General features: G+C 41.2%; 3 protein-coding genes, 1 long non-coding RNA gene, 2 other non-coding genes and 2 pseudogenes across 13 annotated transcripts; 2 read left to right on the top strand and 6 right to left on the bottom strand.

Annotated features, from left to right (window-relative positions):
- Positions 1–26,664: 26,664 nt before the first annotated feature.
- Positions 26,665–26,768, bottom strand: LOC127675856 (U6 spliceosomal RNA). Its single transcript, XR_007975545.1, has one exon. It is a non-coding gene; the product is annotated as a U6 spliceosomal RNA (small nuclear RNA).
- A 9,464-nt stretch (positions 26,769–36,232) lies between these two features.
- Positions 36,233–37,315, bottom strand: LOC127674485 (N-alpha-acetyltransferase 60-like; annotated as a pseudogene).
- Positions 37,316–66,520: 29,205 nt separating this feature from the next.
- On the top strand, positions 66,521–66,646 carry LOC127675962 (small nucleolar RNA SNORA11). The gene has a single exon (XR_007975623.1). It is a non-coding gene; the product is annotated as a small nucleolar RNA SNORA11 (small nucleolar RNA).
- A 7,996-nt stretch (positions 66,647–74,642) lies between these two features.
- LOC127675614 (uncharacterized) lies at positions 74,643–105,908 on the bottom strand. Its single transcript, XR_007975492.1, has 11 exons — positions 105,485–105,908; positions 103,127–103,270; positions 81,040–82,259; positions 80,500–80,599; positions 79,685–79,750; positions 78,944–79,080; positions 78,183–78,296; positions 77,496–77,574; positions 77,338–77,424; positions 76,769–76,892; positions 74,643–76,055 (listed from the first exon to the last, which is right to left on the bottom strand). It is a non-coding gene; the product is annotated as an uncharacterized LOC127675614 (long non-coding RNA).
- A 1,491-nt stretch (positions 105,909–107,399) lies between these two features.
- On the bottom strand, positions 107,400–155,268 carry Apoo (apolipoprotein O). 2 transcript variants are annotated; one of them, XM_052171598.1, is made up of 9 exons: positions 155,163–155,268; positions 142,806–142,913; positions 140,571–140,690; positions 135,811–135,865; positions 132,113–132,208; positions 128,112–128,203; positions 124,910–124,990; positions 111,884–111,949; positions 107,400–107,652 (listed from the first exon to the last, which is right to left on the bottom strand). In XM_052171598.1, exons 1-8 carry the CDS (start codon positions 155,169–155,171, stop codon positions 111,914–111,916), a joined length of 597 nt encoding a protein of 198 aa, XP_052027558.1. In that variant the 5' UTR covers positions 155,172–155,268; the 3' UTR covers positions 107,400–107,652; positions 111,884–111,913. The 2 variants fall into 2 exon arrangements, with proteins under 2 accessions (XP_052027558.1, XP_052027559.1); XM_052171599.1 differs by lacking the exon at positions 111,884–111,949 and having other exon boundaries at positions 155,163–155,267.
- Positions 155,269–157,698: 2,430 nt separating this feature from the next.
- On the top strand, positions 157,699–183,029 carry CXHXorf58 (chromosome X CXorf58 homolog). Its single transcript, XM_052171837.1, has 8 exons — positions 157,699–157,814; positions 160,705–160,801; positions 163,008–163,102; positions 163,487–163,598; positions 174,311–174,442; positions 177,807–178,036; positions 181,150–181,306; positions 182,862–183,029. Exons 1-8 carry the CDS (start codon positions 157,699–157,701, stop codon positions 183,027–183,029), a joined length of 1,107 nt encoding a protein of 368 aa, XP_052027797.1.
- An 8,560-nt stretch (positions 183,030–191,589) lies between these two features.
- LOC127674484 (sororin-like) lies at positions 191,590–195,444 on the bottom strand (annotated as a pseudogene).
- Positions 195,445–231,455: 36,011 nt separating this feature from the next.
- On the bottom strand, positions 231,456–284,995 carry Klhl15 (kelch like family member 15). Of its 7 annotated transcripts, XM_052170988.1 has the most exons (6): positions 284,476–284,659; positions 284,180–284,380; positions 267,044–267,755; positions 235,782–236,834; positions 233,497–233,558; positions 231,456–232,748 (listed from the first exon to the last, which is right to left on the bottom strand). In XM_052170988.1, exons 3-5 carry the CDS (start codon positions 267,746–267,748, stop codon positions 233,535–233,537), a joined length of 1,782 nt encoding a protein of 593 aa, XP_052026948.1. In that variant the 5' UTR covers positions 267,749–267,755; positions 284,180–284,380; positions 284,476–284,659; the 3' UTR covers positions 231,456–232,748; positions 233,497–233,534. The 7 variants fall into 7 exon arrangements, with proteins under 7 accessions (XP_052026948.1, XP_052026947.1, XP_052026946.1 ...); XM_052170987.1 differs by having other exon boundaries at positions 231,456–233,558; XM_052170986.1 differs by lacking the exons at positions 231,456–232,748; positions 233,497–233,558 and adding an exon at positions 277,173–277,223 and having other exon boundaries at positions 233,835–236,834.
- Between the last annotated feature and the right edge of the window lie 3,363 nt (positions 284,996–288,358).

Raw genomic sequence — 288,358 nt, 5'->3', positions numbered from 1 at the left:
GTTTCAGAAGATGGCCAGGTCACTGACAACTGACTGAGACTGATGACAAGTATCCCTGGACTTAACAGATGTGGCCAAAGGGAACATATGCAAGGCTACAGAGCCTCTGACCTAACACTAAGATCTGGGCATCAGGCAGAAATCCCAGGATATAAGTGAAAGAATAAAGATCCAATTGAGAGAGGGACTAAAGTCCTGTGGTGGAGGACAATAAAGGGGTTGGATGTGGAGAGAGCAGCAAGGCTGGAGAACTCCACAGAGAGCCATCGCAATGCTGTCTCTCTCTGGATTTTTTATACCAAACATAGGATTCAGGAGAGGATCATGGTGCAAGAGAAATTCATAGCATTCAAGCCCCCTTCAGAAACAGGGTTTATTAGAGAGCTCACTAAAGTGGGGAAAGGGAAGAGCTTTAACACACTCAGCAAAAATGCTTCTATTAAGGTCCCTTGTGAGAAAATAGGACAGAAGAAAATGGTTCCAAGATTAGCTGCCCTCACCAAATCAGACTTAGAGACATTATGTTGCTTGTTTTTCTGGTCAAAACAGGCATTTGTAAGTCCCAAGGACATTCTTGCAGATAGGGCCGTACAGGAGAACAACAGGCTAGCTATTACGTGATGAGATAGTTGTGTTTACAGCCCTCTCCATTTGGGGTTTGCTATTTGAAAATGTCCTGTCCCAGAAGGGAGGCAGACGTTAGCTCTTTGATAGCCTTGAAAGGAGGAAGAATGACTAAAGGGGAGTATGGCTAGATCAGAGAAGTTATACAGAGTAACGCTTGCCTGAAACCTCCCCGTGGGAGCATCTGGGAGAGAAAGGACTGCATGTGGATGGGGCCTGACTCGGAGTCTCTCCCCAAAACAAGAGAACTTCTTTCTGCTCTAATACCATGAATTTGCTAGTTAGTCATATATTAATTTTTAAAGACATTTTTGCAGAACTTTTGGGATTTTTATTGGATATTTTCTTAATTTACATTTCAAATGTTATCCCCTTTCCTGGTTTCCCCTCCTAAAAACCCCCTAATCCATCCCCCTTCCCCTGCCCACCAATGCATCCACTCCTGCTTCCCTGTCATGGCATTCCCCTTCTCAGGACCAGGGGCCTCTCCTCCCTTTGATGTCCAACAAGGCCATCCTCTGCTACATATGCAGCTGGATCCCTGGGTCCCTTCATGTGTACTCTTTAGTTGGTGGTTTAGTCCCTGGGAGCTCCGGGGGTTCTGGTTGGTTCATATTGTTGTTCCTCCTATGAGGCTGCAAACCCTTTCAGCTCCTTCAGTCCTTTATCTAACTCCTCCATTGGGGACACTGTGCTCAGTCCATTGGTTGGCTGAGAGCGTCCCCCTCTGTACTTGTTAGGTACTGGCACAGCCTCTATTTTTTTTTCTATATCCTTTGTTTACTTTCCAAATGATTTCCCCTTTCCCAGGTCCCCCCTCCCCATATGTCCCATAAGCCTTCTTCTCTCCATCCATTCTCCAATCACCTCTCTCCTTTTTCTCTGTCCTTATATTCCCTTCCCATGCTAGATCAATACTTTCCAGGATCAGGACCCTCTCCTTACTTCTTCATGGGAGTCATTTGTTATGCGATTTGTGCCTAGGGTATTCAGGGCTTCTGGGCTAATTAATATCCACTTATCAGTGATTGCATTCCATGGGTATTCTTTTGTGAATGGGTTACCTCACTTAGGATGATGATATTTTCCAGTTCCAACCATTTGCCTAGAAATTTCATGAAATCATTGTTTTTAATTGCTGAGTAGTATTCCATTGTGTAAATATACCACATTTTCTGTACCCATTCCTCCATTGAGGGACATCTGGGTTCTTTCCAGCTTCTGGCTATTATAAATAAGGCTGCTGTGAACATAATGGAGCATGTGTCTTTACTGCATGCTGGGGAATCCTTTGGGTATATGCCCAGGAGAGGTATAGCAGGGTCCTCTGGAAGTGTCATGTCCAGTTTTCTGAGGAACTGCCAGACTGATTTCCAGAGTGGTTGTACCATCTTACAATCCCACCAGCAGTGGAGGAATGTTCCTCTTTCTCCACATCCTTGCCAACACCTGCTGTCTCCTGTGTTTTTAACCTTAGCCATTCTGACTGGTGTGAGGTTAAATCTCATGGTTGTTTTGATTTGCATTTCAGAGACAGATATATCAGGCTCCTGTCAGCAACCACATGTTGGCATCTGCAATAGGGTTTGGTGACTGTATATGGGATGGATCCCCAGGTGGGATGTCTCTGGATGGCCTTTCCTTCAGTCTCTGATCCACACTTTGTATCTCCTTCCATGGGTATTTTGTTCCCCCTTCTAAGAAGGACCAAAGTATCCACACTTACTTCTTCTTGATCTTCATGTGGTCTGTGAATTGTATCTTGGGTATTCCGAGCTTCTGGGCTAATATCCACTTATCAGTGAGTGCATACCATGTGTGTTCTTTTGTTACTGTGTTACCTCACTCAGTATTATATTTTCAAGTTCCATCCATTTGCCTAAGAAGTTCGTGAATTCATTGTTTTTTTTATTGACTATAATCTTCATTTACATTTCAAATGCTAAAACCTTCCCCAGTTTCCCCCCTCCCCGAAAGCCCCCAACCCCTCCTCCCTCCCCCTGCCTCCAAGTATATGCCCCTCCCCCTGACCCACTCCCCTCTCCGCCTCCCCTCAGTTTCCCTTTGTTGGGGCCTCTGTTGAGCCTTCGCCTAACCAAGGACCACTCCTCCCACTGATGCCCAACAAGACATTATTCTGCCACATTTTTGGCTGGAACCATGTGTACCCCTTGGTTGATGGTTCAGTCCCTGGGAGTCCTGGGACGGCTGGGTGGCCGAAATCATTGTTCTTCCCATGGGGCTGCAAATCCCTTCAGCTCCTCTGGACATAGCTGAGTAGTACTCCATTGTGTAAATGTACCACATTTTCTGTATCCGTTCCTCTGTTGGAGGACATCTGGGTTCTTTCCAGCTTCTGGCTATTATAAATAGGGCTGCTATGAACATAGTGGAGCATGTGCCCTTCTTGCATGTTGGAGAATCTTCTGGGTATATGCCCAGGAGTAGTATAGCTGAGTCCTCAAGTAGTACTATATCCGATTTTCTGAGGAACTGCCAGACTGATTTCCAAAGTGGTTGCACCATCTTGCAATCCCACCAGCAATGGAGGAGTGTTCCTCTTTCTCCACATCCTCACCAGCATCTGTTGTCTCCTGAGTTTTTGACCTTAGCCATTCTGACTGGTGTAAAGTGAAATCTCAGGGTTGTTTTGATTTGCATTTCCCTGATGACTAAGGATGTTGAACATTTCTTTAGATGCTTCTCAGCCATTTCTTTAGGTGTTTCTTGGCCAATCAGTATTCCTCAGTTGAGAAGTCTCTGTTTAGCTCTGTACCCCATTTTTACAGAGGGTTATTGGGTGGGATTTTTCTTTTTGAGGATGTGTCCACTAATAGGTTTCCTGTGCTCCAGTAGACCACCCCCATATCCATGCATACATGCATAGCACTAACTGAACTTAGTGGGTTATTTTAAAATGACATGGAGTTGTGGGGACAGTTATATTGGGGGAAATATGTAAGGAGTTGAAAATGGCAAATAGGGGATAAATCTGAGCATATTTGATGGTATTCTCAAAAATTTTAAAACTTAACTGGCACCCTCATTATGTTTTAAATCTGAATATTATCTATTATTTTTAAAGATGAACAACATTATATTTTATATACAAACTATGTTTTTAATCCACTTGTCCGGCAATAATATATACAAATAAGATTATTTGATCACATGATAGTTCTGTTTTAATATTTTAGTGGAACCATCCAACTGTTTTCCATGGTGCTTGCAGCAGTACCAATGGTGAATAAAAGCTCCAATTTCTTCACTAGTTAGTTTCTGTTTTTTTAGACATTGGGTGATATTCCACAGTGCATTTTATTTACATTCTGCAAATTGTTAGTGATATTGAACAACTTTAAATATGTTTTTTCTATTTGCATATTATCTTTTTAAAATGTATATTCAAATCGTCTATTCATTTTTAATCCCATTATGTTACTCGGTGATTGAGTTGTGGGACTTCTTTATGTATTCTATTGTTATTCAAATAAATGATTTTCCAGTGTATTTTTCCGTTCTTTACTTTGATGTTTTGCTGTGTTATTTGTCCTTTTGTGAGCAAATATGTTTCAAGTCAATATAGTAACTTTCAGTTTTTGTTGCTTGTGCTGTGGGTGTCATAACCAAAACTTGACTGTCAAACCCAATGTCCTGAAGCCTTTTCATTTTAAAGTATCATCCTTACATTGCTAGCCCATTTTCTTTATGGTATGTGATAACGGTCCATGATCATTTGCTGATGTATGTATCTGCTATCCTTGCTCTACTGAGTATCCTAACACCTTCATCAAAGATCATTTAACCACAATGTGATTAAACTTTCTGATGTTTCTTTAGTTTGCATATCTGTCTTCAAGCTAGCACCATACTGTGTTTGTCTGTTTTATGGTTCTGGAGAATTAACCTGAGGTGTTGTGTATGCTAAACCAACACACTGTACAATTCAGTTATATTCCCAGCCCTTTGATTTTGGAGACAAGAGTCTTTCAAGTCTTGAAGTTGGGATCCTCCCACAAAGGGCCTCTGAAGTACTGGGGTTTTGGGCATATGCTGCCACGCCTAATTTAGGACTGTTTTGATACTCTAGTTTTATTATACATTTTGAATTCAGGAAAGATGGTTACTCTAGTTTTGTTCATTTCTTTAGCTATTTCAGGTCCCTGGAATTTACACATGTAGTTTAGAATGCTAGTTCTCTATTTGTGCAAAATACTGTTGAAATTATATTGAATCTGTTAACTGTTTTTGCTTTGAAAGGAGAAGGAAGATATTTGGGGCGAGAAAGGGGACATGGAAAAAATAAAAGCTCAGTTTGATCAAATCATATTATATGCACATCTGAAAGTGCAACATAAATGAATCCCATTGCTGTAAAATTAATATACACTAATAAAGAACTTGACAAAACTAAACACACTTAAAATATGCTAAAATATGCTCTTTTACTCTATGAAGATGAAAATATCTCATTGGTGTATATCTTTTCTTTTAGAAATGCTTTTTAGTCTTCTTTCTTTACCTTGATTAGGACTAATCTAGATATTTCATTATTTTCATTGCACCATAAATGAATGCAACTTTTTAATATATATTAGTGTGCATTTACTGGCTGGTTTTGTGTGTCAACTTGACACAGGCTGGAGTTATCACAGAGAAAGGAGCCTCAGTTGAGGAAATGCCTCCATGAGATCCAGCTGTGGGGCATTTCACAGGGATCAAAGGGGGAGGGCCCGGTCGATTGTGGTTGGTGTCATTCTTGGGCTGATGGTCCTAGGTTCTATCAGAAAGCAAGCTTATTTCTTTCTATAAGAAGGAAAGCTTCCCTTAATTGGACTGCCTGGTTGGGCCTCAGTGGGAGAGGATGTGCTTAGTCCTGCTGGGACTGGATGTCCCAGGGTGGGGTGGTACCCAAGGAGAAGGAGAAAGGGTAATGGGGAATATGTAAGGGGGGACTGAGAGGAGAGGAGGGAGGGAGGGCTGCAATCAGGATATAAAGTGAATAAATATTTTTTAAAAAAGCAGGCTGAGCAAGCCAAAATGTGCAAGCCAGTAAGCAGCACCCCTCCATGGCCTCTGCATCAGCTCCAGTATCTAGGTTCCTGCCCTGTTTGAGGTCCTGTCCTGACTTCCTTTGATGATGTGAAAGTGTAACCCAAATAAACAAACCCTTTCCTCCCCAACTTGCTTTTTTGTCATTGTGTTTTGCTGCAACAAATAAAAACTTTAACTGAGGCAATTGGCTATGCATCTTGCAACTTTGCTTAATTTATTAGGTTTTAGGTCATCTGTTTGCTTTGTGACACAAGGTCTCTTGTAACCCAAATAGGCTGCAAAAGTCTCTCTGTAGCTGAAGACAGCCTTAGCCTTGAACTTCAAATACACCTGCCTCTACCTCCTAGTTGCTGGAATTACAATCGTGTGCCATCATGCATAGTTAATGCAGTGCTGGGAATTAAACCTAGGCTCTGTGGATGCTAGGCAAGTACTACCAAGCAGTCTACACTTGTAGCCCCCAACAGATATGTGTGTGTGTGTGTGTGTGTTTAATTTTCAATATTTTCTGCATAGTAAACAAAGAATATATCTAATAAAAATAAATAAAAAACAAATGCAAAACTGCAGAAGTTGAAATCAAAACCAAAAACATTGTAAATGATCATACATTTAGTTAAAAGTAAATAAAATAAAATATACTCTTAAAAAAAGAATCATCATGACACCTGTAAAGGAAGATATTTCTGTTTATTTCCAGTATTTTTTGATTTTGTTTGGTTTTGCCTGGTTGCCCTGATTAGGACATTTAACACCATGCTGAAGATACAGTGTTAGAGGAGGAAGCATTTTTGTCTTATTCCTGATCTTAAATAAAACAGAAATAGTTAGCTCATAAAGTTAGATGAAAGTGTTTTCTATTTTTATACTATCTAAAGAAGATTGTTCAAAATTTGCATTAATTGTTTTAATATTTAGTTACACTCTCATTTGAAGCCATTTGAGCCCATAGATTTTTCTTTAGGGAATCTTTAAATTACAAATCACATTTTAAAAAATAGTTATATATTTCTCTCAGTTGAATTTTGGTATCTGTGTTTCCCAAATTTCATCTATTTTCACTCTAAGGTATAGATTTAATGAACATTAACTTTACACATTTTTTGTTATATTTTATCTATAAAGGAGTTATGGTTATTTTTGTATCTAATTTTATTAATTTACAATTTAATTTATATTAAAATTAAGTATAAACCAGGCATTGGTGGTGCACGCCTGTAATCCCAGCACTCAGGAGGCAGAGGCAGGTGGATTTCTGAGTTCGAAGCCAATCTGGTCTACAGAGTGAGTTCCAGGACAGTCAGGGCTACACAGAGAAACCCTGTCTCGAAAAACCAAAGAAAAGTATAAATTGAATTTATTAATATAATTGATATTAAAATGAAGTATAAATATGAATAAAATTGACACTAAAATAATTTTTCTTTTTTTCTTTAATTTTTTTATTAGATATTTGCTTTGTTTACATTTCAAATGTTATCCCCATTTCTGAAATCCCCCTATCCCATCCCCGCTCCCCCTACTTACCAATCCCCCCTCCTACTTTCCTGTCCTGGTATTTCCCTATATTGGGGCATCAGCCTTCTCAAGACCAATGGCCTCCCCTCCCACTGATGTCCAACAAGGCCATCCTCTGCTGCATATGCAGCTGGAGCCATGGGTCCCTCTATGTGTACTCTTTGGTTGGTGGTTTAGTCCCTGGGAGCTCTGGGTGTACTGGTTGGTTCATATTGTTGTTCTTCCTATGGGGCTGCAAACTCCTTCAGCTCCTTGGGTCCTTTCTCTAGATCCTCCATTAGGGACCCTGAGATCAGTCCATTGGTTGGCTGTGAGTCATGGGTATTTTAATCACCCTTCTAAGAAGGACCAAAGCACCCACACTTTGGTCTTCCTTCTTCTTGAGCTTCATGGGGTCTGTGAGTTACATCTTGGGTGTTCGGAGCTTTTGGGCTAATATCAGCAAGTGCATACCATGTGTGTTCTTTTGTGATTGGGTTACCTCACTCAGGATGACATTTTCTAGTTCCATCCATTTGCCTAAGAATTTCATGATTCATTGTTTTTAATAGCTGAGTTTTCCTCTATTGTGTAAATATACCACATTTTCTGTACCCATTCCCTGTTGAGGGACATCTGGGTTCTTTCCAGTTTCTGGCTATTATAAATAAGGTGGCTATGAACATAGTGGAGCATGTGTCCTTATTACAGGTTGGAACATTTTCTGGGTATATGCCCAGGAGTGGTATAGTGGGGTCCTCAGGTAGTACTATGTCCAATTTTCTGAGGAACTGCCAGAATGATTTCCAGAGTGGTTGTACCAGTTTACAATCCCACCAGCAATGGAGGACTGTTCCTCTTTCTCCACATCCTCGCTAGCATCTGATATTACCTTACATTAATTTTGTAGATCACTTCTTGTTTTCTTTTTATGTAAAAATGTCTTAGAATTTTTTCTTTTTTCTTTCTTTTTTAATTCTTCTCTTATGTATTATATCTGGACTGCTGTTTACTATCTCTTCACTCCTCCGAACCCCTCCCATCTCCCCTCTTCCCCAGATCCACCCCCTCCATTCCATTTCAGAAAAAGGCAGGCCTTTCAGCTATATCAACCAAATATAGTATGTCATTTTGCAATAAGACTAGGCATATCGTCTCATATTAAAACTGAACAAGGTAACCCAGTAGAATGAAAAGGGTCCCAAGAGCAGGCAAAAGAACCGGAGACAGCTGCTGGTCCCACTGTTAGGAGTCCCACAAGAACACAAAGCGACACAACCATAACATATACCCAGAAGACCTAGCTCCGATCTATACAGAGTCTGTGGTTGTTGCTTCAGTCTTTGTGAGCCCGTATGAGCATTGCTTAATTTATTCTGTGGGTTTTTTGTGGTGTCCCTTGACTCCTCTGGCTCCTACAATCCTTTCTCTCCCATTTCTCCAGGATTCCCAAAGCTCCACTGAATGTTTGGCTGTGGGTCTCTGCATCTGTTCCTATCAGTCGCTGGATAAAACCTCTCTGATGACAGGCTAGACTCCTCTCTACAAGTATAGGAGAATACCACTAGCATTCATTTTACTGACTCATTTTTTCCATTTGTGTTTAGTTCTGTCCTAGGTCCCTGAGCTGTCCAGCCTCTGGTTCCTGGCCATCCAGGCAGTGCCAGATATGAGGTCCTTCTCATGGTGTGGGCCTCAAGTTGGATCAGTCATTGGTTAGCCATTCCCAGAAGTTCTGCACCACCATTACCCCAGAACATCTTTCAGGCAGGACAAATTGTAGGTCGAGGGTTTTGTGGCTGGGTTGGGGTCCTAAAACTACTCCTGGAAGCCTTGCTTGGCTATAGAAGATGGCTAGGTTCAGGCTCTGTATCTTCCATCACTAGGAGTCTTTGCTAAGGTAACTCTCATAGATTCTAGGGAGTTTCTATTGAACTAGATTTCCACATAATTCCCCAAATGCCCCCCCCAATCCAGTCCTTTCTCCCTATATTCTCTTGCTCTATTACTTCCCCTCCCTGGCACACTCAATCCCTTCTGTTCCCACCCCTTACCACCCCCAGTCCACCCACAAAACTATTCTATTTCCGCATCTCAGAAAGATTCACATGTCTCTCCCTGAGCCCACCTTGTTACTTAGCCTCTCTGGGTCTGTGAATTGTTGCATTATTATCCTTTTCTTAAGATCTAATATCCATTTATAAGTGAGTACATACCATGCCTGTCCCAGATTTCCTGGATGTTTTGTGTGAGGAATTTTTTTTTTTTAGATTTAACATGTTCTTTGTCTGATGTATCTACTTCTTCTATTGAAACTTCAATGCCTGAGACTCTCTCTTCATCTCTTGTATTCTGTTGATGATGCTTGCGCTATCTGTAGTTTCTGTTTGATTACCTAGATTTTCCATCTCCAATAAATAGTTTGTATTTTATTATTTCCACTTCTATTTCCACTTTCAAGTCTTGAGCAGTTTTATTCATTCCTTCACCTGTTTGTTTTTCTTAGCTTTCTTTAAGAGATACATTCATTTCCTCTTTAAGGACCTCTATCATCTTCATAAAGTTGTTTTTAACGTCGTTTTATTGTGCTTCACTTGCGTTGAACTAGTCAGGTCTTTCTGTAGCAGGATAGCCTGGTTCTAGTAGCAACATAGTCCCTTTGTTGGTGGTGGTTGTATTCTTACATTGGCATCTAGGCATCTGAGTTTGGGGTGATCCTAGGTCATCATGCATGTGATGGTTTCTATATTCTCGGCCCAAGGAGTGGCATTATTAGAAGGTGTAGCCCTGTTGGAGTAGATGTGGCCATGTTAGAGTAGGTGTGTCACTTGAGTGTGGGCCTTAAGACCCTCATTCTAACTGTCTGGAAGCCAGTATTCTGCCAGCAGCCTTCAGATGAAGATATAGAACTCTCAGCTCCTCCTGCACCATGCCTGCCTGGATGCCGCCATGTTCCTGCCTTGATGATAATGAACTGGACCTCTGAACCTGTAATCCAGTCCCAATTAAATGACGTCCTTAGAAGAGTTGCCATGGTCATGGTGTCTGCTCACAGCAGTAAAACCCTAACTAAGACAGTGCAGATTTCTTAGTTTGTCTTTGTTGGATGGGTGTTTTGTTCCTTGGTCTCTCTTTCCTCTCTTCTGGCTGAAGTGGCCTATAGGTGAGTAGAGGGTCTCCACCTGCATTGAGGGCTAGACTGCTGATGGCTGGGGTGGCCTCTGATTGATCAAGGGGCCCTCTGCCAGAGTTGGGGCCTGAGATATGGTGACAAGGAGGAATATAGAGCAATTGGAAGTAGTCTGAGTGGGCACTGAGTGAGAACAGTCCACTAACGGACTACCTGGAGTTCTGGAGGATGGTGTGGCCTCTGGTTCAGGAGTTGGGGACCAAGATATGGTGACAAAGAAGGGAGGGTTAGTTGGGGGTGATCTGGGCAGGCACTGAGAGAGTAGATATGCAGCCTACCTGGAGTTCTGAGTGCTGGTATGGACACTGGTGGAACAGGGGGCTTCCTCAGGAGTTGTGGCCACTTCTTGTTTTTAATATTATTGTTTTCTTACCTTTGTTTTCTTCTTTTTATTTGTTTTATATTTTTATCTATTTTCTACTTTCTTAAGATAGAAGCTTAAATCATTGGTTTTAGATCTTTTCTTTTTAACTTAATAATTTATTTCTATGAACATTTTTTTCATCACTGTTTTGTATTGTACACCCATTAAAATATTTTGACTCCATTTAAGATGTCTTCTTATATTCACAAACTCTATAGAATTATGATGTTTGGTGTTCAAGCATAGGTATATTTCCATTTGACTTTCTGTTATTATTTTTATGGCAATATAGCACACTTTATGTAGTGTGTTTTAGTGATATTAAGTGTTTATATGCATTTCTTTATGCATTTGTCTGTTGTCAGTTACTTAATGAAATAACTGGTTTGAGTAACATGAATAATAGTACAAGGAATGTAGGAATGTAGACATCTTTACAAGGTGGAGATTTTATCTCCTTTGCATATATAACCATGAATAACCATGTTTTGGATAATGACAATGATGATACAAGGAATATAAAAAGTATATAATAAACCAGTGCTAACTAGTAAGACAAGGCTTTAGCATATGTCTTCTTTCTTTCTTTGTTTTCATTGGGGATTTGAGCCTGTGCCCTAAATCAGAGCTCCCTGACTCTTTCACGTGCCTCAGCCCATGCTTCACCCGAGCTAGACCTGAGGGCTCTATATTGAGGAGTACTGAGAACTGGCTGAGAAAATGGTCAATATGTTTCTTATGTATATGTCTCCTTTATGTAAAACTCTTGAAGAAATCAGAGTTACAGAACTGCGAATGAGGCATTTTTGTGACCTCCAGACAAAGGTTAACCCAACACTGTAGCATCAATACTAATGCTACAAATATTGACATCTTTCTTATTTCAAGTTCAGATGGATATAGCCTGGGGTATTGACAAGCCTCTATCCAAAATTAACATTGAATGTTTGAAGGCATGAATAGTGGACTCCGTGTCAACATAAAATGAGCCTCTCTGCTTCTTAATTGTTTCAACTATATACAGAATCATCTTTCCTTCCTATTCTTTTTCCACTTCTTGCACATTCATCCATTAGGAGTTCTGTCCTCTTTGGCCATTCTGTGATTTTTGAAGTGACCCATTGTTCCTAAGTCTTGTTCATAATGGCACAAAAAGCTGAAAGAATTAAGAAGGCCTTCTTGCAGCTTTCCAATTCTGTGCTTTTCCTTTTGTGTTTCTTGGAACTTTGAATCTTGAAACCAGGTTCTGAAACTAGTTTCTGGTTCTACCCTGTTCTTTCAGTGAGTAAATTGTACTCATTTATCTCTTGAAATTTTGATCTTGACAAGCATCTGAACGAGCTCATATTAGAAAATAATTGTTGGTTTCTACCATTTCTGAGTTGTCTGGCAGTTATAATTGGTCATTGGAGTTCATCTTTCATAATTATTATCACATACCAAATTACTGGTATTTTTGCACACAGTGTTGTTTTATACACTTCATATTTTTACAGTTTCATCAAAGTAAGGACTATCTTTTGAAAAAATGACTTTCATCTTTCAACAAGTTATCTATTTGAAATCCTATAACTGTGCTATGACAGTTTGTACTTGCTCATATGTATATGTACATGCTCAACCCAGGGAGTGGCACAATTAGTCGGTGTGGCCCTGTTGGAGTAGGTGTGTCACTGTGGGTGTGGGCTTTAAGACTAGCAGCCTTCAAATGAAGATGTAGAACTCTCAGCTCCTCCTGCACCATGCCTGCCTGAACTTTGCCATACTCCTGCCTTAATGATAATGGACTGAATTTCTGAGCCTGTAAGCCAGCTCAAATTAAATATTGTTTTTATAAGAGTTGCCTTGGTCATGATGTCTGTTCATAGCATCTGTCTGTTCACCCTAAGACATACACTATCATTTTTTCTTGCTCCTCCCCCAAATCACAATCTTGAAGGTTCATGTACATTGTAAACATAATCAAATGAGATTATTAAATTTATCTTTGGTGATCAGTTTCATATAAGCAGGCAGTCTACCTTGTAGTCTCAGTAATCATTCTTCTGCTATTTGTTATATAAAAGTTTATTTACCACTAGAAAAATCAATTCTCTGTCCCTATAGAACTCTAGTAAAGTTGTATCCCTTTTCCAACTCCAAATAACCCACTGCTAAGATCAAGCCATCATTCAAATTGAGCCCTATTGGAATGGCCATAAAGTAAATATGCCTTTATATACACTTAGAAAATGGAATGGAAAACTCTGTCAGCACAGCTAACGTTGATGTAGGAAAATGGATTCAGGATGGGAGGCACTTTTTCATTTCAAGTCATTTGAATACTGAAATTTTTAGCTTTAAAATTTCTTATTAGTCTGTGTAAATAATACTAGACCATGGTGGGTATTAATATGACATGTAAACATGAATGCCGTCTTTCAGCATTGCGCCCAGGTTGTCTCACTTAATGAGCAGAGTTGCATTTATTTGGGCCAGAAGTATGGTGGTGTTTTGATTGTTCCTGTATGTAAATTCACTATTTAGTGCATTCATTTTTTAATGATTTAAAAATACTGGAAGAATGAATATTTTTCTAAGAAGGAGGTTAGCAGACATGCCAGCATCTCACAAAAGTGCATAGATACTTTATTATGAAATATTTAAAATATTCCCAACAGAAACATTTTGGCAATGACAAATGCAGTAGTTTGTGTTATTTACTACATGTGAGGAGAGGCAGTGACCACTGTTGTCAGTTGCTATGGTGCTGTCAATGTTAGTTTTGTGAAAACATTAATTCCTTCAATAAGGAACTAGGAGGGAAAAGGAAAAAGATCAGCAGCAGGGATGGGGGTGGGGAGCTGAAATAAGAGAGGTTAACAGTGAGGAGAACATGATCAAAATATGCTATGTGCGTGTATTAAATGTCATAATGAAGCCCATTATTTGGGTATAGTAATATGTACTAATAAAATGTAAAAATATTCTTCAATAATTACCTACCTACAGAAAAAAAGAAACTGTGAGTTTTAAAAACGTTCTGTGTTCTTATGAACTCACAGAGACTATGATAAATGCAGTTGTTCAAACCAGACAAAAGCCCAGCATTGAGAAGCAGGAATGGATACAAAGTTCAGTCCATAATCAAAAGCTATTTGCAATTGATACCTGCTGGGAAAGAGAAATTGGTTTCTCCCAGTGGAGTGTTACTGGGTGTATCAACCACACTCCAGGGTAAGCCAGGAGTGATTGGCCAACATAAAACAGATGCAGTAAGGTGTGTGTGTGTGTGTGTGTGTGTGTGTGTGTGTGTGTGTTCACACTTTTTGTTTTGGTTTATTTTAGTATTTTTCTCTTACTGTTTTTTTTAAGTTTGTTGTTTGGTTTGACTTTTATGTTTTTTAAGAGACAAAGAGAACATGAAGTTGGATAGATAGGGAGGTAGAGGACAGCTGGGAGATGAGAGGAAAATATGATAAAAATATAAATGATGGGAAAAATTAAATAAAATTTTGAAAAAGAAAAAACATAACAAAAACTTTCTGTATTCTGACTAAATTCCCTTAACAGTCCATCTCTGTTCTTCTAAGAATTATATTCACCTCTACAGGGTGGTGATGGTATGCACCTTGAATCCCAGCACCCAGGAGGCAAAAGCGGGAGGATCTCTCTGTGAGTTAGAGGACAGCCTGATCTACTCAGGGTAGCCAGAGCTATATAATGAGACCCAGTTTCAAAAATATAAACAAACAAACAAACAAACAAACGAATAAATAAGAATTATCTTCTCCTCTTAATATATTCACATCAATTGAGACCCATTCTTTGCCAACTTGTGGGTATGGTTTTCCCTTAAGATCATGGATAGTACCTTATTTCTGTTGTACTAGTGATTGCTTTCCAATGAACTGTAAATCCTTAATAGAATCATTTCAGTTAGGATATGGCATTCTCCACAAGCTAGAAATTACCTAGATGTCCCTCAACTGAAAAATGGATAAAGAAGGAATACTATTTGGCTATTAAAATCAAGGACATCATGAAATTTGCAGGCAAATGGGCTGAACTAGAAAAGATCATCCTGAGTATGGTAGCCCAGACCCCAAAGGACAAGCATGGTGTATACTCACTGAGAAGTGGATGTTAGCCATAAAATACAAAATACCCACACTCCACTCCACAGACCCAAGAAGCTAAATAAGAAGGAAGGCCCAAGGGAGGATGTTTGAATCTCACTCAGAGGGGAAATAAAATAGATATCAGAGGCAGAGAGAGGGTGGGAATTGGGTGAGAGAGGGTAATGTGGGGTGGGGTGATCTGGTACCTTTAGGGAGAGATGGAGAGAGAGGGCCAGGAGAGTGAATGGAAATTGATGGCGGGTGGAGATGGGGACATCTCTAGAATGTGCCAGAGACCTGGGATGGGGCAGGCTCCAGGAAGTCTATGAAGGTGACTCTAGTGGATACTCCTAACAGTGGGGGATATGGATCCTGAAGTGGCCACCTCCTACAGTCAGGCAGGACTCCCAGTTGAGTTGAGGGATAAGTTCACCAACCCACCCACGAAACCTTTGACCCAAAATTTGTCCTGCCTACAAGAAGTTTAGGGACAAGGATATAGCAGAGGCTGAGGGACTGGCCAACCAATGACTGCCTCAACTTGAGACCCACCCCCAGGGCAAGAACCAATCCCTGACACTACTAATGACATTCCTATACTTGTAGTCAGGAATCTATTGTAACTGTTCTCTGAGAGACTCTACCCAGCATCTGACTGAAACAGTTACAGAGACCCAAAGCTTGAGGGACTCAGAGGACATAGGAACTCCATAGAAAGGCCAACAGAGTCAACCTGGACCTTTGGGAGTTCGCAGAGATTGAACCACCAACCAAAGAGCAGGCACAGGCTGGACCTAGGCCTCCCCACACATATGTAACACATGTGCAGCTTGGTCTTCATGCGGGTTCTCCAACAATTGGAGCCTGAATCAGTTGCCTCCCCGTGGATCGCATTCCCCTAACTGGGTTGCCTTATCTGGTTTCAGCAGGAGAGGATGCCTAGCCCTGCAGTGTCAGGGTGAAGGAATACCAGGGAGGGCTTCCTCTTCTCAGAGGAGAAGGTAAGGTACGATGGGGGAGGGGTTGTGTGAGGGGAGGACTGAGAGGAAAGGGAGCTGCGATAAATAAATAAATGAGGAAAAATTAATATCTTTAAAAACATGTGGCAACCTCAACTGGTATTTGTTATGCTATTGCTATGCTTGTTCGCCTGCCTTGCTGTGGGGGTTTGAATGAAACATCACCCACCGTCTTGAGAATTTGAGTCCTCAGCTCCCTGTTGATAGAACTGTTTGGGAGGTATGGATAGTGTGAAAGTCTGTCCCTCGAGTGGGCTTTGAGGTCTCAAAGCCTTGCATCATCCCCAGTGCACCCTCTCAGCTCCGTGCTTGGTATCTGAGATACGAGCTCTCAGCAGTTCCAGCCATCCACCCTACCTGCCTGTTGCCACACTTGCACAGCCGTGGGAGACTCTCCTGGAATAGTGAGCCTAAATCAAGCCTTTCTTCTATACTTTGCCTTGGTCACGGTGTTTTAGCCAAGCAATAGAAAAGTAACTAAGGCGCTTCCCATTTCTCTCTACAATGCCGATTATCTCAGGTTCCCCACCCATCTTTACCCTTGATTTACCTTCTCTGCCTGGATCCTTTCATTTTTTCCAACCCTTGTGTTTTCTTCCTGTCCCCTGTCATTCTGTCTCCTCCTACCGTCTGCTAATGTCTACTGCTGTGTGGAGCACACAGCCCTCTATCAGACTTGTCACAATTGAGAGAAACGAAGGTGCTAACCTTGCAGTTTTACTAATGACTAATGACTAATGACTTAATGTAACAAGTCAATATGGGCAAGGAAGGTGGCTCTGGTCAAATGCCACTAACTTCACTTTTATGAGGAGTAAGGAAAAAAATCACAATACAGACAAAATTACTCAGAATACAGAGGCTGTAAAGGGAAAGGAAAAAAGTTTAAAGTCCCTGGAGAAGGGAAACTGATGACATAGATTAAGGATGGAAATATTAGTAATGAGGAGTCAGATGAAAGCAGGGATTGAATATTCAGGTTTCCAGACTCGCTGGTGAGATGAAACGGTGCTGGGATGAGGTCTTGCATTTGGATTGACATCACTGTGCTGGGTTATTTGCAACAATATCCTTGGATTTATATTTTTAGCAGCAGGCATACAGATTTCATTTATAAATCCATGTTAAAGGCCAACAAAAATATTGCTCTGTCACAGAGATGCTGACAATGACTCATTTCAATATTAACATTCATGGCATTTGAATAAAGTAACAGCGAGGGAAGGAAATGAAGAAACCAGGGGGTCAAGGTTCTGTACAAATTGTACTGACCAGGTTAAAAGCTCTGACTTTGATTATGACTGTAATTCAAAGAAATGGGAGAGACACGTTGGAGAGGAGGGATGACTTGATAGGTACTTTCTAATTAGTTTAGGGACAGTGGAGAGCAGTCCCTTATTGGAAGCAGGGAAAAGATCTGAAGCAGGGAGACCACGTAGTCAGTACACTGGAAAGATGAAGCAGGTGTGACAGGAAAAGCTATTGGGACACAGTGAGGTACCACATTCAGGACGTGACGTTTCATACTCTAGGAAAGGACGGAGAGGGGGCAGTGAGGGATGACTCAGAGGTTTCTGACTCAAGAATCAGAATACATATTAGTAGTGTTCACTGAGGTGACAATCAACTGGAAGAATACACGATGTTTGCTGGAAGAATAAATTACCAGAGGACATTTTAAGACGTTGATTTGCAGAGAACTGAGAGCTAGCCACCTGGAGAGGGGAGGTGGGCAGCAGGATACGAGTCCATAAGGTATAGGCTGGGTAGTGACTGAATATACAGACACGGAAGCAGACAAAATATAAAATGGCACCTCAGACCTCCTTTCCCGAGTCTGATCACGTCCCACTGCAGACACTTTACAGAGGAAGTGCTGAGGAAAAACAGGCAGCTGACAGGGGAGGTTGCTATGCAACAGATGAGGGAAGTCATCCAGCCTGGCAGAATTGATGTTGGCCCTTGGGGACAAAATGCTGCAGCTTCCTAGCATTCGCTTCCTTTCATAGGCAGGCTCCTCGCAGGAGCTGACGCCACAATAAATGGGAAACGCGCTGAAAATCTGCCTGGGATCTGGGAAACAAACAAACGTGTGGGCTTGGTTTGAGTCACTTCGCATCTGTTTGCCGTTTTTCTGCGTTTGTTTCTCCAGCCATCGTGGAAGCACAGCTGGCTGTGTGTCCCTGGACAGGACCCTCTTTCTGGGACTCCTATCTTGTGTAGTGAGTAAACCAGGCGCAGAGACTGGAAGAGGAGCACACTGTCTTTGACAGATAAGCCAGGCATTGTGTCCCTGAGACTTTGAAGCCCAGCCAGCTCTTTTCTGTGGCTGCCTCAGGCACATGAGATGAACGAAGCATAGATAAATAATTACTCTGAGTCAGAGATGGCCATGGCAGACATAACCACCTGATGATTCTGGCAGCTTTAGGAAGCACCCGGAAGTCCTAAGAGGCAGCGTGACAGTCTTGCTCCTAGGACAGATGCCTATCAGTGGGAGCAGACTGGGTCCCAAAGGGAGAGTCTCACATCCAGACAGGGCCACACACATCTCAGAGCCTGAGCTTAGCCCTCCTGAAGCATAAATCTCATTTACTTGGGTGTATGTTTGGGTAAGGGAGGTCTGTTGCTTCAGTACAGTAGTGTGGGTATCTTAGTTCACAGACCAGCCTTAGTAAAACATGGGAATAACAGTCAGAAAGACCCAGTCTTACCTTTGATCTTTTCTGCATACTGGTTCAGTGGCCTTTTGGTTCATAAAGTGTATTTGTGCCTCGGTTTCTTAGTGTACAAAAGGCTAGTGCTGATGTCTCACTTTTGGGGCTTCTCTGAGAGAGCAACAAACCCCAGTACAGATTAACCTGTAATATACAAGTTGCACCTTTCCCCCTCCCCCTTCTTCCTCCAACATCACAAAATGAGTCTACGGCTGGCTTCATGCAACAGCAGAGATGATATGAGTGATTTGTGAGCGGGGTATTCATTCAGTTAGTGGTCAGAGGTACCTATCCTCATTAATAATAAGCTAGCTTTCTTTCTTTCTTTCTTTCTTTCTTTCTTTCTTTCTTTCTTTCTTTCTTTCTTTCTTTCTTTCTTTCTTTCTTTTACTTTCCTTATCTCAAACCTAGAGCTGATGAGAATCAGAGCAGGTATTTAATGTGGAGTTTGTTCCGTCTGGTTAAAAGCTCTCTGGGAGGTAAAGGCCGCTGGCTTCTGAAACGGGCTCTCCCTGCCCTGGAGTCACCTCGTCTCAGGACACGAGCACTTGGCACAGGGTCAGCTTCAGCAGGCTCATCCTGGCAGCCAGACTCGTACACCAGTAGCCGATGTTTTCACATAAGCTCGGTTTGGTAGCTGTGCTGATTTGTGTGCACCTTTTAGCCTGATAGAGAAAACTAGCCATGGAGAAGTCGGAGGCCTCGGCCTTCAACCGAAAGGAACTGGCCACTCATTGTGGTGGCGGCTTGAATTCCAGAGTGTGGATTCTCTATACACACAACTGGTTTAGGGAATTTCCGGTTCCACATCTCATTCTGCTAATCAATAGGCAGATCAGCAGACTCTTGGAGGATGACTGCTTCAGAAAATGTGACATGTCATTCTGCTGCCTGGACACGATAATGGTCACTGTTATTTGTCAACTTGACAGAATCTATAATCACCTGGCATAGGGGCCGCTGGGCAAGAATGTGGGGATTATCTTAATTGCATTAATTGAGATAGAAAAAAAATGGTCTAGTGTGGGTGGTACATTCCCCGACTTAGATCCAGGACTATATAAAATGGAGAAAGTAAGTTCCACAGTACCAGGCACGCAGTCATTCTGTGTTCCCGACTATGGATGTGATGTGAGCCTATTCTTCATGTTCCTACCACCGTGCCTTCATTGCTGTGATGCACTGTACCCATCAACTGGGGACAAAAATAAACCTTTTCTTTCTTAAGTCATTGTTCCGAGAGTATTTTATCTCAGCAACCAGACAGGAGAGTAAAATGTCTGCCACAGATTCTTCGAAGACCATTCCTATTTCTGTGAATATTCTATTCTAACAGCGATGGCAGGGTCACTCCTTAGGTTTAACATCAGCAGGCTTAATTTCGCTCTATGACAGGCTTGCTACTTTAAGTAGAGAGACTGGCCCCAGGTTTCCCACATACAGTGATACAATTCCTTGGCTTACCTCTAAGCATGCTTCATTTTGTACCTTAACTAAAAAATTTTCCCTCACTTTCAATATAACACATGCTGTTAGAAAATACAGTTTTGTCAGGCATTGGTGACACCTGCTTTATAATTGTAGCATCCAGAAGGTAGAGGCAGGCAGATCTCTGTGAGTTCAAGGTTGGTCTGGTCTACAGAATTCTAGGACAGCCAGAACTGCATAAAGTGACCCTGTCTTAAAAAAGGAATACAGTTTTATAGTAGTAAAACAGTGTTTTACATGTGAGTTCACATTTTATATAACACAATTAAGAAATTCCACATTTTTGGAATAGCCTTGACCTCTTTGACACAGAAAAGGACATCTTGAACAGAACACCAGTAGCACAAGCACTAAGACTGACAATTAATAAATGGGACCTCATGACCCTGAATGGCTTCCGGAAGGCAAAGGCAAAGGGCACTGTCAATACAACAAAACAACAGCCAGAATGGGAACATTTTTCCACCCACTCCACATTCAACACAATATCCAAAACATAAAAAGTCAAGAAATTAGATATCAAAAAAGCAAATAATATAAAAATGGGGCTACAGTGTAATGAAAGAATTCTTGATAGAAGAAACTCAAATGGCTGAGTAACACAGAAATGGTCAACATCTTTAGTAATCAAGAAAATGCAAATCAAAGCTACTTTCAGATTTCCTCTTACACCTGTCAAAATGTCTACAATCACAGCTCCTACTGTCAAGTATGTAGAAGTAAGGGCAGCATTTGTCCATTGCTGGTGGGGTGCAAAATTGTCCAGCCACTATGGAAATCAGTGTAGCAGTTCCTCAGAAAGTTGGGAATCGACCTACCGCAAGATCCAGCTGTACCACTCTTGATGTATATTCAAAGAATGGTCCATTCTCCCACAAGGCTACTTGTGCAACCGTGTTCATTGCCACTCTATTCATAATGACCAGTATCTGGAAACAACCTAAATGCCCATCAGCAGAAGGATAGATAAAGAAAATGTGATGTATTTACACAATGGATGGATCTTGGAGGGTGGGTCATCCTGAGTAAGGTATCCCAGACCCAGAAAGACAAATATAGTATACATTCACTTATAAGTGGATATTAGCCATTAAGTCAATGATAACCAAGCTACAGTCTTTAGAATCACAGAGATCAGGTATAGAGCAAGGGACTTCGGGGAGAGATAGATCTAGTTAGGAAAGGGAAATAGAGTAGATAGATACGGATGGATGGGCAGAGCTGGAATAGGAGGATAAAGTGGGAAGGAGATAAGTAGTCCTGGAAGGAATATGGGAGAGTCAGCTGAAACTAAGGGCCATTTGAGAGGTAGATTGTAAACCTAGCACACTAGAAACTTCCTGAAATATATACACATATGAAAGTGATCCCAATGAATTTGTCAAATAATGGGGAGACAGGGCCCTGATGGACCATCTCTTGTCAACAAACATAGCTTCCAGTACCATGATTCAGTTGCATCAAATTTAGGTGTTGACCAAAGGGACCCCATGGGAATCCCCAAACAATGCAGGCTGCTGTCAGGGCCATACGTTGCTCTCCACAGACTAACAGCAAGGCCCCAATGCTGAGCAACTTCTACACAGCCCCCTGAGCATGGAGAGGTCAACCTGGTGCCTGTGCAGAAACTTCCCCACTACATTCTGGCATATTTGTTACATGAAGATATTCTCCCAAAAGAGAAACACAAATACCAGGCCAGCCACAAAACCTTTGATCTGCAATGGTGTTCTGTCTGCAAGATAAGCTAGGACACCAGTGGTAAACATAAAATAAAATAAAATAACTTGTGAGAGTAACCAACCAATATCTGATTTGACTTAAGACCCCCCTCCACGAGATAGAACCCATAGCCAACACTGCTTAGGTGACCAAGAACCTGAGACTAGATAGCTCAGGAACCTAGGGTAAAACTGAACACTCTACTAGAATAAAGGAAGAGGGAAAGTAATGATGAAATGGTTCCTAATGACATTCTGCTACACTCATAGGTCAGGGCCTTGCTCAGCCATCATCAAAGAAACTCTTCCTGCAGCAGATGGGAAGAAATACAGAGACCAACAGCCACACATTCAGAGTGAGAGACCTTGGAACACTCTGCCCTAAATGGAATATTTCCATCAAATCCCTTAGGACTCAGGGAACCCTGTGGAAGGGGTGGAAGAAAGGGATGGAAGAGCCAGAGGGGATGGAGGACATGAGGAGAACAAGACCCTCGAAATCAACTTGAGCAAAGATCATGGGAACTTACGAAGGCTGAGTCATCAAACACAGGGCCTGCATCAGCTTGCATCAGCTCCTCTGCATATATATTATGGCTTCCAGTTTAGTGTTTTCATAAGATTCCTAAATGTGCAAAGGAATAGGTCTCTGGTCTCTGTGCCTTCTCTTAGGCTCTTTTCCTTTTGTTGGTTTGTCTTATCCAACTTCAATATGATAGTTTTTATTTTATCTTATCATATGAATTTTTAAATATTTTTAAAATGAATGAAAGAATGCATGCATGAATGAAAACTTAGCCACCATGGTGAAGGTTAACAACTGCACTGTCACTCATACCTGCTGGGAGAGGGAATAACACTGGGTGTATCAACAACTCCAGGGGAGGCCTAATATTCGGGAAAAGTTGAACAATATATCATATATTCCATAGCCTGTTTGTGTGTGTCCTTTTATGTGGCTACAGTTTGGTGGCGCTTCTGTTGTTGTTGCTCCTGCTGCTGCTGCTGCTGTTATTTGGGGGGGGGGGTGTTTTCTTGGTTTTGTGGGAGATCTCTTACTGGGTTTTGGTTTGTGTTTTTGTTTTTGTCTTTTATTTGTTTGGGTTTTTGGTTTTGTTTTGTTTTTTAAAAAGAAAAACCTTAAAGTTGGGTAGGGAAGGATGGAAGAGAATCTGAAGGGAGTTGGTGAAGGAAAGAATAGGATCCAAATATATTTAAACTTAGCCGGACACTGGTGGCATGTGACTTTAATCCCAGAACTCAAAAGGCAGAGGCAGAGGGATCTCTGTGAGTTCAAGGCCAGCCTGGTCTACAGAGTGAGTTCTAGGATAGCCAGGGCTACACAGAGAATCCTTGCCTCAAAAACCAAAAATATAATATAACATAACAATATAATAAATATAATTGTTTTAAATAATGGAAAAGAAAAGAAAAAGAAATCCCACATTTCAATGTTTAAATATTTTCCAGTTTTTATATTCTATATAAAATGTAAATATGCTTGATTTTACATATTACAGCAAATCTTGGCTAATTTTCTTAGAGCTAATTCCTTAATAATCAATTGTTGATATGTGCTTATATAAGCATTCAGAAGCCCTCTAGGTATTTTTCTGTAGAATTATGTACTTAAAATTTGCTTAGATTTTAAAAGTAGATAAGTTAATAAGCCTCTTTTCTAAAATGCCTTCACTTTCTTTTAATTATAAATATAGCTTGCCTAGGAAATTGGAAAACACATAAGCGATGAAGAACAAAATTAATCAGGCTTCCCTATCTCGGCAACATAATGACTATTGTCCTTTTAAATAGTATGTTTTATTTATTTCCCTTTGACTCCTTTCTTTCACATTCTACATATAACTAATCTGTCAGGTAAGTAATTTATGCTCTATGTTTGAAATATATTTAAAATGTGACCACTTCTTGACAGTTTTATGACTATATCTCTAGTTGTAAAGACTGTCATTGCCAAAATACATGACAAAGGGGAGATAGAACCTGTGGAGACCACCTCCAGTAGGTAGGTATGGCCCCCAGTTGTGGGACGGGGTCACCCACACAGCTCAAAAATTTTAACCCAGAATTGTCCCTGTCCAAAGGAAAAACAGAGACAAAAATGGAGGAAAGGGCATCCAGAGACTGCCCCACCTGGGGACCCATCCCATCTGCAGACACCAAACCCAGACACTATTGCTGATACCAATAAGTGCTTGCTGACAGGAGCCTGGTATAGCTGTCCTCTGAGAGGCTCTGCCAGTGCCTGACCAATACAGATCCAGATACAGCATACTATTGGACTGAGCCCAGGGACCCCAATGGAAGAGCTAGAGGAAGGAGCTGAAGGGGGTTGCTACCCCATTCTAAGAACAATATCAACTAACTGGACCACCCATATCTCCCAGGAACCAAGCCACCAACCAAACAGTACACATGGAGAGACCCATGGCTCCAGCTGCATATGTAGCAGAGGATGGCCTTATCTAACTTCAATGTGAGGGGAGGGAGGCTTGATGCCCCAGCCCAGGGGCATGCTAGAGGGGGGAGGGAGAGGGGGTGAGTGGATGGAGAATCACCCTCATAGAAGAGAAGGGGAGGGGAGATGGGGATGGGATGGGGGGGTTGTGGAGAGGTAACCTGGAAGGGGGATTTCATTTGAAATGTAAACAAAGTGACAAATAAAAAAATAAACATTAGCATTGCTCGGGTAAACCATTACAATTAATTTCTCATTTGTATCAACATTTTCACCTTGCCCCAGACAATCAAGTTGTACCACATCCGGAGAGATCACGTCATTGCACTGCACACAGAATTACTTCTGACCCAGGAACCTGTTTCTCCACTAAAAAAGTGCAGCAGTGGACCCATAATCATAGGATTCACTGGTCTTACCTGAAGCAGCTGGCTTGATAGGATGGTGAAATGGTCTTTTAAAGACACAGCTAAGAATCACATCCAAAAATGAAAAGGATAGAAATAGCCTGGAAGGCTGGAGCAGGGATCGCAAGAGGGCTGTATATGCTTTGAATCAGCGTCCAATTAAATAGTCATGTTTCTCCTATAGTTAGGATTCCCAGGTTCAGGAACCAGGGCGTGGAAATGAGAATGGTAGCACTCATCCCTAGAGACCCACTAGGGAAATGTTTGCTTCCTGTTCCAGTGACCTTGTGTTCTACAAGGTTTGTTTCTAGGAGGAAGGATGCTTCTGCCAGGAGGCACAATAAACCTTCCATCAAGCTAGAAGCTAGGACTTCCTTCTGGCCACTTTAGATTTTGAAGTCAGCTGAATACTGAGTCCTGCTGGTTAGCATGAGGAATTGACCCAGATTACTAGAGAGAGAAATTAGACTACTTATCCACAATAGAAGCAGGGAAGAATATTTCTGAAATGCAGGAGTTCCTGACCAGTATGTTCCAAAACTAACTTTGGGTAAGAAAGAGTTTATTTGGCTTACAGGTTACAGTCCATCAATAAAGAGAGCCAAGTCAAGAATTCAAGGCATCAACCTAAGCAGAGGCTGCAGAGAAATGCTGCTTACTGGCTTGCTTCCATTGGCTTGTTCCACTTGCTTTGTTTGTTATATAACCCAGGACCAACTGCCCAGTTGGTGGTGCAGCTCACAGTGGGCTGGGCTCTTGTGTATCAATCAATAACTAAGAGAATTCCCCATAAACATCCCTGCAGGCCAATCTGATGGAATCCATCTCATAGTCAAGGTTCCCTCTTCCCAGATTACTCTAGTTCATGTCAAGGTGACAAAAACTAACCAGCACAGGGCATATATTGGTATTACTATATCCTGTGTTTAACGTTTATAACAGCCCATTCAAGCAAAATGATTAATTCCCTTCAGGAATGAGGGTATAGGTCACCTCCCCCAAGTAAAGAACAAGTTCTGGATTAAGATAAAGGAAATACAGAATGGGTAAAAGGAGATAGTTGTAAATATCAGCTAAGGCCTTGTTACTAGCTATAGAACTGAGGATTGTAATTGACAATGCTTTAGTCCTACTTAAGAATATGCTTGTTAAGCATATTAAATAGATATTTGTGTTTTCTTCTATTTTTTTATCATGTCATAGTTTCCAGCACCAGCTTGGGATTACTGTGATACCCAGCCGTGCAGCCTGTGTTCTCAGTCTCACCGGTGTGAGACAGCCACTGCAGCACTACTCTGATTACTGAGACACCAAGTCCCAAGGATCTCAAAACTACCAGGTTCTCCGCCTCTCCGAGGGATTCAGTTGCTGTTACTATTTCAAAGTAAATTAAATTATTTATATATATATATATATATATATATACATATATATATATGTACTTATATATATATATGTATATATATATATGTATATATATATATTCTTCCCATATATTCTTATTCTTTCTAATATATATGGCTATATTGTGATGTCTTCTATTTTGTCGTATAATGTAATATAGATTATGATAATATTAGTTTTGAGCACCAGCTTGGGATTATTGTAGCACCCAGTCTTGTAGACTGTGCTCTCAACTACTAGTCTCCCTCTCTCTCTCTCTCTCTCTCTCTCTCTCTCTCTCTCTCTCTCTGTGTGTGTGTGTGTATACATATATATGAATATATATATACATGCACATATATCTCATATTGATTCTATTCCTCTAGAGTACCCCAACTAATATACTTCTCTCACAATCCTTCCACATTTCTTGTAAAACTCTATGTAGTATCAGTTCTTATATTGGCTCATAAAATAAAAAAATGATCCGTTAACACATGCCTGGCTTCACGCCTGCAGTCTCATTGGCTTCCCTATAGACATTTAAATATATCCATCATATTTTCACCTTGGGTGTTTGCTCCACTGCTTCCAGTGCCAAGAATATTCTCCTTTAAAAATATATATATATGAAATGCTTCGCGAATTTGCATGTCATCCTTGCGCTGGGGCCATGCTAATCTCCCTATCCTTCCAATTCTAGTATATGTGTTGCCGAAGTGAGCACAAGAATAGTCTCTTTTGTTGTTGCTGTTGCTGCTGCTGCTACTGCTGCTGCCGTTGTTGCTGTTGCTGTTATTTTCAAGACAGGGATACTCTGTGTAGGAACTTGTCTGTCTTGGAACTTGCTCTGTAGACCAGGCTTGCCTCAAACTCACAGAGATGCTCCTGCCTCTGCCTTCTGAGTGCTGGGATTAAAGGTGTGCATGCTTTACCGGGACAACTAAGAATACTCTCTATAATATAGCTGCATAATCAATCCCCCTGTTGTGAAGCATTTACTCAAGTGAGCGCCCCCATACTAATCTAATTCTCTTTGTTCTGTTCTATTTTTCCCTTAGAACTTTTATTTAGAAATGTATTATATGCTTCAGTTCCTTTTTATGTTGCTTGTTTATAGAACATTTTCCCCACTAGAAAATAGGAGCCAAAAGAGAAACAAAGTATTTGGATGTTTTGCTTGTTTCTAAAAGACATTAAAGACCTAGCACAGAGATGATGAATTCGGCCTTAACTTTTTTTTTCTTGCACCTCCCAATATTTTTTTCTCTGTATATTTAGCAACTTGACTATGATATGCCATGGGAGGGTCTCTTCTTTTTTGGTCTGTTTAGTTGGGGTTCTGTATGTTTCTTGTGTGTATGGTTGTGTCTTTTCATAGTTTGAGGCACTTTCTTCCAGAGCCCTGTTAAAGATCCCATGTCATTGTCTTGGAATTCTTCTCCCTTTTCTAGGTCTATAATTCAAATATTTGATATATTGATGGTGTCCCACATTTCCAGTGTGTTCCTAGTCTGTCCTTTTAAATGTTTTCTCTTTCTTTTCTTCTCTTCATTTTTCCTTTCTGAAGTCTTGATATTCTACCTTCTGTTTGATTCTTTCTGCTTATAAGGCTTTTGCCTGAGTTTTCTAATTGAAATATTGAGTTTTTAAATTCCATTTTAACTTCAGCTTGTGTTCTCTTCAATATTTTTCTCTCTTTTTAATTCAGTTTTCAAGTTCTCCATTATCATTGTATCAATGTATATTTGTATTTTCTTTGGCATCACTCAAGCATTTATTGTTGTTGTTTTTGTTGTTGTTGTGTGTTCAATGAATTGTTTGTTCGTGAATTCTTTAAATTCCTTGAATTATTTGATAAATTTTTAATTGATCTCTTAAATTCTGTGTCCTGGGGTTCGTCTAGTTAGTTCTCCTTAGAGAACATCTCCATGGGACTAGTGAGTTTGATGGGAGGCACACTGTTTCAGCATTTTATGTTGTTTTTGTTTTTTGCTGTTTTGAGCAGGCCATGTAGAATTCCTTCTTTGGTTGTGTCTCTGATGTAATAATCTGGTCTTCCATAGATCAAGCCAGTGCAGGAGATGTGCACCCTGCGCTAAGCCAGGTAAAGCAGGCAGATGGGCTGTTTAATCGGATCATGGAAAGGTGGCTCCTAAACTGTAGTTTAGAGCTAGCCCAGGAAACACGGTGTCACGAAAGAAGAGAGCTCATGGCCACAGGTCTAGAATTAGGATTGTGTTCACATACTACAAAGGTTGGGGTAAGCATAAGGCTAATGAAGAAGTGACCTCCGCAGGAAAGGAGCTTCTCACACAGAGGGCTGCAGATCTAGGCTTGTGAGTTGACAGATGGCTGAGGGCTGGAGCAAAGTTCCAAGTGAAGGAGCAACGTAGGAAAAGTGGCTTGTGGGCACAGGGTTTGTGGACCCTGGGTCTCTCTCTCTCTCTCTCTCTCTCTCTCTCTCTCTCTCTCTCTTCTTCTTCTTCTTCTTCTTCTTCTTCTTCTTCTTCTTCTTCTTCTTCTTCCTTCTTTCCTTCCTTTCTTTATTTCTAATTTTCTTTTTTCTCACTTCTGTTTTTTTTTTTTTTTTTTTTTTTTGGTTTTTCGAGACAGGGTTTCTCTGTGTAGCCCTGGCTGTCCTGGAACTCACTCTGTAGACCAGGCTGGCCTCAAACTCAGAAATCCGCCTGCCTCTGCCTCCCAAGTGCTGGGATTAAAGGCATGAGCCACCTTTATTTTATTTTATTTATTTATTTATTTATTTATTTATTTATTTATTTATTTCCTTTGTGATTCTGGGTTTAGCTACATTGTCCAGGATAACCTCAAGTTCCTGGACTGAAGTGATATATCCTCATCTGAGACTGCAAGATCTGAGACTACTAAACTCAATTTCTGTCTTAGTTAAGGTTTTACTGCTATGAAGAGACACCATAACCAAGGCAACTCTTATAAGGACAACATTTAATTGAGGCTGACTTACAGGTTCAGAGGTCCAGTCTGTTATCATCAAGGCAAGAACATGGCAGCTTCCAGGCAGGCATGGTGCAGGAGGAGCTGAGAGTTCTACATCTTCATCTGAAGGTTGCTAGCAGAATATTGGATTCCAGCGAACTAGGATGAGGGTCTTAAAGCCCATACCCACAATGACACACCTATTCCAACAAGGCCTCAGCTACTCCAACAGGGTCACACCTATACCAACAGGGCTATATCTTCTAATAATGCCACTCCTTGGGCTGAGCATATATATACAAACTATCACATTCCACTCCCTGGCCCCCATAGACTTGTTCAAATATATGAGTCTATGGGTGTCATATCTAAACATAGCATAATGGAGAATACATTTAGTCATACTAGGTAATCCCAGTATTAGAGAGGGTGACAAAGGAAGAATGAGAGATTGAAGCTGTCCTGGTCTGCACAGTGAGACCTTGTATCAAAACAAAACAAAAGGAAGCAAAACCAGACAAAATTGTACTAGTAAGCTACAAAATTCTAAATGGTATGATGCTTCCAGGAAAATAGACACAGAATAATAGAAGATACCAGGGATCCAAGAAATTAAACTAAGGGTTTGATTATTTTTACAGGATCATCAATGGCAAGCTAAGAAACTGAGGAAGAGAACTGAAAGCTTTGTAAGTTACCAATACTCAAATATGTAAGAAACCCATACAACTCAGAAATAACAGCAGCAGATTACCTGATTCAAAATGTGAGCAGAACTCTAGGTCCTGTGGAAGAATAGAAGCTGCGTCCACGTGATTCAGTCAAATAGAAAGCTCAGCATACCAAACAGACTCCATTGCAAAGAAAGGAAGGGGAAGAGCCAGAGACACTGATAAAAGTAGTGATAAAGCCATGGAGAATAAAAAGGCTGAGGAACCAAACAAAGCTCCAGTTACATAGCTCTCCAGCAGGAGAAGAAAGCAGATGCCCCTCAAAGCTCATCGAGGCAGGCTACGCCAAAAGACACTGGAAGTTCTACCTTCAGATAATGGCATAGCCCACACGAGACTCAAATATACTTAAGAGATTTCGATGAGAAAGTGATCCTTCGGGAGGACAACAGAAGAAGGACGAAAATCCAATTTTGCCACTCTATATGATTCAGAGGGCAATGGTTAGGTGCCACCTTGAGACATAATCTGTTGTTAAACTGATATATCCTAAGAGTATGGCAACAAGAGACAAGATGTCTGGTAGCTTGAGTTTAACCTGTCACAGCCTCAAATGAACACATGAAAGGATGCGTCACATGAGTTCCTTAAACAGTGGTGTGTATAAACCTTCCTTCAGTGACCAGGAGTAAATGTCATCAAAGACAAGTGTAAGCTCGATCCTCCTAAGCCTGGGGTCAGGAGCCTTTGCACGCTTTAGATGAGAGCTTGGGAATGGTGAAGCTGACTGCTCTTAGAAGTTCCTGAGAGAACAAAGACAGGTCCTCCATCTGTGCAGACGTCAGTGCTGTAGTTGGTTACCACAGTCCCAACACACTTCAGAGAAAACCCACAGTTTTAACCGTAACCACCCCTAGGTGGTTTGGGTGCCACCCAAGGCTATGAAAATCTGCCTATCCCACAATCTGCAGGGGCAAGTGAAGCCAGCAGGAGTTACTGGCATGCAGAAGAAGGGAAGCTGCTACAGTAAAGACATCTCTGAAGGACATCAGATGTTTAGTAATAATAGCAGCATAAAGAATAGGGAAGACAAAATTCCAGAGGTTTAATCAACTTCTTCTCCACTGTGAATATAAATAACTGTGTAATGACATTGCAAAATAATTTTCTGGGTTTTTTTTCCTTTTCTTCTTTTATTGGGCCTTTTCTTCTTTTACATTCTTCTCCACTGATTTTCTTCTTTCATTATTGAACATTGATCCACCTCTTTGTTCTTTATTCACCCCGTTCCTTTATCTCATTAATTAACAATTTACCCAAACATTTTGTAACTTCATGGCATATTCTGTATTAATTTGTCATTTTCTGTTTTGAGGCCATTGGTGATGTAGTAGTCTTGGGATTTGATAAAATTTAAGTGTATTCCTGTCTTTCATGTCTTGATGTGTGTGTTGATACAGCAGTCTGGTTTCTCCTTCATCACTGGTATTAGTGGTTGTGCTCTCATGAATGGGCTTATTAACAAGAAAGATGCCAAATAAATATGGAATTGATATAAAAATTAAATATAGGTAAAACTTGCATGAGATACACAAAAGGAAAGGAAGCAGGATTCCTCCAAAAGATCAAAAAGTGAATTTAGGACACTGAAATGTGAAATGTGGGATGAAGATTTCAAACGTTTTCTGGTAAAAGTGATCAATGAAGTCAAACGTTTGTTTTTTTTTTTTGTTTTGTTTTGTTTTTGTTTTTTGTTGTTGTTGTTGTTTTTTTAAAGCAGAATTTAATCCAGAAGCTGGAGAGAAAAGTCAGCAACATAGAAGGAAAAGAATCAACAAAGTAGATGAGAAAATCAGCAACATGTAAGAAAGAATTATGCGTGGAAATTAAGAACTTGTTAAAGCTTAAACACTGCAACCAGCACTGCCATGCCCAGAATCCCACAGAGTCCCCACCCATGCCCAACTCAGAGACCACATAACCAGTGAACCCTCGGCAACCTGATTCTGGCCACTAAATGCAGTACACCAGGAAATACCAGTCAACCACATATGAGACCACACTGCTATTTACCACTGGTATCCCAACATCCACTCCATGCAGAATCCAGACAAGTACTTAAACGGTTGCTGGTTGCAGAGACCACAGCACCGACAGCCCCTAGTAATCCAGCACTCAGCACCACAGAGACACAAGGATCATCTAACCACTAATTTGGAGGCCACATACCCACTAAACCCTGGCACCTAAAGTCCCATTGAGGGCAGAACCCAGAGGTATGCCTTCCTATTATCAGGTCAGAGGTCGTCACACCTCAGCCAAATCCAGACACTCTCTGTCCCTACTGCCACAGGATACCACAGAGCTCTCACTAGCACTCAGTACTACAGGATCCCACAGAATGCCCACTAGCTACTCAAAAGCAACATTCCCATTCCTGACACCCCAATCTCCCCTGTGCAGAGAACTCAGCAGGGCAGCTGTTATTTACCAGGTCAGAATCTATACTACACCAACACCAGGTGGGACACAGGATTCACAAAATGCTCACTGAGTTCTTTTTTTTTTCTTTTTTTATTCTATATATTTTTCATTTACATTTCAAATGATTTCCCCTTTTCTGGCCCCCCACTCCTCGAAAGCCCCATAAGCCCTCTTCCCTCCCCCTGTTCCCCCATTCACCCCTTCCCACTTCCCTGTTCTGGTTTTGCTCTATACTGCTGCACTGAGTCTTTCCAGAACCAGGGGTCATTCCTCTGTTCTTCTTGGACATCATTGGACATCATGTGTGGATTATGTTTTGGGTATTCCAAGTCTCTAGGCTAATATCCGCTTATCAGTGAGTGCATACCATGATTGATCTTTTGAGACTGGGTTACCTCACTTAGTATGATGTTCTCCACCTCCATCCATTTGTCTAAGAATTTCATGAATTCATTGTTTCTAATGGCTGAATAGTACTCCATTGTGTAGATATACCACATTTTTTTGTATCCATTCCTCCGTTCAAGGGCACCTAGGTTCTTTCCAGCTTCTGGCTACTACAAATAGGGCTGCTATGAACATAGTGGAGTATGTGTCCTTATTGCATGCTGAAGAAACCTCTGGATATATGTCCAGGAGTGGTATAACAGGGTCCTCAGGAAGTGACATGCCCAGTTTTCTGAGGAACCACCAGACTGATTTCCAGAGTGGTTGTACCAATTTGCAATCTCACCAGCAGTGGAGGAGTGTTCCTCTTTCTCCACATCCTTACCAACACCTGCTGTCTCCTGAGCTTTTAATCTTATCCTGTGAATAAGGTGTCCCACCAGGTGGGACACAGGATTCACAGAATGCTCACTGAGTCCAATATGTATTAAATATAGTACTCGAAGTTCTAGCTAGAGCAATAAGACAACAAAAAGAGATCAAGGGGATAAAATTGGTAAAAAAAAAAAAATAACTAAAGGTATCACTATTTGCAGATGATATGATAGTATACATAAGCAACCCCTAAAATGGAAGAAATCAGGAAGGAAAATTTAAATGTTCCTAGAACCAAATGAAGCACAATGTGACAAAACTTATGAGCTAAAGAGAATACAGTCTTAAGAGGAGAGGTGTGGGGAAGTGGGACTAGGAACAGAGAAGGAAAGGAAAATCACACTCAGGATGTAATATATAAAAGAAGAATAAATAAAAGGAAAAGAAAAAGAATAAATGAATTTATACCTCTAAATATATACATTTAGAATCATATAGGTATTTATATTTGGGGTCTTCTATTTTGTTCCATTGACCTATATGCTTGTAATGTTCCTACACCATGCAGATTTTTAATACTATACCTCTGTAATACTATACCTCTGTAATATAGCTTGAAATGTGGTGTGGTAATCCCTCTAACATTGTTAAAAACTGCTTTGGCTATTTGGGATTATTTTAGGGCCATACAACTTTGAGGAATTTCCCCCCTATTTTTATGAGTTATATTGTAGGGATTTTGAGTGGAACTGTATCGAATCTGTAAACTTTGGTATTGCGGCCATTTTCACAATCCTAATTCTACCATTCCTTCCTCTAGGATCTTCCTTAAAATATCTCTTTAGGGATTTAAATGATACTTGGTAAAGGCTATTTTTGAATATTTTATCTATCTATCTATCTATCTATCTATCTATCTATCTATCTATCTATCTATCTATCTGAGTTTTGTGAATAAGGGTGTGCAAATTACTAACAAATATTTTTAAATATTCAACATCCTTATTCATCAGAGAAATTCAAATTGATAATACTCTGATATTCCAATTCACTGCCATTAGAATAGCTAGTACAAAGAAAACCAATAACAAATGCTATAATGATGGGGAGGCTTCAAAATGACATAAACAAAAATCCACTATATCCTATGAATAAATTCACATCTATGTATGCTGATACTGTGATCCCAGTAGTTAAGAAATGTAATTAACTTAGATGTCCATGAACTAATGAGTGGATAATAGAAATATGGTATGGATGTATACCAGAATTCTATTAGCACAAGGAAAACTGAAGTTTTAAATTTATAGAAAAAATAATAAAACTGAAAAATATTATACTGAATGAGGTACACAGACCCAGAAAGACAAATGATATCTGTTATCTCTAATGTGCAGATCTTTACCTCAAATGCTTTAATTTCTGTGTGGAAGAATGAATAAGTGAGCGTGTTACAGAGGAGGGAGCAAGAAAAGAGTCATGAGAAATGGGGACAAGAAAGGGACAAGCAGTAAAATATATGATGTGCAAGCAGAGGGGGGTAACATGGGTTGGAAGGTTTAAATAGGATGGAGCCTTGGAAATAGGAAAACAAACTAAATAGAAACTATTAATTTTAAACAGATAATTAAAATATACAATGTTTTTAAAAGGTAGTTTGAATAGAGGTACCCTACATGGTTGATGCTGCTGTTCCCATAAGCTCTTAAAGAAAAAACCCCAATACCAGGTACAAGATCCATCCCTGCGAGTTGTTTGCTAGGGAGGCCTCAAGGGCTCCCAAATCAATAGAGGTTATTGTCATTGTTCTTGGTCGCCCACTAGAACTGGATGAACACCCTATTGGTGAAGGTACCAGCCATTTTGGATACAGGACACAGAAATCAGGCTGGAACTGATCTGAAGCCTCCTCTCTGTTGGTGGGTGTCCACAGTGCAAGAATACTGTTCAGCCTGTTGTAGAAGAAAAGATTCAAAGCTATCACTGAGCTGTGGACCCAAAATGCTCCAATACTGACGCAGAAGCAAAACATTTGGTGCAAAAACGGCATGAAATGCTTTACCTTTAGATTATGACATGACTGCTACAGTCATGAACAACACAATATCTATGGCTACCTGCACACACCCAAAGGAAAAAAGACATGAAATTTTTTTTTGTTACTAGTGAAAGTCTATTTATTTATTTATTTATTTGTTTGTTTGTTTGTTAATTTGTTTATTTGTAATGAGACTACACACTATGATTTATTCAACACTGGGCTGGACACTGCAAAAATTATGGGACTGAAGGGAGACAGGTCAAGGCCTTTGAGGTGAATTTATGAGTGTCCAAGTTAGAACCCTGTGGAAGACTCTTCCTTGACTATAAGGGCAGAAATGAAAATCACATGATCACCACTGACTGAAAAGGAAGAAGATATGGGGCTGGGGCCTCAGCACACAACCAAAATCAGTCAGGACTGGCCACCTGCCGGCTAGTTCTGTTGAGGAAGGGGGGGGGGGTACTTTACTGCCTTGGCCTTCCATAGTGGGGACCCTTCCTTCTCTGAGGCCAGGAAGCCTTAGGCTGGGCCTACAGCCTGAGAGCCCTGAGCCAGGAGGTGCTGAGGGAGGGAAGCCCTCAGTCATGAGGCCTGTCAATAAAGCTGCTCTTCTTCAGCCTGGCACAGCGAGGGACTGTAAGGACAGCCCGAAGGGCTCCTGTAACACTGCAGCAATTCTGGGCAGGACTGTGACTGCGAAACACCTGGGGGCACAAGGGAAGGGATGCTGGAAACCTGAGATGTCTGCTGCAGGCCCGATCCATGGGACTGACAGAGCCTCTGCCTTGGAGGCTGAAGGCCCACAGGCACCAGCTGCACTCTGCTCCCAAGGCCAGGTCCCATGGGTCCACAGTAGCAGAGACGCCAACATAGAGTTCAGCCTCCTCCTGTTTACACTGGCCCTGGCCTTGAAGGTTCACCTTCTAGAAGGATAAGCAGAGAAGGAACCCAGAAGCCAACAGCTACCCGTCCTCGGCCCAGCTCCCAGGGTAGGTCGGCTATGTGGAGCATGCCAGGATTCAACAGGCAGGATGAGCCTTCTGGACAGGAAGAAGTGGGCAGTAGAACACTGGAACAGGGAACCGTCCATCTAACCGTCTATGCCGAGGACTGATTCCTGAAGCTCTAAGTTCTTGTGAAGTGCCAGCCCCTTTCTCTTTCCCCAGTTTCCAGCCTTTCACCTTCACTGAGGAGCAAGGACAGCTGCCATCTACGCTTCTTTGGGGCTTCCCTAAACAAAAGCCGGCATTCTCCCTGCTGTGCCTCTTAATTCTAAGGTTCCTGTGTCTTCAGGGTCAGACATGTCCACATGTTTTCAACAAAGTTCAGTCCATCTTGTGGCAAGGAGATGAAGGAGCAGGAAGCAGAGGAGAAGTCTGGTGAGCCCTTTCCCAGTGAACATAGACACGCCTGCCAGGCCACTGGGTGGTGCCGGGGCATGGAGGCCGGACATGGACTCCAGGTGGAAGGAGAGCCTGTTGATGACCAGTATGCATTCTGCTCCTGAGCCAGCACAGCACCGGGCCTGCAGCCGGGGCAGGCTGAGGGGCCAGCGGGTGGCCAGCAAAAGTCAGACAGACAGGAAAACAGGCTCCACGGATTGCTGAGGACAGAGGCCTGGCGGAGGCTGCCCCAATGACTTTGCATGGTGCAGCTGTACTCTCTGTCACCTTTCATGGAAATGCTGGACCATGGCAGAAAGCTGCAGAGCAGGCTGTGGGCCTGGCGGTAGATCCTGTGTGGGATGCAGCAGGGGCTCAGGTTGGCGAGTGCTGAACCCAGGTGGTGGGTGTAGTCTAAGATGGTCCAAGTAGGGTGGCCACCATTGATGTAGAGGACATAGGTGAACCATCTTTGAGGACGTCTCGGATGGCGTAGTAATAAGGCAGATGGTGGTGCTGCCTAAAGTCTCTGTTTTCATAGAAGCTGATTGCTGTATTGTTGGTGGTGAGAACTGCAGGTAGATGGCTTTGCAGTAGTTCTGGGTGGTGGTTGAAATATGATCCTTTAAACTTTCTAGTAAAAGGGAACCTATGCTGTGTTCCCTGAACTCTTTCACCTCTCCCAGACTAAGGATGGATGCAACTTGTGTATCCACAGAGAAGCTGGAGGCTAGAATATCTCCATCCTCTTTATGTATTTTGGTCCTATTCTTTATTTCAGCTATTATGGCACCTCTGTAGGTTGCAGCGAGGGAGAAGAACTTCTTGTTGGATGTGATATCACGATACCGTGAGTCTGGGTACTCAATGGGGAACCAGGAATCACACAGGTGCTTCACAGTGCTAGGTCATCCTGGCAGGGGAGGCGCAGGCTGACCTCGCTGAGGGCGCTGGAAGGCACCACCTCTGTCATTCATACCTCGGATGGGAGCTGGGCAGCAGCAGTGTCTCAAGGATCAGCGCATCCTGGGGGAGCCAGGAAGCTGGAAGTGGGACTGCGCCCCCCCCCGCCCCGCCCCCCAACGCCACGACAGATTGTGTAACTGGCAGGGGCAACAGCCGGGACAGAAAACAAGACATGAAATTAAGAGGAGGAAGTAGTTAGAAAAACTAAGGGAAATTGGGAGGGATAAGAGAGGGTGACCCTAGCCTGGCGGTGGTGGCACATGCCTGTAATCCCAGCACTCTGGGTGGCAGAGGCAGGCAAATTTCTCAGTTCGAGGCCAGCCTGGTCTACAGAGTGAGTTCCAGGACAGCCAGGGCTACACAGAGAAACCCTGTCTTGAAAAAAAAAAACAAACAAATAAAACGAGAGAGAGAGAGAGAGAGAGAGAGAGAGAGAGAGAGAGAGAGACCCTATAGGAAGACCACCAGGCAGCATAGAGTAGCTGGTCGGAGGCTCATATACAGCAGAGGACTGCCTGGTCTGGCCTCAGTGACAGAAGATGCGCCTAACCCTGGAGAGGCTTGAGACCCCAGGGAATGGGGAGGCCTGGAAGGGTGGGAGTATGGGGGTGTGGTATCCTCTTGGGGGGCGGGCAGCGAGGGAAGGAAGGAATGAGGAACAGTGAGAGGGCAGACCGGGAGGCAGATGACAACTGGACTGTAAAAACAGATATGATGATGATGATGATGATAATGGCTAAGAAAAGACTGAAGGAGCTGAAGGGGTTTGCATCCCCAGAGGAGGAATAACAATATGTACCAGTACCGCTCAGAGCTCCCAGGGACTAAACCACCAACCAAAGAGTACACTTCAGCCGCATGGATAGCAGAGGACGGCCTTGTTGGACATCAAAGGGAGGAGAGGCCCTTGGTCCTGTGAAGGCTTCATGCCCCAGTGTAGGGGAATGCCAGATCAGGGAAGCGTTAGTGGGTGGGTTAGTGAGCAGGGGGAGGGGGTATGGGATAGAGGGTTTTTGGAGGGGAAACCAGGAAAAGGGACACATTTGATATGTAAATAAAGAAAATATCTAATAAAAAAAGAAAAAAGAAAGAAATTACTAGCATAATGACAATATCAGGAAGTTAAATAGCTTTTTGTTTTCCTTATTCAGAATTTGGTACATTTTGGTATCAGGATATTTGGGGGTCATGTTTTCAAGTTAAAGATTAACCTTATGGGTAATGGTCACATGACTGCATATTTAATTCTTTTTTTAAAAGAATTATTTATTTATTTTATGTATATGGATTACACAGTAGCTGTCCTCAGACACAACAGAAGAGGGCATCAGATCTCATTATGGATGGTTGTGAGCCACCATGTGGTTGCTGGGATTTGAACTCAGGACCTTCAGAAGAGCAGTCAGTACTCTTAACCACTGAGCCATCTCTCCAGCCCCCACATATTAATTCTAATGTTCTGAATTTCATTTTCTTCCCCGAGGAGATTAGAAGGAAAAACTAGAAGAAACTAGTTGATGCTGACCTAATGCATTAAAGAATCTGACTTTGAGTAAGAAAAATGAGCAAGAAAATATAAGTACGTCCAAGTACGTCATAGACTGTATTGTGCATCCCTATGAAACCCAGTACTGTGTACAGTAAAGGCTCGTGTTAGGATTCTGTAAACGGGGAATGTTAGGATTCTGTCTAAGCTCCACCCCACAATTACCTGGCCCACTATAAAGAAGGTTGCTCAGCCTTCCTCCCTCTCTTACATCTCTTGCCTCTCTTATTCTCTCACTCTCAGCCCCTCCCTTGCCCCCTCTTGCCCTCTCCTCCCCTCCCCCTCTCTCCATGTGGTCATAGCCGGCCTCTACTTCTCTACTCTCTCTCTTTCTCTCTCTTTCTCTGCCTTTCTCTGCCTCCACTACCCCCTTAACTCCCCTCCCCATGCCCTGAATAAACTCTATTCTATACTATACTGTTGCTGTCTGGTCCCTCAGGGGGAAGGGATGCCTCGGCATGGGCCCACTGAGACAACCACTTCCCCCACACCATGGTAGAACATATTCTTATACCTCTTTCTTTTTTTATGATCACAACAGTGTGAACACCTTGAAGCCAGCACTTAGAAGGCAGAGGCAGGCATATCTCTGTGTGTTCAAGGTCAGCCTGGTCTACAGAAGGAGTTCCAGGTCAGCAGGGGCTGCACAGAATGGTACCCCATCAAAAAAAGATTAATAGTGATAATGATAATAATAATAATGGCTAAGAGTGTAAATATGATTAAAATCTTTTGCATACATGTTTGAAATTGTAAAAATTCAATTATAATTTTCAAATGAGAAAAGATGGTTTGGAGTTGTGAGCCTAACCTTTAATGGCTGAGCCGCTAAGTACTTATCTTTATACCCATAGATACGTATACCTCTCACCCACCATTAAAGCAGCTTCACGTGGAGACTATTTTCAAAAAGCCACAATTGGTCAAAACACAGTTGACTGTGATGTGCCCAGTCCCAGTTGCTACACTTACAACGTAACTCCTTGAACTTAAGGCTCAGGGAACATAGTGGAAGAGGGGTGGAAAGACTGTAAGACCCAGAAGACCAGAAAGTCTCATGTAGGGGGTGTGCCTTCTAGATAAGGCAGGACAGGCATACCCATGAAAGACCAACAATATGGTTGCCTAAACAAAACCTAAACAATTCCAATAGTTGACATACCAACATAGGTGGGAAAAAATACAAGGAGGACTATAAGCAATTAGTGACTACTGAAGGATAGAGAACTGTTCCTCACCAAGAATGGCCATCCTAATTGTCTGTGCAATACCAAGCAGTCAGCCCTAAAAACATATGCATACAAGTTACACTAAATGAATTCAGCATCTCATGCTAATATATTTATTCATATATGTGTGTATACATATATTTAAAACAGGCCTTGAATTTAAGGAGTGGGAGGGTATGGAATGGGTGGAGGGAGAAGAGGGGAGAAATCACGTGATTATATTTCAATAAAAATTTTAAATGAGAGAAAGAAGAAAAATAACTGAAAAATTGTTCACATATTTTTGAGCCAGAGTCTCTGTATAGCACAGAGTGGTATGAAATTCACTACATAGCTAAAGATGGCCTGGACCTTGAGGTCTTCCTGTCTTTGCCTCCTGAGTGCTGGAATTAGCTACTATGCTCTGCTTATTAATACATTTAATTTAATTAATTTAATGCAATTAATACCATCAAATATAATTTTTAAAGGGTCAAATAATGATAAAATGAAAATAATGATGATAAACACGTGAATTTAATAATACATAATTGGAGGATATGGTGGGAGGTGAGCCAGTCTAAAGTATTATTTGCCTTGTACATCTGATAGCCTGAGTTTGATTTTCCAGAATTCATATAAAAAATGTTAGACATGGTGGCGCACACTTGTAAGTACCAGGAGGAGAGGACAAGCAATAAAAACTTTCATAAGGCCATGAGTCAATTTCCCTACAGAAAACTTGAATCCAAGGAATGAGCAAGATGGTATATTTAAGGTGCTGACAGCAAACAACCCAAAATGTAACAAAATCTCATGAACCAAGTATACTATACTTAGAAAAACTATAACCATGAAGACATAGTAGACTCCTAGACAAACAAAAACAAAGTTCACCCACTATACCCATCCTATAGGAAGTGCAAAGAGGATTTTTTTCAAGGTAAAATGAAAAGATATTTAAGAGTAAAAATAAAAAAGTATATGAAAGTATAAAAAGTAGTTGGAAAATATAAATGTATAGAAGATAGACAATAATGTGATGTTGCAATGGTGTTATGTAAATAACGTTTAGACCACACGTATAATTATTGGCATACAGAAGTACTGACAACAAATGTCACATAAATTTTTTTTGAGGTTTGATAATGTTTTGCACATGAAATGTCTCCTATATACTCCTATGCTGGAGGTTTGTTCTCCAAGGTAATGTTCAGAAATGAGACTATGAAGAAATGATTAGATACTGAAGGCTCTGAACTGAGTGATGTATTACTGCACTATTGGACCCATAATCTGTTGGTATTACTGTGAAATAATCATAATGTCATAATGTGAGAATTTGTTTTAAGGAAATAGAATCCTGGTAGTATAGTCTTAAAAGATGTATCTTCTTAGACATTTTTCAACATTCTCTCCTTCCCAGCATCTTTTCTTAGTTATGTCCTTTCACTATGAGCTTTCTTTTTTAAATTGGCTTAAAAGCAATAAATGATGAACCGAAACTGTGAGCCAAAATACACTTTCCTTTTAAATTAGATATGTTGTTGTCATAACAAAGATCAACTAATATAAAAATCTTAAAATCAAAAATAGGTTAATGAATGCATAATATGATAGGGAATAAATTACAACATTAATAGAACACAATTTGTGCTATAGAGATAAAAATCAGTTGGATTCACAGTATAGTGCATGATATGCATAGTTCTATATAATAGGATTGAAGTAGTTGCCAGTTACAAATAAGCAATAAGAACTACCATAAGCTTTATACAGACATCAGGGCAAGCACAAATAAAAAATCTTGGTAAATACAGAAAAAGTAAAGCCAAAATAAAGAAAGTGCACCATTATAAGATATCATCAAACCTTAAAAACAACAAGTAGAAGAGGAGAAAGCAGAAAACAAAATAGCGATAAGGACCTGGAAGATTCTTCAGTGAGTGAACCCTCTTGCTGTCTAGCCTGATGACCTGGGTTCTATCCCCTGGACCCACATTGCAGAAGGAAAGGATTGTCTTCTGATTTCCACATGTGTGCCCCCCCCACCAAACACACACAATACATTTTTGAAAATAAAATAACAATAATAGGCCAGTAACAATCAATGGTTACTTTAAATGTAAATAGAGTAAATAAATAGGATTCCCCAGAAGACACACCAATTTTAACTGGTGAATACATGAAACTACGTTTATAAGCATTAAGGAAGCCAAGTATCATCCTACTTCATGTTGAACCAGATATTAACTACAGACTGTGGACAATCTTAAGCTTGGACTGCTCTCTAGTGCTGAAATGGTGACAGCACACTAATTACAGAGTCAGGGCAAAGCATAACTTATGGTAGGTGCTATCTACGTCCCAAATAGAACATTGACAGGCAGAAAAGGCAAGAAGCTTGTTTAGGATGTCTAGAAAAACAGCCACAGAGCCAAATGAGGAAAGCTATAATAATAATGTTCAGATATGCAGAAAATACTACATACTAACAAAAATTGTGAGTTTTGTTTTAGTAAAAGCCATGACCTTATCTAACAGTTGAAATAAGGTGTCAGACACTGGCCAGATAATAATCACTATGAGACAAAACTCAGAGAATTTAAAAATAGATGTCTTAAAACAATAACACAATGTAGACATGAATAATAAGGCTTGGGAGATAGGAAATGTGCTTGCTACATACGCCCTCTGACCTGAGTTTGAATCTCTGGAAACTCATAAAGGCAGAAAGAGTGAACCAACTCCACAAAGTTATCTTCTGACAAATCCTTGTGAATATATAGATGTTAAAACACGAGCCTATCACCTTCTAACCTAACCCCATCACCTTTGGGTTCCTTCTCTTGGTACGGACCACTGCCCCTTCAGTCATCCCTCGCACCTCATGTCCATCCCCTTCTACCTCCCCCAAACCTGCAGAACCGCTCTCCAGGAATCACTTGGGACTCAGGAGCACAAGCGTTATCTCCTCCCCATACTCCATTCTGGTCTTCCTAGACTTACTCTTAGAATTGCTGGTTCTGCCAAGCCATATGAGCCTCTACTCCCAACCGACTTCCATCCTGTTGAGGATCTACCTCTTGGCGAAAACACAGGATTTCCTAGTTCTTCCATGTTGCCCTTCCAGCCTTTCTTTCTAGCCCATTTCCATTTCTTTGAGGCTCCCTACTGACAATTAGAACATCTCTCTACCAGGGACCCTATAGCCACCACACTTGATTTGGACTCAGGGACCCCACAGCTGCCAAACTTGGCTAGGACTCAGAGTGGGCAAGGGCAACCAAAGAATAGAGCACCCACCCATCTAACAAAAGTGAGACCAAATATCTATACCAAGAAACACTTCAAATATCATAACTCCAGATGCCTAGATCACAGTGCAAAAATACAACATGAAGAGCCAAGACAACACACCTCTTCCAGAAGCCAAAAACTGTATTTACAATATGCCCTGAGAAAGGCAGTTGAGCTGAAGCACAAGACAAGGATTTCAATATAGCAGTTATGAATACGTTCAAGGACCTGACAGGGCATATGAGGAAAAATATGAAGAGTACTGTGAATGCACAAACAGTTAAATTAAATAATGAAAATAATCCAAGACAATAAAGGTAGAATTTAACAAAGATTTTCACTTCCTTCTTACATTCAGTTACTTGTACTCCATTTGAATTCATTTGGGAGTTTGTTTATATCCCCTTTGATTTTGCAGAATGCTCTTACGAGTTTTCTTTTTAAATTTCTGTCTATTCAGTTGATCCATGTTATCATATATGGCATTATAGACTTCACTAACTCTGAATTATATCCCACTATATGCATGGCCATTTTTTTCCTTTTATGAGGAAAAAGAACATATATTAGACAGTGTAGTAAAATCTTGGTGTTCCATCTTTAAAATAAGTCAAAACCAATGTACTCGCAGAGATACTTCAAATATAGTAAGTCCTTGTATCAATTTCTCCTCTATCCAGAAGCAGGTGTCCTGCTCAGAAAAATTCAAGTTCCCAACAGGAGGCTGATCCCAAAAGCTCTTTTATCTCACCATGAATGGCCCAACTTTTATTCATTCATCAGCCAGTGGTTACTTAGGATTTTTTATATACTTTCTATATCTTCACTATTATGGATAATCCTGCAACAAAGATGGGAATATGTGTACACCTTTAAGATACTGATTTTAATTCTTTTGTATGTCGTCCCAAAGAGTGATTTTGTGTGAGAAGTCGTCACACTCTATTCAAAAGGAGTCATGTCATTCCACATTGCCATAGGTTTCCAATTTTGTGATATCTTCTTCCTCTCTCTCTCTCTCTCTCTCTCTCTCTCTCTCTCTCTCTCTCTCTCTCTCTCTCTCTCTCTCCAGAACTTCTCTCCTAATGCATGTGATATTGTGATATGATATCATTGTGAGTTTATTTTGTTTTTCCCTGCTGATTAGTCATAATGAGTACATCTTACTTTATCAAGTAGATATACATAAATATTCTTTTGGGAAAATCCTCTTTGAGTCCGTTTTCTATCTTCAAATCAGTTTATTTGGTGAGTTTTTTGTATGACTTGTAGGAAGTCCTTAATTATTTTGTATATTAAACCCTGATTGTGTGTTAAAAGTATTTTCCAGGAAACATGGGTAGAAAGTTTTGTTGGGAGTACAAAGGTTCTTGTACCCACAGATCTCCAGGGAAAACAGGAATGTTAATCACAGAAGGGTGTCTCCTCAAAGGAGAAAAATACCTGTTCTCCCATCCCAAAGGCTGGGAATTGGAGGTGATTAACAGCTTGGTGATCTGCATTGTCTGTTGGATCAGGCTATATCCCACTTCCACAACCAGGACTGGAAATGGCTAGTAGTTTAAATGACCCTTACATCATCTGCATAGCCAAGGGATGTCCTCAAGCTCCCACACCAGGACCTTAGGTGGCTAAGAGCCCAAACAACTTCTATGCTATCTGTATGACTGAGACCATACCAAATCCTTCTCTAGGCTCTAACACTAATACAGGTAGCCACCTCCAGACCTCATCTTCTTGAGAGAAATGGCATGTACTTTGAGTTGAACTTCTATATTATTGTGCCTCCTTGTGCACTAGGGATTGTATCACACCAGGGAACTGGTTTTACAAATTGTATGTACTGACTTTAAATATTCTTGCAATAAGCATCCTAGAATCAGATTCCTGAAGTTTGATCCAGCCTAAGTAAGGCTCAACTGAGTTTTCATTCTTACGTCTCTGTGGATCATTTTCCTGCCTGCCATGGTCCCTGAAGGGACCCCACCCCCCAAAGTTTCATGACTTTGAGCTTTGCAATGAATTCCGGAATATGAGAAAAAAATACAAGAGCATTACAATTAGGCAAGCAGGACAACACTCAGTCTAAAAGCTTCTCTTGTGTAGCTAAGTGGTAATGCATTTGCCAAGCTTGTGAGTAGCCCTGGGTTTCATAATAAACAGTGCAAAACAAGAGTTCTATAAAGAGTTCTATAAACCAAACTAATTAACAAAACAAAAAGCCATCCTACAGAGTAAAGGTTATATAACTAATTGAACATACCAAAACTCATTGCATTCCATCTTTTTAAAGGGTGGAATTACATCTCAGTAAAGATAATTTTGTTTTGTTTTGTTTTTTGAGATAGGGTTTTTCTGTGTAGCTCTGGCTGTTCTGGAACTGGCTTTGTAGGCTAGACTGTGACTTTGAACTTGTTCGTTCACCTTTGTCTGCTAAGATTAAAGGCATGTGCCACCGCCACCTAGAAAGAAAGAAAAAAATTAATGAATGAAAAAGAATGCAAAGGAATCTCAAATAGCCATCAATTATTACTATTGTTTAAAATTAACATACCTGTGCATATGCAAATATTTTAGCATACAAATCAGAGAGAATAACTGAATTATTACAAAACAAAAAATATGGAGACTTCAATTTGGAAATTAAATGTTACAAGAGGGCCTGGAAGGTGACACCCCACACCTTTATTCCCAGCATTTATGGGGAATCAGTCATGGGTGGTTTGAGAAAGCTATTTTAGGAAGTGACAATAAACACTAGTTTTAATAGCAAAACAAAAATGGAAGAACACGTTCTTCAGAATCAGTACAGGGGAGTTGAGAATCCGTTCTATATGGCTCAGTCCACCTGGGGACAGATTTGGTCCTAGTACAAAGTGACCACAAGTGCAGAAGGTTGGAATCATGCCTTAATACAAAGCAAGGGGTTCAGAAAAGCTAATTCCAATACCAGATAACTTATAGAAAAAGGAGAGGCAGAAAGGGAGAGAAAGAGAACAGAAAAGAGGGAGGGAGGGAGAGAGGAGAAGAGTGAGAACAAGAGAGAGTGAGAGAGCGAGAGGGAGAAGGAGAGGTTTATTGTGGGTGAGCAAAGGTAGCATGTGTAATGTAAGTTTCCTCTGGGATTGAAGCATTCCATCCTGGGCGGGAAGGGTGGTTCAGTGAGTGGCTAAGAGCACTGGCTGTGCCGGGCGGTGGTGGCGCACGCCTGTAATCCCAGCACTTGGGAGGCAGAGGCAGGCAGATTTCTGAGTTCGAGGCCAGCCTGGTCTACAGAGTGAGTTCCAGGACAGCCAGGGCTGCACAGAGAAACCCTGTCTCAGAGTAAAAAAAAAAAAAAAAGGTTCCATCTTGAAGGGAAGCTCCTTAAGCTGGAAGGTAAATAATTCAAAATAGCTTCAGGAAGTCCCTGAAACTGACAAGATTCATTAGGTCTCTTCTTCCCAAGATTAAACAATAAAGGCTCCTGAGAGTCACTCTCAGACCAGACTAGCTGACCATGAGACCAGGTCAGATGTCTACAAGAAGCATAAATCAGCAAAGATGTCCAGAAGAGGTTTAGACCAATTGAGTCACTTGGAAAGGACACTCTCCAGCCTGTGGATCTGCCTGCAGGCAGAACAGTTGTGCTAGCTACAGGTTTCCAGTGTTGTGGTTCTGTCATTCATGCCAGGGGGATGAAGCTGTCATTAAGTTATTTGTGCTCCTTTATGTAATCTGTCTCCTATATTCCTGTCAGTAACCCCAGTAAAACTCAGAGTTCACCAAGTTGGACTTTTGAGGTATCAGTACTTTGGTCTGTCATAAGCGCTCTATCTGGGTTGAGTAGACATGTATGCTGCATCGTCCCAGGAACAGTTTTGTCACACCATACCATAGAACTAAACTGACAGCAGAAAGACATGCACAGACCAAAACAAAAACAAAAAACAGACACTCTAAAAACACCACTATCCGCTGAACGTGTAGCTCAGTTAGTATGTCCTTGTCTAGGATGCACCAAACTGAGCAAGATGACCCATGACCACCATCCTGGAAATTAAGTGACAATTACAGGAGGTTCAAAAGTAGGATGCCTTCCTGAAACACATGAGGCTCTGTCTTGATGAATGAGTGAGTGAGTGAGTGAGTGAGTGAGTGAGTGAATGAATGAATGAATGAATGAATACAAATGAAACATAACCAACACTGGATACATTACTGGGTAAGTTTGTAGTACAAGGAGACAGTAGTAGCAACTGGGGTCTGCACACTTTCCAGGCTCTGAGGATATTCTCTTTTCTTGGCATTTAATACAAATCAGGAGCAAGAAGCCCTTTGATAAAAACAAGGCTGAGTCGGTGGCTAGGCATCTGTAGAAACAAAGCTTCCTCCTTGTACATACAGTCCACTCTGGCAATCAAGGCAAATGGGGGACTTATCTCAGATTCCTGGCCCATTACTGTGATAAAATACCCTGACAAAAGCATCTTAATGGAGAGCAAGTTTACTTGGCTAACCATTCCAGGCACAATCCATCATGGCGTGGAAGTCACAGTGGCAAAAGCTTGAAGGAATTGCTATCATTACCTTTGTAGTCAGAAGGGAGCAGTAGTCACATGCCTGCCGCTGCTTAGCTGTCTTCTACTTTGCATTCACTCAAGGCTCTTGAAACAATACCCCATCCGCGCTAAATTCAGGGAGGATCTTCCCGCCTAAATCAACCCAGTTGAGAAAAATCTCTCACAAACATGTCTGTAGGCAACCTGATCTGGACAATTTGTCATTGAGATTCCCTTAGTGGGTGATTTCTGTATTGTTGTCAAGTGAAAGAACATCCTTAGTTATAGTGTTCTCTGCATGGCCCATGAACCACACCTTCGGGTTGCATGGCAAGGAACATAAAGTTGGGCATAGGAATGATGATTGCTCAAAGCTTTGTGCTTTGCCAGACAAAGATAAGCAAGATTGTAAAGAAGCAGGGTCTACCCCTTATTTTGGACTATCAGCTGCATAGACATCTACACCTGGGCTCAGGCAAATGAGCACAGAGAATCTGTACCTGGTCACATATGAGTGTGAGTCACTGTTCACATATGATCAGGTATGTGACCACAGATACACCTGAGCTCGTGCAAGCGAGCACATAAAGACAAAGACTGTGTGTACCTGTGCTCAGGAAAATGACTGCATAAACAGTCTGTACAGAGGCTCAAGGCTCACTGCATAGAGAGAGAGAGAGAGATGTTAGATTATATCTCAATTTAATTTTGTGGAAAGCTTTGTCCTATAATTCTTCTATCTTTTATTTATTTCCTTTCTTTTAAAAAAAATATAACCATTTTAAATAGCACAGATTAGCTTGGTTTGGGAGTTCGGGCTTGCCTTATGCTCCCAAGTACTAGGGTTGATTACTTCTGTAATTGGGTTTCTCTACCATTTCTATTTGAGTCTAACTTTACCTTATTTATTCTCTTCTTTTATATTGTTTCCTGTTTCTACTTCCTTTTTATTCTTGCACATTTATCTATTGCTTTAATAGATATCACTATTATTCAACATGTTTTCTTTAAATTTAAACTTTCATAACTAATATCTTAGGACACACTCAGGTCCTATATTCCACAAAGATTATTGGAGTTATTGTATTTTCACAGCTAGTTTAGCCATAGTTTTGGTCATTTCTGCATTAGCATTCTTCTATTTCTGCATTAGCATTCTTCTAGTATAGAGTTTTAGATCATGTTTGGTACCCTGACTCTGAGTATGTAAGCTGAAGTTTTAGCTACTGAGCCTCACCTCAAGTCCACTGGGGTGGAAACCTCATGTCTAGTACAACATAGTCCCATTTGGACATTGAAAGTACTTCAGCTTAAAGAAAATGGGTAATTAAAAAACAATCTAAAACCAACAAAGTCTCATCACATAAACACAAGAAAAACGCCCAGGCATCATGATTCCTTCCAAAATTACCAATTACTAAGTAATAGATTTCTATAAGAGAGTATTAAATGAAATCCCACAAAATGAATCTAAAATGATGATTAAGACAATGATCAACAAAATAAGAGCACCCCCGAAAAACCCTTTAAAATTAACTCAGACAATGCAAATAAACCAATGGATGGAATCAAGAATTCAATACATGATATGAAAGAGAAATTTAATAAAGAGATAAAAATAGAGGAAAATCACATTGAGATTTTAAAAAAGAGCAGCCCAATAAGCAATTTTTTTGGATTTTTTTCCCAAGACAGGGTTTCTTGTGTAGCCCTGGCTGTCCTGGAACTCACTCTGTAGACAAGGCTGGCGTCGAACTCAGAAATCTGCCTGCCTCTGCCTCCCAGAGTGCTGGAATTACAGGCATGCGCCACCACCACCTGGTTTCCAATAAGCAAATTTGTAAAAACAGAACTTGTCAAGCATAGCAGCACACACCTTTAATTCCGGCACCCCTGAGGCAGAGGCAGGTGGATCTCTGTGAGTTTGAGGATAACCTGGTCTACAGAGTGAGTTCCAGGACAGTCAAGGCTACACAGAGAAACTATGTCTCAAACAAGTAAATAAAAATTAAAAGATCAGCAACAACCAGGGAGTTGAGCCTAAAAGACATGCTGTGTATGCTGTGGAGGGCAGGGCTGGGGAGGTGCTGTCCCAAAGGCCAGGCCCTCGAGAACATTCCATACACTGAACACCTAGCTTTACACTGTCAAACTTAGTCTTTTTAGAGATTTTGAATATTTTAAAAAGACTTTGAACTTTCAAATGTTGAAATTTTTAATGGCTATGGAACTTTTTTTTACAGCTTAAAGGTTTTTATAGTGTGATATTGATGTCGATGTGAAATTGTGGGTATGAACAAAAAAAGGAGAGTGATGCGATTTCACCTTTAAGGTCAAGGAACCGCATGGAAGAGGAGGCAGACAGCTTGTAAAAGTCATATGGGATGGAGGACACCGAGAGAACCAGGCCCTCTAAATCAGCATGAGCAAAGTTCACATGAACTCACAAGGACCGAGGCAGCAAGCACAGGGCCTGCATGGGTCTGCACCAGGTCCTCTGTGTATATGTTATATAGCTATCCGCTTAGTGTTTTTATGGGAATCCTGAGTGTGTGGATGAGTGAGTCCCTGTGCCTTCTCTTGGGGCTCTTTTCCTCCTGATGGGTTACCTTGTCCAAATTTGGTGTGATGGTTTTTGTTTCATCTTACTATGTTTTATTTTTGTTGTATTTTTAGTGGCTATTTCATTTACATTTTAAATATTATCCCACCTCCACAAGCCCGCTATTCCCCTGACCCCACCCAGGCACCCTCCTCCTGATCAGAGCCCTAGCATTCCCCTACACTGAGGCATCGAGCCTTCACAGGCTTAAGGGCCTCTCCTCCCATTGATGCCTGATAAAACCATCCTCTGCAACATATGCAGGTGGAGTCATGTACTCTGTGGTTGGTGCTTTAGCGCTGGGGGTTCTGGTTGGTTGATATTGTTGTTCTTCCTATGGGTTTGCAAACCCCTTTAGCTCCTTTGGTCCTTTCCCCAACTCCTCCATTGAAATCCCCATGCTCAGTCCGATGGTTGGCTACAGCCATCTGCATCTGTATTTGTCAGGCTCTGGCAGAGCCTCTCAGAGGACAGCTATACCAGGCTCCTGTCAACAAGAGCTTCTTGGCATCAGCAATAGTGTCTGGGTTTGGTGTCAGCAGATTGGATGGAACCCTAGGTTAGCCAGTCTCTGGATGGCCTTTGCTTCAGCCTTTGCACTACTTTTTGCCCCTGCATTTTCTTTTGACAGGAGGAATTCTAGATTATTTTTTTGAGGTGGGTGGGTAGCCCCATCCCTCAACTAGGAGCCATGCCTAGCCACTGGATATAGGTTCCACAGGTTCTATCTCACCTTTGTTGGATATTTTAGCTAATGTCTTCCCTGTTGAGTCCTGGGACCCTCTTGGGTCCCTGGCATCTGGGACTTTCTAGTGGCTACCCCTTGCTTCCCCTCCTCCACTGCTGCACACCTACTTTCAAATTCCTGACCCTCTGTACTTCTCCTCCATCTTCTCCCATATCTGAACTGGCCCTACTTTTCCCTCCCCCTCCTCTCTCCCTCCCACATCCCTCTCTCTCTCTCCCTCCAGAGATTATTTTCTTCCCCCTTCTGAGTAGGACTGTAGCATCCATACTTCAGTGTGGTCTTCCTACTTCTTGGGTTTCATAAGGTCTGTGAATTGTATTGTGAGTATTCTGAGCTTTTCTTTGGCTAAAATCCACTTCCCAGATGTCCCTCAACAGAGGAATGGATACAGAAAATGTGGTACATTTACACAATGGAATACTACTCAGCTAGTAATAACAATGACTTCATGAAATTCTTAGGCAAATGGACGGAACTAGAATATCTCATCCTGAGTAAGGTAACCTAATCACAAAGGAACACACATGGTATGCACTCACTGAAAGGGGATTTTGCTATTATTTTTATTATCGCTTGGAAGCCTGTTCTTTTCTGATCCCTCCATCACCTTCCTGTTTCCTTCCACAATGCCCTCCAACCCTGTGCAGTGCTCCCTCTCAAATTCACACCTTCTTTTTTTCTTTCATTGACATTGTTACATGTAATTGTTGCCTAAGCATACACATATATGCATTCATATATATATGTCCCATATATATAGCATAGAGGTCCACCTGCCTCCTCTCCCTCTGGAGTGGTGGGACTAAAGGCGTGTGCCACCACCACTTGGCCTTGCTGTCCTTTTATTCTATTAGTGAAAATTTCCAGTGAGGTTTTTGTTTTCTTGTTTGTTGTTTCTTTTTCTTACAATATACTTAGATCATGTGTGTGTGTGTGTGTGTGTGTGTGTGTGTGTGTGTGTGAGTGAGTGAGAGAGAGAGAGAGAGAGAGAGAGAGAGAGAGGAGGAAGAGGAGGAGGAGGAGGAGGAGGAGGAAGAGGATTGTCCTTTTTTCTTTTGTCTACCTGACACAAACTTAAGATATTTGAGAAGAGGAAATTTTTAATTAATTTATTTATTTATATCAAATGCTGACACTCCTGCAGTCCTCCCCCTCCCCCACCGACAGAACTTTCACCTTCTTCTCGGAGAGGGTGGAGCCCACTGGGTATTCCCCACCATACCACATCAAGTCTCTGTCAGGGAGGCACATCCTCTACCACTGAGGCCAGCCAAGGCAGCGCTGTTGAGAATGGATCTCACACTCAGGCCACAGCTTTAGTGGTAGCCTCTGCTCCACTTGTTGGGAGACCAACAAGGAGACTGAACTGCATGTCTGCCACCTATGTGCTGGGAGCCTTGTTCAAGCCCATGTGTTCTTTGGTTGGTAGCTTAGTCTCTGAGAGCTCCCAGATCACAACCCTCAGTGGAGGGACAGGGACACCAACTCCCTCACAAAACTCTCAACCCAAAATTTGTTCTGTCTAAAACAAATGCAGGGACAAAAATGGAGCAGAGACTGAGGAATGGCCAAGCACTCACTGGCTCAGTGTGAAACTCATACAATGTCAGTACCAATCCCTGACTCTATTAATGATACTCAGTTATGCTTGCAGACAGGAGTCCAGCATAAATGTCCTCTGAGAGGCTCCACTCAGCAGCTGACTGAAACAGATGCCCACAGCCAAAGATTAGAGGGAGGTCGCAGACCCTTATGGAAGAGTTGAGAGAAGGACCAAAGGCCCTGAAATGGATGGAAACCCTACAGGAGGATCAACAGAATCAACTAACCTGGACCTTGGTGAGAAGAGGGAATTTTAATTGAGAAACAGTGTTCATAAAATAAGCCAGAAGGCAAGCTTCGGGACTATTATCTTAATTGATGGCTGATAAAGGAGGACACAGCCCTTGGAGGGAGATTTCATCCCTGGGAAGGTAGTATTGCTGACAGAAGAAATCAGACTGAGCAAGACATGAGAGGCAAAGTAGTAAGCAGTTGTGATGGTTTGTACATGCTTGGCCCAGGGAGTAGCACTATTAGGTGTGACCTGATTGAAGTAGGTGTGCTACTGTGGATGTGGACTTTAAGACCCTCACCCTAGCTGCCTGGAATCTGGTATTCTGCCAGCAGCCTTCAGATGAAGACGTAGAACTCTCAACTCCTCCTGCACCATGCCTGATTGGATGCTGCCATGTTCCTGCCTTAAAGATAATGGACTGAACGACTGAACCTCTGAACCTGTAATCCAGTCCCAATTAAATATTGTCCTTATAAGAGTTGCCTTGGTCATGGTGTCTGTTCACAGCAGTAAAACACTAACACAGGCAGCAGAATTCCACCATGACCTCAACATCAGTTTCTATACCAATTTTCCTGGGTGATGGACTGCAAGCTGAAAATGAAGTAAAGAGTTTCAGCCCCAAGTAACTTTAGCGCTTGGTATACTATGGTATCTAAATAAAGCCTCAAACCCGATCACAAGATACTTGGTTAATTCAAAGGCAACCATAACCCTACTGCCTGGTAAGGTAGAATTAAATTACATAGGAAACTGAGATGGGTAAGGTCACTGGTGCCTTGTTTGGTTTTAGGTTAAGTTTTAGTTTTAATTTGTTTTGTTTTGGATACATGCATGGCACCTTGTAGCAGTGTGAGCACCAGGCAGCAGAGTGAAGCTCACAGCTTAGTGCTATCTAGATTAATCTATGTGATGAATCCCAAGTCTGTGGCTTCTTTAGTAACAGGGTCTTATTCTCTAGTTCCAGTGAGTGTCCTAGACCAGGGGCAATATCACCTATTCTTAGGGGAGCTTCCAGCCAATAACTCGAAAGGAGAAAGCCTAGGGCTGGTTCTGAGATTTTGGGTTCAAAACTTGTCATTTTGGAGAGCAGCATTATCCATTCATTTAGCATAGCTAAATGAATAGTTTTTCTTCTCTAATTGGACTTGAGACCTGCTCAACAGGAGAGAACTCATGGGTGATACTGAAGCCCTAGCCATCTACCCAGGACTAGTGAAGTCATAAAACGTGGAGGAGAATGTACAACCATCAATTTACTATAGCGTCACAATAACCTAACTATGTTCTAACCATTTGTCCTTATAGCCACAAATAAGTGTTAATTTGTCTTCTTTTTTTTTTTTTCAGAGCTGAGGACCGAACCCAGGGCCTTGCACTTGCTAGGCAAGCGCTCTACCACTGAGCTAAATCCCCAATCGCAGTCCACACAGAAGTGTAATCCTCATGCCTCATCGATTTTCTTTCTCTTGGCTAAAGACAGAGATGATTAGAGCAAGCAACAAGCCATCGAATTGCAGAGTAGCAGAACCCAGCACAATGGATCCATCTAAAAAACAGCTGCATCTAAGGCTCAGGGAATATTTTGGAAGAGGGGGCAGAAACAGTCTAAGAACTAGAGGATCAGGGAACAAGATGCGAGGCTGTGTCTCCTAAGAATGCCACAAGCTACTGACAAAGTCTTGGCAACACGACTGCCCAAACACACGCTGAACAAGGACTATAATAGACATGCCAAATAGGGCAGGGGAAAACCCATAAGGCCTCAACCTTACATCCACAGAGCAAGGGGGAACTAAGGAATGCTGGGAGCTAGAGAAATAGGCTTCCCCAGGGAGGAGCACAGCAGTTGGTCATCGCCTGCCAAAGGCCAGGCCTGGAACCCTGTGTCCAGGTCACATCCTAAATCCTGAGCTGGTTAGATTTAGAAATATGTGTACATACACGCAAATACATGTGTGCAGGAAATAGCAATTGATGAAGAAAGGAGTTAGTTATTTGAAAGAGCAAGGAAGGATATAAGTGAGTCTTTGGGAAGAAAAGGAAATAGAGAACAGATGTAATTATGATCACAGAAAAGAAGAGAAATCCTTTAGTTGCCTGCTGAATTTAGTACGACTCCATATGGCTGTTGGCTATGTCCTAAGTTTTGGCGGACCCTTTTCCACAACCCCACCACCCCGAGCGCCACCCCTCTTTAAGGCTTTCTATGCCAGGTTTCCTCCCACCTCCATGTTCACATCCAGTGCACTCTGCTGTCCCTGCCCCTAGATCTCCTCTCTGGGCTCCTCACATGCTCCGTGATGTCTACAGACACTGACTCCTATTCCAACAGAGACCTGTAAAACATTGGAGCTGGAGTCCACATGTGAGGGAACACAGGTGGCTTCTGTGGCTGCTTTGACAAAGATGTGAAAAAGGACCACTGGAGAGGAGGCCGCCATCCTCACTGACAAATAGTCCTGGGTAGAGCTGGATAGACACCCTTAGAAGGCTAAAACCAGATCCCTAACTTTAGACTGGAGAAAAATCAGTTCTAACTGGATGTAAGATCTGAAATTCGTAGGCTCTCAGAGTAAAATGCAGGGATTTTTCCTCAAGAGAAGGGGGTAGCCATGAACTTTCTCCTAAGGTTTAACAGCTCCGGAAATGGTCTCCATATTTGGCAGGTGGGATTCTGAGAAGTCAAAAACATTCCTCACAGTAAAAGTGAATAAATTGCCAGAGTGAAGAAACAGAATGCAGATTGGGTGAAAAAAAAAAAAAAACACGTTACACAAGCCACCTTACAGAGAAAAAAAAAGCCATCGTACAGAAAATTAATAAAAGATATAGATAAGTCAGACACCTACAATAGAACCAAACAACTCAAAAAGTGTGTAACCAAACCACAATCCACATGGTGCATAACATATGATGTGCACATGAACAAGAGGGGACTGCTGAGGTGGAAGAGGAAGGTGGGAGAGAATTTGTGTGAGGAGAAAACAGTTCATGGAGCTTGGAAATAGATAAGGTCTGCTTTACCTCTGAGGGTGAAGTGCATTAGACCCACTACCACTAGCAAAGTGTGTACACTGCTTCAAATGGGTGAATCAGCTGGACGTGTGGCTCAGAGGTTAAGAGCACTCTGTTCTCCTACATAGGACCAGGTCCTGATCCCAGGACCACGTGAGCACAGCTCACAACTATCTCTAACTCCAGTTCCAGGGGCTGTGACCTCCTCTCTGGCCCCCGGTGCCACAGACACTCTTGATAATGCACGTGCATGCCGGCAGGCACACAGTTATACACACCAAAATAAGAATGAATCCATCATTTATTAGGGCTACCCAAAGGGGTTCTAAAATGTGTGAAAATGCATATTCCCTTGCACAGGATGCTGTCGCAACTGAACAGTCCCCTGTTCTTGTGTGGTTTGTAACTGGACAGACTGATGATGGGGGCCGTGAGAGATACACAGGGCATTTACTTTCATGGGGGGTGGTGGGGAGGAATTTCCTAGAGGAAGAATGTGAGAAAGGGGGAGGGGAAGACAAAGCCACTTGTTAGGCACATGCACCTGTGAAGCCTGGAGGAGCAGGAGCACAAGCAGCAGCACTCAGGCACCCAGGAGAGCTGGAGCTCTGTGCTGGATGCTAATGAGAGGGCATGGGATGGGGTTTGCTGTGCCCCTTAAGAAAGCCCTCAGGATCATGGAGGACTGAGTTTGGAACACAGAGCGGGGGATGCAGGACACTAGAGGTAAACGGTGGGCGGGGAGAGAAGCAGAGAGAACTGCTCAGCCCAGCAGAGAGGCTTGGTAACAAAGGGCAGCACAGTTAAGAAACAGCAGACAACAGAGAAGCGGCTTGCCTACAACAGAGAATGAAGCATAATTGCACACTGATTGGAAAATCCACAAGTGGAGAATTTAAAGGGGCAAGGTTAACAGATTGCTTGAAATCATCAAGATGTTCGAGTCAAGAGAGTAGAGAAACATAAAAAGCTGGTATATTAAATCCAGAAAGGAAGAGAAAGGCTGAACGGCCGGCCAAATTGCTGTGTCAGAACACGCGACAACGAAGGTCCAGCCAAGGCAGAGATGCACTGGGGACAGCGGGGACTGAGGTCTGAATCTAGGAGGCCTAGAGTGGTTGATCAGGGTGACCTAGACTGGCTGGGTGAGATGAACACATCTCTCACCGGAGGCTGATGTGGGTCCCGGACACACGTGTTTCTGTCTGTCCACATGCTTAGAGCCAGCTGAAGGCGAGGGTTGATGGCCTGTTGAGAGAGACAAAAAGGAGGCCTCTGCTACACAGTCAAATGTTGGAGGTGTGTTTCTCCTCAGCAGAGGGAGCAAATGGGAATTCTCAAGAAGCAGCAGGAAAGCTGTGGTCCTGGGATGACTTAAAATGGATTCTCTCCAGAGGCCCAACCTTCCCACAGTGAGCAGAGGAGGGCTGCTTGTTCCTGGCCTCTGGGAACATAAATCCATAGCAATGGCCTCCTCCTGCTTGTGTTGCACACTTTAATCACTCTGGTCCCTTCCCTCGCTTTGCTGAGGTCTGTTACACACCTAGCTTGAACTCAGGGGAGGAGGTTGGCGGTGTTCACATGGGGCTGGGGGCTGGGTGTGGTCTGAGGTTAACAGCAGCACAGACAAGGTCAGCTTTCCCTTCCTGAAGTGCCATCAGATCTCCTCTCAAGGAAACCTGGATCTGGCTTCTCCCAGTAGGCATGAGAGAGGAAAGAGTCACTGGGCCACGGAACCCCAGGGGTGCATATGATGGACACACACACACACATTACACACACACACACACACCCATTACACATACAGAGCAGGCGCCTCACAGAGATCCTGGAGGTCAGCAAGGCAGCGTGCCCGGCTGGGGTTGGTTCCCTTGCATGAAGAGCACAGCCTTGAGTGTAGGTGGCTCAGCTAGAGTGAAGATGAGTTTCTTGGGCTTTGGGAGCCAAGATGGTCCAGGCCAGGAGAACTTAGTGGTCAGCAGCTGCGTACCAGGAAAGGACAATGAAGCTGCGTGCACGGGTGTCCACACACACACTGGGGTAATGGGGGCCAAGGCAAGGGAAACTGGGGACCCGGCCCAGCATCTGTGCAATGTCCCGTGACAGAACCATGCTGTCAGGCTTCCCATGTTGACCAGTGTCTGAAAATGAGCATGAAGACAGAAGCTCAAAGGTGTCTCCTGAGGGGACGATGACAAGGGCTGGGGGTGCTGAGTCCTGGGTATCAGGTCTCCCAGGGCACAGAGGAGAGGAGAGTCACCTCACACGTCCCTCATGACTCTCTTCTGTGGTGAGGATTAAAGCGTGACTCAGGGGCCAAAATGCTGAAACTAGGCTGGCATACAGGTTTCTGTCATGAAACTGACCGGAAGCGCCAGCACTATGACAGGCTCGAGGGTGTGGAAATGGGGGAGCAATTTGAGAGCGATAAGAGGGCTCGATGTGACTGTCACAGTTTGGGGGTATAAACCCGTATTGCTAAGAGGGAGGCAGGGGGAGGTCTGCAAGCCACCCTGACGCAGTATGCGGGTGTAGACACTGCCCTCGGGTCTCTGTGCCCTCTCATCCGCCTCAGCAAGCAGGGAGGGGAGGCAGGTGGAACTGTGCAAGGTCCCATTTCCTCCCTGTAATAGAGGCTTGTGTACTGCAGAGGAGCAGGGAACACAGGCACTTCTCTGCTTCCTTTTGTCTCATATTTAGTCCCTAGATCATGAGCCTCAGTTGCCATGGGAACTGAAGCTGAGTGTGTGATGCATTCACTGGGCTGTGGGAGAAAAGCAGAGCTGGTCCTTGAAATAAAGCCCTCTGGGAATAGAGATTTTAGCAAAGTGTTCCCGTTAAAAGAATTAGTAATTTCTAGAAATATATCGATCTCTGCGACTAACAAATAGGAGTGGAGGGGAACAAAACAGGAGAGAGGGAGAGAGGGAGGGAGGGAGGTAGAGGAGATGGGAGAGAGGAGAGACAGGAAGAGGGAGAGTGGGAAGGTGGGAGGGAGGGGGGCACAGAGGAGAGAGGGGGTATCTGCAGTGTATCACACTGAGACATGGCCTGGACCACATGATTCTGTGGGTGAAGCTATCGTGAAAAGTACTGGGGAATTTATGAGAATCAAGGCTGTTAGGGGTCCCCTGAAAATTGCTGCTTTTTGCTGTTCTGAACCATATTGGCAGAGGAAGTGGGGAGTAGGTTTAACCAAGACCTGGGTAAAGTGCCCTGTCATCATGGAAAGCTCTCAGGTGACACACATAGCAGGGACCGAGGCATCTTGTGCTGCCCCCCTTCCCCTGCCTTCCACAATCTCCCTTCAGAGAGGGTCTTCAGAAAGAGACCCAGGCCGGACCTGAGACAGAATGTCCCCTGTGTTCTCTGTCATTAGCAACATGAAAATTCAACCCCTAGTCTACGAGCAAACCCCTGCAGTACAGACACTGACAAGCTAACAGTAAATGGCTCCGTGCCTCCATGGCAACCTGGGGAAAGATACCGCATTCTGTCTGGAGAAGAGGCTGTGCTCCCCCTCACCAAGGCATTGGCAGAGCTGGGCCAGTGATCTCTGGCAGGTCCTGCTTTCCTCTGCTTTGGGTTCCTCCTTTCTGTCTCAAAGGCACACAGGAACAGTGAGGGTGACAAGGAATCAGGGGTGTGTGGTGAGGTAGACAGGGTGACAGGAGTGAGGACAGCATGGGGAGCCGGGCGGGAGGGTTTGCCTGCTGGACCCTATGGGTCCCTCCGTGGCAGCTGCAGCATCCTGCTGGAAGGTCCAGAGCAGGCATCGTGTCCTCACAGGGCTCTAGGTTCGAGTCCTTATACTGCTGCCTCCTGGCTGGGGGCCATCAGACTAAGTGACCTCCCTCCTGGGGCCTCACGCTCCTCATCTATGAGATGAGGAAGACAGAACACTATGCCCCTCTCTGCAGTGCACAGCAAGGAACCATGTGGCGGACAGGAAAGTGCATGAGTGGTCAAATGCCAGCGCTCCATAGTCAGCAAGCTGTAGAACCCCTCAAATTCCACAAAGCTTTTCATATTTGCAGCGATGGAGGGGGTCAGAGGGAGCAGGCCAGGCTGGGGGAAGGCTCTGAGCTGCGTGGGAGCAGTCAGCCAGCAGAGCTACTGCTGCCTCAGACCTGCCATTTCCAGAGGGCTGAGAAAACACTGGCCAATCAGAACCTTGTACTGTTGAGTCAGGGTTCGGGGTGTGTGTGTGTGTTTGTGTGTGTGTGTGTGTGTGTGTGTGGTAAGAGCGGCAGTTGTGTGGAAGCCCTTTGTCTCCTGTTGATCAGAGTGAGGGGTTGAGGCCTCCAGGGTGACTGTGGTCTTAGTCAGGGCTTCTTTCCATTGCTCTGAGAAACAGCGTGAACATAAGCAACCCGAGGAGCGAAGGGTTTACTTCATCCTAGTTTTTATTTCATTTTCCAAGGAAATCAAGGAAGGAAGGGTTAACAGGAGCCATTGAGTGGTGCTGCTTCCTGCCTTGTTTTTCATAAGTTGCTCAGCCTGCCTTCCCATGGCTTTGAGGACCATCAGCTTCAGGCCTGCCCCTACTTCTCTGGGATCCCAAAGCCTTCCCCAGTTCATTTCACTGTCCGGGCTGTCCCAATCTATGCTGTTTTGGGTAACAGGGTGAAAATTTCCTCTTTACAATGGGTTGCCATAGCTGATACTCAAGCACAGGATTGTATTTGGCATGTCCAGCAGGTGCTAGGAATTCCTGGGGGACATCCCGATGGTGTCGGTCCTAGGGAAGGGCCTGTCAATGATAGTATAAATTGGACCCTGAAGGTATGGGTGTCACACTGATCAGAACCCCATGGACCAACCAGGATTGAGACTGAGGGTTTTTATGTGAGTCCTTGATGCAAAAGATAAACTTATGCTTCCTGGAATGTGAATCTTGGTCCTCTGAAAAAGATATTGTGATGTGGGTGGTCTGTCACTCCATGGGAAGAGGAAAGGGAACTTCCAGTCACTGCACTCTCCCATAATCCCTTCAATTAGGAAAAAAACGGCAGATCACTCTGAACCAGAGCCCTGTTAGACACAAGTCTAAATGGGATCCCCTGCCTGCTCTCCCACATGAGCATCAAATCCATGTATAATATCTGAGCCCACTGCTACCAGACTCCACATTTCCAACCCTACAGCCAACCAAGTCCAGAGTCCTCTCACCCCCAAACTCTTTTAGATTACTCCAGGCAAACTGATTGCTTTCCCCTTATCCTGAAGTCCCAGATCTTGGATTCGAGCTCCCCTCCAGGGATCTTAAGTCCAAGACCCGATTAATGTTTCAGTCCCACCCTTGGCTTAGACTGGAATCAGCTGAGCTCTCCCTTCCACCCCTCCCTCCCAGCCCCACACATCTCTCCTCCTGGCTTTGGCTGGAGTGACTCCTTGAGATAGTGTTTTTCAAAGCTGTCCTTTGCCCCTGTTGTCTGAGCACTAAGCCGCTGTGTGTGCACGTGCCTCTGTGTGTCTTTGTATCCATCTCTCTGTGTTGTCTTCCAGCATGTCCTTCAAATTCAAGCTCCCGCCCAGCCCTCTCTCAGTACATTCCATGTAGGACTCTTGAGACTGGTTCCTCCAACTCAAGTACTAATCAAGTCTAGACATCCAGAAAGCCCTTTTCATCTTGTATCTTCTCTGATTGCTTTAGTTTCTGTCACTGACAGCCTAGCCCCTCACACACAGTCACCTCTCCTGTCCTGCCCATGTCCTCCCTATCGATCTGACAAATGCTGCCCCCATCACCTCAGCAGAGATCCTGCCTCCACCCCATCCTTTCTCCTCACACTCACTTTTAGACTAACTCTCAGTATGGTTGTGACAAGCTCCAGTGTTTACCCAGAATACTGCAATCCTGATGACAAGGATGAAGTTAGAGACCAAGTCGGAGAAAGTGAAGGCAGTAGCAGCTATGAAGGATTCGGTGCTCTTCGTGGCTTTGGCACCTTTAACGGCTTTGACACCCACCTCCTCAGAACCCTTGTTAGCTTGGGTTATATTTTCAATGAACCTCAGTATTTGTCCACCTGATTGTTCTGGTCCTTTTCCATGAGAAAAAAAAAGAGGGGCACAGATGCAAAAAAGGCAAGATTGGTATAGACTTGCATAGGTTTCCCAAAGTTTTCCTGTCTTACTGGGAATGGTCTAGGATGCTATCTTAGCACAAGCCACAAGCATCCTAGAGTCCAAGACTACCTACTGGAAAAAAGACTGTGTTTCCCAGGGAACGTGATGCCCTCCCTTTTCCCTGGCTTCTGGTCTTGCAGAATGAGCCCCGAGAACAGGAAAAGCCTGTGCTGGCCCAGACACTGATGGAGGCACTCCAGCTGGACCCTGAAACTCTGGCCTGTGATGGGTAGACCCAAGCCTATGCTGCCAATATAGCCCCTGCCTCTAGCCCAGTCGCATGAGCTGCTGCAGCTGCTGCTTTTATGTCCTTCAATTGGATGGTTACCAACCATCTGATGACTCCACAGTAGGTCCAGGAGTCAATGCCCAGCCTGTGACACACAGCCCTCCTTGGGGTGGGGATACCCCTAAGACAACATTTGTCTTTTCACAGATCTCCCAGGGGTTAGTGGTCAGTAATATGGCTGCTGCTAGGATTCCAGGAACAACTTCATCATCCCAGACCATCTCTAGTCCAGGAGGTTGCTACCAAGGGGTCAAGCAGGGCCTATGATTTCTCACAGGCTCCAGAAGCCAGAGAGGTGCGTGCTATCCAACACAGTGCTGAGCTCTGAAAGGCAAGAGAACTGACAAGCTGAGACCTCTCTGCCACTTGCACAAATCTCTCGACTCCTACTTTTCCTTCCTTCTTCCTTCCTTCCTTCCTTCCTTCCTTCCTTCCTTCCTTCCTTCCTTCTTTCCTTCCTTCCTCCTTCTTCTCTCCTTCCTCCTCCTCCTCCTTCTCTCTCTCTCTCTCCCTTCCCTGTGCATTCCCCTCCCATCCTCTCCCCTCCCCTCCCTTCTCTCCCCTCCCCCACCCCTCCCCCTGAGTGTCCATGTTCTTCCACCATACACAGTTTTAGCATCTTTTGGTGACTCCATGTAATTCCTATTCTCTGGTCTGGTTGGAGAATGCACCAGGCACTGCTTGTGCTTCTCTTGCTGCCAAGAGCCTACATGGGTGAGGTCTGCGTGGGGCACTCGAGTAGAGAGTGTCGGCATGCCCTGTCTGTGTCTACCATTTCTGGTGTAGTTCAAGCATCTGAAAGGATATGAGAACAGTGAAGAGGAAAGAGATCCTGCTATGGTTTCCTCCACCTGGATGGTACTTCAGTCCCCAGTGATAGACACTTCAGACTCAGCTCCTAGGCCCCTGGTGCTCACAAGTCCCAGATACCCCCAAGCAAGTGTGTGTTAGCCCCTGGGCAATATCACCCTAATGCAAAAGAGGGTTAAAAAAAAAAACTATTCCTCCTGTGTCTTTTCTCCCCTCCCTCATAGGCTCTAACTCTGTGGTTACCCATGCCTTGATTTTCTCTGGTGTTCCTCTTCCTACTCCAGGCAAGTACGTTGGTGAAATCCTTGATGATCAAGAACTACAAGAAGGTACCCACCAAGTGTTCAGTCAGGCAGCCTGTGCCTATGTGAGCATCCCTTTGCTTATGTGCCGACTGCTCATGCTATAGTGGGTCCTCTGGTCTCTCAGCAGAATTCAGAATGGCTGCCTTCAGTTGGAATGGCCAAAGGGCCTAGTCTCTGAGGCCCCTACTCAGATAAGGTACATTTACCAAGCACCCCTGCACCCCGCACACATGTTGAAGGATATCATTAGAGAATACAGTAAACATTTACCTAACACAAGAGCCACCTGCACTCTAGAAAAGCAGGGAGGCCTTGGGGAGAGTGATGGGAGAAACTGTAAGCTATAGGAGCCCTTGAGTAGGCTGTGGGACACTAAGTCCAACTTTCCAGCCTAATTGCTCTAGAGGCTGCCTCTAGCCCACCTAATAGCTTCTGTTATACTAGCAGTGTCGTGGGTCACATGTGTCCTCCCTGGTATCTCTCCGTCCTGCTTTCTGAGGCTCTATCTCCTCAGGTAGATGCTCATTATCTCTGCTTGCCCCATTGTCTCTTGCAATCTCACATAGGTGTGAAGTCCTGTCTTGAAAGCTAAGACATGTCCTGACCTGGGCTTGACTATGAGTTACTACTCAGATTAGGGTGTATATTGACTGATTTCTCTGCAGGTAGAACTTTGGAATCCACCTGACAGAAACAGATAAGGAAGAACATCCATTCTTGTGTACACGTGCACAAGGGATTCTTCTGCTGCCTTCTGGGGTAAGAAATGCAAACAGAATGCTGCAGCCTTGTCCCTGCATGGATTCTCTCAGGTAAACAGGAGTATGGGACTCAAGGGACCCAGTAAGACTCCCACACTCGAGGAAGAGCACACAGTAACTGCGGGTGTAAAGGTAGCATGCTGGGCCCAGGCCTGACTGCTTTGGGGATTTTATATGCATGAACCCACGCAAGCGCACACCTATACACATAGTTTGGGTGAAAAGCAGCATGTTTCTTGCTGCTGCCTGCCTGGTTTGATATTGACAGGCTGGTCCTCCATGGAGATGCTCTTGCATGTAGATCTTGAGGCAGACAGGACCAGCAAACTCCACATCTGTATTTGTACATCCTAGAGTCTTTTGCAAAGCTTCTTCTCCCAGCTCTGTTCTCTGCCTTACTTCATACTATGCAGAACCCAGGGAAGAAAGGATCAGTATCCCCTGTTGGGGATGAGGGAATTGAGTCTCAGGTTGTGAGGCTATGAATTCTCTGGGATGGAGAAGAGGACCCCTCCATGTGGTGGGGAATTGTCCTGTTGAAAGAGGCTATTGGAGAGCTGGCTGCAGTGTGGGTCAAGTGGTCTCCAGACACTATCACTGTTCCTCCTTGTTAGGACCAAGAACACTCCCCAGCTGAGTTCCATGGTGGTGACTTTGGGCATCAATTTCCTGAATGACCGCTGAGGTAGTGAAAGTGAGTCTTCATCCTGTTGATGGGGTTTTGCCATTCCGTGCTGTTATCCATGTGTGTCAAACCCTTGTTCCCCAACTTGCTTTACAGCTGTCCTCAGGGAGGTACTCCACAAGATGGGACAGCGCCCCAGGTAGGACTGCTTCCTTAGTTCCTGTGCCTCAGTTCTCTCCTCCAGCAGAAGAGGTTCCAGGATTGGAATAGCCTGACATGGGACTGTGGTGCCCTGAGCTAGGAAGATAGCAGATGGGTCTCATCACAACTAGGTAGCTTTTTGGAACTCCCAGCCTCTCACTGACTCCAGATGAGATCTCAGACAGTGAGTGTTGGTGGCAGTGTCTGTCCTGTCAGGTGTCTGGGGTTAGTGCTCATCTGGTGTGCCCTCTTGTTGGACTATCTCATACTAATGAGTGCTCCTGCACATGTCTTTCACTACTACAACCACAACTCATGAGTGTCTTTGCTTGCCCTCAGAATGAAGCTCCCATTTCTTTGTGTTCTGAAAAAAAAGTCACTGATGACCTTATGAATCAGAAAGGTGACATGCAGTCAGAAGGCTGACATGCAAAGCAGAGGAACTCTGGTCTCTGATGTGGACATACCTGGTGGTCAGATAGACTGGTGGTTGGTGTGTGTGTGTGTGTGTGTGTGTGTTTTGTTTTGCTTTTTGCTAGTGTGTTATTTAGGGATGCTGTGAAGAAACACCATGACCACAGCAACTCTTATAAAGAAAAGCATTTAATTGGATCTATCTTACAGTCTCAGAGGTTTAGTCCATTATCACCATGGTAAGGAATCATGGGGGCATGCAGGCAGACATGTTGCTGGAGAAGCAGCTGAGAATTCTACATCTGGATCCACAGGAATGAAGAGTGACACTAGAGCTGGCTTGAGCATCTGAGACCTCAAAGCCCACGCCCTAGTGACAACTTCCTCCAACAAGGCCACACCTACTCCAGCAAGGCCACACCTCCTAATAGTGTCTCTCCCTATGAATCTATGGGGGCCATTTTCATTCTAACCACCAAGGGTGTCATGTGGGAAGAGGAAATTCAGGGGAGGTCCTGGGTGAAAGGGAGCACAGACTAAACAGCATACAGGGGCTGTGTGATAGGACCAGCACTGAGCACTTTCCCTGCAGACACCCACACAAAACTCCCCTATCTTACATCTGAGGAGACTTGGGCACTGAGATCAGAAGGCTCTGAGCACATTCGACAGTGGAAAAAGTCAAGGCACACCCTTTCTTTGGTCCTTAGAGAATGTGCAAGTGCAGACACAGGCAAGTCTGTGTACATGCTGTGATGAGCAAAGGCACACAGTCGCAGTGCTTGTATGCACAAACAGAAGTGCAGGGAACTTAAGAGTGCTGGTGTCTTCCTTTCTAGTCATTCCCTATATGGCTTGGCATGGACCTTTGCACCAGGATGTGCTCAGAGCAAAGGGATTAAAAACTGACTCCTCTGTTTACAACATGTCCAACAGAAATATGGAGCCACTGTGATAAGAAGCACAACTGTAGTTTTGCTTTGACCAAATATGCTACACAGATTTTGAGTAGGACAACTGGCATAAGGCTGCGGAGCCTTACTCTTGAAAGCTGAGATGTTGGGGTGAGTCAGGGCCTGGAGAGGCATGCAGACCCCTTTCTGCAAGCCGAGTCACAGTACTGGGGTAGGAGAGGGTTTCCCTGGAACTCATTGGGTCAGCAACAGGTCTGGTTGGCTAGGAAAGGATATTTTCTTTCTCACTCCAATATACCTGGAATACCGGCAGATCCCCAATAGTACCAGACCCAAGTATGAGTTCCTCTGCTGTCTTTGAACCTGCCATGAACCAGCAAGATGGGAATGCTGTGTTCTTTGCCCAGGTATAGGAAAACCTCTGCTTGGCCCTTGGCTGAAGCTGTATGCACAAAAGAAGCTTTCAGAGGCCCATGAGGAATTTACTTTAAAAACCATAGACGCCATTCCATATGGCAGTGTTGATGGTGAGGGGAGAGACAGATTTACAGCCCTGGCATACAACAGTAGGAGCTTGATTCCAGTTGTAGTCATTTTTTTTTTTTTTTTGCCATTGCATCTAGCATAAGAGGTGTGGCAGCCATAGGAGGGCGTGGCAGCCTCCCTGAGGAGCAGGGATGTGGAATGTGGGATGCTCTGTCTTTAAATTTTTCTCTCCCACCTCAGTACCAGAACCAGGATCCCTGGGAGCAGAAGGCTCATTTCTTGGAGATGCTTTCCGGAAGATAGATGTGGATATGACTGAGGAACATGCCAGGGCCCAGATGAGGTCCTAGGTGAATATCAGGGATAAAGCTTTTATTGGATAGTGGAACTGGGAAAACATCCAGGTAGAGCTGCTGACCTGGGATGGGGTGAAGATTTCTGCAATGCTAGGGGCCAGGATCCCTTTTGTATTCTGGGCCAGATATCACCAGTATATCCAAAAGAGCAATTGTACAAATAGGAGAGCTGGTGTCAACAGCAACAGAAAAGGTAGGATCCTAGATAGCCCAAGCATCTGCTCCACCCTCTGGACCAGAGATACCACCAGAGGCAGCACCAGCTTCTCCTATATCCAGTAAGTTCATCAAAGGTACATGATGCCCCAAGGAAGGGCTGAGGAGCAGCTGAGGGAGGTGTGGGGAGGCCTGGTGAGGGGTGGCACTGATGAGGGAAGCATACTTTTTCATTGTTTGTACCTCCCCCTTGTTGCTGTAGGTTCAATCTATGCTCTTCTCTTTGCTCCTTGTGTTCCTGCCTGCATCGAGGACATGTGACCATCTTCCTTACATAGCTACATGATGCCACTCAAAGTCCTTCTTGCACAGAAGGACTTGGCCTTTCTGCCTGTGGGCCAGGTTCTGTGCAAGAACTTTGGGTCATGTTCTTCTCATGTGCTGTTTCTTGTGTTTGTGGTTTTGGTATCAGTGTTACATTAAAGTTACAAAATCAATGTGGATGTCTTCCTTTCCCTACCTGTGTAAGTTGTAGGAGGCCTATGGATGGCTGAGCTCCTGACTAGGAGACTTCTACAGACCATGCAGAATCAGTGGACTCCGTTATAAGGAAGGACTTTGGCTGTGTGTAGGATGGCCTATGATTCAAGAAAGTGGGGAAAACTTGAGTTCAGAGAGAAGTCTAGATGAAAACCAACAGAGGTTGCTCTGAAGTGCCACCCAGATGCCAAGAGCACAGATGGAAATGTCGTGGAGGACCAGAAATGGGGCTGCTGCCCTTCCTCCAGGGATAGAGTCCAGGCACTCACCCACAAAGCCTACTTGCCTTCTGAATCCTGCCATCCTTGTAAATACAAGATCCTGTTACTTTTTCTCACCACTATGATAATAATTCAATACTTCTTAGATGGGCCAGGTTCTTAAGAGAAATGAGCCAACATCACAGCCACAGTCTCCCCCTGCACTCAACAGGAGGGCTAAGTACTGCTGACAAAGAACAACATGACAAGAACAAAGCTCGCTGCACTCCTACCCAGTCCATTGTTTGATGTAGCTAGGAACGCTGCCGCTCTGCTCTGGAAGCTGGTACCTCCCAGTGAAGCCAAAGCCTGGCCTGGATGCTGGCAGCTTAGGGACTGGGTGATACCTGCCAAGGATGTGTGTTGGGAAACATTTTCCATGTATGAGGCAGTAAGGGAAGAGACAAATTGATTTCCTGGGAGGGGTGCAGTATCAGGAGGGGACAATGTCTGAGATTCCTGGACTGTCCCAAGAATGTCCACAGCCAAGTTAGACAGAGCCACACACAGTCGTGAGAGGCAGTACTTCCAGGTTCCTGCTTCCACATCACTTCTTTACACAGGAAGAAACTCCCATGTAAGCTACGCTGAGATTGTGACTTGGAGTGTCAACATACATTTCTAGGCCTAGTGGAAAGTGAAACTCAGGTCTGTTGGCAAAGATATGGCTAAGAATTCCAAGACAGTGACAGGAGAGCAAGAACCAGACTGGAACACTTTAGAATGAGGGGATTGTAAGGTACCAGGCCTAGAACCTAATTGCTTTTTGCATCAGACTTTGAGGTTGGGAGGAAATCTACCTGGATGGCCTCTGCTGTTTCTCTGGTATTGGACTTGACATAGGGCCATATGGACATGGTGGGATTTTGAAAATCGCTGACTTGCAATGTTTAACTGGTATATACACGCACACAACCACATAGAAATGGAGTGCTCATCATTGTCAGTGTCTCCACCTCTGTTTAGGACTGTGGAGAACATGAGGGATGACAGGGAGCCCAGACCAGGTGTCTTGTGTTGTACTCGTGATGGCTAGGACTGCCTGACACACTCCAGAACAGTGTTGGTCCATGCCTTCTCTGGCATCAGGGCACAGACCCTAAGAGTAAGCCATGAGTCTGAGGGTTGGCACAATGTCCAGGGGGTTATTGTGATAGGACAGCACCTATGGAAAGGAAGAAGTGGCTCTGAAAGACTGGTACACCCCTTCCCTGGGTGCGGCTACCCATTCTCCCAGGACACTGTTCCAAGAAGTCCTCACCAAAGACTACCTTGAGGGGGAGTGGCCAGAGCAGGCAGGGCAGGAAGAAGGGTGGCAGAGTGAAGGCGTGGCATGGGTTGAGACAGTGGATGGGATGGCTAGTTTTCTGTCACCTTGACACAAGCTACAGTTATTTGAGAAACTCAACTGAGGAACTCCTTCCAAGATTGGTCTGTGGGCAAAATTGTTTTTCCTTCATTGATGATTGATATAGAAAGGCTCTTCACATCATTAAGTTGCCAAGCCTAGGTTGGTGGTTCCTGACAAAAGGAGAGCAGGATGGGCAACTAAGCAGCACCCTATCCATGCCTGCTCCTCTACCTTCCTTCCTTGATTTCCTTGGAAAATGAAATAAAAACTAGGATGAAGTAAACCTTTCACTCCTCGGGTTGCTTATGTTCACGCTGTTTCTCAGAGCAATGGAAAGAAGCCCTGACTAAGACCACGGTCACCCTGGAGGCCTCAGCCCCTCACTCTGTTCAACAGGAGACAAAGGGCTTCCACACAACTGCCGCTCTTACCACACACACACACACACACACACACACACACACACACACACACACACGCACACACCGAACCCTGACTCAACAGTACAAGGTTCTGATTGGCCAGTGTTTTCTCAGCCCTCTGGAAGTGCCAAGTCTGAGGCAGCAGTAGCTCTGCTGGCTGACTGCTCCCACGCAGCTCAGAGCCTTCCTCCAGCCTGGCCTGCTCCCTCTGACCCCCTCCATCGCTGCAAATATGAAAAGCTTTGTGGAATTTGAGGGGTTCTACAGCTTGCTGACTATGGAGCGCTGGCATTTGACCACTCATGCACTTTCCTGTCCGCCACATGGTTCCTTGCTGTGCACTGCAGAGAGGGGCATAGTGTTCTGTCTTCCTCATCTCATAGATGAGGAGCGTGAGGCCCCAGGAGGGAGGTCACTTAGTCTGATGGCCCCCAGCCAGGAGGCAGCAGTATAAGGACTTGAACCTAGAGCCCTGTGAGGACACGATGCCTGCTCTGGACCTTCCAGCAGGATGCTGCAGCTGCCACGGAGGGACCCATAGGGTCCAGCAGGCAAACCCTCCCGCCCGGCTCCCCATGCTGTCCTCACTCCTGTCACCCTGTCTACCTCACCACACACCCCTGATTCCTTGTCACCCTCACTGTTCCTGTGTGCCTTTGAGACAGAAAGGAGGAACCCAAAGCAGAGGAAAGCAGGACCTGCCAGAGATCACTGGCCCAGCTCTGCCAATGCCTTGGTGAGGGGGAGCACAGCCTCTTCTCCAGACAGAATGCGGTATCTTTCCCCAGGTTGCCATGGAGGCATGGAGCCATTTACTGTTAGCTTGTCAGTGTCTGTACTGCAGGGGTTTGCTCGTAGACTAGGGGTTGAATTTTCATGTTGCTAATGACAGAGAACACAGGGGACATTCTGTCTCAAGTCCGGCCTGGGTCTCTTTCTGAAGACCCTCTCTGAAGGGAGATTGTGGAAGGCAGGGGAAGGGGGGCAGCACAAGATGCCTCGGTCCCTGCTGTGTGTGTCACCTGAGAGCTTTCCATGATGACAGGGCACTTTACCCAGGTCTTGGTTAAACCTACTCCCTACTTCCTCTGCCAATATGGTTCAGAACAGCAAAAAGCAGCAATTTTCAGGGGACCCCTAACAGCCTTGATTCTCATAAATTCCCCAGTACTTTTCACGATAGCTTCACCCACAGAATCATGTGGTCCAGGCCATGTCTCAGTGTGATACACTGCAGATACCCCCTCTCTCCTCTGTGTCCCCCTCCCTCCCACCTTCCCACTCTCCCTCTTCCTGTCTCTCCTCTCTCCCATCTCCTCTACCTCCCGCCCTCCCTCTCTCCCTCTCTCCTGTTTTGTTCCCCTCCACTCCTATTTGTTAGTCGCAGAGATCGATATATTTCTAGAAATTACTAATTCTTTTAACGGGAACACTTTGCTAAAATCTCTATTCCCAGAGGGCTTTATTTCAAGGACCAGCTCTGCTTTTCTCCCACAGCCCAGTGAATGCATCACACACTCAGCTTCAGTTCCCATGGCAACTGAGGCTCATGATCTAGGGACTAAATATGAGACAAAAGGAAGCAGAGAAGTGCCTGTGTTCCCTGCTCCTCTGCAGTACACAAGCCTCTATTACAGGGAGGAAATGGGACCTTGCACAGTTCCACCTGCCTCCCCTCCCTGCTTGCTGAGGCGGATGAGAGGGCACAGAGACCCGAGGGCAGTGTCTACACCCGCATACTGCGTCAGGGTGGCTTGCAGACCTCCCCCTGCCTCCCCCTTAGCAATACGGGTTTATACCCCCAAACTGTGACAGTCACATGGAGCCCTCTTACCGCTCTCAAATTGCTCCCCCATTTCCACACCCTCGAGCCTGTCATAGTGCTGGCGCTTCCGGTCAGTTTCATGACAGAAACCTGTATGCCAGCCTAGTTTCAGCATTTTGGCCCCTGAGTCACGCTTTAATCCTCACCACAGAAGAGAGTCATGAGGGACGTGTGAGGTGACTCTCCTCTCCTCTGTGACCTGGGAGACCTGATGCCCAGGATTCAGCACCCCCAGCCCTTGTCATCGTCCCCTCAGGAGACACCTTTGAGCTTCTGTCTTCATGCTCATTTTCAGACACTGGTCAACATGGGAAGCCTGACAGCATGGTTCTGTCACGGGACATTGCACAGATGCTGAGCCGGGTCCCCAGTTTCCCTTACCTTGGCCCCCATTACCCCAGTGTGTGTGTGGACACCCGTGCACGCAGCTTCATTGTCCTTTCCTGGTACAGAGCTGCTGACCACTAAGTTCTCCTGGCCTGGACCATCTTGGCTCCCAAAGCCCAAGAAACTCATCTTCACTCTAGCTGAGCCACCTACACTCAAGGCTGTGCTCTTCATGCAAGGGAACCAACCCCAGCCAGGCACGCTGCCTTGTTGACCTCCAGGATCTCTGTGAGGCGCCTGCTCTGTATGTGTAATGGGTGTGCGTGTGTGTAATGTGTGTGTGTGTCCATCATATGCACCCCTGGGGTTCCATGGCCCAGTGACTCTTTCCTCTCTCATGCCTACTGGGAGAAGCCAGATCCAGGTTTCCTTGAGAGGAGATCTGATGGCACTTCAGGAAGGGAAAGCTGACCTTGTCTGTGCTGCTGTTTAACCTCAGACCACACCCAGCCCCCAGCCCCATGTGAACACCGCCAACCTCCTCCCCTGAGTTCAAGCTAGGTGTGTAACAGACCTCAGCAAAGCGTGGGAAGGGACCAGAGTGATTAAAGTGTGCAACACAAGCAGGAGGAAGCCATTGCTATGGATTTATGTTCCCAGAGGCCAGGAACAAGCAGCCCTCCTCTGCTCACTGTGGGAAGGTTGGGCCTCTGGAGAGAATCCATTTTAAGTCATCCCAGGACCACAGCTTTCCTGCTGCTTCTTGAGAATTCCCATTTGCTCCCTCTGCTGAGGAGAAACACACCTCCAACATTTGACTGTGTAGCAGAGGCCTCCTTTTTGTCTCTCTCAACAGGCCATCAACCCTCGCCTTCAGCTGGCTCTAAGCATGTGGACAGACAGAAACACGTGTGTCCGGGACCCACATCAGCCTCCCGTGAGAGATGTGTTCATCTCACCCAGCCAGTCTAGGTCACCCTGATCAACCACTCTAGGCCTCCTAGATTCAGACCTCAGTCCCCGCTGTCCCCAGTGCATCTCTGCCTTGGCTGGACCTTCGTTGTCGCGTGTTCTGACACAGCAATTTGGCCGGCCGTTCAGCCTTTCTCTTCCTTTCTGGATTTAATATACCAGCTTTTTATGTTTCTCTACTCTCTTGACTCGAACATCTTGATGATTTCAAGCAATCTGTTAACCTTGCCCCTTTAAATTCTCCACTTGTGGATTTTCCAATCAGTGTGCAATTATGCTTCATTCTCTGTTGTAGGCAAGCCGCTTCTCTGTTGTCTGCTGTTTCTTAACTGTGCTGCCCTTTGTTACCAAGCCTCTCTGCTGGGCTGAGCAGTTCTCTCTGCTTCTCTCCCCGCCCACCGTTTACCTCTAGTGTCCTGCATCCCCCGCTCTGTGTTCCAAACTCAGTCCTCCATGATCCTGAGGGCTTTCTTAAGGGGCACAGCAAACCCCATCCCATGCCCTCTCATTAGCATCCAGCACAGAGCTCCAGCTCTCCTGGGTGCCTGAGTGCTGCTGCTTGTGCTCCTGCTCCTCCAGGCTTCACAGGTGCATGTGCCTAACAAGTGGCTTTGTCTTCCCCTCCCCCTTTCTCACATTCTTCCTCTAGGAAATTCCTCCCCACCACCCCCCATGAAAGTAAATGCCCTGTGTATCTCTCACGGCCCCCATCATCAGTCTGTCCAGTTACAAACCACACAAGAACAGGGGACTGTTCAGTTGCGACAGCATCCTGTGCAAGGGAATATGCATTTTCACACATTTTAGAACCCCTTTGGGTAGCCCTAATAAATGATGGATTCATTCTTATTTTGGTGTGTATAACTGTGTGCCTGCCGGCATGCACGTGCATTATCAAGAGTGTCTGTGGCACCGGGGGCCAGAGAGGAGGTCACAGCCCCTGGAACTGGAGTTAGAGATAGTTGTGAGCTGTGCTCATGTGGTCCTGGGATCAGGACCTGGTCCTATGTAGGAGAACAGAGTGCTCTTAACCTCTGAGCCACACGTCCAGCTGATTCACCCATTTGAAGCAGTGTACACACTTTGCTAGTGGTAGTGGGTCTAATGCACTTCACCCTCAGAGGTAAAGCAGACCTTATCTATTTCCAAGCTCCATGAACTGTTTTCTCCTCACACAAATTCTCTCCCACCTTCCTCTTCCACCTCAGCAGTCCCCTCTTGTTCATGTGCACATCATATGTTATGCACCATGTGGATTGTGGTTTGGTTACACACTTTTTGAGTTGTTTGGTTCTATTGTAGGTGTCTGACTTATCTATATCTTTTATTAATTTTCTGTACGATGGCTTTTTTTTTCTCTGTAAGGTGGCTTGTGTAACGTGTTTTTTTTTTTTTTTTCACCCAATCTGCATTCTGTTTCTTCACTCTGGCAATTTATTCACTTTTACTGTGAGGAATGTTTTTGACTTCTCAGAATCCCACCTGCCAAATATGGAGACCATTTCCGGAGCTGTTAAACCTTAGGAGAAAGTTCATGGCTACCCCCTTCTCTTGAGGAAAAATCCCTGCATTTTACTCTGAGAGCCTACGAATTTCAGATCTTACATCCAGTTAGAACTGATTTTTCTCCAGTCTAAAGTTAGGGATCTGGTTTTAGCCTTCTAAGGGTGTCTATCCAGCTCTACCCAGGACTATTTGTCAGTGAGGATGGCGGCCTCCTCTCCAGTGGTCCTTTTTCACATCTTTGTCAAAGCAGCCACAGAAGCCACCTGTGTTCCCTCACATGTGGACTCCAGCTCCAATGTTTTACAGGTCTCTGTTGGAATAGGAGTCAGTGTCTGTAGACATCACGGAGCATGTGAGGAGCCCAGAGAGGAGATCTAGGGGCAGGGACAGCAGAGTGCACTGGATGTGAACATGGAGGTGGGAGGAAACCTGGCATAGAAAGCCTTAAAGAGGGGTGGCGCTCGGGGTGGTGGGGTTGTGGAAAAGGGTCCGCCAAAACTTAGGACATAGCCAACAGCCATATGGAGTCGTACTAAATTCAGCAGGCAACTAAAGGATTTCTCTTCTTTTCTGTGATCATAATTACATCTGTTCTCTATTTCCTTTTCTTCCCAAAGACTCACTTATATCCTTCCTTGCTCTTTCAAATAACTAACTCCTTTCTTCATCAATTGCTATTTCCTGCACACATGTATTTGCGTGTATGTACACATATTTCTAAATCTAACCAGCTCAGGATTTAGGATGTGACCTGGACACAGGGTTCCAGGCCTGGCCTTTGGCAGGCGATGACCAACTGCTGTGCTCCTCCCTGGGGAAGCCTATTTCTCTAGCTCCCAGCATTCCTTAGTTCCCCCTTGCTCTGTGGATGTAAGGTTGAGGCCTTATGGGTTTTCCCCTGCCCTATTTGGCATGTCTATTATAGTCCTTGTTCAGCGTGTGTTTGGGCAGTCGTGTTGCCAAGACTTTGTCAGTAGCTTGTGGCATTCTTAGGAGACACAGCCTCGCATCTTGTTCCCTGATCCTCTAGTTCTTAGACTGTTTCTGCCCCCTCTTCCAAAATATTCCCTGAGCCTTAGATGCAGCTGTTTTTTAGATGGATCCATTGTGCTGGGTTCTGCTACTCTGCAATTCGATGGCTTGTTGCTTGCTCTAATCATCTCTGTCTTTAGCCAAGAGAAAGAAAATCGATGAGGCATGAGGATTACACTTCTGTGTGGACTGCGATTGGGGATTTAGCTCAGTGGTAGAGCGCTTGCCTAGCAAGTGCAAGGCCCTGGGTTCGGTCCTCAGCTCTGAAAAAAAAAAAAAAAGAAGACAAATTAACACTTATTTGTGGCTATAAGGATAAATGGTTAGAACATAGTTAGGTTATTGTGACGCTATAGTAAATTGATGGTTGTACATTCTCCTCCACGTTTTATGACTTCACTAGTCCTGGGTAGATGGCTAGGGCTTCAGTATCACCCATGAGTTCTCTCCTGTTAAGCAGGTCTCAAGTCCAATTAGAGAAGAAAAACTATTCATTTAGCTATGCTAAATGAATGGATAATTCTGCTCTCCAAAATCACAAGTTTTGAAACCAAAATCTCAGAACCAGCCCTAGGCTTTCTCCTTTCGAGTTATTGGCTGGAAGTTCCCCTAAGAATAGGTGATATTGCCCCTGGTCTAGGACACTCACTGGAACTAGAGAATAAGACCCTGTTACTGAAGAAACCACAGACTTGGGATTCATCACATAGATTAATCTAGATAGCACTAAGCTGTGAGCTTCCACTCTGCTGCCTGGTGCTCACACTGCTATAAGGTGCCATGCAGGCTCGGCTAGGAAAAGAATTCAATGGTCTTCCCCAGCTCTGGATTCTAAACACTAAAATACTATCCTAAAAGGCAAGATGCTTTGGCTTGTTCAGTTAAGTACTGATTGCATTTTTTTTGTTTATTTAGATTGTATTGATTGGATCCAGTTGATGGATTTGAGGCTTGATCCATGGGAAGAATCACATACCTGTAATCTAGGCTCTGCACTCCTGTGATACATCACCATGACCAAAGTGTCCATCTTCTGGAAGAAAGGATTTACTTCTTTCTGTAGCTTGCAGTCTATCATCCTGGGAAGCTGGGGCAGGAACCTGGAGAGCACAACCAAATCAGAGGAAATTCAAGAGTGCTGCTCACTGGTGTCACAGTAAGTGGCAGACACATTGTCTGCCCTGCTTTTTTTCTTTATTTTCTTTTTACTAGCTTTATTTTTTCTTTATTTTTTAAGTTAATTCATTGTTATTTTCCTTCCTTTTATATTTGAAATTATAATATTAGTACATTTCTCCCTTCCCTTTCCTCCCTCCATATCTTCCCATATACCACTATTTGTTTTCTTTTAAATTTGTGACCTGTTTTTTGTCAATGGCTCTTACTCAGACACACACAGACACACAAGCACACAGATAAACACAGACACACTCACACATGCCCATCAAGTGCCCAAGGGGCCAACAATATAAAAGTATGTACTGTGGTAAGCTTCTCCTGCCATCCTCACCAAGACCACCATCATTGGTCCCCAATTCTACTCACCCAAAATGCATCTTACCACCGCAGAGCACGTGGTCTCTTACGTTTAGTACTTTGACCAATCACCCATCTCTTCATTGACTGCTGACACTGAAAAAAAATGCTGTGTTCTAGACATGACATGGTGATCACATTCATGAACTGACAGAAGCTATGTGTACCTTCACAATACTGTGCAAACTCAGAGGAGGGTGCTCCTCAGGACTTGCTCCTCAAAGAAAAGCTATTGATAGCTGATAGCTGCAGAGAGAGGGAAAAATTATTATTTTTTTGTTTTGGGTTTTTGTTGTTCTCTTTTTCTTTTATCGAAAACAAATTTGTTTCATATAACATGTTCTGGGTGCTGTTTTCCTCCTACCAACTCCCCCAGATTCTCCCCACCTCCCCTCCAGCAGCGACATTATGCTCAAGTTGTGACTGCTGTAACTTGAAGCAGAATCATAGCAATCTAATGTTTGTACTCTCTTGCTAACCTACATTAAACTACAAATTATTTCACCAATATTATGCTTTGAGACCTGAAAAACTGTCAATATTTGGACTTGCTCATATCCCTACACTCTTACCACATGCCCCCTGCATGCCCTATTCCTGTCACTGTACCTGTTCTCACATTTCTCCTGTTCCGCACTGTGTGATTATCCAGGAGACTGTCACAGAACCCCATGATCTGAGTGGAGCACGTGTGAGTTAACCTGCATCCATAGAAGAAGCTTCGGGACCACAAGCTGCCAATTTATGTCAAGGACATTCATAATATAGTCTTTTGAGAATCAAGACAGCTGCCCCCAACAGGTTCTACAAACACAACTGTGCATAGGTCCCAGGACCACGGTTCAGGGCTTTACCTTGGCTCGATTGATGCTCGTTAAATTGAAGCAAGGTTGATGAGGAGGTGGCTTAGATGGTCTGCATGGCAGGTCTTCATGAGACCCTCACCCCCATCTTTGAAATCAACAATTCTATGTGAAGAGATAATAAAATATATAAGCCAACCACATCAGTCAAAACACAATAAAATAGTCCTAAATTCATGATCTTGAATGAATCTGAGGAAGATGCATGCTAGTTAAAATGGTGGTCTCTAGCATGTTCAACTGGGCCATGGCAGTAAACCACTGAGGAGCACACTCAGGATAAGTTCCAGTCCTACATGCCTCCTGCCACAATTCTCTGCACCTGAGATTAACAGTGTTGATAAACATACAATTTTTTATAATCTTCTTTTAATTCACTTTCCATACTGCTCACTGTCCCCTCCCACAATCCCCCCATCCTCTCCTCTCCTTCTCCTCTGAGTGGATAGGGACCCCCTTGTGTATCTGCCCATATTGGAGCATCAAGTCTCTGTGCGGCTGGGCACTTTCTCTCCCACTAAGTCCAGACAAGCAGCCCAGCTAGAACATATCCTATGTATAAGCAACAGCTTTTGGAATAACCCCTGCTCCAGTTGTTCAAGAGTCACATGAAGATCAAGCTGCACATCTGCTACATATGTGTGGGAGGCCTAGGTCCATTCCCTCTTTGCTTTTTAGTTGGTCCTTCAGTCCCTGAAAACCCCAAGGGTCCAGGTTAGTTGATTCTGTCAGTCTTCCTGTGGAATTCCTACCCACTTCAGGTCTACAGTCCTTCTTCTATTCTTCCATAAGCAGACCCAAGCTCCATACTCTGGCTCTGGGTCTCTGCATCCGTCTGAGTCAGCTGCTGGGTGGAGGCTCTCAGAGGACAGCCATGCTTGACTCCTATCTGCAAGCATAACAGAATATCATTAATAGTGTCAGAGATTGGTGCTTGTCCATGGGCTGGGTCTCAAGAAGGTTCAGTTATTGGTTGGCCATTCCCTCAGTCTCTTTTCCATCCCCTGTTCCTGCATTTCTTGTAGACAGGACAAATTTTAGGTTGAAAGTTTTATTGGTGGGTTGGGGTCCCTATGGCTCCATTGGGGTTCCTGCCTGGCTATAGGAGGTGGCCTCTTCAGGTTCTATATCCCCAATGCTGTGAGTCACACTAAGGTCACCCCCCATTGATTCTTAGGCACCTCCCTTATCCCAGGTCTCTGTCATGTCCTAGAGATGCCCCTCCCACCTCCCCATCCCTGTCAATTGCAGATTTCCATTCATTTTCATGGCCATCTGTCCTGTCTCTCCTCACACCTGATCCTGACGCCCCCATCCCCTCTCTCCCAGTTCCCTCCCTCCATCCACATCTTATGACTATTTTATTCCCCCTTCTAAGTGAGATTCAAGCTTTCTCACTTGGGGCTTCCTTCATGTTTAGCTTCTTTGAGTCTGTGGAGTACAGCATGGTACCTATATTTTGTGGCTAATAGCCCTTATTAGTGAGTACATACCATGCATGTCCTTTTGGGCCTGGGCTACCTCGCTCATGATGATATTCACGAGTTCCATCCATTTGCCTGCAAAATGATATCATTGTTTTTAATAGCTGAGTAATACTTCATTGTGTAAATGTACCACATTTTCTTTGTCCTTCAGTTGAGGGACATCTAGGCTGTTTCCAGTTTCTGTCTATTATGAATAAAGCTGCTATGAACATAGTTGAGCAAGTGTCTTTGTGGGATGATAGAGCATCTTTTGGGTATATGCCCAGGAGTAGTACAGTTGGGTCTTGAGTAAGCTTCCTATGGGGAGTAATAATTAGACTAATAGAATTACAAAAATATGAAGTTAGGAGCAGGCATGTTTGGGGGACATGACAGAAGTTGGAGAGGGAAATTGGGCTTGCATATAGTATCTATAGTATATACATGCATTGTAAACACATTTAAAATTCATACTAATTGTATATACACTGATATATAAATACATGCACACACACACACACACACACACACACACACACACCACAGCACAAAATCCCTGGATGCCAAGGAATTATCTCTTGGTTTGATGCCGTATTACTCCAGGGTGGAACACACTAAAGGGATAAAGCCAGCTTCAGGTGATGGAGGAACACTTCTTTGACTTAAGAGTACCTATTTGATACCACTGTATACCTGTTGCTAGACATTTAACTTTTCTTAATGACAGCATCAAAAGAAGTTAAAAAGAAATGTATATCAATGAATTTGTTAATGATTATCTTTAAGAATAACCTAAAATTGTTCTCACAAAGAATCTTCTAAAATGCTTTAGATTGTTATACCTCTATTGTTCCCAATCTGTCCCGTTGGAAGGTCAAATATTGCCTCTTTCTTCACCATTGCTGGTACAGCAGCAAAAGAAGTAGAATGTGGAAAAGAAGGCTGAAAGCAGACAGAAAGTCAGTCTCTTGTCCAAAGTTCATTTCAGCAATAATGTGGCACTTTCAACTGCCTGAAATTAGGTCATCAAGAATTATTTTTCTGTACACCTTCCCTGTGGAGTCACAAGCCAGCTCCACATATAGGAAGGGCAGCTGCACAGCCCCACAAACCCTAACCCTAACCACTGGCCTGGACCTCCTCACCCGCCACATGCTGCTCACTGGGCAGTGAGCATTTTATAACAGATCAAAGACATGTCCGGGGTCACTTTAAACATGGGACCATACTTCACTCAAGAGCTATGACCCCTCTCCAAATTACTGTGTCCATTTTGACAAGAAGAGCAGCAGTAAGTAGCTACTCACGGCAGAGCACATCTGCCTCCTGGAGGCACTGGCTCCATTAGCCATTCCGAGCCTTCCACGCACTGATGCACATACCTTTCCTGATCCAACATGCTCTTGAGAGACAGTTGCATTTTCAGCATATGCAAAAGTGATTTGTTCTTAAGTACAAGGATTTGGCACAGAAGTATTCCACTGGCACAAGAGATATTTTAGGTAAGAGGTTACAAATAAAGAAAACAGGTAAACAATCAGATAACTATTTGCACATCACTAAGGAAAAGTAAGGCAGCAAGAAATTGAGAATCGGAGAAAAGGTATGGATGGACAGAGGAAAAGAGAGGAAGGAAGGGAGCTGGGAGGTATGGAAAGAAGGAAAAGAAGCAGGTTAATAATGGAAACTGCTTAAAATATATTGTTCTGAATTCTGTTCCATTTTCCTGCTTAGTTTCTTTTATGTAAAGCTCAAGAGCATACAAAAAATTTCATGTTTATAGACATCAATAACTATACAAGTATTAAAGGCATAGGCATATAAAAAAGGACTATTTAACTCCAGGATAGAATCATCTCTGAAAGACCAGAAAGCAATGCAGGAGTTAAAGTCATGAAATGTACTTCATGTCTATCATGCTTTTATCTTTTCTATAACTTTCTAAAAATCTAATATAATTACATCACTTCCTTCTCCTCATTCTAGATCTCTCATATCTGCCCTAATTCTCTCTCTCTCAAATCCATCTTTTTCTTTAATTATTCTTTCATATACAGAAATATGTATGTCTATATAAATATATAAAGACAATCTTCTGAATCCATTTAGTGTTATGTCTCTCTCTCTCTCTCTCTCTCTCTCTCTCTGTGTGTGTGTGTGTGTGTGTGTGTGTGTGTGTGTGTGTGAGAGAGAGAGAGAGAGAGATTTTCCAGTGTTGATAATTTGTAGATAACCAATTTAAGGGCTCATCCCTAGGGGGAGATGAATTCTCCCTTTCCAGCAGTTATTACCTGTAGTTGTTGGCTATAGCTCTTTGTCTAGGGGTGGGGTCCCATGAGATTTCCTCCATCAAAGTAAGCATGACTATTGGTGTGGCCACTATTCAGGTCCTTTCGGCAGCCATATTTTTGAGGACTCATGGTGTAGCTTCCATATCACTTCCAGTAGATACAATCTTATAAGTCAACTTACTGGTTCTCTGGTTCTTTAAATCTTTCCATCCTTCTGTAATGCTCCATGAACTGCAGAGGTGGTTGGGCACCCTACATTCAGTTGTTCTCTGCATTTTGACTAGTTGCAGTTTTCTGAAATTGTCCGTTTTCTGCAAAGATACATTTCTTTCATGAGGAGTGAGAGCTACATTTATCTGTGGGTGTAAGGACAAATATTTAGGAAGCAGTTAGGTTAATTACTATTACAGGGACATGGTATCAGTAGGTTCTTCTCACAAATTTGTGACCTCATTAGCCACAAGTAGCTCTGGGTTTATAGTACCAGGCATGATTTCCCACTGTTGAGCAGGCCTTAAGTCCAATTACACAGCAATTGGTTAGCACCTTTATAGATAGCTTGCTAATGCTGGTCTTCATTTTAGTTATAAGCCTTACAGTAGGACTACTGATTGCTTCCCTCTTTTAGCAGTCTGCACAGCACCTCCTATTACTGTGAAAGCTAATCCTCAGGGAAGAGGCTTTCAGGTCAGGTCCAGGTCAAATCCTTCAAGTCCCGTGTCTGAATAGCAAGTGTCATCAGTCCTAGGGACTTACCTTCGACTTCTGGGGACAAAGGCAATAGCAATGGCCTATATTGTCTTTCGAGTATCTTGGACTCCCCTAACCAACAACAGAAAAAGAGGTTTCTCATACTTGGGGTTTTTGTTAGATAGTCTACAGCTCTTTGAGGAAGTGACACAACTTCATTGAAACTATAAATATATACACAAAATACCTGCTAGAGAAGGTACTGCGTATAAAATCCCAGAAACACTGCCTACTAGAATTTGGCCAAGGTACCCTGTACCACACCTCACTTAGACACCTCTAAGATTCAATTTCCCCTGAGTGGGAAGTAAGTAGAGCAGTCACCACCCATCCCTCTGACAGCAGTGGTGTCAATCTCTGAGGTGGGTATGTCTTAGTCACTTTGCTCCGATTATATTGCTGTGAAGAGACAACATGGCCAAGGCAACTTTTTTAAGAGAAAGCCTTTAATTAAGAACATGTTTATAGTTATAGAGGTTTAGTCCATTATCACCATGGCAGCAAGCATGACAGCATTGTAGGGAGGCACTGGACCCATACCTGAGAATACCAAGAGTATCCTGATCTGTAGGCAGAAAGAGGGACACTGGGCCTGGAATGGGTTTTTGAAACTTCAAAGGCCACCCCTAGTGACACATGGCCTACAACAAGGTCACACCTCCTAATCCTTATAATCCTTTCAAATATGTGTCGTTTGCTAGTTAATTACACATTCAAATCTATGAGTCTATGCAGGCCATTCTTATTCAACCCACCATAGGGTATTAAGCATAGTTAGGGGGACATAGTTAAGGAAAGCAAAAGCAAGCTTTGTGAATGGCTGCTTTTTGTTCCCAGAGACTGTGAAGAGAAATGGCAGGCAGGCAGGCAGGCACAGGGGCAGGTATCTAGACAGGATAAGTAGGGGAAAAGAAGAGCCAATGGACCTATAAAGTATCCAAGTCAGCCTCTTTTTAATGGACTTCCATCCTTAGGTTTCTCCCATCCTGACAGGATAAAGCTGTAATTTTTCCCTTATCTTCACATTTGTCTTCTGTCTTTCCTAGTCATTCAATTCTTTGTTCATGCCAAGGAATAAACTAGCAATCTCCAAGACAGCTGCCAGACCTCCATTACAACAAAGATGCCAACATCACACACAGGACAAAAGACAGTATCTTTGATGCTGAGAAAACTAAATGTCCCCATATAGAATGGAATTAGAACTGTATATATCACCCTGGTTAAAAAAAATGGCTCCAAGTGTATAACCTGAAATGCTGAAACCTATAGAAGAAATATTAGGGTGCATCCTACAAGAGATAGGAATAGGAAATGACTTTCGAAAATGGTTAACTTTGCCCAGAAATTAAGGCCAAAAATTGACAAGTGACACCTCATAAAACTGAAGAGTGTCTATACCTCTATGAAAACAACCAATTGGGTGAAGAAGAAACTCAAAGAGTAGGAGAGAATCTTGGCTATCTATACATCTGACAGAAGATTAATATCCAAAATATATGAAAAACTCAAAAATAGTCATGAAAACAACCAATTAAAAACAGAATTCTCAAAAAAGAAATAAAGACTTTAAAATTCGAAAAGTTTTCATAATTGTAGCAATTAAGAAAATTCAAATTATAATAACTCTAAGATTTCATCTTCCCGCAGTAAGATTGACTAAGATCAACAAAACAACCAACAACAAATACTATCAAGGAATTTGAGAAAAGGGAACTCTCATTTACTGTTGGGGGGGGGCTCGAAACTTATGAAGCCACTCCAAAGATCAGTTTGAAGCATTCTCACAAATCTAAAAATAAGTTTACCACATTACACAAGTATAGCACTCCTTGGCATATGTCCAAAATTTCAACATCCTGGTCCACAAATGCTTGCTCAGCAATGTTCACTGCCACTCTAGTCACAGTAGCTAGGAAACAGAGACATCCTCAATGTCCGGCAATTGATGAATGGATAATGAAAACATAGATACTATTCATCTCTGATTAAAAATTAAATCAAAGCCGGGCGGTGGTGGCGCACGCCTGTAATCCCAGCACTTGGGAGGCAGAGGCAGGTGGATTTCTGAGTTCGAGGCCAGCCTGGTCTACAGAGTGAGTTCCAGGACAGCCAGGACAGAGAAACCCTGTCTTGAAAAACCACACACACACACACACACACACACACACACACACACACAAAACAAAAACAAAAAAAATTAAATCGTGGAATTTGTAAGTAAACAAAACTATACAATATTATATTGAGTGGTGTAACCCAAACCAGAAGAATACACACTGCATGTTCTCTGTCATCTGTGGTTCTTAGCTCTGAATCTTCAGATATGAATATGTAACCTTGAGCAATTGCACTAACCAGAAAATTTAAAAGGCACCAGTGGTAGGGGGTAATTTCTAGAGAGGGAAATAATAGGCTATGAGTGATAAAAGGTGGACAATGGGAAAAACAAGGAGTGGAGTTTTGACTAGGAGGGAGAAGGAAGAACAATACAGAACAAGGAGGGACAAATAACATCAAAGAATATTTGAAAAAGTAAGTGAATCATATTATGTTATATATACCTAAAAAATACACGTATATGATGGCTTCAATTAATACAGAAAAGACCTTTGACAAAATTTAGCACCAATCATGATTAAAAAACCCTGGAAAGACTAGGGTGGAGGGAGCATATCTCCACATAGTAAACTATTCACTGTGCTAAATGGATAAATATTGGAGCAATTCCCACTGAAATCAGGAACAAAACATGGGTGTACATGCGCCCCACTCCAGTTCAACACAGTGCTTAAAGTACTAGCTAGAGCATTAAGAGAAGAATAAACCGGGCCGAAAGATCTGTGAGTCGGTTGGTGTCTTTATTGCTCCACTGGGGTTCTTGCCTGGTTACAGGAGGTGGTCTTCATGTGGGTCCCAAAAACCTTGAGCGTGGGCTATCCCAAAAGTTGCCTGTCCATGGGAAATGTTCTTTTAGCTGGGCTGCCTTGTCTGGCCTCAATGGGAGAGGAGGCACCTAGCCCCAGAGACTTGATGTGCCAGGGTGGGTGGGGGGATACCAGGGGAGCCTACCTGCTCAGAGAAGGAGAGAGGGGATGGGAGAAGTGTTGTGTGGGAAGGTGACTGGGAGGTGGGCAGGATATAAAGTGAATAAGTAAAAAAAAATAATTTAAAAAAGATAAGAGAAGGAAATGAAAATAAGTCAAAGTATCCCTCCCTATTTGTATATTTTTTTTCTGTAACTGAAGGAGCATAAAGACTCTACCAGGACATTCTTAGAACCAATAAATACTTTCAGCAAAGTGGCACATTACAAAATCAACATACAAAATTAGTACCCTTGCTATATATCAAAGGTGAACATACTGACAAATAAATCAGGGACACACTCCCTTCATAATATCCATTAATTAATTAGTTAGTTAATTAATTAAAATGCCATGAAATAAACCCAACCAACTGTGCTGATTTAAATGAGAAATATTGGTCTGGGCATGGGGTCCCCAATGGAGGAGCTGGAGGGTGGTCCAGAGGAGCTGAAGGGGTTTACAGCCCCATGGGAAGAACAATGATTTCAGCCACCCAGACACCCAAAACTCCCAGCGACTGAACCATCAACCAAGGGACACACAGGGTTCCAGCCAAAAATGTGGCAGAGGAAGGCCTTGTTGGGCATCAGTGGGAGGAGTGGTCATTGGTCAGGTAAAGGCTCAACAGAGGCCCCACCAAAGGGAAACCAGGAAGGTGGGAGTGTGTCAGGTGGAGGGGCATATACTTGGAGGCAGGGGGAGGGAGGAGGGGTTGAGGGTCTTTGGGGAAGGGGGAAATCAGGAAAGGTTTTACCATGGCAATGTAAGTGAAGGTGATATTCAATTAAAAAAATAAAAATAAAAAAAAATTTAAAAAATTTTAAAAATGAGAAATATTCCCCATAGGCTTTGGTATTTCAAATACTGGGTCTCCAGTTGATAACACTGTTTAGGGAAGTTGAAGAAGAAAGTATGTCCTTGTAGGAGGAAGTATATCACTGTAGGAAGGCATTGAAAATTTAAAGCCTTGCCCAATGTCCAATTTATTCTCTGTACTTGTTGCTGGTGGCTGAGGATGGGAGCTCTCAGCTTCCTGATCCAGCTGTCGTTTCTGACGCTGCCGGGCCTCCCTACCATGATGGACTTTTTAATCCCTTAGGAATCATAAATCCAAAATAAATTATTTCTTCCATAAGCCTCTTTTGATCATAGTGCTTTATCACAACCACAGAAAAATAACTAATACACCAAGGAAATGAAAGACCTACAAGATAAAAACTTTAGAGCAATGAAGAAATTAAAGAAGACACCAGAAGATAAAGAGCCCTCCATGAGTGTGGATTAATATGATTAATACTATAAAAAGTCCATCCTATAGTGATCAAATAATTAGGCACAAAGATAATACTTTTCTAGAGGTACATATTAAAGTATTAAGTGTAGCAGCATTATGTTCAGGGTCATTTCAAAAACCATTAAAAATATCTACTCTTCTTGTTTTCTTCCATTTTCAAACATGCCAGTTACTTCAGAGAACTGCAGTACATATGGGTGTGGCCTAGCATGAGATGTACAACCTCTCTCCTGGCTCTCCAAGGGCTAACAAGTGCTCTGGGGACACTGCTAGAAATGCAATGCTTTCTAAGGCATAGCAACTCTCTGTCTGAGTGTATCACTTCAGAATCTCCACGTACTCCTTTATCATCTGTCCGACTACTGCACTGGATGCTTCCTAGCTACCATTTCCCCAGCTCCAGCTTTAGGGATATGAACCTGTTTTCCTTTCGATATGCCTAGGGAGAAGAGGGCATCTCCTGTCCCTCCAGAATGGAATGGTCAGTATCTCGGATTGCTGTTCACCTACTCTTCTATAATAGACTAAGACTAAGGTAAATAATGAATAAAGAAAAACAACTGTGTTTCAAAAGACAGAAGCAGGCCAGGGTGGTATAGTACTCAGAGCCAGCCTGGTTTACATAATGAGTTTCAGGCCAGCCTGAATATATATGTATAGTTATATTTAAATTTTTAAAAAAAAATTTTTTTATTTTTATTTTTTTTAATTGAATACATAGTATGACCATAAATTTAAAAAAAGGAAAAATATCTCATGTTAACAATCTCATTTAAAAATAAAGTTGAAATCACTATGCAATGTGAACTTCATTGTATTTAACGTGCACTTTTGTTTTTAAAGTATTTCAACCTTTTTACCCTAATGAAATAATAAATGGCATGAACTAAAATTCTCAGAGAAAAAAACCACAACTACTTTAAACATTCTATAAGGCTTTAGTCAGTTGGAATGTTGCAGGACCAAAGCCAAATTATCTTGGGCTATCATAATTCCTGAACAGTTATATTCAATAGAAGGGCCTCAACGATCTGTGATTACTAGGTAAATCCCAAGGCTAGGAAGAGTCTGAGGCCTAGAACAGAGCTCCCTCAGGTCTTCATTATAACCACTGCCAAGGAAAGTAACAGGCCTTACCTCAAAGTAATAAAAGATGTGATTTATTCTGGAGTCAAATATGAATTATCATGGCCCGGGAACATAGATTTAGATTTCCCCAAAATACCATGTTTCAATGAGGCAGAAATTTCATAAACGTTTTATAGTGACAAAAAAAGTCCATAAATCAAGATACTTCGCAGTACATCAATGCACATCCGACAGGCAAGCAGGTGAGAGCCCGCTGTAGGTCCCGGGTGCCACCTGACACCTTCAGCCCTTTGGTTGGTAGAAAACTGAGATTTTGCTAACATATTACTAAATGTTTTATCTGTTTGTCAGGATGTTAGGTCTGACAGAGAGGGGGAAGAGAAAAATCTATTTAGTAGGCTAAAGGTCACCCAAGACAAACTGTAATAGGCCCTGGAACTGTAGCAGTCCAGCTGCTCCACATAATTAACGTGGGCTGTTTGGTTTTTTTGTTTGTTTAAGACAGGATTTCTTTGGGTAGCCCTGGCTGTCCTAGAACACACTATGTAGACCACCAGGCTGGCCTGGAACTCACAGAGATCTGCCTACTGATGCTGGGATTAAGGCAGGAACCACCATGCCCTACAAGTTTTTTAAGCAGTCAATGAGCCTTTGCAGACTCAACTTCTTTCCAAGAATTGTCACTCACATCTGACCATCTAAGTGTATTTGAAAAGGGTTCTTCCTCAATTGTGGTTTTGTTACCATAAAAATCTATGAAACTGTTACCACATTTAAATTTGGTGTTTTGGGTAACTTACATCTGTGTTCCAGAACCAGGGTCAGTTATCTCCAAACTAAACTCTCTTCCCTTTGAGAGGAGAGTTATGTTTTTTGTGGTGGCAGTAGATAAACATTTCACTGAGTATTACATAATGCATGAATGAATGAACAAAATATCACACAGTAAATATATCCAATATTAATTATAAAAATACAGTTCAAGAAAAATAAATCGTGCCATTAGGAGTGAAAAAATTGTTAGGAAATTTATAACAGACCACGGCTATACTGACTGGCCATATTATCCAGATTGCAGTGTTTCACAGTGATGTTAGCTGATGCCTATGAGTCAAAGAACATATGGCCTCAATACTAAAGCATATATTTACATGCCAAGACAACTAAGAGAACATTCAATAATGAGAAAAATATTAGTTGGCATTATCCAGAAACCAGATACCGTGTTTTAGTAAAAGAACCCTGAAAATATCACCCATTGAAAATCCCATGGAATCTATAGCATTTGAGGAAAAAGAAAGAAAAAGAAAGATGAAAAACAACAAAAAAAAAGAAGAAGAAGAAGAAAGAAAGAAAGGAAGGGGGCGGCAAAGCTGCGTCACATTTTTTTCCAAGTACAAAGGGCCAGGGAGAAACTGAGTGAGTGGCAGGCGACAGCAAGGAGCAGCACTACCATCTACTGGTCAGAAAGCACAAATTCAACCAGTGAACAAAAATTGATCTTTTTTTTTCCTGGCTCTTCGACCCACCACCCTAAAAAGGCAGGCCGTGGTAGTCAGGTGGGATGAATAAGGGGGTTGGGGGTGTCACAGGATACATAATTATGTGCACTAAGTACATCGGCCCCAGAACCTGAATGGCAAGGCAGCCTTTAGCCCCACCCTCGGAGCCATAGCAACAGCAGCAGGAAGTCCAAGACACATAGGAAATACATAAGCTAGTAAATCATTGGATTGGCAGACTTTGAGCCTGCGCAGTGATTCAAAATGAGGTTTCGAGCATTAGCCCTCACTCCAGGATCCTAACAGCCTACCTCCTAGCACACTTAGATGAGCTGACAGCCCCTACACTCTCCCCCTTTCAGGAGCCCTCTGCTTTATCCATCTCAAAGTCTCCACACCTGTAAGGAGGTAAGGACGGCTTTTCTGTGCTGTCCAGTAGTGTCCAGTCGCCAGCATGTATCTGAGCAGGACAGGACTTCTGCCCAAGGAAGTTTTGCTTAGATAAACAAGACCTTACAATCCCCAGGCCTACACAATCTCTATGCTGTTCTCTGTGTTCAGTGCCCCAAAAAACACAGGAAGATGGAACACAGGAAATCATGAAAACGAGTAAACTTAGCATTCCGTAAGCATACAGATCACCCCAAAGTAACCTCTAAACTCATTCTGTAGCATTGACAAGCTACAGAACCACCCTTTTTGACTTAAGCAGTGATTTGTAATGATACCTTTTAAAAGTCTAATTTATTTTTGCTGCCTATAATACAACCTGGGACTGACAGAAGCAAGTACAAAGGTGCATCATTGAAAACTAAGTTCCATAAACATTTTAGTTCTATTCCATGTTAGTAAGTTTCAATTAACATTTTAGTTCTAGTTCATGTTAGTAAGTTTCCATTAACATTTTAGTTCTAGTTCATGTAAATTTTTAAATATATATTTGCATGTTTTTATGTTTCATGTGTGTGTATACACATTTTTTTCCAAATGGCACATCATATTTTTCCTATATGTAATTCCTACTTGTATGTTGTTGTTGCAGGACCCTTTGTTCGCGTGTATAAAGAAGATGAACTCCCTGTTAAAATTAGGATCATGGGGTTTGTAGATAATTGTACCCATTATACCACTATCTGGCTAAGGATTGAATGTGTACTTCTGAAAACCAAAGCTTACATGCTTTGGGATGCAAGGAGACACCAGGACCAAGTGAGAAGCAGGCCTTAGACTGTGACCTGACAGTGGTGCTCGGAAATGCTGGCTTTGTCTCAAATGTTAAAGGTTCTTCAATCAATGCATGCCAAGGAGGGATGAGGCAGGTAACAGCAGAGCTGAAGCAGGCTTAGAGTTGTCTTAGGAAGAAATAGAATAGGGCATGCAACTGTGCTCATTTCCCAAAGCTTGAAACTATGGTTGAAGATAATGGAAGGTTCTCACTGCCAGACTGGTCCTTAAAACTGTCTTTCTCTCTTTATATTCCCTGGTGCCAGAGACTGAGTGCATGAACTCTGGCATATGATGCATATGCAACACCTTGAACCTATATCCCCAGTCACGAAGTACTCATTTTAAAAAAAATCACAGTATCTTACATGAGATCTTACATAGTTAAGCTAAATATAGTAATACACACCTGTACTCCCAGCCCTTGGGAGGTGCAGGCAGGAGCATTATGAATTCAAAATTATCCTCAGCTGTGTGGCTCAGCCGGCCTTGAACTCCCTGTAAACTAAAGTTCCTGGGTTGGGGTGGGGGGACATGGGGGGAATCACTTTTGCAAGGCTGAATGGTTTGAACTTCCTGATTATGGAGAGGTGAAATGTTATAAATCCATAGCCAAAATTATCTTAGTCCACTTAAACAGCCATTCTGTTCATCGGACCTAACATCCTTTGCACCAGCCTGGGCTACTTAGAAAAACGCAAGTGTGCGCACGCGCATGCGCGGGCACACACACACACACACACACACACACACACACACACACACACACACACGCGCGCACGCAACGACTTGAGTACTATACCTAGTATAAAAGAAATCATGCTACACTCCCATCACCCATTTACTTATGCAATTTTAATTTTTAAAATAAACTATAATCACAGCTATTTAAAATAAAATATGATCACAACCTCTTTCCCTTCCCTTTCTCCAACGTCTCTCTGCATCCTACCCACCCCATCTCTTTCAGTTCATGGCCTTTCTTTCATTGTTATTATTGTGTTTTGTGTTTGGGGACGATTATTCCGTGGGCTTTTTAAGATCTATAAAGTGTCCGCACAAAACACAGTTCTCACCTCAAAGCAAATAAGAGATAGTTTGCTCTTAAGGAAAACGTAAGTAACCATGGCCCAGGAAAACACCATTCAGGGCACTCTGACTGCAACACTTTCCATAAAGTTTTTCTAGATACGGCACAAAACAAAGTCATAAATTGGAACATTTGTTAAATGCTTCAGCAGAAACAACACGTTATAGTAAAGCAGGGGAAGTCTCACTATACCCTCAGCTACTATCGGCTGACAGCATTTTGGAGGGAGCTCAGGCACAACAGCAACTCCTGAGGAAGGACTGAGGAGCACTTCACAGACACTTGAAGTGTTTCACAAGAGATGAAGTCACAGCCGACAGACCCAGACAACAGTATTACAAGCATCATTATTTATCAACCTATATCCAAATGTTGTGTTCGTTATAGATATTCATTTTATTAAGTGCTTTCAACCTATACTTTTGCTGTTTTCAGCAAGTGATATACATGAATTTCTGTAGGTCAGGGGCCTGCATACTTTAAGATTAGGGCTATACATTACTTTAGCCTGTAAATGCTGATCACATAGAAAATCCAAGGCAAGCAAGGTTGGTGGTACATTGTTCTCTTAAAGGCAGGTTAAGCAGGGTACACAGCAAGGTGGCCGTCTTCTGTCTTAAAGTGACCTCGAAGTTTATTATTAACTCTCTCTCTCTCTCTCTCTCTCTCTCTCTCTCTCTCTCTCTCTCTCTCTCTCTCTCTCTCTCCATCCCAAAAAGGAGGAAGTATTTGAAGATGAAACCCCCATATCTGGTATTCTAGCTAGCTTACATAATTTGCAAGTATTTGGAAAAATGAAAGAAATGAACTAAAGATAACCGAAACATTTACTACCTCCAAACTAATTTTATGTTGTGCATTTAACAAAGTCCTAGGTAATAAAATTTTCAAAAAACACAAACAGGCACCCTGATTTAGTAAAAATAGAAAACAATGTGTAAGAAATAATGATAAAAACTAATAATTCATAATAAAGAGCTTTTCAAAAACCTACATGAATTAAATTAGGTGTTAATATAAAAATTAAGATTTGAGTTTATATCAAAACTAAAGATAAACTCTAAAATATCTCCGTGCTCACCTCTTTCTCTGCCCTTGCTCCTTTATGCCGTGTATCTTAGAGGTCTTCTGAGCAGTTTTTCCCCCTTTTAATTCACACTTACATCAAAGTGTCTTTATTATACAAATAGTAAATAAAATAAAATTCCTGTCAACCTTAAAGCCAAAAATATCCCTGAGAGGAGGTTCCTACAGCTTAGGGGAACCCCTCAAGCTATAAAAGATACACTAATGAAGCTAGTTTGTGCTCCCACCCCAATATTCCTGGGGATTTATGCTGAGACCCACCTTAATTGTTAGTTTCCCTGTCTGTTATTTATCTGATGGATACTGTTAAACATGGGTTCTGTGTTCCTTGGCTTCTGTTTTTTCTAACATGAAGCCCACTAAATGTTTGAGTGTCAAGAACATCAAAAATATACATTTCCTAGCTCCATCCATAGTTTGCTACTGGATCCTATGTAGTTACACAGGGCTTTTCTGGGGAGTATCTTCATAAAACCTGATCCCCTGTTTAACTGGTCTGGCAAAAATAAAGATATACAATCTGGATAGCAGGCTGTTGAAATATAGACCATAAAAATATAAAAACTTCCCCAGAAATCTCATGCTGGCAGAAGGACGGCACCAGTCAGAGAGGGAACTTGTCTTAGGAAAGAGATTTTTTCAAACAGCTCTAAACACTTGTCAGACCACCTTACATGATGAGACTAATACTCAAGTAAGTGGGTGTGGCTGCACACTGCCCAGGACTGCTTAGATGTGCATATGCTTGGACTTCTATGTAAACCTTGATCTTACTTGGAGACCCTAAAGATGGATTTGAGCAATTTTCTGTATCTCTTTGTCCCTCTTCCCAATCTGACTACATTGAATAAATCTCCTCTTTTTGTGTTCTACTTTTAGTTTGGCTCTTTTAATTGGCTTGAATAAAAGTAACCAGGCCCGGCTTGGCACCAATTGTGACCTCCAAATTCCATAACACCTCCACCTCCTAAACCAATTTCTTCCCTCTGATAAAGCAGCCTGGTGCACAACTAATAAAAAAGAAAAGCAAAAGGGAAACAAAGCACACTGACAAGAAAAACAACCCCAGCTAAAGAGAAGAAAAGGAGAAAAGAAAATGATGTCAGACTATACCTTGTAAACTTTTGTTACTAAGCCTTTCTCATATCATAAAGAAACAGAGATAAACTTTCTTTGTGGTGTCATGGGTGTCTATAATAATTGCTTTCATTGGGTTTTAGTTGTCTTCATATGTTTCTTGTGTCAAACAAACTTTTAACAAACCATGGCCACTTCAGTTCTCTTTTAGTTATTTTTTGTTGTATGCTAAAAATATTTTGGTGTGCCCAATTAAAATGCATATTCAGATTTACAAATTTAAATATTATGATCACATATTTAAAGTCTTAATAAATACATATTACCTTATAAATATTAAAATTATACCTTTGGCTATAGTAAATGTTTCATAAAACCTTAAAATGCTAATTATATTAAACAACACTCATTAGAGAGCCATAAAGATTTTGTGAAGTTTATTAAGGTTATATGCATATATTTTGATAAGAACTTCCTCCTAAAACAGATTATAAATATATATTTTTAATTTTTTTCAGTTGTATCATGGATAAAATAAGAATCATGTTTTCTTTTAAAAAATCTTAACCATAAGGTGTTTTTTAAGGCTGGATTATATGTAAATTAATAAATACATGTTTATTGAATATGTGTTGTTTCCTTTTCACAATGGGGATTAAGAAATGTGATCTTACCTGTCAGAATGGCTAACATCAACAAAAGTGACAGCAGATACTGTCGAGGATGTGGAGAAAGAGGAACACTTCTCCATTGCTGGTGGGAGAGCAAACTTGTACAACCAATTTGGAAATCAATTTGGAGGTTTCTCAAAAAACAGAGCATAGCTCTACTTGAAGACCCAGCTATACCTCTCTTGGGCATATACCAAAAAGATTCTCCAACATTTAACAAGGACATATGCTCCACTATGTTCCTAGCAGCCTTATTTATAATAGCCAGAAATTGGAAACAACCTTGATGGACCTCAACAGAAGAACAGATCAAGAAAATGTGGTACATTTACACAATAGAGTATTACTCAGCTGTTAAAAAAATGACAACAAGAAATTTGCAGGCAAACAGATGGAATTAGGGAAAAATTATCCTGAATAAGGTATCCCAGACTCAGAAAGCCAAATATGGTATATATTCACCTGTATCTGGATATTAGCTGTTAAGTCAATGATAAGCAAGCTACAATCTATAAAACCACATAGGGTAGGTATAGAGTAAGAGACTAGAGGAATCATAGCTATCCCTGGGGAAGGGAAATATGATAGTTATGGATGGATGGGTGAGGGGCTGGAACTGGAAGATCCAGGGGAGAGAAGGGACTGATGGAGGGAATATGGGGAGAGACATAAATTAAGGGGCGTTTGAGGAGTAGTATTGGAGCCAAATACAGTAGAAACTTCTTAATATATACACATATGAAAGTGATCTTCATGAAACCGACAAATGATGGCGGAGACAGAGTCCCAACTGGCTATCTCGTCATCAAATGAAGCTTCCAGTACAGAAATGGGTTATAGCCAATTGAGTTGTTGGCCAAAGGAGTCCCAGAAGAATTCCCAAACAACCCAAGCTGTTGCTAAGACAATAGATTGTTCTCCACAAACTGATGGCAAGGCCCTATTGCTGAAGACAACATCCACACTACTTACTGAACATGGAGAGGGTGAGCTGGTGCCTACATACAACCTTCACCCCTATGTTCTGGTGTCTTTAGTATGGGAAAGTACTTTGCAGGGTCCCAAAAGAGAAACATGAACAGAAACACAATAAATCCTTTGATTTATTTACAATGCTGTCCTGCCTACAACCTACACTAGGGCAATGGTGGCACAAAGCTTGTGGCAGTAACCAAACAACATCTGATTTGACTTAAAGCCCACTGGAACCTTTACCTGATACTACTAGGGTAACCAAGAACCAAATACTAGATAGCCCAGGAACTAGGGAGAAAACAAATACCAATTGTCTAAAATAAGCCAGGGGCAGTAATAAAATGACTCCTAATGACATTCTGCTATACTCATAGATCAGTGCCTCATTCAGCCATCTCCAGAGAAGCTCCTCTTATAGCAGAAGGGAACAAGAGATCCACATCCAGACATTATGCAGAGAGAAAGAGACAGACAGACAGACAGACAGACAGACAGACAGAGAAACAAAGAGACAGACAGTGACAGAGAGAAAGAGAAAGAAAGAGAGAAACAGAGACCGAGAAAGGCACCTTGGAACACTCAAATAGGATGTCTATCAAATCCCTCCCCTCAGAGCTCAGAAAATGATGGTTTGCACATCACTATGAAGTTTGGCTAATAACTGAGGAAGTGTGAGAGGGCTCAGCAGGTAAGGTAATTACTTGAGGACAAGCCCAAGGAGGCAGAAAGAGAGTAAGAGCGAGAGAGGATGGAGGACACCAAGACAACGAGGTCCCTAAATCAATAAGAACAATGTCACATGAGCTCAGAGACTGCAGCAGCATGCACAGGGCCTGCACAGGTCTGCTCCAGGCCTTCCAATTCCACCGAACTGGGTTTTGATGGGATTCCTAAGTGTGCACATGGTGGCTGTGATTTTTTGTGCCTCTCTTGGCTCTTTTCCTTCTGTTTGTCCTCGCAAATTCCAATGTGGTGGGTTTGTTTTATGTTATTATATCTTAATATTATCTCTTAGAAGCCTATTCTCTTCTAATCAGAGACAGAAAAGGATTAGATCTGGAGAGGCTAGAGGTGCTAAGGAACCAGGAGGAGTAGAGGGAGGGAAAACTGTAATCAGGATACATTATGTGAGAAAAGAATCTCTTTTCAATAAAGGGAAAAATAAAATAAAATAAAATAAAATAAAATAAAATAAAATAAAATAAAGCTCTATTCCTGTGTTCTACACAGTGTTCCAAGAAGCCTTCCCTTTCCTGGTCCCTTCAACAGGGAACAAGCCTGGTCACCATCAGCTCTGAAATGAAAGCAGCTAAATATCTTGTAGACAAAACAAAGGAGAACGGGAGACATGCACTGCCATAGCCTTTTGTCTGATCACTCCCCCAGCCCCGTTTAAGATAAAAGTTCCCTGTGTTATTTAACCCTTTGAAACCTTCATGCTTTCTATATTCCCTGGAAAGTTGTTTTTACCCAAGGTTAGATTCATCTTGGAGTAATGCACCATTTATATATCTGATCTTCCCTGATCCTTACTAATGGAACTTCTTAGTTTCAAACTAAAATAAATTATACCAGTCTCTTGGGGGTGCAAGAATTTGTTTCTCTATCAACTAATACGATACTAGTTTTGACTTTGTAAAACCTCACTTTGTTATCAGCACAGATGAATTAACAAGGGAAAACAGTGGCTCATATATCATTGTGGCGCTTGTGAAATAATGGAAGACCTGTGAGGTGGCTCAGCAGGTCAAAGTGCTGCTGACAAGCCTGATGACCCAAGTTTAATCCCCATGACACACATGATGGAAGAACTGTTCTCTGATATCCACACATCAACTGTGACACACTCCTCCAAAAATAAACGTACAATAAGATTTGAAAAGAAAGCTAAAAGTAAATGATAGTCTGCAGCACCTAACCCTACATGCTAAATGCAATTTCCATATCAATGATGAGTTTTAGAGAACAGTCAATTTTCCTTATGATTTTATAAAAAGGTCTTACCCTGTCAGTATCTCAGACAGCATCTGTGTGGAATACAAACCTGTTGTGCTTTTTAGGTGGTAATATTAGTTAGTGTAGCTATTATATAAAGAACTGTAAAGTTTCTTTACAATATGAATAACAGATCTAACCTATAATTCATCAATACCACTTCTGGACATGTATCAAAAATAAATGCAATCGATGTTGCAGATAAACATTTAATTCCCATGTTCATTGTAGCATTATCACAATGGCCAGGATACATGGATGAACATATTTTTAAAAAGGTGTCCTGGGTTACCATGATAACTTGTGAATCTCCTTACACCAATTCTTGGCTATTTCAGATATGTTCTATACACTACAGCTTTAAAAATATCCATGGGTATTAAAATATATATGAACATGACATGATGATAAATTTAAGAAAGATTGTTCATAAATACATTTGGATTTCTTGGAAGGCTGGAACATTTAGAACAAGTGTGAAACCAGCAAGAATTGATGCATACAGTCTCAAAAAACATTACTAGATCAAACTAGGCTGGAGGTAATATTAACTTAGACCAAGATGACATGATGGATTTGGATATGGAAGAATCTAAAGACATTCATGGTACTTCACCATCAATGGAATGAAGTGAGTGGAAGAGAATATTTTAAAGAGGACAAGGAACAAAGCAAAGACTTTAAAGCAAGACAAAAATTTTATTCTCCAGGTTTGCCACTTTTAGGCTCTGACACAAAAGTTAATTTAACCTCTCTGTGTCTCGTGTCTTCAAATCTATAAGTTGGTTAATATTGCCAAGCTCACTATGGTATATTTCAGATAGTTCTGAACTATTATCACATGGAAAAATCAAGCTGAACAACAGCAATCACTCAAGCTGGAGCTAACTAGCTGTTTCAACTATGATGGACTGTAACCTATAACTGTAAGCTGAGTAAACCCTTTCTCTGCTTTCTACTTAGCTTCTGTCACGATAGTTTCTCACAAAACAAAACGAAAACTAGGATATATCTTTTAGGTAGAATGGAGAGATAAAGTCAGGCAGAAGTATTAAACGAAAGCACTCAATGACTGCTTCAGATTATCATGGTCAAAAGTATAAAAAATTTACATGACCATGTTTGTGTGTGTGTGTGTGTGTGTGTGTGTGTGTGTATGTGTGTATTTGTATGTTGCAGGATATTTTGGAGGAGACAGTAAGGAACAATGATTTACATTCCATCTCTCAGTACTAAGGAACATGAAAATGAAAATGAAAACATTTGATTTCTAGAGAGATGTCTCATAATCACCTGCCATCAAAGGACCAAGGTAGGAAAAAAATCCCAAAGAACATATTAACCAGTTTTTGGAAGTTATGGTAAGAGGGAAGAAATGAAGAAAGAACTGGATCAGAAATAGGACAGAATAAAAAGAAGAAATGTAAGCCCAACAAACAATAATGTTTAACATCTTGGTATATAAAATATATTTATTTATGGTTATTAATATACATACATAGTCTACATGTGATTTTATAACATAATTTACTCAGTACCAGATTTGTTTATAAGTAACTGCTCCCAATCATGACTGGCCAAAAAAGAAAAAAAAAAGTCAATGAAAGGATTCCTAATGATGTTTATGCTATGCTCATGGATTGATGCCTTGTCTAGTCATCATCAGAGAGGCTTCCTCTGGGAGCTGTTGGGAGCAAATGCAGAGACCCACAGCCAAACAATAGGCAGACAGCCCAGGCTGAAGGTCTCCAGAAGGTTCCTCCCCTCAGAGCTCTGGGAACTACAGAAGAAGAGGGTGAGGAAGAACTGTAGAAGCCAGAGAGGGCAAGGATACCAGGAGAACATAGCCTAAATATATTTTTATTGCCATTTTTAAAACCTGCTTTAATGCATACAAAGACAATCTTAATGTGTTACATCATAATGATATATTTTTAAGATAATAATCTGCTTTTATTTTAAAATAATAATAAAGTCATGAATGCCAAACTATATTCTGTCTGGACATCTTACCCTACTTCTGATGGGTCATAAACATTAATAAAAAATAAATTCTTAAGCTATATGTGGAAGCAGAAGCAGGTGGGTCTTAGTGAGTTCAAGTCCACCTGGCCTACATAGTAAGTTGTAGAACTGCCAGAGCAACATAGTGAGACCCTTGTCTCAAAAATAAATAAATAAATAACCATAAATAAATAAATGTTTTTTTCTAGCAACAATAATAAAATCATTTCAGGGTATATGTTATGGCTTAAGTCTTAATTTAAATTGGGTTAAGAATACAAAATCCATGTATTTTACCTTCATGCCTTGTAATATGTACATAATCATTGACATATGACCATGAACAGGAACTGTATTCATGAGACTACTCTTACATGCACTAACATATGACCATGCATGGAAACTGCATACATATGAACATATGTGCCTACATATGCTCATGCTCAAGAATTGTACACATGTGAAGACATGCATTATGTGTTGACATACAACTATGCTGAAGAACTGCCCACATGTGAACATGCCCTTATACCAACATATAACCATGGTCAGGAATTGCATACACATGATGACACACACATAAACTGATATGTGACCATGTAATGAGACTGCATGCATGTAAACAAGCATATATGCACTGATGGTGTAACCTTACTGGGAAAGTACATGTCCTGGCTGGTTTTGTGTGTCAACTTGACACAGGCTGGAGTGATCACAGAGAAAGGAGTTTCAGTTGGGGAAGTGCCTCCATGAGATCCAGCTGTGGGGCATTTTCTCAATTAGTGATCAAAGGGGGGAGGGCCCCTTGTGGATGATGCCATCCCTGGGCTGGTAGTCCTGGGTTCTATAAGAGAGCAGGCTGAGCAAGCCAGGGGAAGCAAGCCAGTAAGAAACATCCCTCCATGGCCTCTGCATCAGCTCCTGCTTCCTGACCTGCTTGAGTTCCACTCCTAACTTCCTTTGGTCATGAACAGCAGCGTAGAAGTGTAAGCTCAATAAACCCTTTCCTCCCCAACTTGCTCTTAGTTATGATGTTTTGTGCAGGAATAGAAAACCTGACTAAGACAGTATATGCATATGAACATGCATATATGTGCCAATATATAAAACTATATCCAGTGTCTTTATTAGTTTTTCTACTGCTGTGATAAAACACCATAACCAAAAGCAACTTGGGGAGGAAGGGTTGATTTGGCTTATTTATATATCTTGAGTCACAGTCCTTTCAGGAGAACCAAGGCAGGAACTCAAACAGGATGGGAACTTGGAGGCAGAAGCTGATGCAGAGGCCATAGAGAAGTGATACTTGCTGGTATGCTCCTCATGGCTTGCTTAGCCTGCTTTCTCATAGAACCTGGGACCACCTGTCAAGGAATGGCCCCACCCACAACTGCCTGAACTCTCCCCTACTGATTATTAAGAGAATGCACTACGGGTTTCACTACAGCCTGATCTTATGGAAGCATTTTATTAATTGAGGTTCCCTCCTCTCAAAAGATCATAGCTGTGCCAAGTTGACAAAAAAACTAGCCAGCAAACCCAAAACTGCACACATCTGAATATGTGCATATGTGTCAACATATAAACATTGCCAGGAAATGTACATATATGAAAACATGCCTATACAGTTACATGTTCTCCTATAGAATTGCATGTAGGTAAACATGCAAATATATACCAATATATGCCCAATACTCAGGAACTACACATGTGCCAATATGTGATTGCTCTTGGGAACTGTACACATGTGAACATTGTTTATACACCCACATAGTACCATGATCAGGAATAGTAAACATGTGACCATACACATATGCACTAATATATGACCACCCATGCATAGAACTACACATGTGACCTCGCGCATATATACCAACATATGTCCAGGATCAGGATTTTCATTCATGTGAACATACACATTTGTGCCAATATATCACCCTGCTCAGGAACTGCATATGTATGATTATGCAATGCACCACCATGTGGCCATGCTTGGGAACTGCAGATATATGAACTAGATAAGTGATGTAATCATATGTACTGGCATGTTACCTTGTTCAGGAATTGTACATGTGTGAATACCACATATGTGCTAATATGTACTAACATGTAACCATGGTTATGACTGCCTGTACATGAACACTCGCAAATACCCCAGCATATTCTCATCATCCAGAAATGCACACAACAGGCCAGGCATGGTAGTACACATCTGTATTCCCAGCACTCAGAAGGCAGAAGCTGGCAGAAGTCTACCTCTGCTCTACAGAGAGAGTTCCCAGGATAGCCAGGACTACATGGAGAAAGTGTCTCAAACAAAACAAACAAAAGGCAAAATAAAAAAAACAGAACAGCGCACAAGTGGACATGTATATAAAAACCAATATATAATTGAGCTTGAGATCTACATGATTATAAACATGTGCATATATACTGACATATGGCCACATATAGAACTTCACACAAGTGAACATATAATATATCACAAACATGTGACTGTGCTAGAAAAGAACACACATATGAATGGACACGTATATATGTGCTGATATGACCATATTCAGAAAATATACATGAATCTATACCAACATGTGATCACACTTGTAACTTGCATGCATGTAATCATGTGCATATGTGCCAATATGTACCACACTGGGAAGTGCACACAGGTGAATGTGTGTACATACATGTGATTTTTCTGAGAACTTAATGCTTATAAACACACAAATTTGCACAGATATGTGACCATACACAGAACTGCACACGTGGAAACATGAACATAAATGTCATATGACCTCTCAGAAGTTACACACCTGCCAGCACATGCATTTGTGTTAACATGTGTTCACTCTAGAACTTACACACATGTTAAAATGTATATATGTGACAACATGTGACCAAATTTGGAATTTTCCTGTGTGTCAACATGCACATTATGTACAACATGACCAGGCTCAGAACTTACACAGGTATCAAAATGTACATACATGTTAACATGTGACCAGGCTTAGAACTGAAAACATGTAAACACACACAATTGCCAAGACATGTGTCTGCACACATATGAGCATGTATGTCCTGGCTTGTGACTTCCCCCATAAGTAATACAAATCAATACACACATATGTACTGACATGTATTTGTTCTTGGCACTTGCATCTGTATAAAACTATGGATCTATCGTGGTTGAGAGGTAACTTCACTGCAATACTAAACAAGGATCATGTACTACCAGGAAGCATGCCTGTAATACCCAATCCTATCTCCTCACAGAGAAGGTAAGTCTTAAAGCAACTTTTAGTCATGACTGAAAAGATAGCAGTAGAAAGTCATACCTTATAGTTAGGAAACACTCAGGTGTCTATTGATAAATAAATCACCAAAGCATGCTGAGGTATATGTAAATCAAGTAATTTCAGTGAAGAATCTTGTGGAATCTATTCGGCAGAGGTGACACAGGCAAGTCCTACGAAGAAAGCCTAAAATAACAAAAACATTGTTGTAATTTTGGCATAACTTAAGTACTTGTAGACTATTAGTAATGTATAGTCCAGCAATATAAAAGTACTTTGGCCTAGAAGAAAACAAAAGGCTTCTGGGTGGCTATGGGAATTCTTAGAGTCAAATTTGCTCATGGTAACAATGCCAGAACTGTTCCTGTCATTTGGCTCTATTAAAAGTATTCAATATAAATTAGACATAGTACTACCTGAGGACCCAGCTATACCTCTCCTGGGCATATACCCAGAAGATGCGCCTACATGTAATAAGGACACATGCTCCACTATGTTCATAGCAGCCTTATTTATAATAGCCAGAAGCTGGAAAGAACCCAGATGTCCCTCAACAGAGGAATGGATACAGAAACTGTGGTACATTTACACAATGGAGGACCACTCAGCTATTAAAAACAATGAATTCATGAAATTATTAGGCAAATGGATGGAACTGGAAAATGTCATCCTGAGTGAAGTAACCCAATCACAAAAGAACACACATGGTATGCACTCACTGATAAGTGGATATTAGCCCAGAAGCTCAAAATAAACAAGTTACAATTAACAGACCACATGAAGCTCGAGGACTGAAGTGGGGATGCTTTGGTTCCTCTTAAGAAAGGGAACAAAATAGTCACAGGAGCAATTATGGAAACAATGTGCAGAGCAGAGACTGAAGTAAAGGCCACCCAGAGACTGCCCTACCTGGGGATTCATCCTATAAACAGTCACCAAACCCCAACACTTTTATGGACTACAAGAAGTGCATACTGTAAAGAGCCTGCTATGGTTGTCTCTGGAGGGGCCCTGCCAGAGCCTTACACATACAGAGGCAGATGCTAGCAACCAACTATTGGACTGAGCATGGGGTCCCCAATGGAGGAGTTGGAGAGCTGGAGGGTGGTCTGAAAGAGCTGAAGGGATTTGCAGCCCCAGGGGAAGAACAACAATGTCGGCCACCCAGATGCCCCAGGACTCCCAGGGACTAAACCATCAACCAAGGGGTACACATGGTTCCAGCCAAAAGTGTGGCAGAGGAATGCCTTGTCGGGCATCAGTGGGAGGAGTGGTCCTTGGTCCTGTGAAGGCTCAATAGAGGCCCCAACAAAGGGAAATCTAGGGTGGGAGTAGGTGGGAGTGGGTCAGGTGGAGGGGCATATACTTGGAGGCAGGGGTGGGAGGAGGGGGTGGGGCTTTGGGGGGAGGAGGGAACTGGGAAAGGTTTTAGCATTTGAAATGTAAATGAAGAATATATTCAATAAAAAATTTTTTTAAAAAAGTTACAAGGGGCAAAATTTACTCTTGTTTAAGCATTAAGGTTCTTAGACTTAGTCTCTTAGTCTCTTAGTCTCTTTTACTTAACACAATAACTTCATGTTACTTTTAGAGTCTTAGTTCCTTTTTATTCTCTTGGGAATAAAATAGTGTTGGTTGTGAGCCACCAAATAGTGTTGGGGTTTGGTGAGTAGTATTCTCTTGTACAATAATTAATTAATATGTTGAAAATATTTGGATTATTTTTTATATTAAGACTTCTCTAAATATTTATTTAGAGGTTTTCACATACAGTTGTAATCTCTCTATTTTCCAGATTTTAATGTATCTGCATACTCAGCATGTATTTTTGGAACCTGTGATCCAATGTAAAAATACTAAGAAGTTTGTCCTTGGGCTGGAGAGATGGCTCAGCGGTTAGAAATACTGAGTGCTCTCCCAAAGGTCCTGAGTTCAAATCTCAGTAATTGCATGGTGGCTCACAACCAACCATAATGAGATCTGAAGCCCTCTTCTAGTGTATCTAAAGACAGCTACAGTGGACTTACATATAAAAAATAAATCTTTAAAAAAAATAAGTTTGTCCTTAAGGTAGTGATTTGTTTATGAAAGTTCTACTCTCATCAATGGGATTAGAACCTTGTAAAAAGTCACAAGAGAAGTAGTTATTCCTTTTAGGTCTTCTAGTAGTTGAGGATACAGTGTTGGCCTCCTTTAGAGAGTACAGCAAGAAGGTGCGATATTAGAAACATAGACGAGAACTTCATCCTATTGTAAATCTGCATTGATTTTATTCTCTCCAGTCTCTGCAACTGTGAGAAATACATTTTTGCTCTTTATAGGTTACCCAGCATCAGATATTTTGTTTAGCAGAAACAGTGGACTAATAAACAAGATAATCAGTTAGAAATATTGGTTCACCTGATATGGCTGTCTCCTGACAAATACAGATGTGGATGCTCACAGCCAACCATTGGACTGAGCTTGGGGTCCCAGATGGAGGAGTTGAAGAAGAGACTGAAGAAGCTGAGGGGGTTTGCAGCCCCATGGAGGGAGCAACAGTGTCAACAGGCCAGACAGCCAGGAACTCTCAGAGACTGGACCACCAACCAAAGAGTACACATGGAGGGACCCATGGTGCTGGCTGCATATGTAGCAGAGGATGGCCTTGTTGGACAGCAGTGAGTGGAGAGACCCTTGGTCCTAAGAGGGTTTGATGCTGCCAGGGCGGTTAGACTGGAGTGGGTGGGTGGGGGAGCACCCTCATAGAGACAGGGGAGCGGAGGATAGAATAGGTGGTTTCCGAAGTGGAGACCTGGAAAGGGGAAAATTTCAAAACATTTATTTGAAATGTAAATAAAGAAAATATCCAATATTTTTTTAAAAAGAAAAAAGTATTCAATATTAATTAAAAAAGTATATATCTATTTGTGTATCTTTTGGAAAGATAGCATCTTTCCAAATGCTATCAAATGTGGAAGATCAACAATTAGGAACTAAACTAACAATACACTAACACAAAAGCACTACTTTTGATTTCTGATTTAAATTTGGAAATTGTACATTCCTTTTCACATGCTGTATACTTGCTGACCTCCTACTTGTCGCATTCACCCTGGAAATTCAGAGTTCCATGAGCTGGGCACTGAGGACCCACAAAAGAGGAAGCCACAGACAGGGAGGCAATATACACAGCAGCAGCACTCACTGCCCCACCAGACATGAACATATGCTACTTCATCGTGCATTTCTCCCTGGCGTTCAAGAACTGGAAGACCTATATAAACCAGGAGGCAAATGACACAATAAAGGTTATTGTTACTGGTTTCTGCATGTGTTAGTCTTCATTATTGTTCTATTGCCATGAAGAGATATTAGGAGCAAGGCAACCCCATAAAAGAAAGCATTTAACTGGGGGCTGGCTTACTGTTCAGAGGTTCGGTCCATTATCATCAAGGTGGAAAGCACGGCAGACATGGTGCTGGAGAAGGAACTGAAACAGACAAGCATGGCACGAGAGCAGTAGTTAAGAGCTTTACATCCTGATCCACAGGCAGAGAAAGTAAACAAGACAGCCTGGCATAGGCTTTTGAAACCTCAAAGCCCACCCGCAGTGACACACCTCCTCCAACAAGGCCACACCTCTTAATCTTTCCCAGCTGTTTCCATTAACTGGGAACCAAGCATTTAAACATAACCACAATGGAGCCACTCTTATTCAAACCACAAGTAGAGTCTTGTTCCTTCATTGGTTTCTGAGGCATCATCTCTAAGCTCCTCTCCTCACTTCTGGGTTGTAGGGTCCGTCCAGTCTGCTGACTGCCAACTGGTGCTGCCCTAAAGAGCAAATACTGCCAAGGAAGAGCACACCAACCAGTTAGCCATAATGTCAGCCCTGAAAACATATACAAGTAACACTGCACAGAGTGAACAGGAGATAAATCTTTCATGTATACAATAATAATTGATGGCAAAAGAGACCATACATGTAAAAGAGAGCAGGGAGGAGTATATATGAATGTTTGGAGGGAGGAAAGGGGAGCAAGAAATGGTGTAATTAAAATACAACCTCAAAAATAAGCAGGCAAACAAAAAGATCTGAAAGTAAGGCAACTAAAATAAAAACTAACCCTTAAAAAAATCAAAATATTGTCTTTAGCACACCCGCTCATGTACACACACATCCACCATATGCTGCACATGTGTGCATGAAAACAGACACACACACGTGAAATGAGCCTCTCATAATAACCATGTGTACACATAAACCATATGGATAAGCATTGGAGATGATCACTTAAACTGTTACTCATATCAGTAAAGAAAGCAGACCAGCTTTGTTGGAATCTGGAATTTAATTATGTACATAAATAGTGATATAAGAATGAGGAGTTCTAAGGCTTGTACATTATTTCCATGTGAAAGATTGCAGATTAGTTGGCCTGTAATATGACATCACCCAAAACAGCAAAAAGGCTTAGTGTTGTTTTTCTTGAAGAAAGCCAGTTTACTATATCCAATACTGATTCTGCCATTTTGTCTGTAGAAATACTGATTTACTGTCTGGAGTTTCCAATGTTTACCTAAAACTAAAAGAAAGAAAGAAAAATGTAAGACAACTGTACCCAGGAAAATAAAAAATGGCCCTAAAATTATGCATTTTGAAATGTATTTAGACTTAAACAATATATAGTTTTTACATTACCATTTGATTGTCATACAGAGAACAAGCTAGAGAATACTGCAGCTGCTGCGGAGGAGTGAACCAAAACTGAGGATGTGCTCCATCCACAGCACATTCCGACTTTCAGCTGGCTGAGTACCCTAGGTGGATGATGCCAAGTTCATGCCTAATTGGTACAGCAAACACTATGCACCTCTTGCCCTCTGAAGACCAAGACATACTTCCATGTATCGGCAGGAGGAGAATGTAATTACATCATCCTCAGAGAGCTGGATATCTTTCCTCACACATTCCTTTATCTCATATCCTTCTTTCCAGGGATGAAACACACAAACTCACACATCAAAGCCAAGCTCAATCCTCTCCAGTTTGTCTTTTCCTTCATATTTGATGAACATACTACACAACTGGAAGTTTATAAATATTTATGTGTGCTGGGAATTAAACCCAGGGCCTCACACATGTTAACCAAGTTCTCTGGCACTGAGCATATAGCCCAACATTTTAGAAGCCAGTGATTGACTAGTCACTTGATCTTTTAATATAAAATTGAAAATTCTTTAAAAAAACAAACTAGCTAATTGTTCTCTCTCAGTTTATTAACTTTTTTTGCCTCTCTAAGAATTTAATAGTTTTGCTGTTTTGTTAAACACCGGAAGCAACCTATATTAGCAAGGATTAAGTAAGCAATGTTACAGAGAGGTTTTATCCAGAACTAATGGAAACAGAGGTAGAGACCCATAGCCAACCATTGGGCAGAACTCAGTGAATCCTGTGAAATATAGGGAGGAAGGATTGTAGGAGCCAGAAGTGTCAAGGACACCACAAGAAAACCCACAGAATCAACAAACCTAAATTCACAGGGGCTCACTGAGACTGAACGGAAAATCAGGGAGCCTGCATGGGTCTGACCTAGGCCTTCTGCATATATGTTATAGCTATGTAGCTCTCTCTTGTAGGACTCCCAACAGTGGGTGCCAGGCTTGGCTGATATCCCTGTGAGGCCTGCCCTTTTCTGAAAAGAAATGGAGGAGGTGTGGATGGGGAGAGGAGTTAGCGGGGAGGATCTGGGAAGAGAAGAAGGAGAGAAAACTACAGTTGGGATGTAACACATGAGAGAATAAATTAAAATAAAAAAATTAAAAGTAAGCCATGGTAAAAGTATAGACAAGGGACTAAATATATAAATAAAGAAGGGGCAAACTAGATCTACAAATACTGACAGAGAATACACACAGGAAATTAAGCTGAAGAAACAACTTCATTCATTTCTTCAATACACCTAACAGTGCTGTCTATGAGGTATTTTAACAAAAACTGGAGGCTAAATCTGATCAAGCTTTACATCCAACTGTCACTATACAGGAACTATGGAGAAGAAGGAACGAAGGAGGTGTGGAGCTCACACTAGCATAGATAACTTTAGAGACCACCAGAACATGGCAAATTGAAGATCAAAAACCGCCAAGCTTTTCAATGAATAAATAAAGAACAGGAAAATACTACATTTAATGACAATTAAAAGACTCACTAAAATGCAAGAGACAGTTTGAGTCCTGATTCATATAAACCAACTACAAAGTTACTACTGACAGGCCAGTGTGGCTATATCCCTAGCAGTCAGGAAGCTGAGGCAAAAAGATCACAAGACCAAGACCTGCATGGACCACATAGTAAGGCTGTGTCTCAAAAAACAACAATAAAGGTATTGCTGAGACAAACAGAAAATATGTACACTATTATTAGAAGGTACTAAGAAATTACTGTTAGTTTCTTTTGGTATGATGATAAAATTATACATACCTTTATGGAGTTTTCTGTATACTTGTAAAATGATATAAAGAAAATGATCTCATTTTGTCAAAAAAATCAAAAGTATACAAAATATGTATTATCTATTTAAATACTTAGATACTAAAAAATCTAATGGACCAAATGAGGAACAGAAACTATCTCTAGGAAAGGAATCATTAATGACCAGGCAAGTTTTTTAAATGTTTAGTTAGGGCTGGGGGATAGTCAAAGATAGAGTGCTTGTCTACCATGTGTAAAGCCCCAGGTTCTACCCCTACCTTCCAAAAAGATAGTTACAACCAGCATGCCCTGTTTTATTTTATTTGTGCATAGTATGTATGTATGTATGTATGTATGTATGCATGTATGTACGTATGTATGTGGACGTGTTCACCCATGTGTGCATGCTGGTGCACATGTACCTGTTGGCCAGAGGTTGACTTTGGCTATCTTCCTGAATCAGTTGAGACAGGGTCACTCAATGAACCTGGAGATCACTGATTTGGCTAGATTAACCAGCCATAATCCTTTACGAATCTATCCTTCTCCTCTTCCCCACTGCTGGGATTATAGGCACATGCCACCATACCTAGCTTTTTACATGGGTGCTGGGAATCCAAATTCTGGTCCTTCTACTTCCATGGCAAGCATTTTGCTGACTGAGCCATGTACCTAGGCCCCTATTGCTTTTATAATTAAAAACTACACCTCCAATAAAGTTCTAAAAATTCTGGACTAAAAATCAAGTTTGTATATACAGTAAGTAAGTCGAATCCTGGTCTAGAATATCTCTCAACACTGAAATGGATAGCTACTCTCTTTGTTAAGTCTCACCCCTATAGAGAAATACAAACGCATTCTATGTAAAGTCTCTAAAGGACTTGTATGGCTCTCTGGAAGTTCACTTTCTAGTCTCCCTTCTGTTGTTATATCCCCAGAAATGCTGATCCTGGGGTGGAGCCTGGGTCTCTGCCTTTTAACAAGATCTTGTTGTCAGTTATTAAATTATTTGTATAACAGCAGAGTACTACTGACTTTGCATTAGTATAAATGTCAAAGTGGAACTGGATTTGCTCTCTGTGACCCATCAACCAGAATTAGGAGCACCCTAGGAGTCACAAGAAAATATCTTTTGCTTACTATAAGCAAAAGCTTCCTAAAATATCAAAACTGCCCAAAGACAGCTGCCCTGTGGGGTGTTTCTGAACAATGGAGATGTAAAAGAGGTGACAGGAAGAGGATCAGGGGATCCAGCTGGAGGCTGGGGGTTGCACTAGACAGTCTCAAATTCCAAATGATGTGACTCTCTGGCTCTCTAAAAACATGGAGATAGTTGAGAACGAAAAACTTTGAACTTTAGAGTTTTGTGAATAGTACCTGTGATATACAACTTTTTTAAATAGGCTGGAGTTGTAGTTAACTGGTAGAACGTTTGATGGCCATGTGTGAAGCCTTGGGTTCAATCCCCAATACCCGCCCCCACACACACACCACACACTGACCATAAAAGAAAACTCATATTCATTGAAGAAATGTGAAAAAATATAAAGTCACAAATAAAAAATATACATCTAAATCTTCTATTATACATCCTGGTCTAACAAAATATCATATTGCCTTTCTTCTCTGTTTAATAATTGTGGCTCTGGGCCTGTCATTCTAGCTACTCAGAAGCTGAAAGATAGAAAATATAAGGCCAGTCCAGGCAACTTTACAAAAAAGAATCTAGATAATAAAGAGGAAAGTAAGGACTACAGGGATAGCTTGGGAGTGGATAATGTGCATGCCAAGCATGTATGAAGCTCTGGGTTCAATTCCAGTATCACAAAAAAAGGAATTTGTACATGCTCCCATGCAATTAAGTATGATTAAAACAATAATAATCCTCCTTATATATATATTAATATTATGTATGTATAAATATATCATAACTAAACTACTTTCATGCAGCTGAATATCTAGGTTAATTTTTAATTCCATATTTGCTAATTATCAGGAAATCATAAGATCTATTTTATAATTTTAATATATATGCAAAATAGTAATATAATTAATGTTTTTATACTTAGCAGGTACTTGATAAATAAATATTAAGCAAACAGATGAAGAATAATAGTTCTAGCTTATCTAAAAACCTGGTACTTCTCAAAAAAAAAAACTGTAGACAATTAAATAAGCCATGGCACATAAAGCCAGAAATTAAAGACAATAAATATGAGCCTTATATTTCCACATCAAGATAAAAATGCTATAATTATCTGTTTAACAATAAATTATTTCAGCTAGCATGAACAATGCTGAAAATAACTAGTTTTGTTGTTGTTGTTGTTTTTATTCTTTACCTGATTAAAATGGGAAGAACATGGAGTTTTCTATTTATTTCCAGGTGAATTCTTCACATTTCCTGGCTTGTAAAACAAAATTGAGAACTTTAATACAAGTTGAAAAGAAATAGTGAAACACTGCAAAGTGTCTTCAGTATTTGGCAGAATAGAAACATGAAATATTATTTTTTTGGGAGATGGCCAAGCCATTTTACTGAGGTAAGGTGTCAAAGAAAGGCCTGGGAGATACCAAATTCTTAGCTGGGGTTGCAGTTAGAGATGTTAAAGGTTGTAATAAAAAAGTATGGCCCATTTCTCAGTAAGCTGAAAGGTTCAGCCAGTTTCCTTCCATGCCCTGTTGTGGAAAGTAACTTGGGCACAGGGAACAGGAAAAAAAGCTACAGTAATTATTATTCTATAGATTCAGCCAAACAGTTGATTCCATAAAAATGAAATAAAATCAATAGTGAAAAGATTTCTTAGTTCCTAGAAGTTAGGTTTATTACTGCATTCCACTATCACTGCTGTAGAGGGCTTGACAGACATAAGAAAGCTTCTTGCATTATCCACAAGGGCCAAATCATTAGACGTACACTCTCAGAGTTTAAATTGGACCACACCAATTCTGCCTGGCCACCCTTGGCGGACATATAATTAGCAGAAGTATAGAACTGTTTCCAGTAAGGAAAATTCATGCGTCAGGCTTTCCTTTCCTGTATGTTTTTAATTCTTAAATTCTGAAATTCTATTAAGATCTCCTTGGATATCAAAGATCAAAACTCATGAACTGGCATTCTGAAGAACTCTAGGTTGCAGCTGGACAGGCCGTGAGATCTGCTTCTGTAGACTAGATTTAGTGCAGGGTTCTCTGGTGGCCTCTCTCTCATTAGCACTCATGGGTGAAGAGGGGATGAGAAAGCAAGAATATGTAACTGACTGTCACTACTCAGCATGGCTTCTAGACAACTGTAAAGCCTATTGGAGGGGTTCAGAACTATTCTCTATGTATTGCTTTATTCCTATTATAACAACATAATGCTGCCCTCTCTTATTCACAAGAGGATCCTAGGTTGGATGATAATATAATTATATGGCCACCCTATCTATATACCATATCAATTTATGATGGCGTTCTGGGGAACAATACCATATATATGTATTGCTCGGTGGTTCAACATAAAATGCAAAGTCTCACTGATGGAAACTGACAAGACCTATACTGGTGCTGATCCTTTCCAGAAAGGTCACTCCTCACCACAGCCCTACCCCAAATGTACACACATGTGAACACACACCTCAACACAGCCCATTGGGACTTTGTGCTGTTACTCAAGCTTGCCAAGCCTGCTTTGTGAGACATCATTTTGGTAAAAATGTACTCCTTGCCCTAGAATAGTCAATTCCAATTTTTGCCTGGCAAAACACTCATTCATCCTTTCCTCAAGATTTTCTTTGTACCATGCCCTTCAACTTAGGTTATATTAGACCCTTGATTCACTTTCACCATTCCCATCTTCTTCTGATTTGTACTATTTCCTTCATGCCTGAGTTTTTCATTAACCTTATGAGTGTCATAATCCATATGAGCATATACTAGCCCTGGAACCTTCCACCACACAATATTCAAATGTTTGGTGAATAGACAAATGGAATAACGTAGAAATGAGGGATCTAGTGAGGACTAGGACCAAGCATGGTATTACAAACCTCTAATCCAAACATTTGAGAGGTAGAAGAAGGAAGACTGTGAGCTTATGGCCAGTCTGGTCAACATACAGAGTCTCCAAAAAAAGGGAAGTTTGGGTGACAGATTCATTTTTTTAAAAAGGTGGGCTGGAGAGATGGCTCAAGGGTTAAGAGCACTGACTGCTCTTCCAAAGGTCCGGAGTTCAAATCCCAGCAACCACATGGTGGCTCACAACCATCCGTACTGAGATCTGACGTCCTCTTCTAGAGTGTCTGAAGACAGTGACAGTGTACTCACATATAATAAATAAATACATCTTTAAAAAATAAAAAAAAGACTTTGAAAAAGAAAAGGCAAAAAGGAGGGTTATAAAAGTAAGATAACCATAGCTGACCACTGTGTCTGCCATAAAAGGAATGTGGCTTCCCACCTAACTAAATGCAATTACATTTCAATTAACTTACTAATTGCTAAGTATATCTAATGATATTCTTAGATATTCTGCTGTCTATACCCCATCTCTCAGCCTCAAAAATAAAATGCCAAATGTACAAGATTTTCAATCATTCAGATGAAGAAAATAGGCAGGTAAAGCATTCCATTGTACTGATTGAGAAAACCAGTCTGTTGCCAAGAATGTGGCTATATTTAGATACATATGACATATATATAGAAAAACAAATCAGAACCCATATTTCACTACAAAAATACTGGACCCACTCAGTCACAATGACATTACAAATTAAGAGCTGTTTTGAGTCAGCACCATGATCTCAAAGGAAACCACATTCTCACAGGACAAATATCTGTTTGCATTTTTAGAGAAAGTTTTCTAAAAAAATCATTTTCCCTATAATTTAATTTTAATGTATATTTTTCAGCATATCTTTTCCATGTCTATGAATGCAAATAATTTGTTAGCACAACTGAAACCATTTTCAAAAAATCAAAACATCGGTTCCCAATTACTATGCACTGTTATATAAAGGGAGATTGCCAGTGTGGTTAATCTTTACTGTCAACTGAATTTGGAATCACCTAGGAGACACAGGTGTGTCTGTAAGAGTGTTTCCAGAGAGGTTTAACTGAGGAAGGAGACATACCCTAAGTGTGGGTAGCATCATCCCATGGTCATGGTCTCAGGTCCCAGACTAAACATACAGCAGAAAGTGAGTGGACCACCAACATTCCCTGCTCTCTGCCTCCTGATCTGTTGAGATGTGGGGAAATGAGAAGCCACAGCTGATAGCCATTTCCATCACCATGCTTTTCCAACCATGATGGACTATACCTTCAAACCAAGACCTAAAATAAACCTTCCCTCCATTAAGGTGCCCCTCATCAGGTACTTGATCTTAGTAATAAGTAACTAAGGCAGCCAGGCAAACAGTGGAAGAATTGCATCCTCCTAAAATGTGACTCAGCTGACTGTGCAGGCATGAATTTGTGAGTTTTATTCCCAAACCCCATATTAAAAAAAAAAAAAAAAACAATACAGGCATGGTGGCGAGTGCTTGGTTATCTCAGAAGTGGGAAGGTGGCTCAGAGGCCAGCCAGCCTAGCCTACTTGGAAAATCTCAGACCAGTGAGAAACCCACTCCCAAATTAAAACAAATAAAAGAAGCCCTATGAATGTGTATGAGCACACATGCACACTCACACACACACACTGTTAGGTCCTGAACTATTTGCAGCAATTACCTAACTCCTCTACCATGCAATTTCCTTACTTATAAAATCTGCCTGACAGACTCCTGAGTAAAGAGCATTCTAGACTAAGCTGAATGAATGTGACCTATTCTATATGACAGGTCAATTCTTTTAAATAAAAAGTTGCTAATAAATGGAACCAGCCTAAATGACTATAGTAGATGATGAGACAAAGAAAATGTGGTATATATCCTTAGCGATTGGATTATAAATAACAATTTTTTATATTTGCAGAAAAAATTATATTTGCAGAAAATAGATACAACTGAAGATTATTATAGTATGCAAAATAAGCCAGGCTAGGAAAGACAAATACTGTATGTTTTCTTTCATATATCTCCTAGATTTTAATGTGTATATGTGTCTATATACATGTCTGTGTGGGTGTAAGTAGGAAGTAGAAGGTGAACCATGAGAGGGGAAAAAGATCTTTAGAGAGAAGGGAGAGGGTACTAAAATATATCTGATACTAAAGAAGGGGGGGGGGTTACTGTGTGGAGAAAATGGCTACAGCAGGAGCTAGGGAATGAGAGAGAGAGGCACGAGGACAATGATCAACGAGAAAAGGCATGTATGGGCATACCAGAACAGAAGACATTATTTTGTATGCAAATGTAAGAAAACAATGCAAAAGTATAAAATAAATAGGTGAAGTCAGATGACTTGTTAAAGAACCCAACAAAATTCCACTTCACTCTAATGTGATATGCAGAATAGTGGCTCCCAAACATGTCTGTGTCTGAGAAACCGAGACTATACCAGATGAAGCATGGGCCAGAAATACCTCGTATTGCATAAATGGGCCCAGTTGAACTTGAAGAGTTAATAGTGACTAAGAAGGAGACAAAATGGGGTGTGGGGAGCAGAAAGAACAGGCTTAAAAAAGACCTGTATTGCTGGTTTTAAAGAAAAAGGAGGGGCTGGAGAGATGGCTCAGCGTTTAACAGCAGGCGGATCAATGGAACAGGATTGAAGATCCAGAAATGAACCCACACACCTATGGCCACTTGATCCTCGACAAAGGGGCTGAAAACATCCAATGGAAAAAAGATAGCCTTTTCAACAAATGGTGCTGGTTCAATTGGAGGTCAGCATGCAGAAGAATGCGAATTGATCCATCCTTGTCTCCTTGTACTAAGCTCAACTCCAAGTGGATCAAGGACCTCCACATAAAGCCAGACACTCTGAAGCTAATAGAAAAGAAACTGGGGAAGACCCTTGAGGACATTGGTACAGGGGGAAAGTTCCTGAACAGATCACCAATAGTGTATGCTCTAAGATCAAGATTTGACAAATGGGACCTCATAAAATTACAAAGTTTCTGAAAGGCAAAGGTCACCATCAAAAGGACAGATAGGCAACCAACAAATTGGGAAAAGATCTTCACCAACCCTACATCTGACAGAGGACTAATATCCAATATATACAAAGAACTCAAGAAGCTAGACCCCAGAAAACCAAATAACCCTATTAAAAATGGGGTACAGAGCTAAACAAAGAATTTTCACCTGAAGAACTTCGGATGGCTGAGAAGCATCTTTAAAAATGCTCAACATCATTAGTCATTAGGGAAATGCAAATCAAAACAACCCTGAGATTTCACCTTACACCAGTCAGAATGGCTAAGATTAAAAACTCAAGAGACTGGAGGTGTTGGTGAGGTTGTGAAGAAAGAGGAACACTCCTCCATTGCTGGTGGGGTTGCAAATTGGTACAACCACTCTGGAAATCAGTCTGGCGGTTCCTCAGAAAACTGGGCACGTCACTTCCAGAGGACCCTGCTATACCACTCCTGGGCATATACCCAGAGGATTCCCCAGCATGTAATAAGGATACATGCACCACTATGTTCATAGCAGCCCTATTTATAATAGCCAGAAGCTGGAAAGAACCCAGGTGTCCCTCAACGGAGGAATGGATACAAAAAATGTGGTATATTTACACAATGGAATACTACCCAGCAATTAAAAACAATGAATTCATGAAATTCTTAGACAAATGGATGGAGCTGGAGAACATCATACTAAGTGAGGTAACCCAGTCTCAAAAGATCAATCATGGTATGCACTCACTGATAAGTGGATATTAGCCTAAAAACTTGGAATACCCAAGACATAATCCACACATCAAATGATGTCCAAGAAGAACAGAGGAGTGGCCCCTGGTTCTGGAAAAGCTCAGTGCAGCAGTATAAGGCAATACCAGAACAGGGAAGTGGGAAGGGGTGGATGGGGGAACAGGGGGAGGGAAGAGAGCTTATGGGACTTTTGGGGAGTGGGGAGCCAGGAAAGGGGAAATCATTTGAAATGTAAATAAAAATATATCAAATAAAAAAAAATTTAAAAAAGGAAAGGATCAGCTTCACTTGCCCTTCAGCAAAACAGGCCCTGGCTTACGACAGCAGGAAGTAAATTCTGTCAACTACCTAAGTGAACAGGAAACTCTGTTCAAGGGGCCCTGGAGAGGAATACAACCCTGCTGACACCTTGATTTCATATTGTACTTCTGCCCTACTGTGCAAAGATAGTCAATCTGTATTGTCTTCAGCTTAAGTATATTTATTTGTTTCAGAGGCAATAGGAGACAATATTGTATTGTAAACTTCAAAGTCTGTTAAGAGCCAAGAGTATTACTTAGCGGTAGAACACTTACCCAGTCTGCATGCAGCTAGCATGACACAACAGTACATATCTGTTAAGGGGTCATTTACTGTTCCTACCATATACAATTAAAAACAAAGTAAGGACCGCATGTTAGAATTTCCATGAAGCTAAAACTGTTCTGAATGTGTTGTTTCTCTTATGTAAGACTATTAGAAATAAAGGAACTAGGTAATGATTTTTCTTTTCGTTTTTTAAGGTTGAAAAGCAAACCTTCGGAACGTATTCATCTTTTTTGAAACTTTCTACCATCAATTAGCAACTCCCCTACTTCTTCCTCCTCCAGGCCTGGCAGCCGCCAGCAAACTTTGCTTCCATGAGCTTGGTATGTGAACTTCTAGGACTGGCAAATCCTTTAGGAGCATATAAGTTACTCTCAACTGAGCTTGGGTTTGGAGAGCTGAAGTCTAGAGTGGAGGTGGAGAGTGAGCAATGTTTCTTCAGGGTGGTGGCTGCTAGTCCCTTGGATATCCTGCTGAGCCAGCAAAGGCCAGACTCAAACCTAAAGCTCAGCTTGAGAAGTTCTGCTCTGCTCAGTTTTCATGTTGAGAAAAGTTTGTGTTTCTGTGCTTTTCTGACCTTTAAAGAATAATTATTTTTGGCCTATAACACTCAGTTGAAAGTAACTTGTTGCAGATTTTAAAAACCTATGAAAAGCAAAACTGACATTTACTGGGAAGATGGTTGTATTTAGCAAATTAGAAGGGAACTCTAGAAGAGCCAGTGGTAGTCACACATGTAACCCCAAAAGTGGGAGGCTGACACACAAAGACCATCACATGTTCCAGGACAGCCAGATCAGAAAGTAAGACCGTCTTTAAAAGGAGCTATCTGCAACTCTAAAGCCTGATACTTGAAATTAGCCTCTACCTGTGGTCCTCAGAGCTAAGGCTGGGATTATTCTGAAAAGGTTTCAGACTAACAATCAAATACCCATGCTCTTATTAAGTTTCTAAAATAATTTTAGAGAAGATCAGTAAGTCAACTAAGTAAAGAATTTCTCGTTATCAACAAAAGACAACCTCCACACTTGTTGGTGTGCATCTTCAATCCCAGCACTCCTAAGAATGAAGCAGAAGATCCTATCTTCAAAGCTACCCTGGACTACCCAGCAAGACTCTCCTCACAAAAACAAGCAAACAAGCAAACAAATAGATGAATGTGCCCACATAGAGCTTATCAAAGGATCAAATACGAAGCAAACCAAGAAGCCTTTGAATTGGCTTGTCCTTCTGAGGGCACTACAGAGAACTGCTAACTATGTATGCAAAATACCTATTAGAAATGGTGCCAGATGCTTTCAACAAATAAAAATAACAAAAAATAAAAAGACAAAAAAAGGACTTGTAAATTAAGAATCTTCAGATGAAAAACCAGAGATAATTAGAAGTAAAAAAAAATTGTCATGATTGTACATGTCTTTAATCCTAGCACTCAGGAGGTAGAGCAGGCAGATCTTTGAGCTCAAGACCAGTCTGGTCAATATAGTGAGATCCAGGCCTGCCAGGGTTATATAGCAAGACCTTGGGGAGAAGGAGAGAGACAGACAGACAGACAGACAGATGACAAACAGATAGACACACATACACACAAACACACAAAAGCACGCGAGCACATTCATGCAGGGGATGGGGGGGGGGCTTAAATACTAAGGTAATAAAGCCATAAAAGAAAGGTAGACAGGCATCATGGTTCATACCTATAATCCCAGCACTGATGAGACTGAGGTAGAAAGGTCACCAAAACTTAGGGCCACCTGAGTTACACAGTAAGACCGTCTCAGAAACAAAATGAGAAAACTATTACAATAAAATCCAGGACAGCAGCTGCTTTTAAAGAGGTGGAGAGGGTCGTGCTGCAGATCAGCTACGGGGAGAGTTAAGCGGGAAGCTGGTCATTCTAGTCTTCATCTTATATCATGATTTATAAGTGTTTGCCTTTTAATAATTCACTTAACTATAAAAAAGGTTTTGAAATGGTTGTAAAAGTTTAAAAGCTGTTTAGTGGGGGAAACTAAAGAAGTCTGAGTATTAGATATGTATTAGATATTATTACTACCAACAGTGAAAGAGCTTTCCTGGGTGTGATATTATCATTGATATTCACATATAAATGAACCTCTTTGTTCCTAGAGAATACATACTGAATTATATATGATGTATGGAAAGTGTAATGAATAGCTAGAACTTTCAAATGGTTCTATAAAAGTATATATGTGTGTGTTTATGAACAAAATGCAGGTATTAAAAGATAGTCAGACAACATAGCAGATGCTAATCAGTAAATCTAAGGGAACAGTGCCAGTTTTGCAACTGTTCTACAGTTTTAAAACTTTTCTAACTGGACATGGTAGCTCATGTCTTTAATCCCAGCATTTGAGACAGAGAGAGAGAGAGACAGACAGACAGACAGACAGACGGGTAGATCTTGCTGAGTTTAAGGTCAGCCAGTTCTACATAACAAATGACTGGACAATCAGAGTTACATAAAGAAACCCGTGGCTCAAAAAAAAAAAAAAACTTTTCCAAAATAGTCATTGGTAAATTATTTCTCTCTCCTATCTTGAGTTTAAGGTCATCCTGATCTACAAAGCAAGTGAAAGAACAAAACCAAATACAAATACAAACAAAACATTACTCGCAGTTCTGTGTGCTCTAAGAGTATGCTGGAAACTACCCAATTAATCACCAATGGATTATTTTCCCATACAAAAATTAGTCTGCAGATGTTAAAATAAGCTGCTGTCTCACATTGTTTATAATCATACTATTAAAGAAATAAAGCAATAAAAATCATAAGATTCAATTGAGATAATTTATATGTTTATATGTGGTATATTTATAAGCCAAGATAAAAGAAAATTAGGTGATCTGAACTGGGTGTGGGGGCCCACACTTATAATCCTAGCACTCAAAAGACTGAGGAAGGGGGTTCAGGAGTTCAAAGTCATCCTCTGCAACATAGGAAGTTCAAGGCCAGTCAGGACAACATGGAATCATGGCTAAAATAAACCAACAAAATAGAATATGCAAGATCAACCATAGTGTTTTATAATATATACATACACAGTTTTAAAAAATTAAAGAGCTGGGGGGTGGTGGCGCACGTCTGTAATCCCAGCACTCTGGGAGGCAGAGGCAGGCAGATTTCTGAGTTCGAGGCCAGCCTGATCTACAGAGTGAGTTCCATGACAGCCAGGGCTACACAGAGAAACCCTGTCTCCAAAAACCAAATCCAAAAAACCAAAAAGAAAAAAAAATTAAAGAAAAATGAGGCTATAAAAAACACATTTCAGTTAGTGGTTTCCTCTGAGAGATATGCATGGCATTGGTAATTTCCTAGTTCTAAAGGTGGATAGATGATTCCAACATGTGTAGCTGGCTATATTGTTGGGTTGAAAACTGTATATGCATATCATATATTCTTTTGTAGAGAAAAGAAACACAAACCATTTTGTAATGGCAGTATTTCCTAACATAGCCATCTTGATATTTTAGATAGTTCATTTTAGCTTAAGCAAATAACTTTTCTTTAAGTGTCCAATGACAATGACCAAGTAAAATACACCCTTATCCTAATAACTACTAGAGATCAAAATGCAAATTTCTAAAGTCAATTCCTAAAAGGGAGTCAGGATGCGGCAGAGCAGCAAAATGCCACAGACTTGTTTTGGGTACTTGAGAGTACTATCTGATGTGTTAGAATTGCAGCTAGAATCTGAACATAGCACACCAGGCCAAAGCAGTTCCACGTGCAAGAGGTTTTATTGGGGACAAAAGAGGGGGAGAGACAAAGGGAAAAGAAAAGAAGAGCCAAAGTGAGGAAAGGTCTGTCTTTTTATATAAGCTGTGACATAATCTGTTCGCAGGTAAGTATGGGAAGTGGGATCTAGGAAGGGTATGTGGTAACCATAGGAACAGGTAACACTTAGGTGTAACATCCTGAGTTTGGACTTCATTTGCAAAACTGGTCCTTTGATGCCAACATTATCATTACAAGAAAAATACAGCTAAGAATTGTTCCATTGCTAGACGGGCAGCACACACCTGTAATCAGAGCTACTTGAGAGACTGAGGCAAGGAGTACTGTTTGAGCAAGTGCCAGGCTCTCCTACATGCAAAGACTGTCTCAAGCAAAACAAAACAAACCTTGGACATCGTTTGCACCATTTTTGTGTATATGTATGTGCAAATGCATATGTGCACTGTGTGTGTGTGTATGTGTGTCTAGGCCAGAGGACAATATCACATGTCATCAGGTACCATTTGCTCATTTTTGAAGATGGGGTCTCTCACTGGCCTGGAGCTCTCCTATTAGGCTAGGCTGGTTGTCTAGTGAGACCCAGGGATCCACCTACCTCTGCCTCCACAGTGTTGGGATTACAAGGGAATGTCAGCATGCCCAGCTCTTTAATGTGACTTCTGGGGATCAAACCCAGGTCCTCATACTTGCAAGGCAAGCACTTTACTATGTTATGTCTCCAACCTGCATTTAAGATTGAGGTTCCTGTTCTAAACATAATGTCCATTAATTTCTTTGATTATACACAACAAAAAATATGTACTATATCTATCATTAGAGTACAAAAATCCAAATAAGAAGACACTCAACTGAGACTAGTAATTACACTTAACTTGAAAACGTCCAAACAGGCAGTGGCGGAACACGCCTTTAATCCCAGAACTGAGGATGCAGAGGCAAGTGGATCTCTGAGTTTGAGGCCAGCCTGGTCTACATAGTGAGTTCCAGGACAGCCAGGGCCATACAAGAAACCCTATCTTTAAAAAAAAAATCAAAACATCAAAAACAACTTGTAAATAAGTAAAAGACAAGTCTCCTTTTGTGAAGTGTCCCCTGGTTCCCTTAAAAAAGCCAGGCTCTCTTGCTTTTGTCTGAGCCTTTCTTCTGGCATTTACGTTACAGCAGAGAGTGTTGGATCCCAGGTCACCAGGCACGCATGTGGTACACACATATACATGCAAGCAAAACATCATACTCATATAAAATAAAATAATAATAATAGTAGTAGTAGTAAATTAATAGAAACCCTCTGCTGTATGATTAGTGTGCACAACGAAAATAAACAAATAGAAATAAGAAAGGAAGTTCCTCTACAAGCAGATAATCATATTAAGCCATATTTTTTCTGTTTTCCATCTACTCTCAACTATAAATAGCCTTGAACCATGCTGCCCTTCTACTTGGTTATAATTAGCATTTGATGAAATAGCTAATAAAAATGTACCTGTAGTCAAGAAAAATCAAAAGACCTCTGAAAAGCATGAAATCCAACAAGGTGCTGGAGGGGGAAGCAGTATTAATTTCTGAGGTCTAAGTCTATCGATGCCTGAGCTAAGACGGCCTCCTACTAGTCTCACCTAAACCTTGTAGTAAACGTCTAAGGTACTCAACATCGATGTTACTTCCTCTTCTTGAGGATAGGCATCAGGAGAAGTATGCTTGCTGGGTAAATACATGGAGGAACACTATGAGGTCCCCATTAACTATGAAGAAGGTAGAGATATAACAGACAAAACAGAAATGTAAACCCATAATGAACTACTTATTGAATTTTTATTTTTTGTGTATGGGTATTTCCCTACATATATGTCTGTTTCCCACTTGCGAGCCTGGCACTCACAGAGGCCAGAAGAGGGATCTGGAGCACCTGGAATTGGAGTCACAGAGACATATGAACTATCACGTGGGGACTGAATCCATATCCAGTGCTCTTTACCACTAAGCCATCTCTGTAGCCTCCAGGAATGAGCTACTTAGAAGTCTTTACCACCTGACTCAACTCCCAAAAGATTTGAATAAAAATCTATGCATAGTTTTAAATGCCTGCGGTTTTATCATATTTTTTTCTTCCTGGGTCTTCAAATTACCACAAAATATTAGCCTGTTTAATGTGTTCCAACCACAGTCCTGTATTGAGTTAAATTCTCTGAATAGCCAGAGAAAGGTGTTTCCCAATGACACCAACCTTTGCCTTGGTCAGGGTGCACATCACAGACATTCATGATTCTTTCTAGAGACATGTACAGTTTTTTCTGACATTTTAATTCCTTTCCCATATAAAATTTTAGCATATGATTTTTAAGGAGTTTTTAAAACAAGTAAAAAAGGCTTCCAAAGAAAATGTCAGAAGTGAAAATAAAACCAGGTTTATTTTTTAAAAGGAGTGCCAGGTGACTTGATACAGATGCAGAATTTCCCCTTAAGGGTTCAATCAGTCAGCCCTGGTGGTTGACAAGTTATCAGAGCACTTGGGATGCTAAGGCTGGGGGGCAGGGTGGAGAGGCTGCTGTGAGTTGGGAGACTAAAAGCTGGGTTGGGGTTTTGCTTGTTTGGAGGCCAGAAGAGGCAGATTTCCCCAAAATGGAGTGACAGGCAGTTGTTAAGCCATCATGTACTACTAGCCATCTAACCCAGGTCTTCTGGAAAAACAGTCAGTGCTCTTAACCACTGAGCCATCCTTCTAGCCCCAAGTACTTTTAATCACATTTATTTACATGTGTTTATACATTATAAGAATGCACATACCATAGAGTATATGTGGAAGTTAGAGGAAAACTTGTGGGAATCAGTTTTCTCTTTCCACCATGTGTGTTCATAGGACCAAACTCAAGTCATCAGACTTGACAGGAAAACACATCTCTACCCCTGAGCCATCTCACTGGCCTTGAATCCATTTACTGTGCAACTTTCAGATAATACGGTACACTCTGAGGAAACTATATATAGGAAAGAATAGAAATTGAAGTCTAAGGCTATATTGGGATGCTGTTTTTGGTCACCATTTTTTGACCTATTGTTAATAACCAAATACTCAGATATTCTCCTGTTCTTCCAAAAAGGACAGTAGAAACCAAAGCCAACAGAAGCAATTAAAGGAATAAGGTGATTTAAGTATTCTACAAAACCTTAAAAGAACCATATATTTAAATTTAAATTAAAAAAAAACATAATGAAAATGTTGCTCACCTTCTGAAAATTTTGCTTCCACAAATCTTCTACAACTATGTACCCTCGTAATCCCCAGTCATATAACTTCTCTCCAGTGATCTGGAAATACAAACAGAAAAGATCAAGAAATGATCCATTTGTGAATGATTAAAAAAGAGAATTTCTTTTCTACCATTTCCAAAAATACTGTATTTGTCTGCTTTTGGGAAAGGGGTGTGTTATGTGTGATTTTGTGTGTGTGTGTGTGTGTGTGTGTGTATGTGTTCTGCCTACATGTATGTATCATACCACAGATGTGCTTGGTGCCTGTGGAGGTCTGAGGAGGTTATAATAGGGCACCAGATCATCTGGGACTGGAGTTACAAACAGTTGTAAGTTGCCATGTAGGTTCTGGGAATCAAACCTAGGTCCTCTGCCAAAAAAAAACAAACAAAAAAACAAACAAAAAAACCCAGAAAACAAAAACAAAACAACAATAACAACAACAACAACAAAAACCAAAAACCAAGTACTCTTAACCATTGAGCCATCCATCTCACCAAATACCTGGAAAATTTTTTCCCAAGTATTGAGTCTTCAAATAAAAATGCTTCTAGCAATTTGCACTCATTGGTTCTACTTATCACAAAGAATGCTGATTGGTCTACACCATGATACTACTTCAAAATTGTTTTTATTTGGTGTGTATGTGTGTAAATATATGTGCGTGTTCATGTTGTGCTCTCATGTGCACTTCTATGTCTGTCATGTGTGTGCGACTACACTGCAGTTGGATGGTTGGGAGCTGCCTGCTGAGGCCCCCTGGAGGAGCAGTAACAGCTCTAAACCATGAAGCCAGCGCTCCAGCCCCCATACTTAGAAATTTTACAAGTAGTTACCATTCTCTTCCTAATTGTTATAATTGACCTTTGTATAGTGGTGTTTTACGAAACACTTACACATGAGTTATGCCCATCCTACAGAACAGTAAGAACATGAAGACTGCAAGGATACAAAGGCCAAGTGATTTGTCTATAATCCCAGTGCTTGTAAACATACTGATTTCTGAGAGCCATATTCTTCAGTTGTTCCTACTGCTCTCAAAATATATGATATGCTATGAGTCTTGGGCTCCTTCTTAGCTATGTTGACCATTTACCACATCTGATACTGTTGTTCTTGGTGACCCACATTTCTGAAAAGAAAATAATGTTTTCTATCCATGTGCGGATATTTTCTCTTTCTTTTCTTTTCTTTCTTTCTTTCTTTCTTTCTTTCTTTTTCTTTGTTGTGGTTTCAGCATGGAACTTCTATACATGCTTAACAACTGCTCTACCACTGAGCTACTACTTCCCCTGTCCCAATACACCCAATTTGGGTACATTATTTTTAGCTATATACTCTGCTTTTTTCTCCTGAGACAGGGTTTCTCTGTGTAACCCTGGCTGTCCTGGAACTCACTCTGTAGACCAGGCTGTCCTTGAACTCAGAAATCCACCTGCCTCTGCTTCCCAAGTGCTGGGATTACAGGTATGCGCCACCACTGCCCAGCTATATACTCTGAACAGAACAGAACTTAAGTGTCTAAGTGGTCCATCCAAGCTTGAGGTTTCTAAGAAAGAAATATAAAACTGTAAAAATGGAACTAAATGACAAGATACAAGGTCAGAAAAATCTCTTTGGAAGTTAGTGCTCTTCTGGCTTGGTCTTCTGTAGTAAGATATGTATGCCATGATTTTTTAAAAGAAAATAACATTTAAAAGGAGAAAAATATATACAAATATAAAACGTATCATTTTAATTGTTTCAAGAGTATAATTCAGTGGCATAGTACCCTTAATGTTCAACCATCGCCACTCTCCACCTCCAGATCTTTCCATCACATCCTACTACCTTGGTAGTGAACACAGAAGATGTTTTGCAACAAATGCTGAGGCCCAGAAGGCAAAACATGCCACTATGAGAACAAGCATGACCGTTTCACAGCCAGCAGTCAGCCCTGCCTGTCATATGCTTGTTAAACTTTAAGAGGCTAGAATGATATTCATTTTTTCTTTTATATAAGCAAGACAGACATTCGTTCTTCCTGAGCTGAAACAAGAAACTACCTGTCTCCAAGACCTATTACAAGCAATCTCAAGCTGTGAGGGACTTGCTGGTTCTCATAAGCAAAAATATCAATTTCCCACTGCTGAGGCCACTAGAGTCCCACCTACAACTGAAGCCCAGTCTGGAAATTGGGACTTCTGTTATGAAGAATCCAAGGGGCCCAGTGTTGGGTTGGTCTGGCTCACAGCCCTCAGAACCTGATTCTGATAACTGCACTGTTGTCTCTTCCTAGGACAGCATCTCCATGTGATATGGAAGTTCTTCATGACAGAAGTCCCAATTTCCAGACTGGGCTTCATTCACCTTCTGGCAAGTAGGTCCCTATGTCCCTAAGGTGATGAGGACCTCAAATCCTAAAGGTCATCTTCCTCTTGCTAGTTTTCACAGTGATTCTACATGTACAGTATCACTGACTCCAAACCAGCATCTAAAGCTTATATTCTCAAATATCTTGACATTTGAATCACCTGGAAGCCCTGCTAAAATGCACATGGCAAGTCCACATACTTATACTGCCTGATTCAATTACTGTGGAGCGAGGCCTGAGAATTTGCATCTCTGACAAGTTCCCAGGAGATGCTGATGCTATCGATCTTAAGGCCATGTTTGGAAACCCTACGGTCTATCTTTACCAAGTCATCAGCCAACTCTGACCCATCTACTTGTCATGATATCATCAAACTGAGGTCTGAAGGGAAAGAAAAGGACTGTTAACTGAGAACCCCATCTAGGACCTTCGCATCAGAGGAGACCATACACACGTTGTGATAAGGAAAGTGAGTCCGGCACTAGTACCAGGGAGAAAGCATGAAGGCTAGAGCAGTCTATATAGATAATGCCTGTGAGGGCGGCTGAAAGTACTCTGTAATTATCAGCTTTGGAAGTTGAGTCTTTAGACTTCTACAGAAATATATAAATGGTATTTTAAATTTACTTGAAGTAATATTCAAATTAGCAAGCATTTTATGAACACTGACATTATTGACATGAGGTAAATAGTGAAGAGAAACTTTTAACTTACCTATGAAAGAAATTTTAGTTTGGTGTTATAAGAACTGCAAAATAGAATAAGCAGCAGACCTATCACTCACACAGAAATGAAGAATAGCCTTGTTTACTGGGTCTGACTCACCTGGGCAATGGTGATGGCTTGTTGTGGGTAATAGACAGAGGCACCTAATCCCATGAAAAAAGGAGGGTACACCAGCTTCTTAATTTTGGAACCTAATCAATAAAAAGTAGTACAAAAAAGTAGTACATACCATCAGATGATTTGATATTCTTACTCTCACTATTTACTTTATACTTCCAATGCCAAAACACAGTATCATTGTCCCTAAATTGAGATATTACTTAATAGTACATAAAACAAAATGAATTGCTACTTCTTTACAGCTTTGCCATAATATAATTCGTATATTTCAGTCACTTAAAGTACAGAATACAACTTTCAGTGTTCACAAAGCTGTGCAACCATCATCGCAATCAATTCCTCTATTCTCAAAAGAAACCCCCATCTTTGAGGGTAAAAAGAATGCTTAGCATGCACAAGGCCCTGAAATCCCCAGCACCAAGGAAGGAAGGAAAAAAGGGAGGGAGGGAGGAGGGAAGGAGGAAGGATGGAACACAGTCAGCACCATCCTCCATCCCACCAACAAACACATAAGGCTAAGGGAAACACATAAGGGAAACACATAAGGGAAACACATAAGGGAAGCCTATTTTGATCTCTAATGGATCAGCTTACTCTGGTAATTTCATATACATGGAATCATATAAATTAGGATTCTTTGTGACTAACTTCCTTCACTCAACAAATATTTCAATACAGCCATGATTAACTAATGAAGGTATTAGCCTACAGGTATGTTCCCTTGGCATTTTTCCTATGGTTTATTGGTTTGTGTTGCTTTTGATTTTTGGGGGTTTTTTTCACTTTGTTTTGCTTTTGGAGAAAACCTCACTATGTAGCCCACACAAGTCTTAAACTTGTGACTTTTCTGTCTCTGCTTCCTATGTGGTACAAATTATATTTTTTAAAGCAAACTGACCACCTTCCTATTGAAATATAAACGACAATTGCTGCTTCCCTCCCCTTCCTGAGATTTCATTAAAACAGCAGTAAGGGAATAAAATACAGATCAGAAATGCCATAAGGAAGAGAAAAAGGTGCAGAGGGGCCACTGGCAGATAGGAAGTCATCCAGGCTAGGGATGGCAAAGGGGGATTACTGTGTAGCTTAAGTAAAGCCCTGGATTTCATTCCCAGCACCACAAAAAAAAGTGTCAACTGCTAGGAATACAGCACAGTTAGTAAAGCACTTGCCTGGCATGTCTGAGATCCCTGGTGGTTCCCCAGCAACACACACACACACACACACACACACACACACACGTACATGCACACGCACCCTCACACACACTATTAGCGCCTAAGAGTAAAGACCTCCTCTATATAGTTGGCTCCCATCTGGTTTACCCTAACATAGAGCCTGCCGACCCGAAAGCCACATTTATACACAGAGTTCTTACTAGCATTTCAATTGTCTCATTCTGAAACATGACTTGACAACCAAGGATCGGCAGGCAATGGAGGAGAGCCTGCAATATAAAAGGAACATCCAGAGAACAAGACCTCATGGAAACGATCAAAGGAAAACATTCATAAAGAATGAAATAAAACAAGCAAGGAAACATAAGGCACACTACCGTCACTTAGAAAGAACTTGATTATTAACTTAAAAGCAATCAAGAAGGAGAAAGAGAGTGAGTCCTCAAAGAAAAGCAGATACATATAACTTGAGCTGAAGAAGGCACACCACCAATTGTCCCACTAAAGGCTAAAAGCATCACCATGATATAGAAATTCAGAGCACTGAAGAGCCTCAAATTTCCCAAGAATTAAAAAGCGGGAAGGGAGCACCAAGTATCCAGACTGACTATCCGCTCTGCCATCTGCAATGCCAGACGCTAGTTTGGATGAAAAGGAACTCCAAACTATCCATCCAAACTGTCAGAATGAAGAACAGACATAAAAGGTCTTGGAAAGTCTCTCTCGCATACGCTTTTTAAAAAGCAATGTAAGCATGTAGTTCAACAACATGGCTGAATGTGGCCAGGAGAAGGTGCCGTGAAAGCCCAGGAAATGGGCTCAATATTGAGTACAAAAAGTTCATGACAACAATCGGGTTAGAGTCTCAGAGCAGGTTACAGGACGGAACTGGGAGGAGAGTGGACTCCATCCAACAAACAGTCTGGAGAAATGAAGTGAAAACCAACAGGGAAAGCGTGCAGGAGTTTATTCCTCAGGTGGACGAAAAGTGCCACCAGGGCAATGTCCCCTCCTGACTCTAAAATAACACCTAATGCACAAAGAGGGAAGAGTTCAAAAATCAGAGCAATTGGTATAAAACTATGGTGTCTTTTACGGTGGTCAGGTTACAGCGTTCTTTGCTGGGATATTTCTAGTCTGAATTGTATTTGTTCTGTTTGAGAGACTCTCACTCTATAGTCCAGCTGTCCTGGAACTCACTATGTGGCCCAGATTGGTCTTAAGAAAATGTTCTTGTGCCTCAGCCTTTTGAATGCTGGAGTTATCACACTAAGTTTCTAATCAAAATTTTTGTAATATCTGCATTTTATCCCCATAAACCTTTATTTTACAACTAGTAAACTACAAATAGATCATAAAAATAATCTCCTCATAGTGAAGCCTTTTATTGCCATTATTATTTTGTGATATAATAGTAGAATAAAGTAATATTTTCTGGTGCTTGGGCTTGCACCCAGGGCCTTAAGCATAAAAGCATTCTACCACTGAGCTATATGCCCAAGCCCCTACAGTAATATTCAGAGATACTTACCAGGTTCTTTAAATGTTAAGCATCACTAACTGAAGGTGTGACAACTGAAGAAGTTAATAAGCTAGTAAATCACTGTCCTACTTACTGTGATTAATAGTCTGAGCATAACAGGCAGATTTTTTTATTTTGTTTTGTTTTGCTTTTTTTAGTTTGGGGGTTTGGTTTTTGTTGTTGCTATTATTGTTGTTTAGGGGTTTTTGTTGTTGTTGGTTGGTTGGTTGGTTGGTTGGTTTGGGGTTTTTTCTTTCTTTTTTTTCTTTTGTTTTTTTTTGGGGGGGTTGGGTTTTTTGAGACAGGGTTTCTCTGTGTAACAGACCTTTGGCTGTCCTGGACTCACTTTGTAGACCAGAGATCCACCTGCCTCTGCCTCTGCCTACACCTCCGGAGTGCTGGGATTAAAGGCATGTGCCAACATACCTGGCAGCAGTGACACACTTACAGTTTGTCAGGTGTGAAAGACTTTGAACAAAAGTCCACTCCTGTATCATAGAGCAATATTTGAGCAAGTAAATATGCTTATTAAGTATAACAAAGTATATGTACAGTATGTAAAGTATACTACAGCAAAGGACACTTGCTTTTCTGAGGTGGATGTGTGGCCATGCCACCTGGGGTGGAGCCACCTGTGGGAGGGTGGTCCTGAGTGCTATAAGAAAGCCAGCTAAATGAAAGACCTACAAACACTAATTTCTTTTTCTTACCAAGAGTATAAATTCCTATGTATGTTTAAGTCAACTGTAGCTGGGCAGTGGTGGCGCACTCTGGGAGGCAGAGGCAGGTAGATTTCTGAGTTCGAGGACAGCCTGGTCTACAAAGTGAGTTCTGGGACAGCCAGGGCTATACAGAAAAACCCTGTCTCAAAAAACCAAAAATAGATAGATAGATAGATAGATAGATAGATAGATAGATAGATAGATAGATAGAAAAAATAAAGTCAACTGTAATTGGGTAAAGATGCACATGAATCATATGTTAAGAAGTCCACATTCAGCCAGGCAGTGGTGGTGCACGCCTGTAATCCCAGCACTCTGGGAGGCAGAGGCAGGCAGATTTCTGAGTTCAAGGCCAGCCTGGTCTACAGACTGAGTTCCAGGACAGCCAGGGCTATACAGAGAAACCCTGTCTCAAAAAAAAAAAAAAAAAAAAGAAGAAGAAGAAGAAGAAATCCACATTCAGGAACTAACATATGAAGCAACTATTAAATATGGATAAAGAGCTAAACACATATCCCATATAAACTGACAGGGGAGACCCTAAAAAATTGCACCTACCTCTAGCAAAAAGGAGTCCAACAAAACCAGCAAAACCAATAACACCGAGTCTTGGGAAAAATCCAGGAGGCGCATTTTGAAGATAGTTATAGTTGTCTAGAATGGAATAAGATTGGGAAATAATTCCATAAATTGCTTATTAAAACCAAAAGCAAAAGTCTCATACATAACTAGAATGTGCAGTGCCAAATGTTCCCCAACCATGCATTCTTTGCTTCCTGTAAACACATATTTGGTTGTTTTAAGTCTGGTTTCATTTAGTATAGAGTGGTCTTGAACTCATAATCATCCTGTCTCACTTCCCATGTGCTGGGATTACAGGTGTGCATCACCAAACCTACCTCACACTTTTTAAAGACAACCTTGCTGTGTGGCCCAGTTTGAATTTAAACTTGCTTTGTATCCCAGGCAGGTCTGGAACTCACAATCCTGTCTCACCTTGAGTGATGGGATATGCACCACCATCAACTGTGACAATGATTCTTTCCAACACATTCTTTCAGGAATCAAACACATTCAACTCAGAAAAGCAAGTGTCCTTTGCCATCTGAACTCATTATTTGAACTCAAGAACAATATATTTGGATAATGAAGGAAAATTGTAGTACAAATTTGTGCTGGCTAGTTTTTGTGCTAGTCAAGTTTTATTAACTTGGCACAAGCAGCGTCATCTGGGAAGAGGAACCTCAATTGAGTAAATGCCTCCATCAGATTCGCTTGTCGGCAGATGTTGAGGGCATCTTTCTTTTTTAGATTACTGGCTGATGCTGTGGGAGGGACCATGCCACCCAGGGTGGAGCCACCTGTGGGAGGGTGGTCCTGAGTGCTGTAAGAAAGCAAGCTGAATTAAAGACCTAGGAACACTCAGCCCTAACTGGGAAGTCTCTACCAAATCCCCCATCTCAGGGCTCAGGGAACCCCAGCAAACAGGAGGCAGGAAGAACATAAGAGCCAGAGGAGATGAAGGACTGCAAGAAAACAAGGCCCTCTAAATCAACACCAACTAAGTTCACATGAACTCACAAAGACTGAGGCAGCATGCACAGGGCCTGCACGGGTCTGCACGGGTCCTCTGCATGTACACTATGGCTTCCAGTTGAGTGTTTTTAATGAGATTCCTGAGTGCACAAACAAGGGGGTCCCTGTTCCTTATGCCTTCTCTTGGGCTCTTTTCTTTCTGTTGGTTTCTCTTGCCAATTTGCAGTGTGTTCGTTTTTGTTTTATTTTATATTTTATTATCCTGTTTGTTTTCTGATGACAAACATAAAGGAGGTAGATCTAGATGAGAAGGGAGGAAGGGAAGAACTGGGAGGAATAGAGGGAGGGAAACCTGTAATCAGGGCATATTATGTGAAAAAATGTATTTTCGACAAAAGAAAAAATAAAATAAAACTGTATCAGTGTTAGAAAAAGAAAAGAAATCAGGCTGAGCAAGCTATGGGGATCGAGTCAGTAAGGAGCATTCCTCCATGGCCTCTGCTTCAGCTCCTGCCCTAACTTCCCTCCATGATGAGTTATAAACTGTAAGCTGGAATAAACCCTTTCCTTCCCAAGTTGCTTTGGCCATGGTGCTTTATCACAGCAATAAAAAGCAAAGTAGAACAAAGTTGATGCTAAAAATATATAGCCACTCTTGTTGGTCATCGAACTTAATAATTTAAAAATAAATGCAACAGTGAGCCTACTCAGGAAGTAAATACTACAGCACACGACCTTATTTGCCAAGCTTAAGCATGTCTTAGGACTCGGATTTGCATGGTATCTCCTTTCCTCTCCTCTCTATGGAGACAGCCCCACTGCAGATTGGAGCCTACTTAGGCACTGTCTCCTCAGGAAAGCTCATCCTAACTCATCAGCAGACACTGCCTCCTTCTCTAAGGTACCATCAGAAGTCATTCTCAGTACCACCCTCGCTATCTCACCCTAAGGTATTTCATCATTCATGCACGTGTTTTTGGTCTCCCCACACATATATGTTCTCTCATGGTTGACTGCTTAGACTTATATGTTACCTTCTCTTGGTGATAACAGTAGATACTTATTCAACAGATTTGAGGTATTTGAGGTTAAGTTTCAGACATGTACACAGAGCACTTGACAGGAAGGTAGCCAGAGGAGGGTGGTGAACTGAGCCAAAGGGAGCAAATGACACAGAAATGGGAAAGAAGATATGTTTTAAGATCACACCTGAAGCCAAAGCCTTGATTCTGGGCACATGCCTTAGCTGTGACTGCTGCAAAACAAACTCACAGTCTTGACAGAATGGAATGCTTCTTCTTCAGGGTCTTGGTAATAACTGTGTTCAGGAGGAGAACAGACAACGCAAATAATGCCTGCTGCCATTCATCAGTGGAACAAGGCAGGCTTACAGTGAGCGTAACTCCTCGCTTACATGTTATGATGATTTGAATAAGGTGGGCCCATGAGCCCATAGGAAATGGCATGATTAGGAGGTGTGGCTTTGCTGGAGGAGGTGTGTAAAGCCGCAGAAGCGAAAGCTACAGCAGGGTGACACTTACTTCCTACCTCCTCTAGATCTGGATGCAGAACGCTGACCTCCTTCCCCAGCATGCCTGCCCACACACCACCATGCTTTCCACCATGACGATAATGGACCAAACCTCTGAAGTATAAGCCAGCCCCAGTTAAATGTTGTCCTTTATAAGACTTGCCTTGGCCATGGTGTCTCTTCACAGCAATGGAAAACCCTAGCTAAGAGACAATTATTCTACCATGAGAACAAGCCCTCGGGAAAAGTAAGACTTTAAATGTGCTGAGATGTCCTAAGGAGAATGAAGTATTTGTCAATATCTCTACTATTTTAATAGTTCCTGGCTGAAATGGGACAAGGCAGAGGTTATACGCTCAGTTTATAAGTGCATGGAAAAAGTGGCCCATCAGTGAGATACAACCAACGACGATAAAATTGAAAAATGTAAGAACACTATAATTTATGAGCTTTTCCAGGAATACTAGCTGAATTCCTTCCTGCATCTAGATTTTATGCACCTTTTTTCAAAAGTTTTGTTGTTGTTGTTGTTGCTGTTGTTCTTGTTGTTGAGACTACAGAGATCTCTCTATGTAGTTCTGGCTGTCCTGGATCTCACTGTATAGAAAACGTGCCCTTGAACTTGCAGAGCTCTGTTATTGTCGTCTGCATCCTAAGTGCTAGAATTAAAGGTATGTGCCCCCCATACCTGGCCTCTGCAACATTCATTAATGGCAGCTAATAAATTAGTATAATTCAGAAAATCTGGTGAGAAGTAAGCAAGTGCATTGTATCTTTTTTTTTTTTTTTTTAGTGGACCTCACAGATGCTAAGGAAACATTCTGCTACTGGGAATTATTTGAGATAGTTGTCTTTTTCCTCCCTGAACACAGAGTCACTACAAAGACTCTTAAGAAGAAGCATTCCATTCTGCTACTGGGAACTTACATCCCAGCCCTGAACTTTTTCTATTCCAGGATGCAAGTACTTGCTAGCCCACCAATCCTAATAATGCTGAAGAGATTCATGAAATAACCCTCCTCTGAAACCTAAAGCAAACACAGGTCATCTTCCAGAAAACATCTAGATAGCTCAAAATTTGTCGATACAATGTCAAAGACTCTGATCTCCAGAGCCTATTCCTGAAAAGCCAGTACAATAGTTCAATAGGATGAAGTAACTGATTATGCCCAATTAAAAGTCGACTTACCTACTCCCCACTGGACAAAGTGATCCACCTTGGGTTTAGTATGGGAGTATATTTCCTATGAAGATAAAAAGAAATAGAATGAGTAGGGCTTACTGAATAAATTATCATTATTAACACTCTTTGGTGCTAGGGATAGATCTAGGGCAGGCTAAGCATAAACACTATCACTAAGCTACACCTCCAGCTATTAAACAGCTTTTAAACAAAGGGATCTACGTTCAGTTTTATTGCTTTGTTTTCCTTTTTAAGGTCCCTTTCACTACTGCAACCTGTTCATCAGAATGCTTTTCTATTGCCACAGGAAGCCAAGATTCCAAGTAGAATGGAGTTTTGAAAACCTTATCTTCTCACTTTTAAGACTGAAGGAAATAATAAGAAAATCGACGGGCTGTAGAAACAGCTGAGTGGTTAAGAGCACACATTGTTCTTGCAGAGGACAAGAGATCAAATCCCAGCAACTATGTCGAATGGCTTATAACTGGCTGTAACTCAAGCTCCAGGAGAATGCAGTGCCTCTGTTCCTCACAGGCACCTGCAGTCAGGTGCGCATATCCACATGCAGATACACACACACACATATCCACATGCAGACAGACAGACAGACAGACACACAGATACACACACATATCCACATGCAGACAGACACACATATCCACATGCAGACACACACACACACACACACACCAAAATAAGTCCAAAAAAGAGACAGAAAATCCATACTCTTGATAATCAGAGATGATCCTTTCCCCCAAGAGTTTATTGACACTGTCTTCTAAATTAAGTCAACTTTATTTATGATTTGCAATGATTTTAGAGCCTATATTAGGAAAATGCTCTTTTGAAGCAGCAATGAGCACCTTTACTGAAACCAAAAAATTCAATAACTGTAAAGAGACATCCGAATTCTATAGTAAATGAAGTTAACATTCTCTTAATATAATGGCTTTGAGGGACTAGAGATGTACCTCAGTAGCAAAGTGCCTGCGCAGCATAAGTAAGGAACTGAGCCCCATCCCTAGATCTGGCAAGCATATATAAAAATATATAAGTTCCCGCCTCCAAACAAAATAAAAGTACAAACAATAAATGGATTGTATATGGGGCCGAAGCAATGGCTCAGCAGTTAAGGGGAACATTCCGCCATTGCTGGTGGGAATGAAAACTTGTATAACCACTTGGAAAGTCAACAGGGTCGTTTCTCAGAAAATTGGGAATTGATCTACCTCATACCACTTCTAGAATACCCTCAAAGAACACTTTATCCTCCCACAAAGACACTTGCTCAACTATGTTCATAGCAGCAGCTTTAATCCTAATAGCCATAAACTGGAAACAACCCAGATGTCCCTCAACAAAAGATTGGATAAAGTAAATGCGGCCCATTTAAACAATGGAGTATTACTCAGCCATTGAAAAAAATAACAACATGAAATTTGCAGGTATATGGATGGAATTAGAAAAAAACTCATCCCAAGTGAGGTAACCCAGACCCATTAAGACACACATGGTGTGTACTCACTTGTAAGTGGATAGTAGCTGTAAAGCAAAGGATAACCACACTGTAATGCACAGACCCAGAGAGGCTAAGTAACAAGGAGGGCTCGAGGGAGACACATGAATCTCCCTGGGAAGGGGAAATAGAATAGGTTTTGCAAGTGTCCTGGAGGTAGGTGGGGACAAGAATAGCAGAGGGACGTAAAGAGAGGGGCAGGAGAGATAAGTAGAATTGAGGGGCATTTCTGGGATGAGGCACATCCCAGAAATGGATGTAGTGCAATGGAACTCCCAGGAAACCATAAGGATGATCTAAGACTCCTAAAAATGGGAGATATGGAGCCTGACCTATAACCAAGCAAGACTTCCAATGGAGGGACTGGGACACCAATCCAGCTACAAAACCTTCAACCTACAATTTGTCCTGCCTACAAGATGAGCTGTAGTAAAGGTGGGATAGAAACTGTGGAAGTGGCCAACTAATTACTGGTCTAGCTTCAGACCCATGCCACAAGAAGGAACCTACTCATGACACTGCCTGGAGGGCCAGGAACCAGAAGGCTAGATAGCCTAGACCTAGGACAGAACCAAACACTGGCATTAAAAAAAAAAAGTCAGTGAAATGATTCCTAGTGGGGCAGTAGTGGTGCATGCCTTTAATCCCAGCACTTGGGAGGCAGAAGCAGGAAGATTTATGAGTTCCAAGCCAGCCTGGTCTACAGAGTGAGTTCCAGGACAGCCAGGGCTACACAGAGAAACCCTGTCTGGAAAAACCAAAAAAAAAAAAAAAAAAAAAAAAAAAAAGATTCCTAATGATATTCTAGTATACACATAGATTGGAGCGTAGCATAACTGTCTTCTGAGAGGCTTCCTCTAGCAAACAATGGGAACAGATGGAGAGACTCGCAGCCAAACATTACTCGAAAGTTGGGGAAAGAGGGAGAGGAAGGATTGAAGGAGCCAGAGGTATGAATAACACCACAAGAAAACCGACAGAATCAACTAACCTGGCCTCATAGGGGCTTCCCAGAGACTGAACTGACAGTCAGGGAGCCTGCATGGGTCTGACATATGCACATATGTTACAGCTGTGTAGCTTGGTGTTCTTGTGGGACTCCTAACAGTGAGAGTGGGGGCTGTCTCTGACTCTTTTCCCTGCCTGCCTTTGGGACCCTTTTCTCCTTATCCAGCCTTGATATGAGGAGAAGTGCCTAATCTTATTGTAACTTGGTATGCCATGCTTGGCTGATATCCCTGGGAGGCCTGCCCTTTTCTCAAGAGAAACAGAGGAGGCATGGATAGGTGGTGGGAGGGGGTGGTGAGGAGAGGAGGGAGGGGAACTGTGGTCAGAATGTAATATATGAGAGAAGACTTAAAATTTTAAAAAAAGAGAGAGAGAAAATTCTTGTGGTAGAGTCATGGAGCCTAGAGTTCAGAGCACCTTTTCTTTCTGAGACAGCACCTCCTTATGTAGTCCAGGCTTGCTTCAACCATGCAGCACCCCTCAGGCTTCAATATCTTCAGTGCTGGGCTCACAGGCATATGCCACCATGCCCAGCTGACAAAAATACTTTTCTTACAGAACAAATGGGCAGCTCAGTGGTAAAGTGTGTGTATAATGTGCTTATACCATTGATAGAGCTTGTATGCTTTTCTCCTTCCTCAACTGGTAAACAGAGAAAAGTTCAACAACAGCGTAATTGATGAAATTTAAATTTTTACAAAAAGTTGTGAATGAAAATTGAATTTGCAGATCTCAATTAAAATAAAGCTGGATCACCTGATCCACATCTACATATTATTTTCTTTATTTTTCCTTCCTTTTCAAAATCATGAGCAAGTATAGTGAATATGTACCAAAGCCTACAAAAGCATTCTATAGACTTCAGACTTTGGTTTCAGATATTTAAAATCAGAATACTTTCAGTTGCATAACAACAAAGGCCTGATACCTAAAACATGCACGATGACAGAAGTCAATCTATACCTGTAGGTCACTGGATTGGGAAGTTCAGTACTTAAGTGTGTAATTCTACCCTATTATGGCATCTACTTTCCTATTACAGTGCCCAAATACTCTATAGTCATGCCTAGGGTTTTTAGTTGGTTGGTTTTGCTTGCTTTGTTTCTCTATATAGCATAGCTATTCCTGGATCTATGTAGACCAGGTCAGTTTTAGGACTCGCAGAATTCTGCCTGTCTCTGCCTCTAGAGTGCTGGGACTTAAAGGTCTGCCCCACCACACCTGGGTATTCTCATCTGTATGAGTATCCATGATCTGAAATGTATAGGACCAGATGTTTGTTAGATTTCAGAAGTTTTTTTGGCTTTTTGAGATTTTTGAATTTATAGCTTGGATGTCCCTAGTATAAAAAGTCCAAATCCAAAAAACAATCTCAAATTAGTGGTGCTCAGAATGTAGTGATTTGTAGTTTTTAGAGGGAGAGAAAAATCTCACTTTTCTGTATGTATATACATGATAAGATGTACAGGTATGTGTATGTGCATGTTAGTGTTGCCTGTGTGTTGACTGCAAGTTTGGGTACAGATATTCACCTTTGGGTGTCATTTCTCAGGAGCCATCCTGTGTAATAAGATGGAATCTCTCACTAGGACCTGGGTCTTGCTGATTAGTCCCCAACACTGTAAGTATATGCCACAATGCCTACCTTTTTTGGGTGCTAAGGACTGAACTCAGGTCCTCACAGAACTGAGTTATTGCCCCAGCAATAACAGCACAATTTTGATATACATGTTTATGTTTTTACTCATTTCCTTCCATTGGTGCCCCATGTTTTCCCTGATACCCACAAAAACTTTGTAATACCAACCAACAAGGTAATTATTAGTCCTCCACTCTCTGGCCAACACAACTCTTCTGATGAGAGCTAACTTCCCCTTGCTGCCACCAGGATGCCAGACTTGACTACACTTGCTCTCTGGGTAGCATTAAGGAACACTTATAACTTAGACACTCTTATCTTTGGATCCTTATTACACCTTTTTCTAAAAACATGAAGTCATAGCTCAGCATGATGGCTTACATCTGTAATTCCAGCACCTACGCTAGTCAGTGAGGCAGGAGCATGTCAGTCAGTCTGAGGACGGTCTGGGCTATGTAGTGAATTCCAAGCCAACCCTATAGAGTGAGCTAATAAGAAGGAAGGGAGGGAGGGAAAAAAGAAGGGAGGAAGGAAACAAACAATAAAAAATTAAAGCATATGGCCACCATAGACTTTTCATTATTAACCCTTAAGTAGATGTACCTGACACAAACTTGTATATGGCTCACAACGATGTCGGAGTTGTGAGATGTTTTCTTCAAGTTGAGTCCTTGGCTCCTCCACATATTTAGATTGACCCTCAGGAACTGAGTAGAGTGAAAGCTACACATATTAAAACAAGAAGAAAAGCACATACCATGAGATCATGTAATATATGATCAGTTTTATAGGTTAATACCTCTATAATAATTTATAAATTACAGTTACCCTAAGGGTTGTATGCAACCTCTAACTTTACTTCAGATGATCTTTGTACCTTACTTCCTCAATAAAGACAAGGACAAGAGGGCAGGACTGCAAGGTGCTCTATCTTCTCCCTATCTACTCTACTGTTTTGTCATGGTAGTATGTGATATTAAACCCAGGGCCTCAAGCATGCAAGGCAAGCCCTCCATCACTTAACAGAAGTGATATCTTACCTTAAAGTGGAAAAAATTCTACTTCTAACAAGTGAAAGGAGGAGTTTGGTAGGGGTTGTATTTGCAGGGAGGGTATGTGTCGTGTGCAAGTATGGCAGTCTGAGGAACTTCCAAGAGTCAGTTTTCTCCGACCATATGGGTCCTAGGAATCAAACCAAGTCATCAGGCTTGGCAGCAAGTGCCTTTATGCACTGAGCCATTTTACCAGCCCATGGGTTTTGTTTTGCTTTTTGTTGTGGTAGTAGTGGTGGTGGGTTTTAAGAAAAAAAAAGCTGAGAGAACTGAAGAATAACAGGTTACAAGGCAAATTATCAGACTGCTACTGATCAAAGTAGGTGAGCAAACTCATTGCCCACCTAGAAAACAGCCTCCTCCCCTTAACAGGACTACTGTGTTAAGGCCTGAGAGGAGAGGAAAGAGAACTAGCTTTATATAAACACTATTCAAGTAACCTTGCCTGGCCACTAGGGACATCAATACATCCCTTTATTCCAAGGTAACAGACATTGAATAAAATAAAAATTCCACATAATAACTAGGAAGTACAATCAAGAATATAAACAATGCAGAGAAGAGATCTTATTTATTTCATTGATCTAGTGTGTGCTAAATATTTAGTTAAGCATCTCTAATCTTGCCAAGAACCAGAAAGAATCTAAGCCTTTAAATTCTTTGAAAGAAAACAATATATTTTGGATAAGCAGTCCAGAATCAGGCCAGCCATGCTAAAAAGTGAGTTGCACAGAGCCCCACAACTGGGCAATGTGCAGAGAGTAAGAGCTTTTGGAACACTCATCCCTAAATGGGATGACATTATCAAAGCCCTCCCCCCAGGGCTAAGGGAGCCATACACCGGAGGAGCACTGGAAGAACAAGGGGGAACAGAGGACTCTAAGTGTCCTCCAGATACAACAGGACTGAAGTACATATGAACTCAGCATACACGGGGCCTGCATGGGATTAAGCTAGACAGGGCCTCAGTGCTCAGAGAAGAAAGTAGACACAGACTCCCATCCCTAACGGAGATGCTCTCTCCACAACAACAACCTCTTACAAAGGAAAAACTAGTTCTCACCCATGAAGTCTCACTGGGTGTATTAAACACACTTAGGAGCAGGTCTCATGCCCAGCTATAGGTAGTCAATACAAAATGTACTCAATGGCATTTTTGCAGACTTTCTGTCTCATATTGCTTTGGTTTGCATTTTTTGTCTTACTAGTCTTCTGTCTGTATATTATGGTTTCAGAGTTTGTTTTTATAGAGAGAGGGTGTGTGTGTTTCTCATGGTCTTTCTCTTTCTTATGCTTTGAGTTTTTTTTTCTTTGCCTATTTGTTTTCTAGAGAGAAACAGACAAGTGTGGAATTAGGGAGGTAGAAATGATCTGGGAGGAGTTGGGGGAAGGAAAACCACAATCAGAACATATTGCATGAAAAAAATAAGAGAAAATAAGTACTTACTAGGAAAAGTGATTTGTGCTTACAATCCGCTGGGATATATAGTAAGCTCTCCACTAAAAATGAAATCTATAAGCTATTCCTTAACGTCCTTAGCTACCTACTACTATTATCTGTGGAAAAATCAGAGTCTAGCAATTTCTCACAGAAAAAAACAAACTATCAGAAAATGTATAGGTGTTCTTTTGAAATATTTTCTAAGTGTGCCATATTACTATCCAGTATCTCAAAGAGTAAAAAAATAAAACTACAAGTCTTTTATCAACTTGAAATATAATTTATAAAAACTCTCCCTAACTAAGTCAGATGTGTATAATGTGCCATTTAGCATCAGCAGGTTACCTCATCGATCTTCATGTAACTTTTGTGAGGTGAGTCCTTTTTGGGTGCTGCATAGACTCTGAAGGTAAGCAGGCTCAGGCTGGCTGGCCCCACAGATCTCTGAATTACCTGAAATACAAAGGCAGTTGTCAATCTTTTCTCCATTTGACAAATCAGGTACATACAATATAAGCAGGCCACCTCAGCCACTCTCAGGCAGAAAAGCTTACTGCCTTACTTTGAAGCAAATGCAGTTTTGAAATTCTGGGGACATCAAAACATAAGCATGTATTGTGGAAGAGTTCAAATTTCAAGACTTTAATTTCCCAAAGATAAAAGTTACAAAGCCTTCACTTGAAAAATTAAAAGATACAGCTAAACAAATTGATACCAATTTATATATGATATATATCTCTGAAAACTGTGAGTATGCAGCCAGCCTGGTCTACAGAATGAATTCCAGGACAGCCAGGGCTGCTATTTAGTAAAACCCTGACTCAAGAAAAAAAAATGAAAAACAAACAAAAAGATGCCCCAAGGTCATCTTAAGCACTGCCCTCAAGCCTTTTGGTCACTATGCTCTGGTAATTGCGCCTATTAAATGATATCACTTCTCCTTACTCTTCTTTATGCCCTGCTGTAGGGACCTCCTTTGTGCCCTCATTTCTTTCCCAGATGGTTTTTAACAGCATCCTAACTGGTTGCCTAGTCAGTCCTCTAGAGATTCAAAGCACCACATGAGAAACAATGGTCTACCTAAACTACAACCCTGATTAGATTCTTCTATTCTTACTTGAGGTTTCCCACCCCCTCCCCAGGACTTTTATATACACCAAAGATTTACTATAACCTGCTACAACCACTTTCTCTAACCTCACTGACTCTGGCCACCAATCATGAACCTTCTGTTTTTCTCCCATGCCGTTTTCCAGCTACCTGGGTTCACAGTCACTGATACCTATGAGCTTTTTGTCTTTTTCCGTAGGACTGCCTTTTTAAAAGTAGAGAGGATGCAATGCGTGCTTTTACTTTACTTTTTAATCTATGTATTCATGCCCATCAAGCTCTCCCTAGCAGGTTAAAATCCCTCTCAGAATGGTGTGTCTTACTCCTACTTCTACTGCTACAGATGTGCCTAGCACAAAAGAAAAGTTTGGTGACTACTCATGCATTGCCTGTTACAATGAGATGCCGAGAACAGAAGAGAGAACAGTAAAGGATGCTGTTTTATCTAGGTAGCCACATTTTAGAATCACAGAAATCATCATACAAAGATTTGCAGTAACTGTAATACAAAACACTTAGCCACTTGGTAACACAAATCCTTACTCCAAGAATTCAGCTGCTTGAAATTCTCAAAGTAAGAATTCCAACATATTGGCTTATCAGAGATTTTAAGTATAGCTAATTATATTATTATTATATTATTATATAATCCAAACTGAGGCAGAATTCTTGAGTATAAGATCATCTCTAGGCTTTAAAGTGAGATCAAGGCCAAACTAGGCCTCATAGCCAGGTCCTGTCTCAAACAAAATCCAAAAGGACTCAGGCAATCTATAGATTAATTCTTCAGCTCCAGTCACAAGAGTGTATTCCTGGAAGTTAGCCAAGATAATAAATCTGGCAAGGTCATAAACATTCAGATCACAGAAACTGAATTGTTTTTGCAGCTCTGCAAATTAAAGAATACTGCCCAGAATTCTGCAGCTTTACTGCAGAACATTACTTTCCCAGTAAAATTGCTTTAAAAACAAATGGAAAATTCAAGTTAGTTAAAATGCTTCCAAATCCCCACGTCCCTGACAACAACTTGCCTTCTAACTCTATGGAGTGAGTGTCCAGTGGATAGTCTCTTCTATTTTTAAGCAGGAGGCCTGTGCTGGCTGGTTTTATGTCAACTTGACACAGGGTACAGTCATTTGAAAAATGGGAACCTCAACTAAGAAAATGTCTCCATAAAATCAGGCTGCAGATAAGCTTACAGGGCACTTTCTTTCTTTCTTTTTTTTCCCTTTTTTTATTGAATATATTCTTCATTTACATTTCAAATGTTATACCCTTTCCCGATTTCCCCCTCCCCCAAACCCCCCAACCCATTCGCCCCTCCACCCAACCCACTCCCACCTCCCCCCTGGATTTCCCCATGCTGGGGCATCTATTTAGCCTTCACAGGACCAAGGACCTCTCCTCCCACAGATGCCCGACAAGACATTCCTCTGCCACATTTTTTGGCTGAAACCATACATACCCCCTTGGCTTAGTCCCTGGGAGCCCTGGGGCATCTGGTTGGACAGGGCACTTTCTTAATTAGTGATTACTGTGGGAGGGTCCAGCCTATTGTGGGTAGTGCCACCCCTGGGCACATAAGAAAGCAGACTGAGTAGGTATGGAGATCAAGCCAGTAAGCAGCAATCCTCCATGGTCCCTGCATCAGCTCCTGATTCCAGGTTCCTGCCGTTTCGGTTCCTGTCCTGACTTCTTCAGTGAGGAACAGTGATATGGCCTAATAAATCACCCCCCCCAACTTGCTTTTGATCATGGTGTTTCAGGATAACAATAATAACCCTAAGACAAGGCCTTTTATTTATTCTTCCAGAAGTACCTAGCTTCATCTTATTAGGCTTTCCATTTAAATTATGTAGCTCTTTCCTTTTCAATAAAAAACCTTTTGTATGCCTATAAACACGGGAGGTTTCAGAATCACCAGAGGACTGTTTTAAAAGCATAAATTCCAGCACCTTCTCCTAAAGAGTCTGACTTGGTAAATCTAAAGGAACCTAAGAACTTACTTCCACCATCAGCCAGCTTAGGGTCCAGATACTGGACAGAAGCTAGTATGAATTATCAAGTTCATTTAGTTTTACAAACATTTTAAAGACACCAAAATGAAACTTGTCCAAAACATAAACAATAGCACGACTAATTTTTACTCCAGCATACCCTCCCTTAATCAAGGTACACTAATACTCGCTGAGGCTCTCGCATGCTGGCTAAGTGCTCTCTACCACTTGAGCTATGTGCAGAGCCCTGACACTCCACTTTTAATGCTCAACTACTACCTTAACCATCTATTAGCCTTCTACCTCCCTCCATGAACTATTTGGATTTTGTTTTTTAAAAATTTATTGGGGGGGTGTTAACAGGTGCTTGCCAGCCACCTGATGTGATTCTGGGAACCAAATTCTGATCTTCTGAAAGAACAGCAGGTGCTTTTAACTGCAGAGCCTCTCTCCAGTATTTTTTCTTTTCTTTCTTTTTTCTTCTTTGCTCTTACTCTTTTTCTTTTTAATAACTTCTGGAGTTTTGTTTTATGGTGGTAGTGATACTGAGATGAGAATTCAGGCCCTCATGCATGCTAGGTAAGCTCTCTACCACTAAGCTGCAACCTAGACTACAATTTTACTTTTTGAAGCAAGGTCTTATGTAGCCCAGCCTGGCCTGGACTTGATATTTAGCCAGAGATGAACCTGACTTCTGACCCTCATCTCCACCTCCTAGTGTTAGGGTTACATGTGAGGGCCACCATGTTCAGTTAAGTGAACCAAGGGCTCTGTACATAAGAGGCACAGCACTCTACCAACTGAATTATATTCCCAGTGCCTAAATTTATTTTAAAATAAACAGTAATCACAAAAGTATATATTATCTTTTATTTAGCAAAGTCACTCAGCAGTATCATGTTTAGGGTCAGTGTTACTATGAATGGCCTCTGTAAAGAGCAATAACAAAACAATACAAAGGTTCAAAACATGAGGATAATTTTTTGAACCCACCACAATTTTGGCAGCTATATCCGCAGAGGATATATGGGATCCCATTTAACAGCCAGTACTTTTAAATATATTAAAAATAGTTTCAATCCAGTTCTTTTTAATCCAGGTCAGACAGAATTTCAACTATAACCAAATCAAAGTAATTTGATTGCAAAAATTATATGAACAAATCTATAACACTTTATTTGTATTTTTCAAGTGTCTCCCTACCTGGCCCAAATGGGCCTCGAGCTCTACATGTTCTTGCCTCCATATCCTGGGTGCTGAGACTACGAGTGTGGAGCATCAGACCTGGCTCTAATGCTCTAATTACTGCACTCTAGCAATAGGATCACTGAGCTGTCTATAGCCTGTACATTAAAATGCACAGATCTTTCCAAAATCATATAAAATCATTTTTAATCCCTGTGAAAATGTTACTTGAATATTTTTAAAGTAAATGTCATTCAAAATTAGACATTCCTATACTTACAAGAAGAGATATAACCACATTCCCCTCCCCCAAAATGTTATACTGATTCTGTGATCACTTGTCTTTTCTCCAATAGTTTCTATTATGGAAGCATTTATTCATTTGAAATAGAATACTCCTCTGGGGAGGGCAAAATGTAGTAGGGTTACACGCCTGGTATACTTCAGGACCCTGAATTCCATCTTTAGCACCACACACTAAAATGTTTCCTTTTGATTCCTGAGTTGTTTAAGAGGTAAAAATCTAAACTGAAGGAGCTAAAGAGCTGGTCCACGGCTAAGAGCCCTAGGTGTTCTTCCAGCAGAGCCAAGCTTCCTTCCTGCACCCACACGGCAGCTTACAAAGGTCTGTAACTACACTTTCGGGGGCCTAATGGCCTCTTCCAGCCTCTATGGGCACCAGGCACACACACAGTACACAGACATGCAAGCAAGCAAAACACTCATGTGAAATAGGTTTTTTTAGAAGTCTGTGAAAACTGACGGCAGTTTCAAAGTTATGCTTGTTCTAAACAATTAACATAAAACCAAAAGATATGCGCAATTTTTATGGTAAAACAAATTGATAAAAACAACCAACAATTTGGTCCAAATAACCTTACATTGGTGTCCATAAGAACATATTACTAATAATTTTAAAAAGGAAACATTTCAAATTCATTCACAACTCTAGAAACATCAAAATAGATCCCTTGCCCTAAAGAGGCACCCAAATCTCTGTTACAGACAGCAGCTCCCCGGCTCTGCGTACCTACCACTGAGCTACACTGTACAGCTTGCTTTCCAGACAGAGTGACACCTGACTATAAGCCTACCATTCGGGAGGTGAAAATAGGAAACTCAAGAGTTCAAAGCCAGAAGCTGAAGAGATAGCTCAGTGGGTTCCGTTTCTATCTAGTACCATATGATGGCGCACAACCATCTGTAATTCTAGTCCAAAGGGATTCAGCCCCCTCTTCTGACCTCCGCAGCACTAAGACTACACGGTGCACCCACATACATGCAGGCGAAATACTCATACACATAAATTAAATAAATCTAAAAAATGTTGTTGTAGGAGTTCAAGAACAGTGATGGCTATGTAGCAAGTTTAAAGAAAAACTTCAAAGATAGCCTGAGCTATTTGAGACCCTGCCTAAACAAAAAAAAATGAGTAAACAAAACCAAAAAGGAAAAGAAACAAAGAAAAAGAGAAGAAAAACTACTTCTGCTATTGCAAGCAGAATTTATGAGCTTTTCAATCCTGTCGTTTGTACCAAAGTAGCTGATATTTCCTAGTTCTTCTATATCTACTATAATCTTAAAATATAAGCAAAAACTGAGGCTTGAACAATTATTAATATTTTTTTCTCACAGAAAACCATTTAATTTTCTGGGTGGGAGGGTGCAAATGTCACTACAAAATTAGGCCAATAAAGCCAAGAAATATTTCATCTAGAATTGTTTTATTTTTAACTGTAAAAATACCTAATTATGTCAAATACACATAGAAAAGTAACATACTTGGTAATAAACAAGAAAAAAAAATCCCCTGGCCAAAGAGTGTGATTATTGTTCATTTGGGTAGGTTTTGAGTCACCCACTTGAGCTGTCCTGGTTTCACAGACTTGGAACACATGTGACATGCAATTAACTGGTTTCCAAATGTATTCTGAACTTCCTCATCCAGTTAGAAATTGATTGCTGAATACCCAAAACTCCAGAAAGGCTTCTCTCTCCCTCCCTCCTCTACCCTCTCTCCCTCCCTCCTCTATCCTCTCTCCCTCCCTCCTCTACCCTCTCTCCCTCCCTCCTCTACCCTCTCTCCCTCCCTCCTCTACCCTCTCTCCCTCCCTCCTCTATCCTCTCTCCCTCCCTCCTCTACCCTCTCTCCCTCCCTCCTCTACCCTCTCTCCCTCCCTCCTCTACCCTCTCTCCCTCCCTCCTCTACCCTCTCTCCCTCCCTCCTCTACCCTCTCTCCCTCCCTCCTCTATCCTCTCCCTTCCTCCTCTACCCTCTCTCCCTCCCTCCTCTACCCTCTCTCCCTCCCTCCTCTACCCTCTCTCCCTCCCTCCTCTACCCTCTCTCCCTCCCTCCTCTATCCTCTCCCTTCCTCCTCTACCCTCTCTCCCTCCCTCCTCTACCCTCTCTCCCTCCCTCCTCTATCCTCTCCCTTCCTCCTCTACCCTCTCTCCCTCCCTCCTCTACCCTCTCTCCCTCCCTCCTCTATCCTCTCCCTTCCTCCTCTACCCTCTCTCCCTCCCTCCTCTACCCTCTCTCCCTCCCTCCTCTACCCTCTCTCCCTCCCTCCTCTACCCTCTCTCCCTCCCTCCTCTATCCTCTCCCTTCCTCCTCTACCCTCTCTCCCTCCCTCCTCTACCCTCTCTCCCTCCCTCCTCTATCCTCTCCCTTCCTCCTCTACCCTCTCTCCCTCCCTCCTCTACCCTCTCTCCCTCCCTCCTCTATCCTCTCCCTTCCTCCTCTACCCTCTCTCCCTCCCTCCTCTACCCTCTCTCCCTCCCTCCTCTACCCTCTCTGAATAGTGCCATAAAATCTGCTCAGTCCTTTCAAAGGTAAGGTAATCTAAGAAGGAAAAGGTGTAGAGGAATATTCCTTCACTTCAAGCCTTGCTCCCAAACGAACCTACATAACTAAAACTATACATTATTTAATAGGAAGCACTATGTCATCGATGTTAAGCCTTTCTAAACCTAGGTTTCATCTCCAAAATTCAGCATCTGTACAGAACTCCGAACTCTAGCGAGGACTTAACTTACTTCAGTCTCATCCCAGCTATTTCCATGCTTTTTGTGCTTTAAAGAAAACTACAAATATTTTCAAGTGAAAATCACATCTAAGATTCAATTAGTTGATGACAATTTGGATTTATGGTGAAAATCTTTGCTTAAAAAGGAATAAAGACAAGATAAATAATATTTGGGCTTTACACGGCAACCTTAAACCTAGTACCTCTGACCAGATCCTGAAAACAAGCTCGGAGGCAGTATTTTCTATGTGGCATCAGTCAGCAATGCAGTTTGAGAGTTGCCAGAGCCCTTGCATTACTCTTTGCTTACGTATTCATCTAATCTATGTCATAATACAATACACCAAACAGCCCCTCCAATGTGAAAAAGAGATTCCTTTCAGCCAGCACAGAATAGAAGCTGCTATTCCACAAGGACTGACATTTGTGGAATATGAGAAAGAGAGACTTTGCTATTTCCATTAAAAGTCTTCAATATGAATATACATATCTGAATTACAATCCACTGCGTATGCTTCCCAATTAAAACAATGAACAAGAACTTCTGAATCTCTCTAGCACCCACAGAGGGGTCCTCATCTTCACAAAACCAAAGCCAATAAAAAATTCTTAAGTGGAAACTAGTATGAGCTCTGAATAAAAATACACTACATGGCTTGAAGAATTCTCATAAGAGGTCTGAAGACAGGTAACTAGTTCAAGTGAGTTTTAAAGAAAATTCACTCAACATATAAGTACACTACAGTGCATAGTAGTACCATAAAAGTACAGCTTAATAGTCACTTAAAGGCTGTTGGCATATTGAAAACCATAATAAAACTAACATAAACTAGGGGGAAACTTAGCAAAAGTTCTAAAATACATCTTATCTAAGATTTATTTTTATTATTACTATAGATAAGGAGAATGCTACCCTCTGTGGTAACATGGAGTTGTTCAAGGTCCTAACATTGCACACAATTCTCCAATGACTTTTTGTGATACAGGGTCTCTCTACACAGCCCTGACTGTCCTGGAACTCACCATGCAGACCAAGCTGACCTCTAACTCACAGAGATCTGCCTGCCTCTGCCTCCTAGGTACTGGGATAAAAGGTGTGCCCCACCATGCCAGCTTCTTTATCATTTAACCCATTTAACCTTGTCTGGTTAACATCAAGGTCAGAGCAAACATATTCTTTATTGAGTCTGATATCGACTGCTGGTGTTCTATATTTGTTCTCAAAGTTGGGGAATGTTCCACAAACTGGACCTAGATTCTTTCTTTAGAGATTCTAATGGCATTGGTCAGAGTCCCTTCTACCAGTCATAAAAACGTCCACTAAGCTTCACATATGACTCAAACATGCAATCTAGGTTGAGACCCATTCTATTATACTGTACTTGTTACATCTGTACCAAAAGCTACATGTAAGACTTAAATCAAAAATTTACAATTACCTAGATGTATTGAAAACCTAGAGATTACTGGACTCCACCTAACAAATAAATCTTGGGGGCTGGAAAGGTGACTTAGCAATAAACAGTGCTTGCTGCTCTCCTACAAGACCCAAGCTCAGTTGCTGGTTCCCAGCACCTATGTCAAGCAGCTCACAACTACCTCTAATTCCAGCTCAAAGGGGCCCAGAAGCTTCATCTGGCCTCCAAGGTACCAGCACACACATGGCATTCACTGTAACATACATATAAATGAAACATAAAATAAAATGAATTTCTAAAGTAAAACCAAACTATGTGAAAGGCCCTCCAACTATATCTTAAATTACCATGGTGGCTGGCTAGATTTGGAAACTCCTTCCAGATAAGAACTTAGCCACTGTAGTTGTATTCCACAGAACCATGGCCAGACAGTAATAAAATCTATGAAATGAATAAAATCTAGTATCACACATGAAGAATGTATGTATTCAATATTGAAACTTCCTTCTTCAACAGAAAGAAAAACTGCTTTCAACAACAGAATCCAAATTCTGGCACACTTTTCAAATGTGATGTTTTAAAAATCCACTAATGTTCCCTACTGATGTGAATAGCCAATTCAAAACAGTGGTCACAGAGCTGGAGAAATAGCTCAGTGGTTAAGAGTATATATTATTCTTACAGGGGACCCCAGTCTATTCCCAGCACTCACATCAGTCAGCTCACAAGTATCTGAAACTGCAGCTTCAGGGAGCCAACACTTCTTTGATCTCCCTTAGGCACATACATAAACACACATAAATAAATAATACAATTTTAAAAAGAAAACAATGGCAGAGTTTAAACATTAAGTATGCCCCCAATAAGCTACATACATTGTACTTCCCTACCAACACCTATACTATCAACTCTTGTTCCTTCCGGTCTTAGTCGCCCCAAGATGGCAAGCCCCAAAACCAGACCAGTCCTGTCATTTGTTCTGTCCCCTCCAAGCAGAGACCTTGTGATAGTGAAACTCTCAGCAGAACTTTTGCAAAGCATTTTTGCTCCTGGCTTGTACCTCTTCCAAATCCTACCCATTCATAAATCTATTGACCTCAAAAAGAAAAGAAAAAAAAACAGAGTACATTCATTAAGGATCTCACTAAATAAATTCTTAACCATTCAAAGTGTGATGACCAGTGGCATCAATGACATAGAGGTGCTCGAAATAAAAATGGGAAATTTGAGGTCCTATCCCAACCTTGATCTTAAGAAGAGTCACATGCACAAAGACTATAGAAAAAAAATTTAAAAAAAATAAAAAAAACTGTCAAAGAGCATGAGATAAGTAGGAAATTTCTTGTAATTGCTAAGCACTTCCATCGTGTCTTTTAATACAATCATAGCTACTTCTTTCCAAGAAAAGGCTTTGCTCGATCACACTCTCCGCCTGCACCCAGCATTCAGCTTCGCTTCATGTGGACTATCTCGTACAGGTGCTAACCACTGTTCCTACTTGTCTCATGCTGTTAGACAGCAATCCCCACTCTCATTTTACCAACTCTTCTAGAACTGTGATTCTTGACTACTCTGTAGATATCTCACATCTGCAATTATATACTTATATGGTATTTGTATTATTAAGCATATTTATTTCACTAGGTATTGCACCATCAAGAATCATTCAATGTTGGGTATGTTGTCAAAATTGTCTTCCTTTTAAAATCTGAATAAACAATTTACTGAATCCTCCTTTGTGTGTTTGCATGCACAAACGTGTGTGTGCACTCAGCATATCAACATTTAGATTAAAATAAAGGTTAATGATTTGCTTCTTGCCAAAAAAAAAAAAAAAATGACGCCTAATGACATTCTGCTATATTCTCAGAGCAGTGACTTGCTCAACCATCATCAAAGAAGTTTCATCCTGCAGCAGATGAGAATATCGACACCCACAGCCAGACAGTATGCAGAAAGTGACAGATCTCAGAACTGTCAGTCCTAAATGGGATGTCTCCATCAAATCCCTCCCCTCAGGCTCAGAAAACCCTATAGAAAAGGAGGAGTCTATAAGGGCTAACAGGAATGGCGACCCCAGAGAAACAAGGCCTTCTAAACAAAGCATGACAGACACACAGACTACGGCATCATGCACAGGGCCTGCAAGGGTCTGCACCAGATAGGGGCCTGGTGTTGACAGAAGTGGACCCAGCTTCCATTCCCAGCACCCACATGCTATCTGACAAACATCTGTAACTCCAGGTCCAGGAGATCATATTCCATCTTCTAGTCTCTGTGGGTACCAGGCAAGTATGTGGTACACACACACATATATGCAGGCAGAACACTAATACACATAAAAAATAAAATAAATGTTCAACACAACTGAAGATACAAAGAACAACCCCTGGAATTTCTAAAACATCCTCAAAGAGAGTGGTACCAGTCAGCTGAGAACCACTGTTTTACAATCACATTTTTTAATCTGAGTCATAAACCTATGCTGGCCTTTCATGTCCATCAATAAATTAAATATATCAAGATCATTAAAGATTTTCAAAGAGCCAAAGTCTCTTGCACACTTGCACAAACTTATCTGAACATACCTGATCCTGTTAGCCTAAGCATTCCCTGGCAACTGCTATGAGGCTAGGCACAGACACCTGAGCCACACTGGTCCAATCAGACCTGAAGAAAACGCATACTCCAAGCTTGGGAGTTTTATCCTCTCCTGTTCCCCTAGTGAATAAGAAAGTACTGTTTCCGGCTGTTATCTTGAAACCATAAGAAAAGCCGACAATGGCATAGTAAACCCAGAAGAGCCAGGTCTCTGGTGACATTCCTGAGCCAACAAATGAATGAGTTCAGTGTCCATACTTCCTCTGTGTTTAGTGACATAATTCTCCTCAGTATTTAATAAGATTTTATTACCCTAATTTCACAATGGGGGGGACGGGAAGTCAAGTGGAGTTAAGTGACATGTTCATTATCATATAGCTAGAAACTGGCACTGGAAGGCAGAAGCCATGGTCTCATTTTGCAGCCCTTACAAAACCTCAAACACCACAACTGCAAGCAACTTTAAAATGAGTAGCACAATTCTGAGATTTCATTAGCATTATTCTTTGAATATTATGTTTCTTGGAGACTTGATTTTGTAGATTTCTGGCTGCCTGTGATTATTTTTTTAAGTTAGAGACTCTTTATGTAACACTGGTTGGCCTGTAAATCAGGCTATCCTCGAACTCATGAAGATCCACTTGCCTCTGCCTCTGCCTCTGCATGCACAGCCTGTGATTTTTTTATAACAAAATATAATTGACGTTTAAGAAAGAATGATTTTATGCTAAAATACAGGATTTTGAAAGTCTTCACTGTCAATGTCCATCTTATGGAGGACAGTTCAAAAAACTGTAAAAAACTGTAAGGGGGGAGAAGAGTCGACTTCATACTAATGCTCACTGGGCAGTAAAGCTCCAGCTAGACACAGACACACACACACACACACACACACACACACGCACACGCACGCACGCAAACATCCCCCCCCAAGCTAGGATCCCCCGACATCCTCCGAAGCTGACCCTCCCCCACCCACAGGCCAGGTTCTGAAACCGGATCCTGCCAAGCAACCAAAGCCATAAACCCTGCAGTACCCAGACCTGGCTTCATCCTACCCACGACCCCAAAAGGCCATTAGCCGAGTAGGTGGGTACTATAGAGGCGTTTTAACTTTTCAGTGTTTCATTCAAGAGAGAACTCAAAGGGCCGATCCCACCCATTTAGGGTTTCACGCCACAGCCTCACAGGTGCTGCTATCGAGCGCTAAAGGAACCGCCGCCAAGCCAGGACTTAGCCCGGAGGTGGGCAAAACCTCAGGAGGAACCGAGTCTAGCCCCCAAACAGGCGCTACAGGAGCGTGGGAAGGGCTCCTGAAGGCCGAGAGGGGACAATGACAGCTGTGACCCGGCTCTACATTCTCACCTTGAACATGTCGCTGGCAGCCGCGGCTCGGGCAGGGTCACCCCTCCCTAGCCCCTCCCACTATAAAAAAAAGCGACTACGGTGGCCCAGTTAGATCCTTATTCCCTTGACCACGAGCGGGCACGAGATGATGCTGTGACGCCAGCTTAACCCGCCAAAAGCTCAAGCCAGCGCCGCTAGATGGCGCGTTGCGTTGCTTAGCAACCGCGAGGCGCGCGCGGGAACCTAACGAGTTCAAACTCCGCCTCCTAGTCAGTCCTGCCTCCTTGCCCGCTGTTGCTAGGCGGCAAAAGGCAGCAGGTCTGTGTGGGCGGCCGCACGCTGTGGTAAGAAGAAGGCGGTTCTTTGGCTCCGTGCCGCGCCCGGGACCGGCTTTCGCCTCCACCATCAGGCTCCCGGCTGCGAGGGATGTGAATCCTGTGAGCTGAGGCAGCCGGGCGGTGGCGCCCAAAGACGAGGGCAGGCTTCACCGGTCTCGCAGAGAGAAGCAGCGGATCGACCCGACGGCGGGGCATCGACTTACCTCATAAAAGGTTTTTCCCTTAAGAAATTTACCTTGTGCTGAACGTTCCTTAAGTTGTACGTTTAAACTAAATGTACCACGTCGCTTAGTTGTGAAAAACTGACCGCTTTTTTTCTTTTTAAAGTACTAAAGTGTAAATCTGATAATCAAATATTGGTCCCATTTAATACTTGTAGACGTAAAATTGCAGTATTTGGCTACTTGCAAGAAAATCAAGCGTTAACACTGGTTTAATGACAATTTTATTTCTTCCGCCCAAGTCTATGGGCATTAATCTCACGGCCGAGTGTCCAAGGCTGCGAAATCTAAAGCTAGGACTCAAGTCCAGGTAGTCTGCCCTTTGAAATCTCAGCGCTAGCCTCGGGGAAGGCTAGCGGGTCCGATAAGGACTGGGTATTTCATTTTTCGTTTCTTTCCTAATTCGACAGAAAATGGAAGAAGCCCTTGTGGGCGGGCGTCCTGAAGATGCAGAGATTTTTTCAGTGTAAGGTCACTGTCCTTTTACCCAGAGACTGCTACGGACACACCTGTCCTTAAGGAAATTAGGGGTTTTTTCATTCGCTGAGAGAGGGAGAGAGAGAGTGAGAGAGAGAGAGAAGGCGCGCCGTCTGGGACAGCTGGAGCACTTCAGTACGGAGATGTTAGGTTGGTCGGAGTATCGGAGCTTTAGTTTAGTGATTTGTGGTCAAACTTTTGGGTTTTTTTAAAGCGTGACTTTGCGGTGTTAACTGGTTTCAGGGAGGAGAAAGCGGTAAGGCTCAGTCTCCTGACGGACCAACTCCCAAATGTTAAGGGCGGCTTGTTTTCCCCCTTCTCAACAGAATTGTGTGTTCCAAGCCATCCCGATCTCCACACCCTAAGGAGAACTACTGAATAGACTCGGAAGGCTCTGCATCAGTAAGGTAACATCTTAAAAGTGGGAAGCATGGTGATAAGTTGCAGCCACAGTGCTTGCTTAATGCGTGGGGTTGCGGGTGTAAGCGGGGGTGGGGGGTGGGGGGGGTTGTGAACTAGGAAAAGAAGGAAATGACAACTTCACCTTCACTAAACTCTAACTGAACTTTAGCATTTCTTTTAAGTACGATGTAGACAACAGACCTCAGTATCAGCAGTACTTGCGAGTGTCACCAGTAGAAAGCAGATATTTTCCTTACCATTTACAGTCACAGCAGCTAACTAAAAATATCACTTATGCTCATTACTACAAAAGTACAATTGTTATTAGATTTTTATTTTATGCATAAAGAGGACACGTATTGCTGCAGTTTCCTTTTAAAAGGTGTTTTGAAGATATGACTAAGAATTTGGGGGTGCTTCATCCAAACGGGAATGTAATACTTCAAAGAGTAAAATGTTAGAGGTAGAATGGAGTAATCTTTTACATACCTGTTCATGTCCCCAAGGGGCACAGCATCACGGAGAGGTTAAGTAATTTCCTTGGTCTCACACGTGTTCAGTAAAACCTGGACCAAAAAAAGAAAGGGGGGGGTCGTTAGAAAATGTGTAAAAACTCTCCACTCAGCAAAGTATCTCCTGACAGTAAGGAGTTTGTGAGGAAAATGACTAGCCCTGAATTGTTACTCCAAAAAGCTAACTTCAAGAGCCAGGTGTGGTGGTGAATATTTGTAATCCCAGCACATGGGATGTTGGGGCAGGAGGATTAGTTTAATGCTACTGTGTGTGACATATTGAATTTGAGACCAGCCTCAGCTACATGAGACCCTGTGTCACAAAAAGACAAGTTAACTTCAGTTTTACTGTGAATAGAAGGAATAAGGTGGGAGAAAGGGAGGCCAATTAGGAGGTTCTGGAGAGATCCACGTGGTATTTTTAGTCTGGAAAGGATACGAACTGGAAGCAACACTAAAAGCACAATGCTTTCTTCTTAAAGGGATTCAAAACTTGACCCGACAATCGTATGACCTTTGAGTCTAGTCCAAATATAAGAATGTGGGGGTTATGACCGTAAGAGCTTAATGTTATGTGTGTTCAGATTACTTCTTTGTAGAGAAAATGGAAAAGTCCTCAAATACATCAGTTTCTGGTGCTCCAAAATCAGATAGTCAGCTCTCAGAAAAAGTCCACAGGACACATTCGGCACGTGCTGCAAAGATAAAGGCAAGAAAAGAGTAAGAAGCCATCTTTTTGCCTTTTTTTATAATTCCACAACTAGACAAATTATGAACTTACCCACCTCCCTTGTTTGTTTGGTTTGGTTTTTGTGTTGTTTGTTTGTGTGTTTGTTTTCTTACTGTGTAAATTAAAATTGGGGGGAGTTTTTTCTTTTTTCTTATTTATTTACATCCCAAATGCTATGTCCCCCTCCTGGTCCTCCCATCCTAGAGCCCCTTCTACCATTCCCCCTCCCCTTCTCCTCTGAGAGAGTGGGCCCCACCCACCCACCTACCCCCCCCCCTCGCCCCGCCCCGCCCTGCCCCGGAGCATCAAGCCTCTGTCGGTTATGCTCATTCTTTCCCACTGTAGCCAGATAAGGCAGCCCTGTTGGGGAACAGATTCCGCAGTCAGGCTTCAGCTTTAGGGACAGACCCTGCTCCAGTTTTGGGGTGAACCCATGTGGAGACTGAGCTGCACATCTGGTACATATGTGCGGGGGAGAGGGGGCTCGGTCTAGCCTGTGCATGCTCTTTGCTGGTGGCTTAAGCTCTGAGGGCCCTGGGGGTCTAGGTTACTTGACTCTGTTGGACCTTCTGTTGGAACTTCTGGAGTTCCTGTCCCCCTTCAAGGCCTTTAATCATTCCGCTAACTTCCATAAGAGTCTCGGAACTCTGTTCACTGTCTGTCTCTGTGTCTCTGCATCTGTTTCAGTATCTGAAACTCTCAGATGACAGTTATGCTAACTAAACTCCTGTCAATCCATGAGCATAGGAGATCTTTCCCAAAGTTTGGTGTTTTTTAATAAATTACCTTCTGGTTGAATATTATGACTTTAGAATTTTGTAATTTATTAAAGCATGTTAACACGTCTACTTGATAATACTGAAACCTTCTGAAGCAGTTTTATTATTACACATTATAAGTAAGAAAGAAGGACTGGAGAAATGGCTTGGTGATTAGGAGCTACTTCCTAAGGACCCGGGTTCTGGTTTCAGGACCCATGTTACCTAGCTCACAAGCCACAGGATCCTCCAACACCTCTGGCCTCTGGGAACCTGCGCTCACACACACATACCCAGTTGCAGGCACACACGTACACATAATTAAAATATTTCTTAAATCTTTTTAAATGTAAGCAACTGAGAAGAAGTTAAGTGACTCACATAAAGGTAAACCAGATAATAAATGATATCAGCTAAAATTGAAAAGGTTTATTCCTGTAGCTTGGGGGATTTGGGGGATGGTGGTGGTGGTGGTGATTGTTGGTTTATGTATTTTGTTTTGTTTTTGAGACAGAGTGTCTCATTTTGTATACCTGGCCAGCCTAGAACTGACACAAGATTTGCCTACCTCTGTTCTTAGGTGCTGGGACTAAAAGCATGCACCACAATGCCCTTTTCTAATTTTTTTTAAATGTGTATATGTTATATATGCATGTGACAACTTTGGATGTCATCTTCAGGAATGCCATTCACCTTCTTTGAGACAAGCAAGCACTCTCGTTGGCCTAGAGTTTGCCAGTTAGGCTAGGCTGGCCAGCAAGCTCCAGGGATCCTTCCGTCTCTACCTCCCTAGCACTGGGATTGCAAGTGCGTGCCGCCATGCCAGGCATTTTTATGTGGGCTCTAGGAATCAAACTCAAGTCCTCATGCTTGCCTGCTAAGCTTTTGCCAAGAGAGCCATTTCCCAGCCCCCTCACCTTATTTTTTGAGAGAGGATTCTTCATTAGACTGAAATTCACTAAAAGGGTAGGCTGACTTGCCAAGGAGCCTCAGGGACCCACATGCCTCCCGGGTGCTGGGATTACAAGTATTTTTGAACACATCTTTTTATGTGGGTTCACAAAGCTATTTCACCAGCCCCATAACTTTTGTAAAGATTTATTTATTTATATGAGTACACTGTAGCTGTCTTCAGTGGGTAAAGGAGGGTGGACATCGGATCCTATTGCAGATGGTTGTGAGCCCACCATGTGGTTGCTGGGAATTGCACTCAGGACATCTGGAAGAGCAGCCAGTGCTCTTAACCACTAAGTCATTTCTCCAGCTTCCCCTAAATGTTTTTAGAAGGTAAAAAATGCTTTCCACGCATTCTATTTATTCACATTCACTCTTTCTCCCTCACTTTCACTTCTGTTCCCCCTCTTCCTCCATTACCTCTCTTTCTTCTTCTCCCCTCCCATCCTCAACCCCCAGCAAGTAGTAGGAATTAAATCCCAGGATCTCTGACTAAGGAGATTCTTAGTAGAGTTGTTACCTAGTATGTACAAAATCTTTGGTTCAGTTCCCATCACCACATAAAACCAGGCATGGTAGAATCCCTGCACTAAGAAGTTAGAGGCAGGAGGATCAGAGGTTAAAGGTCATCCTCGTGTGCATATTCAGCACTTTAAAACCAGCAGAGATTACATGAGACACTGTCTCAGAGGCAGGAGGCAGGAGAGGGAGAGAGGGAGAAGGAATGAGGACGAAGGAGAAAGGGGGTGGGGAAAAGTGAGAATGAAAATATGTGTGTCTATCTTACACAGACCAGGACCACATTCCCTCAGCCCAAAGTCACTGTGTAGTCGCGCTGGTCTTGAACTCTTGATCCTCCCGCTTCTACATGCTAAGTGCAGGAATTATATAAGAATGTGCCACCAAGCTGGGCTTAAATTAAATATGGGTCCTGATAAACTTTTAGGTGTTTTTGTTTTCATCTCAAGGGAAATATTAATTATTCCGTATCCTCATTCTGATTAGAGATCACAAAGGACTAGTTCCAATTACTCCACCCAAATGTTCCTCATTAGGTCAGTCTTCGTAATGGGGAAATATAAGAGGATGCAAAAATCAAGAGTTGTCTAGGATTTCAGGAAAATGAAAACTACTTCATAAATAACTAACCTCTTTTTCCTCTTAAAAGTAATAGAGAGATTTCAGCAGCAAAAATACAGAATGCCTGGTTCATTTATGTGGACAAAACATTGTTTAAACTCCTAAAACATACAGTTTGTGCAGCGGTATGTATTTTTTCCTCTGACAGAGGTTATTCCTTAATTAGTTAAAAGACCAGTTAATAAAAAAGAGATAACCCTCTTTATCTCTGATTTGGATATAATAATAATATATAAAGTTCTAAAATTGCTTATTTTGCTAAGCTCAAATATTTCTGGTCATTTTTATTTTTATATTTATTTGTATTTAGTTTATTTGTATGGAGGTTTTGCCTTCGTGTGGATCTCTGTGCCTTGGCATAGAAGGCCTGTGGAGACTAGAAGTCTCCTGGGTCCCCTGAGACTGGAGTGAGAGGCAGGTGTAATGTGGGTACTCGGAATCCCAGCCGGGTCACCTGGAAGAGCAGTCAGTATGCTGAGCTGCTGAGCCCTCTCTCCAGCCCTCTGGGTTTATTTTTAATGTGGATGAGTATTAATTATTTTTCTGAAATTAGTGCACTGTTGTATTTCTCTTTTTTGAATTTGTGTTCTTATTTGAATATGGAGATAGTGATCTTCTACAAAAAAAAAAAAAAAAAAAAAAACCTCTAGATTAAGAACTGGAGGTTTAGCTCAGTGGTAGAATGTGTATTCAACATGTGCAAAGCCCTGGATTTGACCCCCAACACTACCAAAAAAAATCCTTGAATTTAAAAATGCACTTTGCTTTTACCGAGTGGTTTCACTTTTTAAAGGATTTATTTATTTATTATGTGTATTTGTGTGAGCCTGTGTGAGTTTATGTGTACCATGTGTGTACAAGAGCCTGCAGAAGGAAGAGAACATAAGGCCCCCTGGAACTGAAATTTACAAGCAATTGTGAGCCACCTTGAGGATGCTGGGAAACAAACTAAGGTCCTCTGCCAAAGTTGGACATGCGCTTAACCACTGGGCATCTCTCCAGCCCGGCAGTTTCCTTCTACGAGTGCACTCTACAATGCACTTCCATTGCAGCCTTGATTCATAAACACCAGTAAATGGCTCTATCTTTTTGTGTAAAGCTTGCAATATTAACAATATTCCACAATAAAAAGACAACCAAGATATCTTGTTAGTGAAAAGGGCAAGTCAGAACAGTATAAGAAATCTAATCCTATTGGAATACAAACGGTAAAAAGATGCCTATCCTCTTTCCCCACCAAAACAAAACAAAACAAAAACCCCTCTGGAAACTATTCTGCTATCAGAATAGTCACATTAGAAGAATTTTAGCAGTCATGAAAAAGTCTGAGCAATATGTATGCTTTTTTCACTGTCTTACCCACAAATAACCTATTTGTGTTATTATGCAAAACTCAATTTTAATTATCATGTTACTGCTTTCTTCATAATTTTAGACTCTTAGTAAATAAATGAAGTTAATTATTTTTATATCTTTATTTTGATGCTTCAAATTAATATTTCACATTAAAATGCTTTATCTTATTAAAATCCCATCATTGTATATGTTATGGAATTATCACAGGCATAAAATTGATAGGGTCATTTAAGGAAAAGAATGGAAATTTTAGAGTCAAACAAATCTAAGTTTGAGACCTAGCTCTCACTTACAAAATGAGAGTGATATTCTAATTGTGTTGTCATTATGATTAAATGAAGATATACATGTGTATATATATATATATGTATGTATGTATATATATATATGTATGTGTATATATGTATGTATATATATGATACCACCATACTACATGGTAAATAGTATGTGCTTAAAACTAGTCACTTCAGCCTGGTCTACAGAGTGTGTTCTAGGACAGCCAGGGCTACACAGAGAAACCCTGTCTTGAAAAAAACAAACAAACAAACAAAGCAAAACTAGTCACTTAATACCATTATTATTCCCATATTCATTCAACATTAAATACTTATTAAGTTTCTTGTGTGTTTAAGGTACTATATTAGATGCTAGGGATATAACTAAGAATAAAGATATTGTCTCTACCTTTATGGTGCTTATAATCCAGTTATTTTATATATAAAGGCAACAGATTGTGGGAAAGTATTGTCATGGGGAAAGAACAATGCCTGTGACCTCAAGAGGGATAGATATTCAACTTTGGAGAACCATAAGTTGAGATAACTGACTCAATCCTGCATAGATGACAAACAGAGGAGTCAGGAATAGCAGTGCACTTCTGCAGAACCCTGAGACCACTGTACTGTTCACTATGCTTCCATTCTTATCATCAGTACGTGAACTCTGAGCAGTTTACAGTGCCATCATTTATTTCAGGAATATTGTGTGGCACATGAACTCCTGAAGAAAGTAAGCCCCATAGAGGCTGCAATTTTGAAAGATCCTAGCATGAAGTGTAAAGTCAGATTCAGGTAATGTGACTATGCTAATTTATTTCACAGGAGAAATAATAGAAATGATTTTTTAATCCTGATTACTTCTCAGGACAAAATTAAAAAGTAAGTGCTTTATTTACACTTGTTATACAAAAGGCTAAGGCTTTGTTATATAAAAGGCTAAGTTGCCATTAAGTCTCACCCCCAATTTTGTTCCTAAGTATGAGCATAGTTGTGACTTTCACCTTTGGATCCATTTCTTTTCTAGAGCTTTATGTTTTTTATATGCCCTGTATTTGAAAATACATGTACTTAATACTGTTGTACTTAATACAACTGTACAACTGTATTAGGTACATGAGGAAGAAGCAATGGGGTAACACAGTTGATACTGCATAACTTTTTTTATCTTTATTTCAGATTCAGTGGTGAAACGTTTCCACCTTGGATCGTGTTTAAAATTTTCTTTAAAAGTGATGGCCATGGTTACAAGTATTTCAGCGGGAAAAATTTACTAAAGCCGTCAAGTAAGGTGATGCTTCATGACGTATGTTTTCTATTATTATTGCTTCTTAACATCCATGTAATATCTAAATTGCCTGCCAAGTATATAGGCTATATTATTTTGCCATTAGTCCACCAAACAGGTAACTTTTCCCTAAGCACCATGCTTCAAAGTGTCTCCACTAAAGTAAATTGGAAGTTTATTACTTATATGAGGCGCCACACATACAAAAAAAGTTTTCTTTGCATTAAAAATTTTAAATTCTGCAGAATGCTGGGTGCAATTTTCTTTGTTTCAGTGGAATTTTGTTTTTCCTTTGATTTTGTAGTATAGCTTGAAAATATGTGCTGGATATCAGTCCTGAAAATGTACTTTTTAAGTGGAGTGTGGTGTACGGTGGCACAATTCTGCAATCCCCACACTGTGGCAGGAAGCTTCGCTGCTCAAGGCTAGCCTAAGCTACATAGTAGAGCCCTGTCTGAAAGAAAGAAGAGCTGGGGAGGAGGGAGAGAACTTTCAAAATAGTTCTTTGTGGTAGGGGTTCTCATAGTATCTTGACAATTCAGGACTTCCCGCCATAATTGTGTCTAGCATATGAATTACCTCGGGAGCTTGTCAAACTGCTGTCTCTACTTTTAAAAGCAAAGATATACAGAAGAGGGTTTAATCCTTTGGCCCTTGCTCTGAGTATAATGGAGTTTAAAAGGTGGATATAGTCATTTTAGTCATTAATAGAGACGTTATTCTAGGCTACTAGTGTAACTTTATGGTAGAACATTTGCTTAGAATATACTATGTCATACATTCAATCCCAAGTAATGCAAAAGGAAAAGTCCTTTGAGAAATATGTTACAAAAAAAGCATGGCCTATCTGAAATCATAAGTGAGTTCTGGAGAGAAGACTGCACGGGCCGTCAGCTTCTGATGTGATCTGGCAAGGTCGGCATTTAGTCTCTGAAGACTGTTAGAAAGGGAACTGGGGCTGCTTTGCTTTTTGTTTTCAAGCAATATCAGAAAAAAAAAAACCCTCCACAAATGTAACAAATGGACTACAGGTTCTCATTATGCACTATGATATGGTATTTCAAAAACATTAATATTCTCTATTATAAAAAGTGAAATCAGGGTTTCTCTGTGTAGCTCTGGCTGTCCTATAACTTGCTCTTTAGACCAGGCTAGCCAGTAACTCAGAGATCTGTGTGCTTCTGGCTCCTGAGTGCTGGGATTGAAGGTGTGTGCCACCATGCCCGACTTGAAAAGTATATTTTCATCTTCCTCTTGAGGGATAAATTAATATCATTATCATATTCATTTTCTGAGATTGGTTCTATGAAATACCATCTATTGTTTCTATTCTAAAATTATATAATCAGACTTTCCCAGGAACTGAGATTCACCTGGGTTAGTTCCACCATCCCTAATGTGCTTAGGCTTTAAGAAAATAAGAAGTTCAGAAGGAAGAAGTCACTAGAAAACACTATTTATACATTAAAACTCATTAGGACATTATAAAATAACTTCATTATTTTTTTGTTTATTTATGAAGTAACTGTTAGAGGGGGAGAAAATAGCCCAGTGATATAAAAAAGAAAATGTGACTTCCCTTTTCTCCAGCATCCTGAAAGCTTCATCACTTGTCTTGCTGGGTCTCCATCATCCACGTGTCTGAGAACCTGCTAATAAACAGGAGGAAGATCACTGGATCTTAGGAAATCCCAACTCAACACATAGATCCTTTTATGGACACTTCATCTGACGAAACCATGGAAAATCAGAATGTACAGAAGCGGAGAGAACCAGCTGGTCAGAGGCATCCCCCACCAGAAGAGAATCCCAGGATGAAATGCAGGGACTGTGGGGCCTTTGGGCACACTGTAAGAAGCAGAAAGTGTCCTATCAAGTGTTGGGATGGGGCCAAAGCACCACTACCCTTGGGAGTAAAGAAGGAAAAGGAGAACCGGGACCCACAGAAGAAGCCGCAAAACCCCCAGAGTACTGAGCCAGTGAATGAGACAGAAAAAGAAAGAGAAGAGAGAGAACTACTAGAGAAGAAGAAGAAGGCTCTCATGCTCAGATTTCCCAAGAAGCCCCCCGAGAAGAGACCACAGAGTTGGAAGGATACGACGCATTCTGGTGACTATCTGAGGCGCCCAAGCAGACCAACATTCATCCATATTAACAGGAAATTACCCATGAGCCATACTCAGGTTAGTGTGCCAGCAAATGAGAAGTCTGGTGGCCAGCCGTGCCATACAGCTTCTTCCACAGAAGATCCTAATATTATCTTACCTCTTGAAGAAGAAAAGTGTCAGACCTTGGATGTCCCTGGCGTGCCCAAAACAGCATCTGGGCACAGTGATGAGGGCCCAGCTGTCAGTGAGAATCCCAGAGGCCAAAGCACAGAGTATTGCTTCCATCAAGTCCCACAGGCTGCCTTCCAAGTCCAGGAAGTGGGCCACATGTTTATCACTCAGTCAGCAGCCCAGCACGCTGATAAAGATAAACATTCCCACCTGTATTCTGCAGCACACACAGAGAGCCACCATGCTGAACTCAGCTTCAAGGTGACGAGTGAGAGAAATGTCCAGGTCCATACCCAGATTATCGAAAATTCTACAAAGAAATTGCGACTAAGCTCCTACCAAACACCCAAGAAGAGCACCAAAATGCCTATGTTGGGGGCTTCCCATCCTGTGCCATGCTTTAGTACCAGTAGAGTTGAACCGAAAGGATTACCTCAAGGGGCCAATGTTGAGCAACAGCCTCCACACAACAGAGCTCTCCCGAATTTCACTCAGCCTCGTACTGAGTCCCATCATTCACTGGCCAGCCACGTTCCAGTGCAGCCCCTCCGAATGGTCTTCACTAGACTGAGAAATAACTACTGGAGCTCCAAGATCGTGGAAGCTTCCTCATTCCAGGTTACTGAGAAGAAAATAACTCCTGGTAAGATTTCACTTTGCCTGAAGAGGTCTGGAGGATCGTCTTTCTGGGTCTCTCATAAGTAACATTCCAACCTCCCCCTCTGAGGAGAGTCAAAGAGAAGAAGCCCACTTGAAAACAGAGACTGCCTCAGGGAAACGTGTGGAGGACTGTTGGGTAGAGGGGAGGAGAGCAGAGAAACCTGACTGAGCCAGTTGAACCAGGTCTTTTGCACAGCAAGGCCTGGAGACAGGCAAGATACTATCAGCGGCACAGCAGACTGACGCCTGCTACTCAGATCACATAAACTGCACTTTGAATGGAGCTTACTGGAGTCAAACGTTAAGGAGTTTTATATGAAGTCTGTGAGAATTTGAGTTGGCATGTACGCATGCTTGCTTATTCACACATAAGTAGAAAACAGGAATTATCCCGTTTGGCATTCAAATACCTACATTAGTGGAAATCTGGATGATCTCTATGACCTACATCTTCACGGAAGGGCGCTCTCGTGGGTAAAAGCCATCGTGAAGAAAGTTCTTTTGCACTTACAGATGTTTTTCTTTAATGACTTTTAAAATGCATTTAAAAAATATGTTTCAGTGTTGATAAAGTTCTAGAAACTATGCCAAAGAAAATGCACCTTTATGCCTTTCCTAATGTGATACAGCTGTCGCTCTCATGAAGTAGCCAGCCCTAACAGTTCATTCTGTTGCCTTCATTTTCCCTATGAAATGAGATTTTATAATTCCGTTTGTTCTTATTATTAAGATGATATCACACTACTCAGCCTTTTTCAACGGACACTATAATGTTCTTTTAATGAACAGAACATACTCAACTTGAAGAGAACAGTTTGGACTGCCCTTGTCCCTTTTATTCCTTTTCAAAACATATTTGACTCATATATAAATTTATAGTTGAAAGAAAACTTGCAATGGTGGTGGGATTTTTCTTATTCTGAGTTTACATTTTTGATCTTTTAATAAAAGTTTCTTCAGCAAACTGGTCCAACATTTCTGTTTACTTAATTATTTTTGGTTTGGGTCTGTTTGTTTGGGACAGTCTCTCTGTGCAGTCCTGACTGTCCTGGATCTCACGAAGTAGACCAGGCTGGCCTTGAACTCCCAGAGATGCCTGCCTCTCCCTCCAGAGCTGTGAGACTAAAGGCGTCCACCACTACACCTAACTCTTCTTGAATTTCTGATTGTCCTGCCTCCACCTCCAGAGTGTTAGGATCACAGGTGTGGACACGTGGTTTATGGGGATCGAACTCAGGACTTCATGTACACTAGGAAAGCACTGTGCCGACTGAGCTGCATCCCTAGACCTAAGCCTGTTTCTATATTTGTATTATGCATAAGGGTGGTTTTGCCTGCATGTATGTCTGTACACCACAAGTGTGTCTGGTGCTGGAGTCAGTCAGAGGAAGGTGTCAGATCCCCTGGAACTGGAATTAGAAACAGGCGAGTCGTTGTGTGAGTGTTAGAAACAGAACACATACATGCTATAAGAGGAGTCAGTGCTCTTTACTGCTGAGCCATCTTTCCAGCCCCTCATTTATTTCTTTATGGAAGTGGGTCCGTTTCCTTTTGTTCAGATGTTTAGTCTAAGTTTACTTATCTTTGAAAATATTCTTATGTGTATGGAATGGATGGTTGTTCCTGAATGCCTGTGCACCACGTGCATGCCTTCCTGGTGCCTGAGGAGGCCAGAAGAGGGCATGGATCCCCTGGAACTGGAATTGCAGACAATCATTGTGGGCTACCAGGTGCATGATGGGAACTGAACTCAGGTCCCCTAGAGAAGCAGCCAGTGCTCATAGCTGCTGAGGCCTCTCTCCAGCCCCTCTAATTCCATGTGTAAAGGAGGAATTTAGCACCATTTTGCTCCATCATTCCCCTCCATATTTTCATTTCTTGTTGCAATTCCTTACCATGTTCCAGCTCTCATGAATTCACAAAAACCAAAGCAAGTGAAAGGGGAGGAAAAAACAGAAAGTTAGACAATTTATACTGTCCGATTTCAAGACTTGTAAAGCTACAGGAATTACAGCAGGATAATGGTGGCATAAAGACAGATGTAGAATCCACCAGGAAAAGAATAGAAACACATCTCTATATAACCAATATTTTCTCCAAAGGTGCCAAGGCAGGTCAAATGGTTCTAGAGCAGTGCTTCTTGGCCTTCCTTATACTGTGACACTTTAATGCAGTTCCTCATGTTGTGACGACCCCCAACCATAAAATTATTTTCACTGCTACTTCATAAGTGTCATTTTGATACTGTTATGGGCTGTTCTGGTGGTCTTGGGTGACACCTGTGAAATGGTCATTCAAACCCTAAAGGGAACATGACCTATGAGTTGAGAACTGTTGTTTTAGTGCAATAGAATGATGATGTGTATGTGTGTGTGTGTGTGTGTGATCTCATCTCTTTTTGAAAATCTTTTCTCAGCATTGATACTTTACAAGAGAATTGTTGTTATTGTTGGTCCATTAGAAAATTTACTAAAGCCTTGCTACCCAAAGCATGTGCGGCCTACACACTGGCATCCACTGGACCACTTAAAAATTCAGAGCCTAGAGACTGGAGAGATGGCTGCACAATCAAGAGTATGCACTCCTCTTGTAGAGGACACAGTTTGGTTCTCAGCACCCTCTCAGGTGGCTCACAAACACTTGTAACTCCAGCTTCAGGGAATCTTGTGATCGCTCTGGCTTCCTCGGGCACCTGTATGCATGCACACACGTGCACACACAAAGAATGAAAATAAATATTTTTTTTAAAGAAAGACAGAAACCATGGTCCTACTTCAGACTCCTGGCCCAGCATCTACATTTTAGCAACCCCTCGGGTGACCCTTGACACCAGATCATTTGTAAGGACTTTCCTATAAAACCTCCTACTCTGTGGCCTGGAGCACCACTGGGTAACTGACATCATCTTTTGTTGTTTTTTGTTTGTTTGTTTGTTTGTTTGTTTGTTTTTCATGTCTGACAGTTAGTGTGCCTGCATAATAATGATGTTTAAAGACAATGTATCTCAGGTGTGAGCCACCTGAGAGGGTGCTGAGAACCAAGTGTAAAGTTATTACACTTACAGGCTACAAAAGGATCCTGTGGATCCAACTGACAAGCCCGAACTGTTAACATCCAGCAATTGTTATTTTATATTGAAAAATTCCTATCCCTTTAAACCTCATTCATATAAGAAAAACAATAGCCTCCCTTGTTGTTTAATTATTCTGTCTTTCCCTCTCCATTCCCCTTGCCCTCCCCCTGTACCTCTCCTCTCTTCTCCTCTCTCTGCCCCCCTCCCCCTCTTGTTCTACCCCTCTCCTGGTCTCAAGTCTCATATATAGTACGCTAGCCTTGAACTCATTATGCAGCTGGTCTTGGGCTTCTGGTGTATAGCACCATATCTGATTTGTATGGTAAGTTCTTTTGGATCAAACCCAGGGCTTTGTGCACACTAGGCACACTCTGTCGCCTTGCTATGGTGTCAGTCCTACTTGATCACTTTGGGATGGGAGAGTACAAAAGCTGAGGGTTGAATTCCTCGTTCATTCCTAGCTTGATTTTTAAAACAGGATCTCTCTGAACCTGGGGTTCACTGATTTAACTAATCAGGTTAGCTGGAGAGATTCAAAGATCTGTCCATCTCTGTCTCACAGTACCAGGGTTTTGGATGTAAGCTACAATGCCCAGTTCCTTCCTGGGTACTGATGATCAGAACTCAGGTCCTCATGTTTACACAGCAAGCACCTTACCCACTGAGCCATCTTCCCAGGCCCTCTGGCCCTACTCGATCAGTTTCTATCAACTATAGTCTCAAATGTGCATTATTTCACAGAATTTCCATAAAATGATTCTGTATATGAAAGCAGAAAACAGACTAATGGGGAAGTGGAATGGGGATCAATAGGAGTAGGAGGAAAATATACATGTCTAAAAATGCCATAATGCCTAATTTAAAAAAATAAAATCACACACTCAAAAAATAAAAGACCAAGTGACCAGCTTAAAACCTTAAGCAAAGGCCAGAGTCCATGTTCTTAACCACCCCTGAGGTCAGGGTCAACACTCACTGCACACAATCTCTCACATGGCCTTCCTCTTCACTATGGTGAGAAATACTATTCCCACTTGTCTGTGAAAAGGCTAGAATTTGAGACTTGGAGGCACATAAGTAAGATTTGAATGCTTATCTGTTTCTGCCATACTGTGTACATTTCAAGGCTGAAGCAATCCCAGCAGTTATTGAGCTTTTTATTTTTTCTGTATCTGCATATAATGAATTATCACTACTTCCATAAGTGGGAATTTCCAGTAAGAATGAGCAACTGACTATGTGGGGCATATGTCTGACAAAGAACACCTTGTCTATTAGGCAGCACTCTTTTCCCCCACAAACAACCCTATGTTTGTTTGAGTGAAAAGGTTCCCAATAGGCTTGTATATTTGAACACTTGGTCCATGACTCCCAATTGCTATTGGAGATGTGGCCTCTTAGCTTCTTGCTCTGGCCACCTACTGCTGTCTCTCCCCTTCTATTGTGGACTCACCTTCAGGAGCTGTAAGCCAGAATAAACTCTTCCCTAAGTTGCTTTTGGTCATGATTTCATAGCAATAGAAAAGTTACTAATACATCCTCTCAAAAACAAGCTGAGAGTTTGTCCTATGCTTCTAGGCGTGGTTTTCTTTGGCCACGGGACTAGAGTAAAACCAATACAACCTAGGCAATATATGATTAGGAAAACTGGGTGTAGGAGAAATCGGTGGTAGTGGCTGAGTGGGGCATTGGAAGGAAGGACCTGATAATAAATACCTTTTCTAGGTAATCTGAACTAAGGTAAAATATAATTATTCCTCCCAAAATACTTACATGGTTTAATACCTGTTCGGTGTGTAATGATTTGTTTTTACCTTAGTAAAAGGTTGAGCTGGTTCAAAACCCACCAGACATTGTAATAAAGTATAAAAGAGAGATGCACCAATATCTGTACAGTTCGTAGTGTCCTACATCCACTCTGCCACAGGGCTCAGGCCACTCAGGGAGGCACAAAGCAGGAGTTTTAACTGTGCTGGGAGGGTGTTGGGCTATGGGAAGGCGCCAGACATTGCTCCAGGAATAGGGAAGCACAGTCTGAGGTCCCAGGGACAGCCAGAGCTGGCTCAGAGGTCCCCAGGACTACAAGGAGGCTCTTGAGCAACCAGGCACTGCTGCATGCTGCAGAAGAGCTGAGAACAGAGTGGGGGCTCAAAGGCTGGATCTAGCCTGGGGCAGGGGGCTGGTTTGGCTTGGTGGAGGCTGTGGCTGGGAGCGCTGACAGGCCTTCTGTAGGAGATTAAACAGCCAGCTCTTTAGGGGAAGGCCTGTTCCATTGCTCCCTACAGTAGATCTCTATGAAAAGAGGCAGTCCATGGTTTTAAGAAATTTATTGTCACGGCAGAAAGTAGATGAGTAAAAGCCATACCCCAGTTCTCAGGGCAGGCCTGAGGTTAACTATTTTTTACAGGGAGGAGTGTCTGGGAAGGGGAGTTTATTGGCTAAGCCTCTAGGCCTTTAGGCACCTCATTAAAATTGAGATCTGTCTTGAGGCGACATGACCTGTGGTCGTGTCCTCTACCTGTGGAGGGACTTGGGGTGTTACATGATGGCCACAAATCTATGGAGGGCTGCGGCCTCATGTCAGGAGCCTAGTGTCTGGGAACCAGCAAAACACCTGTCGTACTTCAGGGTCACCAGGGTTTCCAACCTTAACTCAATCAGGAACCAGGTTGCCTTTCATGGTCCTACAAATGTCATCTTTTCTTCAGGTGCATAGTGAGCAAAGAAACTGGTGAAATGAAAGTAAAAATAATCCACCCATGGGAAAGCTCATGTTTTCATTAAACTGTTCACTTCAGTGCATTAATAATAAAATATGACCACTGAAATATTTTCTTCCTATTTCATTTTCCATGGACATCACCAAAGCTTTGGAATTCAAGTCAAAATTTAAAAGGACTATTCTGGATAATAAAAAATGAGAATTAGAGAAGAAAATATGTGAAGGCAAGCTATTGTGTTGTGTTTTAAATAAAAATAAGAGAAGTTCTGGGTTTTGATCCTGCGCAGCAATCTATTATGGCCTCCTCGGTTTCCACACTTCGGCAAATAGCACATTCTGGGATACATGGGGAAAGAATTGATCTGAAATAGATAGAGATTTGAATTTTCTTCTTTGCCAGTCTCCCTCCACATTAAACAGACCCTTTGTGTCCAGAAGCACAGATCCATATTATAAATGGGTGTTAGACAATTCAGCGCAGCTATTATCAGAAGGATTGATATATATATATATATATATATATATAGGAGGAGTCGGGATGATAAGAGCTAAGACAAAGAATTTGAGCCTCTGTTTTCTGTGATTGTTCTCTCACTGGTCTCTCAGACACTTTCTTTGAATGTTAATTGCTGACAGCTTAGAAGGAAAGGGAAATCCTTTATTTACTTTTCTTTGGCTACTGAAAATTAAGTGGAAAGGAAAAGAAACTGTAAGCAACTTGACACATCCACATTTCCATTTGGAAGCCATGGGTTCGTGAACAGAAAAAAAGTGTTGGTTCCAGAAACCTTTTATTCTAGTTCCTAGGGCACCCTCTTTAATCACCGGGTATGACTTTAGTGACAGCACAAATGAGTTTATGGTATTCTTTTGTTTTTAAAAGGAAAAAATAAGCAAAATTTTGGGGCTAGAGAGTCCCAGGGTCCCCCAGCACCCACGTGGTGGCTCACAACTGTCTGTAACTCTAGTTCCAGGGGATCTGACACCATCATACAGACATAGATACAGCCAAAAAACCAATACACATAAAATAGAAATAAATAAATACATTTAAAAAATCTTTTAAACATGGTCCAGGCTTGAGAGAAAGCTTAGTAGTTCAGAGCACAAACTGTTCCTGTGAAGGACTCAAGCTTGGTTCTCAGCACCCACATCAGCAGCTTATAATTCACCAATTCCAGGAGATCTGACATCCTTTTCTTGACTCCTTGGGCATATGCATAAATTTACATATATAAACACATAATCAAATATAAATGTTTTTTTTAAGATTTACAAACTTTTTTTGTGTTGTACTGATGTATTGCCTGCATGTGTGTATGTGCACCACATGTGTGCAGTCCCCACAGAGGCCAGAGGAGGGCTTCAGATTCCCCTGGAACTAGAGTAACAGATAGTTGTAAGCTGTCATGTGAGTGGTCTTTTTATTTTAAAAAATAAAAAAAAAAAAAGCTATGATCCCTTGAGGACTGTAGACTCAACTATACACGTAGTTATATTTAAAACTATGCATCAATAGCTATGGGAACAAATATCAAATGGTTTAGAAATTCCTACATAAACCAGACATGGAGATCCATGCCTATAATCCCAGCACTTGGAAGGTAGAAGCAAGAAGGCAATAAGTTTAAGCTCATCTTTAACTTCACAGCAAGTTCAAGGTCATCCTGGGTTACATGAGACTCTGTCTCAAAACACATCCATATACAGCTGGGCACGGTGGCTCATGCCCCAACATTTAGAGCTGAGGTAGGAGGCTTACTACTAAGTTCCTGGCCTATCTGGTGTACAGAGTGAGACCTTAACTCCTTCCCCTACATTCCCAAAAACAGCTATATGATTTCCTTTTTGTAATGTAGCCTTTCTATTAATAGCAAGATAGTAAAAGTCAGGAACAATTTTTGCTACGCTTATCAGAAAATATACAAAATATGTGCCAATGATTAAAAATATATTATTTTAAAATCTACTTTCTTTATAGGGAGTGGCTGATGCTTATAAGATAATGGGGGAAAGAAAATTTTTTGAACAAATTATGCAAGATGAGAATATTTTCCAGAAGTTCAAAGTAGCTGATCATATGGATGTTGTCACAGTGCAAGATTACATGCAAGTAAGGAGTTTATATATAGATGTTGAAAATTCAAACAAAAACGTTTTCTTCACCTCCAATGAAAAAGAATCATACTTTAAAAAATTGTGATAAAACACACACAACCTAAATTTAATATTTGGGGGCCTAGAGAGATGGCTCAAAGAGTAAGAGTGTTTACTGTGCTTCCAGAAGACCCGAGGTCAGTTTCCAGCACCTAAATCAAGCAGTTCACAACCACCTGTAACACTAGCCTCAGAGGATCCAATGCCCTCTTCCGGCCTGGGAGGGTACAGCACGCACACACATACACACACACACACACACACACACACATACACAAAATGAGCAAAATGTATTTTTTAAGGTAACAAGTGAAAAACTCCCTCTGGTTGCAGGAGAAAGCAGTGAGAGCTCTGTTAAAAGGCTCTTGATAGTCCAGGGGAAATGGTGGTTGTTCAGTTTAAAGTTTATATCTACAGATGCAAGGACAGAGACCCTGGGTGACAGACAGAGAGAGAAGCTAAAGGAATCTGTCTGGTATGATTCCTAAATTTCTGGTTTGCATAGCTGGGCAGAGCAATGCTGAACTGGGGCATTTATACTCCATACTATGAAGAAGAAGAAGATGATGATGATGATGAGAGTAAATGCTTCTGAAATACTACATTTTTTCTCCTAACAATCCACACAGGCAATCGATGAAGAAATGAAAGTTGCCAATAATCTGATTCTTAATGTAATAATAATATATGTGACTATAGCCTCTTCATTTGGGTACCTCACTTTGACATATGACATAGTGCCGTATTATTATTATTATTCTAATTCTTTCTTTCTTCAAAAACCAGAGGTAGTTTTCAGGAGTGGAGCTTGAACTCAGGCTCCCTTGCATGATAGGCAAGCACTCAACCCCTAAATTAAGTCCCTAGCCGCATACAAAGCAAACTTAATGATCAGTGGAGAGAATTGATTAGCACTTTTTTTTTAACTTACTAACTAAAACATTTATTGCCAGATACTTTAGACACATAGCCTACTTCATACCTTTGAACATTTGTATGGGTTCTTCATTTTATGTTTCAGTAAAGTACAGTTGTAAAATATCTTTTTTTATTCGATATATTTTTATTTACATTTCAAATGATTTCCCCTTTTCTGGCTCCCCACTCCCTGAAAGTTCCATAAGCCCTCTTCCCTCCCCCTGTTTCCCCATCCACCCCTTTCCGCTTTTAAAACAGCTGGATATACTGGTGCTTGATGTAAACTCAGCACTCAGAAAGTTGAAGCAAAGAGGATAGTTACATAGTGAGCTGCTTAGAAGTTACACAGCAAGCTCCAGATTCAAAGCCCACATAAAGGCGAATATTAAAAGCTCTCTTAAAATAGAAATGGAAGCCTCAAACATTTAGTACAGTATTATTTAAAACATTTAGAAACACTGAGAGTGCATGTTTTATTTCTTTATGAAAACTAGTCAACTGGGAAATCACTAAAAACCAACAATTGGACAATTTAAGTGGAGGACATATCTGTATGCAGAGCTCAATGAAGCTGTGAGTACAACAGACTCACAAGTGTGGTTTGATGGGATGGTGGTGCCTGGAGTTCGATTTCCAGCAGAGTCAAAACAAAGAAAATCCAAGGGGAACAAAAGCAAAACCAGCAATGATATGAAACCTCTTGGGTGGCTCAGACCTATAATCTTAGATGTTTAGGAAGCTGAAAAGCTTCAAAGTTCAAAGGGTACAAGTTCAAAGCTTGCTGAGGTACAGAATAACTGCAAGGCCAACCTAGGAAGCTTAGCAAGACTACATCAAAACAAAAAGCTAACTTTAACGGTTGAAGGGTAGAGCATTAGCCTCACAGGCACAAGACCCTGGGCTACACCCTCAGTCACCCACTGCCAGAAGAGCTCTGGGAAGAATGTTTGCCTTCTGTTCTCCTGTAAGTAGCAACAGAGACCAACTGCCTTGCTGCATGGTCCACAGCTGCCACGCCCCTAAGCTTGAATCAGTTATGGCATTTTAGTCTTCACGGTTGATATGATGCAGAATATGTTAGACTTCTCACGATGTGAAGACTTTTCTGCCAGTGTCTTCTTGTCACAGGCACCCAACACCTTCGCCAAGTCCCTCTAGCTATACACAGTTGCAGTCTCTTGAACACTGGCAGCCTTTCATCGGCCGGCAGTGTTTCCTCTACAATTCACTTCATACTGGGTTCCAGTTTAATTTCCAGTGGTTCCACGTTTGGTATTTTTGCTGGACAAGGTTGTCTTTTTTGTAAAAAAAAAAAAATAATATTTTTATTTTAGTCATGTGTATGAGGTACGCACATGTGGGGAAATATCCATGGAGGCCAGAAGACAGAAGTGGATCTCCTGGGCCTAGAGTTCCGGGTGGTTGTAAGCCAACTGCCCTGAGTGTGACAAACCTAGCTCAGGTCTTCTGCAAGAGAAGAATGTATTCTTAACTGCTGAGCCATCTTTCCAGCCCCTGAGTCCCTCTTTTGAGTATCATTTAAAAAAAGAAAAGAAAAGAAAATGTCACATGGGTTTATCATTATGAGACAAAGCCACACAACTACATATCTGCTGTCTGTATGTGAACTCATTAAGGGACTCAGAGTGACCAAGCACCGACAGATTTTTACAGACAGGACATGACTTGTCACTAAATATGACTTCCCACTTGTCACTAATGTAGTAGGCTATGAACTGAAGATCTAGCTGCACGGTCTGTGCTTTATTCAAAGGCTTGCAGTTATATTGTGAGAACTGGAATTGTCTGTCTCTTGTTGTGAGACTGGTACTACACAACAAAATGGTGGCAACTGACATTCTGCATGACAAACCGGGGTAAGTGTGCATGTTTGTATGTGTGAATTGGAGTGCACATGAAAGTGAATACATACAAAAGTTTGAGAGTATGTAGTAGACCCGAAAGTCCTCCTGCCTGCACCGTAGCTCCTCATTCCCTATCTGTATTTCTCCAACACACATTTATAATGTTCAATTGACTAGACAAAGTGTGTGTTTAAAGTGCTTACTTGATATTTTTAAATTGGAAAAAAAGTAAAGTAAGGTTGCTACAAATATTGCAAACAACAATAATGAAGTTCTTCACTTAGCACCAGAGATTAACTCATCATCTGTAAAATAGTGTGTGCCAGTGTTTGTTTATGCTTAGATAAACATTCAGTGAGTGTGGCACTTGTGTGAACTGAAACTGCACTGGCCTGGGTCCTGCCTTCCAGTAAGGGAGTTAAGATGAACACAGATAACAGAAACATCTAGTTGGAATGAAAGTCATGGGAGAGAGATGTTGATGGAGTTTGGATGTGAGCACCAACAACTAATCACTGTGCATTTTTTTCTATATAGTACTGCAGTCTTACAGATGAGACCCCTGCATCTTTCGGTGGCAAGAATAACTACTGGCGAAGGCTAAATCTCAGAAGCATTCCCAAGACAATGATGATGTATGACATAGTTGATTATGCAGAGTCTGGAGTAATATCAGACCGTTTACAAAAAGAAATGAAGTATTTGTTGCAGAAACCACGAACAGAGGAGATGCGTCTGCACCAACTAGAGATTGTTTCTAAAGTTAGGTAAAAGACCATTTTTTGTGAGGTTACAACCCTAAAAGCATTGCCAAAAATGTTCCCATTCTGGTACACAGTCCACTAAAGATGATCACAAGGCATATGAGAAAACTTAAACTGGGGAATATTGTCCCAAACATATGCAACTTTGTAAGTAGAATACTAACAAAAAGGTACTGAGGTGATAATTTGTACCAGCAGACTGGTACCTCAGGATGCAATAGGCTGCCCTGACACATGTAAAAACAGTAGAGTGGTAACAGGGACCTGCTGGCCACTCTTTAGCTCAAGCAGGTGGTAGACACAAAGATAGAAGAGAAGCCTCAGGATAGATAGCGCCGCTGCCTGGCAGTGTAACCTGTAAGGAAGTAAGAGCCATCCTAACTCAGGAAGTGGTGGGCACGCAGAGTGTGCCTCTCTGGAGAGAGGGGCCTGCGTGTAACTGTTAATATTTTCGTTTTCATAAATACAGCCAAAAGGGCTTCTCTCATTTTCCATTCAGTGCAGAGCTGAAGGCTTTTCCCTTCCCATTGAACGCCTTCATCCCACCCTCACCCGCCTGGCTCCTGTTGCCTAGAATCAATAGCACATAAATTACGGTGGCATTATTTCCTTAGTTACCAATAGCAAGCAAACCAATTTGTATTTTGGAATGCCATGTTGTGTTAGAATCTAAAATGACGGGGACAGAATGTGATTGTTCCAATTATGTTCCTTTTAAGTTAGTTCCATGACTACAACTCACCCAGCCCATCTTATCGAGAAATGAATCTGGCTTTTGTAAGAAAAAGAAACTGGTGATAAGGCTGAAGAGGTCTTGTTGGTAATATATTTCCACACATATTCTTGCAATGAGAAATATTCGTTTAGGCCACAAAGAAGACACTGGCAAACGTACTGTTGAGTCAGTCTCAGAAGTGGAGATGAAAGGTGCTGACTCAGCAGCATAATTTCACTCCTTTGTTTTACAGTCGAGGATATTCACTTTCCAAACACATACTGGTCCAAGGCACAGCCTGTAATCATGAAATGGATTTTCTCTAACTCATACATATGAACATTGAATATGAAACTTAACCCTATTATGACCAAGGTCAAATAAATGATGTCATTTTCCTCACTTTCGTATATAACCTTGAGCTGCCTACTATTTGGATTCATGCTAGAATGAGTCATTTAGGAGCCAAACGGCTAACTAATTTTTAAATCAACTGAAGAAGAAAAAATATTTTTATAAGAACATGTTTGGTTAAAGCCCTCGTCTGGGATCTCCCAGAAGCAAACCAGGAATTGAGTTGGAGCATTTTTGTGGGAGGTGATTCCAGGACCCATTGAGGGGTAAGACAGTAAAATAGAAAGGTAGGCAACCCGGACTGTGTATTGGGTTACCACTGGAGCTTTGTCCTTCCCGAGAATTTTAGAGCCAGTGTATACCATGCAACTTAAGAGTTATCCCACTGGATACACTAATATCCGGCAGCCACTGGTTAAGTGTTGGCAATCAGGGGTAGTATTCTCAGATGCTTTCAACCTTCTCTGCACATGGAGTCTTGTTCTGAAAGAGAGTTAGTTCAAAGGATGAATGATTGATACAGATGCTGGCAGTTGGATATTGGGCTGATCTGTCCTGCGATAGTAAAGTCAAGGGGACTGAGTGCATGATACGAGCTATATCAGATCCTAACACTTGTCGGCGCCTAACTCGACCAGCGAGGAAAGACGCGACAGGACGCGACAGGGCTCGAGCCTGTCTTTTGCCACCCTTATATAGCCCAGCAGCCCTTGCTTAGGGGCGTGTCGCATTGTGATAGGAGAACTAAGGTGCACCTCATTAGCATACCAGTGCTGAGTCATAGCGTACTGCACATGTGTCAAAATTGTTTACCAGGACTAAATATTTCCTGCCAGCGCTGTCTTGCAACGGCGCTGGATAAAGTGGCTTCCCACAAACACTGATTCAGTAAAATAGCTTTCACCAGGCTGGAGTGGCTCAGTGGAAACAGTGATGGTTCCACAAGCATGAGAGCTACAGTTCAGGTCCCCAGAGCCCATGTAAAAAGCCATCAAGGTGAGCCAGGCAGTGGTGACCCAAGCCTTGAATCCCAGGACTCAGGACTCAGAGACAGCTAGATCCCTGTGAGTTCAAGGCCAGCCTATCTACAGAGTAAGTTCTAGGACATTCAGGGTTATGTAGAAAACTTTCCTCAAAAACAAAACAAAAAGTTTTTTTAAAAGATTTTTAAAGCAACTTGCTTTCACAACTGTTAGGAAATGTAAATTCCAGTGTCAGTTATGGTGTTAAAAATATGCTGGACACCAAACCCAGATACTATTGCTGATGCCAACAAGTGCTAGCTGACAGGAGCCTGATACAGCTGTCTCCTGAGAGGCCCTGTCAGAGCCTGACATATACAGAGGGGGACGCTCTCAGCCAACCATTGAACTGAGCACAGGGTCCCCAATGGAGGAGTTAGAGAAAGGACTAAAGGAACTGAAGGGGTTTGCAGCGCCATAGGAGGAACAACAATATGAATCAACCAGTACCCCAGAGCTCCCCGGGGCAAAACCACCAACCAAAGAGTACACATGGAGGGACCCATGGTTCTGGCTGCATGTGTAGTAGAGGATGGGCTTGTCAGGGGCATCAATGGAACGAGAGGTCCTTGGTCCTGTGAGGGCTCAATGCCCCAGTGTAGGGGAATGCTGGGACAGAGAGGCAGGAGTGCGTGGGTAGGGGAGCACCCTCCTAGAAGCAGGAGGAGGGAGAGTTCGTGGAGGGGAAACCTTGAAAGGGGATAACATTTGAAATGTAAATAAATAAAATAACTAAAAACAAATCATGCTGGAGGCTTACCTCTGTGAGATTGAGGCCAGCCTAGGCAACAAAGAGCGATCCTGTCTCAAAAATTTTTTTCAAGTGGCCACTCTACAGTGTTGTCCAGGAAGGTTGGAACATGTCAGTAAAGACTGGCATTCAGTGCTGCTCCACATACTAGTATGCTAGACAAGGCATTACAGTTTACAAATTGCCTCACGTTTAAACCTTATTTTGTGTGTGTGTGGTTTTTTTTGTTTGTTTGTTTGTTTTTGTTTTTGTCTCTAATACAAATGTCCTCTAGGTATCCATCCATTTCACCTGCCCGTCCCTTTTACCAGCCCTGGGAACAGCAAAAGAAAATGAAACATCTGGGTCGTCGATCCAAGCAAGCACAAAAGAGGGTTGAAAAAATGAGAAAAGCCTACATGGAAACTAAAGAAGAAAAGGCGTCCTCCCAGGTAACTGCAAGTTTAACCAGCAGTGAAGGCTCCTTCATTATTATGGACAGTTTTCAAAATCGCCTAAAAGGGTTCTTTTGTACAAGGAAATACAAGTCAAACTGAGACACTTTTGGCATACTGTATCTGAGTAGCATGAAGCTAGTTCATCCCGCTAACATCCATATTATCATCATCATCATCATTTTCATTATCATTATCTATTATTATTATCGTTATCATTATTATTATTATTATTATTAAGTTTTTACACAGGGTTTCACTATATATCCCTCCGGCTGGCTTCAAATTCACAGAGATCCACCTGCCCCTCCTCCCGAGTGCTGGGATTAAAAGTGTGTACCACCACCACACCCAGCTGCGTTTTCGGTTCTTAAGCATCCAGCATGGTAGCACACACTTTCTAGTACTAAGAATCAGAGGGGAAAAGATCATGAGTTCCAGGCAAGCTGGATTAGTTTATTAAAATCAAAGCCAACCTGAGTTGGATAGTAAAACCTTGTGTCAAAAAAGCCGGGGGGGGGGGGGGGGGCTGAGTGCTCAGGAGCACTGAGCTTCTCTCCCAGAGGACGAGGACTCAGAGTCAATTCTGCATACACACTGTGGCTCACAGCTGTGTTTGACTCCAGTCCCAGGGAATCTGACATCCTATTCTGGCCCGCAAGGTCCCTGCATGCACATGGTGCACAGACATACATGCAGACCAAACAGCCATAAACACAAAATTAAAACAAAGGTTAAAACTTCTTTAAAGAACAGAATTCTTACACAGTATTGGTAGATATTCTGTTAAGAAACTGCTCTTTGGCCTCCACATCAGCATAAGCTGGCGGGGGGAGGGGTTTTTTCCACACGTTCAACCCAGCACACCTCTGCTAGTGCTTTTCTCAGAATGACAGCCACATGGTGTGTGTGCGCTGAAAACTAAAGCAGAACCTCACTCAGCTATGTTCCTCCTTGAGACATGAGGTCTTTTCTGCATTACTCAAGGTGGCCTCTCCTTCCAGGCTCAAGTGACAGTCTTGTTTTGGCCTCCTGAGTAGTTAGAGCTATGAACTTCTAGTTACCCACAGAAAGCTATGCTACTTAAAATCTGCCTCTATGCATCCACATTTTAGGGATATTTATAATGAACACATTTTGATACACTACTTTGTAATTTTAAAATATTCTGCTGGGCGCTGAGATTCTCAGCAAGTACAGGCACCTGCTGACAAACCTTGTGACCTGAGTTTGATCCCAGACTCCACACTGCAGAAAGAGAGAACTAACTCCAAAAAAAGTTTGTCTCTGACCATCACACTTATGCCATGACACTTACATATTTTCACACACACACACACACACATACACACACACACACACACACACACACACACAGAGAGAGAGAGAGAGAGAGAGTAGATAAATCACACATACAGTAGATAAATATATTAAAAATATTCTTAATTCTGCTATAAATTGTTGGAGGATGAAGGTAAGTAAAAATAAAAAATAAAAATACAAAGTAGTAAAAGCCAGTTATGAGATGCTCTACGTTTGTAATTCCACCTAGGAACCACCAGCAAGCAAAACACAAATAAAGAAGAAGGTCATCTTCTACACTCCATCTTTTGAAATTTTGAAAGTTGATGAACTGATAGACACTGACCTGGAAAGCGAAGAAAGAGAATTATTCGCCTGGTATCAAGACCTCTATGTTAGACATCCTTCATTATTTTGAAATACTAATGGACCAAGAGCAAAAGTTGTATAACAGTATTGTTGTGTGTCTATAAACAAAGAGCAATCAACTACAAAGAAGTCTTTGGTACACTTTCTTAGCCAGTTGCATGATGTATTTGTGATCTCTTTTTTATTACTGTAGGTGGGAATGGTTTTTTTTTTTTAAAAAACCTGAGTTCATTACTTCCATTAGATGCCTTAGAACTAGCAATGTACAGTTTTGTTCAAGAAATGAGAAGAAAATTAATCCCAAAGCATCTGATTCAATGTTAATTTTTTTTCATAAAAAAAAAAAAAAAACCTGACCAGGTCAGGCTTAGCATGGATATTTGAATTCATAGGATGAAGGGCTATTCTTTTTTCCTTTTATTGGATATTTTCTTTCTTTACATTTCAAATGTTATCCCCTTTCCAGGTCTCCCCTCCGGAAACCCTCTATCCTATCCCCCTCCTCCTGCTGCTATGAGGGTGCTCTCCTGCCCACATACCCACCCACTCTTGCCTTCCCTCCCTGACATTTCCCTACACTGGGACATCGAATCCCTTCAGGCCCAAGGGCCTCTCCCACTGATGTCCAACAAGGTCATCCTCTGCCACATATGTGGCCAGAGTCATGGGTCGCTCCGTGTGTACTTTTTGGCCGGTGGTCCAGTCTCTGGGAGCTCTGGGGGGGTCTGGCCTGTTGCCACTGTTGCTTCCCCATTGGGGCTGCAAACCCCTGCAGATTCTTTACTCCCTTCAACAACTCCATCTGGTACCCTCATGCTCAGTCCATGGTTGGCTGCGAGCATCATCTCCCTTTGTATTGATCAGGCTCTGGCAGGGCCTCTCAGGAGACACCTGTATCAGGCTCCTGTCAGCAAGCACCTCCCGGCATCCTCAATAGTGTCTGGGTTTGGTGGCTGCATGTGGGATGGATCCCCAGGTGGGGCAGTCTCTGGATGGCCTTTCCTTCAGTCTCTGCTCCACACTTTATCTCCATATTTCCTCCCTTGAATATTTTGTTGCCCCTTCTAAGAAGCGCTGAAGCATCCACACTTTAGTCGGCCTCCCATTATCTTTTCTTAGCTGCATTTTGGTTTTATGTAATGGCTTTGGAACGACCTATTCTAAATTATAATAAAATGATAATAGAGCTGCTGTGACAGTAGACATGACAGAAGTGTCCCTAATCATCATTACACACTCTAAGTACCTAGGCCACAATATAGCATCTGCTTTGGACATTTTTCAAATATAAAGACTGTTTTGAGCAATATTTCTCCTTTTCATCTTGAATTGACAATTCACCTTCCTAATAAGAGCATATTTTTTATTTCTTTTGTGATCCAAGCTACTGAATCACATCAAACATTATCAGAGACTATGAGGGCTAAACAAAATGTAGTTATTTATTGAACTTTTAAAACAGTTGTGTTTTTTTTTTATTTTGCTTAGGATTTAAAATACAGCGGTTGATTGTTAAGCTACTCAGGCATGATATGGATTGTTAGGGTCCAAAAATCCAAAATAGCCCCAAGCAGTTGTAACAGTCAAGCAAAGCAAGGTATTTTTTTGTTTTAAGCAACAAAAACTGACCAGACAGGGACAACAGCACAGACTCTGGAGCTGACTGCATCTTCAAACATTCGTCTTCATAAGAATTTAAGCAAAAATTCATTGTACGTGGGCTGCTACTGATCGATCAAGGCTGCAGAACAGATGAAAGAGCTGATCTGTGACCCCAAGACAGAATGGTACAGAGTTTTTGAGCTTCAAAACCACAAATATCTGTGTCAAGTTATCCCACCAATCAGGATTTAAGGACAAGGGACTTCCTTAGGAACATAGCTTTATGATACACTTATCGTGTTCCCATTGGTTGGATTATTCAACTGTGGTGAGGTGACTAACATTCATTTCTTTTTCTGCCAATCAGAATGTGAGTTGTTCTTTTTATCAGAATGGAACTTCATTGCGTGTATATATACTACATTTCTTTACCCATTTATCAGCATCTAGACAAGTTCTTTAACATAGCTATTATGAATAAAACTATGACAAAATATGGTTATACATGTATCACTGGTGTATATTGATTTTGATATTTTGAGTTATACCCAGAAATGATATACTTGGATCATATTTAAGCTCTACATTTAGTTTTATGGAAACCCTCCATAATGGTTTCCAGAGTGGCTGAATTTACATTCCCACCAACAGTGTATAAGGGTTCTACCTCCTCACACACAAATCCTTAAGTTATTCTTTCTGTTTTCTTTTTTAAAAGAAATTTTCTGCCTTCCATTTATTGTGAAAACTGGGGTCTTTTAAACTCTCTCTCTCTCTCTCTCTCTCTCTCTCTCTCTCTCTGTATGTGTGTGTGCGTGCGTGTGTGTGTGTGTGTGTGTGTGTGTGTGTGTGTGTCTATGTGCATGCATGAGTATATGTCACACACTTGGGAGGTTAGGGACACCTTTTAGGCATCAGTTTTCTTGTTTCTGGAGATCAAATTTATGTTGTCAAGCTTGCATGGCCAAGTATTTTTAAACTCTGAAGCATCTCACTAGCCCTGTTTGTTTGTTTGTTTTCTTTACGTAGCCATTCTGACTAGGGTCTGATACAATATCAATGTAGTTCACATTTATATTTCCCTGATATTGCTCATACATTTTTCGAGTGGTAGTAATCATAGGAAACATACAGGTTTAAACTTCCACTTAATATTTACTGGGCATAGTAGTGTATGCCTTTAGTCCCAGCTCTCATGAAGCAGAGGTAGGAGGATTTCTGTGAGTTTGAGGACATCCTGGTCTAATAGTGAGTGATAGCCAATATAGTCAGAACTACAAAGAGAGACCCTGTCTCAAAAAATAATTTAGTTCATTCAATGAATACTTTTAATGGTTACATGAAAGCTTGTTTGGTAAATAAAATATGAATTGGCTTATACATATCAAAATGATTGCATTTCTTTCTTTCTTTCTTTCTTTCTTTCTTTCTTTCTTTCTTTCTTTCTTTCTTTCTTTCTTTCTTTCTTTCTTTCTTTCTTTCTTTTTTGAGACAGGATCCCATTAGGCAACCCAAGATGTCTCAGTTAGGGTTTTACACTGTGAACAGACACCATGACCAAGGCAAGTCTTAAAAAGGACAACATTTAATTGGGGCTGGTTTACAGGTTCAGAGGCAGGAACATTGCAGCATCCAGGCAGGCATGGTGCAGGAGGAGCTGAGAGTTCTACATCTTCATCTGAAGGCTGCTAGCAGAATAGTGACATCCAGGCAGCTAGGGTGAGGGTCTTAAAGTCCACACCCACAGTGACACACCTACTCCAACAAGGCCACACCTCCTAATAGTGTCACTCCCTGGGCCAAGCATATTCAAACCACCACACCAGCTATCCTAGAACTAGCCCCATGATAGCCTCAAACTCATGATCTTCCTGGGTCAGCCCCTCCATATTCTGGGATTACAGCAAAGAAGAGAAGGAGCAGCAGTAGCAACAGGAGGAGGAAGAGGAATTAAGAATACCGTATCTTTGTTCCAGTAGTAGCAGTTAGTAGGGAGCATTAGACCCACAGGTACCTCCATCTCCCATTTCTAGCCTCTAGAATTAACACAATATCTATTCTGGTTTGATTTGTGTTTTGCTATGTTTTGTTTTTTGGTTGTTGTTTCATTTTGTTGAGGGGTGGTTTTGGTTCCTGTTGTTACTGCTGCTGCTGTTCCTGTTGGCTTTGTTTATTTGTTTATGTTTGAAACAGCTTCTCTTACTGGCTAGTCCAAGCTGGCCTGGAACTCACAATCCTCCTGGCTCAGCTTCCTGGTGCTGGGATTTTAAACAGGCACAAGCATGCTTGGCTCCTTTCTGTTATTCTAAATTACCTAGTTTGGAGTACTCAGTACATCCTTGCTGGGGAACTAATTAATAGAACCATCCTGAGTCAAGCAACTTTGGCCCTCTTGCCTGAGCACAATGATAGACTTCTTGCCTGCAGAAGGCAAAATAAAAGTTTTCTGGACTGGAAAACAAGGTACAGCTAAAGTGAGGTGATCATATCAGAGGAGGATTAAACTCATGTTCACTTACTGAACATTAAGAAAACCCTCTGTTCTGACCAGACACTCATGCTTCTGGTAGTTAGAATTACACCCTCTAGGAAGTTCACAAGAGACTTTTCTGGAAAGTCTGACCCAGAAGAAAAAGACTTCAAAATACCAGGCAAAGACAGTCCTTGTAGTGGTTTTAATATGTTTGGCCCAGGGAGTGGCCTTGGAGTAGGTGTGTCACTGTGGGAATGGGCTTTAAGACCTTCATCCTAGCTGCCTGGAAGCCAGTATTCCTTTTTTTGTAATTTGTATTATATTTTATTTTATATTTTTAAAAGTTTTTCTGCCGGGCAGTGGTGGTACACACCTTTAGTCCCAATACTTGGGAGGCAGAGGCAGGTGGATTTCTGAGTTCGAGACAAGCCTGGTCTACAGAGTGAGTTCCAGGACAGCCAGGGCTACACAGAGAAACCCTGTCTCGAAAAACCAAAAAGAAATAAAAAATAAAAAATAAAAAGTTTTTCTTATACTTGATAAAGCAGTGTGTGTGTGTGTTTGTATGTGTGTGTATATTTTAATATAATCTTCATTTACATTTCAAATGCTAAAACCTCTCCCGGTTTCCCACCCCCTGCCTCCAAGTATATGCCCCTCCACCCAACCCTCTCCCACCTTCCCACCCACCGTTTCCCTTTGTTGGGGTCTCTATTGAGCCTTCACCAGACCAAGGACCACTCCTCCCACTGATGCCCAACAAGGCCTTCCTCTGCCACATTTTTGGCTGGAACCACGTGTACCCCTTAGTTGATGGTTCAGTCCCTGGGAGTCCTGGGACATCTGGGTGGCTGAAGTCATTGTTCTTTCCATGGGGCTGTAAACCCCTTCAGCTCCTCTGGACAGCCCTCCAACTCCTCCATTGGGGACCCTGCATTCAGTCCAATGGTTGGCTGCTAACATCTGCCTCTGTATGTGTAAGGCTCTGGCAGGGCCTCTCTGGAGGCAACCATGACATGCTCCTTTTGGTATAAACTTCTTGTTGTCCATAATAGTGTCAGAGTTTGGTGACTGTTTATAGGACGAATCCCTAGGTAGGGCAGCCTCTGTGTGGAAGCCAGAATTCTGCTAGCAGCCTTCAGATGAAGACATAGAACTCTCAGCTCCTCCTGCACCATGCCTGCCTGGATGATGCCATGTTCTCATCTTAATGATAATGGACTGAACCTCTGAACCTGTAAGCCAGCCCCAGTTAAATGCCATCTTTTATTAGACTTGCCTTGGTCATGGTATCTGTTCACAACAGTAAAACCCTAACTAAGTCCTACAACTAATGGCTCAACTAGCCAGTCAAGACACAGCAGCTAGATCTACTCTGCATAGAGCCTCTGGTCTGGTTTCTAGTACCTGGTTCTTAAATAATAGCTACCCTGAGCTACATGCAGCCTATGGGCAAGGAACCCTTCTGTATCCAGCATGAATAACAAGGAAACGAAAGGGGGAAAACATTGAAGAGAATTGATAGATCATCTGAATCTTTGAGAAAAAGATAACCAATGAGAGATAAGAAAAAGACTGCATTACAACATAAGAGCATTGTGATTAGGTACATACATACGAGTCAATACTTTGGATTTAAAGGATTAAAATTAAAGTTAAAGAAATCTACCAAAGATAGGTGGTGGCACTGGACTTTAATCCCAGCACTGGGGAGGCAAAGGCAGGCAGATTTCCCTGAGTTCGAGACCAACCTGGTCTACACAGAGAGAGTTTCAAGAAAACCAAGGCTGTTACACAGAGAAACCCTGTATTGAAAACAAAGCAAAAAGAGGAGAACGGGGAGGAAGAGGAGGAGGAGGAATTCTACCAAGTTCAGATAGCTCAGTGAGTGGCCTAATGTCTGATGTCTGATGACCTGAGTTCAAATCCTCCCAGGATCCACATGGTAGGACTCTCATGAGTTGTCTTTTGATTTCCATACATGAGATGTGGTATGCTTACACCAACACACCTGTACGCAAAATAATTTTTTTAGTGAAAAAAAATTTTCACAATTTTAAAATAAGAAAGGACTCCATAAAGAGCAATAGAAACTGCAAATTTTCTAGTGACACAATGGTGAGTCAAACCTGTAATCTCCGCACTTGGGAGGCTGAGGCATGAGGATTGCAAATTCAGATTCAATGTAAGCTACTGAGTGAGACTTGGATTTTTAAAAGACCAACCAGAAGCCAGGTGGTGGTGGCACATGCCTTTAATCCCAGCACTCTGGGAGGCAGAAGCAGGCGAATCTCTGAGTTCGAGGCCAGCCTGGTCTACAGAGTGAGTTCCAGGACAGCCAGGGCTACAGACAAAAAAAAAAAAAAAAAAAAGACTGATAACAGTATTACACATTTCCCTGAGAAGGCTCAGGGTCGGCCTTCTCGCCTGCAATGAGACACTAGCTCTGTACTGCCAGTTGGGAGAGATGGTCTCACACCCTCTTCTGACTGCTAGAAGGCACTATACACATGTGATATATAGACATGCAAGCAGGCAAAACACCCATACACATAAATATAAAAATAAATAACAATAAAAATCTTTTATTTTAAAATATATGTGTAGGGCATGATAGTGTGTGCCTTTTATCCCAACACTTGGAGAACTTCATACTTGCCCTCCACAGTCACAAGTCCTGTCTACCAAGGGCCTGGGCTATGCTCCTATTACATTATATTTTCTTACTGGCCCTGCTCCTCCAGAGCTCATGTTTTACCCTCCACTTCTCTCTGCTTGTCTCAGAACATCAGGCAAGAGCAGAGCTGATTGCCTAAAGGTCTGTCCTAGCCCTAAGGCAGGAGCAGGCTCCTGGAGAAGAGCCTCAATAATTACCCCTGTGTCAGAAGAACCTTGACTGACCGGTCCCGCCACCACCTGCCTGCTCCTCACCTCTCCTAAGGGTGAGCTTACTGGATCCTTTTAAGGCAATCGCCCCTTGCTTTCTTGTGTCATCACCTACGCACGCAGTCACAAACATGATACCTTCACCTCCTTTTCATCTACAGGTTCCTTGCCTACCTCTTTTTTAAAATTTATGTGTTTGTTTGATTATTTGTGTACTGGTTTTTAAAGACAGGGTTTCTCTGTGTAGCCCCAGGTGGCCTGAAACTTATTATGTAGAACAGGCTAGCCTTGAACTCAGATCCACTTGCCTCTGACTTTACCTCTGCCTCCCAAGTGTTGGGATTGAAGGTACACACCACCATACCTGTTTTTTTTTAAATGTTTTAATTTTATGTGTATGAATGCTTTCCCTCCATTTATATGCGTGTAATACTTGTATGTAGTGCCTGTGGAGGCCAGAAAAGAGAGTAAGTTCCCTGGAACCGGGATTACAGGCAATAGTGAAGAGCAAATGCTCTTAACCACTAAGCCCTATCTCTAGCCTTCTTCATCTTCTTCTTTTTCTTAGAAACTTCTAAAAAGGTGTATTTGAAATTAAGCCACCTTTCCCTTGGACTGAACATTAGTTCCTCAAAGGCAGATAGGTCTGTAGTGATGGTAGCAATTCAGCATGATCCAGCGAGAGGTCCACAGGAATAAGTGAGGACAAATCCTGCAGGAGTGTTCCACTAAAACCATCCTGGTATACCAGGTGCTAACTTCAGTTGTCATTCCCCACAGCTGCTATTCCCATGAACTTGATGAACTTGTAAATGTTGGAAATCCAATGGCCTTTAAACCATAACTTTTACCATAATTGGGAGGAGGTGGTAGGCAGGAAGGAACCCCAGAAACCATGATACATGCATCTGCTTTTGTTCCCAGCACCCCCCACCCCCAGAAATGGTCTCACGTGAAAGCAATAGTTTTAAGCACACAGCAGAGCTCCGGCTGTCTGACACGTGAGAGATGTGACATGATGTCCAGAGCTGAGACCACACAGCTCGAATTTATATTTAAAGAGACAGATGTGAGTAAGGAAAAGGTCAAAGCGGAGAGCATAACCCCTGTTCCACCGATGCGTCTGAGGCCCACGCTGTCAATGTGCCCACTGTGCTGTACGGAGCACTACCCCATTCGCCGAGTCAACAGCAGAGCAGACACCGACCGGTTCTTACACAACAGTCACTGTGTTAAAAAAAAAACAATTATGCCTCCCCTCTCCTCTCCTATCCCGGACTCACAGACTCAATGTCCAGATCCTCCCTCAAGCATTTAACTGTCTACCTGGCCTTTGAGATCTCGAAACTCCACAGAACCAAAGCAGAACACAGAACCTCTTTACTGGTTGGTGGCTAGACACAACAGCAGAGACAGCCCACGCTAAACATGTTTCTGACATTTCTGGCTCAGAGCAGAAGGGGCTACTTATCACCAACACTGTAAAGGTGGAAAGTCCAAGGTAATGAGACGCAATATAACAAGGGGCCAGCAAGACCTTTCTGGGTAACAAGGCTAGTGAAGAGGACCCCCTATATCCTGCTCTACTCAAAGGGCAATATGTACAGGAAGAGGGGAGAGCCAGCCATGATTGGCGTCCCAGTTCATCTCACACAATCAGAAAATGAAACTGCTCAGCAGCTTCGAATTCAGCATTCATGGCCACAGCCCACTTAGCCAGCTCTGATTTCGGGATCTCAGGAACCTTCTTCTTTCGGTTCTCTTTCACAAACAACTCGGGGAGAGATTCCAGGGAGCATTCTATCTGCAATTAAATGCTTCGTAAATACCTTTGGGGTCTTTGATTAACTCTGAACATACATCAGGCGAGACTCCAGGCAAGTCTTCAGGTCCCTCAAAGCCAAAGAAGGATCGGTGGCCAGGGATAGAGGTTGAGCTACAACCGAGGCTCCGAAGCCGACCATATGACCGCCTGACTTTCTGAGACATTTACAGGTCTCTGGTGTCTAGCTCCGCTTCTCCAGAGTTAGACTCAACATTCCGAGTGTATATCACGGGGGTGCTGGAGGGAGTACCAGGCACACTACAAGTCTTGAAGAGGTCCTCTTTAGTGGGCACCTTGAGCAGAGGGTTGTCTTCTTTTTTCCAAAATAAAAGAGATCCTAGGACTCCTACAAAGTGTGTAGACATCTGGTACCTCTAGGCATGAGCTATGATCTTCAAGACGATGGCCTTTCTGACTGGAGCTGCTGGAGTTGTCCTCGGCCTGATTTCAGGGAACATGTTCCGGAGATCTGATCCAGATTTCAGCTTGGAAGACTTCTAAGGCTTAGCAAGTGGAGTCCTGGGCCCAAACCTCTGGGCGGCCCCTCTGGATCGTGTTCGCACTCTGACGTGTCTATGGTCGGGCTCAGTCTCAGCCACGGTCGCCTACTCAGGCTCGCGCCAAGCAGGAAGTTTATTGCTTCAAACGTTCAAATTGCCCGCCCTGCTAGCGAGAAAGCGGGCCTTCGTTATTGTTGGTTGTTTTTTATTTTTAAAGATTTGTTTGTTTTTAATTTTTGTTTTTCTCAGTTCTGTTCTGGTTTTTTGTTTGTTTCTGTTGTTGTATTGCATTCTTTGGGGTTTTGTTGTTGCGTGTTTGTTTGTTTTCAAGACAGGGTTTCTCTGTGTAGCAGCCATGCTGCTACCCTGGAACTCTGTAAATTAGGCTAGCCTAAAACTCACAGAGATCCACCTGCCTCTGCCTCCGGTGTGTGCCACCTCTGCCTGGCTTATTTTTATTTGTTTTGTGTGTAAGGGTGTTTTGCTTGCATGTTATGTCTGCCCAGTGTGTGTGTGCAGTACCTGCAAGCACCAGAAGAGGGCATCGGATCCCCAGGAACTGGAATTAAGAGTTATTAGATGCCATGTGGGCACTTGGCACCAAATCCGTAAGACGACCAAGTACTCTTTACCAATGGCCATCTCTCCAGCCCTGTCTGTCTCCCTCTTTTTCATTCCTATGATTTGTCGATTTAGCTGACAGCATCTTCCGGGATCTGGGGTGCGAGGATTGAGATGGAGTGTCTCTATATAGCCCTGGTTACCCTGGAACTTGCTCTGTAGACCCAGCTGGCCTCAAACTCACAGATATCCACCTGCCTCTGTCTCTCCAGTGCTGAGATTAAAGGTGAGCACCACCACACCCTGCTATGACCTGGATTTTTTTTTGAACAAGCACCATGGGGCTAAAATTGTTATTATAAAACAACCTGAAAAACTAATTCAGGAAATATATACTCACTGTGTATTATATATTTGAAGGCCAAGGTTTTTTGGCACTGTCCTTTGAGGCCTTGGAGACACTGTGCACTGTGGCAGAACTGTGTGACAAAAAAAAGGTCTGTTCAGCTCATGGCAGTTGGGAAAAGAAGAAAAACAGGAAGGGGCCAGGGTCCCAATATCCCTTCTTTGATAACATGCCCCAGTGACTTAACTTCCTCCTGCTCCCACTGGGTCTCACCTCTTAATTGGTCTACCACTGTTCTATAGTGGAACTAGCTGGGGATTAAGCCTTTAACATACTTCCAAGCCAACTGTCTCCAGTTCAGAAGACAGTTCCAAAAATAGTAGGGCCTAGCCAGGTGTACTCCACACCTGCAGGCCCAACACTTAGGAGGCCAAAAGTTGGAGCGTTGCTCTGAAGTAGAGGCTAGCCTAAGTTACTAAGTGAGTTCCAGGATATCATAGGCTACAGAATGAGTCTATTAAAAAAAAAGACAAAAGAAAAGAAAAAAAGGAAAGAAGAAGGAATTAAGTTGTTTTACATGTCCTTTCAATTAAAATCAGCTTATGGATTATTTTCAAACCAAAGTAGTAACTATAATATAGTAAGTTCATAAAATTAATCAGGTTTTAGTAACAGGAGAATTTTTTCAACTCTACTATTAAATCTTTGTGTAGAGGCAACATGAGAGGCCAGGAAAGGTGCAGAACAAGTTAATATGGCCCAACACCCAAAACTGTCTGAACTTAGTCTATAAATTTACACTATTATATTTAACTATGATTCATAGAAATGACATTAAGCTTAGAATATTCAAGCGTGCTGTTTCTTAAAGTTCTCAAAGAGTAAATCATTTCCTTCTGTATTTTTGGAAAAGTGAATATTCATTTCTCCCTGGTGATATTAAATTATGACAATCTTTGGCATTCAAATTAACCTGTCAAATTACATCCTCCCCAATTCTCCAACATTTGCAGATATGAGAAGCTTCTGAAAATGAAAATAAAAAGATATGATGGTTATGGGCCACAATAAAAAAATATGCCTCTCCATCATGGAATTTTTTAAAGACTCAAAGCATATTTTGGATCAATAATTATGACAGATTTCTATAAATAAGCTTTCAGTGTTAAAAGATGTTGGATCAGCATTTCCGGAAATCTATGACTAATGCCATTATACTATCTGTCTGAAGAGTTTTACTATGACGTCATCTCTTCAGAAACTTTAAATATTAATCCATAAGTTATTCTTAGCATGCTGTTTTTTTTTTTCTGGTTCAGGATACTTTGTCTCTCTGTACAAATAAATGAATGTAATTATTTTATCGTGCTAGAATGAATAAGTTCAGAGCACAGTATTAGGTTTGCATCCATTTCAGCTAAATTGAAATTTCTCTATGCAAAGACAGTACCTTACCAGGTCCTCTTTCCCTTCACAAACTGTGAATGAAGGTACAACATCAAGGGGATTTTTTTTTTTTTTTGGAGACCTGCCTGCCCATTGCCCAGGCTGTCCTCCAAGTCTCAGACTCCAGCCCTCCTCCAGCGAGGCCACGACTTGAGCCACGTGCCCACTGTGCCTGGCAGGAACATTATTTCTGACAAAAACTCTGGGTCATTTGTGTGGAATACATTTCCATAGTTCAAGTGATTTTGCAACAAATTAAATCATGGTATTCACGTTTCTCTTCTAATATCGTGCAAGTATTTCTGTGGAAGCTAATTTCTCTCACTTCCAGCCATACAGTAGCAGATGCTATAGATGCATCTCCTGGCCTTTACCCAGTGTCCAACTTGCCAATCCCTAGGCATCTTTGTTTATGGCAGATGCCCCTGGGCTTGAGCAAGTGGACAAACAGGTAGGGAATCAGATCAGCTCTTGAGTTGCTCTCCCTCAGAGGCTGAGAGAAGTTGGCTGGAGATAGCCCAGCTCCTTCTGCCTTGTGTGTGAGCTTTATGAAGGTCTTAGAATTTCCCAGCAGAGTTGAGCTTCAGGCCCCCGCGGCAATCACTGCTTTAACACATCCCCTTTGTTGGCTTCCTGCTTAGCCTTCCTTCCTTAGTGATCTCCTCACTTTCCTAAGGTATCTTTGGGTTTGGGTTCGGTTCGGTTATGTTTTCGAACCTTCTCAGCAGCAGCAGCCTTGCCTGCACTTGGGCTTCCGCCAGCCCGTGGCTCACCAACCTGCACGGGGCTCTGCTTTGTTCTTTCCTCTGCATTTGACTTTGTCATTTCCGGGGCTTACACTGCAGAGAACAAAGCAAATGTCAAGTTTGTTAGGAAATGGCTTTCCGGCTACTTCTGGATCTGTCTTCTTTGTAGTCTGTGTCAAAAGACAGTCATTTTATTCCTCAGCTAATCCCTCAAGATAAACAATTCTACAATTGGCTCTGGCAACCTGGAGAGAAAAAAAATTGAGTCTCTAGAGTCGCTAAAATCAAACACAGGTTCCAGTCAGTGATTTCAAGGGTATCATTTGGCTTTAAAATTCAGTGAATTTCACCCTGAATTCTACAGAAACTATCCTATAAAATTGAAGAGGAAGGAATATTTCTCAACTCATTTTACAAAGACAATGTCACCCTAATAGCAAATGCAAACAAAGGCTGTACAACTGGAAAAAGGTTACAAGTCAAATTCCAAAATATCCAAAAATAATTATGTGCACCACAATCAATTGGAAGTGTATTTCAGAAGGTGAGTGTTTGATATTCAGAAATCAACTGGGGCTGGCTCAGCAGTTTAATATCACTTGATGCTCTTATAAGGGACTCAGTTTAGATTCCCAGCACCCACATGACAGCTCACAATCATCTGTACCTCCAGTTCCAGAGTAACCTGTCACCCTCGAGCACCTGGCACACAGTACACAAACAAGCAGTCTAAACATACACACAGAATAATTTTTTTTAATCTAAAACAATCGAACAACCAATGTAATCCTTTAACTCTACTAATAGACTGAAAGAATTGATTCAAAAAAGGAGGAAAAAGGAAAATTAATAATAATAAAAAGCCCCACAATGCCATTTAGAATTACTGTTTAAGCCAGATGTGGTAGCAGGTCTCTGTGAGTTCAAGGCCAGCCTGCTCTACATAGAGAGTTTCAGAAAAACCAAGATTACATAGTGAGGCCCCTGTCTCAAAAAAAATTATATTTCAAAAAGATACCTAGGTATAAATCTAACAAGACATATATAGGTTCTGTATATTGAAATTTTTAGAATGCTGATGAAAAGAATCTAGTTTAGAAGTGGCAGATTCTATATGCATGTAAATCCTGCTCAGATTGAAACACAGGTTTGACACAAGGCCTATCAGATCCAGCAGGACTTTTTTGGCAGATATAAGCTCATTCTTTTTTGTTTCTGGGTTATTTTATTTTATTTTATTTTATCTTTTTATTTATTTTTTTTTTTTACAGTCCAGATTTTATCCCTTTCCAGGTCCACCTTCTCACTGTTCCACATCCCATAACTCCCTGCCTCCTGTCTCCACAAGGATGTCCCTACACCCCACCACACCTCCCCACTCCCTGGGGCCTCCAGTCTCTTGAGGGTTAGGTGCATCTTCTCTCACTGAACCCAATCTAGGGAGTCCTCTGCTGTATATGTGTGTTGGGGGCCTCATATCAGCTGGTGTGTGCTGCCTGTTTGGTGTTCCAGTGTCTGAGAGATCTCAGGGGCCCAGATTAATTGAGACTGCTGGTCCTCCTACAAGGTCACCATCTTCCAGATTCTTCCAGCTCAATCTAAAAGTTATGTGCAAAGCCGGGCAGTGGTGGCGCACACCTGTAATCCCAGCACTTGGGAGGCAGAGAGAGAGGCAGATTTCTGAGTTCGAGGCCAGCCTGGTCTACAGAGTGAGTTCCAGGACAGCCAGGGCTACACAGAGAAACCCTGTCTCGAAAAGAAAAAGTTATATGCAGAAGGAACTAGAATGTTGAAAACAGTTCTAGAAAAAGAGGAATCAATTAGGAATAATGAAGGGAATATTGACATGGCATAGCTACAGAAATCTAAGCAGCACGAAACTAGCAGAAGAAACAGATCAATGGAATGACGCAGAGTCTGTAAGTGGACCAAATAATTTTTTTCTTTTTTCTTTTTTTTTTAGAGATGATTTTTTTATTTGATATATTCTTTATTTACATTTCAAATGATTTCCCCTTTTCTGGCCCCCCACTCCCCGAAAGTCCCATAAGCCCTCTTCCCTCCCCCTGTTCTCCTACCCATCCCTTCCCACTTCCCTGTTCTGGTATTCCCCTATTCTGCTGCACTGAGTCTTTCCAGAACCAGGGACCACTCCTCCTTTCTTCTTGTATCTCATTTGATGTATGGATTATATTTTGGGTATTCCAGTTTTCTAGGTTAATATCCACTTATTAGTGAGTGCATACCATGATTCACCTTTTGAGTCTGGGTTACCTCACTTAGTATGATGTTCTCTAGCTCCATCCATTTGCCTAAGAATTTCATGAATTCATTGTTTCTAATGGCTGAATAGTACTCCATTGTGTATATATACCACAGTTTTTGCATCCAGGACCAAATAATTTTAATGCAAATAACTTTTACAAAGGTGCAAAGGCAAGTCAATGGAGAAAGAATAGTCTTTCCAACAAATGTCATTTAACTGATAAGCCAGCCATAAGCAAAATAAAAACATAAAAATTTAACCTGAATAGTACACAGGAAAGAAATTAAAAATAGATCATGACTTTTAATACATAAACCTAAAACTTTAAAAGGAACATTTAAGAAAAAAATCATCAATAACTGGAATTATAGTGTTTTTTTAGACAAGACACCAAAAATACAATCCATAGAAATCAATAATTGGACTTTAGAATAATTACCTTTTGTACAATAAAATACCTTGATGATAGGATGGAAATACAAGCTACATTCTAGGTGAAAATATTTGCAAATAGTATGTCCTATGGTGACAGGTCCCCAGTCCTTAGTAGGCCCCAGACCTTAGCACAACTGACTCCGTGATGGAAGTACCATTCAGGTCATAAAACTCAGCTTGTAGACAGTGTCACCTGTGAAAACTGAAACAAAGGCCTAATCCATCAACGTCCATAGTTGTGGGAAAGTCTCTAAATGTACTAACCTTGGTTTTGGGCTTCTGTGGTTCTGCTTCTGGCTTACTGTTCTTGTTAGCTAAAGTATGTCAACCTTTTTGCTTAAATGCTCACCCTGAGAAAGGCTTTGGGATCCCAAGCACTCAGTGTAGTCAACGACCAGCTAATAAAAACTTTCTATTGGCTTAAACCCATGTCCAAGAGCAGTGTTCTCTGGTGAATACCCCACAACGCTACAGAATACATAAAAGAAGGAAAGGGGGAGGGAAGGAAGAAAAACAAGGGGAGGGGAGCAGGGGGAGCAGGGAGGCAGAGAAGATCACTGCTCACCCAACAAGTGCAAGATAAAAAAACAATAATAGCACCAAATGCTTATGTGTGCTACAACCAAAGAGTCACAGAGGTCAGGAACATAGTAAGAGGAGAATCTCCCAAAGGGTAAATAAAATAGTGTTATGGAGAGATGAAGGACAAACTAGACTAGGAGGATTAAATTACGATAGGGATGGGAGAGTGGGGTAAGAAGAAACATAAATGGGGAGGGACAGCTAACAGTAAAGGTCTTTTGGAGAACCATATGGGAACCTACTGTTGAAGAAGCTTCCGAAAATATGTACATACATGAAAGGAATTGAAACGGAATCTCCATGAAAGCGACAGTGCTCCCACTAGACATCTTATACCACCAAATTCAACATCTGATGCCAGAAATGGGTTATATTCTACTGAGTCATTGGCCAAAGGGGCTCTATGATCCCCCCAACGTCACAGGCTGTCGCTGAGGCTATTAGTTACCCTCCATAACTGGCTAGTAAGGCTCCATTCCTGAAAACACTAAAGGAATACAACCAGATGGCTTCTGGTGACATATTGTTATACCCATAGATGAGTCCTCACTCAACCCGTATCAAAGAAGCTTCTTCTTGCAGCAGATGGGAAGTAACGCAGAGACTCACAGTTGGACAATGTGCAATGAGTGAGCCTTTGGGACATGCAGGCCTAAGTGAGATATCTTCCTAGCCCCTCGCCTCAAGGCTCAGAGGTCTAAGCAGAAGAGGAGGCTGAAAGATGGGAAGAATCAGGGATAGTGGTGACTCCAAGGAAACTGTCTTTCAGGCACAGCGAGAACAATGCACAAGAACTCACAGAGACTGTGGCAGCATGAAGAGGGTCTGCACAGGTTCCAGCCGGACAAGGTCCCAGCACTGGGAGGGGGAAATGGACATGTGCTCCTCCCACCTTTAGCCAGGAAGTTATCTGTGATTGATATTTGCTGGCAAAGGGAAAGTTAGTTTTCTCTAATGGAGTGTCACTGGTCATATAAAGCACACTCTAGGGCATGCCCCATGGCCGGAGGTAGGTGGCCAACACAAAACAAATTCCATGGGCTTTTTTCTTTTGGAGGGGAGTTGCTCTTGCTTATTCCTTTATTACTTTTTTCCTCATTGGTTGGTTTTTTGGGGGTTGTTTTTTTTTTTGTTTTGTTTTTTTTGTTTTTTTGTTTTTTTGTTTTTTTGTTTTTCCGAGACAGGGTTTCTCTGGGCAGCCCTGGCTGTCCTGGAACTCACTCTGTAGACCAGGCTGGCCTCGAACTCAGAAATCCGCCTGCCTCTGCCTCCCAGAGTGCTGGGATTACAGGCATGTGCCACCACCGCCCAGCTAATTTTTGATTTTTGTTGGGGGGAGGGGGAACATTTGTTTTTGTTTTGAGAGAAAGAGAGAAGAGGGGAGAGGGGAAGAGAGAGAGAACATGTAGTTGGGTGGGTAAGTAGGTAGGGAGGATCTGGGAGGAGATGAAGGAGTGAAAACATGATCAAAACATACTGTATGGAAAAAAACTTAGAGCCTGGAGAGATAGTTCAGTGGTTAAGAGCATTTGCTACCTTTGCAGAGGACTGAGGTTTGATTCCCAGCACCCACATAGTAGCAGTTCATAACCACCTGTAAGTCCACCTGTAACACAGCTTCAGGGGGTCCAACACCTTCTTCTGGCCTCCTATGGCACTTATACATATAGCATGCGCACAAACACACACACACACACTCTCTGTGTCTCTCTGCCTCTCTCTGTGTGTCTCTCTCTCCCTTGCACATGCGTGCATAAATAAATAAGTAAATAAATTTAAAGAAAAGAATAATCCTAATTAATAAAATAATATCAAATGCTAATAAGGATGTGGAGGAATTGTATTGCTTCATAAATTACTAGTAGAAATGTGAAGGTGATCTAGCCACTCTGAAAAACAGTCAAAACTAAACATGCATTAAGCATGTGACTGAATATTCCTGCGGTTAAACATTTATCCTGAAGAAAACTTTGTCCAGAAAAACACTGTGTATGAATGCTCACAGCAGCTTTACTTCCCAAAGCAAAATGCTAGACACATCCCAAACCTTTCTCAGTGGGTGAATGATTGGACAAACTTCTGTATAGCTGAAGAATAAAATAGTATTTTGAAAGCAACAGAAATGAATTATTGATATTTTAGCAACAACTTGCATGGACCTCAAGCTCATTATTCACAGAGAAAAAAAGTTAACCTCAAAAGGTTATACACTGTATGATTCCATCCGTATAATATGTTCGGAATAACAAAACCGTAGAGAAGAACAAATTAGTGGTTGCCAGGCAACAAGAACAGGAGGCCAGAATGGAAACTACATGCAAATGCAAAATTCTGAGATAGTATTCCTTAGTGACAATGGAACATGTCTGAGTCTTGATTGTGATGATCGGTACATAAATCTACACATATGATAAAGTGTACCCTCAAAGCCACAAAAATAAATGCAACATAAAAACAGTGAATACTAAAGCAAGTGTGGTGGCGTGCACACATCTATAATCTCTGCACTGTGGGGGGGGGAGGGGGAGCACAGGAATCAGGAATTGAAAACAAGCCTTGGCTACACAGCGAGTTTAAGACCTGCCAGGGCTATGTGAAACCATATTTTATGAAAATAATGTAAACCAATAGTGAAAATTGAATATCTATAAGACAGTGAACAATAATTAACTGATTGCAGTAATTTTCAATTTCCTGGTAGTTTATATTATATACAATATCACCATTGAAGGAAACTGGAAGCAGGGCACATGGGGTGACATGTAATGTTTTTGACATTTCCTGCAAGATTTCTTCCAAAGGAAAGAAAATTTTAATTCTGAATTTGTTATCCCAGTGTGAGAGAGAAAAAACAGAAAAGCTCTTTAATTATTATTAGAGAAAAATCTTTAGGACATACTTAAAAATGCCATGAGTACTTCAAATATAATAAACTTATTAGGTGGGGGATGTAACTCGGTGGTGTGCAGCACTTGCCAAGCAGGAGTAAGATTCTGGTTTCCATCCCCAGCAAAGAAATGTGTGTGTGTGTGTGTGTGTGTGTGTGTGTGTACATATAATAAACAATATATATTATTTATATATGAGTATAATATTATAATTTTAATAATATATTATATACCCACACATATACACAAAGTAGAACAGCAAAGACATTGATGTGCATAAATTTCTGTTAAATGTAAATTACCCATCACTATAGAAACCTTAAGAGAATAAGCAAGAGCTTGAGGCCATTGGAGTGGAAATACTCTGACAGGACATTTTCTGACTTTCCTTATCCCTGTGTTTCAATTTAATCTTCTGTCTTTGTTTTGCTACTGCTGAGGGTACATAAAAGTTCATGAATTATACATTATATGATGATAAAATATTGCTCTTTGTCTTATTAAATATTTGCTGTTTTGAATTCTATTTGTCTATTATAAAAAATTTCCATAATGCTTTCTTTTCCCAGAATTTGTTTAGTATAGCTTCCCAATTTTTATTTGTAATTTTCGCTTGTTTTTATGTGTGCCTTCTTCTTCTTTATTTCTTTTCTTTCTTTTGAGACATGCACTCATGTAGCCCAAGCTGACATCAAACTCACTATGTGGCCACAGATGACCTTGAACTCCTGACCCTCCTGCTTCCACCTCCTAAGTGCTAGGAACACAGGTGTGTGTCGCCATATCTAGTCTTTTATGTGTGTCCTTGATAGAGAACAAACAGCTGTATATTTTCCCAAATGAAACTCTTCCATTAAGGAGCCAACAGTGTTCTGTGGTGGCACACCTAAGATCTCAGCACTCGAGAAGCTGAGGCAGGAAGCCAGAAGCCTGCATAATGAGACTTTATCTTATAAAATGCGAAAGAAGAAATAAGAAATGTTACACATTTTAAACATTTTTTATTATATATTTTCTTTATTTACATTTCAAATGTTATCCCCTTTCCTGGTTTCCCCTCCAAAAACCCCCCTATCCCCTCCCCCTCCCCCTGCTCACCAACCCACCCACTCCTGCTTCCCTGACCTGGCATTCCCCTACACTGGAATATTACGCCTTCACAGGTCCAAGGGCCTCTCCTCCCAGTGATGTCCAACAAGTCCATCCTCTGCTGCATATGCAGCTGGAGCCATGGGTCCCTCCATGTGTACTCTTTGGTTGGTGGTTTAGTCCCTGGGAGCTCTGGGAGTACTGGGTGGTTCATATTGTTGTTCCTCCTATGGGGCTGCAAACCCCTTCAGCTCCTTGGGTCTTTTCTCTAGCTCCTCCATTGGGGACCCTGTGCTCAGTTCAATGGTTGACTGTGAGCCTGTGTCACTGTATGCATGCCCTGTGAGCTGCCCAACATGGGCCCTGGGAAACTGTGGGAGAGTAGAAAGCACTTTTAACCAATGAGCCATCTCATCTCTCCAGCTCTGAGAAAGTGTACTCACTTGTTTGATTGTCACGACTTCCTCTGATTTGTTTCTCGGTGGTCTGTGTCTCATGCATTCATGACATTTTCTTTCCTTTCCATTCTTTGACCTTTGCTAGGATGGCCCAGTTTGTACTGGTCTTTACTTTTCTGTCCTCTAGTGACTTGTAAGACTTATACACTACTTTCATCCTAGTATTATTTTGCTTAATTTGCTCAATTTCTAATCTTTATTTCTATATTTGAAGGCATACAACTTAGGGCTGTACAGTGGTGGTACATGTCTTTAATCCTAGCACAAAGAAGGCAGAGGCAGGACAGCCTGGTCTACAGAGAGAGTTCTAGGACAGCCAAGGCTACACAGAGAAACTCTGCCTGCCCCCAAAACTATCCTATTTTAGTTATGAAAGTTGAAAATTATCTACATTTACTTCCTGGGCCCATTAAGGCACTGGTCACATGAACTCATGCATCTGATGCTTTGTTGAACTGTTTTGCTTGTGTTTGTGTGAAACTAAGCCCTTTGGTTTAGTAGATAGGAATGTTCAGTAGCCCCCAGGAAATACTCCTTAAAGATAGTATCTTTTGGAAAAACAGCTCTGGGGCCAGGAGGCTGACTCGCTGGAGAAAGGCATCTGCCACCAAGTCTGTTGAATCTCCAGGGCCCACATGGCAGGTGGGGACTGACTCTGTCAGTTGTCCTCTGACCTCCATGTGTATGCCACACCATACACACCCACACACAAACACACACATCAAAGCCATGAAAATTTAATTTATTTTTTTCAATTAAAAAAAAAATGGGCTGGGTGGCGGTGGCGCACACCTTTAATCCCAGCACTACTCTGGGAGGCAGAGGCAGGCAGATTTCTGAGTTTGAGGCCAGCCTGCTCTACAGAGTGAGTTCCAGGACAGCCAGGGCTACAGAGATAAACCCTGTCTCGGAAAAAAAAAAAAAAAAAAACCCAAATCCAAAAAAACCACAAAGATTAAAAATAAATAAATAAATAAAAAATAAAATCACCTTTGTAGTTTTGTCAAAAAAAAAAAAAAAGAAATCAATTGACTGCTTGCATGCAAGTCCCTCTGCCCTCCCTGTTCTACACCGTGGGTCACTTGGTTCGACAGTCACTGCAGAGACACTCGCAGAGTCTGCAAAGAAGCTTGCTAGAACCAGTACACGGGGTTAATCAAGGTCACAGGGCATGAGATCAATACATAAAAAACCAATTGCATTTGTATACAACAGCAACAAAACATTGGAAATTGAATTTTAAAACTGTAACTTTCGCAATAGCACTAGAAGTACCGAATCCTTAGTCATAATTATTACAAAGAACGTACAAGGTCTGGAGGCTCACTCTCTTAATTCTTCTGAAGTTGATTACTGAGTTCTCCAACTTCATTCTTCAAAATTGTTTTTGATTATTATAATGTCTTTGCTTTATCAAAGAACTTTTAGAGTCTGTTTGAAATTTTCTACAAAAAACCTTCCTGGGGTTGAGTTTCCTGGTAATCTTTTCATGAATTTGGAGAAATAGGACATTTTCTTTATTACTATGCTACAAAATGGCTCAGAACCTAGTGGCCTGTAAAATGCATACGTATTACCTCACAAATCCTGTGGTTCGGAAATCTGGGTAGAGTTCAGGGCCTCCTACCTCAGAATCTTTGGCTCACAAGGTTTCAGTCAAGTTGTCAGCCAGACCTGAAGTGAGGATCTGCTGCGAACTTCCATAGTCAGAGTTGCCTGCATGATTAACCTTACAGGCCCTTACTGTACTTGCTACTCTTGCAGAGGATCTAAGTTTAGTTCCCAGCCTCAACATCGGGCAGTTCACACTTGCCTGCAACTCCAGATCCAGAGGTTCTGATAGCCTCTGAGGATATCTGCACACTCATCCGTCGTGTAGATTTGGAGAGGTCCAGTTTGCTGGATCCAACTTGGGAGGAAAGGATTTATTTCAGTTTACAGTTTCACGTGTACACTATCACTGAGGGAAGCCAGGCCAGGAACTCAAACAGTGCAGGAACCTGGAGGCAGGAGCTAGACCGGAAAAGCCACGGAGCTGTGCTGCTGCTTGCTGGCTTGACCCCCATGGCTTGCTCTTTCAGGGCTTCCCACCTCAACGGTTAATCTTGAAAATGGCCTCATGGGTTTGCCTCCAGGACAATCTGATGGAGTCATTTTCTCAATTGAGGTTCCCTCTTCCAAGATGACCCCAGCTTCTGTCAGGTTGGGGAAAAAAAACAAGCAAACCCTAAGCAGCCCAGCAGGCAAGAAAACAAAATGCTTTTTCAGAGAACCTGAGTTCTAGTCCCAGTAACCCCATGGCAGCTCACAGCTGTCTGTAACTCCAGCTTCAAAGGATCTCAGGCCATCTTTTGGCCTTCACAGGCATCAGACATATAGTGGTGTATATATATACACATTCAGGGAAAACACTCCATGTAAAATAAAAATAAATAAACCATATATATATATACATATATATATATAAAATATTACATAAATATGTCATTCCTAGCTAATTGTGGCCCAAAGGCTCTGCATGGTTCCTTTGGTCTCTCTTTAGAACTGCTTACAACATGGCACTAACTAACCGAGGAGTGTGAGAGTGATCGCCCAGCCCAACCATGGTCTCTTTGGAAGCCTATCTAGGAGGCAACACTTCCCAAACTTGCCTCTTGCTTCTTCTGTTTCTTGCAAGTGCACCACCCTTCAAGAGAGGGGCTATGTAAGGATGGAAATGCCCAGAAGGCAGGTCTCACTGGAGACCATCTTGTAGGCTGTTACCAAGATATCCACAGTGAGGCTTCAGTTTAGGAACACATTGTATTTACTCTGGCCATCTTTGATGTTTCTCATTGAAGTTTTACAGTGCTGAGCCTCCAGACCTTGTACGTTCTTTGTAAGAATTATGACTAAGGATTTGGTATTTCTAGTGCTATTGAAATGTTACCATTTTAAAATTCAATTTCCAATGTTTTGTTGCTGTTGTATACAAATGCAATTGGTTTTTTATGTATTGATCTCATGCCCTGTGACCTTGATTAACCCCATGTACTGGTTCTAGCAAGCTTCTTTGTAGGCTCTCGAGTGTCTCTGCAGTGACTGGCTATGGAAATGGGTTGCTTTCTTCTTTCAGATTATATATCCTTTCATTTTCTAGGCAAGGACTTTCTGTGCTGGCTATTAATCACTATTCTTTTTTACATTCCAAGGGCTTTTATCCTTCTGAGATATGTTTTGGAAGGCTCTTTTAGGAACTAAATTGGCATGCTGCTTGCTATGTAAGTATGAGGATCCAATCTGTATCCCTGGCACCAATAGAAAAAGCCAAGTGACCCCAGATCTGGGGTAACAAAAACAGGATCCTTAAGGATTACCAGCCAGTCTACCCGAATCAGTGCGATTCAGGCTCAACAAGAGACCCTGTCTCATAAACTAAGGTGAGGAACCACTTAGGAAAATAGCTGACATTTGCCTCTGACCTCAACATATACACGTGCCCTTGAAAACTCACACCACACACACACACACATTAATTAAATAAGTGCATCAAAGTTCTTTTAATGATATCTGTTTATGACTGAAAATATCTTTATTACTCCATCATTCATAAAATTTTCCTTAGTGGATATAAAAGACTATGCAGACAGTTTGTGCTTTTATTGCTTCAAGGATACTGTTTCATTGTCTTCCAGCTGTCAATATCATTGAAGGTCTTCTACTTGTTTTTGAAGTCCTGAAGTTTTATCATTCTGAGGATGAGTTAGTTTTATTTATCATACTTTTGACTTCTTTGGTTTCTGCATATGAAGACTAGTGTATTGGGCTGGCAAGATGGCTTGCACCAAGCCTGACAACCTGAGTTCTGTCTCCTAGCACTCGCATGCTATAATGAAAGAACAAACTTGACTAAGTTGTTTTCTGACATTCATACATATGCTCTGGCACATGCTGCCTGTGTGGGCACACACACACAAGAAGTAATAAATAAACATAAAAAATGAAGACTAAGGTCTTTCATAATTTCTGAAACTATTTCTTTAGTATCGCCTTCTCATCTATACTGTCTGTCTATGATCCTCCTGGAACTCCAGTTGGAGCACACACTGGACTTCTCACACTGTGTTCATTTATTTTAACCTCTCATCCAATTTTCTATCATTCTGTCCTTTGTCTTCTGTTGATATATTTTTTAAAAAACTATCTTCTAATTCTCCAAATCTTTCTCTTTGGTGTTATTGTGAGTTTATAATTTATATAGCATTACTGTGAGTTTCTAATTAAAGTTATCCTTCGTATTGTTTAAATATTTTAAAGACTTGTTTTTATTCAGTATATGTGTGCATGTGTGTGCACGTGTCTTGTGTGTAGTACCTCAGACTCTAGAAGAGGGCGCCAGATCCCTGGAACTGGAATTTATGGGTGTTTGCTATTGTGTGGTGTTTGTTTCTCTGTGCCTAGCTTATTTCACTTGACAAAATGACCTCCATATCCAACCATGTTGAATATAGCATGTTTCCTTTTCCCATTCATTATTCAAATGGTTAAGGAGTATATGGAAAAAAAAGAACTTCCAGGTTCCTTCCATTTACTGCCCATTGTGGATAATACTATAATAATTGCAGTAATGCAGGGGTCTCTTCAATATACCTAACTCATTTCCCTCATGTACAGACTCAGAAGTGACACTATGCCATCATATGGTAACTAATTCTTGAGGCCCCATACTGCTTTTCATTACAGCTGTGGAAAGTTATATTATCTCCAACAGTTCAAGAGGTTCCCTCATCTCCAGTTTCCCCAGCACTTTTGATATTCTATGTAGGGTGAGATGATAACTAGTGTTTGGGTTTTGTTACTGTTTTTTGTTGAGTTTTCTTTTCCAGATATTTTTAAAAAAAAATCATCTCATGTAGGCCAAGATGGCCTTGAACTCACTTTGTAGCCAACAATGACCCCCTTCCACCCAGACCCTTTGCCACCACCTCCAAGAATGGAACCACAGTTTGCTTCATGGTCATTCTTTGAAGTCAATAGAATATCTTCAAAGACTTTGTCTGCTGTCTGCTGTCTGCTAGTTTTCTGTGAGCATACCTAAGGACCACTCTGGTTTGAGCATTGGGGTTAGGCTGACCCAGAGTCTTAGGTTTCCATCTGGGAGAGGGCACATGCATGGATTTTCTTGGCCGTGGGCTTTTGTTAACTGAGCTTTCCAGGGATATGTTTTGTTTCTGCCTTCTTGTGTGATGGAAGGGGAACTCCCTTTTGTACCCTTGAGTAGTATAAGAGCTCTTTGGCTGCACCCAAAACCCCAATTAATACAAATGTTGATTAACAAGGGAGAGGAGAAGAGTTTTATTAATTTCATGACTATGGGGGGGCATCATAAGTATAAAATCTGAAGCAATGAACAAAAGAAAGAAATGACAGGAGAGATGGAAGTCTTGAGTAGGGTAGTACATTCTAGGGACATTACTAACAAACACATAAGCTGGGTTGTAGCGATGGTAGAACATAAAGGTTGGTGGTACATGCTTGTAATCCCGACATTCAGGAAGTGGAGTCAGAAGGATTAGGAGTTCAAAAACAGGTTAGGCTGCATAGTTATTTTCATACCAGCCTGGTCTACATGAGAAACCAAAAATGGATCTGGGGGATAGATGTCTCCATAGGTGAAGATGCTTGCAGCTAAACCTGACAAACTGAGTTAGATTCCCAAGACCTACATAGTAGAAGAAGAGAACTGATTTCCAGGGGCTGTCCTCTGACCTCAACAAAAGTGCCCTGGCATATGCATGCCCCTGCACATATGCACTTACATACAATGAAATACATTAATGCAAGAAAATGTAAGTTTAAAAGATTACTTTGAAGAGTTTGTTAAGTTGGGTTCATTAAACCTGCTGTGAGCAAGGCTACTTTCCAGCCTTGATACCAAGGACATTTGTCTCATAAGAAAGTCTGTGGCTTGTTTCAAGCTGGGAAAGATGGCCTTGCTCTTGGTTATAAATCTTCAAGTAGTTTCAGCTTCCAGTGATCAAGTTGGCGTATTTTGGTGTATTTTGAGAGAATGAGTCAGCAACTCCTTCACAAGGGAAAGTCTCCAGCCTGACCTTACACATTGCCTAGACTCTGGACTATTTCCTGTCCCTTACAACATGGCTCTAGGCTGCAGTGTAAGTATGGTCTCTAGTTCCTAATGAGTGCTTTCTGGTCATGTGTGTCCTGCCAGAAATGCCCTTCCTTTCTCTCTTCTTTTTTTAACTTCATTTTTAATTGTATTTATTTGCTTTATTTCATGTGTGAGTGTTTTTGCCTTACTATATGCCTATAGCATTTGTGTTCTGTGTGCCTGTGACGGTCGGAAATGGGCATTAGCTCCCCTGGCACTGGAGTTATGGGTGGTTGTGAGCCACCATGAGGTACTGAGTGTTGGGAATCGAACTTGGGTCTTCTGCAAAAGCAACAAGTGCTCCTAACACCTAAATCACCTGTCTAGCTTTTCCTTCCTTTTTCTCTACTATCCTCCCTATTAAACACTCAAACTTTTTTGACATTACGTATGTTCTAAGCTACAAGGGCTTTTTCAAATATATAGGCCTGGGTTGGAGAGATGGTTCAGTGGTTAAGAGAACTGGCTGTTCTTCCAGAGGTCTCGAGTTCAATTCCCAGCAACCACATGGTGGCTCATAACCATCTATATTCTCTCTGTCTTGTAGGCTTACATGCAGGCAGAATACTGTAAAATAAATAAATAAATAAATAAATAAATAAATACCCCACTGTTGCATCTTCCTTTAATTTTAATTTCTTCTGTGTAGTGTATCTTAAGACCTGTATAAGAAAGAACTGTGGATACTGCCTTTAAACTACTGTTGTGTCATTTAGTCATTGTGGTGGTTTGAATAGGTTTGGCCCTCATAGATTCACGTGTTCGAATATGTTTAGCCCATATGAAATAGCGCTCACAATTAAAGATGCGGCTTTGCTGGAGGAAATGTGTTACTGTGGAAGTGGGCTTTGGAGCCTTATTTTATGCTCAGATTCTACACCCTATGGGAAAAAACCCTCTTCCTGGCTGTCTATGGAAGACAGTCTCCTCCTGTGTACCTTTGGATCAAGATGTAGAACTTTCAGTTCCTTCTCCAGCACCATGCCTGCCTGCATGCTACCATGCTATTCACCATGATAATAATGAACTGAACCTCTGAAACTGTAAGCCAGCCCCAATTAAATGTTGTCCTTTATAAGAGTTGCATTGGTCACGGTGCTTCTTCATAGCAATGGAAACCCAAACTAAGATAGCCATGCATTTTTAACATATTTTAATGAATAAATGTGTCAGTTGTATTGCACGGAGTCCCCCAAGAAACAGACACTGAGATGAAGATTTGTGGACAAGAAATACATCATGAAGCACAATGGAAAAGAACACCTCTGGGAAGAGAATCATAGGATGAAGCAACAGGGGTGTGGTGGAGAGTGCCGGTAATTGTGTAGCTACATCATTAGGTCTCCAGCTCTGGAGCTTGCAAAGGCCCTGTATCATGGTCCCAAATTGAAGGAGAAGGCTGGTTCTTCATATTCCTGTGTAAGTTGTTGTGGGTTGTCCTGAGAAGAGATTGGGGGGAACACTAGGCAGGGCTGCTGACTACAGTGGAGTGTGATTCTAGAACTGACTGACAGTGTCGGAGAGGTTTAAAGTGGTATCTGAGTAGCACATCACAAAATCTACTATGGACACTTTGGGCTCCAAACAATACAAAATACCATTGAGTTGTAGTTTATGTTTCCTAATATAAAATCCTCCACAGATGATAGCTGTCATCAAGAGCATTTGTCCTGGATCAGTGATGTGACTCAATAGGTAAAAGCACTTTACTTAGGTAAAAGCCTTGATGATCTAAGTTTGATCCCCGGGATCCACAGGATGGAAGAAGAGAAGCAACCCTTGGCCTAGCAATCTCGCTTCTGACTCACACACATGCACACATGTGTGCTCATTCATACACACAAAGTAAATAAATGTAACTTTTAAAAATGTAGATTCATTTTTGTTTTATGTGTTTGTGTGTCTTGCCTGTCTGTATGTCTGTACACCATGTGTGGGCCTAGTGCCTGAGGCAGCCAGAAGAGGACATTGGATCTCCTGGAACTGGAGTTACAGATGGTTGTGAGCAGCCATGCGGGTGCTGAGATTCAAACCTAGGTTTTCTGGAAGAAGAGCCAGTATTCTTAACTACTGAGTCATTCCTCCAACTCCATTAATGTAATCAAAAAAAAAAAAAAAAAAAGAGGGCTAGAGAGATAGCTTAGCCATTAAATGCTGGTCACACAACCCAAAAAAAGAGTGGTCCCCCCACCACTACCCCTTCTTTTTTTTCCTATCAAGAAAACAAAAATTGTTTTCTCTGGCTTGGGAGATGACTCAACATATAAAGGTTCCTGCCACCAAGGCTGACAACCTGAGTATAATCCCTCCACCCTGGATGGTGAAAAGAGAAAACTGACTCCAGTAAACTATCCTCTGGCCTCCACACATACATGCATGTTCAAGCATATGTGCAAACACACAAGGAAATAAAGCTAATAAAAATTAAAGGCAAGCTGCGGGCTGAACCTTGACCTGCATCATCTGACCCACAGCCCTGTCTGCCTTCGTGGGGCCACAAAAAGCTAAGTTACTTCCCTCCCCTACCAATTCCCTGCCTGCAGGGTCTACCTGAGGCACAGTCAACACAGATGAGCTGCAAACCGTCCCCTGACCTCCATCTTCTGACCCACAGCTCTTCCTGCCTTCCCCCAGGAGGTCTGAAGGGCCCTGGGGACATTCAGGTCCACCTGGGACACAGCCAGCAGAAAGGACCAGCATGCTTTTCCCTGAACTCCATTGTCAGGGCCATGGCTCTGCCTGCCTCTCAGAGGAGTACTGCATGCATCAGGAACAGCCCTCCAACACCTGGGACAACCAGATGGCTAAAGGCCAGCATAATGACACAATCACCAAGAGCCGGGGCACTGCTAGAGCCCAACCCTCCTATACAGCAAGCCCTGGATAGCCTAACACAACTGAAGCTCAAGAAGATGACCAAGCTTATAAAAATGATAGAGGGGGCTGGACAGATGGCTCAGCAGTTAAGAGCACTGACTGTTCTTCCAAAGGTCCTGAGTTCAAATCCCAGCAACCACATGGTAGTTCACAACCATTCGTAATGAGATCTGACGCCCTCTTCTGGTGTGTCTGAAGACAGCTACAGTGTACTCACATATAATAAATAAAATCTTAAAAAAAAATAAAGATGATAGAGGCCTATAAAGAGGAAATGAATGAATCCCTTTTCCTTTTTTTTAATTAGATATATTCTTTTTTTTTTTTTTTTGGTTTTTTAGATTTGATTTTTTCGAGACAGGGTTTCTCTGTATAGCCCTGGCTGTCCTGGAGCTCAATCTGTAGACCAGGCTGGCCTCGAACTCAGAAATCCACCTTCCTCTGCCTCCCAGAGTGCTGGGATTACAGGCATGCACCACCACCACCTGGCTAGATACATTCTTTATTTACATTTCAAATGATTTCCCCTTTCCTGGATCCCCCCTCCCCCAAAGTCCCACAAGCTTTCTTCCCTCCCCCTGTTTCCCAATCACCCCCTTCCCATTTCCCTATCTTGGCATTCCCCTACACTGTTGCATTGGGCCTTTCCAGGACCAGGGGCCTCTCCTTCCTTCTTGGGCATCATGTGAATTGTTTCTTGGGTATTCTGAGCTTCTGCGCTAATATCCACTTATCAGTGACTGCATTCCATGTGTGTTCTTTTGTGAATGAGTTACCTCACTTAGGATGATATTTTCCAGTTCCATCCATTTGCCTAAGAATTTCACGAATTCATTGTTTTTAATAGCTGAGTAGTATTCCACAGTGTAAATATACCACATTTTCTGTATCCATTCATCTGTTGAGGAACATCTGAGTTCTTTCCAGCTTCTGGCTATTATAAATAATAAATAAATCCCTTAAAGAAATACAGGAAAATACAATCAAACAGGTAAAGGAAATGAGTAAAATTGTCCGAGAATAGAAAATGTAAATAGAAGCAACGAAGAAAACACAAACTGGGGGAATCCTGGAGGTGGAAAACCTAGGGAAGAGAACAGGATCTACAGACACAAGCATCACCAACAGAATATAAGAGATGGAAGAGAACCAGGCGGTGGTGGCGCACGCTTGTAGTCCCAGCACTCTGGGAGCCAGAAGCAGGCAGATTTCTGAGTTCGAGGCCAGCCTGGTCTACAGAGTGAGTTCCAGGACAGCCAGGACTACACAGAGAAACCCTGTCTCGAAAAAACCAGCAGCTGACTGAGACAGATGCAGACATTAGATGGAGGTCTCTGGCCTCTATGAAAGAGTTAGCGCAAGAATTGAAGGAACTGAAGGGGAAGACTAGTAGTGTTAACTAACCTGGACCTAGCTCCCAGACAGTGAACCAGCAACCAAAGACCCTACACAGGCTTGTCAGAAGTCCCGGGCACATATGCAGCATAGGCTGTCTTATCTGGCCTCAGTAGGAAAGGATACCTAATCCTGTAGAGACTTGATGCACCAGGGTTGGGGGAAACCCAGAGGGGCATCCTCTCAGAGGTGAAGGAGAGGGGGGAGAGGGATAAGAACCCTGTGAGGGGGACTGGGAGGGGCAGTATTCGGGATGTATATAAATAAAATAGTTAATTTTTTTAAAAGAAAAAACAACTAAACTTAAAGATAACAAGAATAGAAGAAGGAGAAGATTATCAGCTACAAGGTCCAGAAAAAGGGCCCCTACCCTGGGCCCATGGGGCTTCATAGAGTGAACCACCAATCAAAGAGCAAGCATGGACTAGACCCAGGCCCTCTACACATTTGTAACAGTTTTTTCTTCATGTGGGTCCCCTAACAATTGGAGGGGGGCTAGCTCTAACTGTTGCCTGCCCTAGCTGAGCTGCCTTGTCAGTGGGAGAGGATGCGCCTAGTCCTGATGAGACTTGATGTGCCAGGGTGGGTTAGTACGGGGGGGGGGGTGGGGTCTGGGTAATGGGGGGAGAGGAAGGGGAGGCTGCAATCTGGATGTAAAAGTGAATAGATAGATAATAAGCAAAAGAATTCTACTTATTAAGAAAAGAATGCAGAAAGCCTCCAGTAGACGTCATATAACTCCTTGACTAGGATTGGACCCTGTGGCCACTCTTGGCTGCAAGGAAAGGTGGGAAATGGAATGGAAAGTGCCATCATTTTGTGCCTAGAACAGTGAAAACTGTGGCCTTGAACAACCTCTAAAGGTTGTTAGTGTAGAAAACAGGGAAGGATGAGAGATATGCCATGAACAGTGCTCTGCTCCAACAGACTTCTCCAAAAATGTTTTGAAGAATGGTACCTGGACAGAACACTCCAAAGTCCCGTATTCCTGGACAGGGGGGCTATTGCCTATGATATTCTGTTGTTAATATCCTCGTCAGCTCACACTTCTAATTACAATATTTCTGCAGGTTGAAATGCTAAATATGTCATTCCTAGCATGGTAAATGTGTTTTCTAAAACAGGGTTTTGATAGAGATTACGAAGATATACCCAACAGAGGTTCTGTAAAGTTACATTCCTAACAGCAGTAAATAGAGCAACCTAGTTTTCCACAGCCTTCTTGACACTGGGGACTAACACTCTAATTTTCCTTCATCAGTCTTATATTGTGGGAAGAAAAAAGAGCCTTGTTTTCATTTGCATATTTATTACTTTTTATTCATCATATTTATTCAAGGTTTGTTCCCCCACACACACCTTTTAGATGTAATTCAAAAGTGGAGATAATTTCAGCCTTTGGGAAATGATTGCGATACAGTGTTCTGCTCTTGGGCTGTTCCAGTTAATCACAGCAAGTCTGCATTAGCCTGAGCTGTTCAGCTGAAGCTCCTGCTTGACACTGTCTCCTAGTCAACGCATGAAGTGTATTGATTAATAGTGTCTCTGTGTAACCAGGAGTCCAGAGAGTTTCAGGGCAGTTTGACCCAACTTGTCAGCATTATTTATTGGTAACAATGAGGTTGAAGAGTTGCGCCTGAGCTTAAAGTGATGTCTGCCCCCACCCTCATTCCCACTTGCCTCTCCTTCCTCAGAGATCTGCTGGTTCCACAGCAGGAATCTGCCTGTATGACCAGCAACACAGATTCAACCTCAGCAAGCCTTCATCTGAATCTTCCACTTCCAAAGGATCCTCTCCACAAGTCAGTGGGATCCTGATCCAGGAGGTATTTGGCAGGGCCTTTACATATAACAGGCCTGGGAAGATCTCACATCTGGCCCCTCGAGACCCTCTTCTGAGAGCCATCTGCTCTGATGCCTAGCCTGACGTTGGTATCAGTGCCTCCTTTCTGTGTATAGATATATGAGCGGTTGTGAATTCGGGGACAGGGGGAAAGGGTTGTTCTGACTTTTTGATGCAAGGATTGAACCCTTGTGCATGCCAGGCACGAGCTCTGTCACCAAGCTACAGCCACCTCCCTGGAGCAGCTAGATTGAATTTCTGTAAATGCTGTGTGGCCACCAGGAAGAAAAGGCATATTGTCTGCTGGATGGGTTTCTTTCAAGGAAGCTATTAAATACAACAGACAAACCATATTATTAACTGGATCCCCATCATATTTTGCCTTTGCACATTTCAATGCCATTTTATTCAGGTTGTTTTGGTCTCAAATTCTACCAATTTAAGTATTTTGACCTTTGGTTTTGTATAATTTGCATCTGTTTTATATATTTTCCCATTCTCTTACACTGACCTTTGTGTGACAGTGTGATTCTTTCAAATGCCACAGAACTGACTTTTCTAATGTAATCTGTAAGGTTTTATTTTTAAATACATAAAACTTATTTTTAAATACCAACCCATTTCTTTTTTTCCCAACATAATATTTTTTATTAATCATTTGGTAATTTCACATACTGCACCCCAATAACATATATCTCCCAGTCCTCTCAGGTCCCCTACCCTTCTGACCTCCCCACCTTCCCCCAAAAAAGAAAGAAAAAAGTGAAAGAAAAAAATCACAAGTCCAACTTCTGTTGCCCATATACTGGTTGGAGATGGTTAAAACTCTCAGTGGCCAGCCCCTTAAAGAAAACTGAGCTCTTCCCTACCTGTACCCCTGCCAGAGGCAGCAGTTATGGAGAACTACACTTTATCATCCTTATAACAATTTTTAAGAGTTCTCTTCAGTGCCTTTCTGTCTAGGCTGATACATTTTATGGGGGGTGAGGGGAGTGAAGAGGAGGGTTTGTCACAGAAGCCTTCCATGTTCCTCTTTTCTTTTTTTTAAATTAATTGTTCTATTTATTTACATCCCAAACGCTGCCCCATCCCAGTCCCCCCATCGTCCCACCCTGTTGCATCAAGGATTAGCACATCTTCTACTGAGGCCAGACAAGGCAGCCCTCTGCTGCATATGCTCCAGGGCCCTGGACCAGCCTGTGTGTGCTCTTTGGTTGGTGGTTCGGTCTCTGGGAGCTCTTTTGGGTCCAGGTTAATTGACACTGTTGTTCTTCCAATGGGGTTGCCATCCCCTTCAGCTCCTTCAGTCCTTCCTCTGACTCTTCCATAGGGGTCCCCTAGCTCAGTCCAATGGTTGGCTGTAAGTATCTACATCTGTCTCAGGCAGCTTCTGGTAGAGCCTCTCAGAGGACGGCCATGCTAGGCCCCTGTCTATAAGCACAACATGGCATCAGTAATAGTGTCAGGGATTGGTGCTCACAGTGATGGGTCACTACTGGGCCGGCCACTAGTTGGCCATTCCTTCATTCTCTGCTCCCTTTTTTGTCCCTGTATTTCTTTTAGACTGGAACAATTCTGGGTCAGACATTTTGTAAGTGGGTTGGTGTCCCCATTCCCTCCCTGGGGCTCCTGTCTATCTACTGGAGGTGGTCTCTTCAGGTTCCATATCCCCACTATTGGGCATTTCAGCTAAGGTCACCCACATTGAGTCCTGGGAGCATCCCCCATCACAGGTCTCTGGGATTTTCCATAGGTTTCCTCCCACCCCTCTGCTCCCCCCCTCACTCCCCCACCTCCCCACCCCCCCATCCCAAGCAGCTGCATATTTCCATTTATTCTCCTGGCCCTCTGGGCCTCTCTCCTGCCTACACCATACCTGATCCTGCCCCTCTTCTTCCCTCCCCTCTCCCATCCAAGTCCCTCCCTCTGCCTCCCATGATTATTTTGTTGCCCTTTCTAAGTAGGACTGAAGCATCTTCAGTTGGGCCTTCCTTCTTGTTCAGCTTCTTTGGGTCTGTGGAGTGTAGTATGGGTACCCTGTCTTTTATGGCTCATGTCCACTTATAAGGCACAGCACTCCGATAAAGGCATCTCTTCAGCTCCAGCTGGTTTTTAAAAAACAACAACAAAAACAACCAAAAAAACCAATGTTTCTATGGAGTCCAAGTTTCTCCTTATCTTGCAATCCTCCTGCCTCAGCCTTCTTGAGTACTGGAATTACAGAGATGTAACACCACTCTTAAAGTTCTTTGATAGCAAAAAAACAGCTATAAAAACCCTACTAGATCATGGCAAATATCTCAGGAGCCAACTTTACAGCAACCACAGCTACAATGACATAAACATTAGTGTGCATAATTGGAGTGGGCTAAGACAAAGCCAAGTTGGAATCTGTGTGCTGATAATACTACCAAAAAAGGAACCTGTATTATTTGGCTTTTCACATTTCATTTAAAAAGGATTTTATGGCACTGTTAAATAAAATATTTAATCAGAACAACAATATTTTTGATGCTGGCAACTGAACCTATGTCCTCATATACTGAAGGACAAATCCTACCTTAACAATATACCCAAGACTTGTAGCAAGAATAATTAATTTTAAAAAAGCATCCCAGGCCTATATTGCCTGCTTGTCAGCATTTTAAAAATGAAATAGTGTCCTTTAGTTCTTCACTATTCCGCCAAGTTGAGTTCATATTTACTTTCTTCTCTCTTTGTTAATAAAGTTTTAGATTTAGATATGGATGAATTATTTGGCCTCTTAAAACTGCCTTTTATAGTTTTTACATGACTTCCCCAAGTTTTGGCCACTTGGATATTTTAATCCTTTTATTGTCATAGTATATTTTTGCTGGAGTCTTTTCAAGACATGTGAACCAACAGAGACAAGCAAAAGGCTCAGCCTTTGGCTTCTTATCAGTAAGCCATGGATAGTAAGAATTCCTGTCTTAGAGGGTTATAAGTCAAAAGTGTGTGACTCAGTACATATCAGTGCCTGCCAAATAGATATGTCTAAAACTGACTAGCAGTTACAAAATTGGGAACAATAATTTGACAGGCCTTACAAATCAGCAGTAGACAATATCTTTCCCCACAAGCCTAGCTGTGACTCCATTTTCTCCTGGAAGTTTACACTACAGAGAAGTATGTGGAAGCAGTGTCTCTGCCGCTTTCAAGGAGAGTATTTAGTACTTTGGGCTTCATCTGCCTTAGTCTGCACGCTGGCTCCCTAACTCACTAGCCATGTAATGTTAGAGCAGCTGTGTGAGCTCTCTCGTCTTGACTGTCATCCCTGGACACAACACAGTGGAAGGGGAGAACCAAGTTCCCCAAGTTGTCCTGTGACCTCCACATTTGTTCACATATATAAATGAAATTAAAATGGTGGACATGTGTGTAGGCCAGAAGACAACTTGCCGGAGTCATTTCTTCTGCCACGTGTGTCCTGGGGATTGAACGCATATCAGGCAAGCACTGAGTCAATCTCACTGGCCCATTAAAAATATTTTTTTAAATGGTTGCCAAATGTAGCTACGTGCAGGTAGTTAGGTCTTCCTGGAGTGTCAAGACTTTCCTTCTACAGATACCATGTTCTGAAGCTCAGGGCTCCCTTCTTTGCAGCCCGCCACCTTTCCTGCTCTGAACTGGAACAACAAGTGCCCCTATCTAAGCTGGCGCCAGCTCTGTATTCTCAGTATCGTTCATCTCTTTCAGAATTCTCTCCCCTCTACCTCTGAAGGCTGCGGGTCCTCGGGGCCTGGCCTTGGGCGAGAGTGCGCAATCATCCCTGGATTGGTGGACTCCGTGTGCTGAGTCCAACATTCCGGAGTCTCTGTGGCTCAGGGGAGGAAGATAAGCTGCCCCAGGCTGCCTGAGGGAAGGGGTTCTGGCCAATGATCTGACTCCCATTATCTCTGTGGCAGCAGCTGCTGCCGGCAGGTAACTGCAATGTGTGTGACTCACCTGTGACAGGACTCCATGGTTGGGTGGGGTGGGAAGAAAGCCAAAGTGTGGGGGTCCCAGAACCAGCTGCTGCAGCAAGCTGGGGCCTCTCCCTGGGAGATGGCCACCAGGGCAGACCCACACTTAGGCCCAAACCTGGACCCTGTCTGCCTTGAAGGAAGCGTGTTTGCAGCAGCCCGCCATTGTGTGAGCATCTACGTGTCAGAAACTCTGCTCCGGAGCCCAGGCTCCGTGATGTTCTCTTCCTAATCCTTGTTTGTCCACCCAGCCAGTTATCTCACAGTAAAATCTCCAAGTGCCTCCAAAGACCAAGTCATGGACTGCTCGGGTCTCTCTCTTGATTTTCATGTGACCCCCCCCACCACAAACCCCAACATAGTGGGGTTCTCCAAACGCTCAGTAGTTGCCAGGCACTTAGGACTCTTGTATGCAATTCAGAAGTCATTGGATCCTCACCTCTCTTTGAGTACTGTCCAGGACTTCCCCCACTTTCATAGGAATTCCCAAACTTCTACAGCTGTTTGTTCTATACATGAGAATCCCAGATTTGACTACCTTCCAAGATTTAAGATACAAGTCACTATTCTTACTGGCTAACCCGGTCTACTTTCCGTCATGGGTACGGGGTCAATATTAGCCAACAAAAGATTGTGTCTACACTCAACACTAGTCACTGTGCAGCACTGGCCTGAGTAATCTCATCTTAAACCCACCATGATTCCCTGAGGTAGGTTCCAAGATTCCCACTTAGCAGATGAGAAGACTCAGGTTGGACAAATAAATGAGATCTTTCTTTTTAGTAGAGTAGTATTTGTTAAAAAAAAAAGAAAGAAAGAAAGAAAGAAAAGAGATGGGGAACAGGGAGATGTATTCCACTGTTTTGTGTTATTCCCCTTTCCATTCCTGCCACAAACACTTAAGACAATCCACTTAGAAAAAATTTACTTCACTGTATGGCTTCAGACGTTCCCATCTATGATCAAGTCATTCTGATGCTTTGGGGGTCTGCCAGGAAACAACCACGAAGTAAACAAAGTGGGGGGGGGGGGCAGAGAGAGATAGAGACAGAGAGAGACAGAGAGACAGAGAGATCTCACAAATCCTGCTGAGGGAAGCCCCTCAGTAACCTAACCTTCTCTTAGTAGGCCCCACCTCTGAAAGGGTCCACCACCTCCCAAGGGCCCCATGTTGTGGAGCAAACCTTACCTTTGGACAATATTCCAGACCCAAACTAAAACACCTTTGTAGTTGAGTATAAACCTTGAACTGATCCTCCTGCCTCAACCTTTTGAGTGCTAGGATTACAGGTATGATATGCACGGTGCTAGGGGTCAAACCCAGAGCTTCACGCATGCAAATACTCCAGCAGCTGAGCTACATTGTCAGGCCTGGCGATCAAGATTTCCTTCTGTAGCCCTGGCTGGCCTGGGACTCACAGAACTCTGCCTTTTTCTCTCCAGTGCTAAGATTAAAAGTGTTCGCCACCATGCCCATTCCCAGCAATCTTTTACAGCTATGAAGTAGTTTGGGCTTTTTCTTCAAGCTCTAAAAGTAAATACTTTTCAGGAACAGTTTCCAAGTCTTCCAGGTTGTTCCTAGTTCCATGCTGGCGGACACCACTTCCAGTCCACATTCTCACTGCTAATGCACTTTCCCTTAATTGTGACTCTGAAGTCTGGTGGTAATGCCTACTTCTGGTAATGCTACCAGAAGCCAGTGGTAAGTGTGAGAAACAATCTCTGCACCTCTCAGTGAGTTAGGAAAGAGGTCACTGTGTCTAGACTGCAGCACACAGTGACCTCTTTCATAACTTCCTGTCAGGGTCATTACATCTCATTCTAAAAGATGGTGGGTAGGGCTGGAAAGTTGGCTCAGCAGTTAAGAGCACTTGCTGCTCTTGCCGTGAACCCTAGGTTCAAATCCCAGCATCCACATGGTGCCTCACAGCCATCTGGAACTCCAGTTCCAGGGCATCAGTTGTCCCTGTCTGACCTGTGCAGGCACCAAGCACACATACATGCAGAGGAAACACTCACACATGAAATGAATAAACTCTAACTGCACCCTCTCCAAAACAAACCAAGAAAATGAGTGTGGCTCACAGTGTGGCTTCAAATGCTAGGCCTCTGCCCAGGGAAGGCCCAAGTCTAAACAGAACAAAGTCGTTGGAGCCAGAACGACACTCTTCTCTTGCATAAAGCACTCCAGAACATGAAGTGTGGGTCAATTTCATTGTTTTCATGGGTTTTTCATCTTTTCTTCTAAGCTCATGGAATACTTTACTGCAAATCATGAAGTGTTTTACAGGGTGCTGCAAAGTCCAATTTTCCTCGTATCCTTAACGAAGTCATCTGTAGCTTCACGAATATTCAGAAATACGTATTTGTTGTTGTTTGACATCTGCTCCCATAATTCTTTGCATGACGAATTCATCATTCCCAAAGCAATCCATACGCTTCTCCACTGTCATCTACCCTGCAATTCCCTCTGGCACAAATCCTCTTTAATTTTTGGCCATTAGCAATTCAACAGGGTGTTTCTACCCACTGCCTTGCTTTGAGCCTGAGAACACTGACTACATTTTTTATTAGTTATTTTATTTATTTACATGTGGAATGTTGTCCCCCTTCCCAGTTTCCCCTCCACAACCTCCCCATACCATCCCCCCTTCCCCTTTGCCTCCATGAGGGTGCTCCTCCACCTACCTACCCACTCCCACCTCACCGCTCTAGCATCCCCCTACACTGGGGCATCAAGCCTCCGCAGGACCAAGGGCCTCTCCTCCCATTGATGCCAGACAAGGCCATCCTCTGCTACATATGCAGCTGGAGCCATGGGTCCCCCGTGTGTACTCTTTGGTTAGTGCTTTAGTCCCTGAGAGCTCTGGGGGGGTCCAGATAGTTGAATTGTTCTTCCTACGGGGTTGCAATCCCCTTCAGCTCCTTCAGTCCTTCCTCTAACTCCTCCATTGGGTCCCCAGGCTCAGCCCTATAATTGGCTGTGATTTTCTGTATCTGTATTGGTCTGGTGCTGGTAGAACTTCTTGGGGGACAGCCATACCAGGCCCTGTAAGCAAGCACTTCTTGGCATCAGCAATAGTGACTGGGTTTGCTGTCTGCAGACAGGATGGATCCCCAGGTGGGACAGTTCCCGGATGGCCCTTCTTTCAGACTATGCTCCATTTTTTGTCCCTTTCTTTCATTTCTGGGTTAAAATTTTTGAGATGGGTGGGTGGCTCCATACCTCAACTGGGGGACATGCCTATCTACTAGAGGTGGTCTCAACAGGTTCTCTCTCTCCTTTGTTGGTTATTTCAACTAAAGTCATCCCTGTTGGGTCCTGGGAATGCTGGGTCCTCGCTTCCCTGGCATCTGGGGCTACCTCCAGTTCCCCATTCCCCACTGCTACATACCTCTGTTCAATTTCCTCACCCTCTGTACTTCTCTCCTGTCTCTTCCCACACTTGATTCTGCCCCCCTTTTCCCTCCCCTGCCTCTTAATTGGTTGATATCAGTTTTCTTCTATATAGTACAAGTAAACTATTTACTGACATTATTTTAATCTATAAAATTCCTGTTCCTGAAAATGTTACCAAATTGAGCCTGGCATGGTGGTATACACATTGAATATCAGCAGAGCCAAGCAGAGTTCCAGGATAGCCCGGGCTACACAGACGAACCTTATCTCAAAACCAAAACAAACAATCAAATAAAAAACAAACAAAAAACGAAGGGCTGGAGAGATTGCTTAGTGGTTAAGTGCATTGCCTGCTCTTTCAGAGGTCCTGAGCTCAATTCCCAGCAACCTCACAACCATCTAAAGGGATCTGATGCCCTCTTCTGGTACGTCTGAGTATAGCTCAGGTACATAAAATAAATAAGGAAAATCTTTTTTAAAAAACAAACAAACAAAACAAAAACAGAAACAAACAAAAAACTGCCCACATAATTTATTTTTACAATTTTTACTTTAAAACAGGGTTTCTCTCCATGTCGCACTGACTTTCCTGAACTCACTGTTTAGACCAGGCCGTTGAACTCAGAGATCAGCCTGCCTCTGCTTCCCAAATGCCACCAACCCCTGGCTATTTTTTTTTAACCATTTGTTAAACTTATTATGAGTGAGCTAGTTTACTCTCTCTAGTATAAATTTCTGTATTTAAAAAATCTTGTCAGCCTAAATTTTGTTTGAATGTGAGTGATTTTTGACAAAAAGCAACAGAAAGGAACAGTGCTCTCACAGCTCTGTACATCTTACCTGCGACTTCCCACTTAAGGAAGTCAGCCCCAGCCCAGACCTGAGGTGCTGGGTAGTTATAGTCCCTGGAAACCACCCTAAGCCAATGGGAGTTGGAGGAAAAACACCCCCAGCTTCCTAGTCTCACATGGGACGACGCTGAGTGTGTTCTATACTTAGTCGTTCTTGTTCCCAAGAAGAGAGGATTGTCTTAAGTTGTCCCCAGAAGATAATTTTTATTTGATTGATTGCTTGCTTGCTTGCTTGCTTGCTTGATTTTGGTTTTGTGAGACAGGATTTCTCTGTGTATCCCTAGCTGTCCTGGAACTTGTTCTGTAGACCAGGCTGGCCTCAAACTCACAGAGTTCACACTATGGCTCACATGCCCCTATATTGAGATAAATACAAAAAAAATTAAATCTTATTTGTATTTGTGTACATGCTGGTGTTTGCAGCTGTGAGCATCCATGCAGGGGTCACGAGAGGATGTCAGGTGACATCCCGCATCACCTCCTACCTAAGCTTAGGGCTTGCATTTCTTGGCTAGGCTAGAAACAAGCCCCCGGAGAGCCTCCCGTCCCCACCTCTGTCACAGATGAAGTTACAGGAATGCATAGAATGCTTGGGTTATAATGTGGGTTCTCGGATCCAAATTCTAGTCCTCGAGATTGTGAAGCAAGCTCCCTTGAGGAGTCATCTCTCCAACACCTCTGATTCCGTCTTCTGTCCCGCCCTCCAACTTTTGCTTCCTAGAATGGGCTCTCAAACTAATCATACTTAAATTCTCTTTTCAGGGGAGGCTGGACCAAGATTACAAATGCAATTCTATAGTTTTTGCCACTGTTGGTTTAACCTTTATTATGTGAAAATTTTATACATGTTTACAATGTATTTTGGCTTTTCCTTAAAATGTCACTTTTATTGTTGGTTTTTTTTAACCAACTCTGCAATATTTTCCATTGTCATTTGCTTTTTGTTTTTGTTTGTTTTTTTGTTTGTTTTTTGTTTTTTTTTTTTGTTTTTTTTTTTTTAGTTGGTTTTTTTTTGGTTTTTCGAGACAAGGTTTCTCTGTGTGGACCTGGCTGTTCTGGAACTCACTCTGTAGATCAGGCTGGCCTCGAACTCAGAAATCCACTTGCCTCTGCTTCCCAAGTGCTGGGATTACAGGCATGCGCCACCACCGCCCGGCCATCATTTGCTTTTTAAATTCTCAGAATAAACACTTGGGTTAAAATGAGTCCAGGCATTGTTTTCATTCAGAACAAATTCTACTAGGCACTATGTCAGGTTATTTCTGCTGGTTGTGCAATACAGCAGAGTCAAAGGTTGAAATGTTCACTAAGCAGGTTAAAATCACAGGGTCTGGGTGGATGCCTTGGTCAGAGCATCCTGCCTTGTGTGAGTGACCACCCCATGTATTTTTGTCTTTCTTCCCGTGGCACCCCTTTTTCCCATATCCTTCCTACTGAGACATCCTATTTAATGTATATGACCTAGTAAAAAGTCAGTCCTGCCTGGCTAGCACAAAGTCAGCTTTTCCATCAAACTGGTCCTTGTCTTCCTCATCTGCGATTACAACTCCTGAACCCCCACAACAGGCTACTTTTTCCTCTGGCACTTTTTATTTTCAGCGATTTTTTTTTTTTTTTTAGTTGTTCACATTCCCACCTTAGCAAAGTGGATCTTACTTGGTTTGTGGTGACATGTGTTTTACTGGGACCTGCTCCTGCTGGACAAGTGCTTTACCACTGAGCCATGGCCCGGGTTCTTTTGGATTTTTGAGATAGGATCTCACTAGATTGCCCAACCTGGCATTGAACATACAGTTCTCCCGTCTCTGCTTGTAACTGAGCTCACAGGCCTGCATCATCAGTTGCCCTCTCCCCCAAGCTGACTTCGCTCCTGCTGACATCCACATAGCAAGGTATTCAGCGAGAGTTTAAAGGTGAGCTGAGGATGAGGCTCTGTGGATCAAGTGGTGCAAATGTGAAAACTGAGAGGATCGGAGTTTGGATCCCCAGAATCCACATAAATGTCTAGAGGGTGCAGCCAAGACACCTGTATTCCAGGCCTTGGAGGCAGACACAAGGTATGCCGGAGCAAGCTAGACAGACTAGCCATACAGGCCAGCTCCGCCCAACGAGAGACTCTGCCTCAGTGAGTACGGTGGAACTCCAAGAAGACTGCTAACATCAACCTCAGGCATGTATGTCCCTGTGCACAGACATTAGAAAACTGAACATATAGCCGGGCGGTGGTGGTGCATGCACCTTTAATCCCAGCACTCTGGGAGGCAGAGGCAGGCAGATTTCTGAGTTCGAGGCCAGCCTGGTCTACAGAGTGAGTTCCAGGACAGCCAGGACTACACAGAGAAACCTTGTCTTGAGAAAACCAAATCCAAAGAAACAAAAAAACCCTGAACATATGCTTTCATTATAGAAGAGAGAGCCCTACAAAGAATTATCTTGCGATCCAGATGAACAGAATGTTAAGTCACCTTTTGAGTACGTTTCCTCTGGAACCTTTAAAGTATATCATGCCTTTAACAGTGTCTTTATCTCCTTCCTTCTCTCAAAACTATTTGATGCTTAATCATTTCACTTCACCAAGATATGTCCCAACCCTTTGGTTTTCTCTAGGTAATTTGCTTTCCAAAGTTAATGAAATGCAACTGTGTAATTATTAAAAATTGCCTCAACGGGGGATGGAACGATGACCCAGTGCTTAAGAGCACGTGCTGCTTTTAGTGAGGAGCCAGGTTTGGTTCTCAGTACCCATGTTAGCTCACAGTTATCTGCAATTCTAGTTTCAGGACATCCAACATCCTCTTCTGGCCTTAGTGAATATCAGGCACACACATGGTACACATGCATGCATGCAGCCAAACATCTGTGCACATAAATCTTTTTTTTAATTGCCTCAGTAAGTAAAGGTACTTTGGTCATTGTCTGAAATAGTATACTCAAATGAGATGAAACATACAGAATCTTTCAAAATCCCATAATGGGAGGCTGGAGAACGAGCTCGTCACTTAAGAGTACTGGCTGCTCTTGCAGAGGATTCAGCTTTGATTCTCAGCACCCACATGGCAGCCCACAACTGCCTGACCTCCACACGTATTAAGTATGCACATGGTACACAAATATACACGCAAACATAACACCCATAAACATAAGATTAAAGATGAAAGCAACAAAACTCTATAACCCAGCCAGAAACAGTGGCATCATATGCCTATAATCCTAGAATTTGGAAGGCTGAACAGGAGATCTCAAGTTCAAGGCCATCTTGGGTGACCTGGTCCAAGGCCAACCTGGACTAGTGTGACCCTGTTTCCAAAAAAAAGGGCTGGTAACAGGATCACGTCTCTAATTTCAGGAGTCAGAGGCAGGCAAATCTCTATGAATTTCAGGCCAGGTCTACATAGTGAGGCCCTATCTCAAAATAAAGGTAGGGGTAGGGAGGTAAAGAGAGGGAGGAAGGAGAGAAATGGAAGTAGAATTAGAATCAAGACACAATTCTCATCTATTTGGTATCTATTTTTTGAAGTATAATAATCAGTATGAGTGAGGATATAGCAGTTAAGTCATGTCCAATGCTAATGTGTATAACACTCTACAATTTGCTGGAGCCAGATCTAGGAATATTTGTGACAGACTTTGAGTACTTCATTTGAGGCGTAAAGGTATGGCTAAGGGATAAAAGTTACTTAGTATGCATAAGGCCCTGAGTTTGATGCCCTGCATTAAAAAACATAAGTAAATAGAATGCTCTAAATTTCATTTTCAGAAAATTACTTTAGAGAAATATTCAGAAGTTTGGATGCATTAAGTATATAGAAAAATAAAAAGAACTTTAAATTTATGACATTTGTGTGGGAGCACGCATACTCCATGAGGCAAAAAATCATGGTACCCCTGTAAAAAATCAAAGGACAAATTATAGAGTTAGTTCTCTTTCCACCATGTAGGACCCAAAGGTCAAACTCAGGTTGTCAGACTTGGGGCAGCAAGCACTTTCCAGCTGAGCCATCTCACTAGCCTTGAAACAAAGAACAAAGTGTAGTGTGTGCTGTCCGATAAATTACAGAACATCAAGCAATCATTAAAAATATTTTCAAAGAAATTTAAAAGCTTTGGAAATTGCTTCTAATAAAATTTTATATGAGAGACAGAGAGAGAAACAGAGACAGAGAAACAGAGACAGAGACTTAAGTTCTTGACACAGCCCTTATAGCAGCTTTTTAGGGAAATGATTTGCTGAGCTCCTTGTTTGGCCATTCTCGAAATCCTACTCCTTGTAAGTTGTATGAATTAGTTGTACAAATTATTTTCCTAGGGAGGAAAGATGGGACATCCTTGTAAAGCAAACCCCCTCAGCATGGTGTCATCTTGGCCGTATATTGGTGCCATAGCCTACAGTCTGACGTGGTAGGTAGTCCACTTTGTAAACAAAAGTGCCTAAACTAGAGGCTATCCTCATTCTCTTTGTAATTCTGTGATTATGCGTTAAAATGCTTTTTTTAAAGGATTTCTGTGTATGAGTATTTTTCTTGCATGCATGTCTGTATATCATGTGCAACCTGGAACGGATGTTATGAATGGTTGTGAGCCACCATGTGGGTGCTGGGAATCAAAAGCAAGTCCTCTCCAAGGACAAGTACTCTTCTCTTAACCACTGATTCATGTTTCCCACCCCTTAGCTAGACTTTTAAAAAAAGCATTCTGTGATCAAACATTTAATTTACAAGGAGATAAACAAAAACCAGAATGAGTTAAGTGAACTTTTCACAGCCTTTAATAATGCAAATGCTAAATCTTATAATATACTTCTCTAAAAAAAAAAAAAAAAGAGTACCATGCACTGTTTCCCAATATTATTGAGATGAGTGTTTTCTCACACCTCTCCCCCCCCCCCAGTTTGTGAGTCTGATGTCTTGCCAAGCACTTTTAGTCTGTTTTACTTGGTATTTTCAGCCTGAATCAAAAATACTGAAAGTATCTGTTGACAGCTGGGACAGCTGTACACATCAGTCTTCCAGCCATGCTAGCAGTGGTAGTAGAAATGAGTGGAGACTCTTCAGGGAAGTCAACCTTTGCAGACAAGTTCTCTAATACACCAGGAGCCCCTTGCTGTACTCCTCCAATATTCTGGGTGCTAATTTTATTGAAGACTTACCATGTGCCAGTCGGATTCTTAGAAAACTAACAGGACAGTATTTGTTCTTAGTGTAAAGGGTATAATGGAGACGGGAGTTATCATCAGGCATCAGAAAAGGTGAGATGTAGGAATCCACAAGGTGCTATGGTAAGATTTAAAGAAGAGAAAATGTTTGTTGCCACGATTGGTTTATGAAGACAAAAAAGGGTGAGGCAAGAGAGGGAAGGGTGGAGGCGAGGGTGGAAAGGCAATGGGGCTTGTGAAAGCATGGCCTATTCAGAAACCCATGTGGTTTGCATAGCTATATAGTTAGTATAGCATATTCTGCACTGGCCAGGGAGTTGGGGATGCAGCTCAGTGATAGAGCTCATCTGGCAAGTGCAAGGTTCCATCCCCACAGGGAGGGCTGGAGGGACAAAGAGGTTTTCCAGGCACACTAGTGAGCTGGATCTTATTCTACAGATAAAAACAGTCAATCTCAGGATCAGATTTGGCTTTAGAGAGCGCTCTCTGGCAGCACTGTATAAAAGAGAATTATGGGGGCTGATCAGAAATTTCACAATGGAACCAGACAAGTATGGCTTAAGAAGAGAGCTAAGAGTTAATAATGGCAAGAGACAAGTCCATGGAAGGCCTCTATTCCCAGCACTAGGAAGGCTCAAGTAGAATTACCCAGACTTCAAGGCTAGCCTAGGATACACAATGAGACCTTGTCTCAAAAAAAAAAAAAAAAAAAAAAAACCCGGAGATGGGTGACAGAAAATACGGGTGGGTAAAAACAGGCCACTCAGAGTTCTGCCTTGAACAACCACAGGCTATGGCAGAGCCCACACAATTCAGGGAAAACTGTGGGCCAGGTGTGAAAAAAGAGGGAATGTGTACATTTGAAGCATAAATGTCCCCCATAGTGTCAGGCATTTGAACCCTTGGTCACCAGTTGGCTATTTGAGGTTTAGTAAGTGCGGCCTTGCTGGAGGCAATCTGTTCCTGGGGTGACCTTTAAGAGTACAAAGTCTAGCCTATTTCCTGCCTGCTCTTCTATGTCATGCTTGCATTTGAGGGTGTGAGTACTTAGCTTCCTGCTCCTGCTGCCATGACTGCTTGCTGTCACAGTACTCTGCTATGATGGACACTCATCCTTATGGAACTTTAGGCCAAAAGAACCTCTCTTCCTTAAATTGCCTTTGGTAATAGTAATAACAAGGTAACTAACACAGGAGATAAACATGTTCAGTTTGATATGCTAATGAAATACATAAAGAATGTGTTCAGGAGATGGATGGACCTCTGAGTTGAGAAATGCATGGATTTTGTTGGTTTGTTGGTTTTCAAAGCAGGATTTCTGTGTAGCCCTGGCTGCCCTGCAGCTCTTTCTGTAGTATAGGCTGCTGGCCTTGAACTCAGAACAATCCACCCACCTCTGCCTCCCAAGAAATGCAGATTTAAATATAGAATTAAAGTTGGAGGGTAAGCTGTAGGCATGGCTAAGATTGTGTAGAAAGTGTGAGGATAAAGAAAACAGAGCTAAAACTCTGGGAACTAACAACTCATTCATCTGACTCGCTACTGCATTGGCCTGTAACCTACATGGAACCTGCCATGCCACAATAAACAGAGCTCAGGGTTCACTGCGAACATTGTAACAGGCTAGCCCTAATGGTCATTTTGTTCAAGGTAGTAAGAGAAGGTATACTTAAGGAGACTATGATCTAGGCATGGAAAAAGAATTCTGTACTAGGTTATTGTATAGAATGAATGAAATCAGAGATCCAACCATGTAGTGTGTAGAAGACACAACATAATTCAATGGATGGAAATATACGATTCAAGGGGGAGGTGTGTTACTTTTTAATTGCTGTGTTAAAATACCATGACTAAAGAAAATGACATAAGAGTTTTGAGCTTACTCCCCAAGAATTAGACTCTATGACAGCAGGGCCTAAACAGCTGGCAGCAGGCTGTAGCTGGAGAAGCTCGGTTCAGGTCTTCCATCTCCATCACCAGCAGGAACGAGAACTCACTCAAAATGGCAAGTCTTTTGACATTTCAAAGACTGGCCTCAGTGACATACTTCCTCCAACAAGACCACACACCTAAGCCTCCCCTTGAGACCACCTATCTAAATGCCCGAGATTATCAGGAAACATCTCCTTCAACCGTCACAAAAGCATTTGAGTTGGGTTTCATAAAATAAGTGGACTGACAGTCAGGGAAAGGGAAAGACAATTTGAGGCTCGAGAATATGAACACAAAGATATAGGAACTATACAAAAACAAACTGCAGGAAGTGATGGAGAGAAAAGTTGGAAAATGATCTGAGTGATTTAGGTCTGCAGGAATCCTGCTAAGGTTTCTTAGGGGTCCATGTGAAAGAAGAAACAAGCCAGAGAAAACCTAAAACTCACCAACTGAAGTTGAGACCTGTATATGCTTTTTCTTAATTCTATTATTTTTACTCTATAAAACCACAAAACTCTTGTTAGTAGACAGCTTTAACTACCTGGCTTTGTTATATCATTCCCAGCAAGCATTTCACTCTAACACTCTCATTTGAATGTTCTGCTGAAAACATTGGTATAAAATCACTTTTCTTGGCATGTCGAAGCATAACAAAACATACTCTCTTAATATTAAGTCATTAGTGACTTGAATGTGAAGGACTAAATAAAAGACTAAATAATCAGTTAAAGACAATAGTTTTAAAGATTAAAAATATTTTATTTAAACTTTTCTTCATAAACACTTTTAACTTTTTTCAATTTAAAAACAGAATGAATGGCATAAACATGTTGAATAGATTATATCCACGGTTTGGAAAAAAAATTACCTGACCCAAAAAAAAAAAATGTAAAGGCTTTCAAAACAGGTATAAAAGGCAAACCTTAATCATTCTAAGACTTGAATATCGGCCCTAGGATTATTTGACTACTGGCCCCAAAGGTACCTAAAGGTCAAAATATTTTTCTATAAACAAAGTATGCCCAGGAGCATTTATAAGTTAGGTTAAGAGAAAAGAAAGGAAAAGGAAAAAGAAAGCAAAGGAAAAGAAATGAGAAGAGAAGAGAAAAAAGAGAGAAGAGAAGAGAAGAAAAAAGAAAAGAAAAAAGAAAAGAAAAAAGAAAAGAAAAGAAAAGAAAAGGAAAGGAAAGGAAAAGAAAAGAAAAGAAAAGAAAAGAAAAGAAAAGAAAAGAAAAGAAAAGAAAAGAAAAGAAAAGAAAAGGAGAACCTTTCTGGTCACCTCCAGAACATTCCTTCAAAAAGGAAACACCCAGTCCTTAGTGATATACTGATTAGTAACTTTTAATGCAGCTGTTCCCAAAGAAGTCAAAAGAAAACCCGAATATTTTAGGACAGAACAGAGTTGATGACATTCTCAAGGCTACTAACACAATAGTAGGAGTTATACTGATACAAGGAAAGGATTCCCATGAATGATCTATTCCAGTCTATGCCTATAGTGTATTTGAAGTAATAAACTCTTAGAAACTAATTTGGGGGGATTTTATTTTTTAAGATAAATCTCTTTTTAGAAGATATTTATTTCCAAACCGACTCTAAATGTAATTAAACAAATGCATGATCTCTCAAAATGTTTTGAATACAAAAACAAAACAAAACAAAACTGAAAACATGGTAGACAAACAAGAAAACTGGCACTAGCAGTTTCACTGATAGCCCCCGAATATTTCTAATTTACACTATTGTCTATGTTGTTTTACTTCAGTCTAAAACTTTAAATTATGTATTCTCAAGAGAGCTAGTCTCTTTTGAGAGATAGCTTATAAACTGAAATAACAATTTATATTATAAACTGAAATGTTAGGACCTACACCCACATATACATATATAAAAATAGTCCCACAAAACGTTTGACATGTTTAGATTATGCAGCTCAAATAATTTGTTATAAAATATTTTAAAGCTTAGTTTTATGTAATTAAGACAAAACTCTCCATTTTACTTCTTCCCACACAAGTGTGTGTGTTCTTTACTGTGATTCAAGCAAGCTTCCCAGAATGAGGTGTCCAAAGGTGCTGCTTTAAAAAAAGATATGTGAAGGGCTCAGTAAGTATTCATAATTAGAGTAACGCTCACATAAAGCAAAGCAATGAGGAGGACATAGGAAAAGCTATCAAGAAAAGCTAATCATTCTATACTTCTTTGCCTTTTAGAAACCAGTAGCATTTCTTCCAATACAAAACCTTCAATGTGAGAATCTTGTATTTTATGAAAAGCCTGTAGTGCAAGAATTTTCCTTAACATCAAAACTTGGAAGGTCAAACACATGTAAAAAAAAAAAAAAAATAAGTGATGCCAGTTAAAAATACCATTTAAAAAAATCAGCTACTTTTTAAGATGTGAAATAAAAGATGATGTTTTTAAAGATCCTAACAGTTAAACCATATAGTTTCAAACCACTTACTGAGTTTTTCCAAGATGACAATCTTGACCCTATACAATGCATATAGACAAAGTAGTTCCGAATGAAGCACAGAAAAGCTTGAAAAAACTCTATGAGAAATTTTCCATAGTTTAGTATAACAAAAATAAATCTCTTGCAGCTATTAAACCATAATTTTAAAGGGAATGTAAAGTTATTTGTGGATTTATAGTCTAAATTAGAACTACAGTTTCCTCATACATTCTGAACCCAAGCAATAGCAACTAGTCTTAAAGCTCAAAACTGATTACTGCTAAGAATATAGTCAGACATGACTTACTTGAAGCTGAACCCAGAATTAGTTCAAGTTAAGATTTCATGAATTTTCTGAAACAATCACTGACCTTGGCCTTGTATCTTCAAAATGGAAGACCAAGAATATTCAACTGTTTGTGCAGATGTTAACCTGTTAACATACACAGGACCATGAAGTTGTAACAAAGCAATTACAGAGAACTGCCACTGGAATAAAGCCTTTGATATGGATACCCTGTCTGATGTCCTCTTCTTGGTCATTTCCAGCAAAAGATATCAAGGAAAATAATGAAGACATTATTTTATTTAAAGCAACACATATAAACTTCTAAGGATATTAAAAAAAAAAAACAAGATGGCTAACCTAATTTATAGTTTCCAAAAGCAAAATAAACTTATTTTTAAAATGAAAAACTTTTTACCCATATTCTAAGGGAAAATCAAATAAATTTTATTTTCAGAAATCAGAAATAAATGAAAGGCCACCTAATGAAAATGGAAGAATCATATATAAAAGAAGCCATTATTTTGATTCCTGAAGGGAAAAAAGGTTTTCCTTTTTAAAAGCTACTTGCATGCCTGACACTTTCTAAAACTCCAACACCTCTGGTTTTACAGTTTTGAAATCAGGCTTTACTTACACTATGAACTGCAATGTGGAGAGATGGGGAGAAGAAAAAACCAAAATCTTCACATATCCATAATTTCACACTTCCATTTTATATTCAATAGTGCCAGCAGCAAAAGTAAAACAAAACAAAGTAACTAGAAAAGTTTATACAACAGCAGCCATATAGAAGGCATTGCAATATTGCACCAAAATCACAGGTCTGGCCAGCTATGCCAGGGTAAGCGTTAATCATATACAGACGACTGCTCACAAGAAAATGGCCGTCAATGGCATCTATTTGAATGATCCACTTACAGATCATTTCTGTTTAATTTTTTCAGCTATATTTCCTTCCTTCAAATGTAAAGAGTTGAAGTGTACAGCTAATCCTATACCATTTATTATAAATGCCTTTAAAACAGATATTTGGGACTCATTCCAAACTTTCTGGTGACTATCCTTCATGCTAGTAGCTTCCAGAAACTAAAAAACCATTGAGGGTTGACATCTCTCCAGTGCCACAGAATATTTTGTACAAACTGATCAAGCAGATATAACCAGTAATATTATAACATATTCCTTACCTCTCAGTCAAACCTGAACTCAAACTCAAGAGTTGCTGGCCCACACTCAACCCCTGCAGCGGCATGGAGAGAAACAATGGGAGCTGCACTTCCTTTTAAGAGGCTTTTACTTAGGAGTGTGGTATTATCTAACTTTTCTTTAAAAGTGCTTGTATGATGCAGGGTCAGAGCTTGACACAGACTACTCGGATTCTCACTAAAACAGGGCAATCAACATTAAATGGACTGCAAAGAAAAACATTTTTAAACAAAAAAAGCATACATCGACATGAACAATTAATGTTCAGTTTTGAAAACAAAATGCCAAACATTAGTTTTTGTAAATCCATACATGTTTCAGAACTATGAGTTCAAATTTTACTGAACCAGTATGGACTAAAGATAGACTACTTTGATACCAAATGAAGACTCCAGTTATTTTAACGTTCTAAAAACATTAATACATTAATACATTAAAGACATTACATCTAAATTTCAACAAGTATGGCGAACTGTCTGTGCAAGTGCACTAGCTTAAACATATAGAATGCTAACCACGCATCAAAGGAGTGTGCCTTATCTGTTTATAGGATGTCTATGCGTAGGGGTATGCTTTCACTAACGCAATGCACATAAGAGAAGGCAGCTTAGAAATAGTGTTCTGATATAAAAAACTTTTGTAGAAAATTTAAATTTTTGCATTTTCAGCAAAAAGCCATGCAAAAAGATCAAGAGTTTTAAACTCTTAAAGAATAAACCAAAACATATAGCAGACTCAAATAATTTCCAAAGAGTTCAAATAGAGGGACTGAAATCATATCCAGTGACACTTAGTGGGTCTTCTCTTAGAAGATGCACAAATCCTACACTAACATCTGAAAGAAATGTTTAAAGCAGAAAATCAACTTCCTAGGTAAGTGGAGCAGTGCATAAACTGCTTTTGGAAGTAGTTTCAAGAGCTAGTGCTTCAAATGAACTTATTGCATGAGTCTGAGGCAAAGAAAGATGCTAGCACAGAATGAAAACTTACAATATTAGACCAATGGCTTTGATAGTAAAACTGGTGAGGTTTTTCTTTATGCTTTTAAACTACTGTATCACAAATGCTTTATTTGCCTTTTCCCTTTTAGGGAGAAAGATGCCATCAGTTGCAACGCCTAACCTCATCCAGTACATAGTCCGGAAAATGTAGGTTGCACACCTGTAAACCATCCAGCTTGCAGGGCATCCGAGGGTACTCATCTTCTTTCCACTTATTTTCATCTGGGTCAAAGGTGAGAATGGAATCACTGTAATGACCATTATAACAAAGGCCTCCAAGGACCATTATCTGTTTGTCCAGCACAGTCACACCATGACCACTTCTACCAATTGGCATGGATGCCAAGATGGTCCACTGATCGGTCTCTGGGTTGTACACCTCTGTGGAAGGGCAGCCCTGAGATTCAAAAGAGGCCCTTAAGATCACACAGACACCACCGAAGACATAAAGCTTGCCATTATAAGAGATCATCTTGTGAAAGCATCGGGCGTAATTCATCTTGCTCTTATTCTCCCAGCAGTTGGTGACGACTTGAGTTCTTCTGGTCCGCTGTTCTATGGTCCCTTCTTTACTGGGGTCAAATACACACACCTGTTTAGATGTGGAAGATGAAGTGATTCCTCCAGTGATAAACAACTTGTTATTGAGCACTGTCCCCTCATGTCCATATTTGTTAACTGGATAAGGATCTACAAATTCCCATTTATCATTAGTGATATCGTATCTTTCTGTTGAGTAGAAAGTTTCATCTCTTGTTCTGCCTGCTACAGCATAAATAAACTTCCCAATAACACCAACAGCAAATTCTGAACGTGGTACAGACATGTCTGCCATACGCAGCCAAGAATTTTGTCTTGGATCATACCTGAACACTTTTGAAGAGGCATGGAATTCACCATCAGGACCCAGTTCTTCTCCACCTAGCAGGAATACAAAATTATTGACAATAGCAAGGCAGTCTGGCCTTAGAGGTACCTGGGGGCCCTCCAGTTCCCACCAGACTCTTGGTTTCTTTAACAGAAGTATTTTACTATTGACCATGCTATGTCCAATCATTCCTCGGAATACTGTAGTTTGGGGTTTGGCAGAACGAATACGGCTTGATTTCATGTCCAACAAGGGCTGCTGGTGAACGTTTTGGAAGTAATTCAATGCTTGGTCAACTTCATACCGGAGCTGTCGGGAGTATCTATAAAATTCTGATGTCTTAACCTAGGAATACAAGTAAAAATATTAAACAAAAAGATAAAGCATAAACAGAAATCAAACTATTAATGCCTACCAAAATGATCTATATATTATTGTAAGACTCCTTTGCTAAAACTGTTTCCTAGCAAAATTATCTACTTTGGTTTCTTACAAAGCTTTCTCATTGTATTGTTTTCATAACTTGCATTTAGAATCACATATATATGTCCCCAAGTCTTTAAAAGTAAACAATTTTCTTTTAAGGCACAAGTTAATTTTTAAATAGAACAAGATTCATGAAAAAGTCTACCAGACACCTACTGTAAGATTAGGCTCTAGGCTATAAGTGGGTATAAGTTCAAATACAGGGCTTCACAGTAGAAAAAGACCACATCTGCAGTTTGCTTAACTAATTGTAGATGTCCAGCACCCATGGATTAACTGGGTTACCTGAAAGGGGGGGCTGGAAATGAAAAAGGATGGAGTGAAAGAGATGGATGAAGCCAAGACAAAGTTTCTGATCAAGGCTCAAAGTTTAGTAGTCAGCACTGTATTTATATAAGGAAAGTCCACAGACCCATCCTTTGTTTCGGCTGGATTGAGTTACAAAGCAAGCTCAGCAGGTGGTCAATTCCTCAAAGCTCCTGTAGGAAATTACAAATGCAGTGAGGCCAGATTACTCCAGCTAGGTTGTAAAACCATGTAAAACCATAATGGGTTTGTTTAGCCTACTCAAAGCTGGGGGAAGGGCACAACTAATGACAATATATACCATAAAACAACCTCAAGTGCATCATTTGTAGAGTTATGAATGGTGGGGAGTTAGTGAAATTTTTATATACATACACAATTCCTAGTAGGTTTTTTACATAAAGACTTAGTCTGTTCAAGGCCAGCCTTGTCTACAGAGCAAGTTCCAGGACAGCCAGAGTTACAATGAAACCCTGTCTCAAAAACAAAAAAACAAAAAACAAAACACACACACACAAAAAGGGGGACTTAGTATGACAGCAACAAGTCCTACAGTAATAATTAGGTAGACAATAGATCAACTTTTCCTTTCTTTTTTTTTTTTTTTGAACTAGAACTACCTTAAGATGGCTACTATCAAGATAAACACTTAAATGGTGTACTTAGCACTATAGGGAGATATAAAGGTAAATGGAAGAAGTGATTTATTACCTCAAAACACTTAGGATATAATTATAAAAATGAAAACACATATAAACCGGTCAGTAGAATCAGTTGACAAGTGTGAACACATCTCTTTATAGTGGTTCTTTAGATATAGGTGTAAGAACATAACAAACCAACCAAAATACCCAAGAAATACTTTGTAAAAGAGGATGCTAGAAACCAGTGGGTGGGGGTGGGGTGAATCCTGCTTGTTAATAACAAGGATGCAGGAAGAGGATCTTAAATTTGGACAGGAGAAATGAAAGAGTTTGGAGAGAGAGAAACATCTCTAAGATGAGGGCAATAGATGTAGCTTAGTAGTAGAGTACTTGCCTACTATGTGGCAAGCTCTTGGGTGCCTTCTTCAGCAATGGAAACAAGTCTACAGAAGTCCATGACTAATTTGACAGTGAACAAGTAGAAAAGCGAGAACTTTAATATGATTTGTGGATTTAAACTTGAGGCATTACACAAAAGTGGTGGATTATCAATATGAGAAAAACAGCTAGCTTAGGAAAGGTATTCAATTCTCTGGCAGGTAAATTGTTGGCAGGGTGCTGAATGAGGAAACTTCTGAGAGTGTTGGAAATACAAAATGATAGCTCAAAAAAAAGTCAAAAGCAGGCAAATGAGATTTTTTTCCCCTCCCTTCTTAGGTTTCTTTCATTAATCTAGCCTGTCATTAATTCTCCCAGGTAAGTCCAAAAAGATAGACAATACAATAAGCAATCAAAGTTAGATTTTTTTAACTGTATTCAATATAACTGATTTCCTCTGTAATTCCAGGCATTCATTTATGTAAATAAGGGCATTTCTTTCATATGGAGGTTCTCTCCATAGGCTTCACTAAACTAGCAAAGGCAGAACAGCTTGTCTAACTCCAGAAGATGGGAAACAGTAGCTGTATAGAGTACTTTGCACATGTAAATCTTGTTAAATTATTCCACCTGTGAAAGAACACTAACAATCCCTAATTTCCTGCTAAGAAAATTGAGGCTTAGGATATTAAGTGATTTGCTGAAACTATTTACATAACTAAAAGTGGTAGATCTTGGATCTGAAGACAACTTTACTCTGAAGTTCATATAATTTCCAACATGTTAGGAATACAGCTTCTGTTTTAGAAAAAAGCCTTAACATATGCATTAATTTAAAAAAAAAAACAAAAAAAGCACTTGGGCAGTGGTGGCACAGGCCTTTAATCCCAGAACCTGGGAGGCAGAGGCAGGCAGATTTTTGAGTTCCAGGCCAGCCTGGTCTACAGAGTGAGTTCCAGGATAGCCAGGGCTATACAGAGAAACCCTGCCTCAAAACAAAAACAAAAACAAAAACAAAATGCCAAAAACAAAAACAAAAAAAATCAGCAAGAGATTGGACCTAATAATTCTTCTCAAAGAAACTATAACTGTCTTTAACAATAATTATTATAAAATTATAATAATTTTATAAAAAATTATCTGTAAGTCTGAGGACAGCCTGGTCTACAATCAAGTTTCAGGACAGTCGGGGCTGTTATACAGTGAAACCCTGCCTTAAAAAAAAAAAAAAAAACAAATAAAAAATAAAACAAACCAAAACCAAACACACAAAACCAAACAAACAAACAAAAATTATGCCTAGTACCTAGTGTGTTGATGCATGCTTTGTGATCTCGGCACTTGGGAAGGAGAAGCAAGGGGCTCAGAACCGCAAGGCAATCTTTGACTACATAGAAAATCTGAAGATGGCCTACATACAATTCTGACTCAAAAGAAAAATCAGTTATTGGGATGACAATGACTACACCTTCAGCTCAATTCTTTCCAGCAAAACTACTGTACAAATTTTCAGCAAATAAAAACTCTAAAAGACAGGAAGGAACCAGGGGAGGCCTGCGACAGAAGCCTTCTGATTTCTGACTGTGGCTGGAGCTGATCCTCTGCCACAGGGCTCCATACCTAGGTGTCAAGGGAGATACCTAGCCTCCCAGGACTATGGGCAAGCCTGTGAGTGCAGGAAGAACCACCCCTGTTGCTCAGAAAAACCTGCCCAGAACCCGCATGACACAAGAACTGAGGGGCTTCCTGGGATAGGAATCTTACAATTTCCATCTGTACCCAGAGCCACATACACAAATACTGCCAGGAGAGAGCTGGTCTCCCAGGAGTGCCTACACACCTGCATGCACAGGTAAGACCACCACTTCTCTTCAAATTCCTGGCCCAAGAGGGATCTGCCCAGAGCCATCAGGACACAGGAACCAAGGATCAGCTGGGGACAAGATCCTTCTAGTTTCTGTCTGCATACCTGAACTGACCCTATACCACAGCTCTCCATACCTAAATTCTTCCCAGAGAGAACTGGTCTCCCATGAGTACTGATATGCAGGCTTTTAGGAGGGACACACCACAGTCAGAGAAAAAAAGACCAGCTAACACCAGAGATAACCAAATGGTGAAAGTTAAGTGCAGGAACTTAAGCAACAGAAACCAAGGCTACTTGGAATCATCAGAACCAAGTTCTCAGCACAAAGAGCCCTGGTAACCCCAACACACCAGAAAAGCAAGACACTGAATTAAAACCACGTCTCATGATGATGAGAGAGGATTTTGAGAAGGACCTAAATAACTCCCTTAAAGATATATAAGAGAACAGAGGTAAACAGGTAGAAGCCCTAAAAGAGGAAACATAAAAATCCCTTAAAGAATCACAGCAAAATACAACCAAACAGGTGAAGGAATAGAACAAAACCATCTAGGATCTAAAAATGGAAACAATAAAGAAATCATCTAAATACAGAAATAGAAACAATAAAGAAATCACAAAGGGAGACAACCCTGGGGATAGAAAACCTAGGAAAGAGATCAGGAGTCATAGACACAAGCATCACCAACAGAATACAAGAGATCGAAGAGAGAATCTCAGGGGAAGAAGATACCATAGAAAACATTGACACAACAGTCAAAGAAAATGCAAAATGCAAAAAACTCCTAACCCAAAACATCCAGGAAATCCAGGACACAATGAGAAGACCAAATCTAAGGATAATAGGTATAAAAGACAGTTAAGATTCCAAACATAAAGGACCAGTGAATATCTTCAACAAAATTATAGAAGAAAAAAATCCCAAACCTAAATAAAGAGATGCCCATAAACATACAAGAGGCCAACAGAACTCCAAATAGATTGGACCATAAAAGAAATACCTCAGCCAGGCGGTGATGGTGCACACCTTTAATCACAGCACTTGGGAGGCAGAGGCAGGCGGATTTCTGAGTTCCAGGCTAGCTTGGTCTACAGAGTGAGTTCCAGGACAGCCAGGGCTATACAGAGAAACCCTGTCTGGAAAAAAAAGAAGAAAAAGAAATACCTATCACAAAATAATCAAAACACCAAATGTACTAAACAAAGAAAGAATATTAAAAGCAGTGATGAGAGGAAAAAGGTCAGGTAATATATAAAGGTAGACCTATGAGATTTAAAACAGACTTCTCACCAGAGACTATGAAAGCCAGAAGATCCTGGGCAGATCTCACACAGACCCTAAGAGAACACAAATGCCAGCCCAGGCTACTACCCTCAATGACCAGAGATGGAGAAACCAAGATATTCCATGACAAAACCAAATTTACACAGTATCTTTCCACAAATCCAGCCGTACAAAGGATAATAGATGGAAAATGCCAATACAAGGAGAAAACTACACCCTAGAAAAAGGAAGAAAGTAATCTTTCAACAAACCCAAAAGAAAACCACACAAACAAAAAAAATAACATCAAAAATAACAGGAAGTGACAATTGCTATTCCTTATTATCTCTGAACATCAATGGACCAATAAAAAGACACAGACTAACAGACGGATAAGTACAGCATTTTACTTCATATAGGAAATGCACCTCAGTGTCAAAGACAGACACTACCTCAGAGTAAAGGGCTGGAAAACAATTTTCCAAGCAAACGGTCCTAGGAAACAAGCTGAAGTACCTATTCTAATATCAGATAAAATTGACTTTCAACCTAAAGTCATCAAAAGAGGCACGGAAGGACACTTTATACTCATCAAAGGAAAAATCTACCAAGATGAACTCTCAATTCTGAACATCTAAAATGCAAGGGCACCCACATTCATAAAAGAAACTTTACTAAAGCTCAAAGCACACATTGCATCTCACACAGTACATGTGGGGGACTTCAACACCTCACTCTCAAAAATGGACAGATCAGGGAAACACAAACTTAACAGAGACACAGTGAAACTAACAGAGGTTTGGGGCCAAATGGGTTTAATAGATATCTATAGAACATTTCATCATAAAACAAAAGAATATACCTCCTTCTCAGCACCTCATGGTACCTTCTCTAAAACTGACCATATAATTGGTCACAAAACAGACCTCAAGAGATATGAGAAGATCAAACTAATTCCATGCCTCCTATCAGATCACTACGGATTAAGGCTGGTCTTCAATAGCAACAAAAACAACAGAAAGCCCACATACACATGGAAGCTGAACAATACTCTACTCAATGATACCTTGGTCAAGGAAGAATTAAAGACTTTAGAATTTGATGAAAATGAACACACATCATACCCAAACTTATGGGACACAATGAAAGCAGTGCTAAGAGGAAAACTCATAGCCCTGAGTGCCTCCAAAAAGAAACTGGAGGGAGCATACACTAGCAGCTTAATGACACACCCGAGAGCCCTGGAACAGAAAGAAACTAATACATCCAAAAGGAGTAGAAGGCAGGAAATGATCAAACTCAGGGTGGAAATCAACCAAGTAGAAACAAAAAGAAGCATACAAAGAATCAACAAAACCAGGAGCTGGTTATTTGAGAAAATTAACAAGATAGATAAACCCTTAGCCAGACTAACCAGAGGGCATAGAGACAGTATCCAAATTAATAAAATCAGAAATGAAAAGATAACAACAGAAACTGAGGAAATTCAAAAAATCATCAGATCCTACTACAAAAGCCTGTACTCAACACAACTGGAGACTCTGGATAAAATGTACAATTTTCTAGATAGATACCAAATACCAATTCAGGATCTGATAAACCATCTAAACAGTCCCATAACCCCTAAAGAAATAGAAGCGGTCATTGAAAATCTCCCAACCAAAAAGAGCACAGGACCAGATGGTTTTAGTGCACAATTCTATCAGACCTCCAAAGAAGACCTAACACCAATACTCTTCAAACTATTCCACAAAATAGAAACAGAAGGAACACTACCCAACTCGTTCTATGAAGCCACGATTATGCTGATACCAAAACCACACAAAGATCCAACAAAGAAAGAGAATTTCAGACCAGATGAAAAATACTCAATAAAATTCTTGCTAACCGAATCCAAGAACACATCAAAACAATCATTCACCATGATCAAGTAGGCTTCATCCCAGAGATTCAGGGATCGTTCAATATACAGAAATCAATCAATGTAATCCACTAAATATACAAACTCAAATTAAAAAAAACACATGGTCATTTCATTAGATGCTGTGAAAGCATTTGACAGAATTTAGCATCCCTTCATGTTAAAAGATTTGGAAAGATCAGGAATTCAAGGCCCATACCTAAACATAGTAAAAACAATATACAGCAAACCAGTAGCCAACATCAAACTAAATGGAGAGAAACTTGAAGCAATCCCACTAAAATCAGGGACTAGAGAAAGCTGCCCTCTATCTACTTAATATAGTACTTGAAGTTCTAGATAGAGCAATTAGACAGCAAAAGGAGGTCAAAGGGATACAAATTGGAAAGGAAAAAAATCAAACTATCACTATTTGCAGATGATATGATAGTATACTTAAGTGACCCCCAAAAATTCTACCAGAGAAATCCTACAGCTGATAAACAACTTCAGCAAAGTGGCCGGATATAAAATTACTTCAAATAAATCAGTACCCTTTCTATACTCAAAGGATAAGCAGGCTGAAAAATAAACTAAGGAAACGACATCCTTCACAATAGTCACAAACAATATAAAGTATTTTGGTGTGACTCTAACCAAGCAAGTGAAAGATCTGTATGACAAGAACTTCAAGTCTCTGAAGAAAGAAATCGAAGAAGATCTCAGAAGATGGAAAGATCTACCATGTTCATGGATTGGCAGGATTAATATAGTAAAAATGGCCATCTTGCCAAAAGCAATCTACAGATTCAATGCAATCCCCATCAAAATCCCAACTCAATTCTTCATAGAGTTAGAAAGAGCAATTCTCAAATTCATCTGGAATAACAAAAAATCCAGGGTAGTGAAAACTATCCTCAACAGTAAAAGAACTTATGGGGGATTCAGTATCCCTGACCTCAAGCAATACTACAGAGCAATAGTGTTAAAAACTGCATGGTATTGGTACAGTGACAGACAGGTAGATCAATGGAACAGGATTGAAGACCCAGAAATGAACCCACACACCTGTGGTCACTTGATCTTTGACAAAAGAGCTAAACCATCCAGTGGAAAAAAGATAGCCTTTTCAACAAATGGTGCTGGTTCAACTGGAGGTCAGCATGCAGAAGAATGCAAATCAATCCATTTTTATCTCCTTGTACTAAGCTCAAGTCCAAGTGTGATCAAGGACCTCCACATAAAACCAGACACACTGAAACTAATAGAAAAGAAACTGGGGAAAACCCTTGAGGACATGGGCACAGGGGGAAAGTTCCTGAACAGAACACCAATAGCTTATGCTCTAAGATCAAGAATTGACAAATGGGACCTCATAATATTACACAGCTTTTGTAAGGCACCGGACACTGTCAAAAGGACAAAACGGCAACCAACAAATTAGGAAAAGATCTTCACCAACCCTACATCTGACAGAGGGCTAATATCCAAGATATACAAAGAACTCAAGAAGGTAGACTCCAGAGAGCCAAATAACCCTATTAAAAAATGGGGTACAGGCTAGGCGGTGGTGGCGCACGCCTGTAATCCCAGCACTCTGGGAGGCAGAGGCAGGCAGATTTCTGAGTTCAAGGCCAGCCTGGTCTACAGAGTGAGTTCCAGGGCAGTCAGGGCTATACAGAGAAACCCTGTCTCGGGGAAAAAAAAAATTCCAAAAAAAAAAAAAAAATTCCAAAAAAAAAAAAAAAAAAACACAAAAAGGAGGAGTTACAGAGCTAAACAAAGAATTTTCACCTGAGGAATAATGGCTGAGAAGCACCTAAAGAAATGCTCAACATCCTTAGTCATCAGGGAAATGCAAAACAAAACAACCCTGATATTTCACCTCACACCAGCCAGAATGGCTAAGGTCAAAAACTCAAGAGACAGCAGGTGTTGGCGAGGATGTGGAGAAAGAGGAACACTCCTCCACTGCTGGTGGGGTTGCAAGCTGGTACAACCACTTTGGAAATCAGTCTGGTGGTTCCTCAGAAAACTGGGCATGATACTACTGGAGGACCCAGCTATACCACTCCTGGGCATATACCCAGAGGATTTCCCAGCATGTAATAAGGACACATGCTCCACTATGTTCATAGCAGCCCTATTTGTAATAGCCAGAAGCTGGAATGCCAGGACAGAGAAGCAGGAGTGGGTGGGTTGGTGAGCAGGGGACTTCCAGAGGTCCTGAATTCAATTCCCAGCAACTACATGTTGCTAACAACCATCTGTAATGGGATCTGATGCCCTCTTCTGGTATGTGTCTGAAGACAGCTACAGTGTACTCATGCATAAAATAAATATTTAAAAAATTAGAAAATGTAAGAATGATTACAAAAAGGAAAAATATGAAGAAGACCCTTAATCTTTTTTTGGGGGGGCTGGGTTTTTTTGTTTTGCTTTGCTTTATTTACTTATTTATTTATTTAATGTATGCGAGTACAAAGTAGTTCTTTTCAGACACACCAGAAGAGAGAATCGGATCTCATTACAGATGGTTGTGAACCACCATGTGGTTGCTGGGAATTGAACTCAGGACCTTGGGAAGAGCAGTCAGTGCTCTTAATCGCTGAGCCATCTCTCCAGCCCAAGACCCTTAATCTTTTAACAGTTTTACTTCACATTTAAAAAACACCATTGAAGGACCAGAGGGAAAAAAAAACCTGAGCTTCAATCTCTTATGAAAAACAATGGTATAGTGGTTCTATTTTAGAAAAATCCTTAAATAACATTTACTAAGGGTAACATTATTATGTATTAACAGGGAGAGATGCTCACAAACTATTCAGTCAATTATTTTATTGGTACTAAAGACTGGGCTCAGGTCCTGAATAGCAGGCACATCTACCAACCTACCAACTAAGGTTCTGTTCACCTTCTGAAGACCAGTACTCTGGCACTACAAAAATTAAATACACATATGTATGTTTATTTATGTAAATACTGACTCGGGCTGGAGAGACAGCTCAGTGGTTAAGAGCACTGACTGCTCTTCTGAAGGTCCTGAGTTCAAATCCCAGCAACCATATGGTGGCCACAACCATCTGTAATGAGATCTGATGCCCTCTTCTGGTACGTCTGAAGACAGCTACAGTATACTTACATATAATAAATAAATACATCTTTTAAAAAAATACTGACTCTTTCTGGAATTTCACAAATATTTTTGGTTCTTTGTTTATCCTGTATCAGACTTATTTTTTAAAAAGGCGCTATTTCCACTTTTAAAATAGGTCTTAAAGAGTTAGGGGTATATAGCTAAATGGAAAAAGGACTTGCCTAGCATATCTAAGCCCTGGGTGTGATTCCAGTTACCCCGAAAAAATTTAAAACCATTAAAACTCTACTTCAAGTCAGGCATAGTGGCACATGCCTGGAATCTAATACCAGAAGGCTGAGTAGGAGCCAGGGTGGATTACCTAGTGAAATCTTATCTGGAGATGTGGAGCAGGAGGCAGACAGTAGTTTAAAATTTCATTAGCAAAAATGAGTATTTTCCTTTCCTATTCACTTTTTCTATAAATTTCCTAAAAGAATGCTATATCCATTTGTCATTTCCTTACAGATTTGTTGGAACTAAAAGTCTATACTCAAGTAAGTCAATAAGAATTAAAGATGATGAAAGCTATAATCCTCCAGTCAGAAAGAACAAGAGTTTAAGAACATCTTCAGCTGTATAGGAAAATGGATGCCAGCTTGAGCTACAGGAAACCCTATCTTGAGAAAAAAAAAAGAAGGATGGACAGAGGTATGGACAGATGGATGAAGGAGAAAGGAAAAAACATAAAACTAAATTAACGAGAACCAAGACTCTCAAATTACATTAAGTATCTAATGTGTACAACAAGTGGTATGGGTACCACACAACAAGCCATATAAGTGTGTCCAGCGTAGAGATTAAACATCTTGTCGAGCAATCCAATATGGAGATTAATAATTCAATTTAGAAAATTTCTGAATTGGGATCACATTAGTTGTACAACCTTGAAGTTTTAGCCCTATTTCTTCACCTGTTATTATTGGGGTAGCAATAGTGCCTATGCTTCTTAACTCTGGCAGATGACCGAAAGAGCCAATGTGCAAAGGATTTACATTGATTTCTGCCATGTGTCTATGTATAAAAATCGTTTGCTGCTACGTTAGTTAGTCTGTAGAGTAAGACAGAAATGAGAGGAACCTAATTTGGACCTAACCAAGTAGAAGCTTGGTTAGTGATCTGCTAACAGACTATTACTACACTACAGAAAGCAGCCTTGTTGTTCAGAGATTGAGAAAGGAAAAAAACTGCATACTAGACAGGCAAGTTTCAAGTTGTTTCAAAGGAAAATCAGAAACTTTGCAAGGAAACTTGGGAAGGCTTGAAGGCTGAAGAACAGTGATAACTCTTTAATTGCAAAATATATTGAGAAGAGGAAAAAACGTTTTAAAAATCTGACACGGAACCTAGAGAGTTATCCAGAATTCAAATGTTAGACAAGCTCACAGAGCAGGTATTATAAGAGTGGAATGAAACTGTAAGAATGAAAGAAAATATGCTGGTACTTTACAAAATATCAGATTCTAAACAAACAACATCTTAAAGGTTAAAGTAAAAATTAGAAAACAAAGTAAAATCTGTCCCCCATGCTATTAATGTATTAATAACAACAAAGAGGAAAAACCTCAGGTGGAGCACACCTTTAATCCCAGCACTTGGAAGAGATATATGATCTCTGTGAGTTCAAGATATACATAACAAGTTCCAGGTTAGTCAGACACCCTATCTCAAATAAAAAAATAGCAGAATGAACTATAGTATATACCATTATTTTTAATGCTTATATATGGCATGTGAATATAAAATGTACTGACAAATGTTCAAAATGTTAAATGAGGAAAAGCAAGGAACACTACACATATCCTCAAACAATAAAAACCAGCTGTTTTACAGTTGAAAGCATATATGGGGGTCTGTATATGTGTTCAATACTCAACTACCAGTGAGCTCCTGAGGTCTACCCGTTTTGATTCTTTCTATATGGGTTAGAATTGGGATAAGAAAATGGAATTTGTACAAGGATCAGAGCCTTCTTTTTTAAGACTCAGTAAGAAGGTATCTATTTCTCCCAAACCAGGACAACTGGACCTCTGGCGTTGATAAGCCCTCTGCTACTGGAGGCAGTTCAGGAACAATAGATGGGAATTCCAGTGTCTCCGAAGACTAGGATAGGTGACCTGACACATTCTAACCCTGGCTCTTAGAAATCTCATCAAACTGGCCTAGCTTACCTGCTTTGGGAACCATTTTCCAGTCTTGAATTTTATACCCAATCTTCTAGTTTCTTTTTGTTTTAAGGACTCTCAACTTTAATCGTATTTTAAAAATTCATTTCAAACGGCAATTAAGAATATTTTCAGCTACCATACTGACAAGTACATACATAAACATATTTTTAAGTAGTGGGAAGTATGATGATAATAAAGCAATTCTAATCTATTTTTCTGGACATAAGAAATAGAAACATACCTTGAGAGCTATATTATGATAATGTAATAAATTAAAATGCACTCACAGTATACTCCAAATTGTACTTCTAGATATTTACCTTGCAGATCTAGTTATAAATATCTTTTTTGCCATTGTCACAGAGATTTTACTATTAGTTAAATCTTCTAGTTTCTTTGTCCTCTTCCCCATCCATTCTATTGTGCTCCTTTGAAACCTGGGTTCCAAAGAACTTAGGAGATTCACTTCAATTCTATGTTTAAGTCCAATCGAAATGTTCTATCACTAAGCCTCCAGCAACAGAATTCATGCCTTTTGAAATAGCTAATTCAAAGATCTTCCAACCAAAGAAATTTAGTTCCTATTTCTTTCAGCCAAAGCAAGTTCTAGATCTCCTTTGCTCTTTTCCCAAGTTAGTTAAGGCTGTGCTTCTTTAAAAACGACTCAGTAGTTTAAAATACAACCAATTCCTTCTTTTATTGTGGAGCTAAAACTAGTGCCTCTAAATCTTGGCCTAAGTAATTTTATACACACACACACATGCATCTACTTTAAAACAAAAAACATAGGGATGAAACCATATGAAAGAAATCCTTGGAAGTGTATTCATGAGAAGACACACCCCAAAACAAATGTGATTCGTCTTTTCATAAAAAAGGTATTTCTCCCATCATTCATTCCTCATATAACAACTTAGCCATCTGTGTATCAGGTGCTCTCAAAAGACAAATATAGAAAGGATGACATACCTTTCATATTTTTGAAATACTTCCCTTCTCCATTCATAAAAACCTTTCTTGTTTTAATACTTGGAAAGATTATCATTTTCCTATTTTCATAAGTTAAGAATTTTATTATACAACTGGCATTGTTTTAAAATAAAATCCAGAGCCATATATATAACCTCTTAAAAACAGAGGTCTGAATCTTTAGTTGGCCATTTCCTCCTCAAAATGTTTCAGTTTACTATAATTGTGTAACTATGCATATATGCATAATTAGGAAAGGAAGAAATATGACAAAGGATTAATTCTGATTGTAGTTCCTTTTTTTTTAATTTGGGGTTTGTTTTTTTTTTTTTTTTTTTTTTTTTTTTGAGACAGGGTTTCTCTGTATAGCCCTGGCTGTCGTGGAACTCACTCTGTAGATCAGGCTGGCCTCGAACTCCGAAATCCGCCTGCCTCTGCCTCCCAGACTGCTGGGATTACAGGCGTGCGCCACCACCGCCCGGCTCTGATTGTAGTTTCTTAAAGATGTTGAAACAGCTAGTCATTAGAACAGAGTAAAAATTGTTTCTTCTTAAAATTATACAATCCATTTATTAAATAAGCAAATTTAAAAGGCAACTTGTTTTTCTTCCCTGTAATTGTGAGAAGTAAAAGGACCTTGTAATATACTAGGCATTTCCCTATTATTAAAGGGAACATTATTAGATTTGGCTCAAAATCTATTATTTCAAATTATCTATCAAAACTGGCTACAGTCTAAATCTTAGGTTTTTAAGCAATAAATTTAATACTATCAACTATTTCATATTTTCAACAGTCCTGGTGATCAAACTCAAGGCTACAGATATGCTAGGCAAGTTTTCTTCTACTAAGCTATACCCCTCCAGTGATCAAATAATTTCTAATGTTTAATATATTTTCACCAAACCAAAGAAAATGTTCTGTATTAATATTTTTAGTGAGATTCTGAACTACACTCCTTTAGATGTTTTCTTCCTTGTAGGAAACATTAGCTGCATGAACAGATACTTCTGACCCTTCCTGCATCCAAAAATGCTAACCTAAATCTCAGAATTATGGGTGCAAAAAGGATCATGTACAAGCCTATATTTTGGTTATAAATTTCATCCTGACTTCTCTACCAGGATCTAATCTTCTAAAGTGAATATCTAAAAATAAAGTACTATCATGGGGCTTATGCTAAAATTGATCTTATTTTTTAGAAACCACAACTGCCGTTTCATTTAATTTTGGGGTTGTGGTGGTGGTAATGATTGGCCCATTTTATGAGGGTAACACTGTATAACCTTGGCTGGCCTGGAACTATGTAGCTTAGTCTGGTGTGGTACTTGTAAGACACGCTCCTACCTCAGGTTTCCACGTGCTAGGAAATGACACCATACCTAGTTCATGTGATAAAAGTTTTGATTGTTAGTAAAATTTGGGGTAGTCTTTTATGTGTTGTACTAGAAAACTACCATGTCAAAGTCTACATGAAATGCTCAGGGGGATAAAGGTGTGGTTCAGTGATAAAGTCCTAGCACAGCATTCATAAATACCTGAGCTTTGCTCCCAGAAACAGAAAATATTCAGGACCAGAACTAAAGCTTATATTTATGTGAAATAAAAAGTTAGATGCACCCAACACTGGTGGCGCATACCTTTAGAGGCAAGTGAGTTCAGGGCCAGCCTGGTCTACAGAACAAGTTCCAGGACAGCCAAAGCTACACAGAGAACCCCTGTCTCTAAAAACAAAACAAACAAACAAACAAAAAACCAAAACAACAAAAAAGCTAAAAAGTAAAATTCCTTTTTAAAAAAATAAAACCTTTCTCCTTAAAAAAAAAAAAAAAAAAAAACTACACTGATGAAAAGTCACCTCCAACTCTGTGTGGATCCTTTCAAGTCGGGCGGAGCACTGTGATTGCTCAGCTCTGACTATCAGACAGGGAATGGTGCCAGGACTTTATGCTGATATTCCCATCTCTTAAAATGTTAGAGATAACAGTTAATGGGCACTCATGATCCAGCATGCTCTAAACCATTTCTGGATTGCTTTAATTTCATTACAACTTCAGTATGACAGAGCACTTTCAGAAACAGTGCATAAAAGTAGAAAATCATTTTTAAAAAGTTCTTAATATTTGAGTAGCGATAACGACATTAAAGATGATAGAATCTGAAAGTTAAAACAAAAATAAATCATCAAAGGAAAACTACCAAGATGAACTCCCAATTCTGAACATCTATGCTCCAAATGGAAGGGCACCCACATTCATAAAAGAAACTTTACTAAAGCTCAAAACACACATTGTACCTCACACAGTAAATGTGGGGAACTTAAAAACCCTGCTCTCAAAAATGGACAGATCAGGTAAACACAAACTTAACAGAGACACAATGAAACTAACAGAGGTTTGGGGCCAAATGGGTTTAATAGATATCTATAGAACATTTCATCATAAAACAAAAGAATATACCTCCTTCTCAGCACCTCATGGTACCTTCTCTAAAACTGACCATATAATTGGTCACAAAACAGACCTCAAGAGATATGAGAAGATCAAACTAATTCCATGCCTCCTATCAGATCACTACGGATTAAGGCTGGTGGTCTTCAATAGCAACAAAAACAACAGAAAGCCCACATACACATGGAAGCTGAACAATACTCTACTCAATGATACCTTGGTCAAGGAAGAATTAAAGACTTTAGAATTTGATGAAAATGAACACACATCATACCCAAACTTATGGGACACAATGAAAGCAGTGCTAAGAGGAAAACTCATAGCCCTGAGTGCCTCCAAAAAGAAACTGGAGGGAGCATACACTAGCAGCTTAATGACACACCTGAAAGCCCTGGAACAAAAAGAAGCTAATATACCCAAGAGGAGTAGAAGGCAGGAAATGATCAAACTCAGGGTGGAAATCAACCAAGTAGAAACAAAAAGAAGCATACAAAGAATCAACAAAGCCAGGAGCTGGATCTTTGAGAAAATCAACAAGATAGATTAAACCCTTAGCCAGACTAACCAGAGGGCAGAGAGACAGTATCCAAATTAATAAAATCAGAAATGAAAAGGGAGATAGAACAACAGAAACTAAGGACATTCAAAAAATCATCAGATTCTACTACAAAAGCCTATACTCAACACAACTGGAAAATCTGGATGAAATGTACAATTTTCTAGACAGATACCAAATACCAATTCAGGATCTGATAAACCATCTAACCAGTCCCATAACCCCTAAAGAAATAGAAGTGGTCAATGAAAGTCTCCCAACCAAAAAGAGCATAGGACCAGATGGTTTTAGTGCACAATTCTATCAGATCTTCAAAGGAGACCTAACACCAATACTCTTCAAACTATTCCACAAAATAGAAACAGAAGGAACACTACCCAACTCGTTCTACGAAGCCACAATTAAGCTGATACCAAAACCTCACAAAGAACCAATAAAGAAAGAGAACTTCAGACCAATTTCCCTTATGAATATCAATGCAAAAATACTCAATGTAATTCTCCCAAACTGAATCCAAGAACACATCAAAAACAATCAGCCAGGCAGTGGTGGCACATGCCTTTAATCCCAGCACTTGGGAGGCAGAGGCATGCGGATTTCTGAGTTCAAGGCCAGCCTGGTCTACAAAGTGAGTTCCAGGACAGCCAGGGCTACACAGAGAAACCCTGTCTCGAAAAATACCAAAAAACAAAATACAAAAACAAAACAATCATTCACCATGATCAAATAGACTTCATCCCAGGGATGCAGGGATGGTTCAATATACGGAAATCAATCAATGTAATCCACTACATAAACTCAAAGAAAAAAACCACATGGTCATTTCATTAGATGCTGAAAAAGCATTTGACAAAATCCAACACCTTAACATGATAAAAGTCGTGGAAAGATCAGGAATTCAAGGCCCATACCTTAGCATAGTAAAAGCAATATATAGCAAACCAGTAGCCAACATCAAACTAAATGGAGAGAAACTTGAAGCAATCCCACTAAAATCAGGGACTAGACAAGGCTGCCCCCTCTCTCCATATCTATTCAATATAGTACTCAAAGTCCTAATTAGAGCAATTAGACAACAAAAAGAGGTCAAAGGAATACAAATTGGAATGGAAGAAGTCAAACTATCACTATTTGCAGATGATATGATAGCATACTTAAGTGACTCCAGGAACTCCACCAGAGAATTCCTAAGCATGATAAACAACTTCAGCAAAGTGGCTGTATATAAAATTAACTCAAACAAATCAGTAGCCTTCTAATACTCAAAGGATAACCAGGCTGAAAAAGAAATTAGGAAAATTACACCCTTCATAATAGTCACAAACAATATAAGGTATCTTGGTGTGACTCTAACCAAACAAATGAAAGATCAGTATGACAAGAACTTCAAGTCTCTAAAGAAGAAAATCGAGGATGACCTCAAAAGATGCAAAGAACTCCCATATTCATGGATTGGCAGGATTAATATTCATGGATTGGCAGGATTAATATAATAAAAATGGCCATCCTGCCAAAAGCAATCTACAGATTCAATGCAATCCCCATCAAAATTTTAAATCAATTCTTCATAGAGTTAGAAAGAGCAATTCTCAAATTCATCTGGAATGACAAAAGAACCAGGATAGCAAAAACTACTGTCAACAATAAAAGAACTTGTGGGGGAACCAGCATCCCTGACCTCAAGCTGTACTACAAAGTAATAGTGATTTAAAAGAAAACTATATGCTATTGGTACAATGACAGGCAGGTAGATCAATGGAATAGACTTGAAAGCCCATAAATGAACCCACATACCTATGGTCACTTGATATCTGACAAAGGAACTAAAACCATGCAGTGGAAAAAAGACAGCGTATTCAACAAATGGTACTGGCTTCACTGGAGATCAGCATGTGGAAGAATGCAAATTGTTCTATTCTTATCTCCCTGTACAAAGCTTAAGTTCAAGTGGATCAAGGACCTCCACATAAAACCAGACACACTGAATCTAATAGAAAAGAAAGTGGGGGAAAGTCTCAAATATACGGGCACAGAGGAAAAGTTCCCGAACAAAACACCAATGGCTTATGCTCTAAGATCAAAAATCAACAAACCTACATCTGATAGAGGGCTAATATCCAATATATATAAAGAACTCAAGAAGTTAGACTCCAGAGAACCAAATAACCCTATTAAAAATGAGGAATAGAGATAAACAGAGAAGTCTCAACTGTGGAAACTTGAAGAGCTGAGAAGAACCTCAGAAATGAAGAAATGTTCAACATCCTTAGTCATCAGGGAAAAGCAAATCAAAAAAACCCTGAGATTTCACCTCACATCAATCATAATGCCTAAGATCAAAAACTCAGAAACAGCAGGTGCTGGCGAGGATGTGGAGAAAGAGGAACACTCCTCCACTGCTGGTGGGATTGTAAGCTGGTACAATCACTCTGGAAGTCAGTCTGGCGGTTCCTCAGAAAACTGGGCATAATACTACTGGAGGACCCTGTTATACCACTCTTGGGCATATACCCAGAGGATTCTCCAGCATGTAATAAGGATACATGCTCCACTATGTTCATAGCAGCCCTATTTGTAATAGCCAGAAGCTTGGAAGAACCCAGATGTCCCTCAACAGAAGAATGGATACAATGTGGTATATATACACAATGGAGTACTACTCAGCTATTAAAAACAATGAACTCATGAAATTCTTAAACAAATGGATGGAATTAGAAAAATATCATGCTAAGTGAGGTAACCCAATCACAAAAGAACACACATGGAATGCACTCACTGATAAGTGGAATAAGTCCAGAAGCTTGGAATACCCAAGACACAATTCACATATCAAATGATGCCCAAGAAGGATAAAGTATGGATACTCTGGTCTTTCGTAGAAAGAGGAACAAAATACCCAAAGAAGGAGATACAGAGACAAAATGTGGAGCAGAAACTGAGGGAAAGACCATCCAGAGACTACCCCATAGTGATCCGTCCCATATACAATTACAAAACCCAGACACTATTACTGATACCCACAAGTACTTGCTGACTAGAGCAGGATATAGCTGTCACCTGGGAGGGTCTGCTAGTGCATGACAAATACAGAGGGGTACACTCTCAGCCAGCCATTGAACTGAGCACAGGGTCCCCAGTGGGAGAGCTAGAGAAAGGACCCAAGGAGCTGAAGGAATTTGCAGCGCCACTGGAGGAGCAATAATATGGGCCACCCAGTACCCCCAGAGCTCCCAGGGACAAAACCATCAACCAGAGAGTGCACATGGAGTTCCCCATGGCCCCAGCTACATAGGCACAGAGGATGGCCTTGTTGGACATCAAAGGAAGGAGAGGCCCTTGGTCCTGGAAAGGCTCGATGACACAGTGTGGGGGAATGCTGGGACAGGGAAGTGAGAGAGGGTTGACTGGGGAACAGGGGGAGGGGAGATGGGTTATGAGACTTTCGGAGGGGGGGGACCAGGAAAGGGGACATTTGAAATGTAAATAAAGAATATATCTAATTTTTTAAAAGTTTTAAAACATGGGGAATAGAGCTAAACAGAGAATTCTCAACTGTGAAAACTCTGAGCTGAGAAGCACCTAAAGAAATTTTCAACATCCTTAGTCATCAGGGAAATGGAAAGCAAAACAACCCTCATCCAGTCAGAATGGTTAAGATGAAAAACTCAGGAGACAGCAGATGCTGACAGGGATGTGGAGAAAGAGAAACACTCCTCCACTGCTGGTGGGGTTGCCAGGCTCTGGCAGAGCCTCTCAGGAGACAGCCATATCAGGTTTCCATTAGCAAGCACTTCCAGGCATCCAAGCTGGTAAAACCAGTCTGGAAATCAGTTTGGGGGTTCCTCAGAAAATTGGACATAGTACTACCTGAGGACCCAGCTATACCACTCCTGGGCATATACCCAGAAGATGCTCCAACATGTAATAAGGACACATGTTCCACTATGTTCATAGCAGCCTTACTTATAATATCCAGAAGCTGGAAAGAACCCAAATGTCCTTCAACAGAGGAATGGATACAGAAATTGTGGTGTATATATACACAATGGAGTACTACTCAGCTATTAAAAACAATGACTTCATGAAATTTGCAGGCTAATGAATGGAGCTAGAAAATATCATCCTCAGTGAGGTAACTCAGTCACAAAAGAACACACATGGTATGTACTCACTGATAAGTAGATATTAGCCCAAAAGTTCAGAATATCCAAGAGTCAATTCACAGACTACATGAAGCCTAAGAAGGAAGATCAAAATGTAGATACTTCAGTGCTGTTTAGAAGGGTGAGCAAAGCCAGGCGGTGGTGGCACACGCCTGTAATCCCAGAACTCTGGGAGGCAGAGGCAGGCGGATTTCTAAGTTTGAGGCCAGCCTGGTCTACAGAGTGAGTTCTCCAGGACAGCCAGGGCTACACAGAGAAACCCTGTCTCGAAAAAAGCAAAATCCAAAAAATAAACAAACAAAAAAGGGGGGGGGGATGAGCAAAATGCTCAGAGGAGGAAATATGGAGACAAAGTATAGAGCAGAGACTGAAGGAAAGGCCATCCAGAGACTGCCCTACCTGGGGATCCATCCCATATGCATTCACCAAACCCAGACACTATTGAGGATGCCTGGAAGTACTTGCTGACAGGAGCCTGATATGGCTGTCTCCTGAGAGTCTCTGCCAGAGCCTGACAAATACAGAGGTGGAAGCTCACAGCCAACCATTGGACAGAGCTCAGGGGTCTCTGATAGAGGAGTTGGAGAAGGACTGAAGGAGCTGAGGGGTTTGCAGCCCCACGGGTGTTACCAGGCCAGACTCCCTGGAGCTCCCCTGGACTGAACCATCAACCAAAGAGTACATATGGAGGGACCCATGGCACTGGACACTTATGTGGCAGAGGATGGCCTTGTTGGACATCAGTGGGAGGAGGGGCCCTTGGGCCTGAAGGTGATCAATGCCCCAGTGTAGTGGAATGCAAATGCGGGAGGACGGGAGTGAGTGAGTGAGTGGGTGGGTGGGTGGGTGGGTGGGGAGCACCCTTATAGAGGCAGGGAGGGGGGGAAAGGATAGGGGTTTCCAAAGGGAAGACCTGAAAAGTGGGAAATATTTGAAATGTAAATAAAGAAAATATACAATCAATCAATCGATCAATCAATAAGCAAGCAAGCCAGCCTATGGGCAGAGTGAGCACCAGTAGTTATGAAAGGTTAATAAAAATTAAACTTTTAGCGGTTGCCCTCTTCTCTTCTCTCTCGCTCTCCCTCTCGCTCTCTTCTCTTACCTTTCTCTTTCCCATTCCCTTCCCTCTTTCCACGTGGTCATGGCTGGTTTCTACCTCTCTACCTCTCCTCTCTCACTCTATTTTTCTACAATAAAGCTTTAAAAAAAAACAAAATTAAACTTTCAAAACAAAAAAATAAAATAAAAATAAAGCTAATAGTTTTTAAAGGCATTCTTTCTCTTTTTTAAAAAAGGTTTACTTATTTATAATATATACAGTGTTCTGCCTACATGTATGCCTGCAGGCCAGAAGAGGACATCTGATCCCATTACAGATGGTTGTGGGCCACCATGTGGTTGCTGGGAATTGAACTCAGGACCTGTGGAAGAGCAGTCAGTGCTCTTAACTACTGAGCCATCTCTCCAGTCCAAGTTAATAGTTTTTACTATGATTGTACTAATATTTAAATGGCGTAAATAAGCTCTAGAACTCATAACTTGAGGGATATTTTCCTATTTACAGATGCATTCTCCATTATATAAATATTTTATTTATAAATATAGTAAAGCAAGAAAAAGCCAAATAAAAGGTTTAATCATAAGACTTAACTTCTCAGTGAGTCATGAAGCAGTGCTGCTTAGGGAAATGTGTTTCATTTTTTGGTAATAAATTTAAAAATTAATACTTCAAACCAGGTAGTAGTGGCACACACCTTTAATTCCAGAATTCAAGAGGCAGAAGCAGGTGGATCTCTTGAGTTGGAGACCAGTTCCAAGACAGCCAGGGTTACACAGAGAACCTGTCTCAAAATAAAAACAAAAAATAAATAAGACTTCAAATAAATACACATTCCCCTTGTTCCTAACCTTTTCTCCAGTCATTTTGACATTTGGCCTATTTTAAAATTTTCACAGCAATGGCAATGAAGCCAGAGGTGCCTCCGCACTAGGACAAGCTCTCTGCACATCCAGCCCCCTTTAATGCTTTCATTTTATGTTTTTCTATCATCTCTTCCAATGTATTAAAAAGGGTTACTCCTCTTACACATCAGCAAAGAAGTCCTTATCCTCCTGATTTTGTTTCATCTTTCTTAGGGAACACTGAAATGTTTTTCCTTTGAAAATAGTGTTTCGTGTAACCGTGACTGACCTATCACTCCCTGAGATCTGCCTGCCTCTGCCTTTGGAGAGCTAGGGATTAAAGGTATGCACCCCATGCCTGGCCCTAGCATCAACTTTCAAACTCCTGTTTTCAATAGATTCCTGTCTACTTACTACATCCCCCAATACACTGCTTTTCCCAAGGCTCTAAGAGCAGTCAACATCTAGACTTCTGACATTCTTGAAGAAACTGTGAGCCCAACTGAATCCAAGTGAGAGGTAGAAAAGAAAGCACTCTGTATATACACAGCAGACTTAAAGCCTAAAAAACACTGTGGGTCATTTTTTTTCCGAACTGTATATGGGTTAATCCCAAGCATCTAAGTCTATGGGGCCTGGAAGTAAGGATTAGCAAAAAGGAAACTAATGGAACTTGATGTAACTGAGAAAACTCACTTAATGTTGGCCTCATTCCCAAAAGAAAATCCACCCATCTTTGTTTTTACTTGAAGGGCTAAATGAGCTAACTGCTCATTTAAGCTATTTCAAATTCTAGCTCCATAAACACTATTTAATATCTGAAGATGATTTTAAACTTTTTCAATCATAACTCAAGTTTATTAGAAATTCTGGTCAAATGTCCAATTTTTTTCTTAAAAAATATTTTTAGCCAGGCGGTGGTGGCGCACGCCTGTAATCCCAGCACTCTGGGAGGCAAAGGCAGCGGATTTCTGAGTTCAAGACCAGCATGCTCTACAGAGTGAGTTCCAGGACAGCCAGGGCTACACAGAGAAACCCTGTCTCAAAAAAAAAAAAACCAAATCCAAAAAAAAAAATATTTTTTACAGGGCTAGAGAGATGGCTCCATAGGTAAGAATACTTGCTATGAAAGCAAAAGTCTGAGTTCAAATCCACTAGCACCCATGTAAAAGCTCAATATGGCCAGCAGAAAAGAACTCATCATTGGGCTTGGCAGCAAGCATCTTTGCCCATTTACCTTGCTAGCCTAAAGTAATAACTAGTCTTAAACTTTTATAAAAATAAACATTTTTAAGCCTATTACCAGTGATAGAAAAGTACTCTTCTAAGTTCTATACACATAATAAATATACATTATGGCCTTTTCTCCTTAAAAACATTAGCTGTGCATTTTAAAAAATATAGGGACTCATCATATAGTCCAGTTGTAGAGTAAATGCCCTTGGGTGTGCTAGCAACCAAAAATTTTTTAAATTTTATGTAAATCCAATTTGGGGGTAAAACAGTGAATCATGCTTAATCAACAAGGAAAAAATCACACTATGGAGTCTGAATATCATGAGGTAGCTCATAAAACAAAGTACTTAAAATAGGCATTATGGGTTTACTATACAGTCTGCTTCCTTAATAAACAGCCACTCAAATCAACTCTAAAACTAAATAGAAAGCTGAACTAATCTGGTTTTCTATCTCCATAGGACTTAATAATTTTGAAGTTAATTTATATTTAATATAGTATCAAGAGGGCCAATAGCATGCTGAATCTTACCTATGAACATTTATAACTTATGAGGATGTTCCAGGTTCAAAATGTTAAGATATGGACTTGCATTTGCCTAGCACACAGAAGGTTCCGGCTCAATCCCCAGCACCACCAAAATTAAAAGTGGTAACATAGTACTAGACTATTTTGTCATTATTTTCTGTTTTTTTTGAAACAAGAACCTGTACTGTAGCTCAGGCTGGCCTCAAACTCAAGGCAATCCTCCTGCCTTAGCTTTCCAAGTACTAGAATCACAGAACTGAGCCACCTATGTCCCTATGTTTAAAAAAAAAAAAAAGCAGCAAATGTGTTTCTGATTAATAATTTGATCTTTTGTATAAAGTGTAATTTTTGCCAAATGCATTTACTTAATTTATTTTATTTATATATGTGTGGGCATATATGTGTGTGCATGCCATGACATGTGCGAAGGTCAGAAAACAACTTTTGGAAGTCAGTTCTCTCCTTCCACCATTTAGATCCCAGGGATGAAACTTAGGTTGTCAGTCATCTGACAAACCCAGTACTGTTTCTTTTCTTTAAGCAGAGCATGGTGGCACATGCCTTTAATCCTATCTCTCCAGAAGCAGAGGCAGGCAGATATCTAAGTTCTATACTAGCCTGTTCCACAGAGCAAGTTCCAGAACAGCCATGGATGCATAGAGAAACCCTGTCTTGAAAAAAAAAGGAAGGAAGGAAGGAAGGAAGGAAGGAAGGAAGGAAGGAAGGAAGGAAGGAAGGAAGGAAGGAAGAAAGGAGAAAGAAAAGGAAAACAACACCAAAAAGCCAGTCAAGTAGAGTGGGTCACAATTGTAATGGTAACACTTAGGAAGCGAAGGTGAGAGGACTGACTCAAGTTCAAATCTAGCCTAGGCGATATAGTGAGTTCCAGCCAAGCCTGGATTACCAAATGAGACTCTGTCACAAAACAAAATTAAAACAATGAGCATAGTTTAAATGGTTTAAGTCTTTACTGAAATTCATTGTGATGACAGGCTTTATCTTTGTTAACATGTAAATCTTTACTGAAACTCATTGTGATAACAGGCCTTATGTTTTTGTTAATGGATGCAAAGGCCATCAAAGCTAGTACATATATGCCAAAGATACAAGCTTAGCTAAAAATTGAAATTACAGTTTAGTTTCAAAACTAAGGATCTGATACAGACAAAAAAATCATAATTTAAACAACTATGTCTTAAAAAGACAAGATCTAACTTGGGATGCAGCTCAGTAGTGGAGTGCTACTTATAATATGTGACCACCTGGGTCCAACGCCCAACCAGCATCATAAAAATTTAAATTAAAAAGATTCTGAAATTGTTAGATTTAATTATATAGTAAAAATTGTGTTTTTACACCTTATATTCTTTCAGGATTATGAATTTCTTAATTTTCTGTTGTTGTTGTTATTCATACTAGCACTTTAGAATTTCACATTCCTGTTAATAACTTCTAAATGACCCAAGGTGAATCAGCATGCATTATGCACCTCCAGGGACTCTCATCTGTCTAGCAGATTTAAGAGATCCTGAAACGAGAAGTAAACAGACCTGGATTCCAGTCTGGACAGTGACACTTGATCTGGAATAAAATTCCTAGCCTTTCTGAACCTGTTTTCTTCCCTACAAATGGGGATAATAGTTGGACTCTATGTGAAAAACATTTATTTAGTGCCCAACCTGGCACAAACAAACACATATGTATATGCACACACAAAACACCATGTATGCTTGCCTGTGTATATGTTATACGGTGTTACAATAAACAGTACAGATGCCTTAAGGAACTCAGGGAATATGGAAGCCTTGGCCTGTGGCGACTGGCCACAACACAAATTGAAACAGTGTGCTGAACTGAGAAAAATTAAGAAGGGATTACAGGGAATAATGCAGTAGAATTACCTAGTGATTTCAACACAGCTAGAGGGCATCATTCAGATTCCTGAGACAAAGCTTGAATGGGGTGGAGTTCTTCTTCCCTGAGAAACAGAATGAATACCTCTTTCCCTTCTAAAATGCCAACACTCAGATCTGAAAGCTACTGTTTCAGGAAGAAGCTCCTCCCCAAAGCTTTGTATAGGTGCTTATTTTCCAGAAGATGGAAAAAGGATCCTGAAAAAAAAAACATGCTATATTCATTAACCACTCCATAAAATCTTTAGGTCTGGGACTTCTTTAACATTTACTGTATATAACCATAACCAAAGGGTAAGTGTTAGGAAGAGGGGGTTAAATATGTAAAAAAGACTGTTTGCTATATGCTTATTCAGAGCTGCCAATGAAAACTCACTTCCTGAAAATTAGAGCAGTATTCTGCTATAAAATATAATCCAAATGACAAATGAAAGCCAAAAGATGCAATTTTACATGTCCCAGTATCCACAATTTTAAAAGCACAAAAGGTAAAATTTTCTTTTATTTAATTCAATATATGCAAAGGACAATTTCAACATGTAATCAATCTCAAAATTATTTAAATCTAGGGATATAGTTTAGTTGTACAGCACCTAGCTAACATCTATAAGGTCCTGGGTTTAATCTTTAGTTCCAAAATAAATCTGAGATAATTACCATCCTTTTTGTTGCCTTTAAAAATAATTCACTTATTTTATTTCATGTGTATGGGTATTTTGTCTGCATACACATATATGTGCACCACATGCATGTCTGGTTCCACAAATCCCTTGGAACTGGCAATACAGTCCATTGTAAGCTGCCATGTGAATGCTGGGAATCGAACCCAGGTCCTCTAGAGGAGCACCCATTACTCTTAACAGCTGAGCCATTTCTCCAGCCCCCTTTTTGTTGTCCTAATCTTTGAACCCTGGAGCTCAAGTCACAGTTACACACTGATCTGAATGGTGCTAGAGATGAACATAGTATATGCCAGGCTTACACTCTACCATTCAGCTACAGACTCATGTCTCAGGCTGAGTTGAATTTTTAAGAATGAATCTTTCCATTTTAAAACTTCACAAAGTTTTAACTCCAAAAAAATGAAGTATTCATTCATTCATTCATTCATTTATTTATCTATTTATGTGTTTGTTTATTTTGGTTTTTCAAGACAGGGTTTCTCTGTAGTGTAGCCCTGGCTATTCTAGACCTTGGCTATTCAGCCCTCTGTAAACCAGACTGGTCTCCAACTCAGAGATCCTCCTGCCTCTGCCTCAGAAGTGTTGGGATTAAAGGTGTGCACCACCACTGCCTGCTATTATTCTACATTTTTTAATGGAGGGGAATTTTATTACTATAAATGAAACTTAACACAGAATAATTTTTTTGATTTTAGTCAGAGAAAAGAGCTGCTTGGAGTTGCAATACAAAAAGAATGGTGACTGGCAATTTCCAAGCCTGATCTGAGCAACTAAGTGGTTTTCCAAGTTTTCCTCTGAGATTACCATATTTTCCTGTTAATTGTACCTGAAAAATCATGATGTTAAATGTAGATGTGCTAATAGGAAACAAGGGGTATAAAGAAACTACATAAGCAATAGCACAGGAAATAATCAGATACATCTAGAATATACCCAGCACGTGAAACACTGAGACAACGAATTAATGGTCTGGTCTTTCTCAAAAAGAAAGGTGAGGGCTGCTGTGGCTTAAAACACTTAAATATACAAGATGGCCAAAAGCAATGCATAAACACTGGGTTCTAGTACATTTTGGAGGCCAACTCCAAAAACTTGGAATATGCATTAGCAATTTGATGGTGGGTCTTAGTGTTACTGCATTTAGATAAGAAGTCCTTACTCATACAAGAAATACAGTAAGTATTTAAGAGGTATTTGTGTTTACAACTTATTTTCAAGAGCTAGAAAAATATGGCAAATGTAACAGTAACAGTTCTAGGCAACAGCTGTATACTATACAGGTATTCATTACACTATTCACTCAACTTTTAATTTTGAACATCCTTATAACAAACAAGAAAAAGGAAAAACAATTCAAAATTAAAACAAAGACAACCAAAGGTACTGTGCAAACCTTGATTAAATTTTAGTTCATGAAAAGTAACTAAAAAAGACAACTTTGAAATGACAAAAAAAATGGCCTGGATGTACATATTACAGAAATATTGCTAATTGTCTTGGGTACAATACTATTTTGGTTATATAGGATGATATACTTAATCTTGGGAAATGATAGCTGAAGCTTTTAGGGGCGATAGTCACAACGACTACAACATTCTTTGAAGCAGTTCTGGAGGAAGAAAGGACATAATAAAGACTCTACAATCTCTACCTATCTAGCAAACATGTTAACAACTAGTAACTAACATGGTATGTTTGTTTTGGAATGATCATTCTATTCTTTCAGCTTTTCTGCATGTTTACCTAAGTCTGTAACAGAAACTTTAAAACACGTAAAAGCTAAAATAAAACCATTATTAATATTCCCTGCCAAATGTGGCATGTATATATCATCTCTGCACGTGATAAGACTGAGGCAGGAAGATGCCCTGAGTATGAGGTCAGACTGGGCTCTAGAATTGTTTAAGCCCAGCCTGGGATAGAGTAAAAGTCTTATTTGAAGAAAAGAAAATGGCCTTGTTTAAGACCTGCAATGTTTTGAATACAAGAAAAATATATGAATACGATTTTAAGAAGCTTAAAATATAAGATATATGATGTTAAAATCTTTGAAACAAGACTCTCTCTGTATAGCCTTAGCTACACAGTCTCAGGAACTTGCTGTGCAGATCAGACTGGCGTCTGCGTAAGTGCTGAGATCAAAGGCATATATCATTTTATCTAAAATATTTATTTGCCAACCAAATTGTCCATATCAATTTAGTTTCTAAAGTTGTATTTCTAAAGAGAAGACTGCTAATCTGCATAACTGAAGTGAATCTCAACATTTAAAAAGCCACAAATTGGTTTGTTAAACGTAAACCTCACACACTATTAAGGCAAGCTTACTCAAGTAGAAGTGAAAGATTTTATAATTACAAAAAAAATGAAAAATTTTCTCCTCAATGGGATCTTAAATTTTCCTAAGAAAGTAATTCCAGAAGGAAGCCTTAATAACATTTTTAAAATGATAGAACCAAATGCCTAGCGAATGGTGATAACCACTGTTATGTTGCAGGTGCAAAGGGAAATCAGCAAGTTCAACTGTTAACCAATTACCCAAGAGCCTTTTAGCGGCTATGACATTGCCTATCTTGAACACTGATAATTGGAATGTAGAGGAGCCTAGCAGCTCCGCATTTACAAATTAACTGATATCAGTCAACCATTATATTGTCCCACAAGAGAAGTTTTATTTTCTATTTCACAAATACTTTCTACTTCTATCTAAATTGAAACTGGGGGACAGGGTGCTCTCTTTCAGTGGTGAGAAAGCATCTGGATTTAATAAATAAAGATAAAACATGAATCCCCAGGGAGAGAGAGCAATAAAAACAATAGTAAAGGTAGAAATCAAAACCTAAGCAGCGAATGGTTTACATAGTTGATGTGGGGATGGTTCCTACTGAACAAAATAAGTAAATTTCCTAGTTTTATTTATCATATTAATAAATTCTGAGAATAAAGATAAAATTCCATAAAATTGAGCTTTGTATTAAAGATGAGAATGACATTTCATAGCATTTCAGAAGGAGAAAAAAATGCCAAGTTCCTGAGTGTTATTTAAAGGCACAAATTTGTTTATTTTTAAAATGGCATAACTGAACTTTTTTCACAAGATCTGGTAACTAAAGCTGGGCAGACTGGCGTATGAAGGGTATCTGTCAACCATGTTTTGTATGCTTTCTTGAAAGAAGGAAAGATGCAAGAGGTAAACAGAGTCCCAGAGGTAACCATGTGATTAGAAACCAATTAAGTTAAGCAATTACTGAAGCTGTTATCCTTTGGGCAAGAATGGATCACAAGTGAGACTCTGATATAGATATAGAAATGAAGATGCTTTTATGCAAAAAAGACCAAGGTTGTTTTAAAGAAAGTATTTTTTAAAAGAGATTTATATGGTAGAATGTACACAGAAATGTTTTATGAGTGTACATAGCTTTATGGTCTAATAGTTTGGAAATGTTAAATATTTGTAGACATAATACTTGCTTTCATGGTTAACTTTAGTATTCATAGTAAAATGGGGAACAGACATAGGCAAGGGTATGGAAGACTATCACTCTGTAGCCTACTGGTTATCAAGAGCTAATGTATGTGCCCTTACTGCATTTTAAATAAGAAAATTCATGTAATATACATGCACCATGCAGAACTATAAAAATCCTCAATGCCAATTCTAGCATGGATTACTTAAATTAAGTTTTAAAAATAATCTAGCCCACTTCACATTAAGAAAAGCTAAAGTAAATTTTTAATATTTGTATCACATCATAATCCAACCTTAAGGGTACTTGAAAAGTTGAACTAGTCTACTACCTACCTGGTTTATTCTTCACGCACAAAATGTATTTTAAAATTCCTAAATGCATAAGATATAACAAAATCATCATCTTATATAGAAAAGATTCTTATAAACTACTCCTTTTTTTGACCAACTCTGGGAATCTTATCTATTAAAAAAAAAACATCTGCTTTAATTAAATTGAGGAGTCCTGTCTATTGCTTTCAAATGCACCAACCTTCTCAAAAACGCTGGATGGAGTCATCAGACAAAACCTGATGTTCTGAATGATGGTATCTGTGTGTCTCCACCGTCGTCTATCATGTCGCAGCCAAGACTGCACAGCCTCGTACAGCTCTATTTCTGGAAACCTGCTCAGATGATCATTATCCAAATAAGACATGAGCTTCTCGAAGCTCAGATAGGACAGGAAGTCAGGCCTGGACATTAGTGGCACGAAATTGTCTAGCAGAAAGGCATCCAGCTTCTCCCTGACTCCCTCGATATTAACACCGAAATCATCTAACAGTCTCATAATTTCCGCACAATTTTCTAAGCAGATTTTGGCTAAGAGAAATGAGCAGCAGAATTTCACCACTTCTATAAGCTGAACATACATTGCTGCCTGAAGGATTTCATGAACAGTGTTCATACTTAGTTCTATAGTTCCATAATACATAAACTGAAGAACATGGCTGAAACCAGTAGCTGTTAGACCTTTCAAATGAATTTTGTTCTGATCTCGTTCCCTCATGTCTGCTGTGAACATAATTCTGAAGTAATCACTCTGGGTGGCCAAGAGGGCTTTATGGGCCTGGAACTGATGATCTTCAATAACCAGAGTGACATCGAGAAGCAATCCCTCCTCATACAGTGCTCTGAACCCAGCAGAGACACTGGTGTCATGGATGGAGGAACAGAATCCTTCCACGTCCCCTGCCATGAATCACCTGGAAAAAAGTAATTAAAGAAAATGGTATTAATCATGACCATACATTGAGAAGGTATCATTAAGAGTTGTAACAGGTTTTTTTTGTGGGTTTTTTTTTTTTTTTTTTTTTTTTTGGATTTGGTTTTTTCGAGACAGGGTTTCTCTGTATAGCTCTGGCTGTCCTGGAGCTCACTCTGTAGACCACGTTAGCCTAGAACTCAGAAATCCGCCTGCCTCTGCCTCCCAGAGTGCTGGAATTACAGGCGTGCACCACCACCGCCCGGCTAACAGTTTTTTAATATATTAGTTCTACTAGCGAAGTCCTAAGTATATAAACCCTTAAAAAGAAGGCAACCTTCTGCCAGGTGGTGGTGGTGCACGCTTGTAATCCCAGCACTCTGGGAGGCAGAGGCAGGTGGATTTCTGAGTTCGAGGCCAGCCTGGTCTACAGAGTGAGCTCCAGGACAGTGAGGGCTATACAGAGAAACCCTGTCTCGAAAAAACAAAAAACAAAACAAAAAAAAGCAAAAAAAAAAAAAAAAAAAAAAAAAAAAAAAAAAAAAAAGAAGAAGAAGAAGAAGAAGGCAACCTTCTATGAAAGTTTCCAAGCTGTTTTGGGCTTCCTACCTGGGAAAGAGACTCTACTAAAGACAGATCTATTAAACAGTGGTGGTAACCTGTTAACTTACAAACAATACCCGCTTATTTGACTTTACAATTCTTCAAAAAAGTTTTAAAATTAGGAATACAAAAGATTTCATAAGCAAATGGTTAAGGAAAAACCAATAAATAGAAAAAAAACAAAAAAAAATAAAGAAAATAATTGGATAAACATACCAAGTTATACAGATAAAATTCTTCTTCCTAGCATTATGTATAATAAACCATTATAAAGTATCTGACATAGCAGCATGCATCTGCAGTTCCAACTATAGGAGAGGCTGAAAGTGAAAAATCACTTGAATCTAGAGTTGTAGGCTAGCCTAGGAATAATGAAAGAGGAAGAAAGGGAAGAATGGAAATGGTTGGAGGAACAGAGAGAGGTGACAAACATAGCTGAGAATGCAAAGTCAGCCTGAGTTACAGAGCACGTTCCAGACAAGCTCCTGTCTTGGACTACATAGACAGACCTTCCCTGTCCACAAAAAATATTCAAAAGTTTAACACTTCTGGAGCATATGGAACATACCTATAATCCAAGCACTCAAGAAGCAGAGGCAGGAGGATTGCAGTATCTTCTAGGCAAGCCAGGGCTACATAACAAGACACTCCAAAACAAAAAGTTTTGACAGCAGATTATTAAATAATATGGTACAGCCTAATGGTAGATTAGTATAACAGATAAAATAGCAATCTGCCTAGTTAACAAAGGATATTTATTAGATGTTACAACAACATACTGAAAATACCTTCAAACATAAAATACATATGTATTTGTTCAGATGAGAAAAAGTCTGGAATAACAGATACCAAAATGACGAATCTAGGTAGTGAGTTTTAAGAACACTTACTTTCTTTCATACTTACCTTATTAACCTCATTTTTTAAGAAACAGATTAATACTTTTTATATTTACAGTAATTTTAAAGAAAAGTAACCTGGTGGTGGTGGGGCACGCCTGTAATCCCAGCACTCTGGGAGGCAGAGGCAGGCGGATTTCTGAGTTCAAGGCCAGCTTGGTCTATAGAGAGAGTTCCAGGACAGCTAGACAGAGAAACCCTGTCTCAAAAAAAAAAATCAAAAAGAAGAAGAAGAAGAAGAAGAAGAAGAAGAAGAAGAAGAAGAAGAAGAAGAAGAAGAAGAAGAAGAAAAGAAAAAGAAAAGTAAAAAAAATCTACATAGTTAAGAAATGAATCTAAGTAAATTAAAATGAGATTCAGGAGGCTGGGCATGGAGGCACATCTTTAATTCCAACACTAAGTGAGGTAGAGGCAAGTGTATCTCTCTGAGTCTTATCTACATAGCCAGTGCCAGGCGAGCCAGAGCTAAAAGTGAGACCTTATCTCAAACAACAACAAACCAGATCTATGGCTCAGAAGTAGAGTGTGTATTTAGTATGCAGACCCTGGGTTCAATTCCAAGCATCATAAAAATATAAATAAGAAAAATAAATTAGGGCCAAATAAGGCAAAAATAAACTTACTCTAGTCTATTTGTGAATTTAAGTAATTTTTTCCCACTAATATCCATCTCAGGCCATCTTCTATCTTGCTCTTTCTTAGCATGCTCACACAGCGCCTAGCTTCTCCACTCCTGAATGCCCTCACAACTCCTTCCAATGTGTCCCGTGGAACCTTCATTATGTACAAATTTCATTACATGTATATATTAGTTCAAAGTTCCTTCTGCATCCTCATTTAAATTAAATGAAATTTTTCCTCAAATTTCTACTTTCCAGACATCTTGCTTCTAGTCCTACCTTCAGTATTCTTAGGAAAAAAAATACTCTTTCAAGGCATATAGATATGTCTAATCCTTTCGTTAACTTTTCACCATCCTTTTCATAAATAAAACCTAGTCCTTTTAATGAGATAAAAATCCATCTTCCTTTGTCTCTTGTTACACATTTTTTGATCAATGGCTCTCCCATCTGACTGGACCTCATTGAATTATATGTGCCTTATTCAGCATTCACAAAAGACAATGCACACAAAAACTGAGTCACAGCCCCCAGTATCTCTCAACTCCTATATACTGTCCTATTCCACTGCAAACCTTTAACACCTGCCTTCATCCAGAACTAGTCTACATCTGAAATCCAAACTATCAACTTCCTAACAAACACTACTCCTTTTAAAGAAAGAAACTCACACATATAGTGCAAGTTGGTCGAAGACTCTTAGGCCTCCTGCCTCCCAAGTGCTAGGATCATAAGCCTCTACTCCTCCTCTTTCTTCACTTGCCTTATCATATCATTTTTACATCCTACACTTTCTCCTTGCCTCCATTTTCCTCGCCTCTTTGCCTGTCCTACATACCTTCTAACTAAACTAAAACCATGCTGATCTGTCTTTTATTCTTAAGGTACTTCAGTGTCTGTGAACAGTTTTTTTCTTTGAACAACTGTAAAGGCCATTCCCTACTGGTGAGTACTGATGCACAATCAAAAAGATGTTACCAAACTAAGCATTCTTGATATGGACAAATTCCTGGATTATAGCCACTGAAGGAGAGGTGGTTTTCAGACAGGGTTTCAGAGTCTCACTCTTCTACAATCCAGCCCTGAACTCACAGCATCTTCCTGTTTCAGACTCCAAAATCCTAGAAATACAGAAGTACACCACATGCCCAGCAATACAGCCACTTTGAAAACAGTCTAAAATTCCTCATGTTTTTTGGAATGTTTGAGCCCTCTGTTGAACATTACCTACAGATCATGCCAGGCTTTAAAGAACACAATCAAAAGATGTAGAAGTCGACATCTCTGGCTCTGAAACCCTGAAATCAAATGGCAATGCTGGGACCTAATCTCAATTCCTTTTCTCTCTGGTTGGGTGTTTGGACCAAGAGCCTTTCCAACTAAGCAACTGACAACACATCTGACTCCTGTCACCTACCCTATCTCCTCTTTCTAGAGGCAACACCTGCCAATCTCACTATACTATTACCATAGCTCCCCTAATATTTACTGAAGGAAAAGCACCTGTGTGCCAGGTATTACATTACATATGGATATACATGCCAGTCAGGAATCTTCTCTGTAGCAGCTTTCAATTCACTAAGCCACTACTCCTCCACTCTCATGAGGTGATCACTAGATTTCCTACTGCTTCAATATGTTATCTATAGCACTATCTTTTAACTTCTTGACTTTTTAACCTATTTAATCAGTGTTGAATCTGGCTTGAGTTCACATAACAAAAGAATGCTAGTAAGAAAAACATCTGAGCTAGGTGGAGTAGTATATACTTGCAATCTTGGTGTAGAAGGAGGGAAATAGGAGTTCAAAGTCATCCTTGGATACAAAGCTAGGTCAAGACTACCCTGGGCTACACCAGATCCTGACTTTAAAAAAAAAGTCTGAGAGCTCAAGGGTTAAGGGCACTGGTTGCTCTTCTAGAGAACCCCAGTTCAATTCCCAGCACCTACATAATTCCAGTTCCAGGGGACCTGGCACCCTAGCACAGACATACATGCAGGCAAAGTATGTATGCACATAAAAATAAGTATTTTTATTTCTGTATTTTTATTTATTTATTTTATGTATGAATACACTGTAGCTGTCTTCAGACACACCAGAAGAGGGCATCAGATCCCATTACAGATGGTTGTGAGCCACCATGTGGTTGCTGGGAATTGAACTCAGAGCCTTTGGAAGAACAGTGCTCTTTACTGCTGAGCCATCTCTCCAGCCCCCATAAAAATAGATCTTAAAAAAATAGTCTGAAAGGATAAGATACCAAAAATATTAAGAATGGTTTTCTTGGCATGGTGGCATGTCAGGCAGTTTCACTAACTACTGATCTGCTTTGTAATATATCTACAATCAAAAGATATCACTGTTTTTACAAAAACCTGTTTAAAAAATCTTTAAAAGCCTGATTTGCAGGTCTCTCTTTTCTTGAGACTTTCTGCAGCATGATGTAAGCCACTGGCTCCTGGCTGTCAATAGCACACATGACTCTGAATCTCTTCCTTTGCTACTCATCCTTCATCCTCATTCATGGGTTCAGTTTTCTTAAATTACTCCCTTGAGCATTAGTGTCACCTGTAAATCAGTTCTTGCCCCTTTCTCTCATCTAAACACTGTGTCCCTCTAAACAACTGTGTCTAAATCCATGGTTTCTAAGATCTACTTTCAGAAATATCTTGATGGTCTTTCCATATTTCAATCCTTCCTCCATTCTGCCATATAGTAAATCAATTGCACAACAAACACTTCTGTACACTGTATTTGGGACTTCAAAATCAATATACCTACACAGAATCCTAATCCTATATGCCCCTACTCAGTTTTTTCTTTTACATTTCCCATTTTATCAAGAGAGATATTCTAAGAACAGACTTCTTCCCATGTCTTTTTTTTATAGTCATACTGGCCTGTAACTCATTGTGGAGTGCAAGATGGCCTCACACTCACAGCAATTCTCTTGCTTCAGTCTCCAAAGAGCTATGGCTATAGACATGGACTACTATACCCAATGCCATTAATCTCTTAACCCATCTTTAAGGCCTATTGATTCTATCACATTAAATGTTCACTAATCAAAGACAGTACAGTTATGCACTAAATGAAATTCAGATCAAAATATTTATTTAGTATGTCATTAATTTAAAATTCTATAATTTTAACCAGGTTTTTGTTTAGGGGCAGGGGCTTACTATACAGCCCTGGCTGACCTGGAACTCACTATGTAAATCAGGCTGGTCTTGACCTCTGATTTACTTGTCTCTGCCTCCTGACTGAACATGGCTACATGGTAAGACCTTGTCCAAAAATTAAAATTTTAAAAAGGTAAAAATAATTTAAAAAAAAAATTTAAATCTTTTTTTTTGAGACAGTGCCTCTATGTAGCCTCAGCTGTTCTGGAACTTACTCTGTAGAACAGGCTGGCCCTCAGACTCAGAGATCTGCCTGCCTCTGCCTTCCAAATGCTGGGATTAAAGGTTTGCAAGACCACTTAAAAATGTTTTTAATATGAAATTTTGAGAAATATAGAACACAGAGGGTTATCTTTATGTAGGGGCTGTTCTAAATGACATAATCATATTTATCAGAATTATTTTATCAGAATAATCTTGAATGAACACATTCAAGATTAAAGTCAGCAGGCAAAGTACATACCTAAGTCTGAGGCAAAAAGACTGAATTTGAGGCCAACCTGGTTACATAGAGGGTTGAAAGCCAACTGAGGCTACTTATTACTCATCAATTTTTTTTCTTGTTTGAATTTTTGTTTTATTTTTTGTTTTTTTTAAGACAGGGTTCAACAGCCCTGGCTGTTCTGGAACTCTCTTTGTAGACCAGGTTAGCCTCAAACTCACAGAAATCTGCCTGTCTCTGCCTCCCAAGCACTGGGATTAAAAGGTATTGAACCACAATGTGCCGCTTGTCTAAAACATTTTTTTAAAGTAAACTTAATTAGCTCAGAAGTTTCCAAGTGATATAAGGCATATGCACAAAAATAAAATACTAGGAACAAAAGTGACCTTAAACAGCACAGTATCTGGATAATCAAACCTTCTGATTAGTTAGTATAAGGCTACCATAAAGCTAATTACCAATTTTCAAAATAATTATAAAGTAAAACATCTTAACAAATTAAACTAGATAAAACTTCTGGTATTTCATTACTTTCTGTGGATCATGGTTACCAATTATCACTAATAATTCAGATATACCAGTCACATTCAATGATAATTTAACAACAGAAGCCTAGACATACCATTCATATACTATGAATAGAGTGTTCCTATTTTGTTAATCTGTTATTTTTGACATTACCTAAAGTGTGTGTGTGTGTGTGTGTGTGTGTGTGTGTGTGTGTGTGTGTGTATGAATTTTACTTCATATCACAGAGCTCTTCTCTAAGGTCTGGAGTTCAGTACAGTGCTTGCCTACCATGCACAAAGCCCTACTATCAATCTTCAACCCTGTAAGAAAAGTGATCCAATAGTTACTACTACCTAAAAAGGTTTCAAACAGCTATGTTCATGAACATTTATGAAAAACTGTATCTAAATAAAAAAATATTTTATGTTTACTTATTTTGTGTGTATGAATTCTTTGCCTGCATGTATGTATGTATGGATGGATGTGCACCATATGTATGCCTGGTTCAGAAGATGACACTCGATCAGTGGAATTACAGATGCTAGTGAGCCACCATGTGGGTTCTATGAACCAAACTCACTTTCTGTAAGAGCAACGAGTGCTCTTAACCACTGAGCCACTTCTCCTGCCCCTAAATGACAACATTTAAAGGAGATACATCACCTACAATACAACTCAGCATGTGCAAGTCTCCAGGTTCAATTCCTATCCTGGTTCAATCTCTATGCAGCAAAAATAAAAGAGGTATTATACTTCTTTGCGGGGGATATTTTTGTTTGGGGGACAGGCTATGCACTTAAGGCCTGCCTTAGCTTGTGATCCTCTTGCAGGATATATCAAAAAGTAATCCAAATCTAAATCTGGTGGGTCATTCTCATAATCCCAGCTACTTGGAAAGTTGAGGCAGGAGGATTTCTTCAAGTTGCAAACCTTCCTGGCTTACAGTGTGATATTTTGTTTCGAAAAAAGGTGATCAAAATACCTAACTATGGCAGAAATGTCATATGGAAATCAAGCAATGATAACTCCCTGTCAAAAAGTCCAAAGACGCCAGGCAGTGGTGGTACATGCCTTTGATCCCAGCACTTGGGAGGCAGAGGCAGGCAGATTTCTGAGTTTGAGGCCAGCCTGGTCTACAGAGTGAGTTCTACACACTCACTCTGTCAGGACTACACAGAGAAACCCTGTCTAGAAAAAGAAAAACAAACAAAAAATTCCAAAGACATGAGCACACCTGTTTTGAGTACTGGGTGCCATCCTGTTTGCCCAGCCTGCCTAGAATTCCTAGCACGTAGGCTCCTCTTTGGGTATAGCCCTAATCACATATGGTCAGATCTACCTGGGAAATATTAATCAAGATGAACACCATTTTGTCAACAAATCAAGAAAGGCAGGGGAGAGGAGAAAGGAAAGAAGGGATGTATGCTGACTATGTATTACTAGAATTAAACATTTCAAAGAGCAGCTATAGGCATCCACTTGTGGCCTAATTATCACAGAAATTGAGTCAACTGAGAAAGAAGACTGCCTACACAAGAATACCTTCATTTTCCAGTCCCCAGATCTAGATCTGAAATAAATCTTTGTGTTCTTAAAATAGTCTCCCTTGTTATTACCTGAGCTAACTTCTACTTATAGCAAAGGGTCCTAAATAACAGTCTTAGAACAGAAATATCTGTTAGTTACTTAAGATTTCTTAGCCTTCTGTCTCTGTAAAAGAGCGTAAGAAAGAAATAGAGAACATTAGATATAATCTCTGAACTTTTGAGGCATAATATTCTCATTTGATTTTCTGCTTTTTATATGACTGTATAGATACTCAATGTTCTTACATACATATTAAAACTAAAGTTGGGTAGTGGTTCCTCACACCTTTAATACCAGCACTTGGGAGGCAGAGGCAGGTAATCTCTAAATTCAATGACAATCTGTTCTACAGAGCAAGTTCTTAGACAGCCAGGGCTGCCCAGAGAAACCCAATCTCAAAAAACTAAACAAACAAGCAAGCAAAAAAATTTAAATACTTTAAATTTACATCAAGATACATAATCTAAATACAAGATCTAAATCAACTTCAAAGTAATTTTTCATAACTAGGGAATATGCAGTAATTTCTTTTCCACTCAATGCACTTAACAGTAAGATTAACAACTTTAGGCCAGAATCCATAGCTTACACTTGTATGGAAAGCATGTATAGAAGTAGAAAGCTATGAAATAGTCCATGATGAACTGATGCCACCATACAGTCTCTCAATGAAAGCATGAGTCAAAGTCAGATCTAGAGTCTCGCTGAAGACATCAAATCGTAATTCTACCTCAACTAGCTCTGTGACCTTAGAGCAAGCTATTTAGCTTCTCTGTGGCCTAATGTTTTCATCTGTAAAATGAGGGTACTAATAGTAATAGAATCTACATTATCAGATGCTCTGAGAATTAAAAGACTTAATGCATATATAGCACTTAGCATGATACATGGCTCTGAAGTACACTATTAGTACTGCATCCTTTCTCTTGGTACCACTAGTAAACTTGACACTTTTACTTAGAAATTGAATAATAAATGTAATCCTGCTAACCTCATGGAAACCTTAGCAACAACACTTTGAATCATGGCCCATCTGCTCAGAACCCAGATCAACTATAACTTACTTAATAGATTAAGACACTAAGTTTTATAGATGAACAGACATTATTCAAGATCACACATCTAGTTAAGTGTTAAAAGGAGAGGGTACATACCTTAATAATACAAGGGAAAAAGGGCATAAAAGAAGGACATTTTAAGGGGGATGGAGAGATGGTTCAGCAGTTAAGAGCACTGACTGCTCTTCTAAAGAAAGATTCTGAGTTCAATTTCCAGCAACCACATGGTGGCTCACAACCATCCATAATGGGATCTGATGCCCTCTTCTGGTGTGTCTGAAGACAGACAACTACAGTGTACTCATATACATTAAATAATAATAAAAACTTTTAAAAAGATGAGATTAAGATTTTTAAAATAAATAATTTAAAAGAATCTAAAAAATAATTTTACCTGTTTCTCTCATCATTAAAAAAACCTATGGCTAACAAAATTTGGCATTTTGTATCTGACATATTCTACTATACAGCATAGGTTTATAATCTCGACATTTAAGGCATCAAATAACCAACTTACAAATAAACACGTGAAACAAAACCAACTTGTTCACAATCCATACCCTGGACACTACAAAGGAAAAAAAAAAGACTTAGAATGGCAAGGTTTAAACTCAAACAAAAAAATTATAATACAAAAACATACATTTACATAAATTAAAAATAATTAGGAAAAGCAAATTTAAGACTGTAAAAAAGATAAAAAATCTTATATAAAATTCTCTACAGAACTATACCAATTTTAGAAAGAAAGTAATAATTATAAGAAGTATAATACAAAACTCAACTATTTAACTCTATGATCAATGAGGACTGGGAAAAAATCCAATTAAAAAGGGGCTTTTGAGAAAATTATTACTAACACACAAACTCATTTCTCATAATGTATCTTCAGATGAGGGGAAATTATGGCTTATAAACCTAATGTGTACATATTCTATACTTGGCCTTCAGAATTTAAAATAATTTTTTCCCAAAAGATGAATGAACCTAAATCACAAGGAAAGAAATACTGAACAATGTATCTTGTTTTGTCAACTTGGCACTGACAAAGAATGGGGGAAGGAAGCTGACTAGAGAGTCCATACCTCAGTCGTAGAAGGCCCTAGATTCAGAGCTCAATCCCCAGTACATACACATACATACATAATACACACACACACACACACACACACACAGGTAGGGTAGGAGAAACAATGATTCATGTCTTTGAGCATATGAATATATTATGAATATATAATCTAAAGAGAACTAAAATCATAGTCACCTGAAAGGACTTGCCAAGGTCAAAATTATTCTCAAAATACTTAGAAAGCCCTGAAGAAAGGGCTATGGCTGTTATTTAGAAATAAACAAAGACTAGGAATGTAGCTCAGAGGTACCACACTTACCTAGCAAGCCTGAGTTTCCTAAATTCAGTACTCAGAGCCCCTCTCAAAAACCAAAAACTTACCTTTCCCTTTTGTTTTTTTTCTTGAGGCAGGGTTTCTCTGTATAGCCCTGGCTGTCCTTGAACTCACTCTGTAGACAAGGCTGGCCTCCAACTCAGAAATCCACCTGCCTCTGCCTCCCAAGTCACCTTTACTTTCTGATTTTCAGATGTTTTCACTTAATGAGTATTAAGAATGTGAATACCTGCCATATTTGCTATAAGACCAAATGTTACAGAAAGATTTGTAAAAATATGGTCAGCAAAATAATCTATCAAGGATTTTTGTTTTGTGTGTTTTGAGATAGGGACTCACTCTATAGCCCAGGTTACTTTTCCAAAGAATTACGAGTATTTTAAAATTCCCTAGTATTGGTTTCTACATAAATCAATACAACCCACATAAACCATACTTCTTTAGAATTTAAATAAATTCTAAGAAATATAAAGGAAAATAAGATAATTGACCACACAAAGCATGCACCCATGCAAACATACACATGAGAAAGGGGAGAGATGGGGGAGGAGAGAGAGAGAGAGAGAGAGAGAGAGAGAGAGAGAGAGAGAGAGAAAACACAAGAGCAAGTGCCTTGGAAGACTATTACAGCTATTTATATCACTGAAATTTCTAACAATTCAAATTCTCCAGTGACCAGTAAAGAAAGAAGTCTGGTGGGGGTAAAATTGGAAGAAAATTAGGCACAGAAATTAAATGCTTCCCTTCTAGTTATGATTTAAAGGCAAAATTCTAGACAACTAAATAGATCTTTCAAAATCAACAAACTTCCATGTTTGTGGCATACAGAGTAATTGCTTTCATATTCCTCCTAAAGCTGCCTGAAAACTCATACAAAACTGTAAGCTGTTCAGTATAAAAGCTAGACTCAGTTACTGTTTATCCTTAATGAAAACTGTAAATATTTCCATACTGCCTGCACCATTGAATTGTTCTACTAAAAATGACACCTATGAAGTAACTACCATACTTGCATATTGAACTGGGAAGCTTACTATTTAAAAAAATTGAATTAATTTCCAAATCATAAAATCTCACACAATTTCTATAACCTATCCATTAATTTTAAATTCAACAATCTCAAAGCAGCCAACTTCTCAAAATATGTTTTGGAGGGTTTTTTTGGTTTTGTTTGTTTGTTCATTTGTTTGTTTTTGAGCTCTAAGAAGCATTCCTTTTACCCTCAAATACATACTACTACCCAAATCTGGAAAGAACACAGCTGAAATGTGGGAGAAAGGACTGTGTATTTGTTTGATAGTGAAACTCTTGTCATCAAAATATTTTTATAGCTCAGTACTAAACTGCAAGTGATGACTTAAGCTACTAAGAAAGAACTAGTAAGACTGCACCTATGATCCAAATTAGTTTACTTCACAGGCATGTTTAGCATTTAGTCATCCTGTAATGTAAAAAACTAAGAAAAAAAAACACCTGTTTCAATGCTATTTTCCATCTTTAATCTTCCTTTCCTATAAGAAGTAGCCCAAGAGTGACGTCATGGCAAACAGCCTCCCTGGCCTTCAGAGAGTGCATCCAGTGAGAATTCTAGGAACAGTCTCATTTGGGAAATAAAATCCCAAATCTTCTAAGCTGCATTTTAACACGAAATCACAAATCATATACTGTTAGCATTTCCATTCTCCCCCAAGAATTATATAACTAACATGAATCTTTTGGAAGCTCCTGCTGTTATAATACAGATTTCCTGCAAGTCCACAATGAGTATTAACTGAATTCAAAAATATTATCAAGGACAAAAGAGACTTTTTTCTATCCGTTCTTATTTGTTTCAATTATTCAGCCATGTGGGTCCCAGGGATAACACTCAAGTCATCCTGTTTGGCTGCAACCACCTTCACCCACTGAGTAAGCTTCCTTTTCTCTTTAACGTGAGATCCTTAAAGCTCAATGAGAATCTACAATAGACAGACAGAGAATGGTAATTTTTTTAAAGGATCCTACAGCCAGTGAGATGGCTCAGTGAGCAAAGAAGCCCGGTGCCAAGTCTGACGATCCTACCTGAGAGGCAGAGGCAGGCAGATCTCTGTAAGCATGGGGCCAGCCTGGTCTACAGAGTGAGTTCCAGGACAGCCAGGGCTATATAGAAACCTTGTCTCAAACATACAAAGGAAATCAACAAAAACATAAGGCATCTACTTATATTTTATTGGGGGTAGGGGCAGCACACTGTTTATTTTGAGACAGGGTTTCTCACTTTGTAGCACTGGAGAGCCTTAACTCAGAGAGGCGTCTTTGCCTCTCACGTGTTTGAATTAAAGATCTAGGGGACCTTCAGATTTAAAACATCATCTATGCATTAAATTTTCTTTTTTGGTTTTTTTTTTGTTGTTGTTGTTGTTGTTGGATTTGGATTTTTGAGACAGGGTTTCTCTGTGTAGCCCTGGCTATCCTGGAACTCACTCTGTAGACCCCCTGCCTCTGCCTCCCAAGTGCTGGGATTACAGGTGTGCGCCACCATTGCCCGGCCTAAATTTTCTTAATATTTTATTATGTGTATGGATGTTTAGCTGTGTACCATGTTAAGTGCCTAGTGTCCATGAGTGTTTACAATCATCTGGAACTACAGGTGGGTGAGAGCTGCCACATGAATTGTGGGAATTGAACCCAGCGCCTCTAGAAGAGCAATCAGTGCTCTTAACCACTAAGCCATTTCTCCAGCCCCATGGTTATCTACTTTTATGCCAACAGTAATACAAGGTGTACCTAGGGCAGAAATGACTTAAAAGAGGCTTTCCAATGGTTCCTAAAATGGCAATGATAAGCCCCTTCAACTACATAGACTCCCTCTCCCCCACTCTCTCCCCATCTCCCTCTCCTTCTCTCCCCTCTCTCTTTCCATCCCTCCCCTCTCCCTCCCTCACTTTTTGTTGCTGCTGTTCCTAGAAAATCAGTCTCACTCCACTTGTTGTCCCTCTCTGGCTAGGATCACTGTACCCAGGTATCTATGAGTCCCTTTTTAGATCACTAGAGAAGAGTCAACTCATTGAGACCTTTTCCCAAACCTGTCTTAAAATAAATGAACCCAATGGGCTTGGTGGCACACACCTTTATTCTCAGCACTCAGGAGGTAGGAGCAGGTGGATTTCTGTGACTTCCAGGCCAGCCTGGTCTACACAGTGAGTTCCAAGACAGCCAACGCTACACAGAGAAGCCCTGTCTCAAAAAAAGCAAACAAACAAAAATTAAATAAAAATTATAAAACCCCTCTACAGAATCTACAAAGAATCTACATCTCTACTCTCTGCTTTATTTTTTTCCCTATATTTAAATGCTGAAGTAATTTGTTTTGAGACAGGGTCTCCTATTTCCAGACTGTCTCTGCTGACGAAGGTTCTGAAATGATCCTACTGTCTCCACCTCATAGTACTAGAACAGTAGAAATGGGCTACCAAACTTTTAACTTTTTGTGCTAGGCACAGTTACATGTGCCTATAATCCCAGTATATGGGAGGCTGAGGCACAAGGATAATCCCAAGTTTAAGTCAAACCTGGCTTATAGTGAAAGACTGGGGGAGAGGAGAATCTAAAACAAAACAAGCAAACCCTTGTTAAAACTATGAACACTAACTTGAGTCTTCAGCACCTAGAACAGTGTGTGGTACATAGTAAATGCTTAGTAAATACCTGATGCACAGACAAATTTACTTCACAAACTTCCATGTTCTATAACCACTTTCAATTTAAAGATGAAAAATCCAAACTATGAGGTTAAGTTACTGGCCTAAGGTTATGAAATCAAATTATGGAGCTACGGTCTTCTGAGTTTTACCCCTTCCTAATAAAGCACTACTTCTACAAGCCCTCACCAATGGCCAGTTTTTGTTGTTCTTCAATTTTAAAAAAGCCCAAATGAGCTATATAGCACTCTAGTTTTGAGGAAATGTCTGACAACAAATTAATCCCCCACCCAGACCAAGAGTCATTGTCCTCATGTAACATTCAGTCCCCAAACTTGACAATGGGCCACCAACATCATAGAGACAGGATCAAAATCAGGGGGAAACTGTTAAAGGTACTAAATATAACATCTTTTCCTTTCTCCCATCACTCTTGACTTGTCATGATCTGTTTTTACTTGCTGGTATACGTTGTCCTAAGTAAAGAGAAATTAAAATTTTAAATTATTAGCACAAATTTTACCATTTATATTGTACAATGCTGGTTTCCATACATCGTTAAACCAAGTATAAAGCCCAGCTTCTGAACAGCCTTGAAGTCCGTCAAGCCAGCCTTGGTTCCATGATACCCCACAGCAAGGCAGAGGTCAAACTCAGAAATGCCGAATAAAAGCCGGACCCAGCCAGACTGTATGGTCCATGCCTGTAATCCCAGCACTCTGAGAGGCAGAGACAGGCAGAGTTCGAGGCCAGCCTGGTCTACTAAGTGAGTTCCAGGACAGCCAGGGCTATACAGAGAAACCCTGTCTCGAAAAAAAAAAAAAAATCCAAAAAAAGAAAGAAAGAAAGAAAGAAAGAAAGAAAGAAAGAAAGAAAGAAATGCCCAATAAAGTAGTGATCGGCAAAAATTACCTTCAGAATTAGGGATAAACCCAAAATATATAAAAGCAGACACTTTAAGGCTGGCAGTTCTTTTTCCAACTTAATCCTGCTGATCTTACATTACTCTGTCTTTTTACAAAACACACAAGCATACTGTGAAAGACCACTGGCATTGGACCAGGGAATTAAAATTTTAACATCTCCTCAGAAAAAAAAATTTTAACGACTAAAAATAATATACTCCAAAATGCTCCTTTCACTTTTAATTGACTATTGTAAGCCAAAACATTCTACAGTTTTGAAATTCTAGAAAGTAAATTCTATTTTCGAGCCACAAATATTTACTTATCTTATTTTTTTGCCAATTAACAGGTAGTAAAGAATATTAATTAACATTGTTTACCACTGACGAACTGGGACTCAAAGCACCTACTAAGTGCTATGATTAAAAATGAGAATTGAATTCCACAAATATTGCATTCATTAAGTGCTAAAAAGTTGAAATTCCCTGTACATTTCTAGATCTATTGAGCATTAGAGAAACATGAATGCATGCGTAAGCTCTTCAAAACCCATTTTCAAATAGAAGCATTTAGTCATCCTGTTCTGTAGATATGAAAGCAAGCACTGAAATTAAATCCTATACACTAAAAAAAAAAAAAAAAAAAAAAAAACACTTTTAAAATGACAACAGTAAATCAGATTGACAAAGGAAGTGAACCTCTGGGGAAAAAAGACTAAATAAATACAAGGTGTTAAATATTCTGAATAAGAAATGGGGCTGAGAGGCCTAGAAAGATGAAAAGCCCTATAGTAACATTAAATTTGAATTAAAGGATACCGTTATTTAAATAAGCAGTTCGAATTTTGTAGGGGAAGGCCAACCAACACTGACTATTAAACAGCTATCCATCACTGCACTGTCCTGCTCTCCCTTATTTACTTATAATACAGAAATTAAGAGGCAGCAACAGTTAGCCACATTAACCACCCAAGCAAAGGTTACCTAAAGAAATGACCTTACATTTTCTACAACACTTTACAGCTATAGATTATTTTCATATATATGACCTCATACAGTCCTCACTACCTTTCTGATGCGGCTATTATTGACTACATTGCATAGATAAGAAACTGAGGCTCCGTACGAGATTTCCTCAGTACGAGATTTTCTCAGTCACCCAGTCGGACCCAGACATTCTGATTCCACGCATTATGCCGCACATTTTGCATAGTTCTATTTCAGGCACAAACAGGATTTTTAAAGGGAAGGAACCGGTGGGGGGGGGGGGAATAATCATGGTACCTGCAGCTCTATGCTGCAAAAAATGGCTGAATTATGCTTCTTCCTTTTTTTCCGCCTCTCCCCCCCCCCCCCACAACCAGAAAAAAATTTACATTTCAAACAATTTAAGTAAACTCAAAGACAAATTAGCTCCCAGGATCTACAAAATGTTTGAGTGAAGACAGTGAGGTGAGGACCACGGAACCCGTGCCTTCCTTGGGGCCGTGGGCAAAGCCTGGGCTCCGCAGGCCGGCGACCTGGGGCAGATACGCACCTCGGGGGTCCTGTCCAGCCTCTAGTGGACGGCAGTCTGCATCAGGAAGAAGTGGGCCAGTGGCAGAACGGTGGGAGGGTCGGGCGCCGGAATGGACCGCGATAGGCTCCTCGGACCTCTACAAGGGGCCGCTCCCTGGCCGGGTCGGAGCGCTCCGGCGCGGGGCGAGCTTGCAAGCTCGAGGCCCCCTTAGAAGCAGTCCTGGGAAAGAAGACAGCGGTTGAGTGGCGAGTCCAAACAGTTTAGCTAGGCGTGATGCGCGCGGCGTCGGGGCCGGGGCCCAGCCTTGCCAATACCGAGGGACGTCGCTGCACTCCACGGGGCTCGGCGGGAGAGCCGACTTAGGGCCACGAACTGGGGGTCTGCTAAGGGGGCCGAGGGCAATAGAAACGCCAGCGGTAACGACATAGGCGACGGCGTCTCCGGGTTTCTGCCCCAAAGCGCGCCGAGCCTCGGGATCACCCACGCCGGGGGTGGAGGAAAGCGGGAAAGGGGCGGGAAAGGGGCGGGGCGTGGGGGGCCAAGAGCCAGGGGCCTCTCCGGGCCTCGCGCCCCCCTGCGGGCCGCGGGGAGCCGCCCGGGGCCCGCCCAGGGAGGCGGGGCCCACCGGCTAGGGGCCCGGGCCAGGGTCTCTAGGACGCGGAAGCAAGCCTCTCCAAGAGAGAGAGCAAGAACGGGAAGCCATGGGTTAGAGAGCAGGCCCGGGCGGCCCCCTTAGCCCCTGAAGGCGCCCCGTGGGGGCCAGCGCGCCGCCTGGCGGGTGTTTACCTTCCCCCTGGTCGAGCGCCAATGCCGCCATCTTTCAGCCCAGGCTCGTCACTTCCGGCGCCACGGAACGGGAGCTGGTGTGGGAACCGGGTAGAGGGAGGGTTGTCCCATGCCAGCTGCTCGCATTGCCCCAGAGACGGGCCTGCTACTGTAGCGGGGGCGGGGGTGGCGGGTCGGGGTAGGGGCACGAGGGAAAAGAGGTAGCGGAGCCCTGCAGAAGGAATCCGATGAGGTTTCCCCTCAGAGCACTGCCGTCGGGGCTAGAGAGACTCGGCTCTGCATTTCCCCCGGAGCCAGGGTCACTCCGCCTGCCCGGGAGGTGGGCCCCGTGATGCTGCAGTGAACACATTGTGCGCAAGTTGAGGGCTAGGAAACCCGGAAAATTCCAGTTTTGCATCTTGCACACCGTTGGATGAGGAGAGTTTTTTTGCCAAAGGTACCTGTTATAAAAGTGACTAGATCAACGCCAAATGGCATCATTTTTGTAAGGCAATTTGCAATGAATCACTGCGTCACGGTTCCACTTGGCTTATTGCATAGCAATTACATGTTTCACATGTACATTTCCCAGAGATGAAAAAAGTCATCGAAAATGGCATATCTTCACCAGAGCTAGAAAAATACGGTCTAAAAAGGCCGGTTTGTTTTGCACCAAAATAGGCAAGAACGAAAATACAGAAGGCACCAATTTCTGTTGTTCCTTGGGGAGGGGTCTATTTGTTTTACAAATATGCTCTATAATTCTAGATCATGGTCTTTTTGTTGTTGTTGTTTTGGTTTTCGGGGGGGGGGGTGGTGATTTGGTTTTTTCCGAGACAGGGTTTCTCTGTATAGCCCTGACTGTCCTGGAACTCACTCTGTAGACCAAGCTGGTCTCGAACTCAGAAATCCGCCAGCCTCTGCCTCCCAAGTGCAGGGATTACAGGCGTGGGTAATGGCTTTTTACCACCACCGCCCCGTTGGTCATGGCTTTTTAAATACTACCCTTACTTGATTTAAGAATATGGAAATACACTCTAAGACTTGTAAATTTATTATACATCTCTGTAAGGAAGCTGTAGGTGACAAATACACAGATGAAGCCCCTGGTGCTACGGCCAGTTAAAAATTAAGGTACCCGTTAACCATTTCTGATCTTAACAGATCTTTTTGCTTCCCCTATCTCTAGCTCCACCATCAAAGCCCATCCCCCACCCCCACATCTCCATTTCACTCTAAATGAATATCCTGATGTACTTTTCAAGAGACTGACTAAAAGCAATCAGTATCTTTCTAACAAACTTGATTAAAATGCCACATTTCCCAAGAGGCCATGGTAGCACATCGTGTATTGTTTTGTTGAAGTACACTACTTCGTTGCAAAAATAATTACTATTTTGGAAATAGGAAATAATCTCTTTTCTGACTTAAACACTGAAAGTTCGCAACTTGTTTCGCTTATTCTGTCTTTTCCAATAGCTCCTTTAATGCCTTTATTTGTGTTGGTTATTTTTAAATCCTAGCTTATTGGGCCAGTGAGGTGGCTCAGCAGGTAAGGGTGCTTGCCACCAAGCCTGACAACCAGAGTTCTAGCCTCAGGATCTACAGAGTGGAAGAGAGAACTGTCTTTACTCACAAGTTGTTCTCTGACCTTGACACATATCATGCCTGCACACATACACACATAAACAAAAGGTAGTAACAAGATTTTAAATTCTAGTTTGCTGTCTTTATATGTTACTGCATGACTACCCCAGAATTTATTACCTTAAAACAAGAAATTTAAAAATTAAACTATAAAATTAACTTGCAATTACATACATTTGCTGTCTGAACTTTATAAGTTTTATATGCCATAAATAGAAAGCTAAAAGAGTTGAATTTTTTTATATTAAGAGACATGCATTTTAAGCTATACATTAACATGAGTGAGTAATCTGTCTAGAGGCTTCTTTCTGTTTCTGATTTGGAAAACTGACATGTTTGTGTGTCATGCGTAATATGTGTAACAGTTGAGTGGTGTCACAAAGGATTATGATCAGTATACACATTTTATGGCATCGTATAATCTCATCTGGCATTTTGTTCTGTTGCTCTGCCCAAAGACTTTTTCAAAACTACTTTCCTGTTTCTGAAAGTGAGGGCTTTTTCTGCCAATATGTATGAGTGTTTGGCTGTTAGTGTGTATGTGCACCTGCTGTGTGCCTGGTGTCTAGAAGAGGGTATCATATCCCCTGGAACTGAAGTTATGTGGAGCTACCATATGGGTGCTAAGACTAAGCCCAAGCATCTGCAAGAACAGCATATACCACTGAGCATCTGTCCACTTTCTTGTATTGTGTCTTTCTATCCATCTATATGCATGTTTACTATGTAGAGCACCTCTGCTTCAAAGCTATCCTTAATAAATGATGCTGAGTCAGGATAGGTGCTTGCCACATAATCCCCCAGAACCCACATAAAAGTGGAACTTGGGAATGGACTCTACAGGTTGTCCTCTGACTTCTACATATATGCTGAGGTATAGCCATCATATACATACAGAGTTTTTCAAAATCAATGTAGATGATACCAGTTTTCACTTCTCTCTCCCTAGGGATGAAACCTAAACCCTCACTGTTTTGTCAAGTACTGCATTATATATACAATGGTCTAAGATTGGAATGCCCAAGAAAATAAAACCCCTTTATCTAAATAAACTGACACCTGCTGCAGTAATTCCTGTTTTCACTTACAGCAGGCATTGCTTAACAACAGTGATACGTTCTGAGAAACGAATAAGCAGGCAATTTTACGGTTAGGCAAAACTAGATAGACACCTAATGTGAGGGTGTACACCTTTAATCCCAGTAAGGCAGAGGCAGGTAGATCTTTGTGAATGTAAGGACAGCCTCATCTACATAGTTCCAGGCCAGCCAGGGGCTACCTAGTGAAACCTTATCTGAAAAAAAAAAAACAAAAAAAAAAACTATAGTTTTTCTTGGTACCATGGTTTGCTATGACTGGCATTGCAGTAGGTTTCTTTATACCAGAAACAACCACAAAAGGAGTAATGTGTTGCACTCTAGTGTTAAGATAGCTGTGACATTAGTAGGTAGTGGGGATTTTTCAGTTCCATTATAATCTTTTGAGAACCATAAGTGCAGTCTGTAATTGATTGAAACTATATCCTATCTATCCATCTATTTTACATTTATATGGGCATAATCCCAGCCCCTAGCTCAAAGTATTCACTTCCAAAACCCATAACCCCCCTTGCTTTATGGGAAGGGAGCCATAGAGATCAGACAACTTGCAAGAGTTGGGTTCCTCTTTCCACCATGTTGGTGCAGGGAATTGAACTTAGGTTGTCAGATTCAGGTTGTCACACTTGGTAGCGAGTGCCTTTAACTGCTGAGACTTGTCACTGGATCTAACTTTTTTTTTTTTTGA

Source organism: Apodemus sylvaticus, chromosome X (genome assembly GCF_947179515.1).
Source record: "Apodemus sylvaticus chromosome X, mApoSyl1.1, whole genome shotgun sequence".
NCBI lineage: Eukaryota > Metazoa > Chordata > Mammalia > Rodentia > Muridae > Apodemus > Apodemus sylvaticus.
This window is presented reverse-complemented; position numbering and strand designations above follow the sequence as displayed.

Coding starts and splice junctions, on each gene's coding strand:
- Apoo (XM_052171598.1), bottom strand. Junction 128,204..132,112: donor TGGACTCCTTTTTGCTAGAG/GTAGGTGCAATT, acceptor TTTATTGATTAG/GTTCCAAAATTAAGAAGCTG. Junction 124,991..128,111: donor AAGCCATCACCATTGCCCAG/GTGAGTCAGACC, acceptor TTGTATTTCCAG/ATCACTGGAGAGAAGTTATA.
- CXHXorf58 (XM_052171837.1), top strand. CDS start 157,699: ATGGAAAAGTCCTCAAATACATCAGTTTCTGGTGCTCCAAAATCAGAT. Junction 157,815..160,704: donor AAGATAAAGGCAAGAAAAGA/GTAAGAAGCCAT, acceptor TCCTCTTAAAAG/TAATAGAGAGATTTCAGCAG. Junction 174,443..177,806: donor CAGTGCAAGATTACATGCAA/GTAAGGAGTTTA, acceptor TTTTCTATATAG/TACTGCAGTCTTACAGATGA.
- Klhl15 (XM_052170985.1), bottom strand. CDS start 267,748: ATGGCAGGGGACGTGGAAGGATTCTGTTCCTCCATCCATGACACCAGT. Junction 236,835..267,043: donor CATCCAGCGTTTTTGAGAAG/GTTGGTGCATTT, acceptor TTGTATTCCTAG/GTTAAGACATCAGAATTTTA.